Source organism: Elephas maximus, chromosome 8 (assembly GCF_024166365.1).
Source record: "Elephas maximus indicus isolate mEleMax1 chromosome 8, mEleMax1 primary haplotype, whole genome shotgun sequence".
In the NCBI taxonomy this organism is placed as follows: Eukaryota; Metazoa; Chordata; class Mammalia; order Proboscidea; family Elephantidae; genus Elephas; species Elephas maximus.
In genome coordinates this window covers 91,048,574-91,276,755 of record NC_064826.1, presented here as the reverse complement: position 1 = coordinate 91,276,755, position 228,182 = coordinate 91,048,574, and the positions used below count along the sequence as shown (strand labels likewise).

At 42.1% G+C, this 228,182-nt stretch overlaps 2 protein-coding genes across 3 annotated transcripts; one reads left to right on the top strand and one right to left on the bottom strand.

The window, feature by feature from the left end:
- Positions 1-14,162: 14,162 nt before the first annotated feature.
- Positions 14,163-92,950, top strand: SCRN1 (secernin 1). Of its 2 annotated transcripts, none has more exons than XM_049894048.1 (8): positions 14,163-14,349; positions 40,672-40,831; positions 62,814-62,995; positions 70,929-71,131; positions 74,264-74,458; positions 76,987-77,152; positions 86,414-86,594; positions 88,692-92,950. In XM_049894048.1, exons 2-8 carry the CDS (start codon positions 40,673-40,675, stop codon positions 88,848-88,850), a joined length of 1,245 nt encoding a protein of 414 aa, XP_049750005.1. In that variant the 5' UTR covers positions 14,163-14,349; position 40,672; the 3' UTR covers positions 88,851-92,950. The 2 variants fall into 2 exon arrangements, with proteins under 2 accessions (XP_049750005.1, XP_049750006.1); XM_049894049.1 differs by lacking the exon at positions 14,163-14,349 and adding an exon at positions 36,582-36,761.
- A 2,842-nt stretch (positions 92,951-95,792) lies between these two features.
- WIPF3 (WAS/WASL interacting protein family member 3) lies at positions 95,793-226,680 on the bottom strand. The gene is given in 10 exon segments (XM_049894047.1): positions 95,793-97,993; positions 101,864-101,940; positions 105,706-105,807; positions 107,330-107,479; positions 115,127-115,295; positions 115,297-115,889; positions 116,984-117,115; positions 128,643-128,775; positions 178,412-178,553; positions 226,607-226,680. Coding segments are annotated over 9 exon segments (1,470 nt in total). The 5' UTR covers positions 178,502-178,553; positions 226,607-226,680; the 3' UTR covers positions 95,793-97,969.
- Positions 226,681-228,182: the final 1,502 nt, after the last annotated feature.

The following is a 228,182-nucleotide window of genomic DNA, read 5'->3' as shown; positions in this document are numbered from 1 at the left end:
GTGGTTCCTTGAAACTCTTCACTTAAGATTTCCTTTACATTATTTTGGTGAAATGCTATAAAGTGTATAATCTTTTAAAAAATGACATGTAGATACTTCTTTTTTTTCTGGAACATGCAGTAGTCAAGGTTTTCTGTTTTGTAGCATAATTTTTTTTAAGAAGATTAAGTGGCCTACTAAACTTGATTGATTCTTGTTCACATTAAGACTGAGCAGTAAATCAACTGTGCTCCTTGAATTTTTTTTTGAACACTTTACTAACATGACAGCAATAAAACTATTAACTCTATCTTTGCCATTCACCTCCTTACTCTTAGTTGGGCAATATTCAATTCTAATATGTCTTTGTGGGGGAAAGTGTATTTTATTTTCTATAAAATTAATATGTAGTACAATGATTCTTTTTCTTCTTTTACATCAATAGCTTTTTAGAATATTCAGAGTTGTGCAACCATCACCACAATTTTAGAACGTTTTTATCACCTCAAAAAGAAACCCCCATATCCATTATTCATCACTTCCCATTTTTCTCCTTTCTCCCAGTCCTAGGCAATCACCAGTCTACATTCTTTCTCTATGCATTTGCCTAGTCTGGACATTTTCTTTCTTTCTTTTTTTTTTAGTTGTACTTTAGATGAAGGTTTAGAGAACAAACTAGTTTCTCATTAAACAGTTAGTGCACATATTGTTTTACGACATTGGTTAACAACCCCGAGACATGTCAACACCCCTCCTTCTCAACCTTGGGTTCCCTATTACCAGCTTTCCTGTTCCCTCCTGCCTTCTAGTCCTTGCCCCTGGGCTGGTGTGCTCCTTTAGTCTCGTTTTGTTTTATGGGCCTGTCTAATCTTTGGCTGAAGGGTGAGCCTCAGGAGTGACTTCATTACTGAGCTGAAAGGGTGTCTAGGGACCATACTCTCAGGGTTTCTCCAGTCTCTGTCAGGCCAGCAAGTCTGGTCTTTCTTTTTGAATTAGAATTTTGTTCTACATTTTTCTTCAGCTCTGTCCAGGACCCTCTATTGTGATCCCTGTCTGGATATTTTCTAATAATTCTTAAAGCTCAGTCTCTTCTTTGTAATCAGAGTAAAGATAAACTGATCATCTGATACATTCATTTGATGGTAGAACAATTTCACTTTTACTTCTTATTTTAAAAAATATGATAGGCACTGTAATAGATTCGTAGGGCTGCCATTACCAAAAGCCACAAAATGCGTGGCTTAAACCAACAGATATTTATTTCCTCAGAGTTCTGGAGTCTAGAAGTCTGAAATCAAGTGACAATGGGGCCATTCTCTGAGGCCTCCAGGGGAGGATCCTTCCTTGCCTCTTCCAGCTTCTAGTGGTTGCTGGCTGTCCTTGACACCCTTTGGGTCGTAGCAGCATAACTCCAATCTCTGCCTCTATCTTCACATGGCTTTCTTTTCTCTGCGTTGTCTTTATGTCCAAATTTCCTTCTTTTTTTAAGCACACCAGTCAGATTGGATTTAGGACTCACCTTAATCCATTATGACCTCATCTTGATTACATCTGCAAAGACCTTATTTCCAAATAAGGTCACATTCTCAGGCACGAGGAGTTCAGGACTTCAACATATCTTTTTGGGGAACACAGTTCAATCCACAAGAGGTGCATTTTGAAATTCAAATGTGAAGCAGATGCAGATTCTAGCCCTATGAAATAAATCATCCTGTATATGTACAAAGTCACATCCTTTGACCATGTAAGAGTTAGAACCAATCATATAAGGGACATAACAAGAAAAGTAAAACCAAGGGCTAGGTTAATGATTAAGGTAGAAAGTCAAAGCAAAAAAGAGTAAAGAACAACCAGGAATTTTAAAAAGAAAATATTTTCATATATCTAAGTTTTTCCTAGTTCTCTAAAAGTCAAGTAATTAATCCAACATGAATAAAATTATGCCAGTTTTCTGGTCTCTCATAGAAAATAGAAAAGCACCCAGAATACCTCTTTCTCTAGAGTTAAGACATTTCATACATTCTTGAAATAGGTTGAATCCTTGTGTAATCACTCATAGCATGAAGGAAGTCTTCCTAATGAACTCAAAATTCCTACAGCAACTTAGACAGACTTTCTTTAGTTCTTAGAAGAATTGGAAAATAGCGTAGTAACCTCTGTTTAAAGTCACGTATTATCTCAGTAGAGCACTAATGTTAAAATTGCAAAGATGTAAGAGGTTCACCTTTCACAATTCTGGGTAATCATTAGTCAATTAAAACCCAGCCTCTGATGTCACTCAGTGAATAAGGGAGACTGAAGACAAACTGACTCCTTTGAACTATGGCATTGGCGAAGAATATTGAATATACCATGGACTGCCAGAAGAACAAACAAATCTGTCTTAGAAGAAGTACAGCCAGAATACTCCTTAGAAGCAAGGATGGTGAGACTTCATCTCACGTAATTTGGACATGTTATTAGGAGGGACCAGTCCCTGAGGAAAGACATCATGCTTGGTAAAGTGGACGGCCATCAAAAAAGAGGAAGATCCTTAATGGGATGGATTGACACAGTGGCTGCAACAATGGGCTCAAGCATAACAATGATTATGAGAGTGGCGCAGAACCAGGCAGTGTTTCATTCTATTGTACATTGGGCTGCTACGTGTCAGAACCAACTCGAAGGCACCTAACAAAAATGAGATGTCACTAGACTCTTAAAAAAAAAACAAAAAAAACCTATTTTAAAACTATACATAGGGTGAGGTAGACCTTTACTACACATATAAAAAATGTCAAGGAAGGGTTAAGTTGAAACTCTGAGCTGGTCATAGAATCTTCTAGTCTGCTGTTTGATGATCACAAGACAAAGGCTCAACAATTCCCCTTTAAGTTATCTGTACAATTGGTTAAAGCCATGAATGACTCCAAGAGTTGCAGCAATGAGTGCGACGAATACATAATAATTTGTTTTTAAATGAGATCCAGGATATTCATTAATCTTTATCATATTTTAAATTAAATAGGTGCTATTCATGTGAAATGATACATTTGAATGATTGAACTTATAAACCCATCACCCAATAATAATGAACAGGATTTTATATCTTCCTTTTGCCAAAATATAATTTATGGTTGCCTAAATTTTATATCCAAAGTGCTTGATGGATCATTTAAATTCTAAAAATAATTTTAAAAATAGATTTTAATACTTATAACCTTGCCGTGTTGTCTGTACCCAATATACACAGAGAGTAATTCTGTAAATGGATTTAAGAGCATTCTCAAGGTCTGTTACTATAGTAACCAAATGCAGAAAGCTAACCTTCTAAGGCAGGTGGCTGATTAATCTTGACTGATGTTTTTCTTCTTCATCTTTCTGTGGCTTTTCTGTCAGCTCCTTTCTTTGATTCTCATGAGATTCTACAAAAGGCAATTTGCAGGCTTTTTTACCCGTACATAAGTATCTTATTCACATAATACTGTCAGTAGTTCATCCCCATGAGATTTGCCCAGTGACAGATCTTTTTTCCTCCTGCTAAGATTATACACTAAAAGAAGCACTAAGTGGAAAACACCTCTATTTGCAACGTGCTAAAGGCATTTCTCAGTTATGCATATGTACTTCAAGTTCCTCAAAATTATTGCCTACGATTCTACAGACAATAACACTGGATAGAAGAAAAGGCAAAGATATCACCAATAATTTTTTTTAATGGGCTAGGTTTGAGTAAATTTCATTTATGACCATCTTTTAAAGTTGTTTACATTTCCAAATATGCTAGAGCAATGTATTATCTGTGTATAACCCTTATGTCACCCTGACAGCAACATATAATACATGCATATATTACCACTACACGTAAGCAAATTCCTTGCTTGATTCTGACTTTTTGAGACAAGGGGCTATGATATGCCCTTCCCATCTTTGTAGTAATAGCACAATTCCTGGCAGATATTAAATAAATGTTTCTTGTTAAATTAGTATGTTGAAGTTCTGTAAGTAGACCATTGTCGTGGATGGAATTGTGTCCCCCCAAAATACTGTCAACTTGGTTAGGCCATGATTCCCACTATTGTGTGGTTGTCCTCCGTTTTGTGATTGTAATTTTATGTTAGGAGGATTAGGGTAGGATTGTAACACCCTTACTAAGGTGACATCCCTGATCCAATGTAAAGGGAGTTTCCCTGGAGTGTGGCCTGCACCACTTTTTATCTTACAAGAGATGAAAGGAAAGGGAAGCAAGCAGAGAGTGGGGACCTCATACCACCAAGAAAGCAGCAACAGGAGCAGAGTGTGTCCTTTGGACCTGGGGTCCCTGTGCCTGAGGAGCTCCTCGACCATGGGAAGATTGATGACAAGGACCTTCCTCCAGAGCCAACAGAGACAGAAAGCCTTCCCTTGGACCTGATGCCCTGAATTTGGACTTCTAGCTTACTGGACTGTGGGAAAATAAATTTCTCTTTGTTAAAGCCATCTACGAGTGGCATTTCTATTATAGCAGCACTAGATGGCTAAGACAACCATGTACTTGTAGTTCTTAGAATAATGGGTCTAGGTTTGAGCATATATCAGAACATTTGTTTCCTCAGAGGCATTAAGATTTGTGTTTCCGAACTTCAGTATCTGCTTATGAAGGAAAAACTGCTATGGGGCTTGCTATCCATTATGAACAACTGGAAAACTGGAGAAAACATATGCAGCAACAGTCTTCAGACATTGGACAACAGGATTGTGATTCTCAAGAGAAGGAAAGCAAATGAGATGAGACCTGCAATCTCCCCAGCTTTCTTCCTGGAGGCAAATTCTAAATCACATGTGGCAAAGAGAAGGAAAACAAAATAGAGCCCTGATGTCTTGCTGAGTTGAGAAGATAGAGATTAGAGTTCAGGGAAGCCAAGGCAGCTATAATTTGTGGGGCAGAGCTTTGGAGCAGAGGAAGCTAAGCAGAAAGAACTTCAGAAGTTTGCATAAGGGTCCCCTTGAGTCTTCGAATACCAACCTGTGCACCCATATGATGAAACTCCACAAGGCTGGGCAAAACACAACTCCCAAGGAAAGAACAATTAGTAGGGAACCGTAAACCAAACAATTCCCAGAGCTTACACAAAACTGGGAGTTGTTCAAGTTCCTACCAAACAGAATCACATTATTGATCACATGGAACATTCATTAGAGATGCTAAGTGAGTCATACCTTAGTAGTGGGACTAAACTAGCACTAGAGTTAAAGCTGACCGATAGGGTGGGTCTGAGTCAGAATCGACTCGACGGCACTGGGTTTGGATTGGTTTTTGGCTTGGGGCTGTCTTAAACAGTTCATAGACAACCATCAAGTGGACTGGGCTGACTCCTAAGTAACCGGCTGCCAGAACAAAGTTCAACACTCTTTAAAGGAATTAAAAAATAAATAAATTTTAAAAAATCACTCAATAATGTAAAATTCATGAAGTCTGGCATCCACTGAAAAACTACTAGACATTCAAAGAACCAGTAGATAAATTATGCAATAAATACTGACTAAAATTTTGTATAAATGGTGGAATTAGCATACAAGGACTTTAAAATAGCCATTAAAACATTATACTAAAAGTGCATTTCTAGTCAACATGATCGGGTACAGAGAAAATTCTAACGAATCATGAAAAAAGTAATGGAGTATGTATATTCAGCAAGGTTACAGGCTACAAGGCCAATATACTAAAATCAATAGTATTTCTATATACTAGCAATAAACAATTGGAAAATAAAGTAAAAAAAATTAGTTATAATGTTGTTGCGTGCCATCCAGTAGGTTCCAATGCATGGTGACCTTACGGGTCAGATAGAACTGCCCCATAGGGTTTCCAAGGCTGTAATCTTTACAGAAGCAGATTGCCACATCTTTCTTCCTCAGAACAGCTGGTGGGTTTGAACTGCCGACCTTTAAGTTAGCAGCTGAGTTCTTAACCACTGCGGCACCAGAACTCCTTTCAGTTATAATAACATCCAAAAACATGAAATACTTATTTAAAAAAAGAAATATGTTCAAGACCTTTATGCTGAAAAGTGTAAAACTTTGCTGAGAAAAGTTAGAGACAAGCTAAGTTAATTGAGATATAAACCATATTCTTAACAATGTTAAGATGTGCATTTTTTTCAAGTTGATCTATAGATTCTGTGTAATCCTAGTCAGGATATTTTGTATAAATTGACAAGTTGATTCTAAAAATTTTAAGGAAATTCACAGGGCCTAGAATAGCCAGAACATTTTTGAAAAAGGACAATGTTGGAAGACATACTGCCTGATTTCAAGACTTCCTAGAAAGTTACAGCTATCAAGAGGTGGTGGTATCAACATAACAAAAGATACATAGGTCAATGACAGAAGAGAGAGCCAGGGAAATAGACCTATACTTACATGGTCAATTGATTGGACAATGTCAAGGTAACTTAATGGGGAACAGCACAGTCTTCAACAAATGGTGTTGGTACAACTGAATATTCTTATTAAAAAAATGAACCACAAACTTGACCTTCCACCATACATAAAAATTAACTCAAAATAAATCATGATATTAAAAATAAAAACAGTATCAATGTTCTGGATATAAACATAGGAGAAAATCTTTGCAAATTTGGGGTAGGCTAACATTTCTTAGATAGGACGCAAAAAAGCATTAACCAAAAAAAAAAAGAGAAAGCTGACAAATTTGGACATTGTCAAAATGAAAATCTCTTTAAAGGACACAATTAGTAAAATTAAAAGGCAAGACATAGACTGGAAGAATATATTTGCAATACATATATGTGACAATGGACTTGTAGCCACAATATATAAAGAATTCTTCTAATTCAATAATAGTACAAATTAAAAATCCAAATTTTTAAATAAAGGGCAAAAGATTTGAGCAGATACTTTACAAAAGAACGTATCTGAGTGGCCAAAAAGTATAAGAAAAGCTATTTACCATCATTACCATCAGAAAAAACCAAATTAATGCCACAAAATAGCCACTAAACAGATAAAATTTAAAAGGCTGACAACAGCAAGTGTTGGTGAGGATGCAGGGCAACTGAAACTCTCATATATGGCTTGTGGGATACAAATTGGTAAAAATCACTTTAGAATACTGCTTGGCAGCTTTTCTAATTAGTATTTTATTTTATTTTTGGTTAAAATATACATAGCAAAACCTGCTCTCATTCAACAATTTCTAGATATAATGATCAGTGACACTGGTTATATTCTTCACATTGTGTCAACATTCTCATTATTTCTCTTCTAGTTGTTTCATGCCTATTGCCTTAAACTCCCTGCCCCCCAACCTTCTCGTCTATGCTTTAAAATAGCTGTTCTCCTTTTGGTCTTATATACATAATTTTTCAAAAGAATGCAATATTCAAGGGTGACAATCTTTACTTTTTGAGCTAAATGGCTATTTAGTTTCAAGGTGACACTGGGGGATAGTTTCGATTCAAAGTTTGAAGTGTAGCTCAGGGCGATAGTCTTGGGGACCCCTCCAGCCTCAATAGGTCCAGTAAGTACGGATTCTTTAAGAATTTGAAGCTGTGTTCCATATTTTCTTCCCTTTCTATCAGGATACATCTGTTGTGTCCCTGATTAGAACATAAGGTAGTGGTAGCTTGGCACCATCTAGTTCTTCTAATCTAAGGGTAGAGGAGGCAGTGTTTCGTGGAGACAATAGGTTCTATAGTCCAGTTCCTTCTTCGATTCTTGGGTTTCCTTCTTTCTCTTTTGTTCCAGATGAATAAAGACCAGTAGTTGTATCTTAGATGGCTGCTTGTAAGCTTTTAAGACTCCAGATACCACTCACTATACTGGAAGGTGAAACATAAAATTTAAGAAGTATATCATGCCAATTGACTGGATTGTTCCATGAGATCATGACTCTAAGCCTTCAAACCAAGATAACTAATCCTGTGAAGTGATTGGTTACGTCTAATTAGTATTAGCATCTGTAGTGTTCACCCCCTCCCCCCCTTGAGTCATTGTTATTGCTGCAGAATTATATATACTATATTTTTATGCAAATAATGCATGCCTTCTACATTTATTTGCCAACAGCTCCCCACCCCACAGGTATTTTCATTGCTTATGAAAATACCTCGAGGGTGGGGGGGGGAGCAGTTGGCAAACAAACATAGAAGGTGTGCGTTATTTACGTAAAAATACAGTAATCTAGCATTTACCAATTTACACTTTTTTTGTAGTCAGCTTATTAACATCAATTACATTAGTCAAGCTGTGCAAACTTCATCCACATTTGGTACCACCTTTCCCATCACATAAACAAAAAGTGACTACCACCTAGGGAGTACTTCTCCCTCTTCCCCCCGCCACCCTCCCCCCTACCCTGGTAACTACCAATGAACAGTAGTCTCTGTGTATTTATCTGTTCCTGTCATTTCATGAAAGTGAGAACATACAAAATTTGTCTTTTTGTGACTGACTTATTTCACTCAACATTGTATGCTCCAGGTTTGGCACCTTCTTATAAAATTAAATATACACTTGCTATGTGGCCTTCCAATTCCACTCTGAGGAATTTACCTAAGAGAAATGAAAACATTCACTCACACAAAGTCTTGTAGATGAATGTTTGTAACAGCTTAACTCATAATTGCCCCAAACTGAAAACATTGATATCAGTTGCTGCGAAAATTGATTGTACCTTCCAGATGTGGTCAGAGAGCTTCTAGCTTTCAGCTCCTTCTGCTTCAGCTGCAGAGAACAATCTCTCCAGAGATTATGATCTTTCCAGGGCAGCCCACTTCTACTGAATGAGCAAGGTGGGGGTATAAAGACCTGGCCATTTGGCTTTATATTGGACACTCTGCTGGTGAATACTTGCTCTAGAGCTCCCTGCCAGGTTGACTGAAATTTGTTGGGCTTGCATTGCAGTTCAATATCTTCTGCCCTATCCTGCTTTCACTCCCCTCCCTACACGTGTTGATCCCTGTGAATCTTCGTACGCAAAACACCATGTGTTATCAGTTAAATTGTGTCTACCCAAAAGGTATGTTGATGTCCTAACCCCCAGTACCTGTAAAAGTGAACTTTTTTGGAAGTAGGGCATTTATAAATATAATTAGTCACGTTATCATGTAGTCATACTGGAGTAGAATGGGCCCTAATCCAGTATGACTGGTGTTCTATAAGAAGAGGAGAAGAAACACAAAGCACAGAGGGAAAACAGCCATGTGAAGTCTTAGGCAAATACTAGAGTTAATGCTGCCACAAGCCAAGGAATGCCTGGGGCTACCAGAAGCTGGAAGAGACAAAAAAGGATTCTCTCCTACAGGTTTTGGAGGGAGCATAGCCCTGCTGACACCTTGATTTCAGAATTCTAGCCTCCAGAGCTATGAGAGAATAAATCTGCATTGTTTTAAGCCACCTAATTTGTGGTACTTTGTTACAACAGCTCTAGGAAATTAATACAGATTTGGTTCCAGGAAGTGGGGTGGTACTATAAAAAATACCTGAAAATGTGGAAGTGATTTTGGAATTGGGTAGTGGGTAGAAGTTGGAAGAATTTTGAGGTGCATGATAGAAAAAGTCTAGATTGTCCTAAAAAGACTGTTGGTAGAAATATGAATATTAAAGGTGCTTCTGGTGAGGCCTTAAAAATTAAATGAGGAACATGTTTTTAGACATAGGAGGAAAGGTGATCCTTGTTATAAAGTGTCAGAGTACTTGTCTGAATTATGTTCTAGTGTTTTGTGGAAAATAGAACTTATACACAATGAGCTTGGATATTTAGCTCAGGAGATTCCCAAGCAAATTACAGAAGATGTGGCCTGGTTTCTCCTTGCCGCTTACAGTAAAATGTGAGAGGAAAGAGATAAACTGAACAAGGAACTATTAAGCAAAAAAGATCCAGAACTTGAAGATTTGGAAATTTCTCAGCCTGTCCGCATTGCAAAAAGTGAGAAAGCATGCTCTGGAGAGAACGACAAGCATGTGGCTGGACGAACTTTTGCTGGAGAGATTAGGCGTGTGATATAGATTTAATCGATCATCTCAGCAGAAACACTGAGAGTTTGTCCAGGCTTAATGGGCCAATGGAAACTAGGGGACTCCCTGAGACTATCACTCTGAGATAGTCTTTAAACCTTGAACTGAAACTATCCCCTGAGGTCACGTTTTAGTAAAATAACAGATTGGCACACAAAATAAAGGATATTACCCATGAGTACAGTGCCCCATTAAAAAACCATATATATGAGACCAAAAGGTCAACAATTACTCTAAAGCAAAGAAGAGAAGAGAAAAGGGCAGGGAAACTAGAGCACAGGAAATGGAACAACAAGAACACAATTAAAGAGAATGCTGACGCATTATGAAAAATGTAACTAATGTCACTGAACGATTTGTATAGAAATTTTCAAATGGAAACCTAATTTGCTGTGTTAACTTTCACCAAAAACACAATAAAATATTACTAAAAAAACAAAGAAAGAAACACTGCCAGCTTGGACTGATGGATACAAAGACAGGATGAAATGAAGGAAGGCTGTCAGACTTCTCGAATTCTACAAGCAGGAAATGGGCTGACAGAGCTACTCAGTTGTGAACATATGTTATCCTCCAAGAAGAGGGAAGAACAACTCTGAGAATGGCTCAGAGGCTAACTGGGCAGCAGCTATCACCACAGACCCAGAGAGTGTCGGCAGAGCTACTGCCTCCTTGGTTCCAGAGAGTGAGGCAGCCACTGAGGAGCCAGAATGGGGGCTGGCAGGGCCTCTATAGGCCCAGAGGACACAGAGGATTGTTTTCAAGCTTTGAAATCTAATGGCATTTGCCCTGCTGTGTTTTGGACTTGCTTACTTGCTTGAGGCCCGTGACCCTTTTTCCTTCCAATTTCTCCCTTTTAGAATGGGAATGTCTATTCTATGTCTATCCCACAGAGACATTTTGGAAGCAGATGAGTTGTTTTCTAGGTTTCATAGGTCCACAGATGGAAAGGAATTTTGTCCTAGGACGGATCATACTCAGAGTCTTACCCATACCTGATTTAGATGATTTATGATGAGATAAAGGAACCCTGGTGGCACTATGGTTAAGGGCTTGGCTGCTAACTGAAATGTTGGTGGTTCAAACCCATCAAACGACTATGTGGGAGGAACACCTGGCAATCTGCTTCCGTAAAGATTACAGTCAAGAAAATCCTGTGGGGCAGTTCTGCTCTGTCACATAGGGTCGCCATGAGTTGGAATCAACTTGATTCTATTTAGGTAAAATTTTTGGATTTAGAGTTGATGCTGTAATGGGCTAAACCTTCTGAGAATGTTGGATGGTGTGAATATATTTTGCACATGGTAAGGATAATTTTATTCCCCAAAAAGATATGTTGAAGTCCTAATGCCCAGTACCTGTGAATGTGACCTTATTTAAAAATAGGCTTCGTAGATGTAATTAGTTAACATGAGGTCATACTGGAGTAAGATAGGCCCTGCATCTAATATGACTGGTGTCCTCATAAGAATAGGAGAAGAGTCACAGAGCCAGACAGACACAGAGGGAAGAAGACCATGTAAAGAGGGATGCAGATATCTGAGTGATGCTACCACAAACCAAAGAATACTCGAAGGTACCAAAAATTGGAAGAGGCAAGAAAGGAGGCCCCCCTAGAAGCTTCAGAGGTAGCACAGCCCTGGCAACACTTTGATTTCATACTTCTAGCCTTCAGAATTGTGAGAGAATAAATTTCTGTTGTTTTCAGTCACCCAATTTATGGCAGTTTGTTATGGCAGCCCTAGGAAACCAATACATTATCTCACTGTCTGCTTCTGGAAAATTATGACAGAGACCGAACCCAAACAGGCCCTCAACTGGCATGGCCACTTTCTTTGGTGTTAGGCCATCCTCATGCCTTCTTACAGTCCTGGCCAACTGATTATTCACTTTCAGGATAAATTAAAAATCTGTGAAAAAACTTAATAGTGATAGAACTTGGGTAAAGAAATACAGCTTTGACATTTTCAAGATGTTCTGGGATTGAATATTTTATGGTCCCCTCAGTAAATTCACTTTCATACTGCAGTTTGTAAATAGAGCCAGAAATGTTTCCATAGTGCTTTTCCCCGATACAGATAACTAGAGAGAGATTTTATGAGTGCCTCTGCATGACAATGCAGAAAAAGCAGAAATCACTCCCACACATCTCTTTCTGGAGAAGGAGAAACCTTCCCTACTTCTGTGGAAAAAAAGTTTATTTATTAACTCTTAAATCTCTCAACATGGCTAGATAAAGTATAAATGACTGTTTACACGCAATTGCAGTTTGTTTAGACAATTTTTTTTCTTTGCAAGCTAGCTCATAGAAACCTTGTATTTGACCCACACCTAAACCTCACGTTTGGTAGTTGCCAATGATCAAAGCCCTTATTGATGTTTCTTGGTGCTCTGAGTCTCTTGGATTGTTCTGTTCTCTTTATTTGTGAGTCCGCAATGGCAGCAGGCTCAGCCTCTCACACGCAAGGCATAGACAAAACGTATTGCTGCTGCTTAATAAATGTTAATCCCATTATAATGAACTTCTTCATGCAGGTCCTGGGCAAATCAGGTGTCTATCTTCGCATGTTCTTGGGCTCCTGGCCTTGCAGCCCCTGTGGCTGTGTAGGGACACATCAACAGGCTTCAAAGCTTTCATGCCAGGCAGATCTGCCTGCAGGCCCACATGTCTGTATACTGAGGTCACGGCTGCCACCAAAGGTGTGCAGGCTCTGGCCTTGATAGTGACATAGTAAAGCTCCAGGTAGGCATAGAATTGAACTTGCTTTTCTAGTAGTGGTAACTTACTGAGTGTGCTTAAACCTGGCAATTAAGCCTGTGGTTGTCAGGCTGTAATAGACAAGAGAATCAGCTAGGGAGCTTGACAAAATGTAGGTTCCCTGGCTCCAGCCCCAGAGATTCTGAATTCAGTAGATCCGGGTCAGGGCCCAGAAACAAACCCTCTAGAAGTTTCTAATACTGATTATTTAAACTCATTGGACTACAGGCTCCTCCGCTGGACTAAATGAATAATAAAGTCCCTTCGTGCTCTAGGAGTCTATGAACCAACTCTCTAATCTAGAGTATCTGCACTGATTCCCTTAGTCCTCTCCCACTATTCATTCACTCAGGTGGCAAATGACAAGCACAGGAGCACCACTGGGAAGACATGGGAAAAAGTCTCCTGCCCTCCCCTGCATCTGGTCACCCAGTTCTCCATGCTGGCATCTATCATTGCCAGTTTCTTATGCATCCTTCTAAATATATCCTATGCATTTGTAAATATAAATACAGGCATGTAGTTTTTCTTCCTACAAATGAAAATTGTTATTTTGAGAGACTTTGCCAAATTTCTCTCTACGGACGTTATAAAATCTTTTGATATCTACCAGTGGGACAGGTGGGGGAAAATGCTATCTTGTATGTAAGATTTCCAGTTAAGTGAGCTTGAACATCTTTTCATGTCCCTGACGGCTATTATTTTTCTGTAAACTATGTTTTCATAGCCTTTGAGATAGTTTTACTAATTTATAAAAGCTAGAGTCTGTGTTTTGGCAACAGTGGGAAGGTTGTGTCCTGACCAATGACCTTGACTCCGGCATCAACATACACATGTATGTAGATTTATTAACCTAGGCGTGGAATCTCGGCTTTGCTACTCATTGTGTGACTTTGGGTGAGTTACTTAACCTTTTTGAGCCTCAATTTCCTGCCCTAAAAATTGGGGATAATAAAAACCAAGGCACCCGGCATAAGGTCTGGCATATCAACACGGTCTATATAGGGAGGCACCTCTAACACCAGGGAGACCGCGTGAACATATGAGTCAACAGGCTCAGGACACGTCCGTGGGGAGAACCTGGGGAAATCTCGCTTATGCGCGGAGGCCCAGACATCGCAACCGAAGGCAGTGTCCGGGAGGGGCCCCCGGAGGAAGCGGAGCCTGACTCCTTGAAGACCAGCTTCTCCCTTTGGAGAGAGCCACAGCCTGGGTCGTGACCAAGAAATAAAAAAGAGGGCGCCACTTTCTGTGGCGAGACCCGCCCTATCGGCCGATCCTCCCGCTCGCAGGCGCCCTCCCCTCCCAGGCCGAGCGTGGCGCTGCGGACCCACAGTGGCCCAGACGCGGCGGGTGGGGAGCTGCCCCGAGCCGGGGTGGGGAGGAAGGGAGGGGTGGGCCCGCGGTCACGTGAGCCGGGCCAGCTGTTAGCGGGGGGTGGCAGGGCGCGGGCGCCCAGAGTCTAGGGTGGGGGAAGCGCCGGCGGCCGCCTCCGCCACTGCAGCTGCAGCTTCGGATGCGGCCGCAGTGATCGCGGCAGCGGCAGCACACGCACCCTCGGCGGCCGCAGCATCCGCACCGCAGAGCCGAGCCCGGAGCCCGCCGCCCGGCAGGTGAGACGCAGGCCCCGACTCAGGAGCGCAGGGCGTTTGCAGCCACCGCTGCCGCTGCGGCTTTGCTCCCCCTTCCCCCATGGCGGTCTCCCATTCCTTGTCGCCTTCCGCTTTCCCCCCAACCCTGCGGGTAGCACTCCTCAGGGCCGAATCCCCGAGGGTGCTGGCTGGGGCGGCCTGGGGCCTCCGGGGGCTCAGGGGAGAGGAAGCTTCGGGATGCTAGGGTGGGGTGATGGGGGGGAGGGTTGGCTCCGGGAGCACCAGAGAGGGTCGCCCCACCCGGGGCGCGGGCACTGCCGCCAGGTTCGAACCTGGCCCCCGCCCTCCACACCCCAGCCCCATCTCCTAGAACTCCTAGAAAACCCCAAGCCGCTTTTCCTGGCAGCCAAGTTGCTGCCTGGCTGGGGCGTGTGCCTGGGGGCTGGCCACCCGCTACCCCTCGGGCCACTCTCCACCTCGCCGGCTCCCGGGGTCCAGGGCTCGCTCCGGCGCAGCGCGGTGACCCGGTCTGGCACCCTCCCCGGAGGTAACGCACCTGTCGCGGGCGCTCGCCGCGAATATGGCTGCCGGTGGCCCGGCTCTGCCCCCGGCGTTCACCCTGTCCGCGACCGCCGAATCGGGCCCCGGGCCTGCCTTTTCCTGCGCGGCGAACGCGCAGGCTGTTGCTCGGGTTTACACGGACAGCGGGACTTGACCCATCTCCTGCGTGCCGCACCTGGGGCAGTTCTTCGCGGGGCCAGGGCTTGTGAACGCGATGGCGCCACGGCACTTGTAGGTAAAAGGCATTCGTGTATTTCTGAAATGACTGCCCACCTCGGTTTCTCTTTGCCTGCTCCGTTCGCTTGGCTGTCGGGGCGCCGATTATTTGGCGACATCACTTACGAGATCTGAGAAGAATGTGGTCTGCAAAACATGAGAGACGCTTGAACTTTAGAAAATTGCGAAGAACTGGGGCTTAGGGATAAAAATGTCTATTAACTCATGTGCGTCTTATGAAGATGTCATTTGCCCTGACTCAAAGTTGACTTGGTAGGGTTCTGTTAAATAATATGGCCTTTATGGATTTTCTCTTTAATTCTAGTTTGTAGTGTCTTGAATAACCCTTGTGTCCAGTTTTCTGGTGGTGGTGGTTGTGGTTGTGTCTGTGTGTTTGGGGGAGGGGGGAGACTGTATTCCAAGCCTGGCTAGAAGATGCATCAGTTGCCGAGGAGACCTGTGTTAATTCAAAATGGCAGCATGAAAAATCAGGCTGGGAGGAAGCAGCACAGACTACAACCAACATCAGCTGCCCCCTGACTTAAGCCTTGGTGAGAGGATCAGCTGGAGAGTAAGGTTCTCCTGGGCATTGGAAACCCTGGTGGCATAGTGATTAAGTACTATGGCTGCTAACCAAAAGGTCAGCAGTTTGAATCCACCAGGTGCTCCTTGGAAACTCTATGGGGGACAGTTCTCTCTCCTATAGCGTCACTGTAAGTCAGAGTCGACTCAATGGCATTGGGTTTGGTTTTATTGGTTTTGGGCATTGCTGCAGCCAGCACTGAGGGTAGAGGGTGATTCTTGTAGCAGGCTAGATTTTAGGGTGCTGCTGTAATTATTTCCTCTAACTTATCAAAAGCTGGTGCAAAGACCTCTGGGATTTTGATCTAATTTTCCACAGGCTCAACCAGAGTCAATTTATGTGACTGCTGTACTCTGTTTGATGCATAACTTCAGTGTTGTTTTGTATCTACAAGTGGCTCTTAAAAGAGATGAGTGTATAGTGTAAATATCCAAAAAGAGTACACATACCAAATACCAGGTTCTCAGAGCAAGTTTCATTGGAATAACTGAATTAGCACCATGAGCAAGCACCCAGGCACCAGAGAACGGCAAATTCTTGAAAGGTGACTCATTCAGGGATTTTTTTTTTTTTTTTCTTAACAGCATTTCTTTCCTTTTTCTCTGCTGTGTGGCCAGCCATCTTCTCATTTAGGAAAGAGGGGACGAATGCTTTGGGAATAATGGAATCAAGGAAGATTAACACAGAGGTCAGGAGTGACAGCTGGAAGCAGCCTGAGAGAGCATTGCTGTCACCCTCATTTTTTACAGCCTGGGAGGCTGAAGCCAGTGGGGTGAAACGACTGCCCAAGGTCATAGATCAGCGGGCTGGTAACTGGCAGTGAGGACTGAAATCTAGTTCAGGGTTCCACTTGCCACCTTTCAGAGCTTGAGAGGAAAAGGCAAACCTGTCATTATTAGAATGGCAAACACTTTGAGCAACATGGAACCAAACATGAATTAAAAAATCTATTGGTAGTTCAAATCAGTGACTACATCGTAGTTTTCTAATTCAAGCCCATTTAACTGCTTAAGTTGTGGCCACCTGATCACATTCCTCAGTGACTAGAAACCCGTTGTCATGGAGCTGATTCTGACTGGTAACAACCCCATGTGTAGAACTGTGCTCCATTGAGTTTTCAGTGGCTGGTTTTTCAGAAGTAGATCACCAGGCTTTTCTTCTGAGGTGCCTCTGGGTAGGTTCAAACTGCCAGCCTTTTGGTTAGTAGTCCAGTGTTTAACAGTTTGCGCCACCCAGGGACCCAGTGACTAGACTGCTCCTATATTTAAGAAAGAAAACCGTAATTTTAGACAAAATCTTTGAGGCAAGAATTGCATTCTTGGATTAAAAGAAAAAAAAGTTGCTTGTACTTGTGGGAACCTATTAGGAGAGTTACTTTTTTCAGTAAACCAAAAAGGGACATATACTTGTTGTAGACAAGTCGATTCTGACTCAGAGTGACCCTACAGGACAGATTAGAACTGCCCTTATAGGGTTTCCAGGGAGTGGTTGGAGGATTTGAACTGCTGACTTTTAGGTTAGCAGCTAAGCCCTTAACCACTGAGCAACCAGTGTTCCAAAGGGACATGTAATAGCTTTTTAAATGTATCTGATTTTAAGTAAAAGTAAATAACAAGCCTAATTTTAAAATAGCTTTGAAGCAGCACTGAAGACAGGATTCTTTTGTAATTCGAGTTCTTCTCTGAGTCACAGTCCAGTAATCCCAGAACTACTAAAACCCGCCAAAACCAAACCTGTTGCCATTGAGTCAATTTAGACTCATAGGAACCCTGTAGGACAGAGTAGAACTGCCCTATAGGGTTTCCAAGGAGTGGCTGGTGGATTCAAACTGCTGACCTTTTGGTTAGCAGCCAAGCTGTTAACCACTACGCCATCAGGGCTCCCCAGAGCCACTAAAGCAGAACTAAAATTTGTGCTTGGGTTAGTGTGTATGCAGAGGTGGTGAAGGTATGAAAAATATTTCTTCTGGGTGGTCTGTGCCTTCACAGCCCACAATCCACAGAGGGAGAAGGTGGATGGAACACAGGAACAGGGAGACTATTTCGAGAGTTGAGTAGGTAGGAGCTAGGTGTGGGTAGATGGATAGGTGTGTTGGAGTAAAGACAGATACTGATGGGACATGTGCTAGTCTTAAAAACATAACTTGTATTAGAGCATGAATGTGAAGACATACATCAAAGATATTTAAAATAACTTTTAATATAAGAACCTCACAATTTACATTCATTGTAGAATAAAAAATACTGATAAGCGAAAGTTATTTTAAAAAAATCACCCAGAATTCCCCCGCCCCCATACCGCCCTCCAGCAATAATCAGTCAGTATGAAAATTTGAGATCATTTTCAGTGAAGTGAGCATCTAGGTCTGTGCTAAGTCCCTGGGTGTTAGAAACACTTAAGCGCTAGACTACTAGCCAAAAGGTTGGAGGTTCGAACCCACCAGAGGTGCCTCTGACAGCCCTAGTGATCTGCTTCGGAAATGTCACAGCCTTGAAAACCGTTTGGAGCAGTTCTACTGTGCACACATGGAGTCTCCATGAGTCAAAATTGACTCGATGGCAACTAATAGCAGCCACGTGTGGCTATTCAGCACTTGAAAAATGACTGTTCTGAATTGAGATGTGCTGCAAGTATAAAACGCACACCAAATTTTGAGAATTTAATATGAAAAAGAATGAAAAATTTTTCATTAATAATTTTTATGTTGATTGTATTTGAAATAAAATTTTGGATATATGGGGTTAAATAAGAAGCCCTATTGGTACAGTGGTTAAACAGCTCAGCTGCTAACCAAAAGGTCAGCGGCTCAAACCCACCAGCTGCTCAGTGGGAGAAATGTGCCAGTCTGCTTCCATAAAGATTACAGCCTCGGAAAGCCTATGAGGCAGTCCTGCTCTGTCCTGTAGGGTTGCTATGAGTCAGAATCGACTTGACAGCAATGGGTTGGGTTTGGGTTAAATGAAATATATTATCAAAAATAGCTTCTCCAATTTCTTTTTAGCTTCTTAAATGTGGCTACTAGAAAATGTAAAATTACGTACGTGGCTTGCGTTTGTCTTGCATTATGTTTCTCTTGGACATCACTGGTCTGGGTCCTTGAGAAGAAGTGAAGGTTGGTTGAGGTGTGTGATGCTGTTTGGAAAACTGGGCATGTAAGGAGAGAGAAGCTTGAAAGCAAACTGGAGGTGGGATAGGATGGATAGGACTGCAGGGGGTGAGCGATCAGGGCGACGTTGTAGATGGCAAGGGTGAGCACTTAGCGGGCTGGGACTGCTGAGTTATGTAACTCTATGAAGCAGAAATAGCATGTCATGTGGGGATCCAGGATTCAGAGTCAGCAGAATCCAGGTGGGCAGAGGTTATGGTGGCAGTAACAAGATGGTGAAACAGCAGCGCTGATAGAACTGCTCAGTACATTGGAAAGTAATTGTTAACTCTCTCCAAATTCTGATATATTTTCACATGCAAAATGAGACAAATGCATCCCAATAGAAAGAAAGGGCCCACATTGCAAGTGAGGGGGCCTGGGTTCTGGCTGCGATCCCACCTCTAATTAGTAACGTGGTCTTAAGTAAGTCACTTACCAAGTCATTTTTCAGTCTCCTCTTGGTAAAATGGGATAAACAAGAGCTGCCCACCAACTTCATTAGGTGTTTTCCGTATGGTGGATTAGAAAACACAGGGGATTATTATAGTTTACATTGATTTTATGAAAACACTACACACTGAGATAACTTTTACTTATTTGTGCGTAAGAGAACCATCCAACTAACCATACACGCCAAAAAACCAAACTAAAACAAAACCCAGAAAATCAACTTTCCTCTGGTTCTGCCAGTAGAAATGCTCTTACTGATTCCATAGAAGCTGACCTCATTTCTTTCTTACCCTTGGTTTTAATAAAACTCTTGCTGTCCTGAACATCTGAGTGGGTGGGCACATTCAGGGATGCATCAGCACACATTTTTTTTTCATATGTGAAAGCAACACAGAGTGTTCGTAAAAGGTATGGACATTTTTATTTAAGGGACCTTTACATTTAGTTCACTATGCCCCTAGCTTAGGATTTTCCCCTACAGGTAGAAAAAATTGCGTATTTGTCAAAGTACGCGCAAAGAGTATCAACCTTCCTATTTCCTTTCCTCTCTCTCTTCCTACGTTTTGTTACCTGGGGGTTGACGGTAGCAATAAATGAGTTTACAGACATGAAAACTTCAAGCCCAGTGCTTAACAGCCCACTTTTTCCTTCGATCCCAGTGAGTTGGATATCAGTTAAGGGGATTAAAAAAAAAAAGTACAAGTAATCTAATAAAGCAATTTAAATTGTGAATTGATATCTCTAAAAAGAGTCTAATTTTATCTTTAAAAAGCAACTACGTAACAAATATCACCTTAAATTTGTTAGACTTGGCCACATTACCTGAAGTTCCTTTTTTCTCACACCCATACCAAGATTGGATATTATCAAACTTAAATATTTTTAATCTCATGTCTTTAAATGGTACCTTATTTGACTTTGTAGTTCTTTAATTATGAGTGATATTGAGAAATTAAAAAAAAAAGTATTTTGCCAAGTATTTTGGCTATTTGTTTTTCTTCAAAACTGGTGTTTATATGCTTTGCACATTTTTCTGTTGGGCTGGTTATTTTTTTCTTACTGATATGTAACAGCTGTTACTATATTAAGGAGATTATCCTCTTGCCATTTGTGTTGCAAACATATTTCTTAGTTTTTCCTTTTTTAAATTTTTGCCCTGCCAAGAAGCTTCGAACTATTTTATAATTAAATCTATCAGTATTTTCCTTTGTTACTTACGGTATATATTTATTTTGACCTGCTTAGATAGTCTGTCTCTTCTTGGGTATTATTTTATACCCACATGTTTGTCTTGCATTTTTACGGTTGCATTTTGTAAACATTTAAATTTTTGAGTTAAAATAATTTATTTTGGATAGTTGACAGCACTGGGTTTTTTTCAGGATCTGGACAGACTTTTTTTTTTTTTCTTTCCTCATCCCAAATTACCAGTTATCCTAACACCATTTATTGTCTCATACATCTTTTCACCTTGATTTCAAATTCAGCCTTTATCATATATTAATTCATCATATGCTAATTTGCTACACTATATATAGGGTCGCTATGAGTCGGAATCGACTCGACGGCACTGGGTTTGGTTTTTTTTTGGTATATAGTATTGTGGGAGCCCTGGGGTGTAGTGGTTAAGAGCTCAGACTGCTAACCAAAAGGTTAGCAGTTTGAATCCACCAGCCAGTCCTTGGAAACCCTGTAGTGTTCTACTCTGTCCTGTAAGTTCGCCATTAGTTGGAATTGACTCGATGGCAACAGGTCAGGTTATAGTGTTGTGGATCGCATTGTGTCCCCCCAACAGTTATGTTGAAGTCTTAACCTGTGTACTTGTGTATATGACACTGTTTGGAAATTGGGGTTTTCTTTCGTTATGTTTATGAGGTCCTACTAGAGTAGAATGAGTCCTAAACCTAATCCCTTTTGAGTGGTGTCTTATAAAAAGAGCAAAATAGATACAGACACACAGGGGGAAGAGACCATGCAAGGAACCATCTACCAGCCAAGAAATGCCAAGGAATGGCTGGGGCTACTGAAAAGAAGGAACCCACCCCTAGAGTCAATGTTCTGATTTGGACTTCTAGCCTCTAAAACTCTGAGACGATAACTTTCTGTTCTTTAAAGCCACCCACTTTGTGGTATTTTGTCATGGCAGCCCTAGGAGACTAGGACATTCAGGTATATATCAGGAGCCTCTACTCTGCTGATATGATTATTCTTGTACCAGTACCATACTGTTTTAATTATCAAAACTTTATAATATGGTTTAATACTGTGTAGGGCTAGTATTTTTTTTTTTTTTTTTTTAGGGCTAGTATTAGGTGGTAGGTATATCCTTTTACATCATTCTGTGCCTCTCTTCTACCCTCACTGTCATGCCTCATTAGTTTTCATTTCTGAAACTTCTTGGCTATTCCCACATACCCTTTTCATGTGAACTTCAGGATCATTTTTGTTAGATTTTTCTCCAGAAGTCCTAGTGGCATATTGATTGCTGCCGTATTGACTCCAGAGATTAATTTAGGGAGGACTGACACCTCCATGTAGCGTTGAATCGTCCCAGCAAAGAACCCTTTCCTATGTTCCCATAAAGCCCTACATTGAAATTTTGTGCATTTTTCTCCAGCAAACTATCAGAACCCCTGTAAAGAAAACTACAGCGCTCCAGTCATAGGCATAGAGAAAAACTCATGCCAATTGAAAGATGCTCCCTGCCCTTGCTTGAGAAGTTGGGGTCAGGGCAACCTGCTGGTTAAGAGCATTCCCTTTAGAGTCTGAATTCCTACTCCATTTCTTTGTTTTTATATGACTCTGGGCAAGTTTCTGAAACCACATTTAGTCTCAGTTTTTTTTCATCTGTAAAATGGGGTAATAATACTCTGTGTGATGGGGTTATTGTGAAGTTAAGTGATACATATACATACATATATACATATAAGTGTATATAGGTATGTATGTATGTTGGCAGTTTATATCCACCAGCCACTCCTTGAAACCCTATGGGGCAGTTCTACTTTGTCTTACAGGGTTGCTATGATATGAGTCGGAATAGACTTGATGGCGGCAGTTTTGGTGGTTTTATATATACACCTGAGCATGTTATTAAGCACATCGTAAATGCTTAATACCTGTTTGATTTTATGATTATGATTATTCTACCCCCTGTCAAATTAATCCGTAAGTTCTGTATTATTTCTGTTGAAGGCCCAAAGGGACTCTGGAGACATTTTATCAATTTTTTTAAAAGTCCAACTTAGGAAATAAATAAGTGGAAGAGCCAAGAAATTTATAGAAGAGTCATTGAGGGTGAAATAGGGTATGTACTTGCTGTGTCTCTGAGGCAGATTGGCCACACACCCCTAGCACTTTGTGTCTGTCCTGTATTAGGTGATAGGTGTATCCTTTTCCATCATTCTGTGCCTCTCTTCTACCCTCACTCTCATGCCTACCTCCTGTTCGGGCCTGATATGGAACATTCTTCTTGGCAGCGCTCAGGGATGGATATGACCCCCTTGTGGGTAAGAAGGGTTGGCTAAGACCATGTTCTGTCATTCCTTTTTTGAAGTACCCGAGATCCAAGAGGGCCAGAAGTGATGTATATGTCAGTCACATCCCTCCCGCCAAAGCTCCCAGCATCATCAGGGATCCCGCCCGCGTCAGAGTTGGAGCTGAATGTAATGGGATGTAATGTCAGGGAGCCCAGTCAGGGTGACTGCAAAGGAAGGAGCATGAGATAGTTCATGTTTTCTTCTCTTCCTCTTTTCCTGTGCTTAATGGTTATCTATTTAACCTAAATCTTTCAGTGCTTATTCTGCTCCCCTAAGATGAGCTAGACATCTTTGAAAGCTTCCGTAAGTACTTCTCATCACTGTTTTAAATCATGTTACTGCCCTCCTTTCTTGGTTGTGTACATGAGTACTTCTTCTAGATGATAAAGACCTTGAGAACCACTTTTTAGCTTAATTTTTCATCAGGGCTGAACATAGTGCTTGCAGGTGGTGGTGGTGATTTGTGTAAACTGCTTTTGAGTCATGCCCAACTCAAGGCGACCCCAGGTGTTACAGAGTAGAACTGCTCCATAGGGGTTTTGTTGGCTGTAATCTTTTTAAGACACTGGGTGAGTTTGAACCACCAGCCTTTAGGTTAGTAGTCAAGCACAAACCATTTGTGCCACCGAGATTCCTTTGTAGGTGGTGGTGGTTGTTAGGTGCTGTTGAGTTGGTTCCGACTCATAATGACCCTATGTACAACAGAACGAAACACTGCCTGGTCCTGCACCATCTTTACCATCGTTGCTATGTTTGAGTCCATTGTTGCAGCTAATCCGTCTTGTTGAGGGTCTTCCTCTTTTTTACTGGCCGTCTGCTTTACCAAGCATAATGTCCTTCTCCAGGGACTGGTCCCTCCTGATAACATGTTCAAAGTATGTGAGATGAAGTCTCACCATCCTCGCGTCTAAGGAGTGTTCTGGCTGTATTTCTTCCAAGAGAGACTTGATCATTCTTGTGGCAGTACATGGCATATTCAATATTCTTTGCCAACACCATAATTCAAAGGCATCGATTCTTCTGGCTTCCTTATTCATTGTCCAGCTTTTGCATGAATATGAGGCAATTGAAAACATCATGGCTTGGGTCAGGAGCACATTAGTCCTCAAGGTGACATCTTTGCTTTTTAACTCTTTAAAGAGGTCTTTTGCTGCACATTTGCCCAATGCAACACGTCCTTTGATTTCTTGACTGCTGTTTCCATGGGCATTGATTGTGGATCCAAGTAAAATGAAATCCTTTACAACTTCAGTATTTTTTCTGTTTATCATGATTTGTTCATTGATCTAGTTGTGAGAATTTTTGTTTCCTTTATATTGAGATATAATCCATACTGAAGGCTGTAGTCTTTGCCCCATGTCAGTAAGTGCTCCAAGTCCTTCAAGTCCTCTTCACTTTCAGCAAGCAAAGTTGTGTCATCTGCATATCACAGGTTGTTTATGAGTCTTCCTCCAGTTCTGGTGCCCCTTTCTTCATGTAGTTCAGCTTCTTGGATTATTTGCTCAGCATACAGGTTGAATAAGTATAGTGAAAGGATACAACTCTGACGCACACCTTCCCTGATTTTAAACCATGCAGTATTCTCTTTGTTCTGTTTGAACAACTGTCACTTGGTTTATGTATAGTTTCTGCATGAGCACAATTAAGTGTTCTGGAATTCCCATTCTTTGTAAATATTATCCATAATTTGTTATACCTGCACAGCCTCATGCCTTTGCATAGTCAATAAAACACAGGTAAACATCTTTCTGGTATTCTCTGCTTTCAGCCAAGATCCATCTGATGTCAGCAATAATCTCTATCATTCCACATCCTCCCCTGAATTTCTGGCAGTTCTCTGTCAATGTACTGCTACAACTGCTTTTGAATTATCTTTATCATTTTTTCACTTGCGTATGGTATTAGTGATATTGTTCAGTAATTTCTGCATTCCGTTGGATCACCTTTGTTTGGAATGGGCATGAATATGGATCTCTTCCAGTAGTTTGGTCACATAGCTGTCTTCCAAATTTCTTGGCATAGATGAGTAAGCACTTGCAGTGGTACATTTGTTTGTTGAAACAATTGGTATTCCGTCAGTTTCTGGAGCCTTGTTTTTCGCCGATGCCTTCAATGCCTTCTTTCTTCAGTACCATTGGACACAGGCATCAAATTGACTACATGTGTCGGGGGAGATGATGGAGAAGCTCAATATCATCAGTCAGAACAAAGCTAGGGGCCCACTGTGGAACAGACTGCCAATTGCTCATACGCAAGTTCAAGTTGAAGCTGAAGAAAATTAAAACAAGCCCACAAAAACCAAACTATGACCTTGAGTATATCCCACCTGAATGTAGAGACCATATGGAGAATAGATTTGGGGCATTGAACACTGATGACTAAAGATCAGATAAGTTGTGGGATGACATCAAGGACATCATATATGAAGAAAGCAAAGGTCATTAAAAAGACCAAAAAAAAGACCAAAATGAATGCCAGAAGAGACTTTGAAAATTGCTCTTGAACATAGAATAGCTAAAGCAAATGGAAGAAATGATGAAGTAAAAGAGCTGAACAGAAGATTTTAAAGGGAGACTTGAGAAGACAAAGTATTATAATGAAATGTGGAGAGACCTGGAGTTAGAAAACCAAAAGGAAAGAATACACTTGACATTTCTCAAGCCAAAAGAACTGAAGAAAAATTCAAGCCTCAAGTTGCAATATGGAAGGATTCTATAGGCAAGAAATTGAACAATGCAGAAGGCATCAAAAGAAGATGAAAGGAACACAGAGTCACTGTACCAAAAAGAATTGGTCAACATGCAGCCATTTCAGGAAGTAGCATATGATCAAGAATGGTACTGAAAGAACTCCAAGCTTGTAGGTGGTTAGGGACTGAAAATATATGTCAGTGATTCATCTGACTTCTTAAAAATCCTAATTTAAAACCCTTCTGAATATCTTCCCCCTCTTTATCTTAAAGGAAAACTCCTGTATATGTGTGTTTTATTGTGTTTGACAGTGCCTTAATGACCTGAAAGAATTACTGCAGTGTTTTAAAGTGTTCTCCTTAAGCACTGAAGTAATCAGATTATTATTTTAATAATTAAAAAGCATATAAAGTTATATGAGTTTGCTTATAAAATGTAAAACTACATCACTAGATTCGTAAAATTTAGAGATTCTGTCTTTATGTCTGTCCCCACCCTTACTCCCATCTCCACTCTCAGATATTAATCCTTGTTCCAGGTCTTTTCATATCTACATACAAATTCATTCTCTCTCTCTCTCTATATGTATATATGTCCATACACACACATATACCTATAAACAAAAAGTATATGCTTTAATTTATATAAATGTATATGTATACATACATATAAATGTATATGCATATGTTGTTGTTAGGTGCTGTGGAATTGGTTTCAACTTATAGCAACCCTGTGTACAACAGAAGAAAACACACTGCCCGGTCCTATGCTATCCTCACTATCCTTGCTGTGTTTGAGCCTGTCGTTACAGCCACTGTGTCAATCCATCACCTTAAGGGAATTTTCCTTTTTCACTGGCGCTCTGCATTACCAAGCATAATGTCCTTTTCCAGGGGCTAGTCCCTCCTGGTACCATGTCCAAAGTATGAGATGAAGTCTCTCCATCCTCGCTTCTAAGGTGCATATTGGCCGTACTTAAGAAAGACTTGATTGTTCTTGCGGCAGTTCATGGTATATTTGATATTCTTCACCAGCACCATAATTCAAAGGCATCAGTTCTTCTGCCTCCCTTATCCATTGTCCAGCTTTTGCATGCATATGGGGCAATTGAAAATTCCATGGCTTGGGTCAGGTGTACCTTAGTCCTCAAGTGACTTCTTTGCTTTTTAACACTTTAAAGAAGTCTTTTAAAGAGAGAGATTTCCCCAGTGCAACATGCTGTTTGATTTCTTGACTGCTGCTTTCATGGGCATGGATTGTGGATCCAAGTAAAATGAAATTCTTTACAAATTCAACATTTTTTCTGTTTCTCATGATGTTGCTTATTGATCCAGTTGTGAGGATTTTTGTTTTCTTTATGTTGAGATGTAATCCTTACTGAGGGCTGTGGTCTTTGATCTTCATCAGTAAGTGCCACAAGTCCTCTTCACTTACAGCAAGCGAGGTTGTGTCATCCGCATAAAGCAGGTTGTTAATGAGGCTTTCTCCAACCCTGATGTAGCTTTCTTCTTCATATAGTCCAGCTTCTGAGATTATTTGCTGATCATATAGATTGAATAAAATTTGGTGAAAGGATACAACCCTGGCACCCACCTGTCCTGATTTTAAACCATGCAGTGTCTACTTGTTCTGTTCGAACAACTGCCTTTTGGTCTGTGTACAGGTTCTACATGAGCACAACTAAGTGTTCTGGAATTCTAATTCTTCACAATGTTATCCATAATTTGTTATGATCCACACAGTCAAATGCCTTTACATAGTCAGTAAAACACAGGCAAACATCTTTCTGGTATTCTCTGCTCTCAGCCAAGATCCATCTCATATCAGCAATGATATTTCTTGGTCCACATCCTCTCCTGAATCTGGTTTGAATTTCTGGTTCCTTGTTGATATACTGCTGTAAGCCATTTTGAATTATCTTCAGCAAAATTTTACTTGCTTGTGAGATTAATGATACTGTTTGATAATTTCCGCATTCTGAGGGATTACCTTTCTTTGGAATGTGCACATGTATGGATCTCTACCATTCACTTGGCAAGGTAGTTAGTTGTCTTCCAAATTTCATGGCATAGACCAGTGAGCACATCCAGTGTTGCATTTTATGTAGTGTGTTGTGTATTATGCATATACACACTAATGTATTCATATGTATGTATATAGGTTCCTTTTTGATAACAAAATGAGACAAACTGCCCAATGGTAAAACACAGCAAATAGCTCTAGACATTTACAAAGTAAGTAGCTTTTATTTCCATTTTGCTAGGCATAAAGTAACCCTTTGGTTTCACATTTTCAGGATTTACATCTTTATTACTTTGTTTCTTCTGTAGAAAATGAATATTTAGATTTTTATTATAGGTACAGAGAGTTAAGTGGCCAAAAACTATTATTTTAAGAATGGCTGGGAGGGTATTTTTTTCATTCCACTTTACAGAATTAACAGGTACGTATCAAATCACATTAATGGGAAAATATCAGAATAGACAATGCACTATTTAGATGGGAGAGGAAAACAGATGGTGGGAATAGGAAGGTCATAATTCAGAGCAACCTTGCCAAATTGGTGGACACAATGGCGGCAATGTCAGAAATGAGAGCAGAAGGAAATGAGACGACCTTAGATGTGGCTAGCTCAGTAGTTCCCAGATCTTTCCCACAGGGAATGCTTTTTGCAGCTGACCTCATGCCTGCCTGTTTCAAACACATTCTTCTTTCTTTATCTCCATTATCATTACACTCTCAGGACTCTGTTCTTTAAGAACGAGTTAAGGCAGTAAACCTTTCTTAAATGTTTTCTTTCTAGACACTCCATATATTATCTCATTTAATCCCCATAACAACAGTACGTGGCAGACATCTTGGCCACATTTTACAGATGAAGAATCTAATAAGTGGAGGAACTACCCCCAGAATCCCAGTCTATCTGACTCTTTGTTAAAAAGCCACACTGTAACCTCTAAGAGTGATTATCCTGATTATACCAGTCCAACCTATATCATTAATGCGATGCAAGTCATTTTCTTTTTATTATTATGAAAGATGCAACACTATATTCAACCTGCCATGTATTAGGAGAACATTTTCCTAACAGTGAACTTGATCTGACTATATTTTTCTAATTTGGCTAGATGGAGTGAAAAACAAATCCTACTTAGCTGTTTTTTTTTTTTTTTATTTTATTCTTGTATCCAGGAGGAATATTCACAGAGTGCTACTCAACTCACCTGCCTTCCTTCTCCCTCAGCTCTAAAAGAGCCCTGGAAAAATAGATGTGCATGCAGCCTGGGTTTTTAAAGTAGAACACTTTTTAAAATGTACCAGAGCAGCTGGCAGAGGATCACTGGGTGTGGCGGAGCTTTTGCAGCGATCCTTGAATACATGTGTATCCCAGCATTGAATGTACACAGACTAAATCATGAGCCCTTTATCTCTGCACCATGATTTTTCAAATGCCTAAATTAGAGCCTGTCGTCTTTGGAAACATACAAACCCATAGAAGTGTTACTCAATTCCTAACATACATTCATTACATATTTCATATTTTTCCCCATTAACTACAATTACCATTTTGGGGGGGTGTCCATGAAATTTTTTGACATTAAAAAACTGAGGAACATGCAAGAATACTTTGTATCATAGAGTGCATTCTAGACTGACTTGAATCCTTTTGTAAAATGACCAATGACCCACTAATTTATTCTAGGAATAAATGTAGATTTTGGAGTGTAACATTTCATTTGGGAATAGAAAACTATACCTTTCTTTAGCTGTTAGTTTGTTATATGAGATCAAAGAAAAATCTCTATGCAAAATTGAGACATTAAATTAGAGATTGCCCTTTAGTTCCTACGTCCCATTTTGACCATATCTTACAAATGAGGTAGAATTGAATGGGGCCAAAAGATGAATTTGTTTGCCATGACTGAGCTGTGTGTGTCTGTTTCTCTACTCCCACCCCTCACCCCCAGTTTCTGCCCCATTGCAAGGCCCCATTTATTAGCTACAGTGAGTTTGGATAACATTATTTTCATTGTAACTCTTCCTTATCTTTTTTTTTTTTGTGGCTTAAAATTTCCATCACAAATTCTACATTTTCATGTAGAAAATATGAAAATCCGTTAATATATAGACAAATGAAGAAATTGTTCACAGCCATGTGACTCAGATACTATCATTCTTAATATTTTGTTGTATTTCTTTATGATCTTTTCCCATCATTTAGATAATATACGTAATGTGAATGATACCATATAAATATTTTTGTGACGTTTTTTCATTTCTCCAGCATATTTCCATTTTTATTTATATATGTTTCCTGGCTTTCTGTGATATGTGTAGATAACCAATTATAGATAATAAATTTGTTTTGTTTGTTTTTAATTTTATGGTCATGTAAAAATAGCTGTACTTGGAGGAGGGAGTATGGCAGTAAAGGGTCCCATAAATTATCAGGGGTTATGGTCAAGTTCAGTAGTTATCAATTTCCTAGGATCTTGGCTTTTTAATTTTTAAATAGATGTTCTCTTAAACATTTCCCCACTCTACTCACCTAAATTGCAATATTTTTTAGAAAGGAATAATAAACTGGTTTGTGATAATTTCAGCTATTATGGAAAAAATTAGCCGAGAGATATTCTTAATAAGACTTACTGATTTAGAAGTATTCAGCTGCTTGAAATGGCATTTAATTCTTCTGTTTTCTTGCAAATTTTCCATTTCTTTTCAAAGCAGAGAAATCATGATAGTCACCAAAGGACTTACTATTTATCTATTTTGAACAAAAAAGCTTAAAAAAAAAAGCTGGATGGGACTTCATTTCTTTAATGTAGTGAAAAATGCAAAACACTTAAACAACAGTAAGAAATAAAATAAATACATACACTAAATCACAATCTTCCTGATTGTCATATAGTTTGATTTTCTAATTTTAAAGCCAAAGGGTATGAGAAGAGACTCCTGCTTATCCTACCAGTGGAGGGAAACTAAAACCTCCCTCTCTCAAGTTAACCAGAGATGGGCTTCACCCCCCTTCATCTGTAAGGCAGTGGGTGGAGCCAGAATGTGAACAAGGGTCTGTGTGTCTCTAAAGCCTGTCATTCTCTTGCTCCTATACGCAAGGGTCTGCAGGACCAGACTGGCATTGTAAATGAGTACAACTGACCTGACATTAAAAGAGAGAGAGAGAGAGAGAGCACTCGTGTGCCAGCGATCAATAGCACGTGGGTGAGGATAGGCAGGGTTTTCCCTGACCTCAGTGTCATGGAGTGGAGGGAACCATGGAGAGTACAAGCCCCATGAGAGGGGCCACCACTCACTGCAGCCATGGTGTTGTAGAAGAATGGGGGCCAAGTATTGCCAGATCTTTTGAGTTTTCAAGAGAAGCCCGGCACCTGCGTTTCTGTGGGAAATCTCTTGATTTTAAAATGTTAACTGCTAATTCAGGTTTTTGAGAAGCCCCGTCTAGGGCAACACTGTGGGCTGCTACCCTATCCCACACCATGCCACCCGGAAGTATGCCAGCTGAGAACTGGCACTGACGGCTGCAAGGATTTAACTGTCAGAGGGACATATAGCCCTTGACATTAGAGAAAGGGACTATTAAGCAGTTTTGGTGCAAATGGTTAACATGCTTAACTGCTCATCAGGAGGTTGGAGATTTGAGTCCACCCAGACGCACCTCAAAAAAAAAAAAAAAAAAGGCCTGGCAGTCTACTTCTGAAAAATCAGCCACTGAAAACCCTCTGGATCACAGTTCTAGTCCGACACACGTGGGGTTGTCATGAGTCAGAGCCGACTCAGTAGCAACTGAGAGAAAAAAAAAAAAGACATCAAATGACAATGAAGCAAATCCTCAAAAGGTTTGAAAGAGCATTTAGACACCACAGGGGAGCAGCTAAATCCCTGAACGTCTGAACAGATCAGATTTCGACAAAGCAACAGCGTCATCATGTACCCTTCTCTCGTCCCTGTGGCTTGTAATGATTGTGCCCTTGCTGTGTCCCAGGTGGTATTCCAAGCAGTTTATAAGTACTTGCAGGTCTCATATTATCTAAACCTTACCACAGCGCTGGAAGGAAGGTGCTTCCTATCATTATCCCCCTTATGTAAAGGCTTAGAGAAGTGACAGGGCTGAGATTTGAACTCAGGCTGATTCCAAGCCTGCTTGTTGTTGTTAGTTGCCTTCGCATTGGCTCTGGCTCATGATGACCCCGTATATAACAGAATGAAATGCTGCTGGTTCTGTGCTGTCTCCACAATTGTTGGTATGTTTGAAGCCACTTTTGCGACTATTTTGTTGAGATTTTCCTCACTTTCACTTTACCAAACGCAAGGTCCTTCTCCAGTGATTGGTCCCTCCTGATGACACGTCCAAAGTAAGTGAGTCAAAGTCTTGGGACTGTATTCTATGATCCATAGGGTTTTCATTGGCTAATTTTCAGAAGTAGATCACCAGGCATTTCTTCCTAGTCTGTCTTAGTCTGGAAACTGCTGAAACCTGTCCACCATGGGTGACCCTGCTGGTATTTGAAATACCAGTGGTGTAGCTTTCAGCATCACAGCAACACATAAACCACCAGAGTACGACAAACTGACAAGCCTGCATACTCACCTAGTATCCTATGTGGTGTTTCTCCTGTCGGGGAGTTCCTTATTCAATGCATCGAATATTGGAAGCTAGAATTCACTGACCAAAAACAACCCAAACCCGCTGCCATCGCGTCAATTCCGACTCATAGCGACCCTATAGGACAGAGTAGAACTGTCCCATAGAGCTTCCAAGGAGTGCCTGGTGAATTCGAACTGCCAACCTTTTGGTTAGCAGCCATAGCACTTAACCACTACGCCACCAGGATTTGTTGAGCTTTCAATAAAATTTGGTAGAATCCTTATTTCTTTCAGGAAAGGTTAGATGAGCCTGAGCTCATGTATATGACTTTCACCGATTATGGTTTACATTCCAATTTTTGGTTAGTTCCTTTGCCAAACACTTCACTTATTCCTCATGATTTCAATAGCAAATATTCAACAGAAGAATCAATTTACAAATGAGTATCATTTATCCTGTTTTCACTTCAGCAGGTGTGTCAGTAATCTAAAAAATTTATCATTCAGTAATAAAATAGAATGTTTTCTTCTTTGCCTTTCTGGAAGGTGGTAATTCACAGATGTTGAATTTAAACTTGCCCATCCCGCTCAGTAAAGCTGGGAGCGGTAGAGCCTAGGGAATCCTAGGTGGATGTTTGGGTTTCATTTGTTTTTTGCAAATAAAGGCGCTTTGCCACAGTTATTTGTAAGACAGTTAATAAGCCTTTAGCTTATCTAGGCAGTTATATTCTTCCTCTCAGGCAACTCCAGGCTTTCTTATTACTGTATAAGGTGACTGATGAGGGACACTCCATAGCTTCATTGAGATAAAGCGTCAAGACAGTTTGGCAGTCAGGCAGTCAGGTGAAGAAAACCTCTGCCCTGGCTCAGAGTGCTCACGCCCTTCAGTAAGTCCTCAGTGAACTTGAAGACAAAGACCTTTTCTCCCATGCAGCTTCCTCCCTTCTGGTTTAGACATTCCTAAAGCAGTTTCCTAGTTACGGGAGCATAGTACTTCAACCCACAAGGCTTAACTCCAGCCTTCTGTCCCCAGTCAGAGGGGGATATTGGCAGATGTGGCTTCTTTTCAGTGAGCCTCAGAGAAGCACTAATATCCTGTTCCTAGCAGAAAGTCAGGAATCCTAAAAGAATTTTGATAAGAAGGACAATGATGGTTAGAAATTGAGCTTCGGGATACTTCATCCCAGCTGTTGGCACACTATCTAAAGCTGTCCAGTACATGTCCAGCCACATGTGGCTATTTAAATTAAATTAATTAAAAATTCAGTTCCAGAGTTGTAGTAGCCACATGTTAAGTACTCAGTAGCCTCATGTGGCTGGTGACTTCCATATTGGACAATGCAGGTATAGAATATTTCCATCATCTCAGCAAGTTCTGTTGAGCTAAAGGAAAACCGGTGGCTTTTATTGAGACGTGAGTGGAGGTGAGGGAGTGGGGGAAAGTGCCAGCTAATACATAACTTGACTTTTATCACAAAAATACTGGCTACATGATATTTCAATATTTATAAATCTCATCCTTGTCCCAACCTCCAGTCTTTTTTTTTTTAATAATTTTTATTGTGCTTTAAGCGAAAGTTTACAAATCAAGTCAGTCTCTCACACAAAAACCCATATACACCTTGCTACACACTCCCAATTACTCTCCCCCAAGCCCGCTCTCTCCCTCCACTCTCTCTTTTCGTGTCCATTTCTCCAGCTTCTAACCCCTCCACCCTTTCATCTCCCCTCCAGGCAGGAGATGCCAACATAGTCTCAAGTGTCCACCTGATCCAAGAAGCTCACTCCTCACCAGCATCCCTCTCCAACCCATTGTCCAGTCCAATCCATGTCTGAAGAGTTGGCTTCGGGAATGGTTCCTGTCCTGGGCCAACAGAAGGTCTGGGGCCCATGACCGCAGGGGTCCTTCTAGTTTCAGTCAGACCATTAAGTCTGGCCTTATGAGAATTTCCAACCTCCAGTCTTTTAATATCCCCTTTCCTCCAATAGCATACAACATTAAAAGTAATTTCAGTTTGAGAATTTAGAAAGCCTAAATAGGTTATAAAAGGAAAAAGAGAAAAATCTTTGAGTCTGTTTCTTGGAGCCCTGGTGGCGCATTGGTTAAGAGCTTGGCTGCTGAACAAAAGGTCGGCAGTTCGAATCCACCAGCTACTCCTTCGAATTCCTATGGGGCTGTTAGTCCTACCCTGTCCTACAGGGTCACTATGAGTCGGAATCGACTCGACAACAAGTAAATAGATGTAGTGGAGACTACAGGTAAATGCACTTTAAAATATTCTTAACATGTACTTCCTGGGAAATGCTGTCAGTTCAGCCATCTATGGGAGTTAAATTAGAGTGTTCTGTTGATTGGAACTGTTAGTTTATCGCCAACCCCTGGCAAGAATCCTAATTGGCATTTACCACAAAGAAGCTTTATTCAGTGGGTCTATCTTTCATGTTTGTTGCTTTAAAGATTTTTTTGCTTCAGACCCACAGTGAAAGAGAAATGTACCTCAGCCCAGTATGTACACACATTTATATGTGGAAATGTGTATACCTAAATTAAAATTAAAGTTTCTTGTAACAACACTTACCCTTACTATGTGAGATGGATATATTTTTTTCTTGTTTAGTATAGTCTAAATGATACTCATCCTAGCCACTAAAGTGATTTCTTGACCCTGAAGAGGCAGACTGTCCAGTTTAGAAAATACCTGGCTTCAGTTTCAAGCCTATTGCCCAACACCATCCTCCTGACCGAACATCTTCTAGGGTCCCCATGGCTCAGAGGACGGCTTCAGGATTGTAGGTCGAAACAAGCAAGTTAAAAAAAAGGATGCCATCAACCATGGCTCTATTCCTGGATAAACTCTGTGCACTGATTTTAATGCTGGTTTAAGTAGAGTGTAACTATAATAGAAAATCCATTATGAGTTGGTTATTCTCTGCTTTTCAAAGCCCAATATAAATGATTAAAAAATTTTTTTTCATGCTATAAATTTCTCTCAGCATGTATGGTTGGGAGTTAATTGAATTTGCATTTTTTTTCCTTTGTGAAGAAAGAATATGATATCTCATAATGATGTATAAGGTTGTAAAACGAAAAAGAGAAAAATCTTCATCTTTTTCTTATGCTCTGCATGAATAATTTAACAGTTTATAAAAATGTCTATAAACAAAGAATACAAAAGGCATATTTTATCATATAGTATATAGATGAGTTATCTGTTTTTTTTTTTTTTTTTTAAGTCTGAATGCCTGGTTTGTTAGTCAGTATTTTGAGAAATAATAGAAACAGAATTGAGTTTCTTGGAATTACTTTAAGAAGAATTTCAATCCCAGGGTCAGGAAAGAGTTGACTTTCTGATTGTCTAGTTTTTCTGTTTTACCTGTCAGTTAGAAAACTGTGGGTTCCTGTTCACTATTTGTGTGAATAATTGTTACTAATGAAAATTTGTATACTCCTTGAGTAACCCTAAATTTAGTAGACTGTAAAAAAAAAAGTAAAAGAAAATATCAGAGAATAACTGTAATGCTGAGTAAAATATTTCATCCCAGTTATTGGTATAAACAGTTAACCTACTTGGCTGCTAGCTGTAAGGCCGAGGGTTCGAATCTACCCAGAGGCATGTGAGAAGAAAGGCCTGGTGATCTGCTTCTGAAAAATTACCTGTCTGAAATCCTGTGGGGCACAGTTCTGCTCTAACACACATGGGGTCAATACAAGTTGAAGTTGACTCAGTGGGCAACTGGTTTTTAAATAATTCAAATAGGAATTTGATCCTTTTTAAATTTTAAATGAGTCAGGAAATAGAAGTAGAACCAGGTTTCTCTTTCAAATAAAATTCCTACATAGGTAATCTCTCCTGGGTTTACTTTTATATCCTTTTTGTAATTAAAAAAAAAAAGTATAAATACTATGGGAACACTAGAAATAAAAGGAAAATATGAAAAAGCAAAAATAATTCAATTTAATGGGAAAAAAGATGAAAAATTCAAATATGAAAAAAGAGATTAATGCTACCACTTAATATTCTGGGTACATTTCCTTTCAGTCTTTTTCTATGCAGAGCTTTACATAATTAAGATCATTTGTTTTAGAACAGTCTTTTTCCACCTGAAAATCCTAAGTGTTTCTCTACAAATATATTTTTAGTGATCTTATAGTATTCATCATCAATGGATGTAAACATACATTATTAGCTATTTTGTTGATGCTGGACAATTAGGTTTGGATCAGATTTTCAACTCTTCATATTTCTGATCATTTCTTTAGGTAGATACGTAGAACTGGAATTACTTGTCAATCCCCCTGTCTCCTCCCTGTCATAGCCAACTTGTTTGAAAAGGTGTCTCCATGGGCCTGTGTCCTCTGCTGCCTACGTCTCCCTCATGGTCAAGTGACCCAGACAACTTGCTGACCAAGTGGATATTCTGGCTGAAGAATGGGTCCTTGTCAAAAGCCTATGTGGGTTTTATTTTTATTTTCTGTAGATATACAGATTATAAATGCAAGACCTGTGGATTCCTACCATTTTTGAGGATCAGATAAAAGTAAGGTTCTGCTCAGAGAAGACACACCAGCGCTTTTGCAGTGGCACCAGGATAGGGGAGGAAGGGGTGTCACATTACCTGTGAGAGACATACAAACAAAGGTAAATGCATCCTTTTCATGTCTTGTTCCTCCTGGATCTGTTTGGCTTTATTTGCTTCAGGCAGCAATTCCTTCTTCTCCAAAAACCCTACGTAAAAAAGCCAGTTGCTGTAACGTTTTCTGACTCATGGTGACCCTACTTGTGTCTGAGTAGAACAGTGCTACATTTGGTTTCCAGTGGCTGATTTTGCAGTAGATCTCCAGGCCTTTCTGCTGAGGAACCTGCGGGTGGATTTGAACTTCCAACCTTTCAGTGAGCAGCTGAGCACTTAACCGTTGACACCACCCTGTGACTTCAAGAACCCTAAATAAAGGCATTGTATCATACAGATTCTGCATGCCTTTATTTTTCTGTTCCTAAGTCTGCAGACAATGTAGTTTTTGTGAGAGTGGGAGAGGGTTAGGGGAAGAATGACTGGCATCGCTTTATCTTGCTGGCTATTCTTTCTGACAGAAGGGAGGGGGTATTTTACTGAGTAAGGAAGGAATTATTTTCAGAGTTGGGGGATGTCCCCTTTTCCCTGCAGTCTGGGAGGGGCCTACCATAAGCACAACAGAGAAGAACTCTGAGCACCTAAGTGTGTATGCACAGACTGACCTGAAGTAGCCTGGATGTCGAATAGCAAGATGGTCCCTCACAAAACGTTTCTAAACATATAGTATTGCTGATTCAACGATATGACAACTGCTCCAATTATGAATGAGTAGGTTGGTTTCAATTGGCTTGCTCAACAGGAATTGAGATGCTGCTCTGTTTTGACAGTCAAAACCCAGATAAACTATCTTTTGCTTACGTAGCTTCCACAATTTGTAAAACGTGTTCTCAAGCATCATCTTTGATCCTCATGATAAATCTGTGGGCTGGGGCAAAACATTTGCAGAAGAGGAAACCTAGGCTCAGAGAGGGAAAGTGACTCGCCCAAGGTCAAACAGCTAGTAGGTGGTAGGGCTGGGTTTTGAATCCCAGCCTAGTGCTCTTTTGAGAATATTGGCTTTACTCACAAAATAAAACACATGTTAAGTAGGATAGTTGAAGACACAAATACAATAGTTGGTTCAATAGGTAATGTGTGTTGAGTGCTTGTAATGCAGGGGATTGGGGAAGAAGCTACTGTAATTGGGTGGCTTAGCTCCTCATTTACAAACAATAAATACACATTAACCTAGCACAGACTGGGTGAATTAGTGCTTATGGATGCTGAGTAAATGGCTAAGTTCTTTATAGAGATCTCCCTGAAAGACCCTGAATGATAAGCACAAAGACTAAAGCAGGGCTTCTGACTGGTTCATATGGGTTCAAACCCCTTCTGAGAATTTTAATTTCCACTCCAGATATACCAAATCAGAATCTACATTTTAACAAGATTCTTATGTATACATAAGAATCACCTGGACATCTTGTTAAAATGTAGATTCTGATTCAGTGTTTCTGGGGTAGAAATGCAAACTCTTAGCAGGGTTTGACCTGGAATGAAACGGTTCAAAGCCCTAGACTAGAGGAAGGGCATTCTAGCCAGGTGCAGAGAGAGAGGCATGGTGGTGAGAAAAGAGAGTAGTAGAGAGTCAGTGTCAGCTTGGTGGAGTATTAAGAAACAAGAAAAGAGCATTAGTTCATTATTTATTGAAAATCTATTCTGCATAAGACATTGTATAGAGCTGGGTTTTTACAATGGTGTGCAAAAGAGACATGGTCCCTGTCTTCATATTGCTTAGTTTGGGGTGAAGGGAGAGACTAAATATTGATTGTTGGTAATTTCAGATGGTGGTTGTTACTATAAAGGGAAAGGACAGGATACTATGAGAGTGTGTAGTGGAGGATGTAAACGAGAGCAAATTTCAGATGACATGTGAAGGAGCAGGAGTTAGCTAGGCAGTTGGTTTTGGTGTGGGGAGTTGGGGAAAGGAGTGCTCAAGGGAAAGTACGCAGTGTGGACAAAGGCCCTGGGAGTATCACAGGAACTAGCAAAAGGCCCGCATGCTGGAGTTGGGAGATAGAGGGATGAGCAGTGTAAGATGAGGCTCGATAGGTGGCACAAGCTTATTCACACAGTCAAATGTGCCAGGTTACAGATTTTGGTCTTTATTATAAAAGCAGTGGAAAACCTCTGAAGAATTTTAAGCAGAGGATGACATGGTTGGATCTCCCTTTTAAAAAGATCAATTTGGCTGCAACATGGAGAATGTTTTGGAGTGGGAATGGTAGAGGTTATAGTTTGTGACCTCTTAGGAGACTACTGCAGATGTCCTGGCTAGAGATGTTGGTGGCTTGGTCCAGGGTGGTGGTGGTGGAGGTGAATAAGAGTGGGTAAAGATATAGGAAGCCAAATCTGCAGGAATGAGTGACAGGTTAGGTAATGGAGAAGCAGATGGTAAGTGGTTCCTGAAATAGGGAACCTTGGAAAGGAAACTAGTTTGGTGAGGACGATGACAAAATCAACTTTGGATGTCAGATAGGCACTTTGGTCTATTGGTTAGGATCTCAAGGAGGGTACTGGGCAGGAATTAAATGAATAGGTCATTCATTAGCACATAAATGACAAGGGAAACTCTGAGCATGGATGAATTTTCCCAGAGAGACTGGTTGCACCTCAGTTGGCTCCGACTCACAGTGGTCCCGTGTGTGCCGAGAGCAGAACTGTGCTCCGTAGGGTTTTTACTGGCTGATTTTTCAGAAGTAGATTGGTAGGCCTTTCTTCCGAGATGCTTCTGAGTAGACTCGAACCTCCGACCTTTTGGTTAGCAGCTGAGTTTGTTAACTGTTTGCACCACTCAGGGAGTCTTCCCAGAGAGAAGGTGCATTCAATGAGGAAAGAAGCAGCAAGGACTCTTAATGGCCAAGTAGAAGAGAACAAGCAAGCCCAGGAACATTTACAGAAGTAGGAGGAGAACCAAGAGGTGCTTGACTTATGTCATTAAGGCAGAGTAAAAATATTAAAAAAGGAGTGTCTTTCAATATATCTCTAGGTCTGTTTCCCATTGTTGTTGTGTGCTGTCAAGTTGATTCCAACTCATAGCAACCCTACAGGACGGAATAGATCTGCTCAGTCCCTGTCCTTTCCTGCCTTCTCATCCTGCTTTTGGACAGGAGCTGCCCATTTGGTCTCGAGTATTTGATTGAACTAAGAAGTACATTCCTCATGTGTACTATTTTTTGTTTTATATTCCTGTTGAATGAACACAGGGAACCCGGGGTGAAAAGGGGAAGTGTGCTGTCACATTGTGGGGATTGTAGGTAATAATGTCACAAAACAGTATGTGCATAAATTTTTGTATGAGACATTAACTTCAGTTGTAAACGTTAACCTACAGCACAAAAAAAAAAAAAAGAACAGAACTGCTCAGAGAGTTTCCTAGGCTGTAATTTTTATGGAAGAAAATTGCTAGGTCTTTTCTCCCACAGAGTGGCTGGTGGGTTCGAACTGCTGACCTTTCTGTTAGCAGCCAAGCACTTAACCATTGCACCACCAGGGTCCGTATTTCCCCGTTGCCATGCCCAAATCCATTACCCGGCAGCCATGAATCTCTGCTTCCGAGGCCCTGGATAGTGCAATGTTGTATACAGTATTTATTTTTCTATTACTGTGATGGTTTGCAGTGTATGTTTTCTGCCTGGGACAATAACCTTCTTTCGTCTATCCTATATCACTGCACTTTTGGCTGCCACTGGGGTTTGTTGCAAATCTGAGCTCGTTTAATCCCACGGAGTCCTAAACAGTATCTGGTCTTGGTGGCTCTGTAGTTCTGCTTCAGGCATCCCACCTTCATCTGCTGGCTGGGATCTCTTAATGAGCTAATTGCACACTGTTCAATACTAAACTATTTTAGCTGGTGAAATACGTTTGAAGAAGTTGCGGTTGGAAGGGTTCCGTGTTCGGCCCGCTTTCATTCTGTTGCCGTCATTCTCTTTTCAGGATGGCTGTAGCCCCTCCAAGTTACTGTTTTGTGGCCTTCCCGCCGCGTGCTAAGGATGGTCTGGTGGTATTTGGGAAAAATTCAGCCCGGCCCAGAGATGAAGTACAAGAGGTTGTGTATTTCTCAGCTGCTGACCACGAACCTGAGAGCAAGGTTGAGGTAAGTCATGCGTTGCCGTCTCTCAGTCAGCGCTTGCTCTCTTTCTCTGGCTTCACAGCAAGCATTCCTGATCCAAGAACTGTCATGTCGGACTGCGTGCTCCCATTTCCATTCAATATTATTCTTAGCCTTAAAAACAGAGCCACACAGAGACTTCTGTGATCATGGGTTATAACTGCTCTATAATTAAGGAGAATATTTACCTGTTTTTACAGTTAAATTTACAAAACCAATTTTATTTATAGAAGCCTAACTTTTATCCCTGTCTACCTTGTTTCCTCTTTCCGCTATAGATGACCATGTATGGAAAGTCTCTATGCTTTCATTTAAAAAATTACATATATATATATGTATATATATATATATATATGTGCCTATACATACATATACATGCATACATATACACATGTGTAAAAATCACACACACATAATGCATATGTCTAAGTATATGCATATTCGTCCTAGTCCCTTTCTTCCTTTCTTAGATGCATAATAGCATGTGATATACTGCATTTTTACGCAAATAATGCGCACCTTTTCTACATTTGTTTGCCAACCGTGCCCTCCCCCCCTTGAGGTATTTTCATAAGTGCCTCTATGCCAATTTTTTTTACATGTTGCTGTAAAAAAATTAGCATAGCGTGCTTGTGAAAATACCTGGCGAGGGGGAGGGCGTAGCTGGTGAGCAAATGTAGAAGGCGTGTATTGTTTGAGTAAAAATACAGCACACTTTTCTCCACTTTGGGTTTTCCAACTAAAAACATACCTTGGAGGTCACTTCACATAGCATGTGAGATATTCTTCATTCCTCATTAGAGCTGCAGAGTGCTCTGCTGTATCTTAGTTTATTTAATCAGCCCCTCATTGCTGGATATTTGGGTTGTTTTTCAGTCTTTTCTATTACAAATAACCTTGTCATCTCTCACAGGGTCTGGTCTCGGTTTATGTTTTTTATCATGTTGGAAAAGTATCTATCAGTTCTTATTTAGGGTGCTTTAAACAGTGTTGTTTTGCTGATATTTCTATGGGATAGATTCCTAGAAATGGGTTTGCTGGGTCAAAGGGCAATTGAATATGTAATTTTGTTAGATATTGTCAAATTTCCTTCCCTAGATGGTATATCATTCTGCATTCTCACCAGCAATGTATAACGATGCCTGTTTCTCCATAGCCCCAGAGGGTGTTGTCAAACTTTCACGATGACTGTTTTATGTTAATTTTATGTCCTGCTATTTTCCTAAATTCTTTTATTGGCTCCATCAGCTTTTTTATTTTTTTAAGTACTATTTATTTTTATCAAAGAAATACGAGTACATAGTTTTAAAAGTCAAATAATACTAAGAGGTTAGTAAGGAAAAATGGTGGTCCTTTGCTTCACCTCTTGCTCCCCAGAAACAGCAGCAATTATTTTAGCTATTCTGGTTTTCCACATTTCTAAATAACACATTACTCTGCTACATCTCAACTTACACATTAACATATTATATGTTGACTTCCAGCTATAGTTTATGATAATTGATAGCTCTTTTTTTTTTTTAATTGGACTTTAGATGAAAGTTTATGGAACAAACTAATTTCTCATCAAACAGTACACATACTGTTTTATGACATTGTTTAACAACCCCACGACATGTCAACACTCTCCCCTCTCAACCCTGGGCTCCCTGTTACGAGCTTTCCTGTCCCCTCCTGCCTTCTAGTCCTTGCCTCATGGCTGGTGTACCCCTTTAGTCTGATTTTGTTTTACGGGCCTGTGTAATCTTTGGCTGAAGGGTGTACCTTAGGAGTGACTTCATTACTGAGCTAAAAGGGTATACAGGGGCCATACTCTCAAGGTTTCTCCAGTCTCTGTCAGGCCAGTAAGTCTGGTCTTTTTTTGTGAGTTATAATTTTGTTCTACATTTTTCTCCAGCTCTGTCCAGGACCCTCTATTGTGATCCCTGTCAGAACAGTCAGTGGTGGTAGCCAGGCGCTGTCTATTAGTACTGGACTCAGTCTGGTGGAGGCCTTGGTCGTTGTGGTCCACTAGTCCTTTGGACTAATCTTTCCTTGTATCTTCAGTTTTCTTCATTCTCCCTTGCTCCCTAAGGGAAGAGACCAGTGGAGTATCTTAGATGGCTGCTCACAGGCTTTTAAGACACTACTCTCCAAAATAGAATGTAGAACATTTTCTCTTTAAACTATGTGTCTTAGTCATCTAGTGCTGTTGCTATAACAGAAATACCACAAGTGGATGGCTTTAACAAAGAGAAATTTATTTCTTCGCAGTAAAAAAACCCAGTGCCATAGAAGTAGGGTAAAAGTCCAAACTCAGGGCATCAGCTCCAGGGGAAGGCTTTCTCTCTGTTGGCCTTCTCATCAGTCTTCCCCTGGACTAGGAGCTTCTCTGTGCTCTGCTCCCAGCACTGCTTTCTTGGTGGTGTGAAGTCCCCCCTCTCTGCTCACTTCCCTTTCCTTTTTATCTCTTGAGAGATAAAAGATGGTGCAGGCCACATCCCAGGAAAACTCCTTTTATATTGATTTAGGGATGTGACCTGGGTAAGGGTATTACAATCCCACCCTGATCCTCTTTAACAAAAAATTACAGTCATAAAATGGAGAACAGCTACACAACACTGGGAATCATGGCCTAACCAGGTTGACACATATTTTTTGGGGGACACAATTCAATCCATGATGCTATATTATGCCAGTTGAGCTAGATGTTCCCCAAGACTATGGTCCCCACAGCCCTCAGCCCAGTAATTCAGTCCGTAACAGAGTTTGGATGTGTTTATAGGGCTTCTGTGACCTTGCCTTCAGTAAGTTGTGCTGGATTCCCCTGTATTGTGTTCTGTCTTACCCTTCACCAGAAAAAACCAAAACAAAAAACCAAACCCATTGCCATCGAGTCAATTCTGACTCATAGCAACCCTATAGGACAGAGTAGAACTGCCCCATTGGTTTCCAGGGAGCTACTGGTGGATTCAAACTGGTGACCCTTTGGTTAGCAGCCATAGTTCTTAACCACTACACCACCAGGATTTCTGTAGTAGCATATCATCTGCAAATAGGGACTGTTTTACTTCTTCATTACCAATTTGGATGCCCTTTATTTCTTTTTCTTGCCTTATTGCTCTAGCTAGGGCTTCCAGCACAATGTTAAATAGAAGTGGTGATAAAGGGCATCCTTGTCTTGTTCCTGTTCTTAAGGGGAATGTTTTCAGCCTCTCTCCATTAAGAAAGATGTTGGCTGTTGGTTTTGTATAAAAAAAAAAAAAACACATGCTCTTTATTATGTTGAGAAACTTCCCTTCTATACCTATTTTATTGAGAGTTTTTATCAGGAATGGGTGTTGAAGTTTGTCGAATGCCTTTTCTGCATCGATTGAGATGATCATGTGATTCTTTACTTTTATTTATGTGGTGGATGTTGATTGATTTTGTAATGCTGGACCATCCTTGCATACCTGGTATGACTCCTACTTGTTGTGGTGTTTTTTTTTTTTTTTGGTATGATGCTGAACTCTATTGGGTAGAATGTTGCTGAGAATTTTTGCGTCTATATTCATGAGAGATATTGGTTTGTAATTTTCTTTTTTAGTGGTATCTTTGCTTGCTTCTGTTATCAGGGTTATGTTGGCTTCATAGAATTAATTCAGAAGTATACCTTCCTTTTCCATGTTCTGAAATAGTTTGAGTAGTACTGGTGTAAGCCGTTCTTTGAATGTTCGGTAGAATTCTCCAGTGAAGCCATCTGGGCCAGGGTTTTTTGTTGTTGTTGTTGGGAGTTTTATTATTACCTTTTCAATCTTTTCTCTTGTTATGGGTCTGTTCAGATTTTCAACTTCAGTTTGTATTAGTTTGGGTCAGTCGTGTGTTTCTAGAAATTTGTCCATTTCGTCTACGTTTTCAGATTTGTTGAAGTATAGTTTTTCATAATACTCTGTTTTGATCCTGTTTATCTCAGTTGGATCTGTTGTAATGTCCCACATTTAATTTCTTATTTGGGTTATTTGCTTCCTGTTCTGTTTTTCTTTTGTCAGTTTGGCCACTGGTTTGTCAATTTTGTTTATCCTTTCAAAGAAGCAGCTTTTGGTTTTGTTGATTCTTTCTGTTGTTTTTCTATTTTCTTTTTCATTTATTTCTGCTCTGATCTTTATTATTTCCTTCCTTCTGGTGATTGTGGGCTTCTTTTGCTGTTCTTTTTCTGTTTGTTTGAGTTATGTCGCTAATGTTTTGATTTTGTCCCTTTCTTCTTTTTTGATGTGTACATTTATTGCTATAAATTGGCCTCTGAGCACCGCCTTTGCTGTGTCCCAAAGGTTTTGGTATGATGTGTTTTCATTCTCATTTGACTCTAGGAGTTTTTTTTATTCCATCTTTGATTTCTTCTATTACCCAGTGGTTTTTAAGCAGGGTGTTATTCAGTTTCCATATAATTGATTTTTTTCCCTTGCTCCCCCTGTTATTGATTTCTACTTTGAGGGCATTGTGATCAGAGAAGATACTTTGTATTATCTTAGTGTTTTGGATTTTGTTTAGGGTTGCTTTGTGGCCTAAGATGTGGTCTGTTCTGGAGAACATTCCGTGTGCATTAGAAAAGAATGTGTACTTTGCACCTGTTGGGTGCAGTATTCTAGATAAGTCTATGAGTTCAAGTTGGCTGATCATGGCCTTTAGCTCTTCTGTATCTTTATTGAATTTCTTTCTAGATGTCCTGTCCTTTACCGAGACTGGTGTGTTGAAGTCTTCTATTGTTGTGGAACTGTCAATTTCTCTTTTCAGTGACGTTAGAGTTTGTCTTGGGTATTTTAGAGCCCTGTCATTGGGTGTGTAGATATTTATTATGGTTATGTCTTCCTGATGGATCATCCCTTTAATCATTGTATAATGCCCTTCTTTGTCTTTTATGGTAGATTTCGTTTTAAAGTTTATTTTATCTGGAATTAGTATTGCCACTCCTGCTCTTTTTTGGTAGCTGTTTCCTTGATATATTTTTTTCCATCCTTTGATTTTAAATAAATTTACATCTTTGTTTCTAAGGTATGTCTCTTGTAGACAGCACATTGATGGATCCTGTTTTTTATTTTTTTAATCCGTCTATCACTCTCTGTCTCTTTAGGGGTGTGTTTAGGCCATTTATGTTCAGTTACTTATTGATAAAAAAAAAAATTTATTGCTGTCATGTTGTAGTTGTTTTTTTTTGTGGTGTTGACATTTTCTTTGGTCCTCTTACTTCCTTGTGGTGAATTCTTTTTGTTTGTGAATTTTTTTTTCACTTCTTATGTTTTTGTAGATTTTGTTTTTGCTAAGACTTTATGTTTTTCTTCTTTATTTTGATAAGTAGGTTTGATAATTTTCTTTGTGGTTATCTTGAAATTTACCCTTATCTTGCTAGGTTTGAACCAGTCTATTATTACTTGGTAATGCCTTGCCTTCCTCTCCATTACAAAGTTCTGTACTTACACCGTTTATTTCCTCTTTTATTGTTCTAATGTTGCTGTCTTTTACAGACTAACCTCTCTGGTTCCCTGTTTTAAATCTTTTCGTTTTGGTAGTCCTTGAGAGTTCATTCTCTAGGTTGGTATCTGGCTGGTGTGGTCTTGAGTCCTAGATTCAGGCTGTCATCTGATGTTGTTTATTCTCAAACCAATGGACTCCCTTTAATACTTCTTGTAAATTTGGTTTGGTTTTTACGTATCCCTTTAATTTCTGTTTATCTGGAAATGTCTTAATTTCACCATATATTTGAATGAGAATTTTGCAGGATATGTTATTCCTGATGGCAGTTTTTTTCTTTCAAGGTTTTATATATGTCATTCCATTGCCTTCTTGCCTGCAGTGTTCTGCCGAGTAATCAGAGTTTAGTCGTATTCATTCCCCTCTGCATCTGACTTTCGTTTTTCTTGAGCTGCTCTCAGGATTCTTTCCTTGTCTTTGGTTTTAGTGAGTGTGTTTACGATATGCTTTGGTGATTTTCTTTTGGAGTTTATCCTGTATGGGTTCTTGGAGCTTCTTGGATGGTGAGCTTTTCGTCTTTCGTGATATCAGAGAAGATTTCTGTCAGCAATTTTTCAGTGATCCTCTCTGTGCTTTTCACGTTCTCCCCCTGTTCTGGAACTCTGATTACTCACAAATTTTTGCTCTTGATTGTATTCTACATCATCCTTAGGGTTTCTTCTTTTTTTTTTTTTTTTCTGATTTTTCCTCAAAGTGGTATCCAAGTATTTGCCTTCAATTTCACTGATCCTGTCTTCCATTGTTTCAAACCTGCTCCTCAGACCTTCTGTGACACTGTCCATTTCTGAAATCTTGTTTATCTTTTGGATTTCTAATTGTTTTTGTATGATTTCTGGTTGTGAATTTATTTTGACATTTTGCTTCTATATTATTTTCCTGAATTCTTCCATTGTTTTGTCTATATTGTCTATGATTTTGTCTGGCTTTTCCATGAATTTGTCTATTTTTTCCTCATTTTTGTCTAATTTTTGCCTCAATGCTTGGATAGTGCTGAATATTGGAGATTTGAATTCCCTATTATGTGATTCCAGTGCCTTTTCTTCTACTGGAATGTTATCTGGTGTTTCATTTTGGATGCCTACTGGAACCATCCTGTTTTTTTTTTTTTTTTGTCTGCTGTCTTTGAGACATTCAGTAGTTATTTTCTTTGTTTATTGATTGTAGATTTGTTTCATCCTGCTTTTTTTTTTTTTTAATTTGGTTATGTCTCAGCAGACGGGCTGTGCATTCTTTGTTCTTTGCTTGTCTGTGGGCATAGTATTTTTCACTTTCTTGTCCAATGGGCAGGGCAGGTCTAGTTGAAGGGGAGGGGCTGGGATGAGCCCTTGGTGGTACATACTGGGGCCAATAGGCTGGGCCAGGAGTCAGTGCAGGGTAGGTTCTGGTAGGCTGTGCCCGTGCTGCTCAAGGGTGCAATGTTCAGCGCACAGTGCAGATAGGCGAAGGGAAGGGGGAGGTTGTGAAGTGTGGAGCTAAGTTGGGTATGGGAGAGAAGAGAGAGAGATAGGAGCCAAAAAAAAAAAAAAAAAGTGTTGAGGGAGCCTGCTGTTGGAGTGGAGAGACAATAAACTGAGAGATGAAGAAAAACAAAAAGGAAAAAAGAAAAAGAAAAAAAAAATAGAAAGGCCCCCAGGAGTGCTACTGGCAACCAGGGAAGTGGCTCCCAGGCCTTGGGACACAGCCCGTCTAGAAAGAGTAGAGATAGCACACAGCATCAGGTAGTCAGGAGACAGGAAAAGAAGGAAAGTAGAGAGAGACAAGAAACAGAAATGAAGAAAGAAAAAAAAAAAGGAATCCCACTGGCACGGCTCCCACTGGAACGGCTGCTCAGGGATCCCACTGGTATGGCTGCACAGACTGGGGAAGTGTCTCCTCAGTCATGAGTACAGCCTGGCTAGAAGGGACAGAGATGGCACACGATGCCAGGTATTCAGGAGACAGGAAAAGAAGGTGAGTAGAAGAGATGAGAAACAAAGAAATGAGGAAAAACAAAAAGGGAAAAAGTAAAAAAAAAAAAAGGCCCCAAGGACCCCACCAGTGTAGCAGCGTGAACTGGGGAAGCAGTTCTCCAGCCGAGTGGCACTTCACAGCCTGTCAAGGAGAAGCACAGATGGCACATGGAGCTAGGTGTTCAAGAGAAAGGAGGGGGAGGAGGTGAGAAACAGGGAAGAAACTGAAAGAAGCCAAAAAAAAGCAACATCAGCAACAAAGAAATGGCACTGAAGGAGCCTCCCAGTGTGGTCAGGGTGAATCCAAGAGGCACAGAGCTGGCGCCTCCCAGCCAAGTGACTGTGGGCCGCTGGGAAGTGGTGGAGGCAGAGCAGGGGGAAGAAGGGTTGGGGGGGGTGGGAAAACATGTATCACTGGTAACTGGGTGCTCTGTCTCCCTGTCCGCCTATCTCTGACAGGAGTCCAAGATGGCAAATCTGTGCTGCGTTAGCTGATAAGGGGCCTCTGCTGTGTTTCTCTCCTCACTCTCTGTTCTCTGAGTTTCTTACTCCATTTGGTGCTTGGCTGAGTTCTTTATCTTTTCATTTGATGCTTAGGGTTCCAGAATTGATGTTTGTCTGTTTTACTTAGTTTTTCGGGTCTTTGCTGTGGAGGGACGTTGTGGTGCCTCTGTCTATAGCTCTATGTTGGCTCTGCCTTGCATCAACTTTTAACATTGTTTCTCATGGGTTTTCTAGGTATATTGCCATATCACTTGCAAGTAAAGATAGTTTGATTGCTGTTACAGCTCTAGTTGTTTTCTTGTCTGGCTTCTTTGGCTTATACTTCTGATTCAATGTTAAATAGTAGCGGAGGTAGTAGGCATCTTTGCCTTATTCCTGCCCTTAGTGGGGCTGCCTCTAGTTCTTCCTCATGAACTAAGGTTTATATAGTTTCATCATGTTAAAAAAAATCCATCAATTCCTATTTTGAGTGTTTTTTAAAAAAAAAACCAAGATTAGGTGTTGAATTTTGTGAATCTTTCTGGTGATTATAGAGGCAATATTCTGATTTTTAAATTTCTATTTATATGGTAAATTGAACCATGTTTATATTTCAAGGAGTAACCCCTTTGGTTATGGTGTATTTTTTTTTAATAATTTATTTTATTTATTTATTGTTGTTGAGACTATACACAGTAAAAAACATACACCCACCTGTATTAGACCAAATGGTCAACAATTACTTTGAAACAAAGATGAGAATTTAAGGGGGCAGGGAAACTAGATTAATGGTAATGGAACAACCAGAACAGAAATAATGAGAATGTTTGCCTATTGTGAAGAACGTAGCCAACGTCACTGAACGACTTGTGTAGAAATTGTTGAATGGGAACCTAAACTTCTGCATAAACCTTCAGTGAAAACACAATAAAATATTATGAAAAAAATTAAGTAACGTGACACATGCATAGTAGCCAGCATAAAATTGCATTCAATAAATGGTAGAAAAATAAAAATTTTTATTTATTTATTTGGTAGCTTTTAATAATTCCAACTTTTAATGTAACCGGTATCACTAAACTGTATACCTGAAAAATGCTGAATTGGCCAATAACAAACCAAGCCCAAAAAAAAAAAAAAAACCTCACTAAGTAAGTTTTCTACATGTACATTTCAGTGACATTGATTACATTCTTTGAATTGTGCAGTGATTCTCACTCTCACCCTCCTTTTCTGAGTTGTTCCTCCACTGTTAACCTAAACTCACTGCCCCCTAAATTTCCTATCTGATGTTTTAAATTACTGTTGTCAGTTTGATCCCATATAGATAGATCTTGAAAGAGCATAATGCTCAAGGTAAACAGTCTTTACTAGTTAAGCTAAACTATTATTTGGTTTTAAGGAGACAAAGGGGATTTTTTTTTTTTAAATAATTTTTATTGTGCTTTAAGCGAAAGTTTACAAATCAAGTCGGTCTCTCACATATAAACTTATATACACCTTACTATATACTCCCATTTACTCTCCCCCTAATGAGTCAGTCTGCTCCCTCCTTCCAGGCTCTCCTTTCATGACCATTTTGCCAGTTTTAACCCCTCTACCCTCCCATCTCCCCTCCAGACAGGAGATGCCAACATAGTCTCAAGTGTCCACATGGTGCAGGTAGCTCACTCCTCATCAGCATCTCTCTCCAACCCATTGACCAGTCCAATCCATGTCTGACAAGCTAGCTTCGGGAATGGTTCCTGTCCTGGGCCAACAGAAGGTTTGGGGGCCCTGACCACCGGGGTCCTTCTAGTCTCAGTCAGACCATTAAGTCTGGTCTTTTTATGAGAATTTCAGGTCTCCATCCCACTGTTCTCCTCTTCCCTCAGGGGTTCTCTCTTGTGTAAGGGGATTTTTTTTTTTAATTAATTTTTTATTGTACTTTAGATGAAAGTTTACGGAACAAGCTAGTTTCTGTTTAAACAGTACAAATTGTTTCATGACATTGGTTAACAACCCCCCGACATGTCAACACTCTCCCTTCTCAACCTTGGGTTCCCTATTACCAGCTTTTCTGTTCCTGCCTGCCTTCTAGTCCTTGGGCTGGTATGCCCCTTTAGTCTTGTTTTGTTTTATAGGCCTGTGTAATCTTTGGCTGAAGAGTGAACCTCAGGAATGACTTCATTACTGAGCTGAAAGGGTGTCCAGGGGCCATACTCTCGTGGTTTCTCCAGACTCTGTCAGGCCAGCAAGTCAGGTCTTTCTTTTTGAGTTAGAATTTTGTTCTACGTTTTTCTCCAGCTGTGTCCAGGACCCTCTATTGTGATCCTTGTCAGAGCAGTCAGTAGCGGTAGCCAGGCACCATCTAGTTGTACTGGACTCAGTCTAGTGGAGGCCATGGTAGATATGGTCCGTTAGTCCTTTGGACTAATCTTTTCCTTGTATCTTTAGTTTTCTTCATTCTTCTTTGCTCCTGAAGGGGTGAGACCAGTAGAGTATCTTAGATGGCCGCTCACAGAGTTTTAAGACCGCAGATGCTACTCAAAGTAGAATGTAGAACATTTCCTTTATAAACTATGTTGTGCCAATTGAGCTAGATGTTCCCTGAGACCGTGGTCCCCACAGCCCTCAGCCCAGCAATTCGGTCCCTCTGGGAGTCTGGATGTGTCTTTGGAGCTTCCATGACCTTGCCTTGTACAATTTGTGCTGGCTTCTCCAGTATTGCATACTGTCTTACCCTTCATCAAAGTTACCACTTATCTATTGTCTATTTAGTGTTTTTCCATCCCCCACCTCTTCCCTCTCTTGCAACCATCAAAGATTGTTTCTTTTTGTGTGTAAACCTTTTCATGAGTTTTTATAGTAGTGGTTTCATACAATATTTGTCCTTTCGTGATTGACTTATTTCACTTACTTAGAAGATCCCAGTTATCTAGCTTATCCTGTGGAGTTTGTGTGTTGTTAGTTAAAGCTTGTATTCTGTTAATGCTAATGTTATTAGGGCCTCTAGAGTTGATCTTATTTTTTCTTCTATGAACTTCATAGTTTTTGCTTTTATATTTAGATCTTTGATTCATTTTGAGTTAGTTTTTGTGTATGGTGTGAAGTATGGGTCCAGTTTCATTTTTTTGTGGATGAACATCCAGTTTTGCCAGCACCATTTGTTAAAAAGAATGTCTTTTCCCCATTCGATGGACGTTGGACCCTTGTTGAAGATCAGGTGACCATAGTTGGATGGATTTATGTCTGGGTTCTCAATTCTGTTCTGTTGGTCAGGGTATCTGTTGTTGTACCAGTACCAGGCTGTTTTGATTACTGTAGCTATATAGTAGGCTCTGAGGTCAGGTAGTGGGAGTCTTCCTGCTTTATTCATCTTTCTCAATAGTGCTTTTCTTATCTGGGGCTTCTTCCCTTTCCACAGAAAGTTAATGATTAGTTTTTTCATCTCTTTAAAGAATGTTGTTGGTATTTGTATTGGGATTGCATCGTATTTGTAGATCGCTTTGGTAGAATTGTCGTTTTCACAGTGTTGAGTCTACCTATCCATGAGCATGGTGTGTTTTTCCCATTTATGTAGATCTCTTTTGGTTTCTTGCAGTGGTGTTTGTAGTTTTCTTTGTAAAGGTCCTTTACATCTCTGGTTAGATTTATTCCTAAGTATTTTATTTTTTTAGGGGATACCATAATGGTATTGTTTTCATGATTTCCTTTTCATCATTCTCTTTATTGGTGTATGGGAATCCAGCTAATTTTTGTATGTTTATCTTGTGTCCTGCTACTCTGCTGAATCTTTCTTTTAGTCCAATAGTTTTCTTGTGGAGTCTTTGGGTTTTCTATGTATAGTATCTCATCATCCACAAATAGGGACTGTTTTACTTCTTCATTACCAGGTTGGATGCCCTTTGTTTCTTTTTCTTGCCTTTTTGCTCTAGCTAGGACTTCCAACACAATGTTAAATATGAGTGATGATAAAGGGCATCCTTGTCTTGTTCCTGTTTTCAGGGGGAATGTTTTCAGCCTCTCTCTGTTAAGAATGGTGTTGGCCATTGGTTTTGCATAGATGGCCTTTATTATGTTGAGAAATTTCCTTAAGGAGCTATTTTTGATTTAAGGTTTAAAGATTATTTTAGGGCAACAGTGTCAGGGTTCACCCAGCCTCCATGGCTCCAGAAAGTCTGGAGTCCGTGGTAATTTGAAATTCTGTTCCGTATTTTCCCTTTTTTGTCAGAATTCTTCTATAGAATCTTGGATAAATGTTCAATAATGGTAGCTGGGCACCATCCAGTTCTTCTAGTTTCATGGCAAAAGAGGCAGTTGCTCACGGAGGCAATTAGCCACACATTCCATTTTCTCCCTCTATCCCTGACTCTCCTGTTGCTCTATGTGGAATAGAGAGCAGTCGTTGCACCTTGAATGGCCGTTTGCAAGCTTTTAAGACCCTAGGCATTATGATAGGATGTATTTTTAAAAGTGTGTGTGTGTGTGTATGTGTGTGTAAGTGGTAGTTGTTTGTTAAAGGATAAAGAATTTGGCTGAAAAAAGTTGTGCCTGGTAAATTAACAAAGTCTTTCCACTGACATAACCTTCGCTCTTTGGTGTTCTCGGTATTACAAAATAAACCAATTTTTCTGGTGATCACACTAGATTTTAAATGGGTATTCATTAATGTATATTTTATTTTCTTATCATCTAAATCTAAAAACATTGGTTCTGTTTCAATCCTTTGCTGTCCGTAGGTACTGCTGAGTTGGTTCAGATTCATAGCGACCTTATGTGCAACAGAACAAAACACTGCCAGGTCCTGTGTCATCCTCACGATTGTTATGCTTGAGCTCATTGTTGCAGCCACTGTTTCACTCCATCTGACTGAGGTTCTTCCTCTTTTTCGCTGACCCTCTGCTTTATCAAGCATGGATGTCCTCCTCCAGGGACTGATCTTTCCTGATAACATGTCCAAAGTATGTGAAACATAGTCTTGCCATCCTTGCTTCCTAAGGAGCATTCTGGCTATATTTCTTCCAAGATAGATTTGTTCATTCTTTTGGCAGTCTGTGGTATGTTCAGTATTCTTCAGCAACACTGTAATTCAAAGGTGTCAATTCTTGTTCTGTCTTCTTTATTCATTGTCCAGCTTTCGCATGCATATGAGGTGATTGAAAACACCATGACTTGGGCTAGGTGCACCTTAGTCTTCAAGGTGACATCTTTGCTTTTTAACACTTTAAAGAGGTCTTTTGCTTCAATCCTGTACAAATATTAATCAGTATAAAGAACAACAGAACACTACAAGGAACTGCTTATTTTAGACACATTTAACAGAGGCATTGAAGTGAACAGTCAGAGCTGAGAATGACGGGTGGGCTGCCTGTGGAAGGAGCAGTGGTAAGCTGTCTCCTACAGGAGTTTCACCAGGACCACCTGCCTCTCATGTTGGGCCCCTACCCCCCTGATGCAGGATTACTGGGATATAGGGTAAAATTTTTTTTATAATCATTGCTACAAACTCGTAAGGGTTGTACAATTTTCTGTTTTCTATCCTCATTCTTAGCTCTCCATCTCCACTTTGCAATCTAGGCCCTAGCCACATGAGCTGTTTGCCATTCTTGAGCAAACAATGCACTTGTATTTCTCTGTGCTTTTGCTTTTTTTATCCTTTGCTTATTAGAATGTTCTTCCTCTCCCCTCGTCTTACCTAAATGGTAGACTCCTTTGTATCCTTCGAGGCCCCAGCACCACTGTCACCTCCTCCCTCTAGCCTGCCACCCAGCTGTGTCCATTTAACACTTTATACATGTCCTACTATCACTACAGATCAACTGAAATTTACAGTCACTTCAAACTAGAGGGATGAGTTCTGGCCCAAGAGGCAGAGGTCCTAGGTTCTAGTCCTGCTTTCCCCCATTTACTGCTTCTTTTGCTTTTGGGCTTCTCTGAGACTCAGTTTCCTCATTTTCCAGATGGAGATCAAAATACCTGCCCTGTCTGCCTCACAGGGCTTTTGTGAGGTACCTGTGAGCTGACACGGGAAAGCAGTTTGTACACTGAGAGCATTATGAATAGAGGGATTTTTTTTTTTTTTTTAACTTGACTAGTGTTGAAAGACTCTGTGCCTCCAAGTCTCTCTTCCCAAACTTCTTCCTTTAGCACATGCTTCTGAAGCTGCTTTCCTAACTTCCTCTTATCCTTTTACTTCCCTTACAGAGACACCTCTCTCCATCCCCTGTTCTTGACCCAAGTATAGAATGATGGGTTCTTTTCTATATTTAGAACTGCGAGCCACAATTACTATCATGTAACTTTCGTATTTTTTTTTCTTAACTTTCATAAAATCTTCCATTGGCATCTAGAAATTAAGCTTTTTAGCTATAAAGAATGAGCACTTCCCACAACGCGCCATTTATTCCTCAGCTGTTTCATGACATTTTAAACATATGTATTATGCTGAGGCTTCCCCAGAAACCTCTCACTTGAGTGTTGAGGTCCTAGGAACTCAGTTTCTGAGAATAACTACATGCAAAATATCATCCTGATGATTCATGTGCCCACGCGCCCTCCCAGCTCGTTCTTCCTTCCAGGTGGTCCTCCCTTCCAACTTGTCCACTTACCCACCCGCTCTTCCTCCCATCAGTCTGTCCATTGGCTGGCCCCATCCATCGTCGTCTGCTACATGCCACATTCACTTTGCCTGAGACTAGAAGAAAAAGAAATAAGACCCCCAGCACAAAATTCCTCGGTTTCTAAAATTATACTGCACATTTTTGTTTGGCTGCACAGTTGGCAGGTTGGAGCATCTTCGATTTATGTTCTGTAGTCTTTCCCCTACGTAGATTCTGGGTTTTTGTCCATTTATTTTCTGGTTGCGTTGTAGGCTGGGACTATGTAACCATCATATCTGAATGCCCCTCTGTCCTCTCTGAGGATGTTGTACCGCTGTGCATCATACAGCTCATCCCAACTCCACCTGGAGTCCCACCCCTCACCAACAGCTAGGGGTGGTGAGGAAGCAGACGAATTAACTCCTTCCTGTACTGTCGTGTGGTGGTCTGTGTCTGTCTGTGTGTGCATGTGCATGCCTGCCCATGAATGAGTATGGCTCTGTTCTTACATGGTTGAACCTCCGATTTAGGTAAAAAATGATTCAGCATTAAAATACTCTTCTAGAAAAACAGTGGATTTCATGCTTAGAAAACCATTTTTACTTCTGTACAAATCAACCAGAGTTTACATGGCTCATGCTTGCTGCCCAAGAGGCTAATTATACCACAATTTATGAAGACAGAATTCTTGATAGCCAAGTCAGGTTTGACACATATTATTTTTTTCAAAGAGTCTCTTATTATTTGTCATTCAAGCTCCGTTGTTTCTCTCCTTTAAAGTTTAAAACCTTCATTGTTTCCTTTGTTTTGAAATTTAGTTTTAATTTATTTCTATTTTTCACTACGAGAAATGCTATGTGGATTCAGTATTCTCAAGAAGATTTGGGGTAACACAATTTCGTGATTTGGGGCAGACTCTTGGTAGATTATTTCTCTTTTCTTTGCCAATGAAAGCCTTTACAAAAAGAGATAGAAAATTACTAATTAACGATAGCTGGTAGCACTGTCCCGAGTCAGAATTGCCTTGACAGCAGTGAGTTTAATTTTTTTTGAATCCTAGTGGCTCAGTGGTTAAGAGCTCTGCTGCTAACCAAAATCCACCAGCCGCTCCTTGGAAACCCTTTGGGGGCAGTTCTGCACTGTCCTATAGGGTCACTATGAATGGGAATTGACAGCAGCAATGGGTATTTTTTTTAATTTTTGTTGTGCTTTAAGTGAAAGTTTACAAATCAAGTCAGTCTCTCATACAAAAATTTAGATAACGCCTTGCTATGGGTGTTTTTTTTGGGGGGGGGTTCCTTGCTATATATACTCCTAGTTACTCTCCCCCCGATGAGACAGCACGCTCCTCTCCACTCTCTATTTTCGTGTCCATTCGGCCAGCCTCTGACCCCCTCTGCCCTCTCATCTCCCCTCCATTCAGGAGCTGCCCACATAGTCTCATGTGTCTACTTGATCCAAGAAGCTCACTCCTCACCAGTATCATTTTCTATCCCATAGTCCAGTCCAATCCCTGCCTGAAGAGCTGGCTTTGGGAACGGTTCATGTCTTGGGCTAACAGAAGGTCTGGGGACCATGACTTCCGGGGCCCTTCTAGTCTCACTCAGACCATTAAGTCTGATCTTTTTATGAGAATTTGAGGTCTGTATCCCACTGCTCTCCTGCTCCCTCAGGGGTTCCCTGTCAGGGCAGTCATTGGTTGTAGCCGGGGGCCATCTAGTTCTTCTGGTCTCAGGCTGATGTCATCTCTGATTTATGTGGCACTTTCTGTCTCTTGGGCTCGTAATTATGTTGTATCTTTGGTGTTCTTCATTGTCCTTTGCTCCAGATGGGTTGAGATCAATTGATGCATCTTAGATGGCCACTTGCTAGTGTTTAAGATCCCAGATGCCACTCTCCAAAGTGGGATGCAGAATGTTTTTGTAATAGATTTTATTATGCCAATTGACTTAGATGTCCCCTGAAACCATGGTCCCTAAACCCCCGCCCCTGCTACACTGGCCTCCGAAGCGGGGTTTGGTTTTTCAACAGTAGCATTGTCAGTAAAATTGTCCAAATGGAGGCTTCATTTGTGGTGTGTGTGTGTGACAGGGGGAGTGTCTGAATTTAATTCTGGATGTTTTCTGTTACAGTAGGAAAGCACAAGTAATTTTGGTCTTATTCAAGCAGAGAGAGCTAAACAAAGCTCTATAACCAAGGGGCAGATTGTGCGAGATTCTTCCTCTCTTCTGGTTTCTTTTCTTCAGCCCCAAGAGCAGGAGTTCCCAGCCTTGCATGGTGTCGGAAGCATCCCCCTTGGCCCCATGCAAGAGTGGCTTAATGGGGAGCTCCCTTCCCAGTCCTGTGTCTGACCCTTGCCTTTGCATTGCCTGTCCTCAAAGATCTTGAAGCTTCAGGGACAGAAAAAGCAGCTCTTATAAAAAAGTGGTTGAAGGTGTTGTCCTCTGATCTCAACACTTTCATTGGTCTGTATTTAGACTTATATGGACCTTCAGGGTACATTTTCAAAAACCAGCCAAATGGTGGACAAGACACTGAGGTAAGGAAAAAAAAAATTAAGAACAACAAAAAATAAATAAAAACTCAATGAAATTTATTGCTGCTTTAGAGATATAAATTTTCTAAAGCTGAAAGTATTTCTCCAAAGCATCCTGTTCTCCCTGCCTTTTTCCTCATCCTCTGAACTCTGGCTGACTCATCAACTCATTTCACAGTGGTTTTCACTGGTGGTGCCAGGGTGGTGTCCACCATGCGAGTACGGTAGGAAAGGCACAATGGTTGCGTTTCATGAATTGAAACGTCTATTGTGCCAGTGTCTCTATTCTGCCTTTCACTGGGTGATATCCAGAAATACTGGAATGCGCCAGGGGTAGGCGACAGCATGAAGCTTATTTTGCATTTTCATTTTTGACACAGTCATACAGCAAAATAAAAGGCTTGCTCTGCAGAAGAATTGTCTTTTGTCTTTGCCTCTGTGGTCTTTTCAAAGCTTATCTTTTCCATTCTCCAGCCTTGCAGGTATCCCTCAGGAGCCACCTGAGAGAGCGTGGCTAGCTCGGGACAGGCAACACCTTGAAAAACCCCATGATTAGCATTAGGCAGTGTCGACACTCAGAAGTACCAGAAGTACGCCTCGCCGAGCTCCCCACTTCCGGCTTTCTTCTGTTGTTGTTTGGTCATGGCGCCAGGAGTCAGACTAGCTACCAGATTTGCTTTATTAAGGCAGGGTGGGAGTGGCCATGCAGCAGGAAGACAATTGCTCATCTCTTTCTGCAGCTCACTGTGATGACTTCATAACTGAAGTCAAGACCAGAACCATTTCTGCAAAGATCAACCTTTTCAGTAATGAACATTTTCTTTTTATTTTCTAATAGAAACTGGCTAGGAATTTTGACTTGGTGAGCTAAAAGGTTTTTGCCACCCTGAAAGACAATTTCAGGTACTCTTTGGATTTTTTTTCCAGGTGAAACTTTCCCTGCTCTCTCAAATTCCACTTCTGAGTCTCTGACTGTTTAATAATGTGGCAGATGTGAAGATTGGTGAATTTTATTAAAAAAAAAAAAAAAAAAGACTGCCTGCAGAGTTTGTGTTCTAGATGGCTGACTCTACCAGGTTTACCTAATTACATCTTATGTAAATGTTCCTGACTTCTGAGGTCTGCTCCAAAACTGGGATTTTTAAATAACCTATTTATATAAGACAAGTCTGTTCATTCTCCACCCCCTTCCCTAGACATGGTTGTGATTAAAAAACCAGTTGCCATCAACATGATTCTGACTCATCACAACCCCTTGTGTGCAGAGTAGATCTGCACCACAGGGTTTTCTCGGCTGTCACCTTTCAGAAGCAAATCACCAGGTCTTTCTTCCTAGGCATCTCTAGGTAGACTCAGTTGAGCACATAAACTGCTTGCACCACTTAGGGACTACAGATTTAAGACACAAGGGAGGGTATGTGGATTGCAGTCACAGAGGGCCCTTGTTAGGCCCGGGCTTCTGTGCTCCATGACAAAGACGCTGTAAGGCTTAGGGGTGCCCCTGCTCCATAGCACAGGAAGGGGGTCTGGCTGCAGTGGCCTGCAGCCCGGTGGTTAGCAGGAACCTTCGCCCATCTGGGCACTTGAGGATCCCCTTCCTTCCTCACCATACTGGGTTTGGCCTGAAAATTGTCAAGTTGGCTGCATATATTTTGAACTCCCACACGGACCATATGGTCTTTTTGATTCAATTGTAACATTTTTATTGTCATTTCCTATTGAGCCCTTGCAGTTCTGTGCCTTAATGCCATCACCATAGCTCCCCTAAGTGGCACAGTGGGGACCTCCCTGTACCATTAACACGCCCTTGACATCCCCATCTCTCTCCTTTCTCAGAGTCTTGCCTCTGTCTGGAATACCTTGATGTCTGGCCTATTTTCCAAGATCAATTAAAGTGCCATCCCCTTGATAAAGCCTCCAACTCATCTCTTGGCCACATGGATGTGTTCCCTCTTTTCTTTGACCCTTGCTCATCCATTCTTTCATTTCATTCATGCATTCAAAAAAGGTTTACTGAGTGCTTAGTGTGTACCATACTTGGGACATATCCATGAACTAAACAGTAAAGCTCCCTGCCCTAACGGGGCTTACATTCTAGCTGGGGCAGATAGCATGCATAAACAGTATGTATAATAAATAAGTCAATTATATAGCAAGTGTATGAATGGAGTGGAAAAAAGAAAAAGCAGAGTGGGATAAGGCTGAAGAGAAGTACAAGATGGGCAGGGGTGCAAGATGCTGTAGGTGTTAAGTGGACAGGTCTCAAGGGCTTAGTTATCTAGTGCTGCTATAACAGAAATACCACATGTGAATGGCTTTAACAAAGAGAAGTTTATTTTCTCACTGTCTAGGAGGCTAGAAGTCTGGATTCCGGGTGCCAACTCCAGGGGAAGGCTTTCTCTCTCTGTGGCTCTGGGGAAAGGTCTTTGTCATCAATCTTCCTCTGGTCTAGGAGTGTCTCAGTGCAGGGACCCCGGGTCCAAAGGATGCGCTTGCTCCCAGCTTTTCTTTCTTGGTGGTAGGAGGTCCCTCTGTCTCTCTGCTCACTTCTGTCTTTTATATTTCAAAAGAGATTGATTCAAGATAACAACCTAATCTTGTAGATTGAGTCCTGCCTCATTAATATGACTGCCTCTAATCCTTCCTTCTTAACATCATAGAGGTAGGATTTACAACACATAGGAAAATCACATCAGATGATAAAATGGTAGATAGTCACATAATACCAGGAATCATGTCCTAGCCAAGTTGACACACATTTTTGGGAGACACAGTTCAATCCATAAAAGGCTGGCACTTACTGGAGTCTGCCTTGTGGTTGTAGAAATTTGCGTGTGTGTCTTCTTCCTTCCAGACTGAACGTATAGGGACTAGGCATCCTCACTGATCTGTCTGCCTGCAGCACTTCACATAGAATGCCTTGTGTGTAATTGATGCTCTATAAATAATTGTAAAGTTGAAGTGAATGTGTAAAAATAAATTTGAGAACAAATAAGCCCATATCCTAACTTTAATTCTTTCTTTTTTACTTTATAATACATCTGTATTTAAGAAGCTGAGAATTCCTTCCCTATTTACTCTTTTCAAGACAAACTCTGTCCCTAGTGCTCCGTGGGCACAGGGGTTTGGGAAGAGTTGGCCAATGCAGGACCACTTCTTCCATGAGAGTGCAGTTTGATACATAAACCTCAGTTACATTTAGAAGAGCACAGAGGAGCAGAGTTTGTTTACTGATTTGGCTATGTCAGCTTTTTCTCTAAAAGAAACTTTTTTTTTTTTTTAAGTAAATAGCTTTTGAGATTTCAACAAGGAGAATATTTCAAGAATATATTTTACTATCAATTTACCATACAAAATTCAAGGGACTTTCGACAACCTCTGGGCTTGATGAGCTTTCAATTTTAAAATATTATTTATCAAGTGAAATAAAATTATTCCAGTGCAGAACAATGCCTAGTGTGGATTGTGAAAATATGGAAGTCACCCAACAAATTAACGTGCATGCCGAGTGGATTTTACCTGGGCTGTAGAGATGATGGGAAATCAGTGCAGAATGACTTCCTGGTCTGCATTCAGCCAGTATAGCTGGCTCTTGAACCAAAGAGCTAAAGCTGCAGTTGATCCAGTGCTTTCAGCTGCTCAATTTAAAATGTAAATGATGTTGCAGCTGAAAGAATTCTCCCTGGAGAACTGAGGAGCTCTGTGTAATTTAGAGCCCTGAATTCCCTACTGCGACCTCTACACAAAGCGTGTGTCCTCAGACTCACAGGATGTCTGAGTCTGGAGGCCCCGTATGGATAACCTAGTTCAGTGGTTTTCTGTGTGCTCTAGGGAGTTCCCCTGTGGACTACAATGTGGGGAGGGGAAAAGCAGGAATAGGTGGACAAGGCTCTGAGTGATTACTCCCACCCAAGCCTCACTCTTACCCCTGGTCTTTGCTGGGATGCACTCTGACCAGTTTTACTGTGTTGTGTGTCTATGCAAGACTTTGTTTGGCTGAAAGGTTCAGAGGCTAAAAATAAAAATACTTTGAAAGAAAGCTTGATCTAGAGTATAGAGTAGCTCTTTCATTTTCCAGGTAAAGACACAGCAGCCTGGAAAAGGTAAGACGCACACTCTAAGTAACATGTACTACCGTGCTGACAGTGGTTAGAAATACGCCTTTCTGGGACTGTTTCCGCACGGATGTACTCCTTCTGGGCTTAGCGTGGGAATCACATGGAACAGTCAAGAAAGTATAATGTGTAAGAAAGTACGCATTGCAGTGAAATAGTTAAACATAAAGTGTTATTATCATTTTCCCTTTTCTACTACCAGAGCAGTCAGGGAGGTTGGTGGTTGTCAAACTGTGTTCCAGGGAGCCCTAGGGATCATTGCAGGGGGCTTAGGGAACCCCTTTTTCAGACGATCCATCCTCATTTTTATCTGCTTTCCATATTAAAAAAAAAAAAATTAGGTGTCTATGTAAAGCTTCTTTTAAAGACAGGACTCTATAACTTCAAAATTTTTGAAAACCACTGGTCTAGCAGGTTTTTGCAAATGAGAAGAAGCAGCTGAGTTTGTTTGAAGTGCTGGTGGCCATCTGTGCCTGTTGAAATGACTTGCCACAATGATGTTAATAACGTTCGAGGCAAATCTTAGCTGACTACCTGGCTCAAGAACACCATTGTCATATGCAGAAGCACTATGGATAAATTAGCCTTGAACCACAGAGACTGAAAATGGAGGGGGTAGCAAGACTGAAACCCTCTGTGGAGACCTTGGAGTTGCATTGGGACTTGGGGGAGCTTTTAAATGTGGGTGTTCCCAAGAAGCTCTTTTATTTTTTGGCTCTCTTTGTAATGACGTGATGGTTCAGTGTAAATACCAAGGTGAAAACTAAGTGATACCTGGCAGGTAATGGCCCTTTCTTTCCCATCTTCATTTTTTAGTGCACTTATATTTCAATCGACCAAGTTCCAAGGACCCACGCCATCGTGATAAGCAGACCCGCCTGGCTTTGGGGGGCAGAAATGGGAGCCAATGAACACGGAGTGTGCATAGCCAACGAAGCCATCAACACCAGAGAAGCCGCTGCTGAGACTGAAGCCTTACTGGGAATGGATCTGGTCAGGTAGGGAAGGTGAACTGCGCGGTGATTCTTTGAAACAACTGCCCAGAAATAGGCTAGAAATCTGGATAGGATTTATCTTTCCCAAATATCATATATTGTAACACAGTCCCCCCAGTGATGATGTGTGCCTTTGATGGAAGCTTTGAGACGACATTCAAGACAATAGGAGGAGAGAGTTGTCTCAAGGCTGCCTGAGATTTGTAGCCACACAAACGGCACAGATTTCCAGGTGTGGCCTTTAGCATACACTGCTGGCTCTTCAGAGATTCTGCAGACCGGGCATGTTTGGGGGTACTTTGAGGAGGAGGCGCATTTGACCTAGATCTATGTGGCTGAGGGATGTAGACAGAGAAGGTATGTTTGGAACATAATTGGTGTTGTGATAGTCAGCAAGGTCTGGGACAATAACAAATGTCGGGGGTAGATGACAGGGTGAAGATTTAATTTTAGCCATTGAATTTTAACTTCTTTCCTGGCTAGTCGTGTCCAGCTAATGCAATAACAAAGGGTGTGAAGAGGTCCCTGGTCTTGGTGGGTTCCTCCGGGTGGGGATGAGGGCCAGGGCCCCAGGTGTCTGCACCTTGAGTGGATCTCCATGAGTTCAGGGTGTAGCCTCCAGTGTACACAGGCAGTGATCAGTTCAGCCAAGCAGGGGCAGATTCTGAGGGGCCATTTTGTATCAACTGAATCCTAAAAGTCACCAAGGAGCCAGAAGGCTCCCTATATTAAGTTCTGTGAAGCTACCAGGTGATGCTGATGCTGTGGGACCTACAAACCACAGTTTAAGTAACAAGGTGATAGACCAGTGCTCTCAAAGTGTGGTTCGTGGACCAGTGAGTGGCACCAGCTTTACCTGAGAACGTGTTAGAAACGTAAAGTCTGGAGCCCCAGGCCTGCTGTGCTTTAACAAGCCCTGCAGATGATTCTGATGCATGATTAAAGGTTGAGAACCACTACTCTAGAGGAGGAAACTTTCTATTGGTTGGTTGTGACCCGTTAGTTTTGGGCTCAGTGTTTCCCAAAGTTGCTGCATGAAGTACCATTACTTCTTTGGTCTTTGCTTGTACTCTGTGCTCGGATGCCAGCTCTTTCCTGGACAGCTCCTGCGAGAGCCGGCTGTTTATATTTTACGCTTTCATCATGTTGTACAGCCGTCACCACTAAACCAAAAAAATAAATAAATAAACCAAACCCAGTGCCATCGAGTCGATTCTGACTCATAGCAGCCTTATAGGACAGAGTAGAACTGCCCCATAGAGTTTCCAAGAAGCACCTAGTAGATTTGAACTGCCGACTCTTTGGTTCACAGCCGTCGTACTTAACCACTATGCCACCAGGGTTTCCCCATTGCTGCTATTGGTTTCCAAATTATTCCATCACAGAAACTCAGTGCCCCCTAAGCTAAGGTTCCCCCTCCTCCCACCCCTAGTAACCACTAAATAGACTTTAGTCTGTGTATTTGCCTAGTCTAGATATTTCATAAGGAACCCTGGTGGTATAAATGGTTAAGCACATGGCTGCTAACTAAAAGGGCGGTGTTTCAAACCCACCCAGCAGCTCTGCAGGAGAAAGACCTGGCAATCTGCTTCTGTATAAATTACAGCCTAGAAACCCCTGTGGGGCAGTTCTACTCTGTCACACAAGGCTGCTATAAGTCGAAATTGACTCAATGGCATCCAGCAACAACAGATATTTCATAGAAGTGGGATCATACAGTATCCTTTGTGACTGACATATTTGACAATAGAATGTTTTCAAGATTCACCCATGTCATGGCATGTATCAGGGCTTCATTTCTCTTTATGGCAGAGTAATATTCCATTTCTGGATGTACCACATTTTGTTTATCCATTCATGTGTTGATGGACATTTAGGTTATTTCCATGTTTTGGCTACTGTGAACAATGTCGCAGTGGACACTGGTGTACCGGTTTCTGTTTGCTTTCCTGCTTTCGGTTCTTTTGGACATATACCTAGTATTGGAATTGCTAGGTCATATGGTAATTATATGTTTAACTTTTTAAGGAACTGCCAAACGGTTTTCCACAATGGCTGTACCATTTTGCATTTCCAACATCAATGGATGAGGATTTCAGTTTCTCCACATCTTCATCAACATTGTTATTTTCTGTTTTTTTTTGATCATTGTCATTCTAGTGAGGATGAAGTGGTATCTCATCATGGTTTTGATTTGCATGACTAATGGGTTGTTGAGCATCTTTTCATGTGCTTGTTGGCCCTTTGTATATCTTCTTTGCTAAAAGTCTATTCAATTCCTTTGACCATTTTTTGATTGAGTTGCTTGTCTTTTTATTGTAACTCATACCAAACCAAACCAAACCAAACCCAGTGCCGTCAAGTCGATTCCGACTCATAGCGACCCTACAGGGCAGAGTAGAACTGCCCCATAGAGTTTCCAAGGAGCGCCTGGTGGATTCGAACTGCTGACCCTTTGGTTAGCAGCTGTAGCACTTAACCACTACGCCACCAGGGTTTCCATTGTACTCATAGGAGTTCTTTATATATTCTGGATATTAAACCCTTATCAGATACATGGTTCCCTTCCCCAATTTTTCCCAATCTCGATACTATTTTTTATAATTCATTTTCAGTGATATTTATGCTGAAAGCCAAGCTTCGTCTGTCTTTTTTGATACACTGATTTCTGTGAGAACCTGACAACTAGTTTGTTTCTTCCAAGTCATATGACCACATATACACATGTTTGCATGCTTCATGAGGTCGTTTCCAAATAATAAGTAACTGGCTGGGGCTAGCATTAAAAATGAGAATTTATTTTATGGATGTAGGGGGATCTCTTACAATCCAAGGTATGTCTCTCAGTGATAATGCATCTAGGCCTTGAAATGGGAGAGAACTAGAAAGCTTTTGGAACCCATCAGTCAGTGGTTTGCTGGTAGGCCCCAAAACCAAACCTGTTGCCATCAAGTCGATTCCAACTCATGGCAACCCTATGTGTTACAGAGTAGAACTCCTTCATAGGGTTTTCTTGGCTGTCCTCGTACGGAAGCAAATCACAAGGTTTTCCTTCTGTGGTACCACTGGGTGGGTCTAAGCCACGAACCTTTAGGTAAGTAGCTGAGTATGTAACCATTTGTGCCACCCAGGGACCTTGGTATGCTGGTAAATGTTTAATAATTGGCTTTGTGTGGTGTAGCCCTGATTTGTAGCCTTTTCCAAAATTTCTGTCATGTAAATACTCCCACTCTAACTGATTCCAAACTACCAATGGCTTGGCAAGTGGTTTAAAATTCCTGAAGTTTTAACAGTTTGCTCTCTGAGCTGGTGCTACCTGGCTGCAGCACACCACCATATCTTTTCAGTGTTTCATGCCTCTTCTTCCTTTTGCATAGCTGCTTTATTCTTTTCTTTTTTCTGCAGACTAACTCTTTCTGCTCTCATTTGTGTTTAATTAATTTGGGCACTAAAAACCAGTCGGTCCCACAATTTCAGAACCTCTCATAATTCTGGACACATTCCATCAGACCCCCAAGTGTAAAAAACACAGAAGTCCTTGAAAAGAGGCCAGTGTGAAAAACTGGAAAGGTCTAAAGGTTGGCTTCAAGTTGTTAGACACACAGGTGGCTTGAATGGAGGCCTGGTCAATGTCTGCAGGAAGGAAATACCTGTGTAGTTAGAATGACCATTTCCTGAACCTCTTGTAAGATGGGCTTTGTGTATATCCTTTTATTTAACCCTCATGTCAACCTAATGAAATAGATGTGTTTTTTTTTCCATTTAATAGATGAGGAAACTGGGGCTTTGGGGTGTTAAGTAACTTTCTCAAAACTCCAGAACTCAGAGGTGGCAGAGCCAGGTATACTAAGTCTCCTAACCTCAGGGAGGCCATTTCTCTTTGTTCTAGGTCATACTACTTCTACTTTTAATGAGACAGAGAGCTCAGGACACCAAGAGATAGAGATTAGTGAAAAGGTTTCACATACCCTTTCCCCAAATCAATGCCGTCCTTAATAGCCTCATGTTCGTATTCTCTTCCCATTTCCAGCCCTCTGCCTGAAGACTGGGAATCTTCAGATTCCCCAAAGGTCATGAATTCAGAGGACCTTGAAGATTTGTTGATTGTTGGGAGGAGGGCAGATTATTTGTAGCTGAGTCCTTATAAGAGCGCCAGGCCCAGCCCTATAAAGTGGGGAGTATTGACTTTTATTTTTATGAGGGCAGCTGTGGTTCACTGGTAGAATTCCTGCCTTCCATGTGGGAGATCCAGGTTCTATTCCTGGCCAGTGCACCTCCGGTGCAGCCAAGCTTCCAGACTAAGATGGACTAGGAAGAAAGGCCTTGTGACCTATTTCTGAAACTCAGCTGATGAAAATCCTGTGGATTACGGTGTTCTGACCCCCATTCAGTCATGGTGATGGCACAGGACTGGGCAGTGTTTCCTTCAGTCGTTTGTGAGATCCCCGTGAGGTGGGGACTGACTCATTACCAGCTAAAAACAATTGATTATTTTCATTACTTACCCAAAGCAGCAATGATATAGCCATTGTAAATCTGGTTTATAACTTTGTTTTACCTCATTTGCCTCCTTCATCTATGGAGACATAGATATAAAAAGGATAAGCAAACAGAGTTCCTAAACAAAGGCGCTTTAAGCCAGGGAGGTGCAGACGTTACTCATGCTCTTTAGGGATGTGTTAGCCTCTCAGGAAAGGCCCGGGGCTTTGAGCTGCTTCCTTCCAGTTTGAACCTCTACCGAGGATTTGCATTTCTAACAAGTCCCCAGGAAGTTATACATAAGAATCACCTAGGGATCTTGTTAAAATGTAGATTCTGATTGAGTATATCTGGGGGTAGAAATGAAAATTCTCAGCAGGGGTTCAAACTGGAATGAACTGGTTCGAAGCCCTGGAAAGGGCAGAGTGAACTTGACATACCTGTGAGATGGTTTTGGGCCCCAAACAAGGATTTTACTATTGTTTTCCCATAAAACTAGGATTTGAATTCAGGGCCACCTCACTCCAAAACCCAGAACAACTTGGACAAAGCCCGCACTTTGGAACGATTTGTATAAGCCTGTGTATTAAGGGTAAATGTCAGAGCAGGGCTCTGACCTTGGCCTGTTTAAGTTCATCCTTTCCCCTGCCCTGGTCATGCCCACACTGAGGTGTAGCAGCTTAAACCGAAATTCTGAATGGGTGCCAGCAAAGTGCTGTTCTTATTTGAATCACATGAATCTGCCCCACGAAGGAAGGGAGGAGTTGTGAAAGGCTTTAAGATAGGCCTCTTGATGTTGTGTGATCTCCGGGGCCCTGGTCTCTGGCATTTCCTCTGCACCCAGTGACATATGGTTCACCTGTGCCTCTCAGTCTCAGATGGAAACCGTACAACACTGGTGTCACTCACGGCCTTGGGCTGGGGCGCAGGTGCTGTCCTGTCCCCATCCCCTGGCAGGGAGACAGGTGGGATGAGGGAGCATCTTTTACCTGTGGTCCTGGCATGAGGGGTCAGAGGGTGGAGTCAGAATTGTGTCTGTGGATGAATGCTGAGGTCCTGTTGCAGAGGCTGTGCACATAGGGACATTAGAGTCAGCGCTTGTAAGTACTGAGCGTCTCGGTGTGGACAGGCAGAGCACCAGGGAAGGCAACGGCAAGAGGAACAAGTCAGAAACTGCAAAAGAGAAGTGGCAGCTTCTAAAGAAGGGAATATTGCTGCTGGCAACGGCACTGGGTTGGTTTCTGGGTAGGTATTCACAGATAAGACCTCTGGTGGTGTAAATGGTTAAACACTAGATTACTAGCCAAAGGAGCCCTGGTGGCATAGTGGTTAAGAGCTTGGCTGCTAACCAAAAGGACAGCAGTTCGAATCTACCAGCTGCTGCTTGGAAACCATATGGGGCAGTTCTACTCTGTTCTGTAGGGTCACTATGAGTCGGAATCGACTTGATGGCAATGAGTTTAGTTTGATCAGCCAAAGGGTTTGTGCTTGGAACCCTGCCAGAGACACCTTGGAACACAGGCCTGGCAATCTGCTTTCGAAAGGACATGGCCTTGAAAACCCTATGGAGGAGTTCTACTATGTATACATGGGGTTGCCATGAGTTCGAATTGACTCGAGAGCAACTAATAACAACAACCAAAACTAACAACTAAGGACTGCTAACCAAAAGGTTGGAGGTTTGAGTCCACCCAGAGATAGCTTGGAAGAAAGGCCTGAAGATCTGCTTCTGGAAAAATCAGTCATTGAAAACCTTATGAAGTTCAGTTCTACGCTGACACACATGGGGTTGCCATGAGTCGGACAAAATGGCAGTTGGTTTTGCTTCTGCTACTCTTCTTTGGGGAATCCCTGGGTGGTGGCTAATGTGCTGGCTGTGAATGGAAAGGCTGGAGGTTTGAGTCAACCCAGAGGCATCTCAGAAGAAAGGCCTGGCAATCTACTTCTGAAAAGTCAGCCATTGAAAACGCTATGAAGCACAGTTCTACCCTGACACACGTGAGGTCACCATGTGTTGGAGTCAACTCGATGGCAACTGGTTTTACTCCTCTTTGGAGAAAATGACATTGGCCAAAAGAAAAGTTTACTTAATTCAGTCTTCTAATGGGCTTTCTCTTTTATCACTCTCCTAAGGTCTTAGGGTTCAGCTTCATAAATCATTGCCTTATAACCAAGTCTTCCTAAATAAGCTTACATGGAAAAATTCAAATGAATTGATATATAATTAGGTGATTAAGAAAATGAGCCTGTTACAAGAGTAAGCCTGTAGCATGTAGTTGCATTATCTTTTCTTCTCCCTGGCAGCACACTGAAATGACCCTTCAGGAAGCATTAAACTGGGTGAATTTTAATAACTATTGCTTCTCAAGTGGAAAATTTAACAAGATCTGGTTGATACCACCATCTTAGCAGGCTCATTGCCTCTGTTCAAAGACTCCTGTGTTCCTGCCACTAGAATTATAATTTGAATGAACAGATGAATAAATGGACATTTACTGAGTACATATTATGTGTCAGCCTCTTTTATATCAGCCTGAGCGGAAGGTAGTATTGTTTTCACTTTACAGATGAGAGAATCAGGATTTGGAAAGGTTACGTTACTTAAGATTATACTGCCAGTTAGAACCCGAACCAAAACTAAAACTTAGGTTCCTTTATCTCTGAAACATATTTCTCTGCCACAGCAAGCTACCTCTCAAAATTCGTTGATCTCTTACTTGGTCCCAGCTACTAGCACTATGTATTTTCATGTTCATTATTCATAAAATCCATCGTCATGGAAACCCAATTATGTAGGTACTCATTTTATAGGTGACATGAAAGTGAAGTTCAACTATATCATGTAACCTGCCCAAGGTCTCTCAAAAGAGTTATGCTGATAGGTAGGAAGAGAAGTGTGCCGAACCAGAATTGATCATGTTCTAACCAGCCACCCATCCGTAGTGAGATCTGTAAGCAAATTATATTCCCAGAGGACAATGGCTAGAAATTGAACACTTTGTATTACTAACCAAAATACCTAGTGTAGACTTATAGAGGTCAAGGCTAGTTTAGGTGGAGATTTCCTTTTCCCTAGGCTAGAGGCAGGAGAAGAAAAAAAGCCACAAACAGAGGGTCTACTAAGAGCTGGAGCTGAAATAGCCAGCTGCATGGGAGACAGAGTCAAAAAGAGAGAGAGATGGCTGGACTTCCTTTCAGGAAGAAGAAGCCACTGGATTCCTGACTCTTTGTGGACGGGGATGCCCCAAGACAGAAAACACCATATGATGCTTAATAAATATGTAGACAAATATTCTGCCCTAAATGTTGTTAATCTGTTTGCATTTTTGTTGGTATATTAACATATTTATACATGTTGGCATGATTCATAACTTAGCCTTCTCCCAGTCTTTCATTACTATGGTAGTAATTACATACTTTGAGAGACTGAGGTGAACATCTTGTTTCCTTACTTCAGGCTTGGTTTAGAAAGAGGGACAACAGCTAAGGAAGCCTTAGATGTTATTGTCTCCTTGTTGGAAGAGCATGGACAAGGTGGAAATTATTATGAAGATGCAAACTCCTGCCATAGTTTCCAAAGTGCATATCTGATTGTGGATCGTGAGGAAGCCTGGGTGCTTGAGACCATAGGGAAGTACTGGGCGGCCGAGAAGATCACAGGTGAGTGGGCATGGGTCACAAAGGGTTTGGAGGCTGGGGAAAGGGTGGGGTAGATGGTGCTTGCACTTGGGGATCAGACCTAGTGCAATCCTGCTGCTTTTGCAGACCCTCTCTGTGCTGGGTCTTCATGGCTAGACATGTCTCTCCTTCCTGGGTTTCTGCTTATAACTTAGAACCTGGAATCTCTTCAACCTGGAGTCAAGGGATGTTGACACTTGGGAATTACACTCCTAATATTTCATATTTTCTGTTTGCTTTCTGGGTAGGACTCAGTTTGACTCCCAGCAGTTCATGATCCAAATTGTTACTCTGTTAATTGGCCAAGGGAATGGTGATTCCCCATTCATAACTCATAATCAATGAATCAATTCAACAGGGAGCTACCCCTTGTCTTACCAAACACTGCAGCTCTTTGTGCTTGGAATGCTCCTCTAGAATAGGAACAGGGATCTGCATAAGGACCATTAAATGCCATGCTGGGCCAACAGGGCCATTTCCCTGTGAGACCCTTTTCCAAGAAGAGTAGAGGACTAGGTGGTCCACGCAGAAAGATGACATTGCTACTCTATGGCCTCTGCAGCATCTTGCTTCTAAGATGATTCTGGGGAAGGAAATGTTAGGGGTGAGGGTAGCAGTCTTGTGGCATTACCACAGCATCCTCATTATGGATGGATGGGATCCCAGAATGGATTTAAGGGCTTCCAAGAGGAAGGGAAGAGGAAATTCTAAGGGAGAACTGGCTGGTGAAGCCCCTTTTAGGACTGGATGACAAACACATGGCATGTGTACTGCCATTCTCCCTTCCTATTCCATGGCTGGTAGATCACAGCACTCTTTTTGTTGACCGATATTTTGGTTTCTGAATTTTTATCAACTGAATTTACCAGGAAGTTCTTCCAATTCATCAGAAATGATGTTAGGGATGGTTGAAACCCTGCCTTTGGGGTGATTGGAACCAAATTTGACCTGATTTAGAAGTAGAAGATCTACTGCAGTAGTTGTGAAGCAAGTCCGTTGTATTCTTTGGCCAAAGTCAGTCCAGGGATCAGACTACTGTGAATGATGAGCATGTTCTCATGGATACAAGGCAGTCCACGAAATCCAGCCTGTGGTGTCCTGGCCAAGCTGGGCAAAGGCTGTGTCTGACTGGAAGGGTGAGCAGCTTCTTCTAATCCCCACGAGGGTGCAGAAGGGCTAGTGGTATCCAGTCAGCAGTCTCAGAGGGTTTCTGCAGTCCACATGTGCCTGGCATGTACTTGGCCAGAGTACGTGCCTGCTTGCCCAACACTTAAAATGTTTATAAAACTAATGCCCTAGTGTAGGTCACCAGGTCTCCAAGCTTCCTGAAATGCAAGAACTTACAACTCCTTTACAAAAAGCCCTCCTAAGATGAAGTTTTACCACTGAATGGTTCCATGAAGAGAACTAGTTGTTCTGTGTTTAAAAGCAGTCATATTGCTTTTAAGTAGGACTTGTTGATCTGTGACTGCATTTCAAAAGCTGAGCTCCCCTTCAAAGTATAGATTAAAAATCCATCTCCTCAAAACCAATGCTGTCTTTCATGAAATATTTAAACTGAAAAACAATGTAGTCATTCCTTGGACTCACTGATTTGAAGCCCCCTGATCCCAATAGGTATGTGATTGCGGTAGGATTTAATGAAACTGTCCCTTGAATGGAAACCTTGGTGGCACAGTGGTTAAGTGTCACAGCTGCTAGCCAACAGGTCAGCAGTTCAGATCCACCAGGCACTCCTTGCAAACCTGATGGGGCAGTTCTACTGTGTCCTGTAGGGTCGCTATAAGTCAGAATTGACTTGACAGCAATGGGTTTAGTTTTGGTTTCTTTTTGGTCCCTTGAATGCTAAAATACTTGAAAGAAAATGTGTATTATAAATCAGCTCTTTAGGAAAAATGACATCTATGGAGTTGTTCGCAAGATGTTCTTAATAGCTTAGTATGTATGATGTTAAATTATTTGTTTAGGTTAAAGCTAAAATTTATACTCTTATGTTGCCCTCTAAAAAGATGAATGGCAAAGGGCCCATTGGCCAGGAATGCTGGTTCTGGAAGTGTAAATCAGTGAAGCAGAGTATACTGGAAGGACTTGGTCCAGCACCCCTGGCACTGGTTACAGGTTGTCAGGCATAGTGGCTTCATTGCAGCTTGTAATTTTGGTTCTGTTTCTCGTTCTAATTCATTCTTCAAGAATTTGGAAGCTCAACATGCTCCCTGGAAGCAGTAAATATGAATGGCTCTTTTGAGCTACAACTGATAACTTTTTTGTGTTTGCATTCTAAACAGTGTTTTGGAACTAAAGGGTCAATTCATCCCCTGTGTATTTTCAGTTCAGGCTTTGGAGAGGACATAGCAAGTCTGCCAACTGTTAGGAGAATTTCTGGCTTAAACTCTCATTCATTGTGATGAATGTACTCAGAATGCAGGCCTTTTTGCTTCAGATTATTTAGCTACATTTATATTTTTATGGGAAAAATGGATTCCTATAGATTTTTCTCATGCACGCCCACCCCCCACCCCCCGCCACACACGCACATTCAAGGGTACATCCCTTTATTTTAAAACAATTATCATTGCCATTATGTTTTTCTGAATTTTGGGACCAGAAAAAAAAAGTTGAATGAAGAGGTATAATCTTTGTGTTTTTTAAAAACTATATATATTTGGGCAGGTGGGGGACGGTGGTGTGAAGAATTTGTCTAGGTGAAATAAAACCAAATTGGGGAAGAGGAATCTCCATAGATGCAACATTCATAGGTCTTATTAGTATAGCACAGTGCCTCTTTCAAAAAACCATTCACATTTTTTGTGTGTGAGTAATAAATGCGTAGGGTTTATTTAGCCAGAATGAAGAGCTTGGCATGTTTCCTTTTCATTGTGAATTTAAGATCAGTAAAATGATTGTTGCTCATTTAAAACATGGTAATGCCAGGTCAGGACTGCTCAAACCTTCTGGGAGGTTTCCTAGAAAGAGTATGAAGGATTGTCTGTTTCTTTCTTCAGAAATTGAATCGATTCCTCCCTGTGTTAGGGGAAGACTCCTTGCAGATTTCCATTTCTTGATTAATTCTTTCTAATTGTATTTTCAACTAACTGGGCTCTGCCCTCTCTGCAGAGGGTGTGAAGTGCGTTTGCAGTCACCTTTCACTCACCACGAAGATTGATGCAGAGCATCCTGAACTCAGGAACTATGCTCAGAGCCAAGGCTGGTGGACGGGAGAGGACGAGTTCAACTTCTCTGAAGTGTTCTCTCCAGCGGATGACCATCTAGACTGCTGTGCAGGCAAAGACAGCTTAGAAAAACAAGAAGGTGAGTTGGAATATACCTTATGGTTCTCCCTTTCATATCCTTTGTCTTTCAGCTATTTCAGAGAACTCACCTGAACTTAGGAGGGTGAGCGATGCAGAGGGTTAGAGGGTAGATCTTGTGTGTAAAGACCAAACTTGTGCTAACAATCACCTCAGGGAAGAAGACAACTTGTATTTATTTTTCCTGATGCTTCCTTATCCATGGAGGTTTTCTTCTCCTAACGTTGTTTCTTTTTTAAACCAGAGCTTCTTCAATCAGGTTCATTCTGGTTCGAACCTCAGCTGAGAATTTGAATTTCTAACAAGTTCCTTGTTGAGAATTTGCATCTCCACCCCAGATATGCTAAATCAGAATCTACATTTTAGCAAAATCTCCAGGTGATTCTTACGTATAACTTCCTGGAAACTTGTTAGACATACAAATTCTCAGCAGGGAACTTGTTAGAAATGCAAATTGTCAGCAGGGGTTCGAACCAGAAGGAACTGGCTCAAAGTCCTGTTTTAAACACTGTTGTCACAGAGTTTGTCTCTTATAATACTGCAGCCTTCTTTATACCTCAGTATTTATAATATTGGACTTATCTTTACCCTATATTTTCCTCTCACCCAGCCACATTAGATTGCTCAGTCTTGAGGGCAGGGGTATTGTCTTTTATTCATCTTAGGATCTCCTTGTGATGCCTGTATAGTCCTTTATTCCGTGAGCATCTGTTTAGTTGAATTATTAAATTGGATTCTCTTCATAAGCCCTTATTGAGTTATAGACTCAATCAGAGTCCATAATTAGGTAAATGCGGTGACTGGATAACTTGTTAATTTTGTGCCTGACTGAAACCCTTATAAATAACCAAAATGGCCACACTTTATAATTGCTAGTGATAAATGTGCTTTGTAAGTCAAATCTTTGATCATTTAGAACAGGGGTCAGCAAACTATGAACTATGGGCAGCTGCCTGAATTTGTAAATAAAGTTTTATTGGAATAGAACTGCACCCATTCGTTTATGTGTTGTTTATGACTGCTTTCATAATACAATGGCAGAGTTGAGAAGTTACATAGTTGTGACAGAGAAGTTGCAACAGAGATTGTATGGCTTACAAGCCTAAAGCATTTATCTGACTCTAAGAAAAAGTTTGCTGACTCCCTGTTTTAGAAAAACACTTTAGGGTTTTTGCTATAGATCTTAATGTCTTCTGGGAAGGAAGGTAAGAAAGTACCCATTTTAAATGGGAACTTTAAGAACTCTTTTCTAAGGTGAAAATATCTTGAAGGTTTTTAATTAAAAAAATAAAGCTAACTTGATACAAGCATACAATACCCTTTGTGAAGTAGTTTTGTCAAAGCGTCAAACCTAAATCTGATGAATCTTCAAATCTAACTACTAGTTTATAGGAAATACAGAGGACAAAGGAGGATATTAAATGATACGGTGGTGATGTCATCTGCAAAGTCAACTGTTGGAAATTCTACAGGAAAAATGACCTGATTTCTCCAACGAATAAAATGCAAAGGGAAAAAATGAGAGGCAGAGATTAAAAGAAATTGAAGAGACATTGTTAACCTATTTGGATCCTGACCCAGATCAGTGAACTTAGGAAACATTTATGAGAAAATGAGGAAATTTGAACACTGGAAAGTTGAAGAAATCAAGGACTTATTGTCAGTGTTTTTAATGTGACACATTGTAAATAGAAGGGATTTACAAAGAGGATGTGAATTGTGCCAGGGAGCTTTAAGGTACCTTCTCCCTCTGTGATGCTTTGAGTCCATCTTTGTGAATACAGGCTGAATCAATAGTGTTTCAAGGTATTATAACCAGAGCGGGGAATGTAGAACCAGGATCCTGTGTGATCAGGGATTTGTTTATCCATTTATCTGAAGCCAGAGTCAATAGCCCTAGTGACTCTATTCTAAATGCCTATTTGTATGTATATGTCCCATTGCAGAGAAGTCATTTTTATAGTATTGACTCTAACCAATAAGAGAGTGTGGGAGAGCAAACATGTTGGAATACATATAGACTAGGGATATCATTAAATTTAGTTATTGCACTGGTTGAGGTATAGCTATATATGTAGAGAGAGAGGGAGAGACCCCAAAATAACATGGCTCAAAGAAAATGGAAGTTTAGTTCTCTGCTGTGTCACAGTCCAGATGTATGTGGACAGCCCAGGGCTGGTGGTTTGCTCTGCCTCAACACATGGCTTCCATTTGTGGTCCACTTGTTACCATCTCCCAGCCAGTTGGAAGGGAAGAAAGAAAAGTGGAAGGCAAGCATTCCTTTTTATGGATGTGATGAGGGAATTGCACGCATTTCTGTCCACATTCCGTTGTTCGGAATTTATCACATGGCCATACCTAGCCACAAGGGAAGTTGGGAAACATAGGGTGGAGTTGGGCAGTTATGTTCCCAGCTATAATTTTAGGGGACGGCACTGGGATTACTAAAAAGCAAAAGGAGTGAATGGATTTTGGTTAGCAGCCAGCCAGTTATATCTCTTCTTTCTTTCTCTCCCTCTTGTTTTACAGAAAGCATCACTGTGCAGACTATGATTGACATCTTACGGGACAAAGCCAGTGGAGTCTGTATAGACTCAGAATCTTTCCTCACCACAGCCAGTACAGTGTCTGTCCTGCCTCAGAATAGAAGCTTGCCCTGCATTCACTACTTCACTGGAACCCCAGATCCGTCCAGGTTTGTCTGAGACCAATCAAGCAGGCAGAGACTGTGTGCTTACCTTGGGAGTCCATTCACCAAGCATATCCTAAGTTCCTGTACCAGGTCCACTCTTGTCTAGCAGGATCACATTTTTCTGTCTACCTCTTTATTGGCAGTATAGCACAAAGAGCTTTGACTAAGAAAAGTTCTAGGCACTTGTCAAATAGTATTCTTCACAATCATAGAGTCAAATTGTTATTTTAAGTTCAACAAATATGTGTTGTTGAGTATATAGTACAGGCCAGGTATTGTGCTATATACGAGAGATGTAAAGATGAATAAGACGCAGTGCACAGAGTTGGAGGAATGCCCAAAATTTATCAAAATATCCACTTGCTATGAGTTAGAGGACAAAATAGAGACAATACAGATTGAAACAACTTCAAGTGTACTGGCCATTTCTTTAAGACATTGTGTTTTAGGGGGCTGCTTTCTGCCCATGTACTTCAGTCAAGAGTCAGTATGCGCAGTGGTTAAGAACATAGCCTCTAGAATAAACTACTAGCATTTTGAATCACACCTCTGTCACTTAGTAGCTAGATAAGTTATTTAATTTTTCCAAGCTTCTGTTCTTTGTCTGTACAATGAGGATCATACTAGCCCCTACCTTTATGCTTGTTAGGATGGTTAAGTGAGATGATCCAAGTAACATACATAGTAGGTTTAGCTATTATTTATTAAATCAATTTCTGATGTACCAGGCCGACAGAAGCCCCTCTTCCCAGTAATGTTCAGTCATATATACGATAGATCACACTATCAGTAGCTTAGACATAATCATCCAATGGTTTCTAAATGTGTTCGTTATCAGAATCACTTGGGGGAGTTTTTTTTTTTTTTTTTTTAATTTATTGTGCTTTAGGTGAAAATTTGTAAATCAAGTCAGTCTCTCATACAAAAAGTTACACACATCTTGCTATGTACTCCTAGCTGCTCTCCTCTTAATGAGACAGCACATTGCTCCTCTCCACCCTGTATTTACCATGCCCATTCCACCAGCTCCTGTTCCCCTCTTCCTCCTCATCTCGCCACCGGACAGGAGTTGCCATATATTCTCAAGTGTCTACTTGAGCCACAAAGTTCACTCCTCACCAGCATCATTGTCTTATCTTATTGTCCAGGTCAATCCTTGTCTGCAGAGTTGGCTTCAGGAATGTTTCCAATCATGGACTATCAAAGGGTCCAGGGACCATGACCATCAGGGCCCCTCTGGTCTTAGTCAGACCATTAAGCCTGGTCTTTTTATGAGAATTTGAGATTGGGGGAGCTTTTTTAAAAAAAATAAAGATGCCTTGACCCAAACTCAGTATATCAAAATCTTTGAGGTGGGCCTCGGAATCTGTCAGATGAGTCTGATCGTTAGTCTAGAAAGCTCTAGAAGACTGTCCATTCTAGTAGGTTCTCTGGTATTTTTCAGGTGTTCCCGTGGCTGAAACCATCATCATTGTTGGAATGTTGTATGTTAAACCTTTGAATCTGCTACTAGGGAATCCGCAGCCAAGTTTTATTCTCTTTGTAGCTGAAAATATTCTCCTCTCATGATTTCAGGATGATGTATAGCTAGGAATTATTTCTTCCATGACTCAGGGGAAAATCCAACCACCTCTCCTGACCACCTGCCCGCCTCCTTTTTTTTTTAAAATAACAAATGCTAATATCAATAAAAATTTTTTTTTTTTTTTTTCCCTATGGGGCAGTTCTACTCTGTCCTATAGGGTCGCTATGAGTCGGAATCGACTCGACGGCACTGGGTTTTTTTTTTTTTTTTGGTAGTATCAATAGATTTCTTCTAACAGGGCCTGATTATTCAATTCAATATAAGCTATTCCTAGTTTTTTTATTTACTTATTTATTCATTCAACAAACACTTATTGAGTACCTGTTGTGCTTGTCTGGCACTAGGGAAATGGTTTCTGTCCTTATGGAGGTCACAGTCTAAGAGGGGACATTACCATGTAGCAAATAATTTGGTAAGTGCAGCAATAGAGGCTGTATACGAGGTAAGAAGTGGCATAAAGGAGACGATGACAGAGAAAGCGTCACAGAGGAAGGAACTATCGAGCTGGGCACTGTGGGAAGAGTAGGAGTTCATTAGGTACAAAAAGCAGCAATAACATTCTGGGCATAGAGAACAGCATGTGCGAAAGTTTGGAGGCATGAAACAGCATGGTGCCCTATTCCTGCTGTGCCTCCCCTTATAGATGAGGATGGCGGTAAGGATTCCATCTCTCCTCCACCCCCCACCCCCTCCACCAGACAAGCGTAGCCACTCTCCTGTGGCCCCTCTGCTGGCCTGTAACAGCGAGTCTCAGCCACTCAGTGGACTTCCAGGAAGCTTCTTAGGATGCTCCTCCTGTTTGACCCAGCTGCTTTCTCTTGATCTTACCTTCCTGTTTGAACCCATGGTTCCGTGGCTCCACCTCTCACCCACTTTTTGGACCTCGAGATTTCAGGCTTCTGTCCTTTTTTCCCCCCTGGTATCTGGACCTCCCTTTTACATCTCACTCCTTTAACTGGCTCGGGAGCCTCTTATGAGAACCTGGCGACCCAGGAGGGGCACCTGTGGATGTTTAAACCAACCCAAACCCACTGCCGTTGAGCTGATTCTAACTCATAGCGACCCTGTAGGACACAGTAGAACTGCCCCGTGGGGTTTCTAAGGCTGTAAATCTCCACTGCAGCAGACTGCCACATCTTTCTTCTGTGGAACAACTGATGGGCTGGAACCGCTGACCTTTTGTTTAGCAGCCAAGTGCTTTAACCAGCTGTGCCCCCAGGGCTCCGTTGTGGATGTTTAGAGCCTGGTTTTGTAGAGTCTCGAATGTTCTGCCATGGTACTTGGACATTGTTGTTTAGGAAACAGGAGCCTTTGAAGGAGTGGGTTGAACTGTGGAATGATCATACAAATCCCTGTTGTTCTGATGCCTTAGACACTTGCTTTAACCATGTTAACAAGTCAGGGCTTTGTGATGCCAGGACACTAATATAAAGGAATTTTATTTCCTAGATTGAAGTACACAGCCAAATACTATTACAGAAATTGGTTGGAAATAGCCTTGTAAGATTTAAAATGGAAAATTTCAAGTAGTTTTAAAATTACTCATGGTTAAATTAGTTGAAAAAACCTTGTAGAAGATTAAGGCCCTTCCGGAAAACATTAATTTTTGTCTGCTGTGGTTAAATGAGCTGCATTTCCTATTCCGATCGCAGAACCGTCATGGGCTATGTTTTTTTCTTATTCAACATTTCAGTGTTTCTCTGTACTTGGCCGTGTTCAAGATTTTGTATGTTGTCAGCAGGAAGGATAATTTCCTACTCTTAAGTTTCCAGGTAGTAAAATTAGGTAGATTTTAGCCGGTTTCTGCTAGTGCTAAAAATATTAGAGACATTTTCAGGAGATAGTTTCAGAGCCAATGGACCTGCAAAAGATTATGATCAATTAATATTATATCTCTCCCAATTAATGTTAGAAACCAGTGGACATGATCTTTACTATTGTTCTGTCTGATACTCTGTTCTTTGTTCACTGTTATTTATAGATCTTTCTCTTTAAGTTACTTACTCTCACATTTTCTTTTTATCTCCCTCTTTTCCTCTTTTCTCCCTCCCTCTTTCTATGTGCCAGGTACTATGTAAGGTAGGGAGTTGGAGAAAGATGCAGAAGTCTGAGCATTTGAGAGCTGGAAGGAGGTGTGAAAATCCTTTAATTTTATCGAGGAGGTGAATTCCATCATGTTAATATTCTGTATTATTCCGTTGAACCATCTAGTACCTTAGTCATCCACATAGTAACACTACTTGACTTTAATGTGCTAGCTCTGACCTTTGGAAGCCATTTCCTAGTTGGAAACCAGCACTTGGCAAAGCTTCATAGATGTGAAGAAGAATTGGAGCAGGAAAGAGAAGAGGGATCCCTTAGCATTTTGTGACAGCACAGAATGCAGTGTCCTGTGGTGTACTGGAGCTAGGGGGAGCTGACTGTGCACATTTCTTCCCAACTCCATGTTCAGTGACATGGTAGCTTGAAATGGGCATGGTGGGAGGGAGTATTTACACTTTGGAAATCAGCAAACACCATAAATCAGGGCTTTTTTTTTTTTTTTTCCAAGGAGTCCCTGGGTGGTGCATGGCTGCTAACCAAAAGGTGGGAAGCTCAAGTCCACCCAGAGGCACCTTGGAAGAAAGGCCTGGCAATCTACTTCTGAAAAAATCAGCCATTGAAAACTCTGTGGAACACAGTTCTGCTCTGACACACATGGGTTCACCATGGATCAGAGTTGACTCAACGGCAATTGGTTTGGGTTTTTAATTTTTTCAGAGATAGTTGTTAAACTAGCACACCACTGAGAGGTCCGCACAGTGAGGAAAATACACAAATACTCAAGATGCAGAATGGGTAAACCAAAAGGGGAGCAAAGGGTGTTTAACCTACTTTAACTAGTGGCAGGTAGTCGGTTAGATACAATGAACATGACATTTGTCTCTCTCTGTTTCTTTGTGTTTTGTCTCCTCCTCTTCTCCTCTCAGTGTACTAGGCTAAGAAGCTAGACTGGATTGGCCAAGACCCTATGATCTGGTTAATTCAAACATTAGCATCAGGCGGCACTTTTTTGATATGGAGACAGCATTTCGAACCCTAGCAGGGCCTTGCAATGCACACCTCCTGGGGATGCCATTCATAGCTTATGTGAAAGTCAAGCCCTGGAGCTGTACAGCTGTACACAGAGCTAGAGCCCTAGGCAAAATGGCACGCCCATCCCTAAGGTTGTCCTTTGCTTTAAAAGGACTGGATCTCTTTCCCTCTATCATAGAAACTCCTTTCATGGAGTCTTTCTGCTCTTAGCCAGGTGTGGCCTTGACCGTATGATTAAAGTAACTCACTGTAAAGCTGGAATGACCCTTAGGTGAGCCAGTCAGAGGGACACATGCATTTTGAGAGAAACTGGTTTGGTGTTGTAAGATCAGTGGCCACTTAACAGCTCTGACCCCAAACATGACTCTGAAGATGCAGAAATTACTCAAGTGACTAAGCCAGGCTGACCTTATGACCTGGAAGATCCATCGAGGGGAGTTAGGCAAAGGAAAGAGCAAGGGAAAGGCCTCTGCTCAGATGAGTCACCTAAACCTTGAGCACATCTGGAAAGAACCTGGAAGAACCAGGCTCACCGATTGGAGTCCCAGCTTATTCCCTGCAGCCCTCATAAGGCAGGTGGACCCCTGGGATTGCAGCTCAGCCCAGTGGGTGCTCCCAGGCTGCACCCCACCCTGCCGTGCTCAGTATCCCACAGTGCTGTGGCTCTCCCCCATGGGTCAATTGGTCAAAACAATTCTGAGATGGCTAGTAAGTCAACCACTGAGGTTTTACAAATGAAATTACAGGGTTTCCTATAAAAATATCACTCCCACTCTGGCTTCTGAGTGATTGAGGCAAGAGGTGCTGGGCAGGGGTTTGTGTGGAGTGGTGTCACACATGTGAGCATCATCAATGGCATGGGATGGTGGGGGAAGGAACAGGTGGAGAGGCGTCTCCTCAGCAGCCCAGCTCAGCACGCATGGCTGGAGGCTGAAGTGCCCTTGGCTTGCTGACTGTTGACCCTGCAACAGTCCCACTAGAAGCCTGACAGTCCCAGGTGAGAGAAATGGCTCTAATCTTTTCTGCCCAGCGCAGAGCCCTGGAGCCAGGGAAGTGTAAACTGTGCAGGGTCTGGGCTGCTCAGCATGAGCCCCAGGGTCCTTCTACAGAAGGCTGCAGATTAACTGCTGACAGATGGTATGATGAGCACTGACTTTTCTGGAAACCCTGAGTGCAGTCAGGCCCTGAAGGGTTGGGCACTTGACTGTTGTGAGGCAGTTCTGGATGCCTCTGGGCTGGGTTCACTCAATCATGCCCTCACATGCTTTTCTCTCTTCCTGGCACTGGAGCTCTCTCTCCTGTTCTCTCTCTGCCTCCCGCACTCCCTCTTGCCTGCCCTTCCCTCCCCTGCTTCTCTCCTCTCTTCTCTTTCTTTCTGTCCCTCCCCATTACCCTCTTCCAATGGACTCCCATACTGCAGCCCTTTTGCAGAGTTAACTAAATCACCATTTGGAGAATTACACTTTATGGAATCACACCTGATTTAGACACTTTAAATTTTTTCATCAATTCCTTTTCACACTCAACAGTCATTCATTCAACATTCAGTTGAAGGAAAGAGGAATGAAATGATCTATTTTCAAGAGGCTGTAGGAAGTGGAAGTGTGTGTTTCTTCTGCTGGGGGGGTAGCTCCCTACATCTTTGGGCGACTTCCTTTAATGGTGGCTGGGGAGAGAAGGTCCTTAGTGAGGCTTGGCTTTTTGGACTTTTGTCCAGCTGGCCTTCCTTGTGCTTCCCAGTAGATTGGGTTGAGGGTGGAACCAGTCTCCTATATCTATCTGCGTCCCTGGAGTGGGGGTGGGGGGCTACTTATCCTTAACCAGTACCACCCACGCCACCAGCTTGAGGTACAAAGGTCTTACTGCTTTTTTAAAATAATTTATTTTAGTTTTGGATGTTATTGAGAATATACACAGCAAAACAGACACCAATTCAGCAGCTTGTACATGTACAGTTCAGGGAGATTGATTACATTCTTTGAATTGTGCAACCATTCTCACCCTCTTTTTCTGAGTTGTTCCTCCCCCGTTAACATAAATTCACTGCCCCCTATGGTTCCTATCTTTCAAGGCTGCTGTCAGTGTGATCACATATAGATCTTAAAATAACAACAACAACAACAAAACGTTCCCATCTAGTCAATTCTGACTTCCCTATAGGACAGAATAGAACTGCCCCATGGGGTTTCCAAGGAGTAGCTGGTAGATTCACTATGAACCTTTTGATTAGCGGCTGAGCTCTTAATCACTGCGTCACCAGGGCTCCAGATAGATATCAAAAGAACATAATGCTCAGGGAAGACATTCTTTACTAGTTAAGCTGAACTATTGTTTGGTTTTTAAGAAGACTGCAGGAGTTATTTTTGGTTTAAGGTTTAAAGATTATCTCATGGCAATATAGTTTCAGGGGCTCATCCACCCTCCATAGCTCCACTCTGGAGTCCATGAGAATCTGAAATTCTGTTGTGCATTTTCCCTATTTGATAACGAGTGTTCTACAGAATCTTTGATCAAAATGTTCAGTGATGGTAGCTGGGCACCATTCAGTTCTGGTCTCGTGGCAAAGGAGGCAGTTGCTCATGGAGGCAATTAACCACACTTCCATTTCCTCCTCTGACTCTCCTTCCTCTGTTGCTACAGGCAAATAGAGACCAATTGTGGCTTGGAGGGGCGTTTACAAGCTTATTAAGATCTCACTGCTTTTAATATTCAAATTAAATTAGTCTGAGCCCAAAGTTTGCCTATTGTGGTCAACATCTTTACTTACTGAGTACTCTTTCCCATGGTAACCAACCTCCGGGAACTAATCTAAGGTTACTTCTCATTGTTGTTAGGTTGATTATAGCTCCTGGTGATCCCATGTGTCAGAGTAGAGCTGCTGCCATATTGTGTTTTCTGGACTGTAATCTCTACAGGAAGGAGCCCTGGTAGCACCGTGGTTAAGCGCTTGGCTATTAACTGAAAGTTCAGGGGCTCGAACCCACTAGCTGCTCCATGGAAGAAAGATGTGGAGTCTGTTTCCTTAAAGATTACAGACTTGAAACCCCCATGGGGGCAGTTCTGTTCTGTCCTGTAGGGTCTGTGAGTTAGAATCAATTTGACAGCGATGGGTTTGGTGTTTTTTTCTTTTTTTAATCTTTACAGGAGCAGATCACTAGGTCTTTTTCCTGCTGGATGGGTTCAAACCACTAACCTTTCAGTTAGCAGTTGAGCTCTTAACTGTTGTGCCACCAGGGCTCCTTTACTTCTCATTACTGTTGTCTGTAGTGGTACTCCTCAGACTTGAACATGAATCACCAGGAGACCTTGTAAAAATGCAGATTATGATTCAGCAGGACTGGGTTGGGGCCTGAGATTCTTTGGGGGGTGCCAAAGCCACTAGTCCAAGGACCATCATTGAGGTAGAAGGGTTATTGTTTCCTAGCCATTGTTAGATCATGGCTTACAGAAAAGTGTTTGTGTGGCACACTGGCAAGGCTGCTCCAGCCGCCTCCGCCCCAGATACCCTACGGCTGAGGCAGTCAGCCTCCCAGCTCACCTCCAGCCCACCTGAGGCATCTTGGACTAGGTCAGGTGCACCAGTTGGGAGGAGAGAAAATATCCAAATCTGATCAGTATGCACAGGAGGGTGTGTGTGTATGTGCGTGAGGCTCATGATGTAGCTGAAAGCAGGCCACACTCGGGGCCCAGAGGTGCCTGTGCTCTGCCAAAAGTGCCCCATTGACCCAGACCCAGGTTGCCCTCTGATCCTCTGGTGTTTTCTCTGGGTGCAGAGAGGGGAGTATAAGCCTCTTGCCCCAGGCCTGCAGTCGGCTGCTGTCGCCCCACACTCGTTTGGTCTGGGATTCCAGGCTACACTTTTTTAGAGACATGGCTCTTTCAGTGTATGTGTGTGCATGATGCCATGTCCTGGTATGTAAAAGTGTATACACACACACACACTCACAGCCATTTTCCTTCAGGTGCTCCCATTGTGTCAAAAGAGCCAAATCAAAGAGCGCTCTTGCATTAGCCACATACTGTGCCCAGAGGAAACTCTCTCACACGACTAGACTGTTTCTCTGTGGTGTGTCCCCTCTGGAGCCTCCAGGATCCTCTGATGTCATCTTTATTAATCTGTCCTTTCCCCGAGTTAGACATATTCCAAAATTTTCCAGTAGGTAGGACCTCAGCAAAACAACACAGAACATGGTAGTCTCAGACCCTTCCTTCCCAGGAGGAAACTTTGCAGCAAACTGTGGTAGAGAAAGAGGCAAACATCTTTTGACTCACATAAACAGACGGCCTGTTACACCACTTCTCAGAACACCTAGTGTCTATTCGCCTTCCCTTATATAACTAAAGGGGCCTCTCAAATGGTCTTCCCAAAACAAAGAAAGTCTGTTTCGATGTCCCCACAAATAGAAGAATTTGCAGCTTGTAAATGGCAGCTCGTTCTACTAAAATACCATGAAGTTGTGCTTCCGGGGCATGCACTTCCACCACCCACCTCCGCACACACCTCAGGTTGCCTCAGGAAATGTTTGCTGAATGAAAGGACGATCTCTGGGTGTCCCCAAGCCCCAAACTCAATCTGGCTAAATGCCCTACTCCTTTCTTTCCAGGTCCATATTCAAGCCTTTCATCTTTGTTGATGATGTAAAGCTTGTCCCCAAAGCACAGTCTCCCAGTTTTGGGGACGATGACCCTGCCAAAAAGGAGCCTCGGTTCCAGGAGAAGCCAGATCGCCGGCACGAGCTGTACAAGGCCCACGAGTGGGCCCGTGCAGTCATCGAAAGTGACCAGGTGAGGCTTGGGCGGCTTGGGCGTAGGCCATGGAGGGTGGGCAGGGCCAGCCTGGGGGGAGCAGGACCTCTGTTAGCATACCTCATCCATCTCCTCTCCAGCATGTCCAATTTCTCCCAGAAATCCACGTTCCCCAAGGCCCTTCCTAGAAGGCTGGTGATCATTTTCCTACCCAGCCTCTTAAAACCAAATAAAACAAAACATCCACTTTTGATGCTTATCCTAGAGCGCGGTGGGCCAAGAATATCCCTCTTTCACTTACTGTTTACTTAGGGATATTAGAAATGTGGGGTTCTAGATAACTGCTGTTCTGCTGTCTAAAAACACATAAAAAGATGGTCGGTTGGCAATACATTGTTTTAAAAAAGTCAATTCTTTAAAATGCAACTTTTTCCCTCCAAAGCTTTGGTTAATCAAGGTATAAGACATCAATTCAAATGAGAAAAACACCTCATATATGTTCCTCAGCATCAAATATATGTCCACAGCAGTCAGGCTTTCATACAAAATCCAAGCCTGTACTAACAATGTTTTGCTGAAAGCAGGAGGAAGTCACATGCTTGTCAGAAGCTCGTCTCTTTCCTCAAGCATCCATTTAACAATTTGTAATAGGTCCAATTCGCCCTGAAGAAAAGCGACACATTTTAGGTAAATCGGTCCAGACGTTCTGTACGGACTCAGTGAGCGTATTTCCTTACATTCAGCATTGTGGACTGTATAAAAAGGATGTAAAAAGGGCAACATCAGGAGTAAATCCAAATGAATTTAGAAAGTGTCTCTGAGAAGATGTCTTAGTTTTCATAGAACCTGCTTTTGTTATTCCACAGAAATGACCACTTTGACGTGTGAAAGTCACATAGTTATTGAGCATTTAACAGCTGTCCCTTGCCAGTTGCTTCCCTGGAACCAGCGGTGTACCTGCTTCCCTGAACTTGGCTTCCCCGGGGCTGTCAGAATTAGTTCCTGACGGTGCTTTCGTAGGCAGATGGCAGTAAGCCCAAGTAGACTAAAAATGTCACCCTGTGGTGTGTGGTTTTGTGAATATTTGGCAATTAGAAGGCAGGGGTAGAAAGAGCAATGTATTCTGGGCTAGTCTACGTAAAATTCCAAAGAGATGAGACCAAGGGGGTCTTTTAAAATTAAAGATGACCATTTGAAATTAAAGATGACCATTGGTTTGAGTTGAGGCAGCCTTGGGAAGTGGTGGACAGGTGGCGAAAGCAGCTTCGCAGTTCTCGGACTAATTGAGCAAACGAGAACTTTTCATGATTACTCGCTCTAGAAGAATGTTTCCCACTGGAAGAGATCTCACTGCCTCAGAAAAAGAGTGAATAGGTGATAGACGTAGCATGTGTTTACTCATCGATCTGTCTTTTCATTCAGCAAACATTTACTGAGACTGCCTCCTACGTCCCAGTCATCGGAGAATGGAAATAAGCCTAGGTCTCGTGTCCCAGGAGATCACGGTCTATGGGGGACACAGCCAAGTAGGCAAACTACTACAAGACAGGAAGATAATGACTATGGCAGAAGTCAAGGCTTTGTGTTGTGGGAGCCCAGAGAGGGGCCCCTAATGGCTTGGGGTCAGGGGTCAGGAAAAGCTTTCCAAAGAAGCTTAAAGAGTGCATGCAAGTGTTGAGGGAGAGAACGGTACTCCAGAGAGCAGGGTGGCCTGTGCAGTGGTGAGAAAGAGTATCTTGGGTTGTGGGAATGCAATCACTTCCCTCTGGCTGAAGAGAAAGGAGGGCCATGGCAAGAGGTGAGGCAAGCGAGAGCCTTGTATGTATGAATGCCACTCAGGAGTCTGGGTTTTATCCTGCAGGCAGTAGGGAGGTGTTCAAGTATTCTGAGCAGGGCAGCGATGTAACCACATTGGCATTCTAGAATGATCCCTGTGACAGTGATGTGGGAAACAGATTGAAGGGGGTGGGCAGCACTGTGGGCAGGAAGCCAGCAGGACCCTGGGGAGGCTTTCACGTCCATTGCAATTCTCCTCCTTCCCACCACTTCTCCACTTCCTCCCCAATCTCCTTCCCACCCCCTCTTTCCCCGGCCTGCTGCTCTGCTGAGCTGTAAAGTGGCTGTGTTCTTCCACAGGAGCAAGGTCACAAGCTGAGGAAGACCATGCTGGAACTAGAGAAGCAAGGCCTGGAAGCTATGGAAGAAATCCTGAGCAGCTCTGACCCTCTGGACCCCGCCGAAGTAGGGGACCTTTTCTATGACTGTGTTGATACCGAGATTAAGTTCTTTAAGTGAAGTAAGCATTCTCTTTCCCCTTCTTATTTAAAACTTCCCACCTTACTAAATTACCAGCAAGACAAACCACTCTCCTGTTTGAGTAAAATGAGAAAGTTAAGTTGTAGTCACCTTTTCTGAAGCCAAATTGAACTGTGAAGTTGTGTTCTGCCTTGAATCTCAAAACACCCCCTTCTTCTGCAATGTCTGTCCCCTTCCTCTGCAATGGAACATGTACCCCCATTTGCCTGTTGTTTGGTCATATGACTAATTGTGGATTTTAAGCTGCTATTATTGTATTCCAGTGACAGTGGACACATTAGCCTTTTCACAAGAGGACTGGCAGTCATCAAGTCTTGAAAGACATCTAGTCACCACAGTGCTGAGTTTGCAGGAAAAGCAAAATCTTTTAAAGTCTTACTTTTTCTCTCAGTCACGGCTTTTTTTCCAGTTTAGCAAAAGGCATTTTTTCGCTGGTCCAGGGTTCTTGTGTGCATAGACCAGGGAGGACCTCCCTGGGGTTCCCTTCACCTAAGTACATGCCTGAAGTGCAGAATGTCTCCATATGAGTCCTCTGAGGGACAGAACCAAGAGAAAAGGACAAAGGGGGCTCCTGTCCACTCCCAGCTAGATCCCAGTTTCCATGGTCCTGAAGGACCTGTCTTCCATGTCCTGTGCTTTTGTGTGCCAGACCTACAGAGCTACTTATGGTGGGCAGAGAACTGTTCTTCCATGCTAGCTGGGACTTACTACCCGCTTTGGTGATGCAGAAGCAGCCATGCTGGTGACTTCCCCAAGTCAAAGGCACAGCTGCCCTCCCACCAGTGGGGCACACCCACCACTTGGACAGGGCCTTGTGCAGAAATGATTCCAGGTTGAATTATCACGATCTAGTCTAGGATTAATTAAATGGCCATAGGGGATAGTTCCACCCAACAAAGCAGCAAATTTCTTAGCTAATGAGGGAAAGAAAAGGAGAAACTCTTAACTATTTAGGTTGCCGTTAAAGTGGCTGGAAGCCGAGGAGTCACTACATTATCTCAGCAGAGAGACTTTAATTAAACTGATTTGTTTCCAGCATAGCGTTCACATAAAGGATTTGACTTCTACCAGAGCATAGAAAAGTGTGTGAGGAAGACCAGATGGGCTTAGCGGTGGGAAGACAGAGGGCAAGAAGGCAGCAGATGGATGTAGAAGCACTTCGCTGCAGGGTGACAATCCAACCCTTGCCTTCCTGCCCAGCCTCTGATATCCCACAAAGCTGTATAAGAAGCAACTGACTTCTCCTGGGCCTTCCCCTTACTCCTCCACACCCAGGAGCTGCCTTCTGCCTGGTAGCCAAGTGGGTGGGTGGTGGTGGGGGGCTTCCCTCCATCTACTGAAACCCTCAGAATGCAATGGAAAGGGGGCAGTGTGAGCAGAAATATATGTTAATAGAGCGGCTGGTGGGAAAATAGCAGCTTAATTACCCCCAGCTTCACCTGTACCTTTTGGGCCTAACCAGCCTCATCATTCTTGATAGGAACTTCCACATGGAAGTATTGTATCAGGAGCCTCCGAAGTGACTTAGAGTTAATAACTCCTCCTCAGCCTCAGTGAAGGCCTCTAGAGCTGGAAGGACCGGGCCTCTCATTGTGCAGATGGGGACACTGAAGGTCAGAGGTTTTGTTAGAACCAGTCTTTCTACCATCTCCCCGTTAAGAGCAGGGATAGAAGAGTGCCAGGAGCTTCTTGCCCAGCAGTTCTGTAAATTCTGTATATGAAACCATTGACTACAGATGGTGAGAGCTGGGAAGCATGTCTCAGCTTACAAGGTTAATGGTAACCAGCGACGGCAGCTTGTAGAGTTTTGTGCAGCACTGGCCTAGGCTTTCACTGGCGATGAAAGTGGCGGCTCCTCTAGGTGGAGCCCATTCCGAGAGCATCTGACCAGAGCTGGTCAGCGGGAGGGTGAGGTCAAGGATGACTTAGGTACTTCATCCCCTGCGAAGTCTGCTAGTAGATGGGGGATGAGGCTGCAGTACAGTGGCTACTGAAAGCAAGACGATGCATCTCGCCATGCAGTCTCACTCTCCCTTATCCCTGGAAACGTGTCATCGGATCTGACATGTCTGAGACACCAAAGGTGATTTGGGGTTTGATCAGAAGAAATCGATTAAGAATAAATTACAGGGAGGCCTGCTTTCATTACTGTGAGCCAAACAAAGGTCACAGATCACCCCGCCAGCCTTAGACCACTGCCCAGCCGTGCAGTAGGCAATACAACAGCTACTTCTGTTAGGGGCCATAGACCTTAGTCAAGCACTGCAGAGAAGAGCCAACAATCCTAAGAGAAGCTTGTTATGACTAATGCTGTACATCACCAGGAGTCCCTGGGTGTTGTAAATGGTGTCTGAAAAAAGGCCTGGTGATCTGCTCCCTAAAAATCAGCCACTGAAAACCCTATGGAGCACAGTTCTACTCTGACATAAGCGGGGTCACCAAGATCAAAGTCGACTCAGTTGCAGCTGGTTGCACGTCACCATCGTGGTGTCCTTGTCTCACCACCAGAGGGCAGTCCTCCCTGGCATAGGCTGCCTGAAGTGAAACTGGGCACAGTCGCCCCCATCAAGCATGTAGGTAGCCTGTGTAGAGTCAAACACCCAATGATAGTAAGGGATAGATTCTCCATGTATTGGGGTGGGTGGCTGGAAATGAGATCAGAGGAGCTTCTGGTACACTTATATTACCCATTGTCGTCGAGTCTATTCCAAATCGTAGTGACCCTACAGGACGGAGTAGAATTGCCATATCGGGTTTCCAAGGAGCTGCTGGTGGATTCTAACTGCCGACCTTTTGGTTAGCAGCCAAGCTCTTAACCACTTGAAATATGTTGGTTTTGAGCAGACTGTTGTTGGTAGGATATTTGTAAATGCTCTAACAGACTTTTTTTTTTTAATCCTTCTCATTACATGGCTCATTTCTTGACTGGGGATCGGTTTTCTAAAGGAAGTGAGGAAAATGAATATTCAAGATGAAATATAGAAAGTAATGTTTAAGGTCACAGTATGTAAATAGCATCATAGAATATCATTTGTGTATCTATTAAGATTTGGGGGGGGGGGTGCCTGTGCATGCTCCCTGCCCCAACCAAACATAAGCTAGTTCAGTCTTGTCTAGTAGATGGGCTTCCCATGAGCAAAGACAGCCCTCATAATGTAAGGAGGGTGGAGGCAGCAGTAAAAGTAAATTAGAAGAGCAGAAGTAGGAATTTTTCCTTCTTGGAGTTGGTTTGGAACTTTAGGTAGACTAAGGATATAACCAAAATTATGGTGATTCTTTAGTGATCAGTAACATAAGACATAGTAGTATTATTTGAAGGAGCCTATCTTACAGGCTGTCTAACAGAGCAGGTGCCTGCCTATTAGATCTTAGCAGTGAAGTTCCTTTCCTATTGGGTGAATCATTAGATTTAAAAAATAATTATCAACCAGGCAAATTACTTTGCTTACTAACGGTGTCATCCCACAAACGGAACAGGTGTTATATAGCACTGGCTGGCCCAGGAGGGAAGCCAGGTGGGGCCAGTGTGTCCACTAACTGCATTCTTGACTAAAGATCCATCTGTCCTTTATCAGCAAAGGTCTCCAACTGAGCCTTCAGCTTTAGGGCGGAAGCACATGGAGGAGGGAGGGAGGGAGGGAAAGCCTTCTAGCCGGCAGTTTGTGTATGGAGTGGGAGAAGGAGCGGCGTGTCGCACCCACATGGCCGTCACATTTCATTTCACGCAGCCCAGAGACCCAGCTCCCCTCCTATGGTTGCGTGTCAAAACGTGCTTTATCTGATTGACTCCAAATATCTCCAAATGTTCTATGGAGGTTTCTCGTGGGAACAGGTATGTACCTGTTCGCAATCATGTTGTCAGAATTTAAATGTGTTAGTTGGGAAATGCTGTTTGCAGGGAATAATAAAAAAGAAATCTTTGTTTCCTGCAGTGGGAACTGACCATGTCGTCTTAACAGTCTTTTGTACAATCCAGATAACTTTCCTACCCAGTGCTTGCCCTTGGAATTGTGTCTAAACGCATCAAGCATAATACAATTAAAAAAATGCTGAAATTAATGTCCAGTGGCTTCTTCTGTCTTATGTTTCATGAATAAATGTGGGTATCAGTCACACATATAAATTACATGAAAAGCGGGGTGTTTTTCTGAGTGGAATCTTCAGGAAACCCAAATACTCAACCCTCTTGGTCAAAATCAGTTCAGCAGTTTCCTGAATTTTGTACCCTTCTGTGGATAAATCCACTCTTTAAAAATAAACAGAAACCAGAGACTCCATCAGCCTGAGACTAGAAGAACTAGGTGGCACCTGGCTGCCATCAATGACCGTCCCGACAGGGAACACAAGAGAGAGTCCCTGACGGAGCAGGAGAAGAGTGGGGTGCAGAACTCAAATTCTAGTAAAAAGACCAGACTTAATGGTCTGATTGAGAATGGAGAAACCCTGAAAGACATGGCCCCTGGACTCTCTGTTAGCCCAAAACTAAAACCAGTCCCAAAGCCAATTCTTCAGACAAAGATTAGACTGGACTATAAGACACAAAATGATGCTGGTGAGGAGTGTGCTTCTTAGTTCAAGTAGATACATGAGACTAAATGGGCCGCTCCTGTCTGGAGGCGAGATGAGAAGGCAAAAAGGGACAGGAGCTGATTAGACACGGGAAATCCGAGGTGGAAAGGAGGAGTGTGCAGTCACATTATAGGGAGAGCAACTAGGGTCACATAACAATATGTGTATAAATTTTTGTATGAGAAACTAACTTGAAGTGTGAACTTTCACTTAAAGCACAATAAATTAAAAAAATAAACAGAAAACATTCTAGAATGAGAAGTGTAGATCATCTGAATGGCTGGTGCCATTTATGCAAAGAATATTCTGAAGCTATGCCAGCCGCACAAACAGAAGAGGCTGCCACTTAAGAAAAAAGCCAGCTCTTTCCACCCTTGTGATTAGAAATGCCAAACCACTTCCATGATTCCATCTCTCCTGTGACAGACAAAATGCAACTGAATGTATTCTTCATGGAAATAGGACTTAGTCACCTGCAACAAGAGACCTGCCTCTGTCAAGGTCAGAGTGGAAAAGCACTTTATTTACACAACAAGGACCTGCTAACTCTTTCAAACTTTTTCATAAACATGATACACTCCTGCAAAGCTCCAAGGTGACAGAGCGGGTTCATGGAGGGTGGTGCGGCCTCCCGGGGCGTGGCCGGAGAATTTGGAACTTGCTTCTGGAGTCTGCAACCCTTCCCGTTAAGTTGGTCCCCTCATCTGTGTAGGCACCACCTCCTCCACACTTAACTTCACAAAAATCAAATGAACAAACAAAAAGCCAACTCACGGTGACCACATGAGTGTCAGAGTAGAACTATGCTCCATCGGGTTTTCAATGGCTGACCAGGTAGATCACCCGGTCTTTCTTCCGAGATGACTCTGGGTGGACTTGAGTCTCCAACCTTTCAGTTAGCAGCTGAGTGCATTAACAGTTCGTACCACACAAGGACCCTAACTCCACAAGGGGTGCCTAAAATTATATAGCAACTCCACCACCTCCACAGTCAACGGCTTTGAAGCTCGTCATCCACTCTGTTGATTACCTTGGGTCATTGCTTTTCTTCCCCATGTGGACTGGCCCTTTTGGTCATTAAAGAGCTTATCTGCTCTTCCATCAGTAAGACAGCAGATACAACAATTCATCCCTTTACTTTTGATGCAAAGCGTGTAGTAATGAGACATGAAATTAATTTCTAGATGAGATTTATTTCAGAAACAGCTATGAATTTTAATTACTGCTCTCTCCTTGTTATCCAATAGCAGAGCTGATGGAGTGTGGTCTGAGCAGCTCACCAGCAGAGCCCGCTTGTGACTGGGCGTGTAATAAGCATAGTGGTTGTTCCCTAGTGTGGGGCATGTTCCCCAGAGTGTGGGGCATGCTGATACGGGGGTCTGTTGTGTGTCCTGCTTGAGGGCTTAGGCTTTCTACGTGTGAGGTCACTGAATCTTCACAACGACGTGCACACGTATTTATGTCCCCATTTCACAGCTGAGGAAACTGAGGCACTTTTAAGACTGAAGTCCATGTTTGCCTCCCAAGTCCTAATCCTTAGCCTGCTCACCTAGCAGATAAACCTCATCTCCCATATACCATGTTCTAAACAGTGCACCTGAAAACAGTATTACGGAGACCGAGATGCTGCTTCACAAGGGAGGCCGTTTTGATGGATTTGCTAATATTTGGGAAAGGCTGAAGTGCACCTTAGGTGGAAAGTTACTCCATTTTAACATAGGTTAGAGGAATTTACAAACAATACTCTCTGCCCATTCTATATTAATAAAACCAAATAAATACAGTATCACCTACTTTTTTAATGCATTTGAGGAAGTTTTTTCCCCTCCTTGATCAGTTTTTTCAAATACCCACAAGATTGTTGTTGTTTGTTAGGTGCCGTCGAGTGGATTTCTATTCATAGTGACCCTATGTGCCACAGAACGAAACACTGCTAGGTCCTGTGCCATCTTCACAATTGTTATCTTTGAGCCTATTGCAGCCACCATGTCAATCTATCTCGTTGAGGGGCTCTTTTTCACTGACCCTCTACTTTACCAAGCATGACGTCCTTCTCCAGGGACTGGTCCCTTCTGATAGCATGTCCAAAGTACATGAGATGAAGTCTCACCATCTTCTCTCTTAGGGAGCGTTCTGGCCCAGAAAACATTCTGTAGCTTAGTCAGAAAGGTCAGCTCTAAGACCAAAGACCTCATTGCTAACACAGTTATGTTATAGCCAGTGCTGGGTCCTGTGTAAACATCCCTTCTGCTCTGCTATTCCTAGAAGCCCTCATCCTTAAAAGATTAACCTTAGACTGGTACTGGTTCCCACTGATGGGTTTGACAGTGAAACAGCCGGAAGCATTTCCACTTATTAAAGTTTATTAGGTACAAAGAAATGAACCTGCAGAGATAAACATCAATAAATATAACGTACACGTGAGACATGAGGGGCATCCCAGGCTGCAGTGTCAGTGAGAATATGCAGGATGGTTGAATGCCTCTACATATGGGCTTATGGTCAAGGGGCTAAACTGTAATACTGTAGGGGGAACGGTGTGGCGGACGTGAGCTCCAGGGGCTGTGAGTTCAGAGTTCTCTAGAAGAGATGTGATGCCGGATTCCTGAGATTTCTCCCTCATTGTGATTTTTGGTTTCTGCTCTTTCCTTCCTCTGTCCTTGAACAGTGTTCTTTTTAATTTCCATCCCAGCAGTGAGGAACATGAAAGTATAAACACCTCATCAGGGCAGGCAGTCTAAAGGTGGAATTGCCTTTGTCTAGGGCCTTCTTAATCATGATAATTAAAACTTATATAATTATGTTATCCAACTGGGAGGGAGGCGGAGTGGATACTAATGAAGAAATTCTGACCTTTTGGAACCTTTCCAGAACAAATAAAACAAATCAGCTATGCCCAGAACTGATGACCTACAAAAGTTTCTGTCCATTGATTTTGCTGTTACAACTTGGCATGATTTATTCCCTAGTGAAGGGAACTTAACCTTGCTCCATAGCTTCTACCTGGAGTGAGAATGCAGAGAAAGCATAACAATGGTGTAGGAAGCCAGACACAATAGCTAGGTTTCTACAGTGGTGTTTGCCAAAACCTGCCTAAATGTCTACCTTTTCTGGCTGGCTTGTTTGGGGCGTGGTATCTTTAAGGTGTGAGTTGTTCTAGTGCAAACTTGTTTTTTTTTTCACTGCTCCTCTCTCCTCTCCTGTCCCTGATTTCCTTTAATCTGTAGCTATTTTGAGCGCAACCCAGGGATCGATCAATCTGTGCCCTTCTAGTCTTCTCTCCTTCCTCTGTCCCAGGGTGGGGGAGCATGCCGGGGCCAGGCGGCAAGCAAAAACACCCCTCCATTCCCTTGTCAGCTCAAGAAAAAGGTGTGAGAGAAGTCAGAGCCCATCTTGCCCCCTCCCATATTCAGGGGTGGGCTGGCCTCAGACACATCTTTCCCCACAGAGAGCTGCCTGCCACAAGGAACGGGGAAGCTGCCAGACCGATTCCCCAGTTCCCTGCTCCTTTAGCTTAGAATGGAGCTACGGTTTGCCTAATGGGTACTTCCAGGTTTCCCACGTGGGGGTGGGGCACCAGATATTTGAGGGAGCTATTTCACTGCACGTTTCAGTCTTCACTTTTTCACATTATATTTTCCATGCAGATCCTGCACTCAGAAAGAAAAGAGACCTCTGAGATAGATTAGTAATTTACTATCAGTTGCTTATGTTTCTAGCCTGCAGGGAAAATAATGAAATATCATAAAGCCCACCTCACCCTGGCTACCGGGACAGGTCTGGGAGCTCAGAGGGGACAAGAGGAAAGTCACGGAGGCTTGGGCACAAGGGGACTGTAAACAGTAAAAGCCTTGGCTACTTGTAGGATTATTCGGTTACAAAAGGGACCCTGGGGTCGGCATTGGAGGGGCCTGGGCCCCTCTTGCCTTTATTTTGTGTTATATTTACACTAGGCAGCAAAAAATCCCTGTACTATGAAACAGGAGCGAGACGTGATGTCTCGTTCGTTGGAGGCTGCGTGGCAGCGTCATCGGGGTGTGGGGGAAACATGACTTTCTCTGAGCTGCATCAGTTATAAGGCATTATTTGGTTTGACTTTGCAGTTGCTGAGAATATAAAACCATGCCAATAAGAAACCACTGTGGATACCATGGTTTAGCGAATACCCGGAAATGAAAGACTCTTCTAAAAATGCTTCAGGATCTTGGGAGGGCCACCCCGCACATATAATGCACAGTCATGGAATGGACGCTATGAGGTGGGGACAGGGCTCTAGGTACTGACAGATGAATGCCAGGGTGCATTTTAAAAAATGGAGAAAAGTTATTTTTGTTTTTCTTTTTAAATTATGCAAATAAAAGTTGACTACGATACTGATTTAAAGCCTGTGCAAACCACCTATTTACAATAAATAAATGCTCCACGCAGAGCGTGTATGTCAACTAAAATACAACTTGAGTGAGGTGGTGTGCCCTTCCTGTGATGTGGAACCCCTGGGGGCTCACAGGAACTTGGCTTCATCCGTCTTCTCACCGGAGTGTCTTGAGTGGTAACTGTGGAAACAACAGAAGATGGCTGCGTGAGGCTGGCAGAGTCATTGCACACACAGGACCGACCCCAGCCCTGGGCACCACTGCTGTTCCTCATGAACGCAAGGCTGCATGAGCCGGAAGGTGGTCCCATCACATGCATGGAGCTGGTTTTTACTCAAGGGGTCATGGGTGGCAAAAGGATGAAATGGAGCATGTAGTTGATGTCATGTGGGGACATAATACCATATACTTTAAATTGTTTTACTGTGATAACAATATACATAACAAAACATTTGCCAATTCAACCATTTTTTACATGTACAGTTCAGTGGCATCGTGTTGTGCAACCATCACCATTATCCATTTCCAAATTATTCCACCACCATTAACAGAAACTCAGCGCCCCCTAAGCAATGACTGCCCCACCCCTGGTAACCACTAATAAGCTTTGGTTTCTATATATTAGCTTATTTCATATAAATAAGGTCATACAATATTTGTCATTTTTAGTGACTGGTTTATTTCCCTTAGCATGTTTGCAAGGTTCAGCTATCCATGTTGTAGCATGTATCAGGACTTCATTTTTCTTTAGGGCTGTGTAATACTCCATTGTATGTACATACCATATTTTGTTTATCCATTCATCTGTTAACGGGTATTTCAGTTGTTTCTACCGTTTTGGCTATTGTGAGCAGTGCTACAGTGAACATTTGTGTACAAATTTCTGCTTGTGTTCCTGCTTTCAATTCTTTTGGGTATATTGGGATTTCAGGGTCATATGGTAATTCTACGTTTAACTTTTTGAGGAACCACCAAACTGTTTTCCACAGCAGCTGTAACCGTTTTGCGTTCCCACCAGCAATAGATGAGGGTCTAATGCTGTCATATATACATGTTTAGGACCAAGTATCCGCAGGTTCATTTGACAGGAAGCTCAGGAATAGTCAAGAACTTGCTGGACACCGGTGTGAGCACAGAAAAACTACATAGTGCCCAGCTACCATCACTAACTGCTCTAACTGTTCTAACAGGAATCACAGTAGAGGGTCCCAGACAGAGCGGAAGAAAAATGTAGAACAAAATTCAAGTTCACAAAAAAAAAAGACCAGACTTACTGGTCTGACAGAGACTGGAGGAACCCCCAAGACTATGGTCCCTGGACACCCTGCTAACTCAGAACTGAAGCCACTCCTGAAGTCCACATTTCAGCCAAACATTAGACAGGCCTATAAAACAAACAATAACACACATGAGGAATGCGTTTCTTAGTTCAATCAAGTGTACGGGACCAAATGGGCAATGCCTGCCCAAAAGCAAAGATGAGAAGGCAGAAAGGGACAGAAAAATGGGACGAATGGACACAGAGAATCAGGGGTGGACAGGGAAAGGCGGAGAGTGCTGACACATTGCAGGGATAGCAACCAATGTCGCAAAATAATTTGTGTATAAATTTTTGAATGAGAAACTAATTCGCACTGTACACTTTCACCTAAAACACAGTAAAATTAAAAAAAAAAAAAAAAACTTGCTGGAGATCCCAAGACAAGGCAATGGAAAAGAGAGAATGGGACTCAAGTCTTCAGATGTCCAGCCCGGAGTTCCCACCCATACACTGATCTGTTGGGTTTGTATCCTCAGAAGAAGAGCACATACCTTGGGGCATTGTTTGCTTTGAGTAGAAACTAGTGATTTCTCTGGGTGATTGCTTTTTGTCTCACTGAAGTGAAAATGAATGAATTAATCCTTTGGTCTCAGGTGATTTAGGTATGTGGCTGCCATGACACTGGGGTCCAGATCCTGAACAATGGCCAGCACAGGCTTGTCACAGTTGATAATGAGGATGACTTCTGTCTCTGGTGATTCTAACATTGAGGAAAAGCAGGGAGGTCTAGTGGAAGGAGCACTGGACAAGGAGTGAGAAGGTCTGGGCATGTGACCTTGGGCACATTCTTTAGTCCCTTGGGGATCGGTTTTCTTTTTTCTAAAATGGCATTCAAACTATCTCTTTAGCTCCTATCAAGGGCTATTAAAAAGATCAAATGAGATAACATACAAGCTAGGTGAAAAACGTAAAGAGCCATGTACGTGTAGGGAACTATGATTGTGATTATTCCTATGTTTTCTGACCACAGGAGTAGTGTGTTCAATTGCAGAAACTTTGAAAATTGCGGTGCACTAGGAACAAAGTAAAATTCAGCCATCATCTTCCAGAATGGATGCCTGGTAACAATTTTGTGTATATCCTTCTTGTCCTTGTCTTTCCTATGCATATAAACGTTTCCCATAAGTATGCTTGCACATCCAGTTTTGAACCTATGAACATCTGAGAATGATTACTGCAATTCTTGGGTGAGCAGTGGTGAGAAAAAGGGGTACATGTCTACTAGGGGAAGTACTTCCTCCTCCTCCAAGGAACTTGCCTGGCTTCCGGAGCCTCCAGTCCCTTTCTTCTCACACCACTTTCCTCTAGGTCTGATAAAGCTGCAAAGGGGCCCAAACTAACAGCAGGCCACCCTCTCTGTCACACAAAACTCTAAAACAGGAGGAGACCATGGTAGGACTGAATGTGTGTTTTCAAAGAAACAAAGGGCCTTTAAAGATGAGCCCCAGAGTGTACAGTGAGAACCGTCATCTCTACCTGGGTTAGGGAACACTCTGACCACATGGCCTTGGGTCAGAGTGATGGCATTTCTTCCAAGACTGCCTTATCACATAAGCCCCTATCTAGTTTCCTTCTAGCTAGCTTTTGTCACTTTTTTCTAGCCACCAGGACTTGAATAAATTTGAGTTAGTTTAGCCAAAACAAATTATAAATAAATATGGACGGGGCCAAAAATTCCAAGGGAATGTAAAATGGTACAGTCACTGTGGAAAACAATTTGACAGTTCCTCAAAAAATTGAACATAGAATTACCACATGACCCAGCAATTCTACTCCTCGGTATATTCCCAAAAGACTTAAAAGCAGGGACTAAAAAGGATACTTGTATACTAATGTTTATTGTAGTATTATTCATAATAGCCAAAAGGTGGAAACAATCCAGGTGTCCATCAATAGATGAACAGATAAAATGTGTTATACACATTCAATGGAGTATTATTCAGCCCTAATGACAATGAAGTTCTGATATATGCTATAATTTGGGTGAACCTTGAAAACATGTTCAATGGCGTAAGTCAGACACAAAAGGACAAATATTGTATGAACGACTTATGTGAAATATCCTGACTAGGCAGCATATAGAGACCAAAGTTTATTAGTGATCACCAGGGATGGGTGGGAGGGGGCAACGGGAAGGTATTGTTTAAGGGATGCTGAGCTTCTGTTTGGGGTGATGTAAAATTTTGAAAATGGACAGTGGTGATGGTGGCACAATATGGTGAATGTAATTCCTGTCACTGAACTGTACACTTAAAAATGGCCAAAATGGCAAATGATTTGTTATTTATATTTTACAGAAATAAAATTAAACAAGACCCCAAGGGTGCTGAAGAAAACCACGTATTCTGTAGATGAGAGAGAACACTGCAATATGTTTCATACATGTTACAGGGCTTTTCACTTAGGGTCCCTGGGCCATCATAACCAGTGAAGAAATGGGGAGTGAATGGGGTGAATTTTGCGGGATGATTCTAAAGGGGTTCTGAATTGCCAAATTTGCTTCTATATGTGGTAGTGATTAAAGGGAAGCCCCTTTTCACTCTCCAGATTTTAAAAGTGTGGGTGTTTTGTTCTAGCTGGAAACAAAGGTACACAAAATGGCTTTTCTTGAGGAAAAGGAGTCTGAGGAAAATTTTTAAGCTGCTAAGGAGAAAGTATACTCTCAATGTATCTGTGCTCCCTGAGGAGAATTCCTGGTTTTACATTCAGAGGCCTGAGAGACGTGTTACCTGAGAATTTCTTCCTTTGATGTCATCAGAGCCCTGCCCGGCTGCCTCAGCATGGACCCAGGGACCAGGTGTACGGCCTGAAAGAAAAAGGAACAATCTCACCATCTACTGGCCCAGGGACTGGGTGTATGCCTTCATGAAGGAACTTTAGCTAAGCTAACACTTAAAGAAACAGCAAAGGAACCGGGGTAACAGGAAACCATCAACCTGAAACCTTTGGGCTCCTTGACCTAGACTGTGTTTCCAGCCTGCTGTCTCCTATGTCAGAGACTGTGGATACAGAGGCACCATACCTAATATGCTGTGAGTAGAACAAATTATTAAGGCCTATCATTTAAATGAGAATGGCATGGGACCGGGCAGTGTTTTGTTCTGTCGTACATAGGGTCACTATGCGTCGGAACAGACTCGACAGTACCTAACAACAACAACATCTAAATGGGGTCCTTGGGTGGTTCAAATGGCTAATATGCTAGGCTACTAACTGCAAGATTGGGGGTTTGAGTCTTCCCAGAGGAGCCTCAGAAGAAAGGCCTGGTGATCTACTGAAAAATTAGCCATTGAAAACCCTAGGAAGCACATTTCTACTCTGACACACATGGGGTCATCACTGGGTCAGAACTGACTCAACGGCAACTGGTTCTGTCATCTAAATGAGTATTAAACACACACACACACACACACAAAACCAAACCTGTTGCTGTCGTGCCAATTCCAACTCATAGCAACCCTACAGGACAAAAGAGAAATGCTCCATTGGGCTTCTAAGACTGTAATCTTTACAGAAGCAGACTGCCACATCTTTCTCCCAACAACCTTTGGGAAAGCAGCTGAGCACTTAACCACTGAGCCACCAGGGCTCCTCAAATACATATTAAAAATTAGTGCTTCTTAATTCAAAACTTACCACCTTCACCTGACATGCTCATTTGTCCAGTACTCCCAGTATGCCAAACACTGTGCTTAGGATGGTTATAAAAGGAGTAAAAGGATCTGCTGACAGAAATCAGGCTTCTTCTGTTCCATGAGGATCTAACTAACTCATTCTCTAAAAAGTATTACGTTTAAATACGACACACATTGTAAAGCAAGCAAATCTTGTACTATCCTGCCCCCCGCCCCCCGCAAAGGGATATCCATTTTGTGGTCAACCAATAAGAGAATGAGTACCGTAGACTCTGAGGATGTCCAGAAAGGATTTACGAACTTGGCTTGCCACTAAAGGCCAAGTGAGCCCTTTCAGGAATCTGATGCGTGAGATTGGATTATTGGCAGGACTGTGTAGAGCCACATGCATTGAAAGTGGCGCAGCTGGCCGCCATCTTTGAGCAGGGCACCGCTGTTTCTAACTCTGATCAAAATCCAATGGGCAAGAGATTTGGTTGCTATGCAACGTGTATGCTGCCCTTGCTTTTCTAAGACGGAGATTAGGTTTCTAGCAGGGCTTTGACCCATAATTTTTCTGGTTATCATTCCAGTTCACTTAAATTTTAAAATCTGGGCCTGTTCTGCTTTCACTTCTTTGGCCAAGAATGAACCAGGAAGAAAAGAACTTGTTCAAAGTCTTGGAGAACACACTCATCTGAAAGAACCAATACTGTCTCCCAGACAATGAAGAACTATAATCTCGGGGAACCAGGTCAATAGTGAGCAGGAGGAAATTGTAAGGAGAGATGTAATCAGACAGGCACATCAGAATCATATTAATATCGTTAACAAGGTCCTACACCGTGGCTCACCAGGATGACAGGAACAGGATAATTTAATTTTGCTAGGAGACAATTGAAGCATTTCATGTCCACCCATACCACATCAATCTAAAACAATATCTTAATTTTGAAATTGCAGATGCCCTTTCTAGTCAGCAGGATGTCAGTTCATTTAATAAGCTTTTTTAAAAGTTGCTCCTTCCTGAATGCCACGTTATTTTTGATGTGGGTACCAATTTGAACATTATTCTGAGATGGGGAGGAGCACAGCGCAGACTGCCAACAGCACCACCTTCCCAGAATGCTGTGTAGGGCCATGGACATAGTTTTTCTCCTATTCTCAGGCACCATGAGTTCGAAATACAGCTAACTTCATATTCAAACAAACGAAAAACTTGTTGCTCTTGAGTTGATTCCAACTCAGAGTGACCCTATAGGACAGAGTAGAACCGCTCCATAGGGTTCCCAAGGAGCGGCTGGTGGATTCAAACTGCTGACCTTTTGGCTAGAAGCCAAGCTCTTAATCATGACACCACCAGGACTCCAACTTCATATTAGAATGTATTGAATTTGAAGATTGAAGGCCCCATAGAACATTACTGAGTAAGGCTGGATAACAAAGATTTTTAAGGATGGCTTTTCTGGGATGGTTTAAGACAAACCAAAATAAAAAAAGGATCAGCAAAATACGGCCAACATATCCAAATCCAGCCTGCACTTGTTTTTGTAAATAAAGTTTTATTGGAACACAGCCACGCCCTTTCATTTACATATTATTGATTGCTGCTTTTAAAAACATTAAAACAGCAAAGCTGAGTAGCTGCAACAGAGACCATATGGCTTGGAAAGCTTAAAATAGTTACTATCTGGCCCTGTACAGAAAGAGTTTGCTGACCCTTGGTTTAGGGTTGTTGTTAGGTGCAGTCAATTTCAACTCATAGAGATTCCATGTGACAGAGTAGAACTGCCCCATCGGGTTCTCTAGGCTGTGATCTTTACCTCATCGGATCACCAGATCTTTCTCTTGCGGAGCAGCTGAGTGGGTTCAAACTACCAACCTTTTGGTTAGCAGCCGAGTGCTTAACTGTTGAGCCACCATGGTGCCTTTGGTTTAGGGTAGGGGCCACCAGCTCAAAAGCCTCCAGAGGCCAGCTGGGTCACATTCATGCGTAAGTTAGGGGCCTTACTCACATTGTTAGGTGGGGAACACCAACTCTCACCCATGATGACTCTGCTCACCTCTTCCTAGCCAACCCAGGGCAAGAGGAAGAGCCAACCTGATTGGGCCACACAGGGTGAGAACTGACTCATGCAAATGAGGAGCAGCTTCCCTGAGGGGTCAAGAAGCCACTCCTGCTTTGCTTCACTTCCTGTGTTCACGCCAGGAGGTTCTTGCCTTCCTGCCCTTTTGGCTCCTAGGGGCAGGCCAGCCTCTTCTTCTGCTCTTAAGACTGAATAGGTAAGGCCAGTGTAGAACCAAGGTTGAGAACCGTTGACCTAAAGACCTTGCCTTCTCCAAGGTTGACCAGAGCTCTGAATTGGGGGCTTTCAGGTTCTTCCCCAGCTATTAATGCAATGTTCCTGCTTCCCATTTTGTTGCTGTTTGGGTTGTTCATCTCTCCCTTCAAAAGCCCCAGGGTGCGTAGGGAAGCATGGTAAATTCAGCACCCAAATTCCACCCCAAACAGTTAACCCTGGTGTTCTGTAAAAGCCTCTGAATGAGCCCTGGGGATCTGGGCAAATGTTCTGAAATTTTCAGAAGCATGAACAGCACCTTTCATTCACTCTCCTGTGCCAAAAGACAGGCAGCATCCTCACATTTGTTGTTGCTGGGTGCTGTGGAGTCGACTCTGATTCATAGGGTTTCCTTGGCTGTAATCTTTACAGAAGCAGATCTCCAGGTCTTTCTCCGGCAGAGCCGCTGAGTGGGTTCAAACTGCCAACCTTGCTATTGTTAGCAGTCAAGCGCTTAACCTTTGTGTCCCCGGCACTTCTCATCCTCACAGTAGTGCAGGGCAATGGCCAGGTCATCCTTTATACAGTCTGCGGCCAATCAATGCACAGAGAACATCTACTTTTGGAGGGGCAGGAAAAACTAGCAGTCTTACCGGGGTGCGGGGGGCGGGTACTCACTTCTGGGGATCTTGCTGGGATAAATCTTCTGGCATGGCTTATATTCATCTGGAGGAGGAAAGTCTTCCACAGAATGGAACGTGAATTTAGACTCAAAGTCATCTGCAGACATGGGAAACGGTAAAGTTTATTCCAGTTACTGTGATGACTCAAGTTTTGGTAATTTCCAGGCACATATAGATGACTCTGACTGAATACACTGCTTTTTTGTTTGCCATCCCCTGTGCAAGGGTTTTAGTGGCAGGGCTGTTCTGCTCTTGATATCCATCCACCTTGATTTTTATTGGTTAACTAGGACAAAGGGAGCCAGGAAAGTGAAATCAGCAGACAGTCACGCCTCATCACCCACCTCCAACTGACTTCCACCAGTGTCTGAAGGAAGCTGTCTAACTAGGGCAGCAGGGGCACCGGGCTCTCCAGGTCCCAGAGCTCAAGGTGGGGACCCTGGCAGCAACAAGCAGACCGGCAAAGTCCCAGTAGCATGAAGCACCCCCTGAACTCTTGCAGGGGGCTTTGCAAGGAGGCAGAGGGTGCAGAACAAGCAGTCATCTTGGCTGTGAGACAGAACACCGCCTGTGTCCAGTTTGGACCTAGGCTCCCCAAAGTCAATGAGTTCTGCCTGGAGCTCCTGATGGTGGGAGGGGAGGGGGCTTGTGGCCCTTTCACGGGCTGAGTCCCTGCTCTGTGGTCTGCTTCTTGTGTCAGACAGGAACCCAGCACACAGAAGGGACCAAAGAGTTTGTGACCATGTCTGACCCCAGCTGACTTTTCTTCCTACCACCTTATCTTTGCTCTAATTGTCTCCCTGCCTGGTGGGCCTTTCACCCGTCCCTTCACCTTATCCTAGTCACTCTAGTATTTCAGCTTATGAGTTGGTTTCTCCATTGGAGACAGACAGACAGACAGTTTAAATGTTTGCCTTCCTCCCACTATAATTACAGTTCTTGATTTTTAAGTCATTTGCCCTCCTTGTAAGCAGAGCTCTGTCATCTGACTCAGAAGGCTGAAGACTGGGCACTGGAACCACATAGGAGCCTTGAAAGAAACCCTATTTCTTTCTTTTTTTGTGTGCTTTAAGTGAAAGTTTACAGATCAAGTCAGTCTCTCACACAAAAATTTATATACACCTTGCTATGTACTCCTAGTTGCTCACCCCCTAATGAGACAGCACATTCCTTCTCTCCACCCTGTGTTTCCATGTCCATTCAGCCAGCTTCTGTCCTCCTCTGCCTTCTCATCTCCCCTCCAGACAGGAGCTGCCCAGATAGTCTCATGTGGCTACTTGAGCCAAGAAGCTCACTCCTCATCAGTATCATTTTCTGCTTATAGTCCAGTCCAATCCCTGTCTGAAGAGTTGGCTTTGGGAATGGTTCCAGTCTTGGGCTAACAGAAATTCTGGGGACCATGACCTCTGGGGTCCCTCTAGTCTCAGTCAGACCATTAAGTCTGAAGAAACCCTATTTAAAAGAACCTGGAGGTTATTCTGTGCTACAATGAGCCTCCCATTCATCAAGAAGCATGCACCTTGAAATGACAGCTCACTCCATGACTGGTAAACTCTCTCCAGAGGCCAGAGGAAAACATGTCCTCATTGGAAGCCCTATAGACGGTGGGCTACACTTACCCATGATGTGCAGGCTTCCATTTCTCAGCTGACTTCCTGGCTGCTGGGTCGGGGTCCAGGCTGGGGCTTGCTGGCTCCTGCTTGAAAGCTCCGTGGTAGGTGATCTTGCAGGCGGGGCTGGGGGTGGATTTAGCTTCCCCCCACTGGTCCCTTATAGAGAAGATGATGGTACATTGAGAAACAGGAATGAGGATGGAAGGATGCTATAACCTATGTGAGTTATATGATATGGTGAGTAAAACGGTGGCCTATATTTTTTTATGGAGCCACCCGTCTTGGGACTGAATCCTAGCTTTCCTGTTAGGGTAAGTAACATCACCTCTTTGTGCCTCAATCTCCTCATCTGTTAAACAGGAGTAATAACAGTACATACATCTCCTAGGACTGTTGAGATGACCAAATCAGTTGATTTAAGTCAAGTGGCATGCAGTAAGTCCTCAATGAATGTTACCTGCTGTGATATTATTAATGACAGTAGTAACCCTCATCAACAGATGCTACAGCCCATAGAAGGGGAGCCATTGCAGTTATAAGAAAGAGAATGAATAATCTGTAGTGAGGGCTCAGAAAGAGGTTAGCAGACCAGGTTGTCGAGGGCTTGTTCCCGCCCTCGTGTTTCTGTTCACACTGGTTCCCCAGCATTGCAAACACTCCCTTCTCCTTCCAGTCAATCCAAATCTACCCACCCACCAAGCCCCAACTCAAATCCTACCTTCTTCATCAAACCTTCCCTGATTACTCTCATGAGAGGCTCCCTCTCTCCTTTGCCAATTCTGTTCTGTATGGCTCATTTGGCAATTAATAACCTACTGTCCTGGCACATCAATTCAGATTTTCTGCTGTTGCTCATTTTTTAATGGCATTGCAAACTTCACTCTGTTTCTTGCAACAAAGGCAATTACACCACTATTACCTGTGCTGAGATGTTCACAATTACAACCTCTTTCTATTCCTCTCATCAGGCTGAAGCAGAAGTTACCCTCATTTTATACATGGAAAAACTAAGTTTAGTGTTCAAAGATATTGAAGAGGCCAGATAAACGTCCATTCCTAGCCTTGGGCTTACTGCTCTGGAGCAGGCAAAGAACCTGTGAAGCAGCAGCTGGCTGCCATTGCCCGCCACCATTTTAGCTCCTTCCCTCCCTTCAGTTCTGCCCAACCTCCTTTCTCACTTCCAGCTTATGTCCTCCCCCTATTTGGCCTTCCCTTTTTAGATACCAAGATCCACAAGGAATTTCCTTGTTTCTAAAGGGACTAACTGGGTGGTGCGAATGGTTAATGAGCTCAGCAGCTAACTAAAAGGTTGGCAGTTCAAGTCCACCCAAAGGCTTCCCGGAAGAAAGCCCTGGTGATCTGCTTCCCCCAAATCAGCCCTTGAAAAACCCTATGGAGCACAGTCCTTCTCTGACACCTGGGGTTGCCCCGCGCTGGAATCAACTGTATGGCAACCGGTTTAAAGGGATTAAAGGAGCTAAAGACTGCTGACCCCCGCTCTGGATGAAAAGCTGCCCCTTCACAGGGTGAGGGAGAAGGAAGGGAGAAAACACTGCCCGATCCCAGCTACCTGCAAGCCCTGAACACCTTGTCTCGTGTTCTCTTCATAACAATCCTATGAGAAAGGTATTATTATTCCCGTGATAATATGGAAATTTTTTTTTCACACGATGGTCTCTATTTTTTACATGGCTGAGTTATAAATCCAGCCAGGGTGTAGGGATCTCATAATCTTTAATATGCATATCTGCAGGATCATGGTGACAGCTCCAAGCTGTGATCGACACACAAAACTTAGATTTATCCTATTTGGTCTTTAGGTAAATAATAAATGTTTTAAAATTGCCTAAATTTACCATTCTGAGCTGTTTCATTCCACTAGGAAAACACAAGTTTTTTTCCTCTCTTTAAAAATAATTAAATACCAAAATAGCTACACTTAAATAAATAATGCTATGATGATGACATTAAAAAAATTCACCATAAGGCCAAAGCCCTTTCTCTGTGCACGGCTGCTCAGCCCTGACCCCCAGTGCACTCTGGAATGACAAGAAAGACCAAAAAAAAAAAAAAAAAAAACCCCATAAATAAGGTTCAAGAAAACTAAAAGTAAAAAAAAAACTGGCTTGAAGTTACACAGAAGTGAGTAGAGAAGACAGGATTTGAACTCGAGAGGTCTCTGAATCCAAAACATTGTTCTTCTCACTACACCACAGAAATTTAAATCTCACAAGTGTCACGAGCACAAATCTTGCCTGCATGGTGACTAGTCAGGTGATCAAAACTTCCCCTTGTGATCAAAAACCTTGAAAATATTATTGTCTTTTGAACCAGGAATTCTTTTGGACCTTATCCTTTTAAAAAATAGCCAAACTTTAGGCTAAAGTTCCTACAAAAATGTATTTCCTGCAATATTATTCATCACAAAAAATGAAATCAGCTTCAATATCTAACACTAGGGATATGGTACATACTGATTATCATATTAACACACTTAAAAAAATTTTTTTTAAATAATTTTTATTGTGCTTTAAATGAAAGTTTACAAATCAAGTCAGTCTCTCACAAAAAATTTATTTACACCTAACTAATTACCCTCCCCCCAATGAGACAATGAGACAGCCCGCTCCCTCCTTCCAGTCTCTCTTTTCATGACCATTCTGCCAGCTTCTAACCCCCTCTACCCTCCCGTCTCCCCTCCAGGCAGGAGATGCCAACATAGTCTCAAGTGTCCACCTGATGCAAGTAGCTCACTCCTCACCAGCATCCCTTTCCAACCCATTGTCCAGTCCAATCTATGTCTGACGAGTTGGCTTCGGGAATGGTTCCTGTCCTGGGCCAACAGAAGGTTTGGGGACCATGACTGCCGGGGTCCTTCTAGTCTCAATCATGTAGATTTTAGAGATCAGGTGCTGCTCAGAGATGTCGTAGCTGAATTTTTTTCCCACTCTGTAGGTGGTCTTTTTACTCTTTTGGTGAAGTCTTTAGATGAGCATAGGTGTTCGATTTTTAGGAGCTCCCAGTTAGTTATCTGGTTTCTCTTCAGCATTTTTAGTAATGTTTTGGATTCTGTTTATGCCTTGTATTAGGGCTCCTAACTGACACTGGGCCATTGTCAAATATCAGCTGCTCATATATGGATAGATTTATATCTGGATTCTCAGTTCTGTTCCATTGGTCTATGTGCCTGTTGTTGTACCAATACCAGGCTGTTTTGACTACTGTGGTTGTAAAATAGGTTCTAAAATCAGGTAGAGTGAGGCCTCCCACATTGTTCTTCTTTTTCAGTAATGCTTTACTTATCTGGGGCTTCTTTCCCTTCCATACGAAGTTGGTGATTTTTTTCTCTATCACATTAAAAAATGTCGTTGGAATTTGGATCAGAAGTGCACTGTATATATAGATGGCTTTTGGCAGAATAGACATTTTTACTATGTTAAGTCTTCCTATCCATGAGCAAGGTATGTTTTTCCAGTTATGTAGGTCCCTTTTGGTTTGTTGCGGTAGTACTTTGTAGTTCTCTTTGTAGAGGTCTTTTACATCTTTGGTAAGATTTATTCCTAAGTATTTTATCTTCTTGGGGGCTACTGTGAATGGTATTGATTTGGTGATTTCCTCTTCGATGTTCTTTTTGTTGATGTAGAGGAATCCAAGTGATTTTTGTATGTTTATCTTATAACCTGATACTCTGCTGAACTCTATTAGTTTCAGTAGTTTTCTTGAGGATTCCTTAGGGTTTTCTGTGTATAAGATGCCATCTGCAAATAGAGATAATTTTACTTCTTCCTTGCCAATCCGGATGCCCTTTATTTCTTTGTCTAGCCTAATTGCTCTGGCTAGGACCTCCACCATAATGTTGAAAAAGAGCGGTGATAAAGGGCATCCTTGTCTGGTTCCTGTTCACACGGGAAATGCTTTCAGGCTCTCTCCATTTAGGATAGTGTTGCCTGTTGGCTTTGTATAAACACCCTTTATTATGTTGAGGAATTTTCCTTCTATTCCTTCTATTTTGCTGAGATTTTTTATCATGAGTGGGTGTTAGACTTTCTCAAATGCCTTTTCTGCATCAATTGATAAGATCATGTGGTTTTTGTCTTTTGTTTTATTTATATGGTAGATTACATTAATGGTTTTTCTAATATTGAACCAACCTTGCATACCTGGTATAAATCCCACTTGGTCATGGTGGATTATTTTTTTGATATGTTGTTGAATTCTATTGGCTAGAATTTTGTTGAGGATTTTTGCATCTATGTCCGTGAGGGATATAGGTCTGTAATTTTCTTTTTGTGTGCCGTCTTTAGCTGGTTTTGGTATCAGGGATATGCTGGTTTAAAGAATGAGTTTGGGAGTATTCTGTCCTTTTCTATGCTCTGAAGTACCTTTAGTAGTAGTGGTGTTAACTTTTCTCTGAAAGTTTGGTAGAACTCTGCAGTGAAGCCATCCAGGCCAAGGCTTTTTGTTGTTGGGATTTTTTTCATTACCTTTTCAATCTCTTTTTTTGTTATGGGTCTATTTAGTTGTTCTACTTCTGATTGTGTTAGTTTAGGCAGGTAGTGTGTTTCTAGGACTTCATCCATTTCTTCTAGGTTTTCAAATTTGTTAGAGTACAATTTTTTGTAGTAATCTGATATGATTCTGTTAATTTCAGCTGGGTCTGTTGTGATGTGGCCCGTCTCGTTTCTTATTCGGATTATTTGTTTCCTTTCCTGTATTTCAGTCTGGCCAATGGTTTATCCATTTTGTTAATTTTTTCAAAGAACCAGCTTTTGGGTTTGTTAATTCTTTCAATTGTTTTTCTGTTCTCTAATTCATTTAGTTCAGCTCTAATTTTTATTATTTGTTTTCTTCTGGTGCCTGACGAATTCTTTTGCTGCTTTCTTCCTATTTGTTCAAGTTGTAGGGACAGTTCTCTGATTTTGACTCTTTCTTCTTTATGTATGTGTGCATTTATTGATAGAAATTGACCTCTGAGCACTGCTTTCGCTGTGTCCCAAAGGTTTTGGTAGGAAGGGTTTTCAGTCTCATTGCATTCTATGAATTTCTTTATTCCCTCCTTAATGTCTTCTATAACCCAGTCTTTTTTGAGCAGGGTATTGTTCAGTTTCCAAGTATTTGATTTTTTTTCCCTGGTTTTTCTGTTATTGATTTCTACTTTTATGGCCTTATGGTCTGAGAAGATGCTTTGTAATATTTCAGTGTTTTAGATTCTGCAAAGGTTTGTTTTATGACCTAATATATATGATCTATTCTAGAGAATGTTCCATGTGCACTAGAAAAACAAGTATACTTTGCAGGTGTTGGGTGGAGTGTTCTGTATGAGTCTATGAGGTCAAGCTGGTTGACTGTAGTAATTAGATCTTCCGTGTCTCTTTTGAGCTTCTTACTGGATGTCCTATCTTTTACCAAAAGTGGTGTGTTGAAATCTCCTACTATAATTGTGGAGGTGTCTATCCCACTCTTCAATTCTGTTAAAGTTTGTTTTATGTATCTTGCAGCCCTGTCACTGGGTGCATAAATATTTAATATGGTTATATCTTCCTGGTCAACTGTCCCTTTAATCATTATGTAGTGTCCTTCTTTATCCTTTGTGGTGAATTTAACTTTAAAGTCTGTTTTGTCAGAAATTAACATTGCCACTCCTGCTCTTTTTTTGATTGTTGTTTGCTTGATATATTTTTTTCCATCCTTCGAGTTTTAGTTTATTTGTGTCTCTAAGTCTAAGGTGTATCTCTTGTAGGCAGCATCACACTTAAAATTTTTAATGATCTGAGAAAATTGCTTTAATATTAAAAAATAGTATTTACCATGTAAATATGTAGATATATATAGAAAAAAAGAAACACATCCAGATATGACAGTTTTCATCTGCAAGTGATGCCATTATGGGTGATTGCGATTTCTTTCGTTTTATTTGCACTACAATAAGCATGTATTATTTCTATTTATTTATTTAAAAACAGAACCATTAAACACCTTATTAGGACAATTAACTGGGATGTCTCATGAAACCATGATCCTAAACCTCCAAATTGAGGAACCAAATCGTATGAGGTGTTTGGTTGTACATAAGCAGCCTCAGCAGCTACTCTTTCTGTTGCTGTTGTAAATATATCTCTCACACAGCTTCTGCCAACTCAGCTTTTACAGGTATACAACTTATTGACAGCAATTATAACAATCGGCTGTTATAACAATCCCTTAACCCATGGGATCTTTCCATAACCATTAACCCCACCTTTCCCCTCCCTCCCATCCTTGGTACCCACTACTAAACTTTGGTCTCTATAAATTTGCCTTTCTTGTTTTTTACATAATTGAAGTCACATGTATTACTTTTAATTCAGGGAAAAACATTTAAGAAATTTTCTGTATCAAAAAACCCTCTAAAAGACCAAGGAATATATACGTGTAGATGAGTATGTGTATGTGTATGTGTGTGTCACACGAGCATATGAATGTTTGCATGTGTGGATGAGTGTGCCGTGAGGATGTATAAGGGCATGTGTTTATAAGTGTGTTTGGGTGTGTGGATGAGTATATGACAGTAGATGTGTGTATGTGGGTGTTTGAAGATGTGTATGCCTGTATCTATAATGTGTGTGAGTGGGAATGTGTGTGTAAGTGGATGTGTGTGTGAATGGATGTGTATATGTGGGGGCGTGTGTGGATGTATAGGATGTGTGCATGGCTGAACGTGTGTATATGGATGTGTGCGGGTGTCGACATGTATGTGGGTTTGTATATGGGTATGTTTGTGAACATGAGTATGTGGGTACGTGTTTGTATGGATGTGTGGGGGATGTGTGTTTGTGGATCTAAGTGTGTTGATGTGTGTGAATGGATGTGTGTGGGGGGTGTGTATGTGGGTTTGTATGTGGGTATGTTTGTGAATGTGAGTGTGCAGGGATATGTGTATGTGTGTGTGTGTGTATGGACGTGTGTGGGGGGTGTTTGTGGATATGGGTGTGTGGGAATGTGTGTGCTGATGTGGATGTGTGTGGACGTGGGGCACCAAAGGTGAAGGTAGTCATGGGTGTGTATGCTCATTCAAAGTGCACTTGCTGCTGGATATATGAAAGAATTATTCTTAATTTTGGCTCAAAACACAGACCCTCACTTTTCTCAAGTCAGCTGGGGGTTCTGCCAAAAATAAGGCAGCATGCTAATCCTGTCTACCGATGGCCCAAGCCAATTTTGGAGCTAGCCTAAAATAGCTCAGGCAAAGATTCAACAGGAGGCTTTGCTCTGGAAACAGACTGCACCCACAGCCCCTCCATCACAGGACATAGATGTGGAGTCCGAGTGATGACAGTAGGAATAAGAACCCTGCTCTAGCACTCACTGTTGCCAGGCTGGGCTCTAACTAAGCACCTCACATGTGTGAACTTACTTAACCCTGACAACAACCGCATGAGGTATTGCTATTGTTATCCCTCTTTTACAGAGGAGGCAAAGGAAGCACAGAGAGGCTGAGTGATTACCCAGGGTCACACAGCCAGGAAGTAGAGAGGGAACCAAGGCCAAAATCCCTCACTTATAGGCTGCTTGATCTTGGACAAATCTTTTGGCCTCTCTCAGCCTTCCTGGCTCTAAAATAAGTGCCTCCAATAATAAAGTCCCAGACAGCTACAAGTTTTTACTGGGCTCTAGGAGGGGCATCAAGGTGTAATCCACCTGACGGCTTCCCATGCGGCTCAGAGGAGCCAGCTTCTGGCTGTGCCCTGAGCACTGCCATACTTACTGGCAAGAATCTAATGACAGTCTGATACCACTGCTCTTGGCCGGAAGAGGGCTGCTTACCTGGGCCTCGGCCATGCCTCTTCTTCTGCAGGAACTGAGGCCCTGGCGGGGCTGGCGGCGTGGGCAAGACCTGCACACTGGGCTTCTGGGGCTGGGCCTGGAGGCTGGGGGACTTGGGGGGTAGCGGCGGTGGTGCTTCGCTGCTGGTATTAGCACCTGGCAAAGGCGGGTACCGGCAGAGACCTTGGGGAGCATGAGGCGTAAAGGGGGAGTGGGGGTGGCAGAGGCGGTGGTGGCGGAGGAGCTGGAGGGGCCGGGGGCTCCCGCACATCTTGGTTGGGGCTCACAGCATCCACACTGAGCCCGGGATACCCACAGGGTGGGAGAAGGGGGAGCGGGGGAGGGATGGGTGGTAGGGGCAAGGGGGCTAGCTGAGGCTTCACTGCCTTGTCACTGAGACCTGAGGCTGGGGGCAGCAGGGGTGGGGTCGGGAGAGGTGGTGGTGGTGGTGGTGGAGCTGGAGGCGCCATGGTGGGCAGAGGGGGTATGCCCAAGGGGGGGTTCCCTTTGTTGGATGGGCCAGGTGGGGATACCAGCGGAGCTCTGGTGGGGGAGGATGGGGGCAGGGGTGGGGGTAAGGGTGGAGGAGGTGGGGGTGGAGCAGGCATGTTGGGGCGAGGAGGGACTGCCCGGGCAGTGCCATGTGCCTCGGAAGCATTTCCCAGTCGGGGAGATGGAGGGGGATTCAGTGGACCGCTGATGGTTTTGGTGGGAAGCCTGGGAGAAGGTGCTCGGGAGCCAGGGGCCAGCCCTGTCTTGCCACCTGGAAATGAAATGAGTTCTCAGTTAGCTCCGCAACAAAGGAAAGAGAAAGCCCAAGGGTGTGTATTTGTGTGTGCGTGTGTGTGTGGCAATCCCTGACCCTCTCAACTCGATGTGAGGGAGCGGCATGGCGGACACATCTCTCCCTTCTTGTCCACCAAGAAGGCCTCAGGTGCAGCAGCCATTACACAGGAGGGCTGGCAGGCCACACAAGGCCCTGTTCAGTGTTAACATGCTGACCTCCTCCAGGACAAGCCCAGGCCAGGCCACCCCAGATTGTCTGCAGTGCTTACCAGCCCTCATTGGCCCATAGCCTCTGCATTTCCAAGCCCAGGGCACAGGACTGCTCTGACCTTCCCTTCCTCACCTCAAGGCCACTCCTCACTCTCATTCACCAGTACCCTCTACGCCAATTAGCCATTAGGTTCCAGTGTGGATTCTCAGGAGTACCAACCAGAAGCTCTCTGCTTAGAGGTTTTCCTCACAACAGCACTTTGCATACAAGGACTTCCTGTTTCTACATCGGGGGGAAGATTCAGGATTGTCTGAAGATAAAGCTAACTTAGGAGACGGTGGGGAGACACCCTGCACTTGGTGACCCAGGTCAAATGACCTTGAACCTTCTCGCTCCATTGCCTCTGGAAGTTCAAAGGCCCCTTTGTGTTCATTTCCAAGGGGATCACTGTTTCCTGGTCTGTTGGCTTCTTTACCCTGTAGCTCCAACATCTCAAACCCAACTAGAACTCCAATGCCTCTTTTGATTAGGATTTGCATCCTCTGTCTATATTTCTCAGTCTGGGCCACTACTACAACATTGCAGGGCACTATGCATTTTTCTTTTTTATGCACTACAGCAAACCATTCTTGAGTTATTACAATGGGGCGATTTAAATGGGATGATGATTGAAAATCTACCTTGTGAACAATTCTGTGGTTTGGAAACTTCCAGAGCTTAGGCTTCCAAATACATGATTTCCTACTGTATGACTGTTCCCTGAAAGCAGGTCACCCACTGACATGTGAGGAGTGCCCAGCTGCTTCTACAAGTTAAAGGAGATAAAGATCACAAGGTGGCAGGTCTGGATTCTTTCTTACCTGCTGCATCCCTCTGGCCTGCTGGTCGTAACACAGGAAAGCCCCCAGCAAACAGATCTCCCAAGGCTGGGGGTGTGCTCCCACCTCTGGAGTTTGCAGAACCTCCTCCTTCTTTGTTGGTTCCCTTAGAATCTGAAAAAAGAGACAAGTAGATGAGGATTTGAGAGCAGAGCAGAGCAGCCAATTCCTATCTGTGGCCATGGTCTAACACTGCCCTTGGCGACCTTCCTTTTCTCCCACTTCCAATGCTGCCCTTGCACCCAGGGTCTTCTCCAAGCGCTCTCTGCCTTGATACCCTGCAGTCTCATGGATCTAGGCCTGCCTGCAACACTCTCCGGTCCCACCAAGTGCTGACCATCAGTGGCCGGCCACCCTGAAAAGTAACCAAAACAAAGGGACCTAAATACTGCCATTTTGTAGGTGTCAATGGGGGGGAGGGGGGAGACAGGACTGGCAGTACCTTTCAAATTAGAAAATCCAAACATTATAGGTGTTGGGAGTCCTGGTGGCTCAGGGGTTAAAGCGCTGCTAACCGAAAGGTTGGAGGATCAAACCCACCAGCCACTCTGCAGGAGAAAGATGTGGCAGTCTGCTTCTGTAAAGATTATAGCCTTGGAAACCCTGTGGGGCGGTTCTACTCTGTCCTAGAGGGTCGTAGGCGTAGAACTGGTCCTATTTCCAACTTGGCTGTAGGAGACTAGACAAAGAAAACTCACAGATTCCATTCAGCCAGTAATTTTAACTTCTTGCCCACAGAGCCTTTACCAGAGCTCAGGCAGGAAGTGAAGGCCTTCAATGACTTCTGCCTCGGCATTTCCTTTTTCTGCCTCCACAGCTCTCACTTCACCAGCCCCTCATCTTCCCCTGCCCCTGCAGACAGCTACTACGGAATAGAAGGCTCATGAGACCCCGAGATGTGTCAACTAATCCCACCCTTCTGGGATGTGCGATTACCAACCCCAAACAATGAGAAGACACTTAGCTTCAACAAGAATCCTGGCAGAAAGTTTATAACCTGAGGCTAATACGCACTGAGGAATTAGCACACAGTGCCCACTGGTGGATGAATGTGGCTAGAGTATTTTGAGTATTACCATTATATTAGGAAATGATTGCTCCAATAAAATGGATATATCTGTTCATTGGGCCTAACCAATAAGATAGTAGGCCTAACTAGAAATGAATTTCTGTTGTCATCAATGTTCAAAATACCTCTTAAAAAATGTGTCTATCTTTGTGCATTAACATACATAATCATAGATTCCAGATACTTTCAAAATCATCTTTGAGAATTATCATCATGCACATCATTTCAAATATATTAATACCTTACACTGATAAATAGCTCTGCATATATTATTTCAAACTTCAACAATCTTGGCAAAAAAAACAGAGAACAGGTATTATTTATTTATTTTTTAAAAGGTAGATATAACTCCCATTTATTCTAGGTGGTATCTATGTTCCCTCAGGTAAGACACTTGGTTGATTGAGTCAATTCTTTGGCTGATGATGGGTTTGTGTTTGGGAGACTGGATCAATGATTCTGCCCTTTCCTTCATCAGAAATATCTATTAAGTTCTGCGAAAATACAGTAAATGTAGATGGATCCAGGCTTCCTTATTTTTTTTTAATTGTTCTTATCTTTTCTTCTATTGTATTTTAGATGAGGGTTTACAGAGCAAATCAGTTTCTCATTAAGCAATTAATATATATATTGTTTTGTGACATTGGTTGCCACCCCCCGACGTGTCAACACTCTCCCCTTCTTGACCTTGGGTTCCCCATTACCAGCTTTCCTGTCCCATCCTGCCTTCTCATCCTTGCCCCTGTGCTGGTTGCCCATTCAGTCTCGTTTTGTTTTATGGGCCTGTCTAATCTTTGGCTGAACCTCGGGAGTGACTTCAATATTGAGTTAAAAAGAGAACAGGTATATTATCTCCGCCATTTTGCAGATGAGCAAACTGAACCTCAAAGAGGTTCACTGATTTTCCTGGCAGCAGAACCAGAACTCAAACATGTCACTGACCCTAGCACAGGGCTCTTTTTATTCCATCACACTGCAGAGAACTGCAGTCATATGACCCCACGAGACAGAATCGTGAATTTGTGAAAAACAAAATAAAATCCTTGCATTTTTTCATGTTGAGATTTAATTGTCTGTCACTGACTGTGTGGATTATGTTGAAACAGGGTAAGTGATCTCCCCCTGCATACTTTTTTTTTTTTAAATAATTTTTATTGTGCTTTAAGTGAAAGTTTACAAATCAAGTCAGTCTCTCACATAAAAACTTATATACACCTTGCTACATACTCCCAGTTACTTCCCCCCGCCATGAGACAGCCCACTCCCTCCTTCCACTCTCTCTTTTCGTGAATATTTTGCCAGCTTCTAAGCCCCTCTACCCTCCCATCTCCCCTCCAGGCAGGAGACGCCGACGCTGTCTCAAGTGTCCACCCGAACCAAGTTGCTCACGCCTCACCAGCATCCCTCTCCAACCCATTGTCCAGTCCGATCCATGTCTGACAAGCTGGCTTCGGGGATGGTTCCTGTAGTGGGCCAACAGAAGGTCTGGGGGCCATGATCACTGGAGTCCTTCCAGTCTCAGTCAGACCATTAAATCTGGTGTTTTTATGAGAATTTGGAGTCTGCATCCCACTGTTCTCCTGCTCCCTCAGGGGTTCTGTTGTGTTCCCTGTCAGGGCAGTCATTGGTTGTGGCCAGGCACCATCTAGTTCTTCTGGTCTCAGGATGATGTAGTCTCTAGTTCGTGTAGTCCTTTCTGTCTCTTGGGCTCGTTATTATCTTCTGTCCTTGGTGTTCTTTATTTTCCTTTGATCCAGGTGGGTTGAGACTCATTGATGCATCTTAGATGGCCGCTCGCTAGCATTTAAGACCCCAGACGCTACTCTTCAAAGTGGGCTGCATATGTTTTTTAATTATGAGATATATATGACAGAATATTTGCCATTTCAACAGTCTTAACACGTACAATTCAGTGATATTAACTACGTTTTTCACGTTGTTCAGCCATCATCACTATCTGTTTCCAAATTTCCCATCACCTTTAACAGAAGCTCAGTGTCCCCTAAACAATGAGTCCCCGTTTTCCCTTCCCTCCCACCTGCCTGACTGCTCCTTGTCACCTCTAATAAACTTTGGTCTGTACTCACAATCAGTGGTCTTTAAAAGTTACCTCATGGAGTGGGACCAAGATGGCTGAATAGGTGGAAACTACTGTGGATCCTTCTTGCAACAAAGACTTGGAAAAACAAGTGAATCGATCACATACATGACAATCTACGAACCCTGGCCATCAAACACAGAACTAAAGAGTTGACCTGAGTGACAGGGGAGCAAAAAGCTGCATCCTGAAGCAGCAACTGCTTCTGGAACCAGCGTCCCACACCAAAGCCTTGAGCCCTCACAGTTCCCTGGTGCTGAGTGGTGGGGCTGATTGTGGCTTACTGAGATGGGGCAAGCACGGGACATGGCCCTAACCCCTAACCCCCGGGGTAACCTTGGTAGAGACTCAGCCAGCTCAAGAAGGCTGCACACTGACGCGGCTGACAAGAGAACGAGCAACCATGGGGAAGCAGCGACTGTATTTGGAGCCTGGAGCCAGCACGCTAGTCAGAAAACCTTGGTGCCGGGCTTTGCACTAAGTGCAGAGGAGCTGAGCACACCTTCCTGAGACGGCACAAGCACGGGACACAGGCCTGACCCTCGGGGCAATCTCGACCCAGCCAGCACACAGTCATCACCAAGCAAGATAAGTAATTTTGTCTATATTCCTGGGTGCTACTGCCTCCTATCTATCTGATCCCTCCCCTCCCTGCCCCAGGTGGCTTCATAAACATTGGAATTTCCTGGGCCAGGGACTGAAGTGCTCTTCAGGTTTTTTTTTTTTTTCTCTCCTAACCCATTCTCCTGGCCTGGGAGAAGCAGCTACAAACAACCCAGGGATGAAAAATCCTTCCCTGACTTCCCTCAACTAGAATGAAAATACAGAACCAGCTCCAGCCAAGCACATGAGATCCACAGTCTTTGGCTTTCATCCCTACAGGGAACAAGGTGGCTATTATAATGCAAAGGCAATTCTGATGATGATCTGACTGTAATTGTTTTAGCAGAGCACTGGAAAGACAAGTTTTCCAGGTCTGATATCTCTACCTATTAAACAGAGCCCTCATTGATCCACAATGGGGAACTGAGGGCTGAAGCTCCACCCAAACCACCTAACCACCTGCCAAAGGGGTCTGAGGATACTGACGCCTACCAGTCTTTAGAGGTACAAGCATTGGGTGCCTAAGGTACAGCCGCAGAGCCCACCCACCAAAGTGCTTTAGGAATAGAGACACACCTACCTCATTGGCACCTGGGGGAATGCTGTCAGCATCCTGACCTCCTTGGAGTGTGACCCCCTGCTGCTACTAGAATCTGGTGCACACAACTATCACCACTACTCCTCTAAGTTAATAGGTAGGAGTCTACACCACACACTTGGTGACCCAAAATCCGAACACCTAAGCTGATTCTATTCAAGAATAGTGAATGGACTCTTAGGCTTATATATCTGGTAATAGCCCAAACCAGGTGGTAATAGGACATAAGTGATTCAAAGGTTACAACAATCAAGACAGCACAATCTAGTAGCCCATCTGGGTATAATGAAACAAAACAAAACAAGATAAGACTCAGTGAGCAAATATAAAATAAATCATTACAATATCTTATAGATGGCTGGGAGACAGCAGTCAATATCAAATCACATAAAGAAGCAGACCATGATTGCTTCTACAAATCCCCAAATTAAAGAATCCAAATCTTTCCCAAATGAAGATACAGTCCTGGAATTGCCAGATGCAGAATATAAAAAACTAATTTACAGAATGCTTCAAGACATCAGGGATGACCTCAGAAATGAAATAAGGCAATCTACAGAAAAAGCCAAGGAACACACTGATAAAGCAGTTGAAGAAATCAAAAAGATTATTCAAGAACATACTGGAAAAATTAATAAGCTCCAAGAATCCATAGAAAAACAGCATTCAGAAATCCAAAAAATTAACAGTAAAATTACAGAATTAGACAACTCAGGAGGAAGTCAGAGGAGCAGAATCTAGGAATTGGAATGCAGAGTGGGGGAGTGGGAGGATAAGACAATGGACACTAATATAGTTGAAGAAAAATCAGATAAAAGAATTTAAAAAAAATGAAGAAACCCTAAGAATCCTGTGGGACTCTATCAAGAAGAATAACTTGTATGTGATTGGAGTTCCAGAACAGGGAGGGAAAACAGAAAATACAGAGAGAATAGTTGAAGATCTGTTGGCAGAAAACTTCCCTGGAATCATGAAAGACGAAAGGATATCTATCCAAGATGCTCATCGAACCCCAAGTAAGACTGATCCAAAAAGAAAATCACCAAGGCATATTCTCATCAAATGTGCGAAAACCAAAGATAAAGAGAAAATTTTAAAAGCAGCCAGGGACAAAAGAAAAGTCACCTACAAAGGAGAATCAATAAGAATAAGTTCAGACTACTCAGCAGAAACCATGCAGGCAAGAAGGCAATGCGATGACATATATAGAGCACTGAAGGAGAAAAACTGCCAGCCAAGAATCATATATCCAGCAAAACTTTCTCTCAAATATGAAGGTGAAATTAAAATATTTACAGATAAACACAAGCTTAGAGAATTTGCAAAAACCAAACCAAAGCTACAAGAAATACTGAAGGAAATTGGTCAGAAAATCAATAATATCAGATACCAACACAACACAAGGTCACAGAACAGAACATCCTGCTATCAACTGAAATAGGGAAATCACAAAAACCAAATAAGATTAATTTTAAAAAGAAAAAAATGCTTAAAACAGGGAATCATTGAAGTCATTACATAAAAGATTACAATAATCAAAAAGAGGGACTAAAAACAGGAGGTATAGATCTTCCATATGGAGAGGAAAACAAGGCAATATAGAATGATACAAGTTAGGTTTTTACTCAGAAAAAAAGGGGTAAATATTAAGGTAACCACAAAGAGGTCTAACAATTCCATAATTCAAACTAAAAACCAAGAAAAACATAACGACTCAGCAAACATAAATTCAACTACTATGAAAATAAGGAACACACAATTTACAAAGAAAAACTTCTCAGCACAAAAAGTGGAAAAATGAAATTGTCAACAACACACACAAAAAGGCATCACTAAACTCATACTTATCTATAATTACGCTGAATGTAAATGGACTAAATGCACCAATAAAGAGACAGAGTCTCAGACTGCACAAAGAAACATGATCCATCTATATGCTGCCTACAAGAGACACACCTTAGACTTAGAGACACAAACAAACTAAAACTCAAAGGATGAAAAAAACATATCAAGCAAACAACAATCAAAAAACAGCAGGAGTGGCAATATTAATTTCTGACAAAATAGATTTTAAAGTTAAACCCACCATAAAGGATAAAGAAAGACACTACATAATGATTAAAGGCACAATTGACCAGGAAGATATAACCATATTAAATATTTATGCACCCAATGACAGGGCTGCAAGATGCATAAAACAAACTTTAACAGAATTGAAAAGTGAGATAGACACCTCCACAATTATAGTAGGAGACTTCAACACCACTTTTGGAGAAGGATAGGACTTCCAGTAAGAAGCTCAATAGAGACACGGAAGATCTAAATGCCACAATCAACCAACTTGACCTCAAAGACATACAGAACATTCCACCCAACAGCTGCAAAGTATACTTTTTTTTTCTAGTGCACATGGAACATTCTCTAGAATAGATCACATATATTAGGTCATAAAACAAACCTTTGCAGAATCCAAAACATTGAAATATTACAAAGCATCTTCTCAGACCATAGGCCATAAAAGTAGAAATCAATAACAGAAAAGCCAGGGAAAAGAAACCAAATACTTGGAAACTGAACAATACCCTGCTCTAAAAAGACTGGGTTATAGAAGACATTAAGGAGGGAATAAAGAAATTCACAGAATGCAGCGAGAATGAAAACACTTCCTATCAAAACCTCTGGGACACAGCAAAAGCAGTGCTCAGAGGTCAATTTATATTGATAAATGCACGCATACGTAAAGAAGAAAGAGCCAAAATCAGAGAACTGTCCCTACAACTTGAACAAATAGAAAGCGAGCAACAAAAGAATCCATCAGGCACCGGAAGAAAACAAATAATAAAAATTAGAGCTGAACTAAATGAATTAGAGAACAGAAAAACAATTGAAAGAGTTAACAAAGCCAAAAGCTGGTTCTTTGAAAAAATCAACAAAATTGATAAACCATTGGCCAGACTGACTAAAGGAATACAGGAAAGGAAACAAATAACCCGAATAAGAAACGAGATGGGCCACATCACAACAGACCCAACTGAAATTAAAAGAATCATATCAGATTATTACGAAAAATTGTACTCTAACAAATTTGCACACCTAGAAGAAATGGATGAATTCCTAGAAAAACACTACCTACCTAAACTAACACAATCAGAAGTAGAACAACTAAATAGACCCATAACAAAAAAAGAGATTGAAAAGGTAATCAAAAAACTCCCAACAAAAAAAAGCCCTGGCCCAGACGGCTTCACTGCAGAGTTCTACCAAACTTTCAGAGAAGAGTTAACACCACTATTACTAAAGGTATTTCAAAGCATAGAAAATGATGGAATACTATCTAACTCATTCTATGAAACCAGCATATCCCTGATTCCAAAACCAGCTAAAGACGGCACACAAAAAGAAAATTACAGACCTATATCCCTCATGAACATAGATGCAAAAATCCTCAACAAAATTCTAGCCAATAGAATTCAACAACATATCAAAAAAATAATCCACCATGACCAAGTGGGATTTATACCAGGTATGCAAGGTTGGTTTAATATTAGAAAAACCATTAATGTAATCCACCAGATAAATAAAACAAAAGACAAAACCCACATGATCTTATCAATTGATGCAGAAAAGACATTTGACAAAGTCCAACACCCACTCACGATAAAAACTCTCAGCAAAATAGGAATAGAAGGAAAATTCTTCAACATAATAAAGGGCATTTATACAAAGCTAACAGCCAACATCATTCTAAATGGAGAGAGCCTGAAAGCATTTCCCCTGAGAACGGGAACCAGACAAGGATGCCCTTTATCATCGCTCTTATTCAACATTGTGCTGGAGGTCTTAGCCAGAGCAAGTAGGCTAGACAAAGAAATAAAGGGCATCCAGATTGGCAAGGAAGAAGTAAAATTATATCTGCAGATGACATGATCCTATACACAGAAAACCCGAAGGACTCCTCAAGAAAAGTACTGAGACTAATAGAAGAGTTCAGCAGAGTTTCAGGTTACAAGATAAACATACAAAAATCACTTGGATTCCTCTACATCAACAAAAAGAACATCGAAGAGGAAATCACCAAATCAATACCATTCACAGTAGCCCCCAAGAAGATAAAATACTTAGGAATAAATCTTACCAAAGATGTAAAAGACCTCTACAAAGAGAACTACAAAGTACTACTGCAACAAACCAAAAGGGACCTACATAACTGGAAAAACACACCTTGCTCTTGGACAGGAAGACTTAACATAGTAAAAATGTCTATTCTACCAAAAGCCATCTATACATACAATGCACTTCCGATCCAAATTCCAATGACATTTTTTAATGTGAGGGAGACACAAATCACCAACTTCATATGGAAGGGGAAGAAGCCCCAGATAAGTAAAGCATTACTGAAAAAGAAGAACAATGTGGGAGGCCTCACTCTACCTGATTTTAGAACATATTATACAGCCACAGTAGTCAAAACAGCCTGGTACTGGTATAACAACAGGCACATAGACCAATGGAACAGAATTGAGAACCCAGATATAAATCCATCCACATATGAGCAGCTGATATTTGACAAAGGCCCAGTGTCAGTTAATTGGGGAAAAGATAGTCTTTTTAACAAATGGTGCTGGCATAACTGGATATCCATTTGCAAAAAAATGAAACAGGACCCATACCTCACACCATGCACAAAAACTAACTCCAAGTGGATCAAGGACCTAAATATAAAGACTAAAACGATAAAGATCATGGAAGAAAAAATGGGGACAACGTTAGGAACCTTAATACAAGGCATAAACAGAATACAAAACATTATTAAAAATGATGAAGAGAAACCAGATAACTGGGAGCTCCTAAAAATCAAATACCTATGCTCATCTAAAGACTTCACCAAAAGAGTAAAAAGACCACCTACAAATTGGGAAAAAATTTTCAGCTATGACATCTCCGACCAGCGCCTGATCTCTAAAATCTATATGATTCTGTCAAAACTCAACCACAAAAAGACAAACAACCCACTCAAAAATTGGGCAAAGGACATGAACATGCACTTCACTAAAGAAGATAGTCAGGCAGCTAACAGATACATGACAAAGTGCTCTCGATCATTAGCCATTAGAGAAATGCAAATTAAAACTACGATGAGATTCCATCTCACTCCAACAAGGCTGGCATTAATCCAAAAAACACAAAATAATAAATATTGGAGAGGCTGTGGAGAGATTAGAACTCTTATAGACTGCTGGTGGGAATGTAAAATGGTACCACCACTTTGGAAATCGATCTGGGGTTTCCTTAAAAAGTTAGAAATAAAACTACCATACAACCCAGAAATCCCACTCCTCGGAATATATCCTAGAGAAATAAGAGCCTTTACACAAACAGATATATGCACACCCATGTTTATTGCAGTACTGCTTACAATAGCAAAATGCTGGAAGCAACCGAGGTGTCCATCAACAGATGAATGGGTAAATAAATTATGGTATATTCATACAATGGAATACTACGCATCAATAAAGAACAGTGAGGAATCTGTGAAACATGGAGGAACCTGGAAGCCATTATGCTGAGTGAAATTAGTTAGATGCAAAAGGACAAATATTGTATAAGACCACTATTATAAGATCTTGAGAAATAGTATAAACTGAGAAGAACACATTCTTTTGTGGTTACGAGAGAGGGGAGGGAGGGAGGGTGGGAGAGGGTTATTTACTGATTAGATAGTAGATAAGAACTACTTTAGGTGAAGGGAAGGACAACACTCAATACACGGAAGGTCAGCTCAACTGGACTGGACCAAAAGCAAAGAATCTCCTGAATAAACTGAATGCTTCGAAGGTCAGCAGAGCAAGGGCAGGAGTTTGGGGACTATGGCTTAAGGGGACTTCTAAGTCAATTGGCAAAATAAATTCTATTAAGAAAACATTCTGCATCCCACTTTGAAGTGTGGCGTCTGGGGTCTTAAATGCTAACAAGCGGCCATCTGAGCTGCATCAATGAGTCTCAACCCACCTGGATCAAAGGAGAATGAAGAACACCAAGGTCACAAGGTAATTATGAGCCCAAGAGACAGAAAGGGCCACATGAACTAGAGACTTACATCATCCTGAGACCAGAAGGTGTCTGGCCACAACCGTTGACTGCCCCGACAGGGAGCACAACAGAGAACCCCTGAGGGAGCAGGAGAACAATGGGATGCAGACCCCAAATCCTCATAAAAAGACCAGACTTAATGGTTTGACTAAGACTAGAAGAATCCCTGCAGTCATGGTCCCCAAACCTCCTGTTGGCCCAGGACAGGAACCATTCCCGAAGACAACTCATCAGACACGGATTGGACTGGACAATGGGTTGGAGAGAGATGCTGATGAAGAGTGAGCTACTTGTATCAGGTGGACACTTGAGACTGTGTTGGCATCTCCTGTCTAGAGGGGAGATCTGGAGGGTAGAGGGGGTTAGAAACTCGCAAAACGGTCACGAAAGGATAGACTGGAAGGAGGGAGTGGGCTGACTCATTAGGGGGAGAGTAAGTGGGAGTATGTAGTAAGGTGTATATAAGTTTATATGTGAGAGACTGACTTGATTTGTAAACGTTCACTTAAAGCACAATAAAAATTATTTAAAAAAAAGTTACCTCATGATGGATAAACAAAATACCGTGTATCTGTACAACGGTGCATTAGTCAGTCCTATAAAGGAATGAAGTACTGAAACATGCTACAACATGGATGAACCTTGAAAACATTATGCTGAGTGAAAGAAGTCAGACACAAAAGACTACTATGTGATTCCATGTATACGAAACGTTCCCAACAGTCGAATTCATAGAGACAGAAACAGGTTCCGTGGTTGCCAGGGGCTGGGAAGAGGGGAAGGTGAGGAATAACTTTTAATGGGAATGGGGTTTGCTTTGGGGTAAAAAAAATGTTCTGGAACTAGATAGCAGTGATGATTGTACAACATTGTCATGTACGAAACACCATTGACTTGTACACTTTAAGAAAGTGGATTTGATGTTACATGTACTTTACCACAATAAAAAAAAAAAAAAAAAAAAAAAACAGTTACCCCACCATGGAGATATTTTTTAGTGTTTGAAAGTGATGGGAGATACATGATAAACCATCTATGAGACCTGGAAGGGAAGCTCGGTTTCTCTGGCCCCCCAGCCTATGCACTGACAGGTCTAATATGTACTGATGTGTGTCCCAGTAACAAACGTAGCCCCTGGCTTGTCTCCTTAGCTGACAGTCGCCTGGCCAACTTGCTCACTTACTCTCGATTTGTGGGGCACTGCGGTCATTGATCTGTGTGACTTTTCGTAGGCGAGCTCCTTGCTGGATATCAGCCAACAATGCACTCCGACCTTTTGGATCTGTGTTTCTCAAGCTGGAAGCGTCTGTGCTTACCTGTAAGGGAATAAGATGGATTGTACTATAATTTGCATATAACATTTGCAGATAAGCAAAATGTCCTGTCCACTATTTTTCCTCCCTTAGTTCTCTGCCCTCTTTGTTTCCCCTACCTTGCATTGTCTCATTCCCAAGGCTGAGCTTACAGGTACAGTTACCTACAGATCGAACTGAAGGTGCCTCAGGCCCTGCTCACACCCCTAGCCTTGGGGACCTAGAATGGACTCTTCCCTGGAGATCTTGTTGTTGTTGTTAGCTGACATCAAGTCGGCCCTTGACTCATGGTGACCCCATGCACAATCGAATGACATGCCGCCCAGTCCTCTGCCATCCCCATGATCAGTTGCAGATCAGATGGTTAGGATCCATAGGGCTTTCACTGGCTGATTTTCTGAAGTAGATCACCAGGCCTTTCTTCCCGGGTCCTCTTAGTCTGGAAACCTGTTCAGCATCTTAGCTACACGCAAGCTTCCACTGATAGATTGGTGGTGGCTGCGTATGAGGTGCATTGGCTGGGAATTGAACCCGAGTCTCCTACACGAAAGAAGCCCGGTAGCACAATGATTAAATGCACGGCTGCTAACTAAAAGGTTGATGGTTCAAACCCACCAGTGGCTCCATAGAAGAAAAGGCCTGGCAATCTGATCCCGTAAAGATTACAGCCTAGAAAACCCTACGGGGCACTTCTACTCTGTCCTACAGGGCTGCTATGAGTCAGAATCAATTTGACAGCACGCAACACCAACAACTCCCACACAAAAGGCAATAATGCTACCATGGAATCACCAGTGTCCCTCCCTGAACGTCTAAACCAGTTTTCAGCCAGTTGATTCTGACTCATGGCAACCCCATGGGTGTCAGAGTAGAGCTGTGCTCCATAGTGTTTTCAATGACTGATTTTTTGGAAGTAGCTTGCCAGGGTTTTCTTCTGAAGCACTTCTGGGTGGACTCAAACCTCCAATTTTTCAGTTAGCCACCAGACACATTAACTGCTTGCACCACCCAGGGACTCCTGGAGGTCTAAAGCCAAAGCAAACTCGTTGCGGTCAAGTTGATCCTGACTCATAGGGATCCTGTAGGACAGAGTAGAAATGTCCTATAGGGTTTCCAAGGTTGAAATCCTTCTGGCAGCTGACTGCCCCATCTTTTTCCGGAAGAGTAGCTGGTATGTTCGAACCACTGAATTTTCAATTAGCAGCCTATTGCTTTAACCACTGCACCACCAGGACTCCTTCCCGGAGGTGTATCAAAAACCAAACCCATTGCAGTAGGAGGCGTAAATCATAGCTCTCCCTCCTCCCTTCTAGGTTAGCCCCATGTATATGTCTGGGCTTCTGTCTAGGGGTCCTTGGCCCTTGCTCCCAGGTTTTGAATGATCACCCTGTCTGGTGTCCCCAGGTCTCCTCCTGGGCCAAATGTTTTGCTGACCCTCAGCATGATTGTGGGAGTTGGTCCTGTTGCCTGGCTTGCTCTGGACTGTTCTCCAGAGTGGTACTGAAGTCTTGCTCAGTCCCTAGGTACCGACATCCCCACTGCTGTTGGGTCCCAGGTGGCCCATTAGATCTCACAATTGAAGCAGATTCTGGCTTTAGAAGCTGGTTTTGGTGGCCCTCATGTGACCATGGAGCAAAGGGGAGAACTAGGGAGCTAGAGAGAAAGTGGGGCTTAGCAAGTCAGTAAAGAGGAGAAAAAGGGAGGGCAGGGGATTATAACAAACGTTTAGTACTGCTTGCTCTGTGCCTGGATGCCTTACATTGTTGTTGCTGTTATTTACTGTCCAGTCACTTCTGACTCATGGCAACCCCATGTGTGCAGAGAAGAACTGCTCCATAGGGTTTCCAAGGCTGTGGCATTGCTAGGGTTGGTGTCACCCAGTGCGGTAACTCATGGTGTCATCCCTGCCCCCCACATGGACCTCCTTCCATACCAAACCATACAGAATCCTTAGCAATGTTTTTTGTACTAATATTACTCGCAAATCATAACTCCTGTATCACTCCTTCTTTTCCATTGATTAATACTTCATTCTCAAAAAAGTTATTCATATAGGTTCACAAATACAAATTGCCACAATATCATAGCTTAAACACCAGAAAAAAAAAGTATTATTATTTTAATTTTACTGTATTTTAGGTGAAAGTTAGCAATGCAAATTAGTTTCTCTCTCAAAAATTTATACACAAATTGTTTTGTGACATTGGTCGCAACCCCCACAATCAGTCAGCAGTCTGGCCCTTTCCCTTTCCACCCTGGGTTCTTGTCTTACTTATCTAGTGCTGCTATAACAGAAATACCACAAGTGGATGGCTTTAAAAAAGAGAAATTTATTCTCTCACAGTTTAGTAGGCTACAAGTCCAAATTCAGGGTGTCAGCTCCAGGGCAAGGCTCTGGAGGGAGGTCATCAGTCTTCCTCTGGTCAAGGAGCTTCTCAGCACAAGGACCTTGGGTCCAAAGGTGCACTTTCTCCTGGCTCTTGTTTCTTGGTGGTATGAGGTCCCCATGTCTCTCTGCTCGCTTCTGTCTTTCATATCTCAAAAGAGATTGGCTTAAAATACAATCTTATCTTGTAGATTGAGTACTGCCTCATTAACATAACTGCCACTAATCCATTCTCATTAACATCATAGAGATAGGATTTATGACTCGTAGGAAAATCACATCAGATGACAAAATGGTGAGCAATCACACCATACTGGGAATCATGGCCTAGCCAAATTGATACACATATTTTTGGGGGACACAATTCAATCCATGACAGCTCTCCATTTCCATTCGTCCAGTTTTCCTGTCCCTTTCTGCTTTCTCATCTTTGCTTTTGGGCAAGTGTTGCCCATTTGGTCTCATACACTTGATTGAACTAAGAAGCACTTTCCTCACCTGTGTTATTGCCTGTTTTATAGGCCTGTCTAATCTTTGGCTGAAAGGTGGACTTTGGAAGTGCCTTCAGTTCTGTGTCCAGGGGCCACAGTCTCAGGGGTTCCTCCAGTCTCTGTCAGATCAGTAAGTTTGGTCTTTTTTTGTGAATTTAAATTTTGTTCTACATTTTTCTCCTGCTCTGTCTAGAACCCTCTATTGTAAGCCCTGTCAGGGAGATAGGTGGTGCTACCTGGGCACTATCTAGCTCCTCTGGGCTCAGACTGGTGGAGGCTGTGGTTCATGTGGTCCAATAGTCCTCCGGACTAATATTTTCCTTGTATGTTTGGTTTTCCTCATTCTTCTTTGCTCCGAAAATGATGGGACCAATAGATGTATCTTACATGGCTGCTTAGAGCTTTTAAGACTCCAGATGCTACTCACCAAAGTAGGATGTAGAACATTTTCTTTATGAACTATGTTATGCCAATTGACCTAGATGCCCCCTGAGACCACGGTCCCCATCCCTCAGCCCCAGTAACTCAGTCTCTCAAGGTGTTTGGATATGTCTAGGAAGCTTCTATGATTTGCCTTGGTCAAGTTGTGCTGACTTCCCCTATATTGTATATTCTTTTTCCCTTCACCAAAGTTAACACTTGTCTAATATCTGGTTAGTAATTTCCCCTCCCCACACCTCTCCTCCCTCATAACCATCAAAGATTGTTTCTTTCTGTACGTAAACCTTTTCTTGGGTTTTTATAATAGTGGTCTTATACAATATTTGTCCTTTTGTGATCGACTTATTTCACTCAGCAAAATGCCATCCAGATTCATCCATGTTGTGAGATGCTTTACAGATTCATCATTGTTCTTCATTTTCACACAGTATCCCATTGTGTTTATATACCATAATTTGTTTATCTGTTCATCTGTTGATGGCACTTAGGTAGTTTCCATCTTTTTGGTATTGTGAATAACGCCGCAATGAACATGGGTGTGTATTTGTCTATTTGTGTGACAGCTCTTATTTCTCTAGGATATATTCCTAGGAGTGGGATTGCTAGATTGTATGGTATTTCTATTTCTAGGTTTTTAAAGAGGCTCCATATCATTTTCCATAGTAGTTGTACCATTTTACATTTCCACCAGCAGTACATAAGAGTTGCAATCTCCCCACAACCTCTCCAACATTCGTTATTTCCTGATTAGTGCCAGTAATGTTGGGGTGAGATTGTATCTCACTGTAGTTTTGATTTGCATTTCCCTAATGGCTAATGATTGAGACCATTTCCTCATGTGTCTGCTAGCTGCCTGAATGTTTTCTTTGATGAAGTGTCTGTTCATATTCTTTGCCCCCCCTTTTTTTTTAAATAGATTATTTGTCTTTTTGTTATTGAGGTGCTTAAGTATTCTATGCATTTTAGAGATTAGACCCTTGTCAAGTATGTCATAGCCAAAATTTTGTTCCTAGTATGTAGGTTCTCCTTTTACTCTTTTGGTGAAATCTTTTGATGAACATTAGCGTTTAAGTTTTAGGAGCTCCTGGTTTTCCAGTTTCTCTTCTGGTATTTGCGCATTGTTAGTCATGATTCGTATTTTCTTTATGCCATGTATTAGGGCCTCTAGTGTTGTTCCTATTTTTTATTCCACAATCTTTATCATTTTGGGTTTTATATTTAGGTCTTTGATCTATTTTGTGTATGGTGTGAGGAATGGGTGCTGCTTTTTTTTTTTTTTCCCACAGGTGGACATCCAGTTTTGCTAGCACCATTTTTTAAAAAGTGTCTTTTCTGCATTTAATGGACTTTGGGCCTTTGTCAAAGATCAGCTGACCATAGATGGGTGGATTTACATCTGGGTTCTTGATTCTGTTGCATTAGGCTATGTGCATGTCATTGCACCAGTACCAAGCTGTTTTGACTACTGTGGCTGTATAGTAGGTTCTCAGATCAGGCAGTGTGAGGGGTCCTACTTTGTTCCTTTTCTTCAACAACACTTTGCTTATCCAAGGCTTCTTTCTTGCCATATAAAGTTGGTGATTCATTTTTTCAGCTCATTAGAGAATGCTGTTGGTACTTGGATCAGGATTGCATTATATCTGTAGATCACTTTGGGTAGAATTGATATTTTCACAATGTGTGTCTTCCTATTCATGAGCATGGTATGTTTTTTCATTCATGTAGGCCTCTTTTGGTTTCTTGCAATAGTGTTTTGTAGTCTTCTTTGTATTAGTCTTTTACATCCCTGGATAAATTTATTCCTAAGTATTTTATCTTTTTAGGCACTATCATAAATGGTATTGTTTTCCTGATTTCCTTTTCGAAGTTCTCTTTGTTGGTGTATAGGAATCCAACCGATTTTTGTATGTTGATCTTGTATCCTCCTACTCTGCTAAATCTTTCTATTCATTTCAGTAGTTTTCTTGTAGAATCTTTGGGGTTCTCTATGTTTAGGATCATATTATCTGAAAATAAGGATAGTTTTACTTCTTCCTTTCTGATCTGGATGCCCTTTATTTCTTTTTCTCATCTTATTGCTCTAGCTAGGACTTCCAGCACAATGAAAATAGGAGTAGAAACACCAGAAAATTTGACAAAATCAGTGATTTACAAAAACAGTAGCAGCAACAAAAACAACAGTGAGTGCTTGTAGCATGCAGATGGAACCACTTAATTTGAAGCATCACTGTAATTAGGTCATAATGACAGCTCTGACTGGAGTGCATTAGAAGGTTCAAGAAGTGAATTAGTGTAGGGTTTTAGCCTTGTTTAAGTATATTGATACTTGTAAGCTGGGCTTACAAAAAAAGTTTTTGTTGCTATCACTAACTACAAGGATATTTTTATTAAAAAAAATATTAAATTTCTGCTCTAACACTGCATGAAAATTTTATAGTCATCTTGATGTCCCATCTGAAAGTGTCACCCGATACAGTCCATGCTCCCTGCAACCCCCACTGATGCCACTGTGTGTGACCTTTCAGAAACAGATCGCCAGGCCTGTCTTCTGAGGAGACTCTAGGCAGGTTCGAACCATCAAACTTTCAGCTAGTAGGTGAGTGCTTAACTGTTTGTGTCACCCAGGGACTCCTTGCCTTATATTAATCCTCAGAAATCCTTGGGAGTTTAAAATGAGCTTGCTCTCATTTTACAGATGAGGAAACTGAGATTATGGAATAGACTATTTAAGGTCACAAGGCTGGAATTCAAACCCAGGCCTGCTGAATTCTAAAGTCCATGCGCTTTCTATTTTGCTATTCAAGGGCACCAGCTGTTTTCAGGTATGTAAAGGCAGCTAAAATGCTTCCTAAATATATTAAAGAGAATAACCTTTGTCCTATCTGCAGGTAGCACTGGGATCCAAGCATTCCACTTCATTGTAGCTTGAGCTGACGAGGCAGGGTTTCCATGGGTTATTTAGGACCAGGGAGCACTGGAAAGAACGTGGGTGGCAAATAAGGGAAGAGAAGCAGCTGGATTGGAATACAGAGCCAGGAGGAGACTCTACAGTGAGAAGGTTAATATCATATAACCTTATAGATGGTTGAACATTCCCCAAAGCAAAAAATACTTCTTTGCACCTGCTGTACAGGGAAAACTACGCGTCTTCAGTTTTCAGCTTAAACACCACCACTTTGGAGGCTTTTCCTGCCCCTCCACCCCCATCTAAATAAGGCCATCCACTGTTCTTTCTTAGTGTGCCCTATCCCTTTTTTCTCCTTAACATTTATCACAGGGTATAAATTTATGTTTATTTGTTTATTTTGGTTATGTGTTTAGTGTTCATCCCAGCCCCCCACCAGGACTCTATTCTATAATGGAAAAGATCTTGTTCGTTTTGTTCACCAATATATCCCCCACAGGACCTGGCACCAAATAGGAGCTCAGTAACTATTTATTGGATGAGTGACTGAATGAATGAATGGATGAACTAGACCCAAGATGTATAAGAGACTGCCCTTGCCCTCAAGGAGATGCACATGTACCGAGGAGACCAGACATCCACAGCAAAGGAGATAAGCCACTACATCAGACAGCCTAGGACTGAGCAACGGGCCCTACAGAGAGGAAGACCATTGAGAGTTCAGAGATGCTATACTTATTAGGCCGAGCAGGCTTCATGGGAGGTATGAGACTTTACATAGTTCCTGAAGTACAAATAGGATTTATAAAACCTTGCCATAGCTGCTCTCTGTGCGTGAAAGGACAAACAAGGTTTGCTGACCAGAAACTCATATACTTTCTAGTGTCACAGACTAGAAACAAAGGCAATTGTAGTTTTGGCTAAAATGTGCCAACATGTCTACATTTTCACTAGCAACGATACCACATGGGTTACGTACGAGTCTTAGGCAGACTTTGAAGGGTCCTAGCTTTGCCTGAAATATGCCTTCTGAACTCTCAAGAAGGGCTCATGGGTGGTGGTCAATAAAACAGGTGTAAACAAGAGGTTCCAGCCCTCATTCATTAGAGCTGTATTGTTTTAGAAATGCATGCATGAATACACATGTGTAGTAGGGTATTCCCTATACGGCATGCTTAGAAGCACCCCATATAAACTGTGATGATTAATTTTGTGTGTAAACTTGGCTAGGCTATGATTCCCAGTGGTCTGGCCAAACACTAGGCTAGTTGCTGTAATATAATGTAATCATTTTCCATAATGTAATCTACTGTAAGCAGTCAATCAAGCCAAAGGTGAGTTCCTTAGGGTGTGGTCTGCCTCCAGACTATCAATAAATATCTTGGCAGAACTCCCTCTCCCTTATTCTTGAGTATTCTTGATCTCTCTTTCTCTTGACTCTGCACTCTTCCTGTCACCTGACCTATTGATTCTGGGATGCAAGCCTGCAGAAGTCTGCAGCCTGCGACCTGACCTACAGATTTTGGACTTGTCAGCGCCTACAATTGTGTGAGCAAATTCCTTGAGGTAAATCTCTCTGTCTCTTTCTCTGTGTATATACATCTCTGGTTCTGTTTCTTTTGAGAACCCTAAGACATAAACCACTCACATCAATAAATCATTGAAACTGCAAAAGTTTTAAGATGTTGAAGCCTCATTTCATTTTATTTATAATTAATGGCAAGAAGAAGGTACCAATAGCCAAGAGGGTATGAACATGTTTGTATAAATTTGTCATTACAGTCTCATGTATGCATTATAGTCAGGGATTTGGGGGGGGGGGGAACTGCCTTATAATTTTCTTTCCAGTGATAAGATAAACAATACAGTGAATTATAATATATCCATGGCTCAACCAATGTGATAACCTTGGAGAAGGTAAGGGAGGGGTGGCCCAGGTTAGAATGGTTTCTTCTGTTTAAAGAAGCAACCAGAACGATGAGAAAACCTGATCCTAACCGCCCCCTGGGAGGATCATCTCATCCAATTTAGACTGAATTTTCTATTTATTACCAAAATGCACCTGCCACTCCCTAACCCGGCCCCTCCCAGGCTTTTCAGGCGAGGGCTATGAAGAATGTTCTATGTCCTTGAAATCATGATTTTCATTTTAGTACCCACGTAACACAACGCCTCAATAAATTCTTGATGAGCCTACATGACAGATCTGTTGACAGAAATCTTCCAAGTTGGCAGGGGCTGTGGCACATCACAGTCATGTTTACATGATGCAGTTCAGCTGTCTCTGCTAAATTTAACATTTCTTCCCAGCTTTCTGCCCCATGACTCTCCGCTAGAGGGCTCTCCCTCACCTGATGTTAACACGGTATGCTTCCGTTCTCTCGTGTGAGGTAAAAACCAAAAAAACCAAACCCATTCCTGTCGAGTCAATTCCAACTCATAGCGACTCTATAGGACAGAGTAGAACTGTCCCATAGAGTTTCCAAGGAGCACCTGGCGGATTTGAACTGCCAACCCTTGGTTAGCAGCCGTAGCACTTAACTGCTACACAACCAGGGTTTCCAATGGCTAACTTGACTCTAAATATATCTAGGCTTAATGGGTTTTGTACAAAAGGACATCTAAGGATGTATTCAGTTGCACCTTGAAGATCATATAACACAATGACACTTGTTTCTACTCCACCTGCAATATTTATTAACAATTCAACCCACCATGATTTGCCTTCTTTAAAATATTCTACAACCCTAAGAAGTCTTTTTACTCTGGCTAAAAGATACAGAAATAGGACAGAAAATATTTCTAAACATACACTGGGTGTTTTATTTTATTTTATGGTTGGCAGTTCAAATCCACCAGGCGCTCCTTGGAAACTCTATGGGGCAGTTCTTCTCTGTCCTGTAGGGTTGCTATGATTTGGAATTGACTTGACAGCAACGGGTTTGGGTTTTTTTGGTTTTTACCTCACACGAGAGAATGGAAGCATACTGTATGGCCAACTTTACTAAAAATATAACCAAGGGAGAGAAAGCCACTCCTGGACATTTTTCCCCTGACAAATATATCCACACACAAAAAATCATTAGTTCAAATTTAACTCCCGTTCTTCTACATTAACACTGTTATCGAGCTTGATAAGTTGTTGACTCAGTTCTCCTATGCAGCAGGTTTCAAACTGAATAGCCCAGGATCCTACAAAGATGCAAAGTAGTTGAATAGTGATGCAAAGTAGCTGATCCCCATGGCTGCCAAGGCTGAAAAACTGGAGTGAGCCTTGGAAACCAATAGGATTAGAAATACAAAAACTGAACAAGAGTACTAACAGAGCCAAAAAAAACCAAACTACTCTGACTGGGATAAAAAACTGGCAAGACGCCTGTCCTCCTATCCTGATAAGTTATAAAAGCATCTGCACGTTGATTTGTTGTTCCAACAAATGAGCCCATCAAAATAGGCATTAATTGATTTGACTGAGTTTCAGTGTAGTTTGGAGAAGGAGGACTTTGAATTGCATGTCCTGCTACGTGTCCCCTTGCCCCCATAAGTCATTACTGCATCCATCTGATACTGGTTTCTGTGAAAAATGTACTTAAAAATCTAGAGAACTGGTCCAAATAGCAGTACAGTTGTCTCAAGGATGCTCTAAACCTATTGCTTTAATAATTTCTGTCTTGCAATCTCCTAAAGGTAGCTTTTCCAATGTGCCTGTTAAATCTAAAATCAGTGCACAGGTTTCCAGGCCCACAGGCTCATTACTCCAGCCCTCAGCCCACCTCTGCCTCCTCCAAACTTGTGGGCAGACACACCTCAGCAGCCAGGCTCCTTGCATTTCATTACCAAGGCTGAATGTGAGAGATAAGTGCAAGGACAGAATGGCCCTGCCCACCGCCTGCTGTTATCGTCTGTTTTGTAGGAGAACACGAAGAGCCTGGGATCCAAAAGAGAGACATGAGATATTTTCAGAGAAAAGGAATTTCATCTGTCAGGCCTGACACCCTGTTCCCTACACCCCAAATGTGCATAAGTCAAGCTGTTCTGGAATGAGGTGTTTCTTTTCTCCAACCCTGGGGTGCTGTCTTAATGCAGGCCAGCATCCCCTCTGGATTCCTCGGCCTGGTCTTCATACCACCTGTCTTGCCCTCCTCCACATAGCGGACAGAGTAATCTTTACAAGGAAAATGTAACTTACCATGTCACTCTCCTACATAAAACTTCACTGGCTCCCTACTGCCCTCAGGATTAAGTTCAAATCCCTTCACATTGCTGGCAAGGCCCTTAGTGACCAGCCCCACGCTTCCCATTCCTTGAACATTCCATGCTTGAGCTCACCTCTAGGCCTTACTCGGAGCTAATCTCTCTGCTCTTTTCACACTTATCTCTTGGCTCTGCTCCAGCAAGTCTCCCTGATCCTGAAGGCCAAAGGAAGTGTTCTGTCTTTCTTCCTAGAGCAACATGTTCACCCTTACCATCCAGGCTACCTCGCTCTGCTTAAACCTGACATGGCTTTCCATCTCACTCAGAATAAAAAATTCACAGTCCTTACCACAGCCTACAAGGCCCTATATGCCTGGCCACTGAATTCCTCTTCTTTCTCCTAGCCCTTTGTCTCTGTCTTACTCAGTCAAAACAGCCACACCGGGTTCCTTCTGCTCTTCCATTTGTCAAGGATTTTATCCTTGGATCAGTTAAAGTCTTTCTCTCATTCATTCTTTCCCACCCTCCCTCCCTCTCTCCCCTCAAACTAAACCCTCCCTCACCTGTCGCCACTCCGCAGATCGCTCCTATCAGGTCCTCGCCGCCAGCACTGACCTCTCTCCTGAGAATCACGCTTTTGCTTCTACCTCTCAGCTGTCAAGCACAGAAAGCCCAAAACCAAATTCTTCAGCATCTCCCGGACACTCTCTCCTGCTTTCCATCTGCTGGTAGAACACTCCCTCACCCTGTCGTCCAGTGCTGCAAGTCAGAGTTATTGTCTAGTCCCTCCTTTCTCACCTGCGTGTGTCCACCACAGCCCTCACTGGCCTAGTCCCTCTGCTGCTGTCTGTCGGCACGCAGCTCCAGCGTTCACACCTTCTCCTCCACCCCCTGTCCCCACCCTCGTTAATTTCCTTATTACTTATTTTCTGGACCCGAACTTATTAACTGGCTTCCAGAATTAGGATCCTAATCTCTCTTTGAAACCCTATTCTGATTATTGTCCTCAAAGCACTAATTGTCTGACCCGTCTCCTCAAAATGCTTCAGTGGCTCTCCAACCAAAAACCAAAACCAGCTGCCATCAAGTCAGGTCCAATTCATGGCGACCCCACATGTTGCAGAGTAGAGCTGGACTCTGTAGGCTTTTTATGGCAGTGACCTTTTGGAAGCAGATCACCAGGCCTTTCTTCTGAGGTGCATCTGGGTGAGCTCGACCCTCCCAGTTGTCAGTTAGTAGTCCAGGGCTTAGCCATTCGCACCGCCCAGGAACTCACACGTTCTACCAAATCAAGGCACCCAGCACACCGCCCCAAGGTTATTATACATTGTTTAGTTACATGCCTCATTTCAATTGCTCTGACTTCTCCTGGGTTTCTTTTCTGCTTTCAAGCCTCTCCTGAGAACCCCCAACCCCCATCCCATCCTTGCCATACAACCCAATTCATGGTGACCCCTGTACTCAAAATACAGTTCATTTCACAAAAAAAAAAATTTAACTTCCTCAACTAAACATAATCTTTTCCCTGTAAGACCTGTCTTCTTCCAAAGAACATTGTTTGTAATCTTCTACAGCACCACTCATATCTTGCTCAGTATTAACAGCTTTTAAATATTGGTCTTACCCCTTATCTTTGAGTGGAAACTCTCAGCATGCAATAACTAATCACTCATCTTTCTATTACCAGCATACCTAGTTTTTTTTGTTTTTTCCACCATGTGGGCAATCTACCAGTATTTCGTTGAAATGGACTTTACACAAACCTTAGCCCCTGATCTCTGAATATGCTGAGCTGACATCTACCTGTTCTGACAAATCCTGCACAGCTTCTTTAAAAACATGCGGGTGTGGGAGCGGAAGCCGTGTTTCGGGTTATGACGCAGCTCTGATTCTTGCAAACCGTCTTCACACCTGTTATCCTTTGGCTACTCTGTCCCTAGAAATATGAATTCAATTCAGCTTCACTTTTTCCCCTCCAATTATGCCAACATTCCCAGCCTTTTAAGATTAAATTTTAAGTTATGAGAAAATCTGATTTTAAAATCTATACTGGGCCTGCAAAGAGGAGCCTTCAGAACTCAAATAGAGGCCAGAGGTAGGAGACAGGGACATGGCTCTCGGAAGAGCTAATGAATAATGCATGTCTTGAACAGTGTTTCAAAGACTGGCTGAGATCTTATAGCTTCCATTTCTCTTAGACAAAAAGCACCACTGAAAAAGAGCCATGGTCCCCTCCTGGCAGGCTAATTTGCAAATGAATGAAATAACTAATAAAATAACTAATCATATACCACAACTGTTCCAGCTCAGTACGCCTGCATTCCCATTCCAGTTCAAGGCTTTCTCCCATTCATCCTGGCCTAAAACTGTACAGGGACCAATGACTCCTTCCTCTCTTTCATTTGAAACAACCAGTCTTTTGCTGAGACCTGGCTCCTTCTCTTTACTCCCACCATTGTGCACACAGAGTTGGTTTAAGAGCCTGGGTAAGGAAACTAAGAAGGGACTGCAATGTACAAAGGGTAACAATGACAACAATAACAATAAGAAACGTGAAGGCATTTGTGCGAGCCAGGCACTGTTCTAATTACTTTTTGTGTACTGACTCATTTAAAGTGTACTTGAATGACTCCATGATGCAGGAACTGGTTGCTAGTGTTACCTCCAGTTCAGACCAGGCGCAGCAAGGTGAAACAGGCTACTGCTAGTAAGTGCAGAGCTGACAGGTGTGCCTAGGAAACCTGGCTCTCATACACACTATGCTGTCTAGCCTCTGAAGTAATGGCATCATCTAGGAAAATAATGACGGTGAGACACCCAGGGAATACATGGCAGGCCTACAGCTGGAGGGGAGCAGAACGGTAAAAAGGTAAAAATCAATAACTAAAAGGACGGAAATTCCAAAATTTCTAGAAATTTCAAGATGTTTCTGAAGTACTGTGACTGTTATATATGATAATGTAAATGGATGCAAACTTTGTTTCTCATTGCCACTTTTCTAGGTCCTTTGCATGGAGACTCCAATAAAAGTATTTAAGCTCAGACTTGGTTGGATCCTAGAGAAACAATGACTCATACCTTTGCCCAAGGAGAGCTGCAAGAGGGTCTCACTTCCAGATCTGATGGTATTCTCATCCATTCCAAAACCTGTTTCCAAATCTCTCTGAGCTGGAACCCTAGGTCACCAGAACTCTGCTGCTCAGAATATGTGCTCTACAACTCCATCATCACCTTTGGACCTCACTCCAGTTTTGGGCCCCCTCGATGAAGAGTGGAGGGCCCTTTCTTCCCTATCTAGCAACCAGAGTCTTTCTTTGGTCTTCAGGTGGTCCTCCACACTCTGCTTGATGTCTCTGTGGTCCATACTCCTGACATCCTTTGTTCTTCCCTGAGCCACTTCTTTTGGTGCTAGCTGGGCCGCCAAAGCACACTGGCCAGGTATTAAGAAGGCAATATAATATATGAATGTCTGGGTTATGAATGTCTGACTTAACGGACTTGTACTTACTCTTTGATGTTATGTAAATTTGCCCTCATTTTGCAATGACTGAACCAACCCCTACTTGCAACAAATTCTTTATCACAATCCCCTTCACTTGCTGCACGTGCAGGTTTCAAATCATCGGAAAGGCTTTGAACCTTTTCTTGCACTAAAGTAAGGCTAAATAACAACCATATACACCTGTTCTGACTCACCTAGAAATTCGATTTAAAGACACAATTAGGAACCAATCTTGTTCGTAACCTGGGGACTGCCGAAAGACTGGGTTGAAGGATCAATTCCACAATTGATTATTCTGTTCAGGATGAGTTTATACTTAAGGGAACATCTGAGCCCAGTTTTACCAGTGGCTAAGTGGTCTTGGTAGAGTAAATCACCCCTGGAATGGAAGACAACCCTTCCTTACGGTTAAGAATGAGGGCTTCAGAGCCCCAAATCTTGAATGGGATCTTGGATCCACTATTTATTAATGGTATAACTTCAGGCTAGTTACTTGTTCTCTCTAAGCCTCAATTTCCTCATCCGTAAAATTAACGAGAATAATAATAACCACATAGGTCGTGGTGAGGATTAAATAAGGTAATCCATATAAATGAGCTTAAAACAGGGCTTGGCACCCGGTCATTACTCAATAAACTTTAGCTATTAATATCAGCTCCCTCTAATAGTTCTCGACAGACTCCTACTTTTCCTGTTTTAAAGCTTGCATTCCCTGGAACAAAGCCAGGAATCCAATAAAAAGAAATCCCCGGATGACAGCTGTGTAGCAGGCCTAGAAAACGGCCAGTGCAAATTTAAAAAGAATGGAATGAATTCCAAATAGTAGAGGGAATGTGTAAAAAGTTGGAATATACTAGGTATCAGGAGAAGAAAGAATGTCTCTTCCCTTCTTCCCCGAACAAAGACAAAGAAAATCAGAAACTCCAGGAAAAATAGAAAACTGCCTAAGAAAGGTATTGGCCAACAATGATTTTGAACAACTCAGTAAAGAGTATAAAAGGAGATAACCATATGATTATGATATTAAGAGCACACTGGTTCCACAAAGAAATACAATCATAGAATCCTACGTGGTTCTATACTAAACAGTATTTACACTGTCATAATCCTAAAAATAGCTTTTCAGAGGTTTTCAACTTTTAGAGAGTTTTTTTTTTCAGAGACAAAGCAGTAACCACTAAACTATGATTACACAACAGAAGGCAAATGATTTCATCCTTTACAATGAAGAAGTTGACAAAATTCAGCAATATATAAAAAGAATAATAGTAATACTAACCTAAAACCAAGTGATGTTTATTCTGAGAACTCAAGGCTGGTTTAATATAGGAAAATCTATCAACAAAATCCACCATGTTAATAGTCTAAAGAAAAAAAAACAAACAATATGATCACATCAATTGACTCAGAAAAAGCATTTGTCAAAATTCAACATCTACTCATGATTAAAAAAAAAAAAACTCAGCAAACTAGGAATGGAAGGGAACTTTCTCAATGTGATAAAAGGAATTGACAAAAAGACCTGTAGCTAACATGACACTTAGTGACGGGAGATAAAATACTATCATCCTAAGATGAAGAACTAGGCAAGGATATTCACTCTCACTGCCATTATAACATCGTAATAAAAGTCTTAGCCAGGGTAATTAGTCAAAACAAAGAAATAAACAGCAGACAGATTGGAAGGGAAGAAATAAAATTGTCCCTATTTGCAGACAACATGGTTTTCTATGTAGACCATCCCCAAAACTAAAAAAAAAAAAAAAAAACCCTGTAGCTGTTGAGTCGATTCTAACTCATAATGACCCTATAGGACACAGCAGAACTGCCCCAAAGGGTTTCCAAGGAGCAGCAGGTGGATTGGAACTGCCAACCTTTTGGTTATCAGCCAATCTCTTAACAACTGCCCACCAGATTATCCCAAAAGCTCTACCTAAAAACGCCTAGAACTAATAAATGAGTTTAGCAAGTTTGTAGAGTAAAAGGTCAACATGTAAAAATTAAGCATATTTTTATATTCCATATATTTCTATATTTCAATATGTAATTTGACACCAAGATTTAAAAAAATTACAATACCTTATAATAGCTCCAAATATGAATAAAAAACTTAAGTTTTAAACTCACAAAACAATTATAAGACATGCATTCTGAAAACCATAAAATGTTAATGAACAAAATAAAAAACCAAGCCAAACCCACTGCCATTGAGTCAATTCTGTTCATAGCAACTATAGGACAGAGTAGAACTTCTCCATAGAGTTTTCAAGGCTGTAATCTTTACAGAAGCAGACTGCCACATCTTTCTCCTGCAGAGTGACTGGTGGGTTCAAACTGCTGACCTTTCAGTAGCAGCCAAGTGCTTTAACCACTGCACTTTAGGTCTTATTTGAGTAAAATCAAATAAGCCCTACATAAATGAAGAGACATACCATGTTCATGGATTGGAGAACTCAATGTAGTAAAGATGCCACTACTCCCCAAGTACAGCTATAAATTCAATGCAATTCCAATCAAAATTACAACAGGTTTTTAAAAAATAGGATTCTAAAATTTATCTGGAAAGGCAAAGGAACTGGAATAGCCAAAACAAATTTGCAAATGAAGAGTAAAGTTGGAGTAAAGTCACTACCTGATTTTAAGACTTACTGTGAACTATAGTAATCAAGACGGTGTGGTACTAGCAAAGAGACAGGCACATAGATCAATGGAACAGAATACAAAGTTCAGAAAAAAATCCAAAACCCATTGCTGTTGAGTTGATGGCCAATTCATTTTTTTTACAAAGATGCAAAGGTCATTTAATGAAGAAAAGACAGTGTCTTCAACAAATAGTGTTGCAACAGTTGGACATTCACATTCAAAAAATAATCCGAAACCTAAATTTCACACCTTTATACATAAATTATCTCAAAATGGATCATAAGTTTAAATATAAAACTTCATATACCTTTAGAAGAAGATTTAAGACAGAATCCTTGTGACCTGGGGTTAAGCAAAGAGTTCTTAAACAAGACACAGAAAGAACACGATTCATGAAAGAAAAAAGTTACTAAATTGAACTTCATCAAAATTAAAAAAATTTGTGATGGGAAAGACACTGTTAAGAGGATGAAAAGGCAAACTACACACTGTGAGAAAAAATTTTCCAATCAGTTATCTGACAAAGAACTTGTATCTAGGATATATAAAGAATTCTTGAAACTCAACAGGAAGACAACAACAATCCCACTTTAAGAATAAACAAAAGCCTTAGTTACTTCATCAAAGAGGATATATATAGAAGGTAAATAAGAACATAAAAAGATGTTCAACATCATTAGGTGTGTGGGACAAAGAATTGGATGTAGTCTTTTGTCTCTGGTTCCTGAAAGTAACCCCTGGAATTCGCCGCAGGCAAGGCGTCTGTTTTCCCAAATAGCCAGACAACATTTAAACATGTACAATGTGGTGGGAGCCACAAAGACTATACCTGGAAAATAACTTAAGGAAGAGAGGGGGCATGATACAATCAATCATGCATATTCATTAACTTGATTGATCATGCATATGCAAAGATGCGCAATCATGCATATGCATTGAGGCCCCAATAACCATTATAAAAGACCCTGAACAGGGAAGCACTTGGGCTTCCTGGATTGGCGAGAGGTGAAGCACGTTTCTGGAGACAACAGAATAGTTGTGTCCGGACTTCTAGAGCCAGACCTGAGTGTCTCATCATTTGTATTCTTTTGTGGTTTTGTTAAAGTCGTTATAGTAAGGATAGACAATGAGCTCTGGGAGTCATTCTAGCGAATTACTGAACCCACTGGGGGCAATGAGAACCACCAGAGGCTGGCATCTGCCTATTTGGCAGCCTGAGGGACAGAGTCCTAACTTGTGTGTCTCAACCTGGCTCTAGGTGGTTAGGGTCAGAGAGAGAAAGTACTATGTGAATGGCCCGTGTCAGGGATGGAGAAGTGGGAAAGAAGGGATAGAAGTTATCTTCACATCTTGGGGGGTCAGCCTTATGTTGATTTTTATTAACTCATCAGCCAACAGGGAAATGCAAATAAAACCATGGTGAGGTACTACCACATGCCTGTTGTTGTTAGCTGCTGTCAAGCTGACTCTGATTCATGGCGACCCCATGTATGCAGAATAGAAGAGCTTCATAGGATTTTCAAGGCTGTGATCTTTCAGAATTTTTTTTTTTACTTCCAAGGCACCTCTGGGTGGGCTCAAACCACCAACCTTTCAGTTAGTGGTTGAGTGCTTACCCGTTTGCACCAACCAGGGACTATACACCTATTAGAATGGCTTAAAAACAACAACAAAACAAAACACAACACCAAGTGCTGATGAGGATGTGGAGCAACTGCAACTCCCATACATTGCCAGGAGGACTGCAAAATGGTCCAGTCGCTCTGGTAACAATTTGGCAATTTCTTATAAAATTAAACATACGCTTACTATATGACCAAGCAATTGTCCAGCCAAAGCCAAACTCATTGCCATCGAGTTGATTCCGACTCACAGTGACCCTATAGGACACAGAACAACTGTCCCATAGGGTTTCCAAGGCTGAAATCTTCAGGGAAGCAGACTGCTACATTTTTCTCCTGTAGAGTGGCTGGTGGGTTTGAACTGCCAACCTTTTGGTTAGCAGCCAAGCACTTTAACCACTTCACCACCAGAGTTCTTTAGCGATCTTACCTCTTAGGTATTCAGAGAAATGAAAACTTATGTTCACACAAAAACCTGTACAGGAATATTTATATCAGCTTTACTCAGAATCACCAAAAACTGCAAACAACTCCAATGTCCTTCAGTGGGTGAATGGATGAACAAACTGTGGACTATTACCTGGCAATGGACTAATACCAAGAAAACAAAAAGGAAAAAAAAATTTTTTTTTCTTTCTTTTTTTAATTTAACTTCAGATGAAGGTTTACAGAACAAACTAGTTCCTCATCAAACAGTACACACATTATTGTATGACATTGGTTAACAACCCCATGAAATGTCAACACTCTCCCTTCTCAATCCTGGGTTCCCTATTACCAGCTGTCCTGTTCCTCCTACCTTCCAGTTCCTGCCTCAGGGCTGGTGCACCCCTTTAGTCTTGTTTTGTTCCATGGGACTGTTCAATCTTTGGCTAAAGGATGAATCTCAGGAGTGGCCTCATTACTGAGCTGAAAGGGTGTCTGGGGGCCATACTCTTAGGGTTTCTCCAGTCTCTGTCAGGCCAGCAAATCTGGTCTTTCTCAAAAAGGAAAAATTTTTGATGTACATAATATCATGGATGAATCTCAAATGCATTATGCTAACTGAAGGATACCAGGCTCCTAAGGTTACATACTGTATGATTCTGTACCAAATAATAATAATGCAGCTGAGAAAATTTTGGTAGTGGAAGAAGAAAAGAGGTGGAGGAAAGGGTAGGATCACCAATGGCCTCGTTTCACAAAATGGAAGGTCAAAGCACACTGTCAAATGCTGACAAAAAACAATAGAGGCTTAAGTGTATTATTTAGAGTTTCAAAAACAACCACAAAAGGAAGTAAAAGTAATGTTTTAAGTGCCAAAAGTAAGAAGGAAGGTGGAAAGAGGAGGTGAGAGGTGATATAACAGAACGAAATCCTTACCTCTCATTGCAGAAGTCAATAGATGATGTCTCCATGTGGTAAAAGGAGCCCTGGTAACGCACAGGTTAAGCACTTGGTTGATAACCGAAAGGTTGGTGGCTCCGACGCAGAAAGACCTGGCAATCTGCTTCCGTAAAGATCGCAGCCTAGAAAGTCCTGTGGAGCAGTTCTACTCTGTCACGTGGAATTGCTATGAGTTGGAATTGACTAAACGGCGCTCAACAACAACAACAAATGTGGTAAATCAAGAAATGACCTATTACGGAGAGATTGCAAGATAGTCAACACATTCAACTGATCATCTCTGCTATTTTCCTACAAAAAAAACGAACACCATCAAATCACACAAACCATACTCGCACACACGCCATTGTTCTTCCTTCATTACCGACTTTCTGCACGAGTTCATTTTAAACCACAGTATGTATTAATTTGATATGCTCACTGGGCTGCTCCCTGTATTCTAATTTCTGTTCATTTGCAGAACAGAGATGTTAACATATCCTGAGACCAGCGAACTACCAGGCCCTTTCCTTCCCAACTGACCTCCTTTGTCTGCTTCCCCAGGGGTCTCTCTAACCCATTATCACTTCACAGCCCTAGATGAGTCTTTTACAACATGAGAAAGTTCAAACACCTGGAAACAACCATGTATGCATGGCATTTTCCCTAAGAAGAAAGGTAGGTCCTCATCTCCACCCTCATCTTAAACTCAAGTTTAATTGGCCAACTATCTAGTTTGTAAATGTGAGGCCTTCATGGGACAAGGTTAGTGGGTCAGGAGCTACTCCTGCCAAAAAAGCTATTACAAGCATGTTGTAGAAAGAATAAACCACCTTGAGTTATACCCATACTGGGGACCCATGGATGTCACGAGGTGCCAGAATGACAGTCCCCTCCCATTTCAGCCACACCCTTTCCACCACTGTGTGACTGAATTACTGCAAAACACTTCCGGGTAGTCTCCCTCCAATCCTGTCAGCCTTGCTCTACAGCCAGACGTGTGCTCCCCAAGCACCATTTCATCAGTGCCTTCTCTCCTGAAGAATAGCCTATGGCCCTGCGCAGAAGCACAAACGTACCTTCTGAAGCACTTTCTGAAAACTCCAGCAGGTGTTTCTCTCACCTGCCTGATATTTTTAATAACAACAATAATAATCACAATAATAACACAATCCTACACTTATATGGAGTCCCTGGGTGGTGCAGACAGTTAACACACTCAGGTGCTAACTGAAAGGTTGGCAGTTTGAGTCCACCCACAGTGCCTAGAAGAAAGGAGGCCGGGCAATCTAACCAAAAGAAAAAACCAAACCCATTGCCATCAAGTCGATTCGAACACATAGCAACCCTATAGGACAGAGTAGAACTACCCATAGGTTTCCAGGACTGTAAATCTTTACAGAAGCAGACTGCCCCAACTTTTCCCGCAGAGTGGCTGGTGGGCTCAAACCACCCACCTTTTGGTTAGCAGTTGAGTGCTTAACCTCTGTGTCTACTTCAAAAATCAGCTGTTGAAAACCATGTGGAGCACAGTTCAACTCTGACAAGCATGGGCTGGAGTCGACTCAAGAGCAACTTTTTTCTTTTTTTTTTTTTATGCCTGTATAAATTTCTAGTTTACAAGTCCTTACATATACATGATGCCACCTGTGCCTCACGGCAACCCCGAGGGGTAAGTGGTAGTTCTCGCATTTTTTACCACATAAGCCTAGCAACTGTACCAAGTCAGGAGCTCAGCTTGTGTTTGTTTGACTTACTTGACCTATTAAGCACTAAATTTTGGTCTAAGTTTTCTACAATGAAAGTCTCATAGACTTATTTGCTGCTCTTTATGGAAAATATTTGAAAAATGAATAAACAGTATCTAAACTAAGTAAAGGATAAACAGAAAGTAATATAAAATATTATGCTTAGATGTCAAAACAAAAAAAAAAGGAAATAAAGGGGTAAGTTAGGAAGGCAGGATAGTCTTAGCATTTGGCAAGTTATATTTATTTTATTAGGAAAAATTTTTATTACATCAGTATGTACATGGACAAAGGTCAAACGTAAGTAAATACAGGAAATTAGGTACTTTCATGCCATTATTTGCAAGAAAGGTATAAACTCTTCTATGCTTTCTAGCATTGCCAACCTTAGGCTTTTGCTCTCAGTCACTCAACAACAAATACTCGTTGAGTATCTCCTACAGACAGCGACCAAGCAGTGGGTAAGTCAGGCACTTCTACGTACTACTTCTTGGATAAGCCTCAGGACCAGCAGAATAAAAACACCTGCAATGTACCCAGTTTCCCTTTGGGCCTTACCGGCATTCATGCAACATAGATAGGTCATTTCAGAATAAGACAAGTTTGCAGTCCCAGGCTTATGTTTCCAATTGGCTGCAGAACATCTCCACACAAGTGTCCCAGAAGCACTTTAAATCCAATACTTTCAAAACAAACTCATCATCTCCCACACACCACCCCCCCCATCCCCACCCACCCTCCCCTGCACACCTATGATTCCTTTTGTGACAAGGAGCAATATCCTTCATGTCAACCAGGCTCAAAACCAACTCTGACGATAACACCTTGACATGAAATAATTTGTCAATTCTATCTTTTACCAACTCTGCCTCCAAAATGTATCTCAAATTCCTACCACCCTTTCTAGTCCCACGGCCCCATCTTTTATTCACCCTTTCTTCACTTCACCCCACACCACTTAAACAACGCCTTCATTCTCCATGATGGGAGCAGATCAGCCTGTGGGTGTGTAGGTGGGAGTGGGAAGGCTGAGAGCTGCGGATTTAAATGGTCTCCTAACAGGGCTCTAGCTTTCAAAATCTTCCCTTCTCCAGTTCAACTTTCATACAGTTTCTTTAGTTTTCTTCTTTGGCTCTAAATCAGATTTCCACAGCTGTGGATTAGGGCCTGGAAACCCTGGTGGCGTAGTGGTTAAGAGCTATGGGTACTAACCAAAAGGTTGGCAGTTCGAATCCACCAGGCTCTCCTTGGAAGCTCTATGGGGCAGTTCTACTCTGTCCTATAGGGTCGCTGTAAGTTGGAATCGACTCGACGGCAGTGGATATGGTTTTTGGTTTGGGTTAGGACTAAAGTAGACAGAATTGAAAGTAAACTAACTTGGCAAGGTGTTTTTGACCACAGCCCATGTTTCTCCCCCCCCTCACCCCATACATCTGATATACTTGCCTCCTTCCCCATTGCCCGAATTGGCCATGCACTTTATGCCAATGCTTGGACATTCCCTCTGCCTGATATTCTCTTCTCCATCCATCCGCCTTCGAAAACTGCGTTCATCTTCCAAGTCCCAGCTATCACAGCTCTCTCATAGAACCCTAAATTAATCCAAGAGTCTGAATTAATTACCTCCTCCCCTGCATTTCCACTCCTATCCACTTATTGTATAATGGCTATACATTTTAGAAGTTTAACCCAGACAAGCAGATATCAGTTGGGGTTACCTGAGCCCTTGAGATATACAGGAGACTGGCTCAGGCTCTCTACAGGATGTTCCTGGGATGCCCGAAGCCTCCCTAAGAGTTCTGCAATTTCAGGGGGAGCTTATGTCTTATGGACATGTTTGCTTTCAGGTTCCCACTTCCATATATCCTATCTACGTTCTAGGTCCCTGGGTGACACAAGTGGTTTGTGCTCCACTCCTAGCTAAACAGGCTCGTGGTTCAAATTCCCCCCAGCAGCTCTGTGCAAGTAAGTCCTGGTGATCTGCTTCCATAAAGGTTACAGCCAAGAAAACCCTACGGAGCAATTCTACTCTGTAAAGCATGGGGTTGCCATGCGTTGGAATCAACTCAATGGCAACAGGTATCTCTGTTTTTGCTCCTCTTCAGAGACTCAGAAACACAGCTCAAACCCTTCTGCAACCCACCACTCCCCACCCCTCAGAAAACTCAAAACACTCACATAGTACATTCATGAGCACAGCAGACTTTATTGAAGTGGCTGTGGGTGGAGAACAGGACAGCTTTCCATCCAGCATCATCCACAACCTCACGCTGAGCACTGGACATCCCTGACCCTCAAATGGCCTTTGACCATCTCAATACAGGAGAATTTCCTCTGACCCAGCATCCTTAGTCACCACCCTCAAACCAGGGCTGGCTCCTCTCTCTCACCTGTCTTCTTAACTGTCTTCTTCTGCCCAACCTCTTGTGCGTGGAGTAAATTCTTTTCCTGGCACCCTTCTGGTACAGTTTGGCCATTCTTATGGTGGAAGTGCCCTCAAGTTCCGCCCCCTTGTAGTTTATCAAGGTATTGCCCCAAAGACAGTCCCCTCCCTACGAAGAATTTTGGTGTCTGCTGCTGAGATAATATGTTTCACCTCTTGACAGGCATCTGCCTTCCCCAACAGACTGTAAGTTCCTCGAGACAGAAATTATGTCTTAATCAACATTGGCCCTTCCACTGCCTAGCATATCTTATACATAATGTTGTTGTTGTCAGTTGCCATCAGGTTGGCCCCCAACTCATGTCGACCCCATGCACAGTGGGATAGGACTGTTGTGATCCATAGGGTTTTCACTGGCTGATTTTTGGCAGTAGATCACCAGGCCTTCTTCTTAGTCTGTCTTTGTCTGGAAGCTCTGTTAAAACCTGTTCAACATCAAAGCAACACACAAGCTTCCCCTGACGGATGGATGGCGGCTGCGCATGAGGCGCACTGGAGGGGAATTGAATCCACATCTTCTGCATAGAAGGAGGGATTCTACCACTGAACCACAATGCCCCCCTGTATATAATAAATACTCCAAAAACATTTGCTAAAACGAAATCAGTTTTTCAATGTGAATTAAAAATGAAAGCAAGTCTTTCTGTCATGAGAATCACAGAAGGGGCCACCAGGGTTCCTGAAGTGTGATTCATACAACACACTTGCATTAAAGACACTCCTTGTATGTCTTTAATAAAATGGGGCTGCCTAAAACCCTCCTGGAAAAAAAAAAAAAACAAAACAGTAGCATCTGTTGAACTGAATGCCAGCAATTCTAGAGGAGAGCAGAAATAAACAGAAGGTCAGGACAGCTGCAATGAATCAAAATGAAATGTATGCTTTCATTGTTCTTAATAACCATCAGCATGTCTTTATGACGATTATGACAGGGAAAGATTTTTTGCTTAAATGAAACAGACCAACCATCTGAGGAACTGAATGGTAACAGAATAAAGGAGGGGCTATTTTTAGTTAACTTCTCTCAAACTGTATTTTTGTCTTGCACCTCCTAAAATTAGGCCTGCTGATTGAGGCTGTACGTAACCGGAGTGGTGTAGGCTGATGCAACCGCTGCATCTGCGGACTGAGATCTATCCCCACATAAAAACAAACCAGACCTGTTGCCGTTCAGTCTACTCTGACTAATGGCAACCCTACAGGACAGAGTAGAACTGCCCCATAGCGTTTCTGAGACAGTAAATCTTAACAGAAACAGACTGCCACATCTTTCTCTGGAGGAGCAGTTGGTGAGTTTGAACTGCCGACCTTTCGGTTAGCAGCCAAGTGCTTTAACCACTGCGCCACCAGGGCTCCTTTATCACCACATGCTGCCCTTCTTTTGCCCTAATGGGCTCTGCTTCCTTGGCATCTCAATCCAGTTAACTCTACACCCTAAGGAAGAGACTATAGCCCTGCTCGGGGAAAAGCCACCTAAAGATTACCATGCTATTGGCAACGGTGATGCCAGTTCTTCTACATCGATCATTCTTAGACTCGTTCAGAGGACTAAGTGTCTGGAAGTCACGGGACCCTTTAAGGGATAAAATATTAATATGATCAACAAACATCGACTGCCTATGTTGTGCCAGCTACTATTCTGGTCTCTAGTACATTTTATTTTAAAAACAAAAAATACTTTACTAGCAGAAAATACAACCATGTTGTATGAATGTGAGACACAGGCAGTAAAAAAAATGAATACATCAACATTTTCAAGAAATCACATTTTAAAAATTCCAATAGTCTTCAACACTTATTCTGTTTATTTTGAGTAAAAAAGTCATCAAAGGGATGGTCTTAAAGATTATGAATCTTTACCAATATGTTAAATCTTGAAAAACCTGTAGAAGTCAAGTACTGCGGAAAGGGCTTAGCAAAAATTCGTGGAAGCAGAATTTTTAAATTCATTATACTCCATTACCTTCTTGTGGTTTTTCCAATACCATTAAAAATTCAGTTTTAAGTTTGTGGGATGACGTAGAGTATAATGAAATAAAAATTAAGAAAAATACAATCATTTGCTTGTATTTTTCTCAAATAATTGGAGAAACTGCTGCCATGATTCTTTCTGAAAGAGAAACTATGTGGTTTAGCTTCTGAAACACAGGGTTAAAAACCAAAACCAAACACGTCGCCATCAAGTCTATTTGACTCACAGCGACTATGTCACAGGTCTGGGACTAGAGAGAGGCAAGCGTCATAATCGTCCCCAGCCTGCAGATTTAAGGAGCTGCTCACTCTTAGGTGCAAGCAAATGGCCAAATGCTCCAGGTGCCTCCCTCACCTCACCCTAGTTCTGGCCCTGCGCTGTCACCCACAGGGTGAGGAAGACAGCCATTTTAACTGGATCACTTAATGACTACGGTTTGCTATCACTCAGTTTCAGCTTATTCCACACTCTTCTTTGCTGCAACAAATACAGTAAATCCTGTGAAAGCCGGAACCTGTGTAAGGCAGAAACCTGTCAGAGAAGGAAAACGCAAATATTTTCCATTAAAAAGAGCAACGGAAAAGTGGTAAGACTGAACACTGTCAAAGGTGGAAAACTTGTGAGACCTGGAAAAACAAGCCAGTCCCTTTGAGTTCCGGCTCTCACAGGTTTCACTGTGTATGTTACTTTGCATTCTCATCTTTTTATGTCTTATCTGAGAGTAGAGTCCACTGTGTCAATGACTTAGGTCTTCCACAGCCTAGCACAGTGATTTACAAAAATCAGACATTATAAAAACTTATGCCTATTGATCACTAGATTTTGAGATTTACTGTGACTGAAATAGGAAAAAAAATTATTCCTCCAACTTTTTACACTGTCCACCAGGTTCCTCCATGACATGTATCCTGCCCCTTAAACCATCTGTCTAGGGGTAGCAATCCTAGTTTCTATTAAGAACCACTGATCTGACCAGGCAAAACAAATAAAAATAAATAAATAAGGATGATAACAAAAAACAAATTACAATACCTAAGCTTATAATGACCTTATTTTACTGTTTTTTTTAAAAAATAGAAAGCTATCAAGTGTTTTATTTCACAGAATTTTAAATTAAGAAGGAAAATTAAAAATTTTTTAAGTAGGATGGATATTTAGGGGGAAAGCATTAGTTTTTGAGGATACAGCAGATGCACAATACCAGTAGGGGGAAGGGATGCAGAAAAATAAACAAATACATATGTGAGTAAAAATCGGAAATGTCTGCGCTGGGTTTACAGAAAAAAAAGAGATAAGCCAAGTCTTTGAGGGAGATTTGACATATCTATATCTGTACGTATGTATGTATGTACGTATCTATCTCTATACACACACATGGTTACATATGAGAAACATACAAAGAACGTAATTGAAACACACATAGAGATAGGGTTGCCAGATAAAATACAGGATGCCCATTAAATCTGGATTTCAGATAAGCAACAAATAATTTCTTAGTATAAGTGTGCCCATGTGGTATCTGCTGCATGTTTTCCCCCAGTTGCAAGCAAGTCAATTCTGACTCATGGCAACTCGACATGTGTGAAAGTAGAGCTGTGCTCCATAGGGTTTTCAATGGCTGAATTTTCAGAAGTAGATCGCCAGGCCTTTCTTCCGAGGCACCTTTAGGTGGAGTAGAACCTCTAACCTTTTGGTTAGCAGCCGAGTGGGTTAACCATCTGCACCACCCCATTGCAACATGCTTTTGCTGCATACTTGTACTATGGGCTGTTTAACTGAAATTCAAATGTAACTGAGCATCCTGTGTATTTATTTCCTAAATCTGACAACAGAGAGAAAGTAATAAAGGGACTGTAGAGCAAGAAAAAGTGAAGGAGACAAAGAAGAGGAGGAGTGAGAATTTAATAAAAATGGATTAACATTCCCTTCTTGTGGTTTCCCCAGTAGCATTAAGGATTTTAAACCATGTTGCACTTTTGCGACCACGGGTATGCACTCAGACCTCCTGACGGAGGAGGGACTTCACTGAGCTGATGGTGGTGGAGAGAGATTTCTGGCTCTGTCCATCCGCTCCAGCCCTGAGTGAGCCCAATCATTCCAGCAAGAATCAATTAGTAACAGCGATCCCGAGAAGGCCAGTCAGTAGCTGCTGCATGGCATGTCAGCAGGGCAATTTGCCTTGTGAGGGCTGAAAGACTGCTCTATAATGGATTGTAAGACGATCCAAGGTTGCAAGGAATACACACAACTCTTCCTATAAGTTTCCAGAAATAGCAGTTATCCATCTATTGATTCTGAAATTCATTACTCCTACAAGCACACTCAGCAATTTATGGCATTAAAAGCACAGGCCTAATAATCAAGGTCTTACAGGCAGAACTAAAATAAAAAACCAAAACCATTGCCATTGACTTGATTCCGACTCACAGCAACCCTATAGGACAGAGTAGAACTGACCTGTAGGGTTTCCCAGGCTGTAAATCTTTACAGAAGCAGACTGCCACATCTCCTGAGGAGCGGCTGGTGGGTTTGAACCACCAACTTTCGGTTAGCAGCCAAGGGCTTTAACTACTGTACCACCAGGGCTCTTTTAGAGGTAGAAAGCCCCTTCTAGCCAGAGATTCTGTGTGTTTCTAGATGTTAGCTAAGACAAAACAAGTAAAAGAAAACTAACAAACACAACCACAACAACTTGGGGAAAGGTGATCCCTATGCAGCCGAGGAATGAAGATACAGATGCCAGATTATGTATTGTTGTTAGCTGCTGTCCAGTCAGTCCCCAACTCATGGCAACCCACGCACAATGGGACTGGACCACTGTGATCCATAGGGTTTTCACTGCCTGATTTTTCGGAAGCAAATTGCCAGGCCTTTCTTCCTAGTCCGTCTCAGCCTGGGAGTGCTACTGAAATCTGTTCAGCATCATAGCAACATGTAAGCCTCCACTGACAATGAGTGGTGGCTGTGCACTGGGTGCACTGGCTGGGAATGGAACCAGCCACAGAAGGTGAGAATTCTACCAATGAACCACCACTGTCCCAAACACTGTATATGGGGATGGCTAACCCTTGTCGTTAAAATACCTTTGCCCCAAGTGGGCCTTTCCTCAAGGCATGGTGGAGTAGCTGAGGACAGAGGCTGGGACCTCAATGAGCTGATGGAGCCAGTGAGTAGCTTCTGTACCAGCCTGCTAATAATAAAGGCATTGGGTATGTGACTTGGTGGCCAGGCTGTATAGCCATCACCTACCTCTCACTACAGGGTTCCTCTGGTATTTACCAGAAAGATCGTAATAACTGTGAACAAGCAACAATGCCTAGGTCGGTTCTGCTGTGGCTCCTCTGCGCCCCTCAGTGAGAGTCGCAGTTCCTCACCTGCAAACCAGAATCCCCCAGTCTGACCCTGACCCATATTACGAGTGTGTCAAGGTCAAACAGATGTTAAAATTAGTCCACCTGTTACCACATTGCGTTGCTATAATAAAACATTAATAATTAATAATTAATGGTAGATGTTAATATTGCCCAGCAGAATGCCACACTCCATATTTTAGCTTCCAATTTCATCTCACTGAAGATTAGAGAATTGAGCCACAGCTGAAAATTCTTTTGAGGCACTCAGAATAGTGCTCTATAAATACAAAGAAAATTCTGGGAGGAGTGTATCTTTGTTGCAACCTTTGAGATTATTTTTATGCTGACGTCACCACCAGCAGGTGGCTTAGCACTGTAGCCTGAGCCTTGGTGTCATCAGGGAATCCAAGGGAGGGTCTGCTCTGGTTTATTGAACACATATTTCCTGAGTGGCTCCCAAGGCCAGACTCCACACGCACCACCGCTGATTTCGTGAAGGGCAGGCATGGTGTCCATCCTCAGGGAGTTCACCAACACACAGTGAAGATGAGCAACACGCAAGCTATTGGAAGTACAATGGTGTTTAAGTGTGGTGAGGTGCTTTCTGTATGAACGCAGCAATGAAATGTGAGCTTTTGTTTTCCAATGAGTTCACGTTAATTATAAAGCTCAGGAAATGCTATTAAAAGGAAAAAAAGCACCCTCATGGACAACAAGGGACACTTTCATGGTCCTTACTCTCTGCAAGGCACTTTTTTGTAAGCCAGTGGCCACCAAGTCAACTCCAACTCATGGAGATTCCACAAACTGTGCTCCATAGGGTTTTCAAGGGCTAATTTTTTTTTTTTTTTTCAGTAGATCAGCGGGCTTTTCTTCCAAGGCACCTCTGAGTGGACTCGAACCTTCAACCTTTCAGTTAGCAGCCAACTGCATTAACCATTTCCACCACCCAGGGACTCCACTAAGCACTTTGCATGTATTAATTCATTTAGTCTGCACCAACCACAATGAGGTTGATGCTATTTTAATAGGGAACGAAACGAAGGCACAAAAAGCTTACGTGATTTGCCCAAAGTCACACAACTTCCCGGATAGGAACACAAGAAGTCTTGCTTAGAAGTCTTAACCCCCATGTGATGCTGCCTCTTAAAAGGGTCCTGCAAGGGTCCCTGTGGGTATCAAAACGTGGGAAGCACTATCAGAGAAGGCCCACTGCTCTCAGCCCTGTTCTCAGGTCTCCTAACACTGACTCCCTGGGATTTAGGGAATGCCACACCATCTCTGCCACAACCACATCCTGGAGGCAACGTTGTGCAGGGGACTGAATGCAGATGAAGGGATCCAAAGACTCCACCAGCTATGTAACCCTGAGCAAGCACTTAACCTTGCTGTGCCTCAGGTTCTTCCTCTATGAATCATTGATAAGGATGACTGTAGCGGATGCTGTCAGTGTCCCACCCACATCTGCTCAGCTTATCCCAGAGGCTGACTTCAGAAGCTCCCCTCCATGCTAGCTGCTTGTTGGTCTGTGCCAGAAGGAACTCCCTAGATGGGAATATGCTCCCTTCCAAGGCCTGCTCAAAGAGGTACAAGATTTGATGCATAAAAACTCCAGCTCCCTCACCCCACAGTGGGTCAACTCAGGCATGCTCCACACAGTCTCTCAGGGGTCCCCAGCAGGATGGGTCCCCAGCTGCCCACACACCCTTGACGGCCTTTCCTCCCTCCCCTGTCTCCCTTCCCCATTCCCTCACCAGGGCTTCTAGGAACCACCTCCAAATAAACTTCGTGCACCCAAACCCTTGTCTCGGAGTCCACTTTTAGGGGAACTCAAAATTAGACCGTGATCACACCTACCTCGCAGAGAGCACTGAAAGATCAATTGAGGCTCTAGGGAAAGGTGTTTTTTAAACTGTCAAATTGTTTTTAGTAAAATGTCAGAGGATCACTATTGTGAAAATAATACAAAGGAACTATTATAATTGCGACGAAAATACTTCCATTACAAGTGACTTGGGACACACTCTCTTCCCCCCCCGTCCCCCCGCCCCCAGCTTGTCCTAAACTGAAACTCATCCATCACCACTAGGTTTGTGGTGGAAACCCCAGAGGGCGGGGGACAAAGACATTTGGCAGCAGAGAGAACAACGTGTTTGGTGAGATGCACTGATTGCTCTAGTAAAGAGGGTGAGGAAGGAGACAACATATGAGAAGTTACACCGGGTTGAAGTCCTGAGGGTTAACGCTCTGAGCACCAAAGGAGCTATTAGGGAACTGGGTGCTCAGGCGATTCTTGCTGGTCTTGGCTCTCCTGGGGTCTGGCCTTAAAGTAACACATTCCAGAAAACATGCCCTAATACAGCTGCCATATTTAAGAGATCCCTGGGTGGTGCAGAGAGTTAATGCACTCAGCTGCTAACTGAAAGGTTGGCAATTAGTCTACCCACAGGCACCTTAGAAGAAAGGACTGACAATCTATTTCCAAAGAATCAGTTCTACTCTGACACACATGAAGTTGCCATGAGTTGGAACTGCCTCACTGGCAACTGGTACTGGTTTAGGGATAGAATTACAGTTCCCCATCAGTTCATTTCACTTAAGATCTAAAACAAAGGTTGTATGATTTTGTGTTGGTTTTTAAAAATTTGCATATGGAATCCCACTGGTTCCTCATATCAGCTCTAGGCGGCTGGTAGGGTAGGGTCATGGTCATCTCCCCCTCCACACTCCACCCCACCTCCCCTATTTTGTACCTGAGAACTCAGCCTTTCAAAGATTACGTTTAAAGCTTTAGAATATCTCCTTTTCAGGCATCACCTACAAATAATTTAAATAAAATGGAACAAAAGTAAAATTAAAATAAAAAAATCAACAGCACACAGACTCTTCTCCTTCTAGCACTGTCCCCATTGTGCAGCCTGAGAGATAAAGGGAAGAAAAGTCCAAGGATACCCAGAGGACACCCTGAGAGGATCTGAAGGAAGCCAGCTCCTGTGGCAAGAGGTCCAGAGCCAGCCCAACCTTCACAGCACGTGGCTGGACTTGCCAACAGTCCTGACCTCCATGTGCCGAAGTACAGCAGGAAGGAACAACATTGAACTTTATAAAGTTCACGAGCCTACCATGTCAATTCCTTTACTACTGCCCTTATCCAAGCCACACTGGTTAACTCTGGCACTGTTACTAAACAGAGATTTTATGTGCCTTGAACACAAAACTGTATTATTCATTTTAACATAAGTCGGGGGAGGGGTGTGGCCCTGATGGGAGAAGCAGTCATGATTTTTCCCAGATGAGAGTCAAAAATCAATGACTCAATGAAAATATTTGGTCAAAAAGAGGAAGAGGAAGTTGGACTAGAGTGACATCCCCAAGAATGCAAAGAGCTGACAAATCACTGGAACGAAAATGGAAAAACCTGTCCACCAGAGAGAAAATCTCAGATACCAGAAAGTGACCCTCATGTCTTGCTCTAGAAGAGCCCCAGGGAAAAGGGAAATTGCCCATCTCTGCTCCCACCGCCCACCCCTACCCCAATCCTCCTGAGAACAGCCTCTCCTGGCATAGAAACAGAAGGCTATTTGGTAAAATCCTACTAAGATGAGTGGAACCGAAAATAAGGTAAGGCCTGGCAATAGCTGAATGTGTTGGGTGAGGATTTACTCATTCCTCGAGAGAGCAGAGTGGACTCCAGTGAGACTGGGCTCCATCCAGGATCTGAGAGAGCAGGGCAGAGGGCACTGCCATTAATGTAACTGAACACTTAGTATGTGTCAGACACTGCTGTTGTTGATAGGAGCTGTCGAGTCGGTTCCTGCTTACAGCTGCCCTATGTACAACAGAACAAAACACTGCCCAGTCCTACACCACCCTCACAATCACTGCTGTGCTTGACCCCGTTGTTGCAGCCACTGTGTCAAGCCATCTCGTTGAGGGTCTTCCTCTTTTTGCTGACCCTGTACTTTACCAAGCATGATGTCCTCCAAGGGCTGGTCCCTCTTGATAACATGTCCAAAGAAAGTGAGACAAACTCTCGCCATCCTCGCTTCTAAGGAGCATTCTGACTATACTTCTTCCAAGATGGATTTGTTCTTTCTTCTGGCAGTCCATGGTATAGTCAATATTCTTCACCAATACCACAATTCAAATGTGTCAATTCTTCTTTGGTCTTCCTTACTCATTGTTCAGCTTTCACACGCATAGAGGTGATTGAAAATATCGTGGGTTGGGTCAGGTGCCCCTTAGTTCTCAAAGTGACATCTTTGTTTTTTAACACTTTAAAGAGGTCTTTTGCAGCAGATTTGCCCAACGCAATATGTTGTTTGATTTCTTGACTGCTGCTTCCATGGGTGTTTATGGTGGATCCAAATAAAATGAAATTCTCGATGACTTCAATCTTTTCTCCGTTTATCATGATGTTGCTTATTGATCCAGTTGCGAGGATTTTTTTTCTTTATGTTGAGGTGTAATCCATACTGAAGTCTGTGGTCTTTGATCTCTATCAGTAAGTATTCAAGTCCCCTTTGCTTTCAGCAAGCAAGGTTGTATCATCTGCATATCGCAGGTTGTTAACGTGTAGATGTTTTTAAAACGTCATTCCAATTAATTTGTTTACAACTCCATGAGGTATTATTATTTGCATTTCACAGATGAGGAAACAAAGGTCCAAAAGGACATGCCTAGCTTCTAGAAACTACTAAGCTCTGGGGCCAGGCCCTTGGGAGGTAGAAGCCAGTGGCCTTGCCTTCCCAGCTCAGGCACCCTCCCTCCTCAAGGGGGCAGTAAGTGTGCCCTGAGTGTGCCCAATGCTCTCTGCCCCTTGAATCACCCAGTGGTTCTCCACTTTTCCCCATGCCAGCCCTCAGCAATGGGGCTCACTTTCTGCAATGATTCCCAAGATGGGAAAAAAAGGTGGCATGGTCCCCCTGGGGTAACCAAAAAAAAAAAAAAAAAGCCATTGCCATTGAGTTGATTGCAACTCACAGTGACCCTATAGGATAAAGCAGAACTGTCCCATTGGATTTCCAAGCCTGTAAGTCTTTATGGAAGCAGACTGCTATATCTTTCTCCTGAGGACTGGCTGGGAGTTCAAATCGCCCACCTTCTGGTTAACAGCTGAGCACTTAACCACTGTGCCACCAAGGCTCCTCCCCTTGGGGTAGGGGGCCTGAATCTCCATGGTGGCCTGTGGGGTTTGAAGAAGCCCCTGGTGCCTGGACGTGAGCTCTTCTACCTGGAAACGCCCCAGATTTTGGTTTCTACGCTTTCCCTTCCACTCATTCTTCTTCATAAATGTCCTTTTCTGTCATGGTCTAAAGCCAGCCTCTCTAATTTTACACTAATCATTGTATTTAATTTTTTCTTCTTTTAGGAATTTCCTATGAACAATATACATATTTTTTTTAAGAACAAAAACTAGATGAAAGCTAGGCGTGGGGGCAGGGGAGTATGGTGCCTGCCCACAAAGTAACACTTTCACAGCAGTGGACAAACATGCCGCCTTCAAGTGTAACTATCTGAGCAGACACTGTAAACGGACATGCTTTCTGATTACCAGAAAGGCAAATGAATGCTTTCCTGAGAAATTTTCAATTTCCAGAAATTATTGTCCTTTTGTCTCTAAAGACATACCCTTGTCTCCAACAAAAAGCAAAACCTCCAAAACGTAAATAAGCAACTCAGAAGAAAATATAAATATTCCTTTGTTGATTCTTAGCTCTTAACTAAGCATTTCCTAGAGAACTCCATCTCCGGGTGTGTTCCGGAACATACAGCGACCTATGCTAAGATCCTTCACGGGCACAACCAGGGACTTCTTTTCCTCTTAACAGTTGTCTCTAAGTAATTCAAGTGATGTTCTTCTTTAACAATAATATATATATTTTTCAAGCCATAACACATATTTTCCAAACTATCTCCAAGCCCAGAGGTTTTGTCACTGAAACCAAAAAAACACCAAACCCATTGCCATCGAGTCGATTCTGACTCATAGCGACCCTATTGGACAGAGTAGAACTGGCCCATAGGGTTTCCAAGGAGCACCTGGTGGATTCGAACTGCCGACCTTTTGGTTAGCAGCTGAGCTCTTAATCACTGCACCCCCTCAGAGTAGGTCTTAAAGCGCCCCTCTCCCCACCACCACTCTCTGGAATCCTTCAACAGTACAGCCACAAGAGGGATTTAATCAGAGAAGAGAGAATATTGAAGGTGAAAATTCTTCCATATCTGAGTGACCTTGGCTTTGAGAAGGCTTTGTTTAATAAACCCCACAATGCCCTTTGTGCTTTGAGGAGAAAACACCAACCAGTGTGAGATGTCCTTGTACTAAATGCCACGGTTTCACAAAACACCTTTTGTTATCTGGTGTTCTCACTCAGTCTCAAGGTTTATTTAAATAAAAAGTAACAGAGGAGGTTAAGGTGGTGAACATCACAGCTTCTCCAACATTCTGGTTCAAAGTCATTTGTATCAATTCTCCTAAGAGAAGCAAACAAACCATTCCATATATCAACTCAATGATTACAGATATTACAGCCGTAGGCAAGTGGGCTAAAAAAACCTTAACATTAATCCCTAGAAAAACGGGAGCCAGATTGTGTACGTGTTGGGGATGGTGGGAGAATGCAGAAAAATCACACAGATATACACGGACACAGAATCCCAAACAGAGATCCTGTCATCCTGTGCCTCTCAACAACTACAGATACTCTGCACCCTGTTCTTACGTGCTGTTGAGTCGATTCAGGCTCACAGCGACCTTCTATGAGTAGAACTGCCCCATAGGGTTTCCTAGGCTGTAATCCTTATGGGAGCAGATTGCCAGGTTCTTTCTCCTGAGGACCAGCTGGTGGGTTTGAACCACTGACCTTCTGGTTTGCAGGCCAGTGTTTAATCACTGCGCCACCAGAGCTACATGGATCTTATTTTTTAAATTTACAACATATCATATTTGATCTTAAACACCCACCTGAATTAGTGAAAGCACGCTACGCATCCTCCAGTCCTGCCAAATCACTTATATTTTGCATTAAATGTGAGGTTGTTGATGTCCATTAAAAATTTTTTTATTATACAAATTGTTAATGTATACAAAAACTGAGTAGTGTAATAAGCCCTCCATACCATCATCCAGCTTCAACTATTAACTCCCAGCCAATCTTGTTTTGTCTCTAGCCCCACCTTCCCCCCTCCAAATTCCTGTTTATTTAAATCATTTAACCAACATTATATATCATCCACACATATTTCAGTGGGGATCTATGAAAGAGCCTTTAAAATGTAACTATGATATTATTAAATAAAACTAACTGTAAAATTTACAATTAAATTAACTATAATTTCTTTATATCAAGCAATATATATATCTATCTCATCCATGTTCAAATTTTCCTGGTCAGTTGGGTTTTAAATAAATGTTTGACTCAGGCAGAGAAAGACCAAGTACTTGAAGGCCCAAGGAACATCTTTCTCCCCTTTTCATAGGGACTTGGGATTGGGGGGCTTCGGGCTCGTCAGTCTTAGCACTGGCCTCACCATTAACCCTTCGTCCCTTCCCCTGAGTGGCCTCTGGGTCTGCTACTGCTCAAGCTGCTTCTGAAAATACACACCAAGCAGCAGCTGAGAAAACAAGCCTCCTCCAAATGTTTAAAATATTTTCACCATTTCCCTGGGTGGGTGCTTAAGGACACCCCAGATCTTCACACACTCCTAGCTCACCCATCCACAACTGTCACAGCTGAGGAGACACCACTCTAATCTGTGCTGATTCCAAGCACCTCCTGCTACACCTGTGCCTCCGGCCACTCAACTCTGCACACGAGGTGAAAGAGGAGAGAAGGCGAACCATTCAAACCATTCGACTCCTCCGAATCACGCTACAGGAGCAGGCGCTGGCACGGTGGATTCAGAGCCCTTAAAAACCTGGCAGTGCTAACTTCGGCCCAATTGATTCTGGACTATCTTCAGACTGCTGGCCTGAATGCCTGCTTTGGATAACTCAGGCTCCCAAGCCTGATCTTGACTTCTGGCTTCTGTCCTCCTGCCCATCACTGACCACAGGGACCTTTGCCCTCAATGTGTTGGTCCCAAATCCGGTTATTTGCCTGGTTGTTTTCTGCTCCCTGAAATAGTAGCTACCCTGGGTGGTGCAAATGGTTAACACGCTCAGCTACTAATTAAAAGGTTGGAGGTTTGAGTCTACCCAGAGGTGCCTCAGAAGGAAGGGTTGGTGATCTACTTCGGAAAAACCTGCCATTGAAAACCCCGTGGAGCACGGCTCTACTCCGACACACGTGGAGTCGCCATAAGCCACAACTGACTCTCGCCGGCAACCAGTGTTACCATTTACTGGTCACTTGGTAAACAACAGGTGCTATTGGTATTTTATTAAACCCTTACGATAAGCCCATAATTCACGAGTTCAACACTTATTCCCCGAATGTTTATCATGTGCCTGGCGCCACTTAAGATGTTATGGAGGCACTGTGAGCCAAACACACAAAAGTCCCTGCCTTGGCGGAGTTTCCATTCTAGGGACAGTACACCTAGGACGTGGCTATTATTATTCTCATTTGTAGATGAGGACACTGAGGCTCAGAGTTGTTAACTATTTGCTTGCCATCATATAGCTAGTAAATGGTGAAGCTGAGATTCAATTTCCAGTATGTCTGATTCTAAAGCCAACGTGCTCTTTTATTTTTGCTTTTGTAACACACAATGCGGCATCATTATGTGACACTTCCTAAAACCCACGTCTTAGCTCAGTGAGTGCTGAAAGGATGACAAAGGACCTAAACGTGCTTTTACACCTTTGTGTTTTAAATGCTGTCTGTGGTTCAGGTGGAATCCTGCTTTCACCAGCTTGAAAAAACATCAAAACTCCTCTATTGTGATTACCAAAGCCACTGCCGCCAAGTTGATTCTGACTCATAGCGACCCTGTAAAACAGAGCAGAACTGCTCCATAGGGTTTCCAAGGCTATAAATCTTTATGGAAGCAGACGGCCACATCTTTCTCCTGTAGAATGGCAGGTGGGTTCCAACCGCAGACTTTTTGGTTAGCAGCTGAGTGTTTTAAACACTGCACCACCCCAACCCAAGGTTCCTCTATTTTGAATAAAAACAAACCCATTGCTGTGGAGTCGATTCTGACTCATAGCAACACTACAGGACAGAGTAGAACAGCCCCATAGGGTACCAAGGGGCAGCTCGTGGATTCGAACTGCCAACCTTTTGGTTAGCAGACAAGCTTTTAACCACTATGCCACCAGGGCTCCCTATTGTGAATAAACCTTGTTAAAATGGACATACAGAGTTGCTATGAGTTGGAATCGACTTGATGGCAACGGGTTTTGATGGTTTGTTGCTACTGTGTACAAAACAGGTACACTGTGTTATTTTCTGTGAGTTTTTAAATGCCATTATCTAAAGCAAAGGTACAGGTTCATTCTCTTTGGAGACAATAACAGATTGGAACAGGCAGGGCTGTGCCACAGGACACTTCATTGCTTTTTAAACAATAGTTTCCAGTGTTAAAACTTGCCATTCCTAACCTTGTCACTTCTGATTTGACTGCATTTGCTTGCTTTCTAACATATTCTCACTAAAACTTGAGTGTGTTGCTGGTGTTGTGGCACAATTCAACATATAATGGGTTCTAGCTTTTGGAGCCTAGGCAGGTGGGAGATTTGACATGGCTGCTTAGCTCATAGTGGGTTTGCCTTGTGATTTACAATATCATTGCTAAACTCATTAGGAAGTAATGACAGGTATGAGTGCCTGCTAAGTGCTAGGTACTGACTTAGGCACAGACACCCCTGTCTCTGCTGCCAATTGCCATGTGACCACTAGACCCAGTGTCACTTACCTGACTGGTCTGTTCTGATGAGAGTTCAAAGCATTGGCATGGCACACCAAGCCTGACACACTCCGCAAAGCAAACTTAGGGGGATGAGAGTTGACTAATTCGGAGGACAAGATGGCTCTTTAAAGAGCAATTTCAAGGATCCCTTAGGCAGGAAATACTTAATGAGAAGGCAATACATGGTCCAAAGTTGTGAGCTGGGAATAAGAACCCAGTTCTACTACCAGCATTTCCAGGACTGAGCAGTGATCAGTGACAAGCCCAGTCTTCTCTGGATTCAGGCTCTAAACTCTTCAGAGGCAGAGACCTGGTAGCTGGGCAGGAAAAGTACATTTGCAAGCTGGCTTGGTCAAGGTTAAGGACATAGTCTGAGGTCGCTGAAATCAAGGTGTCCTCAGTGTGTGCTCAACATTAGCAGCAGCAGAGACTCTGCCTTCCCGAGCCCATCAACTTCCCAGCTATAAACAACAAGCAAGACAAAACTGGACGCCTTTACACTGGGTCTTCTTAAATGCTGATTCTCTGCTATTAAACCACAGGTTTTATTCAGACGGTAAGTTGCAATGTATTTTTTCTATTAAAAAGAAAAAAAAAGTCAATAAGCAAGTGGGGAAAACAATGGAACCACAAAGAAAAAAAGAAAAGAAAAACAAATGAGCTATTTTTAGGAGATCTGGGGAGGCTTGGGAAGCAGAAACCACTGCCTCCTTGGCTTTTAGATTCAATGAAGCAGGGGTGATCCCTGAGAAGATCGTACTCAAAGGGCCGGGGTTCAGAGCAGGGACTCTGGCGCATTCTATCAGTGTTCAAACCACGGCTTGGCCAGTTACTAGCTGTGTGACCCTGAGGAAGTCACTTTCCCTCTCTGTGCCTCAGTTCATTCATCTATAAAACGAGAATAGCAACAGCACCTGCTGCAAAGGGTTATTGTGAGGATTAACTCAATTAATGTGTGCTAAGCACTTTGGTGTAGTAGTTAAGTACTTGGCTGCTAACCAAAAAGTTAGTGGTTTGAACCCACCAGCTGCTCTGCGGGAGAAAGATGTGGCACTCTGCTTCTGTAAAGATTACAGCCTTGGAAACCCTATGGGGCCGTTCTACTCTGTGCGATCAGGTTGCTGAGTTGGAATCAGCCCAACGGCAATGGGTTTGGTTTGTTTGTTTTTTAAGCACTTAGAACACTACAAAGCACAGAGTAAGTGCTACATAAGTGCTGGCTAGCTGCTGTAGCCATCAGTACTGCTTATTCACCTGCACACACATCTGGAGGCCAAAAAGCATCGACATTAAGCAGTTAGGCTCTGCATTCAGAAAACCTCAGAAGGAGCCTCCACCACTCACTGTCTGTGGGACACCAGGCACATTACCAATCTCTCTGTGCCCCGGTTTCCTCATCTGTAAAACAACACTATCGGCACCTGCCTCACTGGATTACTGTAAGCACTTGGCACAGTACCTGGTTGTTGTTGTTGCTGGGTGCCATTGAGTTGATTCTGACTCATAGTGACCCCAGGTGACAGAGCAGAACTGCCCCATAGGATTTTCTAGGCTGTAATCTTTATGTGAGCAGATCACCAGGTCTTTCTCCCAAGGAGGTGCTGGGTTGGTTTGAACCACCAATGTTTTGGTTAGCGACTGAGCGCTTAACCATTGCGCCGCCAGGGTTCCTTACAGTACCTGGTACACAACTATTCAGTAGATCAATATTATATTATTATGTTTCACATATTATTATTATATGATGCACTCAGCCAATAGATAAGTGACCGTTCTTTTTTCATTTTTAAAATCTTTTTCTCATTATAAAAGTACTATATGCTCCATGTAGGTATTTAAGAAAACACAAAATCATACCAAAAGGAAAAATAAGTTTCCCCAAATCTCCCCACTCATGTCCTATTAGAGTCTCTGTCTGAATGTGCGTGAGCATGCACGCACATGCACAGTTTTGTGTTATAAAATTGGGACCACACTCCCTACATGTACCCTGATTTTTCACTTCATGCTATCTGTCTTTTCACTACACATTCTATGAAAACACAACTTTTGCTGGCTGCCAACACCCCACTGCAGGGATGTGCTGGGGGAGGGGGTCCCAGTGGCCTTTGTCCCCTTGCGTCTGGGCCAAGCCTAGGCTTCTCTGCTTCTCAGACAGGGCTGGATATCTAATTGCCAGCAACAACCTGACATCAGTCATTTTTTTCCTTTTATGATAAGAAAGGTAAAGAAAGAACGAGTAATTTAGGGGAAGAACCACATAACCCCAAAGATCCCAGGCTCCATGCCACAGTGCCTCGCCTAACTAAAAGAGTGTACATAGGAAAGACAAACTCCAGGGAGTGGGGAAAATGGTTCACTGGCTGTTTTCTAGGAATCATTAGTTATACTGTAATTTAATAATATTTCAAAGGCAAAGAGCCAGGAAATTCAGGATAGAAATCACGGCTACCAAGACAGGCCTGAGGCTCCCAAGGGTCCCCTTGGGCACCAGACCCCGCAACACCTTCCTGCTGTCTCCCTCGGCTCAGATGCTGCATGAGAGCTGCTCAGGCTCCTGGGGTCCTATGAAATTTGGTAAAGGCCTTTAACAAGCACTTGCAGTCTTTTCTTGCCAAGTGCTAGGCATTATTAGTGTGGAATCGCCGCCTCCTGCGCACTGCACTGCAGCAAGCCTTTCCCTTTTTGTTCCCGCCACCCCTCCCACCTCACAGCTGTGAAAAAAAGAACACATTGAAATACTGTCCTGAATGGCCCTTTGAAAGTATGAGTGGCAGGTCCTGCCACACCTCTTTCTCTTACAGACCAGGGAAATCTGCTGCAAAGACTGGCTCATTTTTTCACTAAGGCAGTGTTACTGCTCCCGGGTACAAAATGGCAAAGGAAAGGAGAGAGAATCAAGTTTTTAGAATTACTGGAAGACAAAGGTGGAGTTTGGCAAGCTGTTAAGCAGAGACCAAATGTCAATTTAATACTCTCCTAATGGCTGGGCCTAATGTAAAAGCCTTGTCCTTGCTCCAGTGGCCACTGTCCAGCCAGGGAAACGTCCCCCATCCCTCATTAGCAACACTAATCAAAGCACCAGTGTCAGGAGAACCTAAGTGAGTGACAGTGTTCAACATTTTTTTAAGCCTCTCATTATTCCAAAGGCACCAGTAAATATGCAAATGACCTTCTCCAGAATATAGGGTAATATGCAAGTCTACTAAGCCCCTTCCACCTAGCCACCCCCTAGCCCTGCATTTTTTTTTATCCACAGCAAACACAAAACTCTGCAAGAGGCTCTCATTGGACTTCAGATACCACTCCATTTGCCACATTTTCTTTCACAGATTGACATGATTTTCTATGCCACATGAGCCCCCGTGTGCTAGAGATGGTGGGAAAAGGTCCCCATCGCTACAGCGCTTTTTCCTAACCGTGGAAAGTCCACCTCGCCAGTGAATCATGCAATCCTTATACCCAAAGGAGAGAAATAATGCCACTGAGTTTCCTGAATGCAAAGACACTGGGAAGCAGTAACATGGGAACAGAATGGCGAGGACCCACACGGTCTGCTTCTTATTCTAATTTCTCTTCAGCGTGTGATTAAACATTACCCCAGGAATGCACAGGCAGAAATACAGGGTTGCCCAGGTGTCCTCCTACCTAGAGCTTTGCTTTCCATGAGAAAGAAATGACTATCAAGCAAGCAGATTTTCTCCCTGTGTTTTTCAATAATAAGATACAGAGGGTCCTTAGACATGTCTTAGCTTCAGTGGCAACATTAAAAAATAATGCTACAAAAACCCAAAAACTTACTTTATAAGCAAACACAGGTGCTGTGGCCTTCAGCCCTACTGCCCAGCTCTGCCTGGGCAAACCAACTCCAAAGAATTCATCAGCTGGACACCCACGCATGTATTTGCTTCCTCTTGTGTAAGGGTCACTGCACAGGGTTATGGGATTGTGTGTGTTGGTGGGGGGAGAGGGGGAGAAACATTAGGCCTTCAAGAAGCTTATTTTCTCATTCTAGACACTACCAAGGGGTCTGCTGCATTTCAAAATCCACTGCATTTTCCTTAGATATTTTTTAGTTACATCTTTAACCAAGGCAATAATAATATGTTATTTATAAACGTACCAAGGCATCATGCAGACAATTTTGATATTCTTATTGGACTTTAAACGGATGAGACAAAAGAATAGAGCTCAAAAGACTGGGGGGAGGAGGTGGTGGAGGGGCAAGAAAAGAGGGGAAAACAAGAGGGCGTGTGGCTGTCTGGCTTTTAGTTAAAGCCTGTCCAAAAACGTCAGCAGGCCCAATCGGCCCTTCGCTCTGCTCCACAATCTGGGACTAAGAGAGGATGCAAGTCACAGAAGAGAAGGAGATGGGAGCAGAGGGTAGGAAGGAGGTGAGAGGTAGGAGGGAGAAACCAAGAGTTTTTCAGCCTAATGTCCCCCTATCCTGAGGCCCAGATATTTCAGAGGTGAGCGAAGCCTGGTAGGATGGCTTTTATTACAGAGGATGAGATGTATCACACAAAGCGAACCCCTCCCCACCAAGACGAAAAACCAAACCAGCTGCCATGGAGCAGATTCAGGCTCACGGCGACCCTATGTGTGTCAGAGTAGAATTGGGCTCCACAGGGTTGTCAGTGGCTGCCTTTTCAGAAGCAGATCACCGGGCCTTTCTTCTGAAGCAACTCTGGGCAGACCTGAACCTCCAACCTCTTGATTAGCAGCTGAGCATGTTATCTGTTTGCACCTCCCAGAGACCCCCACAAAGATTTTAAAAAATGAGAACTCATTGCCATCCATATAATAAAATCACATGCTGGCTCATGAGCATAGATGTTTAGAGTCCTGCACCCTGGTTACGAAAAGGTTTAGCTCCACCTCGTAGCCCCATCTACACAGCTACTTCTTCATTCACTCATTCAACAACCTGAGTGACAGGACCCAGGAACGCAAAAAAGCACAAAACAAAATGTAGATACCAATAAAATGAGAGCAGAATTAAAAACTGGTAACTGCTATGAAGGAGTGTTTTTAAAGTATGTCATTAAATCCTCAAATAGGATGAGCTGCCAGCGTGGGGTGTGAGGAAACGATGCCCCAGGAAGTGGCACCTGAGCTGAGATGAGCAGAAGAGCCTTCTGGGCAGAAGGAACAACCATGCCACAGTCCTGAGGTAGGAGAGCACTTGCTAGCCTCCAGGGCAGAGGAGACACCGGGGAGAGGTAGGCGGGGGCCAGGTCATGCTGGGTGGAGGGGGCCACAGTTAAGAGGGTGACAAGAAGTCCTTGAAAGGTATAGCAGAGGAGGAACAAGATCTGACGTAAGCGTGCAAACCTCACTGGCGACGAATGAAAGGCTGAATAAAGCTGGCTGCCTTGTAGGACTGGTGTCAGCAAACTTCTTTTGTAAAGGCCAAGAGAGGACACACAAGACTATGTGGGCAGCTCCTGTCCAGAGAGGTGTGATGAGAAGGCAGAGGGGGACAGAAGCTGGTTGAACGGACGTGGGGAATACAGGGTGGAGAGAAGGACTATGCTGTCACATTGTGGGAGGGCAGCTAGGGTTACATAACAATGTGTGCATAAGTTTTTGTATGAGAAACTGACTTGAATTATAAGCTTTTACTTAAAGCACAATAAAAAAAAGAGAGAGAGAGAGAAAATAATAAAGGACCAGAGAGTATTTTAGGCTTTGCACACCAAGAAGCAAAAATCAAGGGTATATATATGTATGTATAACAAGAAAGAAAACAAATTTCCACAAATTTTTCATTGACAAAATTAAAAATATAATAATAATTGGGTATAATTTTTAAAATACAGGTGAGACCAAGAGGAAGTCACTTGAACAGAACAAAGAGATACTGAGTGGTTTAAAGTCTGGAAAGGTGTGCATCAGGGTTACATTCTTCAACCATACTTACTCAGTCTGTATACTGAGCAAATAATCCAAGAAGCTGCAATATATAAAGAAGAATGCATCGGGATTGGAGGAAGACTCATTACCAACCTGTGATATGCAGATCATACAACCTCGCTTGCTGAAAGCAAAGAGGACTTGAAGGACTTACTGATGAAGATCAAAGACTACAGCCTTCTGTATGGATTATACGTCAACATAAAGAAAACAAAAATCCTCACAACTGCACCAATAAGCAACATTGTGATAATTGGAGAAAACACTGAAGTTGTCAAGGATTTCATTTTACTTGTATCCACAATCAAAACCCATGGAATCAGGAGTCAAGAAATCAAACAACACGTTGCTTTGGGCAAATCTGCTGCAAAAGACCTCTTTAAAGGGTTAAAAAGCAAAGATGTCACTTTAAGGACTAAGGTGCACCTGACCTAAGCCATGGTGTTTTCCATCGCCTCATATGCCTATGAAAGTTGGACAAAGAATAAGGAAGACTGAAGAAGAATTGATGCCTTTGTATTATGGTGTTGGCGAAGAACACTGAGTATACCATGGACTGCCAGAACAAGTAAATCCGTCTTGGAAGAAGTGCAGCCAGAATGCTTCTAAGAAGCGAGAATGGTGAGACTTCATCTCATGTACTTTGGACACGTTATCAGGAGGGACCAGTCACTGGAGAAAGACATCATACTTGGTAACTAGAGGGTCAGTTAAGAAGAGGAAGATCCTCACGAGACGGACTGACACAGTGGCTGCAACAACTAGCTCAAACATAGCAACAACTGTGAGGTCCAGGCGGTGCTTTGTTCTATGGTACATAGATAGGGTCGCTATGAGTTGGAACCAACTGGATGGCACCTAACAACAACTAGTGAGAGGAATAGAATTATTCATTGGGGGGATGACATTTTGCTTAATTGGTGTTCTGCCCCTGTGGCACAAAAGCAGCCACAGACAATATGTAAATGAGTGTGACTGTGTTCCAAAAAAACTTTACTTATGGGCACTGAAATTTAAATTTCCCGTGTCACAAAATATTTATTATTGTTATTATTGTTTTTGCTTTTAGTTTTTTTCCACTTTGTAACTAGAAATAGTCTGTGGGGTAATATGTGGGATACTGTGAACACCCCATTCTCCAACAATCCTTCATTCACTGGTTTTGCCTTTCGTGGGTGATCCTTACCTGAATCAACCATTATACTATAAGTTACAAAATGATTTTTAATGGTTACCTAGTATCTTTCCCATTTTATAGGCTATAAAATAGTTATTTAATCTCCTTTTTTATTAAAAATTGTGATTGCTTCTTTTTTGCTATTGTTGCTATTATGTAAGTATGCTTTTGATAATATTTATATTTCTGGATATCTATAATTAGTATTTCCTTAAGGAAAAATTGCTTGAAGTGAAACTGGGTCATACAGTATATTCATTTTTATATTGATAAATTGTGTTTTAGGGAGTTACACCAATTTTTGCTCCCACTAGGAGTTATAAGTGCCTGGTTCCTAACATCCAGCCAACACTAAAAAGTACCGTCACCCAAGAGCAAAAAAACCTGTTGCCGTTGAGTCGATTCAAACTCATAGCAACCCTACAGGACAGAGCTGAACTGCCCCATACGGTTTCCAAGGAATGGCTTGTGGATTTGAACTGCTGACCTTTTGGTTAGCAGTCCAATGCTTAACCATTATCCCACCAAGTGAAAAACAGTTTCTCATTTTAATTTGTGTTTATTCAACTCTAGTGAAGTTGAAACATTTGCATTTCCTCCTGCTGATAATATCCTATGTCCACTTTTCTCTTCATTCTTTCTGTACTGATCTGTAAGAGCTCTGTATATACTAAAGATATTAGTTCTTTTCCTTTAATATGGATTGCAAAGATTTTTCCCAGATTGCCAACAAATATATGTTTTTTAAAAAAATATTAAGATTTACAGTTATTTTCTTCCTAAATTGACCTATTACACCATGAGATAGATGGCAAAAAAAAAAAAAAAAAAACAGAAATGGGAAAGAGAATGCAAAAAGTTAACCGAATGCAGAAAAAATTTTTTTTTGACTTCAGCATCTTTAAAAAAATCCTTTAATGAAATATTAAATGTTACTGTGGGCATTCTAAATTCTCTTCTGATCTTTGCAATCACATATATTACACAGCTGATTTCATTATGTACAAAAGTTTTGGAATTTTTAATTAACACAATGGCATAATGCAATCTTTAATTAATGGTAATGACATAATACATTTCATTTGATGCTCATAAAACATTTAAGATCTAATTTTTCACTAGAATACATAGGACTGCTCTGCATATCTTTGTATAAATTCTTGCTGGTTCAGGAAAGGTTAAATACTTTAGTAAGTCGCAAAAATAAAACTATTAGATTATCAGAAAAAATACAATGATATAGTCGGGTTTACTGTTTTTTGTTTTTTGCCACAGAGCACTCCAGAAAGCTTCATTCAACATTTATTGAGTTCCATTTATCTTAATATATAATATAGGGTGGCTACAAGTCAGAATCAACTTCATGGCAACAGGTTTGTTTGCTTTTTTTTTTTTTTTTACTATTTTGGAAGTGCTTATTTTCCCAGGGAAACCCTGGTGCACAGTGGTTAAGAGCCACGGCAGCTAACCAAAAGGTCGGCAGTTTGAATCCACCAGGTGCTCCTTGGAAACCCTACAGGGCAGTTCTACTCTGTCCTATAGGGTTGCTATAAGTCAGAATCAACTCGATGGCACTGGGTTTGGTTTTTTTGTTTGGTATTTCCCCAAATCTCCAACAACATAGGTTTTGATAAGTTTGTTTATTCTGCATAAATTTATGAGTGTATCATGGTATTTAAAATTATAATAAATGGCACTTCTTCAGTGCCAGCAAGTCTGTATAAGATCTATATGATAGTTTCATGCATGGCTCCTTCACTTACAAACTTCATCTCCTTTGATTCCTTATAGAGTAAAATTCTATTTATTTGAGATCAAATTGACAACAGCAGCTCGAAAGAGTAGATAGGAAACTTAGGGGGCAATGAGTTTATGTTAACGGAGTAATTTGAGTAAGGAGGGTGAAAACGGTTGCAAAACTTGAAGAATGTAATCAATATCACTGAGTTGTACATGCAGAAATTGTTGAATTGGTGTATGTTCTGCTGCTCTGCTGTGTATATTCTCGAGAAGAATAAAAGATAAAATCAAAATATATACATAGAAGAATTTCAGCAGTGCAAGTCCAATACTTGTCCCCATTCTTCCTATGCCCTGGTTAGGAAGTTTTCCTATGTAATCCATGCTATATGCTTTCTTTCCCACTAGACTGCCCTCTCCTCAAGAGCAAGGGCCAAGTTTCAGGTAGGTCTTGCTCCTGAGACTTCAGATATGATCGGTGTGCAGTGCTCAGGTCTTAGCAGGTGACATCTCAGGCATCTTCTCCACCTCACTGTGGCCTGTGGCTGTGCAGCAGAGGCCTCAGGCCATCCCTGCACAACCTTTACTGCCCATGGTCTGGTCATCCTTGCATCTCAGGAGAGGGGCGTGCCCGGAGGAGGATGGTGGGTGAGGTTCTATTCCTGGCTTCCGCTGACTTGGCTCATATTATCCCTAAGGCTCGGCCTCTTCATGCCATATCACCCGTATTGTTTAATTTCCGCTGAAACCAGAAGCTGCTGTTCTTGCTAGACCTCCCTCACTGGAGTGGCGCAAGCAATGGGGAATGAGGAAAGGCATACTAGCACTCTTCTAAGACAAGTAGGGGCAAGGAGTGATTTTACCCCCCAGAGGAACGTGGCCATGTCTGGAGAGATTTTTGATTGTCATAATTAGAGGTTGCTACTGGCATCTGTGGTCGCTGGATGACACAGATGGTTAAGCACTGTGCTACCAACTGAAAGGTTGGCAGTTCAAATTCACCCAGAGACGCCCCAGAAGACAGGCCTGGCAATCTGCTTCTAAAAGGTCACAGCCATGAAAACCCTGTGGAGTACAGTTCTCAATGGCAGCTGGTTTGGATTTGGTTTACTGGCATCTAGTGTGTAGTGGCCAGGGATGCTGCTAAAATAAACATCCTACACTGCATAGGACAGCCCCCCTCCCAATAAAATGTCAAAATTGTGGCCCAAAATGTCAATGGTGCCAAGGTTGGGATACCCTGTTCTAAAACCAACCGCTCTCTGCACCTCCCTCCTGCAACCCAAATCAAACTATTAAACTAAGAGAGAGTATCCAGCAACACAAACTGAAATAGACGGAATTAAGCCTTGTGTACATAGGGCAACTTCATTTAGAGATTTGTATTTCATTGTGGTGTGTCATATGACACTTATCTTACTTGAGCACAGAACCAGGGGACAGAAGCCCGAGCTATCATGATCACCATTCAAATGACACACTGGAACTTGACTTGGCACCCCCTCATTGCTGTGCACTTTTAGCATAGCTGAGCAGAGCTGGTACAAGTGGAGGCTCTCATGTAAGATTGCTAGTTAGATGGGAAGTCAAAGATGCAGGCTCAGGAGCCTGGACCACACAGCAGCAATGAGTGGAGAAATTATGTAGACACTGGTAGACTACACTGAGGTGGAGGGTGGCTCTTCGGAGGAAGAGAGCAGGGACGCACTTGGGCCAGGCTGGTCTGGAATCAGACCTTGGAGCCTCTAGAACCAGCTACTTAAGGTAACACTTGCTGTAGGGGAGCTGGGTGGTGGCTGGTTCTGAACATGTAAAACTTTCTACTCAAGTATATTCAAGCAGCTTATGCTCAACAGTAAACCAGGCTGAAAGGCAGGTCTTACCGGGGGTCCTGGCGGTGGGGGAGGTGCAGGAGCTCCCAGAGGAGGGGGAGGTGGAGGCAGAGGAGGTGGTGGCGGTGGTGGCACTGGCATATGTCACGGTGTTGCTGTCTCTCGCTTATGAATGATCTCAAAGGAGTGATTTCTGCTCTGAAAAAGAAAAAAGGCATAGCTCTAAATTTTGATGTCTTTATTCATGCATAAGTAATACATGTCAGGCAGACATATGCACATGGCAGTTTCATCCTTTTATTTATTTATTTATTCATTCAGCCATTCAATAAATACTGTGTGCCCACTGTGTTAAGTGCTGGAGACTGAAAGAAGTAGCCAGAGTCTAGAGATAATTCAGTGATAAAACTGGTAGAATCTAGCTGTTTATGTCTCCAGATAAATTGAATACAAAAAATATATAAATAGCAATACCTCATTCTATAAGGATTTCTCTAGATAACTGAATCCTACCTATGTTTCTTATCTAGAGCTATAACAGAAATACCACAAGTGGATGACTTTAACAAAGAGGAATTTATTTTCTCGAAGTCTAGTAAGCTAGAAGTCCAAATTCAGGGCATCAGCTCCAGGGGAAGGCTTTCTCTGTTGGCTCTGGAGGAAGGTCCCTCTCATCAATCTTCCACTGGACTAGGAGCTTCTCCACACAGGAGCCCTGGGTCCAAAGGATGTGCTCTGCTCCCAGCACTGCTTTCTTGGTGGTATGAGGTCGCCCTGTCGATTCTTTTTGGGTCTTCCTTATTCATTGCCCAGCTTTTCCATGCACATGAGGGGGCTGAAAACTTTATGGCTTGGGTCAGGTACATCTTAGCCCTCAAAGTGAGATCTTTGCATTTTAATGCTCTAAAGAGATCTTTTGTTTTGCAGCATATTTGCCTGATACAATGCATTGTTTGATTTCTTGACTGCAGCTTACATGGGTGTTGATTGTGGGTCCAAGTAAAATGAAATCCTTAACAGCATCAATCTTTTCTCCATTTATCATGATGTTGTTTATTGATCCAGCTCTGAGGATTTTTGTTTTCTTTATATTCAGGTGTAATCCATCCTGAAGGCTGTAGTCTTTGATCTTCATCAGTAAGTGCTTCCAGTCGTCTTCACTTTCAGCAAGCAAGGTTGTGTGGACTACATATCGCAAGTTGTTAATGTCTTCCTCCAATCTTGAAGCCCCGCTCTTCTTCACATGAGTATTTGTTAATTTTCTTTACCTTTTTATACGGTGGCTATTATGTTACAGGCTTATCACATTCATTTCCACAACAGTCCTCTAAGGTCAGTAGTATTATCCCAATTTTTTATAGGTAAGAAAAATGAAGTTCAAAGACATTAAGTGATTTGCCCAAAGTCATACACGGCTAGTAACAAGCAGACCCGCCATTTGAACCCAGGCTTACTAGGTTCTAAAGTCCGGCTTCTTTGCAACAGGGTTAAGAGTCCCCTAGAACTGTATAAAAATTTGAAATGGTATAAAATATTTGTATTTAAGTGCAACCTTTGGGGGAAAAATAGCAACATGATGGTTTTCTTCACAGTTCCAAGGCATTGCAGGAGCTAATCATTGCACAAAACCACAGCTTTCTTAGCATTCCCCTGAAGAAAGGGGTCTAGGTCACTGCCTCTCTTCCAGATGGTAAAACAAGAACAGACAGACTGGGGTAAAAATGACTCATTAAAGCCCACAACATAAAACCATAGCAAAATTGAGCAGAGATCCCAGAAGGTAGTGGACATTTCTTCAGGGTAGCATCAGTGTTATTTTTTAAATACAATTTAACACATAATAACACAGGGCCAGACAAAGCTAGCATTGTTCTGGCTGAATGCTAAAGCTAGTTGGATTTGAGCTCACAATTTAGCTGGAACAAACATAAATTAGCACTTAATTGTATTTGAGAACTTTCTTTCATAAACAGCATTCAATATACACTTTTATAACTTTCTTTCATAAAAGGCATTCAATATACATTTTTATATGATCACTCATTCAGTGACAAAATAATTTCAGCCAAAAATTTGCAGTAGTGATTGAAGGGCAGGCTGAAGTATTAACAGAACAAGAAAAAATATAGAGGTCTCATTATATAAGGTTCTCCTTTTTTAACTAAGACACATGAGAGGAGACAGATCTGCTTCCCTTGGTGAATAACTAGAAAGGGGCTAGAATAATAACCAAAAAAACAAAAAAACTTAAATGTAAGGGTTTTGCTGCTTCCCCAAGGAAAAATTACTATAGGAGAACTGTGACAAACTGTTCATGTAACCTCTCAGCACACAGCTAGACTATATTTCCCAGCCTCCCTTGCAGTTAGGTGTGACCATGTGACTGAATTCTGGCCAACAGAATAAAGGCAGTAGTCAAGTACTCTAGTTTTAGGCCTGACTCATAAAGACCTTTCACCCTTAACTCTTCTCTCATTCTCCGTCCACTGGTTGGAAGCAAAGGCCTTGTGGTTTTGCAGAGCCACAAGATAGAAGGAATGAGTCCCTGACTCACCTTTTGTAAGGCCACCCACCAAACACCAGATAAGATTTTATATGTACAAAAAATAAGTTTCTATGTGTTAGTTGTTATTAGCTGCTGTCAGTTTGGCTCTGACTCATGGAGACCTTGTGTACAATGGTTTCAGACCATTGTGATCCACAGGGCTTTCATTGGCTGGTTTTGGGGAAGGAGAGCACTAGGCCTCTCTTCCTAGTCTATCAAGTCTGGAATCTGTTCAGCATGATAGCAACACGCAAGCCTCCAGTGACATGAGTGGTGGCTGCACTTGAGGTGCATCAGCCAGGAATCAAACCCAGGTCTCCTGCGTGACAGGCGAGAATTCTACGTGTTAAGCCACAGAGAATTTGGAGTTAACTGGCTACAGCCACTAACATTACTTAACCTGCCTAATACAGGAACTAAGTAGAATATAAATTTTTAAACCTTCTGGATGTATTGCACTGGGCAAATCTGCTGCAATTTAAAGAACCCTTTGAAGTTTTCAAAAGCAAAGGTATCACTTTGATAACTAAGCTGCGCGTGACCCAAGCCATGGTCTTTTCAATTGCCTCAAATGCATGCGAAAGCTGGGCAATGAAAAAGGAACACAGAAGGAGAATTGATACGTTCAAACTGTGGTGCTGACGAAGAATATAGACTATACCGTGAACTGCCAAAAAAATGAACAAATCAGTCTTGAAGAAATAAAACCAGAATATTCCTTAAAGTGAGGGTGGTGAAATTTTTCTTGCTTACTTTGGACACATCGTGAGGAAAGACCAGTTGCTAGAGAAGGACATCATGGCTGGGAAAGTACAGGGCCAGCAAATACAAGGGAAATCCTCAATGAGATGAATTTACACAATAGCTGAAATAATGGACTCAAACATGCCAGCAATCACAGAGATGGCACAGGATCGGGCAACATTTCAGTCTGTTAAACACAAGGTCACCATGAGTCAGAGCCGACTTGACAGCAACTAACAACAGCAACAACGTAGGTGCTCAGCACTGCATCAGGTACTTTTAATACATCGTTTTATTTAATCTTCTCAACAACCCTATAGTAGACACTGACATTTCCATGTAACAGATCATCCAAATTTGACTCACAGAAGTTATTTAGCTTCCACTAAATCTCAGAAAGAGTATCGGACCTGAGTTTATAGCCTTGGTCTTTCTGATTCAAATCCTTATGATTTTTCAATTGTACCACATTGTTTCACTAACTTGGTATGATTCAGGTCATAGTCCTTCTCTGCCACCATCTTCCCTTTGCAAAGATTTAAAAGTATTTTTGAGACCCTCAAATGAAAAACAAAACAAAACCCATTGCCACTGAGTCAATTCTAACTCCTAGTGACCTTATAGGACAGAGTAGAACTGTCCCATAAGGTTTCCAAGAAGCACCTGGTGGATTCGAACTGCTGACTTTTTGGTTAGCAGCCACAGCTCTTAACCACTACACTACCAGGGTTTCCCTCAAGTGAAATGGACCCCATAAAGATAAGTCAGTTCTTCACTTGCTCCTCCCACATCACTCCATTTATTTTATCCTTATGAATCTGAACAGGATTTGATGCTCCTGGGACCCTGTCTTGCTGAAATCACAGGGAATGATTTTTCAAACTCTAGGATGAAAGGGTATTTTTATATGCAGCACTTGATGACTGTGAAGGCTTTTTCTTGACAGATCGAACAATTAAGCAATTATCTAAAGAAGTATTTGTTAAAATCTGACAGAAAAGAATACGGAACTCCGGGAGGTACAGGCTGCACCCATGAGCTCCTTGATGCTTTGTGCTCTCCCGACCCATTTAAAAATGTTATTTTGCTCTGAAATGTATTTAAAAAATGCTTAGGATAAAAAAAGCCAGATTTTCAAAGGTTTTTATACTTCCTCCCAACTCAAGAAATACCTCTGAAAAAAATTGCATGAAAATGCACATTAGATATTCAAGCATCAAGAAGAGGGCCAGAGCGGGGGCAGAATGAACACAGGCTCGCTCCCACGTGAGACCCCGAATCCTGGGGTCAGTGCTTGGTCTTAGAATCAGACGGACTTGAGTTCTACTTCCGGCTCTGCTTTTCCCAGCTGCGTGACCTTGGTCAAGTCACTTAACCTTAATGAGCCTCGTTTTCCTCCTTTATAAAAATAGGCTAATTCTTAGCTTTTTATGAGGATTAAAACAAATACTGTAGGTAAAGAACATAGTACAGGTGCGGACACGTAGCAGACACTTAATTGGCAGCTATATTTTTTGTCATCTTCATTGTCACTGACACCACCACAACTACATATAATTATAATAAAAGACGGAGTCTGACAAAAGCCCCAAGAGAGGTTCAGAGTGCTTAGGAATGTTATAATAAATTCAAACTTGGGGAGAGAGGACAATAAATAAATATTTGGTGGAAGTTGTTGCATTTTTTAAAATACACTTTATTTTCTTGAGTAGTTTTGATTTTAAAGAAAAAAAAAAACAATCCAGGACATCTCGCATTCCTGTAGTACATTTGTTACAACTGATGACCCAGTACTGGTACATTGTTAACTGAAGTCCACAGTTTATATTAAGGTTTAACCTTTGTGTTGTACAGTCCTATGGGTTTTGACAAACGCATAATGTCATGTGTCCACCACTACAGTATCGTACAGCATAGTTTCACTGCCCTAAAAATGCCCTGTGCTCCACCTATTTAAATTTTTTTTTCCACCTATTCATCCCTCCCCCCTCCCCACTATAGCATTTTTCAGCAGGCAGAAAGGTGGATATAAGAGTCTGTTCTGGTTAGGAGTCCTGTGTAAGCCTAGGTTCAAGGTGTGAGAATGCAAGCAGCCCAGGATGAGAGAAGAGGAAAAAGCTGGAATCACCAAAAAACAAACCGAGAAAAACCCCCCAAAACTCAAAAAACCCAACCCCTTGCATGTCAAGTCGATTCTGACTCAGGGATCCTCTAAGACAGAGCAGGGAGCCCTGGTGGCACAGTGGTTAAGAGCTCAGCTGCTAACCAAAAGGTTGGCAGTTCAAATCCACAAGCCACTCCTCAGAAACCCTATGGGGCGGTTCTACTCTGTCCTGTAGGGTTGCTATGAGTCAGAATCGACTCGATGGCAACAGGTTTGGTTTTTTCTTTCTAAGACAGAGTAGAACCACCCCATAGGGTTTCCAAGGCTGCAATCTTTACCGAAGTAGACACCACATCTTTCTCCCTCGGAGCAGCTGGTGTATTCGCACCAGCAACCTTTTGGTTGGCAGCTGAGCATTCCACCTTTGTGCCACCAGGCCTCCTTAGCTGGAATCACAGAAAGGCTTAAATGGCATAAAACTATCCTGCAAGCACCTCCTTCCTTGGGCGGATGTCTGTCTGTGGCTACCCATCATCTTTTGACCACTTCTCTGATGTGGGAAGAATTTCTCACATGATGAGTCCTACCTCCCCCAGGCAAAAGCTAGGAACTCATTTCCCAAGTCTCCTGTGCAGGCAGGGTACAGGCTGTGACCACCTACTTGGTTGAGATAGATAACGGATGAACGCGGCACAGAGGGGACTTGGCAAGCTGGAGGGAAGGCCTGGTCTGAAGCGGGAGGCAACCTCTCAGCTCTAGCTGACTGACGTCCTGTTGTTAGGTGCTGCTGAGTCAATTTCAACTCATAGCAACCCCATGTGACAGAGTAGAACTGCCCCATAGGGTTTTCTAGGCTGTGATCTTCACAGAAGCGGATCTCCAAATCTTTCTCCCAGGGAGCCACTGGGTGGGTTTGAACCACCAACCTTTTGGTGAGCACTTAACTATTATGCCAGCAGGGCTCCTGATTGATGTCCTATGGGAATACAAGTCAGATATTCCACTTTTTTCCAAGAGAAGCCCCCAATCCAGATTTCTGTGTGCAATACGATTTTGAAATGTGACTAATTCAAACAACACACCTGCAGGTCACATACTAGATCTAGAGATTGCCAGCACGTCACTTATTTACATAGACCAGGGTATTTGATGCCCATTTCACGTAGGTGATGAACTGTTCTTTCTCCTTCCCCTCTTCTGCCCTCCCTTCCCTACCTAATCAGCCTGCCTATACCCATTTAGAAACAGATAAGGTCTGGGCTTGCCTATCTTGTTAATATAAATACAGATATGGGCCAACTAAACTTTGTGAGCTACTAGTTTGCAAACTAGTATTTACATACTGGTTGCTCTGGTCACGACTATTAATTGCTTTTCAAGAGCAGTTTGTCAGGTTACAGCTGTCCACAAATAGACACTGCTTATTTTTAAATATAAGCAAGAAGGATTAATGCTACCATCTGACGGAAGTATCTTTTGCTGGTTCTAAAAATACTTTTGAATAGGAATGTGATAATAAGGTTCTCTATGAACTCATAACTTTTTACATTTTGACACAGCCTCACTGAGTCACTCAGTTTCTTTGACTATGAAATCAGGGGAAAGTCCTAAGGTTTCTTCACATCTAAACTAATGAAGGCGAAAGGCAAATGAACCCTGCACACCAATCCATTTCTCATATTTATGGCCTCAACAGGGTCCTTCCACCTCTAAGAATCAGACATTGATTTATCAAGGGTTCCCTGTGGCCAGGAAATAACAATATAAGTGCTTGTACATACAAGGCACAAATAAAATAGTTCTCAAAATAAACGTACTAAAGTAAAACAGTCCAGAAACTAAACGATGTACTGCATCAGGCAAATGGGCTGCAAAAGACCTTTTTAAAGCTCAAAAAGAAAACAAAGATGTCACTTTGATGACTAAGATGCACCTGACCCAAGCCATGGCCTTCTCAATTGCCTCATATGTATGCGAAAGCTGGACAATGAAAAAGGAAGACAGAAGAAGATATGATATATCTGAATTGTGACATTGGCAAAGAATAATGGATATACAGTGGACTTCCAGGACTGTCAGAAGAATGAACAATCAGTCTTAAATACAACCAGAATGCTCCTTAGAAGTGTGGATTGCGAAATTTCGTCTCTGGACACATCATCAGGAAAGAACAGCCGCTAGAAAAGGACATCATGTTTGGTCAGCGCAAATGAGGAAAACCCTCAATGAGATGGATTGACACAATAGCCATAACAATGGGCTCAAACGTATCAAAGATAATAGAGATGGCACCGGATTGGCCAATGTTTCCTTCTGTTACACATGGGGTCGCCACGAGTCGGAGCCAACTCGATGGTAACTAACAACATTTTCAAAAGCTTAAGTAAAAAGTCAAAGGAATCTCCAAAACAAAACAAACTCCTCTCCAGGTCATGGTGATAACTCTGTGGGTGGTCACTTTCTGCTGTCCCTTCTTCCTCTGGGCAGTGTTCTCGCCTGCGAGTGCCCACCTCTGTGATCTCATCTCCACCCAACTCTCCCAGTTACCACTCCTCTTGTTTGGTCAAAAAAGGAGTTGTTTCTCTCACTCTCCTCAATGGTATAAAAACCCTGGAAATATTTAGCCTTTCTGGGAGAGGGGTGTTGGCCTGAGTCATTGGGAAAGCTAGAGATGGGGTAGGGGGAAATAAAAAGCACAGGATAAAAAAGCTCTGAGCATTTGTGTTCCAGATAATAATCAACAGAGTTAGCCCTGACATAGCTCTTCCTATGTGCCAGGTGGTATAGTGGTTAAGAGCTCAGCTGCTAACCAAAAGATCAGCAGTTCAAATCCATGAGCCGCTCCTTGGAAACCGTACGGGGCAGTTCTACTCTGTCCTACAGGGTCACTGTGGGTCGGAGTCTACTTGCTGGCAATGAGTATTTAACCCATTCAACCCCCAATAACACTCAATGAGATAAGCGCTATTATTATCTATGTTTCAGATGAGAAAACTGAGATACAGAGAGGTTGAGAAACTTGCCTGAAGTCACACAGTGAATTAATGAAGGAGCTGGCATTCACACCCAGGGCATCTGGCTCCAGAGTCCATGCTCTTAAACACCATGCTAACTTAAGTCATTTGTATACATATGTCTTTTAGAGTTTTTGTCACATCCACCTACCACTTGAACATTTTCTGTAAGTCAACATATGCTTTTAGGAAAATAAGTTTAATTTTTAAAACAAACTTTAAATTACTACCATAAATGGAACATCAATAATAATTGCCATAAATATGAAGTAATAATAAAAATAAACACAGTAATTATCAAAATAAAAATGTTCATCTATGCATCATCTAAACTCATCTCAGGTATCCCTGTCATTTTTAGTTGCCATCCAGTCCATTCTGACTCATGGCGACCCCAGGTATGCACAGTAGAACTGCTTCATAGGGTTTTCAAGGCTGTCATCTTTTGGAACTAGACTGCCAGGCCTGTCTTCTGAGGCATCTCTGGGTGGGTTTGAACCCTCAACCTCTCAGCTAGTAGTCAAGCGCTTAACCACTTACATCACTCAGGGACTCCTTAGGCGTCCCTAGTAATGCACTAACTGTGCTTGGGGCAACAGTGATCTAGAGTGGTGCTTCTCAAACTGTAACGTGGACGGATCACCAGGGATCTTGTTAAAATGCAGATTCTGATTCAGGAGGTCTGGGGTGTGGCCTGAGATCCTGCATTTCTAACAAACTCGCAGGTGACGTCAACATTGATGGCCTGGGGAATCACACTTCGAGTAGCTCTAGAATGTGAAGTCCGTGGGAGGTGCAAATGGTTAACGCGCTCGGCCGCTAACCTAAAGGCTGGAAGGTTCGAGTTCACCCTGAGGCACCTTGGAAGAAAGGCCTGGTGATCTACTTCCAAAACACTGTCACTAAAAACCCTACGGAGCACAGTTCTACTCTGACACACATGGGGTCACATGAGTCAGAGCTGACTCAGCAGCAGCAACTGGGTTTTTTTTTAGAATGTGGAAGCTTGTCAGAACTGCACAGTCTCCACCCAGACACGTTGCATCAGAATCTTTGAGTGTCTTATCAACAAGTGGTTTTTACGCCCACTGAAGTTTGAAAAGTCCTGTTCTAGAACATCAAGGATGACGAAACTCTGCCCCATACAGTAGTCAGAAGTTGTGTCTTCCACTGAAAAGACTCGACTACGTGTCGACTCATTTAATTTTAGCAGGCTGGGTCCCTGATAATGGTATACCGTACTTAGAATTGGCAGTGACACAAAAAAAAGGAAAGGGAAACCAAGCTGAGGGCCCAGTCACCTCACACACAGGTGACACAAAGGATTTCTGACACCTGACAAACACCAGCACAGACAGCAGCTCCTCAAACGGAATCGGCTCAGCCCTAACTGCATGATATTGTTAATTATTCACTGGAATGCTTAAAGGAGTAATGCAGACTTGTCTATGTGGATTCTGAGATGAAGACACACCTTAGCCACAAACCAATATGTTTTCCTTTTATAACATTCTTATTGAAATGCAAATTTTTTCCCAGATCTTTCATTGAATTCATTATAATATCTGAACAGTATTTGAGGAAGAGAAAAATGGAGATATTGATAATATTCGCTATTGGCTCAGGCAATTCAATTAGGCTAAATGCCACAAAAATTGTGTACGTGTGGTTTCCAAGGATAAAGCGAGAAAATATTGGTTTCCTGTCTTTTTTTTTCCCCTGTCCTCGAATTAGCCAAAAGAAGCAATGAGTTTATAAAAAATACATGATATTAATCAGATATATGTACGTAAATCTCATTTTATATAACAGGCTTTTGGAAATGGTACCTCTCTAATTTTGGAAAGGCAAGGTATGCCTTAAGCATATAAAAGGAGTTTACTATTCAATAAAAATATGCAGTCAGTACTATAAAATAATGGGTCATTTTACAAAATAAATTGTTGTTGTTAGGTGCCATGGAGTTGATTCCAATTCATAGTGACCCCACAGAACAGAGTAGAACTGCCCCATAGAGTTTCCTAGGCTGTAATCTTTATGGGAGCAGATTGCCAGGTCTTTCCTCTCGTGGAGCTGCTGGGTGGGTTCAAACCAACGATCTTTTCGTTAAGCAGTTGAGTGCTTAACCGCTATCCCACCAGGGCTCCTTCAAAACAAATTTCCACCTCTGTAATTTATTTTATAATGGTAGATGTTACAATGAAGGTCCTGTTTTGTTTTCCATTCTTATCACTTAGGGTTGTGAATACTCCAGAAAAATGCTCCTTACAAAAATCATTGAGGAAATAACGTGCAGACTGGAGGTGGCTCAGGGTACAAGTCTACGCTAGAGTGAAAGATGGGAAAGACAAACCCTTTGCTTTCAAGTTTGGCTTCTGAAATTTTAGTTTACATACTTCACCTTAATCCTCGTGCTACATCTTCAGGCCAGAGGAGGATCAAACAGATTCTGGAGCCTCCGGTCCCTCATCCTGGGTGAAGTTATGCTAGAATCTCCAGCAGCCCACTCCAGGGAGCCACCGCTCAGCTCTGTCACCTGCAGATTCCTTCCAATGGCAGCAAGCCCAGCTCACTGACAGCCAAGCGTGATAAACTGACTGGCAGAACTACTCCTCAGCCAACGTGATAATCACTCCCCTATTTAATACAAACTCCTTTCAAGACTCTTTACTATTGAGTCAAATCCTACATCTACTCCTTTCTATCTGTCCTGTACTTTACACATCACACTTTTAACATTTTCTTACAAATTGTTTCTTTATACCTCCATATCTTTGTGCATGCTATTCAGCCTGATGCCTTCTCCCCCTGGAAATTTCCTACTAATCCTTTAAAACCCCATTTAGGTGCCAGCTTCTCTGCACAGACTTTGGCAGAGCAAGCTTCTAGACTGGCATTAGGCACTCTGGCAATCTCCTTTTCACATATCTGTCACTCTCCTTTCACCAGACCATAGGCTCCTCAAAGGTTCAAAAAGAGGGACTATATCTTATATAGCTGGTTATTTCAAGGCCTTCTTGCTAAGTGAGAAAGAGCTAGATGGGGAACAACTAGAAAAAAAATGTGTATCTCTATCATCTATCAATCAATCAATCAATCAGGGATCAGGGCAATTGCTCAAGCAAAAGATGGAGATATATCTTGGTGGAACACTTTATGAAAGTTCAATGTGAGTCTACAAATGAGATATTCATCGTGTTGTTGTTGTCAGGTGCCAATGAGTCAGCTCCAACTCATAGCAACCTTATGTATAACAGAACGACACATTGCCTGGTCCTGCACCATCCTCACAATCCTAGCTATGTTTGAGTCCATTGTTGAAGCCACTGTGTCAATCCATCCCATTGACTGTTTCCCTCTTTTTGCTGACCCTCTACTTTACCAAGCATAATGTCCTTCTCCAGTGATTGGTCTCCCTATCCTTGCTTCTAAGAAGCATTCTGGCTATACTTCCTCCAAGACTGATTTGTTGGTTCTTCTGGAAGTCCATGTTATATTCAATATTCTTCGCCAACTCTACAGTTCCAATGCATCAATTCTTCTTCTGTCTTCTTTCTTCACATGCATATGAGGCAATTGAAAATATCCTAGCTTGGATGAGGTGCACCTTAGTCATCAAAGTGACATCTTTGCTTTTCAGAACTTTAAAGAGGTCTTTCACCTGAGATTTGCCTGATGCAATACATCATTTGATTTCTTGATTGCTACTTCCACGAATATTGATTGTTGATGCAAGCAGAATGAAATCCTTGACAATTTCAATTTCTTCATCATTTGTCCTGATGATTATTAAAGAAAAATGTTACAAACTAAAATAAGGGAACAGAAGTAAGGGAGAAATTCCTGTCCAACTGTAGACCTTACTACCAGTGAGGAAATTAAATATATTCTGGATATTGGGATCTCAAAGAGCAGTGCCCACTAAAAAAGCCATACCTGGCATGTTGGAAAATGATGCAATCAAAGAGGAAGACTTTTCAAAAAATATTTTTATCTTGACTCAAAATACATTGTGGTAAGTGGGGAAAGACTAAATAATGTCCACTACTGCCACTACTATTCATCATCCTAGAGATAGCAGTCAATTCAACTAGATATAAGACAGAAATACAACATATAATAGTTGGAAAGAGAAGGAGCCCTGTTGGCACAGTGGCTAAGTGCTCAGCTGCTAACCAAAAGGTCTGTGGTTGAATGCACCAGTGATGCTGGTAGAGAACAACAACAGTTGGAAAGGAGTCCGATTATCTTTTTTTTGTTGTTTTTTGCAGATTGTATGACTATATCAGTTCATGACAAATGAAGAAAAGATTGATGTTGTCAAGGATTTCTTTTTACTTGGATCCACAATCAACGTCCATGGAAGCAGCAGTCAAGAAATCAAAGGACGGGTTGCATTGGACAAATCTGCAAAAGACCTCTTTCAAGTGTTAAAAAGCAAAGATGTCACTTTGAGGACTAAAGTGCGCCTGCCCCAAGCCATGGTATTTTCAATCGCCTCATATGCATATGAAAGCTGGACAATGAATAAGGAAGACTGAAGAAGAATTGATGACTTTGAATTATGGTGTTGGTGAAGAATAATGAACATACCATAGACTGCCAGAAGAATGAATAAATCTGTCTTGGAGGAGGTACAGGCAGAATGTTCCTTAGAAACAAGGATGGTGAGACTTCATCTCACATACATTGGACATGTTATCAAGAGGGACCACCAGTACCCAGTCCCTGGAGAATGACATCATGTAGAAGTAGAAGGTCAGCAAAAAGAGGAAGACCCTCAGTGAGACGGATTAACACAGCAGCTGCAACAATAGGCTCAAACATAGCAAGGACTGTTAGGATGGCCCAAGAATGGGCAGTGTATCGTTCTGTTGTACATAGGGTCACTATGAGTCGGAAGTGACTCGACGGCACCTAACAATAACAACAACAGTGATTATATGCATGGACAACTCAACATAATCAGCTGAAAATTATAAACGATAAGAGAATTCAGAAAGGTGACTCTTCTAAACAAATACACAAAATCCAATAGTATTCTTATATACAAACAACAAACTCTCAGAAAATGTTATGAAGAAATAATTACATTCACAACACCAACTTTAAAAAACATACTAAGCATAAATTCAACAAGCTAGGAAAAGATACTGTCATAGATTGAATTGAATTGCATCTCCCAGAAATATCTGTCAACTTGGCTAGGACTTATTCCCAGTATTGTATGATCGTCCACCATTTTGTCATCTGATGTGATTTCCCGAGGTGTTGTAAATCCTATTACTATCATATAATTCGAAGGATTAGTGGCAGTTATATTGAGGAGACCTAGGGATGGAAACCCTGGTGGCGTAGAGGTTAAGTGCTACGGCCGCTAACCAAAAGGTCGGCAGTTCAAATCCACCAGGGGCTCCTTGGAAACTCTATGGGGAAGTTGTACTCCATCCTACACGGTCACTATGAGTTGAAATCAACTCGATGGCAATGGGTATAAGAATAGTGTCTTAAGTCAATATATTCCGAGATATAAAAGAGAGAAGTGAGCAGAGAGATGGAGTTGGGGTGGGGGGACCTCATACTACCAAGAAAGCAGTGCTGGGAGCAGAGTACGTCCTTTGGACATGGGGTCACTGTGCAGAAAAACTCTTAGTCCAGGGGAAGATTGATGAGAAGGCCTATAGAGAGAAAAAGCCTTCCCCTGGAGCTGATGCCCTGAATTTGGACTTACGGCCTACTTTACTTTGAGGAAATAAATTTTTCTTTGTTAAAGCCATCCACTTGTGTGTTTCTGTTATAGCAACACTAGGACAGACACATATGAGAGAAAGCTGTAAAACTCTGCTGAGGTACACTGAAGACATGGAAAAGCATTCTACTCTTGGATAGGAAGACTAAATATACAAATATTAATTTTCTCTATAGTAATCTACAAATTTAAGGTGACTACAATAAAAATATCAACTTATTTGTTTTTTAGAATTGTTGTTAGGTGCCGTCGAGTCGATTCCTACTCATGACAATCCTATGTATGCAGAGTAGAATTGCTCCACACGGTTTTAGAACATAGGTTTTTAGAACTAGTCAAGGTGATTCTAAAGTTCAAATGAAAATCTAAAATCATTGACAAATAATCAGGAAAATCCCGAAAAAGAAGGGTAATGGGTATGGGGTAAGAGAGGAAGGCATGGAAGAAGTATGCCCCCATTGGATATTAAAAAATTATAAAGCGATAATTACTAAAACAATTTGGTGCTGGTGTATAGACAGTCAGTAAGGTAAATGGAACTGAGAATCCAAAAATGAGCCTGTGTATTTTTGTGGATTTCGAATATGATAAAAAAAAATGACAGTATATCAGTTGGGATAAGTTATTCGATAAAAATTATTGAGAACTTTGGGTAGCAATCAGTAAAAAATAAAGTTAGAGAACTTAATGTTAGGACTTCATACCTTACGTTAAAATAAATACCAAAGGGCTCAAATTTTTAATTAAAAAAAAAATCATAAAAATACTCAAAATACAGGAGAAATTTCAAAAAATCTTAGCATCAGAGAGGCCTTTCTAAAAGCTATAAAAGAAGACATTTCTGCAAAAATAGGTACATGTATACATACAGAAAACAAAGCCAAAAGTCATACTACAAATTAGAGAGAAATTACAGTAAAATAAAAAGTCATACTACAAATGGGAGGGAATTAGAGTAAAATAAAAATTATAGTAAAGTGGCTGATGTCTTTTATGTCCTACAAAAAGGTATTCCTACAAATCTATACAAAAGTTGAATAATCCAATTGAAAATGGACAAAGAACCTAAACAGTTCACAGAAAAAGAAATAAAAATGGCATTTAAACATATTCAAAGATGTTCAACTTTATTCATAACGAGAAAATGCAGACGAAAACCACATAAGATACCTTTTGTCACCTGTTAGACTGGCAAAGATCAAAAAGTCTGGAGCGAGTGCAGGGAATCAAACACCCCCATAGTTATTGGTGGAGATATAAATTAGTACAACTTCTAATTAGTAGAGAGCAATTGGCAGCACGTATCAAAATTTTAAAACGACACTTCCCAGTTCTAGGAATTTATCCTGCTGATGCACTAATGCTTGTGAGAAAAAGTGTATGTATTCATTGCAGCATTGTTTTTAATAGCCAGAGGCTGGAAATAACCTACATAACCATCAACTGGAAACTGGTGATTAAATTATAGTTCACCCCTGATAATGACATACTGTTGTTGTGGTTGTTGTTAGCTGTCTTTGAGTTGGCCCCCCAACTCATAGACAACATGATACCACATACAACAGAGCTAAATGCCGCCCAATCCTATGCGGTCATTGAGTGCTGGTTGCGCATGAGTTTCATTTGCCAGGGACGAAGCCTGGGTCTTCCGCGTGGAAGGCAAGGATTCTACCACAGAACCACCACTGCCCCCAGTGGCATACCAGGTAGCTGTTAAAAAAGAATATGACAGCACTGAATGAACCTATATGGAATGATCTCCAGGTTATATTGTGAAGTGAAAAAAAGCAGGGAACAGAAAATGTATACAGAATGAATATGCCTTAGTGCTAATATGTGTGTATACGTATTTATAGGTATGCAGATATGTGATCATGCTTATATACGTATGAAACATATCTGAAAGGATACCTAGCAACTAGGCGGTCTGAGAGTGGGGTGTGAGAAAGTCTTACTTTACATTGTACAACTCTTTTATACTTTTTGATATATGTATTATGTGCTTTATTAACTATTCCAAAAATTAATTAAAGAACAAAAGATAAGTTCTTTGTATCGCCAACTCAGAGCATTGCCTTCTTTACTGGGGATATTTTTGAAGAAGTATTTTTAAAAATGCTTTGGCTACTGTGGAATACTATGCAACGATAAAGAACAATGAAGAATCTGAAACATTTCACAACACAGATGAATCTGGAGGGCATTATGCTGAGTGAAATTAGTCAGTCACAAAAGGACAAATAGTGTATGAAACCACTATTATAAGAACTCAAGAAAAGGTTTAAACACAGAAGAAAGCATTCTTTGCTGGTTGGGGGGAGGGAGTGGGTAATTCATTAACTAGATAGTAGATAAGAATCACCCTTGGTGAAGGGAAGGACAACACACGATACAGGGGAAATCAGCACAGCTGGACTAAACCAAAAGCTAAGAAGTTTCCTGATCACAACCAAACACTTCAAGGGGCAGAAGCTGGTTGGATGGACAGGGAAACCTGGAGCAGAAAGGGAGAGTATGCTGTTACATTGTAGGGACTGCAACTAGTGTCACATGACAATATGTGTATATAATTTTGTATGTGACATTAACTTCAGCTGTAAACTTTTACCTAAAGTACAATAAAAAATGCTTTGTGCTATTCGAATTAGGAGGTTTCTCTACACTTAATAGGTAAATGCAAATGTACAAAGAAAAAATGAAACCATTTTGATGAGCTGGTCTACATGAACAGCTGCTGGAGCCATCAATAACAGCACTGGGAGGATGGCTATTCGCCTCCACGAACAACTACCTCCCCGGCCATGAGAACAGAAGAACTGGACGGTGCCCCGCTACCATTACTGAACACTTTGACCAAAGATTCTGCAGGAGAAACCTGATCAAAAGGGGGAAAATGTGGAATAGAATTTCAAATTCTAATGGAATCCTGATTTTCTGTAGGCATTGAAGCTGGGTGAACCCCAGAAACTATTGCCCTGAGATAATTTTTAAACCTTAAGCCAAAAACATCCCCTGAAGTTTTATTGAAACTGAAAAAACCAAACCCAGTGCCACTGAGTTGATTCTGACTCATAGCAACCCTATAGGACGGAGTAGAACTGCCCCATAGAGTTTCCAAGGAGCGCCTGGCAGATTTGAACTGCCAACCCTTTGGTTAACAGCCATAGCACTTAACCACTACGCCACCAGGCTTTCCAACCAAACAATAATTTAGCTTAATTAGTAAGGAATGTCTGTTTTGAGCATTGTGCATTTTTTAAAAACTGTCTATATGGGATAAAATTAACAGCAACTTGAAAAATTGGATAGAAGGCTTGGGGGCAGCGAGTTTATGTTCATGGGGGAGGAAAAGAAAAGGAGAGTGAAAATGATTGCACAACTTGCAGAGTGTAATCAATGCCAATGAATTGTACATACAGAAACTGTTGAACTGGTGTATGTTCTGCTGCATATATTTTCAACAACAACAGAAAGAAAGAAAATCATTTATTAAAAAAACACACAGCATTTAGAGCTGGCAATGGGCTTTGCTATGCTGGCCCTGCACACAGACTTCCAGAATAACTGAAATCACCATTACAGCCAAACAAAAGTGCAAAGGCAACTGACCAACTGCACTAGGAAAAAGGGCAAGAGTAGAATAAAATAATTCTGAAACCAAGCCACATGTCTTAACACCTGTTTTTTCTCTTAACACACGGTTAACACAGAATGAGGAATGATTTCAGGACATGATTCTTTATTAGGCATGAATCATTTGCAAGTTGGTCCCAGCTGTGACTAATCTTTGTCATTCCTTAAACGCAAGAACACAAGAATGCTTGCAAAACCTCCTCAGGCACAAGTTGATCCCATGAGGAGCTACAAAATACTGCACCCCAAACCCTACGGACAGGTATTCTGGCCTATCATTTTTAGGCATATGTAATTTTTATGGATAATGTCAAAATGACTACAGATCAAGCATCACCATTTACAACTCACTGAGCATCCAAGAAGGCCAGGAAGGCACAATGCCAGGCATAAACTCAGTATAACCTTTACCCTTCCTTCTAAAAGTTTGCTGGTGAATTTCTAAAACCTAAGGACATACACATTTGGATGAAAACCAGAAAAAAACATGCAAAAGCTGTCAAAATACAAGGAAAGTGAATTTTAAATTCAGAAAAAATGTTGTTTGCTTGCTCGTCCCGTTTTAGGCAGCCTTCTTACCTGCTTCTAAAGCTACCTTGTTTTTCCTCTGAATTGTTGAATAGCAGCATAATTGAAAAAAAAAATTGTTTTCACTCAAAAATTTAAAAGGAAGGGTTGGGGCCAAGATGGCAGAGTAGTCAGATGCTACCTGTGGTCCCTCTTACAACTAAGACCTGAAAAAAAACAAGTGAATTGATTATACATGACAATCTAGAAGCCCTGAACATGAAAGACAAAGTTGAGGAGTCAGACTGAGTGGCAGGGGAAGGGGGAGACAGTTCAGAAGCAGCTAGGATTTGCCAGACCTGATCTAGCTGGCACGTTGCAGGCTGGATTGGCTGGCGTGCGCAGGGTGAGGCAAGCACTAGAGTTCAGGATATGTTTTCCACACCATGAGAAACTGAGCAGCAGAGGGTTTGCATAAGCCTCCAGAACCAGGGAGAAGCGATGCTGAATCTGCGAAAGTTAAGTGCAAGCATCTAACCTACTGTGGGGGATCAAAAAACCCTTCCCCCTCTAGGAAGTACCTCCTTCCAATTCACCCACCCCCTCCCCACTCCGCTCAGGTCCTGATTTGCCTTCAGCGATTGCCGCGCACTCTGGGCTGGAGGTGAGATCCATTGCACGCTCCAAGCCATTCTCCCGGCTTTGGAGAGGGAACAAATTAACGGGAAAAAATAATCTGCCAGCTTCCCTAAAGCAGGATCTCAGGGCAGGCACTGCCCCTTTGCCTAGACTTTGAATGCCTTTCACACCTGCCTAGACCTGTGTGGGTCCATTTCAACAGTGTAGACCCTCACCAGCATAGTACAACAGGGTACATATATGAAGCCTATTTTCAACTGCAACAGCTAAGGGGTAGTGGCAGATTTGTGGCATTTGGCACCACCCTGCCCATTAGGCAGAGTCCTCACCTACTCACATCAGGGGCCTAAGGACTGGTGGCTCCACCCACTCTGCCTAGCCACTCAAGATAGGGGTCTGAGAATAAGTGGTGCCTCCCAGTCCTTACAGATGACAATTGGGTGACCAAAGTCTGGCTGCAAAATCCATCCACCTATGTGTGCTAGGGGACAGGGACACGCCTTCCACTCAGGCACTCAAAGGCAGCCATCAGCCCCCTAACCTTGCTCAGCATATAACCCCCTACTTCAGCTAGATACCTGTGCCTGCTCCAATCACCCCGAAACAGCCCTGCCTGCCTAGGACCATAGGTGAGAGCCTGCACTACACACTTGGTGACCTGGACAACTGAGCTGAATCCACACAAGAAAAGTAAATGGACTCCTGGGCTGACATACCTAGTAGCAGCTCTATTCACCTGATGACAGGATGTAAGACCTTCAAAGATGCCAATAATCAAAGTAGCTCACATGACCAACCTATTTGGGCATATCAAAACAAAACAATAAGCTAGGACACAGCAAGCAAACATAAAACAAAAATAACTTATTGATGGCTTGGAGACAACAGCCAGTATCAAGCCACATAAAGAGGCAGACCATGATGGCTTCAGCAAGCAATGAAAACAAAGAACTAAAAAACCTCCTGGAAGAAGAGAAAGTCTTGGAATTACTGGAGGTAGAATTCAAAAGATTAATATACAGAGCTCTTCAAGAGATCAGGAAAGAGATCAGGCAAAATACAGACCAAGCCCAGGAACACACAGACAAAGCAACAGAGGAACTTAAGAAGATTATATAAGAGCATAATGACAAATTTTAACAGGCTACAGGAATCCATAGAGAGATAGCAAACAGAAATCCAAAAGATTAACAATAAAATTTCAGAATTAGACATTTCAACAGAAAGTCATGGGAGCAGTATTAAGGCACTGGAAGACAGAATCAGTGAGATTGAAGATAAAGCAATTGATGCCAATTTATTTGAGGAAAAATCAGATAAAAGAATTAAAAAAAATGAAGAAACCCTAAGAATTATTTGGGACTCTATCTGGGTCTGGGTTATCAAAAGGAATAGCCTACCAGTGACTGGAGTATAAGAATGGGCACGGTGGGGGGGAGGGATAACAGAAAATATAGAGAGAATTGTTGAAGATTTGTTGGCAGAAAACTTCCCAGATATCATGAAACATAAGATACCTATCCAAGTAGCTCATTGAACCTCACACAGGGCAGACCCCAAAAGAAAGTCACCAAGACATAATCAAAATTGCCAAAACCAAAGATAAAGAGAGAGTTTTAAGAGCATCTAGGCATAAATGAATGAAAAGTCATCTACAAAGGAGAGTCCATTAGACTAAGCTCTGACTGCTCGGCAGAAACCATGAAGGTAAGAAGGCAATGGGATGACATATATAAAGCCTAGAAGGAAAAAGATTGCCAGCCAAGAATTATATATCCAGCAAAAATGTCTCTTGAATATGATGCCAAAATTAGGGCATTTCCAGGTAAACAGAAGTTAAGGGAATTTGCAAAAACCAAACCAAAATTACAAGAAATACTGAAGGAAGTCCTCCAGTTAGAAAATCAGTAACATCAGATAACGACCCAAGACTAGAACACAGGACAGAACAACCAGATATCAGCCCAGATAGGGAAGTCACAAAAATAAATCAAAGCAAAAATACTGAAAATAGGGAAACAGAGGCATCAATATGTAAAAGATGACAGCATTAAAACAAAAAAGGGACTAAATAATGTACACATGGAACTTCAATATGGAGAGGAAGTCAAGATGATATCAAGAAATAAAAGACTGGCTTAAACTTAGAAAAATCAGGGTAAATATTAAGGTACCACAAAGGAAACTAACAATGCTACACATCGAGATCGAAAAGAAAAACATAAAGACTCAGCAAATAAAAAATCAGCAATGAAAAAGATGAAAAGAAAATACATTAAAAAAAGCAACTCGGCACATAAAATTAAGTGGAACAAAGAAACTGTCAACAACACACCAAAAAATACATCAAAATGACAACACTAAACTCATCCTTATCAATAATTATGCTGAACCTAAATGGACTAAACACATCAATAAAGAAACAGAGAGTGGCAGTGTGGATTAAAAAAACATGATTTGTCAATATGTTGCCTACAAGAGAAACATATTAGACTCAAAGACACAAAAAAACTAAAACTCAAAGGACGGAAAAAATATATTATCCAAACAACAATCAAAAAAGAGCAGGAGTGGCAATATTAATCTCTGACAAAATAGACTTTAAAGTAAAATCAACCACAAAGGACAACAAAAGACACTATATAATGATTAAAGGGTCAATACACCAGGAAGACATAACCATAATAAATATTTACGCAGGGCTCCAAAATACATAAAACAAACTCTAACAGTATCAAAAAGAGAAATAGACAGCTCCACAGTAATAGTAGGAGACTTCAACACACCACTTTCAGTGAAGGACAGAACATCCAGAAAGAAGCTCAATAAAGACATAAAAAAAAAAAAAAAAAAGTGCTAGGAGATCTAAATGCCACAATCAACCAACTTGATCTCTTAGACATATACAGAACACTCCACCCAACAGCAGCCAAGTATACTTTCCTTCCCAATACACATGGAAAATTCTCCAGAATAGACCACATATTGGGCCACCAAGCAAGCCTTAACAGAATCCAAAACATTGAAATATTACAAAGCATTTTTTCTGACCATAAAGCCATAAAAGTAGAAATCAGTAACAGAAAAAGCAAGGAAAAAAAAAATCTAATACATGGAAACCAAACAACACCTTGCTCAAAAACTACTGGGTTACAGAAGAAATCAAGCATAGAATAAAAAAAAAATTCATAGAATCAAATCAGAATGAAAACACAGCCTACCAGAACCTTTGGGGCACAGTGAAAGCAGAGCTCAGAGGTCAATTTATAGCAATAAATGCACAGATCCAAAAAGAAGAAAAGGCCAAAATCAAAGCCCTAACCCTACAACTCAAACAAATAGGAAGAGAGCAGCAAAAGAAGCCCAGGGGCACCAGAAGAAAGGAAATAATAAACATTAGAGCAAAAATAAATGAAATAGAAACTAGAAAAACAATTTTAAAAAAGTTAATAAGACCAAAAGCTGGTTGTTTGAAAAGATTAACAGAATCGACGAACCATTGGCCAAACTGACGAAAGAAAAACAGGAGAGGAAGCAAATAATCCAAATAAGAAATGAGATGGGTGATATCACAATAGCCTCAAATGAAATTAAGAGGATCATAATAGAATAATATGAAAAATTGTACTCCAATAAATTTGAAAACCTAGAGGAAACGGACAAATTTCTGGAAATACACTACAGAGACAGAGGTAGAACAACTAAATAAACCTATAACAAAAGAAGAGATTGAAGAGGTAATTAAAAAACTCGCAACAACAACAAAAATGCTGTGGCCCTGGACGGCCTCACTGGAGAATTCTACCACTTTCGAGAAGAGTTAACACCAGTACTACTAAAGGTATTTCAAAGCACAGAAAAGGATGGAATACACTTGAACTTGTTCTATGAAGCCAGTATAACCCTGATACCAAAACCAGATAAAGATGTCACAAAAAAGAAAATTACAGACAAATATCTCTCAAGAACATGGACACAAAAATCCTCAACAAAATTCTAGCCAATAGAATTCAACAACATGTCAAAAAAATAATTCACCATGACTAAGTGGGGTTCATACCAGCTATGCAGGGATGGTTCAACATTAGAAAAACAATCAGTGCAATCCATCTCATAAATAAAATAAAAGATAAGAACCACATGATCTTATCAATTGATGCAGAAAAGGCATTCAACAACAGAAACATAACAAGAGAAGAGATTGCAAGGGTAATAAAAAAAAAACTTCCAACCAAAAAAGCCCTGGTCCAGATGGCTTCGCTGGACAATTCTACCAAACATTCAGAGAAAAGCTTACACCAGTACTACCCAAACTATTTCAGAACATAGAAAAGGGAGTGATACTTCTGAATTCATTCTATGAAGCCAGCATAAACCTGATACCCAAACCAGGTAAAGACACCACAAAAAAAGGAAATTACAGACCAGTATCTCTCATGAATATAAATGCAAAAATTCTCAACAAAATTCTAGCCAATAGAATTCAGCACATCAAAAAAAATAATACACCATGACCAAGTAGGATTCATACCAGGTATGCAACAATGGTTCAACATTAGAAAATCAATCAACGTAATCCAACACATAAATAAAAGGAAAGACAAGAATCACACGATCCTCTCAATTGATGCAGAAAAGGCATTTGACGAAGTCCAACACCCATTCCTGATAAAAACTCTCAATAAAATATGTATGGAAGGGAAATTTCTCAACACAATAAAGTGTATCTATGCAAAAGCAACTGCCAACATTGTTCTCAATGGAGAGACGCTGAAAACATTCCCCTTGAGATCAGGAACAAGACAAGGATGCCCTTTATCAGTACTCCTATTTAACATTGTGTTGGAAGTCTTAGCTACAGCAATAAGGCAAGAAACAGAAATAAAGTGCATCCAAATTGGTAAAGAAGTTAAATTGTTCCTATTTGCGGATGATATGATACTAATAAACTCCAAAAGACTCCACGAGAAAACTACTGGAACCGATAGAAAGATCAGCAGAGCAGCAGGATACAAGATAAACATACAAAAATCAGTTGGATTCCTATACACTGATAAAATCAATGATGAAAAGGAAATCAGGAAAACAATACCATATTATAGCCCCTAAGAAAATAAAATACTTGGGAATGAATCTAACCAGGGATGTAAAAGACCTGTACAAAGAACACTACAAAACACTACTGCAAGAAACCAAAAGAGATCTATATAAATGCAAAAACATACCATGATCATGGATAGGTAGACTCAACATTGTGAAAATGACAATTCTACCCAAAGTGATTTACAAATACAATGCAATTCTGATCCAAATACCAACAACACTCTTTAAAGAGATGGAAAAACTTACCATTAACTTTATAGGGAAAGGGAACAGGCCCCGGATAAGTACAGCACTACTGAAGAAGAACAATAAAGCAGGAGGACTCACACTAACTGACCTCAGAACCTACTATACAGCTACAGTAGTCGAAAGAGCCTGGTAGTTGTACAACGACAGATACATTGACCAATGGAACAGAATTGAGAACCCAGATGTAAACCCATCCACCTATGGTCACCTGATCTTCGACAAGCGCCCAAAGTCCATCAAATGGGGGAAAAGACAGTCTTTTTAACAAATGGTGCTGGCAAAACTGGATGTCCATCTGCAAAAAAATGAAATAGGACCCATACCTCACACCACATACAAAAACTAACTCAAAATGGATCAAAGACCTAAATATATTAAGTTCACAGAAGAAAAAAAATACGATCAATGCTAGAGGCCCTAATACACGGCATTGACAGAATACCAACCACAACCAACAACACACAAGCTCCAGAGGACAAGCTAGATAACTGGGATCTTCTAAAAAATTAAACACTCATGCTCATCAAAAGACTTCACCAAAAGACTAAAAAGAGAACCTAGAGACTGGGAAAAATTTTTGGCTATTACAAAATCAGACAAAGGTCTAATCTGTAAAATCTACAAGAAAATCCAACACCTCTACAACAAAAGGACAAATGAACCAATTTAAAAATGGGCAAAGGAAATGAACAGACGCTTCACCAAAGAAGACATTCAAGCAGCCAACAGACACATGAGGAAATGCTTACGATCTCTAGCCATCAGAGAAATGCAAATCAAAACCACAATGAGATACCATCTCACCCTGGCATTACTGGCACAAATCTATAAAAGAGAAAATAACAAATGTGGGAGAGGCTGCCGGGAGATCAGAACTCTTATGCACTGTGGGTGGGAATGCAAAATGATACAACCATTTTGGAAAATGATATGGTGCTTCCTTAAAAAGCTAGAAAGAGAAATACCGTATGATCCAGCAATCCCACTCCCAGGAATATATCCTAGAGAAATAAGAGTTGTCACATGAACAGATATATGTACACCCATGTTCATTGCAGCTTTGTTCACAATAGCAAAAAGATGGAAACAACCTAGATGCCCATCAACAGATGAATGGATAAACAAACTGTGGTACATACACACAATGGAGTATTACGCAATGCTAAAGAATAATGATGAATCTGTGAAGCATCACATAACATGGATGCTTTTGGAGGACATTATGCTGAGTGAAATAAGTCAATCACAAAAGGACAAATATTTGTATGAGACCACTACGGTAAAAACTCATGGAAAGGTTTACATACAAAAAGAAACAATTTTTGACGGTTACGAGGGAGGGAAGGGGTGGGGATGGAAAAACATAGACAATAGATAAAAATGGTAACTTTGGTGAAGGGTAAGACAGTGCACAATACTGGGGAAGGCAGCAGTCTGTACAAGCTAGGGCCACAGTAGCTCCATAGACACATCCAAACTCCCTAAAGGACCCAATTGCTAGGCTGAGGGCTGTGGGGACCATGGTCTCAGGGAGTATCTAGCTCAATTGGCATAACAGTTTATAAAGAAAATGTTCTACATTCTACTTTGGTGACTAGCGTCCGGGGTCTGAAAAGCCTGTGAGTGGCCATCTAGGATACTCCACTGCTTTTACTCCTTCAGGAGCAAGGAAGAATGAAGAAAACTGAAGACACAAGGGAAAGATTAGTCCAAAGGTCTAATGGACCACATCTACCACAGTCTCTATCAGACCAAGTCCAGTATAACTAGATGGTGCCCGGCTACTACCACTGCTGACTGCTCTGACAGGGATCACAATAGAGGGTCCTGGACAGAGCTGAAGAAAAGTGTAGAACAAAATTCTAACCCAAAAAGAAAGACCAGACTTGCTGGCCTGACAGAGACTGGAGAAACCCTGAGAGTACGGCCCCCAGGCACCCTTTCAGCTCAGTAATGAGGTCACCCCTCAGGTTTGCCCTTCAATCAAAGATTCAACAGGCCCATGGAACAAAACATGATTAAAGGTGTGCACCAGCCCTGGGGCAGGGATTGGAAGGTAGGAGGCAACACGAAAGCTGGTAATAGGGAACCCAAGGTTGAGAGGGGAGAGTGTTGACATGTTGTGGGGTTGTTAACCAATGTCATACAACAATGTATGTACTAACTGATGAGAAACTAGTTTGTATTATGTAAACCTTCATCTGAAGTTCAATTTAAAAAGAAAAAAGTCCAACACCCATTCATGATAAAAACTCTCAGCAAAATAGGAATAGAACGGAAATTCCTCAACATAATAAATGGCATTTATACAAAGCCAACAGCCAACATCATCCTAGATAGAGAGAGTTTAGAAGCATTCCCCTTGAGACCAGGAACCAGACAAGGAAGACCTTTATCACCACCTTTTATTCAACATTGTGCTGGAGGTCCTAGCCAGAGCAATAAGGCAAGAAAAAGAAATAAAAAAAGTGGTACGGAAGAAGTAAAAGTATCCCTATTTGCAGATGATATGATCTTATACACAGAAAATCTCAAAGAGTCCACAAGAAAACTACTGAAACTAATAGGAGATTTCAGCAAAGTATCAGGATACAAGACAAACATACATAAATCAGGGATCCCTCTACACCAACAAAGAGAACTTTGAAAAGGAAATCACCAAATCGATACCATTTACAAAGGCCCCCAAGTAGATAAAATACTTAGGAATAAATCTAACCAAAGACGTAAAAGACCTATACAAAGAAAACTACAAGATACTACTGCAAGAAACCAAAAGAGTCCTACGTAAGTGGAAATACATACCTTGCTCATGGATAGAAAGACTCAACATTGTGAAAATGCCAGTTCTACCTAAAGTGAACTACAGATACAAGGCAAACCCAATCCAAATTCCAATTACATTTTTTAACGAGATGGAGAAACAAATCATCAACTTCATATGGAAAGGGAAGAGGCCTCAGATAAGTAAAGCACTACAGAAGAAGAAGGACAAAGTGGGAGGCCTCACACTGCCTGATTTTAGAACCTATTATACCTCCATGGTAGTCAAAACAGCCTGGTACTGGTACAACAACAGATACTTAGACCAATGGAACAGAATTGAGAATCCAGGGCTAAGATCATCCACCTATGAGCAGCTGATATTTGACAAAGGCCCCAAGTCAGTCAAATGGGGGAAAAGACAGCCTCTTTAATGAACGGTGCTGGCACAGCTGGATGTCCATCTGCAAAAAAATGAAACAAGACCCATACCTCACACTGCACAAAAACCAACTCAAATGGAATCAAAGACCCGTACATAAAACGTAAAACAATAAAGATCATGGAAGAAAAAATAGGGACAATGTTAGGTGCCCTAATACATGGCATAAACAGTATACAAAACATTACTAACAATGCAGAAGAAAAATTAGATAACTGGGAGCTCCTAAAAATCAAACACCTATGCTCATCAAAAGACTTCATCAAGAGAGTAAAAAGTAAACCTACAGACTGGGAAAAAATTTTTGGCTACGACATATCTGATCAGGTCTAATCTCTAAAATCTACAAGATACTACAAAACCTCAACAACAAAAAGACAAATAACCCAATTAAAACATGGGCAAAGGATATGAACAGGCACTTCACCAAAGACATTGAGGTGGCCAAAAGATACATGAGAAAATCCTCACGCTGATTAGCCATTAGAGAAACGCAAATCAAAACTTCAGTGAGATCCCATCGCACCCCAACAAGGCTAGCATTAATCCCCGCTCCGCCCCCCCCAAAAAAAAACAGAAAAAATAAATGCTGGAGAGGTTGTGGAGAGACTGGAACACTTACATACTGCTGGAGGCAATGAAAATGTTACAACCACTTTGGAAACTGATCTGATGTTTCCTTAAAAAACTAGAAGTACCATACGATCCAGCAATCCCACTCCTTGGAATATATCCTAGAGAGATAAGAGCCGTCACATGAATAGACATATGCATACCCATGTTCATTGCAACACTGTCCGCAATGGCAAAAAGAGGGAAACAACTTAGGTGCCCATCAACAGATGAATGGATAAACAAATTATGACATATACACACAACAGAATACTATGTAACGATAAAGAACAATGAAGAATCCATGAAGCATCTCACAACATGGAGGAATCTAAAGGGCACTGTGCTGAGTGAGATTAGTCAGTTGCAAAAGGACAAATATTGCATGAGTCCACCATTATAGTAACTCAAGAAAAGGTTTAAACACAGAAGAAAATATTCTTTGATGGTTACGAGGGTGGGGAGGGAGAGAGGGGAATTCACTAACTAGATTAAAAAAAGTTTTTTTTTTAATTTATTTTTTTAACTAGATAGCAGATAAGAATTATCTTAGGTGAAGGGAAGGACAATACACAATACAGGGGAAGTCAGCACAACTGGACTAAACCAAAAGCTACGAAGTTTCCAGAACACAACCAAAACACTTTGAGGGACACAGTAGCAGCAGTGGGGGTCTGGGGACCATAGTTTCAGGGGACATCTACTTCAATTGGCATAACAAAGGTTATTAAGAAAATGTTCTACATCCCACTTTAGCGAGTGGTGTCTTGGGTCTTAAAAGCTTGTGAGTGGCCACCTAAGATGCATCAGTTGGTCCCAACCCATCTGGAGCAAAGGAGAATGAAGAACACCAAAGACATAAGGAAAATATTAGCCCAGGAGACTAAAGGGCCACGTAAACCAGACACTCCATCAGCCTGAGACCAGAAGAACTAGATGGTGCCCAGGTACCACCAATGACAGCCCTGACAGGGAACACAACAGAGTCCCTGATGGAGCAAGAGAATGCCATGGTGCAGAACTCAAATCCGCATAAAAAGACCAGACTCAACGGTCTGAATGAGACTAAAGGAACTCTAGAAGACACGGCTCCCGAACTCTCTGTCACTTCAGAACTAAAACAATTTCTGAAGCCAACTCTTCAGGCAAAGATTAGACTGGAATATAAAACATAAAATAATACTGGTAAAGAGTGTGTTTCTTAGTTCAAGCAGGTACAGGAGACTAAAGGGGCAGCTCCTGTCCAGAGGCAGGATGAGAAGGCAGAAAGGTATACAGGAGCTGATTGAATGGACACGGGAAACCTGGGGTGTAAAGGGGGAGTATGCTGTCATATTATATGGATTGCAGCTAGAGTCACGTAACAATATGTGTATAAATTTTTGCATGAAAAATTAACCTTAGTTGTAAACTTTCACCTAAAGCACAACTAAAAAAAAAAATGTAGAAGGGTCTGAGAATAAACAAGTTTTAAGGGATACTGGAGACTTAAAATCTATTTGTGTCATTAAAAGGATGTCTTTGGGGATCAGGAGCCGAGATGGCTGACTAGGTAGAAGCTACCTCGGATCCCTCTTGCAACAAAGGCTTGGAAAAACAAGTGAATCAATCACATGCATGACAATGTACGAACCCTGATCATCAAACACAGATCTAAAGAGTTGACCTGAGTAACAGAGACTCAGCCAGTGTAAGCAGGCTGCACACCGACGCGGCTAACAAGAGAACGAGCAACCACAGGGAAGCAGTGACTGTTTTCGGAGCCTGGAGCCAGTGTCCCAGTCAGAAAACCTTGGCACCAGGCTTTGGATTGGGCGCAGAGGAGCTAAGCATGGCATCCTGAGATGGCGCAAACATGGGATGCAGCCCTAGCCCCCAAAAGTGACCTCCGGTAAAGCCCAGCCAGTGCATGCAGGCAGCGCAGTGATGCGGCTGACAGGAGGAGAAGTCACCGGGAGGCAGCGACTGGTTTGGGAGCCTGGAGTGCAGCATCCCAGCCGGGGAACCTTGGTGCTGGGCTCTGGACTAGGAGCGGAGGAACTGACCACGGTTCTGAGACAGCACAAGCACAGGACTCCAAACTGACCCTCGGGGGCAATCTAGACCCAGCCAACACACACAGGCTACACACCCCTCGGGAATCTCAGATAAAACAGTCATCACCAAGCAAGATAAGCAACTTTGTCTATATTCCTGGGTGCTACTCTCTCCTATCTATCTGGTCCCTCCCCTCCCCTCCCCTTTCCAGGCAGCTTCATTAACAGTAGAATTTCCTGGGCCAGACAGTGAAGTGCTCTGTGGTGTTTTTTTTTGTTTTTTTTGTTTTTTGTCTTTTCCTAACCCATTCTCCTGGCCTGAGAGAAGCAGCTACAAAAAACCCAGGGACCAAAAATCCTTCCCTGACTTCCTGAAATTGGACTAAAAATACAGAACCAGCTCCAGCCAAGCATATGAGATCCACAGTCTTGGGCTTTCATCCCTACAGGGAACAAGGTGGCTGTTATAATCCAAAGGCAATTCTGATAGTGATCTGACTGTAATTGTTTTAGTGGATTACTGGAAAGACAAGTTTCCCAGGTCTGATATCTCTGCCTACTAAACACAGCCATCACTGACCCAGAACGGGGAACTGAGGGCTGAAGCTCCATCCAAACCACCTAGCCTCCTGCCGTAGGGGTCTGAGGACAGTGACACCTACCAATCTGTAGAGGTACATGCATTGGGTGCCTAAGGTACAGCTGCAGAGCCCACCCACCAAAGTCCTTTAGGAATAGAGACACACCTACCTCACCAGCACTTGGGGGAAGCCTGTCAGCATCCTGTCCCCCCTGGAGTGTGACCCCCTGCTGCTACTAGAGTCTGGTGCACACAACTATCACCACTACTAATCCTCTAAGTGAATAGGTGACAGTCTACACCACACACTTGGTGACCCAAAATCAGATTCTACTCAAGAATAGTGAATGGACTCTTAGGCTTATACATCTGGTAACAGCCCAAACCAGGTGGTAATAGGACATAAGTGATTCAAAGGCTACAACAATCAAGACAGCACAATCTAGTAGCCCATTTATGTATATTGAAAGAAAACAAAACAAAACTCAGTGAGCAAATATAAAATAAATCATTACAATATCTTATAGATGGTTCAGAGACAGCAGTCGATATCAAACCACATAAAGAAGCAGACCATGATTGCTTCTACAAATCCCCAAATTAAAGAAATCCAAATCTTTCCCAAATGAAGATACAATCCTGGAATTGCCAGATGCAGAATATAAAAAACTAATTTACAGAATGCTTCAAGACATCGGGGATGACCTCAAAAATGAAATAAGGCAATCTACAGAAAAAGCCAAGGAACACACTGATAAAGCAGTTGAAGAAATCAAAAAGATTATTCAAGAACATAGTGGAAAAAATTGATAAACTGCAAGAATCCATAGAGAGACGGCATTCAGAAATCCAAAAGATTAACAGTAAAATTACAGAATTAGACAACGCAATAGGAAGTCAGAGGAGCAGAATCGAGGAATTGCAATGCAGAGTGCAGAAGCTGGAGAATAAGGCAATTGACACCAATATAGTTGAAGAAAAAGCAGATAAAAGAATTAAAAAAAAAAGAAGAAACCCTAAGAATCATGTGGGACTATATCAAGAAGAATAACTTGTGTGTGATTGGAGTTCCAGAACAGGGAGGGATAGTAGAAAATACAGAGAGAATAGTTGAAGATCTGCTGGCAGAAAACTTCCCTGACGTCATGAAAGATGAAAGGATATCTATCCAAGATGCTCATCAAACCCCATATAAGATTGATCCAAAAAGAAAATCACGAAGGCATATTCACATCAAACTTGCCAAAACCAAAGATAAACAGAAAATTTTAAAAGCAGCCAGGGATAAAAGAAAGGTCTCCTACAAAGCAGAATCAATAAGAGTACATTCAGACTACTCAGCAGAAACCACGCATGCAAGAAGGCAATGGGATGGCATATATACAGCACTGAAGGAGAAAAACTGCCAGCCAAGGATCATATATCCAGCAAAACTCTCTCTCAAATATGAAGGTGAAATTAAAATATTTACAGATAAACACAAGCTTAGAGAACTTGCAAAAACCAAACCAAAGCTACAAGAAATACTAAATTAAATTGTTTGGTCAGAAAATCAATAATATCAGATACCAACACAACACAAGGTCACAACAGAACATCCTGCTATCAACTCAAATAGGGAAATCACAAAAACCAAATAAGATTAATTTAAAAAAGAAAAAAATGCTCAAAACAGGGAATCATTAAAGTCAATATGTGAAAGATCACAAATATCAAAAAGAGGGACTAAATTCAGGAGGCATAGAACTGCCATATGGAGAGGAAAACAAGGCAATATAGGACGATAGAAGTTAGGTTTTTACTTAGAAAAATAGGGGTAAATATTAAGGTAACCACAAAGAGGTCTAACAATTCCATAACTCAAAATAAAAACCAAGAAAAAACATAACGACTCAGCAAACATAAATTCAACTACTATGAAAATAAGGAACACACAATTTACAAAGAAAAAAGTCTCAGCACAAAAAAGTGAGTGGAAAAATGAAATTGTCAACAACACACACAAAAAGGCATCAAAATGACAGCACTAAACACATATTTATCTATAATTACGCTGAATGTAAATGGACTAAATGCACCAATAAAGAGACAGAGAGTCTCAGGCTGGATGAAGAAACACGATCCGTCTATATGCTGCCTACAAGAGACACACCTTAGACTTAGAGACACAGACAAACTAAAGCTCAAAGGACGGAAAAAAATATATCAAGCGAACAACAATCAAAAAAGAGCAGGAGTAGCAATATTAATTTCTGACAAAATAGACTTTAAAGTTAAATCCACCACAAATGATAAAGAAGAACACTACATAATGATTAAAGGGACAATTGACCAGGAAGATATAACCATATTAAATAGTTACGCACCCAGTGACAGGGCTGCAAAATACATAAAACAAACTTTAACAGAACTGAAAAGTCAGATGCACACCTCCACAATTATAGTAGGAGACTTCAACACACAACTGTCGGTGAAGGATAGGACTTCCAGTAAGAAGCTCAATAGAGACACAGAAGACCTAATTGCTACAATCAACCAGCTTGACCTCATAGACTTACACGGAACACTTCACCCAACACCTGCAAAGTATACTTTTTTTTTCTAGCGCACATGGAACATTCTCTAGAATAGACCACATATTAGGTCATAAAACAAACCTTTGCAGAATCCAAAACATCGAAATATTACAAAGCATCTTGTCAGACGACAAGGCCATAAAAGTAGAAATCAATAACAGAAAAATCAGGGAAAAGAAATCAAACACTTGGAAACTGAACAATACCATGCTCAAAAAAGACTGGGTTATAGAAGACATTAAAGAGGGAATAAAGAAATTCATAGAATGCAACGAGAATGAAAACACTTCCTATCAAAACCTCTGGGACACAGCAAAAGCAGTGCTCAGAGGTCAATTTATATCGATAAATGCACACACACATAAAGAAGAAAGAGCCAAAATCAGAGAACTGTCCCTGCAACTTGAACAAATAGAAAGTGAGCAACAAAAGAATCCATTAGGCACTGGAAGAAAACAAATAATAAAAATTAGAGCTGAACTAAATGAATTAGAGAATAGAAAAACAATTGAAAGAATTAACAAAGCCAAAAGCTGGTTCTTTGAAAAAATTAACAAAATTGATAAACCATTGGCCAGACTGACTAAAGGAATACAGGAAAGGAAACAAATAACCCGAATAAGAAACGAGATGGGCCATATCACAACAGGCCCAACTGAAATTAAAAGAATCATATCAGATTATCACAAAAAATTATACTCTAACAAATTGCAAACCTAGAAGAAATGGACGAATTCCTAGAAAAACACTACCTACCTAAATTAACACAATCAGAAGTAGAACAACTAAATAGACCCATGACAAAAAAAGAGATTGAAAAGGTAATCAAAAAACTCCCAACAAAAAAAAGCCCTGGTCCAGATGGCTTCACTGCAGAGTTCTACCAAACTTTCAGAGAAGAGTTAACACCACTACTACTAAAGGATTTCAAAACATAGAAAATGATGGAATACTACCTAACTCATTCTATGAAGCCACCATATCCCTGATACCAAAACCAGGTAAAGACACCACAAAAAAGAAAATTACAGACCTATATCCCTCATGAACATAGATGCGAAAATCCTCAACAAAATTCTAGCCAATAGAATTCAACAACATATCAAAAAAACAATCCACCACAACCAAGAGGGATTTACACCAGGTATGCAAGGTTGGTTTAATATTAGAAAAACCATTAATGTAATCCACCATATAAATAAAACAAAAGACAAAAACCACATGATCTTATCAACTGATGCAGAAAAGGCATTTGACAAAGTCCAACACCCATTCATGATAAAAACTCTCACCAAAATAGGAATTGAAGGAAAATTCCTCAACATAATAAAGGGCATCTATGCAAAGCCAACAGCCAACATCACTCTAAATGGAGAGAGCCTGAAAGCATTTCCCTTGAGAACAGGAACCAGACAAGGATGCCCTTTATCACTGCTCTTATTCAACATTGTGCTAGAGGTCCTAGCTAGAGCAATTAGGCTAGACAAAGAAATAAAGGGTATCCGGATGGGCAAGGAAGAAGTAAAAGTATCTCTATTTGCAGATGACATGATCTTATACACAGAAAACCCTAAGGAATCCTCCAGAAAACTACTGAAACTAATAGAAGAGTTCGGCAGAGTCTCAGGTTATAAGATAAACATACAAAAAATCACTTGGATTCCTCTACATCAACAAAAAGCACATCGAAGAGGAAATCACCAAATCAATACCATTCACAGTAGCCCCCAAGAAGATAAAATACTTAGGAATAAATCTTACCAAGGATGTAAAAGACCTATACAAAGAAAACTACAAAGTACTAGTGCAAGAAACTAAAAGGGACCTAACATAAGCGGAAAAACATACCTTGCTCATGGATAGGAAGACTTAACATAGTAAAACTGTATTCTACCAAAAGTCATCTATACATACAATGCACTTCTGATTCAAATTCCAATGACATTTTTTAATGTGATGGAGAAACAAATCAGCAACTTCATATGGAAGGGAAAGAAGCCCCGGATAAGTGTAGCATTACTGAAAAAGAAGAAGAAAGTGGGAGGCCTCACTCTACCGGATTTTAGAACATATTATACAGCCACAGTAGTCAAAACAGCCTGGTACTGGTATAACAACAGGCACATAGACCAATGGAACAGAATTGAGAACCCAGATATAAATCCATCCACATATGAGCAGCTGATATTTGACAAAGGCCCAGTGTCAGTTAATTGGGGAAAAGATAGTCTTTTTAACAAATGGTGCTGGCATAACTGGATATCCATTTGCAAAAAAATGAAACAGGACCCATACCTCACACCATGCACAAAAACTAACTCCAAGTGTATCAAAGACCTAAACATAAAGACTAAAACGATAAAGATCATGGAAGAAAAAATAGGGACAACGGTTAGGAGCCCTAATACAAGGCATAAACAGAACACAAAACATTACTAAAAATTACGAAGAGAAACCACATAACTGGGAGCTGCTAAAAATCAAACACCTATGCTCATCTAAAGACTTCACCAAAAGAGTAAAAAGACCACCTACAGACTGGGAAAAAATTTTCAGCTATGACATCTCCGACCAGCGCCTGATCTCTAAAATCTATACGATTCTGTTAAAACTCAACCACAAAAAGACAAACAACCCACTCAAAAATTGGGCAAAGGACATGAACATGCACTTCACTAAAGAAGATATTCAGGCAGCTAACAGATACATGAGAAAATGCTCTCGATCATTAGCCATTGGAGAAATGCAAATTAAAACTACCATGAGATTCCATCTCCAACAAGGCTGGCATTAATCCAAAAAACAGAAAATAATAAATGTTGGAGAGGCTGCGGAGAGATTGGAACTCTTAAAGACTGCTGGTGGGAATGTAAAATGGTACAACCACTTTGGAAATCTATCTGGTATTTTCTTAAAAAGTTAAAACTACCATACAACCCAGAAATCCCACTCCTCTGAATATTCCCTAGAGAAATAAAAACCTTTACACAAACAGATATATGCACACCCATGTTTATTGCAGTACTGTTTACAATAGCAAAAAGCTGGAAGCAACCAAGGTGTCCATCAACGGATGAATGGTTAAAGAAATTATGGTACATTCACACAATGGAATACTATGTATCGATAAAGAACAGTGAGGAATCTCTGAAACATTTCATAACATGGAGGAACCTGGAAGGCATTATGCTGAGTGAAATTAGTCAGATGCAAAAGGACAAATATTGTATAAGACCACTATTATATCTTGAGAAATAGTATAAACTGAGAAGAACACATTCTTTTGTGGTTACGAGAGGGGGGAGGGAGGGAGGGTGGGAGAGGGTGATTTATTGATTAGTTAGTAGATAAGAACTATTTTAGGTGAAGGGAAGGACAACACACAATACAGGGAAGGTCAGCTCAACTGGACTGGACCAAAAGCAAAGAAGTTTCCAGGATAAAGTGAATGCTTCGAAGGTCAGCAGAGCAAGGGTGGGGGTTTGGGAACTATGGCTTAAGGGACTTCTAAGTCAATTGGCAAAATAAATTCTATTAAGAAAACATTCTGCATCCCACTTTGAAGTGTGGCGTCTGGGGTCTTAAATGCTAACAAGCGGCCATCTAAAATGCATCAATTGGACTCAACCCACCTGGATCAAAGGAGAATGAAGAACACCAAGGTCACATGATAACTATGAGCCCAAGAGACAGAAAGGGCCACATGAACCAGAGACTTACATCATCCTGAGACCAGAAGAACTAGATGGTGCCCGGACACAACCGATGACTGCCCTGACAGAGAGCACAACAGAGAACCCCTGAGGGAGCAGGAGAACAGTGGGATGCAGACCCCAAATTCTCATAAGAAGACCAGACTTAATGGTCTGACTGAGACTAGAAGAATCCCGGTGGTCATGGTCCCCAAACTTTCTGTTGGCCCAGGACAGGAACCATTCCCGAAGACAACTCATCAGACATGGATTGGACTGGACAATGGGTTGAAGAGAGATGCTGATGAAGAGTGAGCTACTTGTATCAGGTGGACACTTGAGACTGTGTTGGCATCTCCTGTCTGGAGGGGAAATGGGAGGGTAGAGAGGGTTAGAAACTGACAAAATGGTCACGACAGGAGAGACTGGAGGGAGGGAGCAGGCTGACTCATTAAAAAAATTTTTTTGGAGTAAATGGGAGTATGTAGTAAGGTGTATATAAGCTTATATGTGACTGACTTGATTTGTAAACTTTCACTTAAAGCACAATAAAAATTATTTAAAAAAAAGGATGTCTTTGGTCCTTTTACTTGATAATACCATATGAGAAAAAAAGTACTCCCTGCTTAACCTAATAGAATAGAATAGGACAGTAATAATTCACGTCAGACATATAGGAAAGGGGCCAGTTTCACTTTCTACTCTCACCTTCTCTGGGCAGACATGTTTGATATTTTAGTTTTTTTTATATATAGCTGGGAGAGTGTTTTGTTAAACAGCTCACTAACAGAAACAACAGCTCGCATGTACTGAGTGTATTCCCTACGCCAACAATTCAGATTGTTACATAATTGTTTTTCATCCTCCAAAGGACTCTGCCTCACAGCTATTTTTATCCCCATTTCACAGATGAGGAAACTAAGGGTCAAAGATGTAATGTAGCTAGCCAAGGTCAAATGGTTGTTGGAAGGTGATAAAACCAGATCAAATCCAAGTGAGTCTGATTCCAAGCCTGTGTGCTTTCCACTAGACCACCCAACCTCTGAAAAGCTCATCAGTCATAGTCGATGCAAATCTGCAAACATTTACAGAGCCTCTTCTTTAGGTTAGGTACCATGCTGCGCACTGAGCAAAATGGAAACATGAGTAGTAGGTAATGAATAGATCTTTGATGACAAATAGTTAACAGTTACTTATTAAAGGCCACTATGTACCAGGCAGAGGAGCCCTGGCTGCGCAGTGGTTAAGCACTCGACTGCTAACCGAAAGGTCATCAGTTTGAACCCGCCAGCCACTCTATGGGAGAAAGATGTGACGATCTGCTTCTGTAAAGATTTACAGCCTTGGAAACCCCATGGGGCAGCTCTACTCTGTTCTATAGGGTCGCTATGAATCCACTCAATAGGTTTTTTTGTTGTTTTTTTTAATGTGCCAGCTAGAGTTCCTGGGTGGTACAAAATGGTTAACAGGATCAGCTGCTAACTCAAAGGTGGAGGTTCAAGTTCACCCAGAGGTGCCTTGGAAGAAAGGCCTGATGATCTACTTCTGAAAAAATCAGAAATTGAAAACTCTATGGAGCAGTTCTACTTTGACACATATGGGGTTGCCACAAGTCAGAAATGTCTCAACAGCAACTTTTTTTTTGATGTGCCAGGTACTTCTCTAGAATAGAGAAAAGGAGAAAAAGAAGGAAAAAAAAGAGGTAATAAAGCATTTGGTATATGTAGAAAACACAAAACAAGTTCCAATATATTGTTAATCATGTAACTAAACATTAAAATTCCTTATTAAAAGACACAGATAACTCAAATTACTTTCGAAAAATCCAGCTATATCTTCTTTATAAGAAACACAGCTAAAACAAAATGACACTTAAAAGCTGAAAATAAACTAATGGAAACAATATACAAGGCAGACACTAATAGCTGATGCAGAACCCTCATGCCCTTCTGGTGGGAATAGAAAATGGTGCCACCACATTGGAAAGTTTGGCAGTTCCTCAGAAAGTTAAATATAGAGTTACCATGGGACTCAGCAAGTCCACTCTTATGTACTTGCTAAAGAGAAATGCAAACATGTGTCCACACAAAAACCTGTACACAAATGTTCACAGAAGCTTTACTCATAGTATCTAAAATGTGGGAACAACTCAAATTTCACCAATTGTGATGAATGGATACATAAAACGTGGTATATCCATTCAATGGAATATTATTTGGCTATAAAAAGGTATGAAGTACTGACATGGGCTATATATGAATGACCCCTGAAAACATTATGCTAATTCAAAGAAGCCAGTCACAAAAGACAATATACTCTATGATTCAATTTATATGAAATGTCCAGGGTAGGCAAATCCATAGAAATAGAAAGTAGATTAGTGGTTGCCAGAGGCTTGGGACAGGAGGAATGGGGAGTAACTGCTAATGGGTATGAGACTTCTTTTGGGGTGATGAAAATGTTCTAGCATTAGATAGTGCTGATGGTTGTACAACTCTGAATGTCCTAAAAACCAGTGAACCGTATAATTTAAAAGGGTAAATTTTATGGTATGTGAATTATATCTCAATAAAGCTGTTTCTTAAAAAAAAAAAAACCTGTGCAGCATTATTAATACAGGCAAAACAGAATCCAGGGCAAAAAATATTAATAAAAATACAAAGTGCTTTGGAAACATGAACGAAAGGGCAATTAATAGTTTCTGTGGGTTACGGACAAGTAAAGAGCATAAGAAAGACATCCACAAGCCAGGCTTTCAGAGACTGAGGGGTCGGGGGTATGCGAACAAAGCTCACAGCGGTGAGTTGCCAAGGAGTTTGGGCTTATTTTGCAGGCTTTTAGAGACAGAAAAGATGTTATTAGACTTCTGTGTTTCAAAACAGCACCCTGAGGGCCATGCATGAAGAATGAATTGTAGGGAGAAGAAACAAGAAACAGGTAGGCCACTTTGGGGAGCCACATGAGTGGGGAGGGGCATTTATTTGGATTAGAATAACAGCAGTGGGATAGAGAAGCCAAGTTCAAAAGACATTTTCTAAGCAGGAAATTAGATGGGATGTCTGCAGTGGGGAAGAGAGAAAAGCTCAGGATAACCCTAAGGCTCCTCGCCAAGACAATATAGTGTTAAATAAGGAAAGCAGGAGAAAGTGTAGGGGGCGGGGCATGACGGGGCAGGGAAAAATGAGTTTAGTTTGAAACAAACTGAGTTCTAGGTGCCTTTGCGAGTGGAAATTTAAATCTGAAATTTAGAAAAGCAGGGCTGGTGACAGTAGTTTAGGAATCTTTACATAAGGCATCTGAGTGTCTCATTCTCTAGTGCTAATTCTATGAAGAACTAAAGAAATATAACATTTAAATTACTGAGTCACCTTCTGTAATTTAGAATTAAGCAAGAGACATAGCTAATAATGGACGTTAAGTCAGGTGCCTGATACTGCTAGCTGCCTACTCAGTAACCATTCTTCCTTCTTCCTTATAGCAAAACTCCTATGATTTTTTTTTTGGGGGGGGGTGCAATTTAGCCACTTAAAATATTTGATTTCTCAGACTCCCTTACATTTAAGGCAGCCCTGTAACACTGTTCTGGCCAAAGAGATATAAGTGGAAGGGATATCTCTTTCTGAATAAAAAAGTAAAATCTACCTAACAGGGCGCTCTCACTCATCCTTTAGCCATTTGTCCCTTCCTTTTCTTCCTGCCTGTACTGCAGATGTAAGCCCAGAGATACAGCAGCCATCTTGTGACCATGAGGCAACCAGATTGAGGCTGCAGTCTTAGAGGCTAAGGATGGCAAAGCAGAGATGGAAAGAGGCTGGTTCTTTGTTAGCATTGTTTGAGCCACTGTACCAGTCCCCAACTACCTTTCTTAGAACATCTAGTTCCACAAGTGAAAAAAAAAAAAAACTTGTATCTCAGATTTTTGATGTATGTGTTTGTTTTGTTTTTGTTTTGTCAGTTGGATGCAATCCTAACCAATATAACCAATACAAGTCTTCTCTGGATATATACATATATATATAGACACACAGACAGATACACATACACATGTACATACATGGAGCCCTGATGGCACAGTGGTTAAATGCTTGGCTGGTAACCAAAAGGTTGGCAGTTCAAATCCACCAGCTCTTCCTTGGAAACCTTATGGGGCGGTTCTACTCTGTTCTATAGGGTCATTATGAGTTGGAATCAACTTGATGGCAATGGGGTATACATATATGTGTGTATATACATATATGTATTTTTTTTTATATATATATAGAGAGAGAGACTAAAAAGATATGACCATTATTTCAATTATTAAAACATGCTTAAAAATAGAATATCATTTATTCGTATGAGTCAAGAAGTCTGAAAGCAGTAAGGGGTTTAAGAAGTAGTACAGAGCATTGGATTTTTTTTTTCCCAAATAAAAACGCGATAAAATTGTCAGGTAATGGGAGGTTGTGTAATTATGAAAATTCATGCATACACAATCATCTATTAATAGGTATATGTGCACAATGATACCACTCAGACTTTTTTGGAAAAGGTAAACAGATCTGGCTCATTTAAACAGTTTCAGCTGGAACCAATGCTCTTAAAGATGGTGTTGTTCTCTGACTCTCACAAGAGATACAACCTTTGGAAAAAAGACTCCTCCTACTGTTCTAGGCATTCAGTAAACATAGCCAGGCAATACCACATCACTGCACCATGGTACTTTGGCCCTTCAGAGGGGAGCTTTCACTGAGCTGTGCTCTGGGATCCTGTCTCCCGAACTGTAGTCAGTAAAGTTCTAGGAAACACGTATCATTGCCTTGACCACAGAACGCCCATTGCAGTAAATGCAGGGATGATGTTGAAGACTTAGAGCTCTATGGCAACAGTGTCTGCTTCGAGGGCTCGCCAGGAGAAAGTTATCCCAGGTTTCAGGACCAGGAAAAGCTGTATAACTGATCTGTTTTTATCTCCTGGTCACTGTGGGTCATGTAACAACCTGTGTTTTCCTCTTTGTTTTGGCTGCTAGGAAGCTCTGACAGACTTTGAATTTCACCTCCAGAAACTACGCTAAACCCTACAGTAAGCCCATCTCTAGAAACTACAGGCACTTTGTGATATATTCTGGTTCTCTAAATTACCTCTGATTATATCTTACTTTTCTAATCTATATTCTCTTTACTCCAATTTCCCCGCCCATTAATTTTTACGTTTACTACATATTTTTGTAAACTCTCCAAATGCTTTATGGGACAGGGATTAGTACAAACACATATAAGGCAAACAATTTTTTAAAGCATCAGATAATAAAAACAAAAATAACAATAGCTAATTTATTGAATATTGCTATGAATCAGGCACTGCCTAACGAAGCACTGAACATCTTATTTACTCTAAATCTGAGATAAAGACTATTCTCATCCCTACTATACAGATGAAAAGCATGGAGAGATTAAATAATTTGCCTAAGATAATACGGCAAATAAATGATGAATCCAAGACTCAAACTCAGGCATTATGAATTACATAAGTTATTTTTTAAAAAGTTATATACAAGAAGAAATAATAGTATTTAATTTAAGAAGCAGAGGCCTTCTGATTTTATAGGCTGAGCTGAGCATCCTTTAGCCCTAAAGAAGGTGCCTCTCAGACTCTGGTTCACACAATCATGTCTGATGATCCATGCCAGTGGAGGGGAATAAGACAGTGTAAAACAACAGATAATCCAAAAATTATTGGCGTTTGATCTTGGAACATAAAGATACTCATTCACTCAACAACCTGTAGGGAGCACCTACCGTGTGCTAGGCATTGCACAGGAGCTGGGAACAGACGTGAAGCAGATACAGTATCTGCCCTGCCAGAGCTCAGTGCAGTAAGGGAGAGTCAGGCAGGTCAAGGGTATCGAGAAGTTGAGTGAACTGATAAAGAGAACAGGGAAGAGTATGACCTAATCATTCTGAGACCAGTATCAATTTGTAGTTTAGCACTCTGGAGTCAAGTCCCACCCTGTGTCCCATCTGATAATGGGAATATGAAGAATCAGCTCCCTTGTAGGACTACTGTGAGATTTTATAAATACAATGCTCTTAGCCTAGCCCTGCCACTGCAGCAAATGTTCCACATTGTTGTTATGTGTTGTCAAATCAATTCCGACTCATGGAGACCCTATAGGACAGAGCAGAGCTGCACCCATAGGGTTTCCCAGCCTGGCATCTTTATGGGAACAGATCTCCAGGGCTTCCTCCTGTGGAGTGGCTTGTGGGTTCGAACTGCCAACCTTCCGGTTAGCAGCCGAGCGCTTAACCACTGTGCCATTGAAACCAAAAATCCATTGCCGCTGAGTTGATTTCAACTTATAGCAACCCTATAGGACAGAGTAGAACTGCCCCATAGGGTTTCCAGGGAGCACCTGGTGGATTAGAACTGCTGACATTTTGGTTAGCAGCTGTAGCTCTTAACCACTATGCCACTAGGGTTTCCAGGGTCCTTTTTTTTTTTTTTCCTATAGGGCCACTATGAGTCTGAATCGACTACACGGCAACAGGTTGGGTTTTTTTTTTTTAACCAGGGCTCCTTAAATGCTCCATACATGTGAGCTACTAGCTTTTTTTAAAAAATTATTGTAGGAAATGTGTACGTAACAAAACTGCCGTTTCAACATTCTTCACGTGTACAACTTAGTGACAGTAATTGTATTCATCATGCTGTACAGCCATCACTGTTACCGTTTCCAACCTTCTCCATCACCTGTAACAGAAGCTCAGTGTCTCCTAAGCAGTGAGTCTACTTTTCCCCTCCTGCCCACCCACCTGGTAACTATTAATAACCTTAGGTCTGTATACATTCGCCTGTTGTAGATATTTCACATAAGTAGGATCACGCAATACTTGTTCTTTTGTGACCGAGTTATTTCACTCAGCAAGATGTTTTCAAGGTTCAGCCATGTTGTAGCATGTCTCAGGACTCCATTTCTTTTATGGCTGAGTACTATAGCTGTTAGCTCTTCATGCAGAGTGGACAGCACCCTGGACACCTTGGTTGGACACACATGTGCACCCACATAGACACATGGATTCAGAAATTCAAAAATGGAGGCTGGCTACTGCCTTTTCCTCGCTCACCCCAATACCCTACGTCACCTCAGTGGAGGCCACAGGATAAACCCAGGAGCTTCCTCTAACTGAAGTCCACAGGCGGAGCTGGAACTCTTTTCTGGATGCTACAATCCCAGATTCAGTGTCTCACCAGAGTACATCACCCACACAAGATGAATTTTTCCTCAAGATGCACTTGGAAATCTTCCTCAACAATGCCTGGCCCACAGACGCCTACCTGCCTGCACCGCACGGCCGGCATTTCTGCCACATGTGCTATGCTTCACTTCATCTCTCTGGCACTTGGACCCTGCTGTTAACTACCCGATTCCCCCAGGAGTGAGTTATGCTGCCAGCCTGCCGCATAACAGGTCGGGTTCCCACTCTAACAGGTCTAAGGAAAGACCCAACTAGAACTGCAAAGGGGGAGTTTCCAGGGCACACTGGCTGGAGTCGGTGAGAAGAGACCCGCGCTGCAGCTGCCCAGCATCAGCTGTGGAACTGCGAGTTTCTTCAGTTGTGTGCAGTGGCCACGTAAGAAGTAATTAATCAGTTTCTCACCAACCCTACCTCATATTCAACAGTTCCCTCTCGAAGTTTGTTTTGTCATCTATCAGCAAAGTCAGTCAAACATTACAATTCCTTTCTAAATATTCCAGCAGCCAGATGGCAGGACGACTACTATGACAAAGCAAAACCTGCCTAAAGATAACTTCGTGATGCATAATCATGCCTGATGGCACTTGACTGAACACATTCACCCAGAGGTACCTCTGGAGTTGCCTCACTTAACCCTGTGTTTTTAACCCAAAAGTTTATAATTCGAAGAATAGGAATCGTGCAATGGTCTCTTCCCTGTAATTTGAAACTGGCTGGCTAAAAATATGTTGCTTCCTTTCTGAGTTCTGAATTTTAGGCAGAAGTATAAGATCACAAGAAGACCACAAATTAGGGCAAATTTCTCAGGATTTCTCCCTAAAACCAGTTATCGTGGAGTCTACTCCAACTCATGGCAACCCCACGTATTTAAGAGTAGGACTGCACTCCATAGGGTTTTCATGGCAATCTCCTCTCAGAAGCAGATTGCCAGGCCTTTCTTCCGAGGTGCCTCTGAGTGGGTTCAAACCGCCAACCTTTCAGTTAGTAGCCCAGTGCTTAACCGTTCGTGCCATGCAGAGACTCCAGATACACACTTACTGTACCCAGAATTTTCAAGTATTTCGGCACCAAATTTCACATATATTTATAACACATTTGCTAGAAAACAGATTTCCACCCTTCTGCCAAGTTATATTTGTTGTTTTTTTTTACTGTAGCATTAATAAACATATAGTTATAAATTCTAGGATGTGAGAAAAGTTGGTTGTTCTCTGGTGAAAATTCTACATGTTCTCCTCTAGAGCTAATCACATTTTGGAATCTCGGATCTTTTCTAGGCTAGTTATTCTCTGAGTGCGTGTGGCTGCAAAATCACAACCTGAACTACATGGTCTCCAGACATTAAATCTCCTAAAAAGAGCGTTGCCAGGCTGGACCAGCTGGTTTTCTACTGTTCCCAAAACTGTATGTTCTTAGACACATATACTCCATCCCTTCTACCACGGGCTAACTTCAGTCTGTGACACAACGGCATACTCACAATTACACGAAAACAACAGAGACTCCTGGCAGGAACAAAAAGGGGGCATGGCAGGAAGCCAGGCTTCATGTCGCTGTCATCCTGACCACCTACCCTGATTCAGGTGGGGGTAAAGTGCATGTTTATGGCCATGTATAAAATAAGTCTGTGCACCTAGGTTCTTTCCCTGGCTTCCCTGGGTAAGTCATTCAGCCTCTGGGAACTTTTATTACCTTTTCTGCAAGAAAGGCACAGCTACAACACATCCTTAAGGAACTGTGGCTCAGAGGTCATCAAGCCACTCTGTAAAGCACTCTACAGTATGTTTCACTTTCTACTGCTTCTCAACTTGCTTTTCTGATTTGGTTTTTGTGGTTTTTTAAAACAAACAAACGAACAAAATAAACAGTTGTCCAAACGTGTCAGAGTAGAACTGAGCTCAATAGGGTTTTCAAGGCTGTGACCCTTCAGAAGCATATTGCCAGGCCTTTCTTCTGAGGTGCCTCTGTGCGGGTTCGAACCACCAAACTTTCAGTTAGCGGTTGAGTGTTTAATCTTTTGCACCACCCAGAGACTCTGTGGATTTTTTTTAAAAATCTCTAAATTATACTGGCTGGAAGAGTGCGCTAATTTGTGTGCTACCACCCACCTCACTGCCGTCGAGTCAATTCTGACTCACAGCGACCCTATAGAACAGAGGAGAACTGCCCCAGAGGGCAAACTGCCACATCTTTCTCCCATAGAGCAGCTGGTGGGTCCAAACTGCCAACCTTTTGGTTAGCAGTCAAGCACTTTAAGCATTGCACCACCAGGGCTCCTGTGCTACCCCAGAGTGTGGATTTTAACATTAAATTTTTATTTACTTTTTACTGAGGTAAGACTTACATAAGCCAAGTGCACAAATCTTACAGGCATAGCTTCATAAGTTTTATATGTGTACACCTGTGTAGAAGACCCTGGGTGGCACAGTTAAGCACTCCACTACTAACTGAAAAGCTCGTGTTTCAAACACACCCAGTGGCATCTCAGAAGAAAGGCCTGGCAATCTGCTCCTGAAAGGTCACAGCCATGAAAACCCTATGGAGTCAGTTCTACCCCGCAACACATGAGTCAGAAACGACTTTTACAGCCATGTAACCACTACTCAGAGCTAGGCTGAGGCTGTCTGCAGCACCCCAGAATCCTCCCTCATGTCCCGTCCAGGTCAATACAAGGCTCAAAGCCAATTCCTCTTCTGACCTCTGTCATCATGGATTACCTCTGCCCGAAGTTAGTAATTGTTAAGGGAAAGCATCCCAGTGAAAATCCTATTGCTGATCACAAGAAAATTCACTTCTATCCTCGTTGTGAAGCAATGGATTTTGGATGCGAGGAGAGAAGCACAAACTTTGTAAATACAAGGCCCCCATTTTACAGCCAAGGAGGCCCCGGCGAACTGACAGCCCAACTTTCTGCTACAAGACTAACTTTCCTTCCAAATGAAGCCAGTCCAAGAGCGTCCTGAGTGTCAAGGATACTGCGGGTTCATCTGTCCACGCGCGCCGGATACAGCTCTCCTGGCCTCCCCCCTACAGAACTTCTTTCCAGCAAGCAGCGCACACTCGGTCCCCATACCGCCCCCGCTGCAGGCACACCCATGCGGCTGGCACAGCACCCTGAAAAGGCTGTTCCTCCGAGTCTGTGCCTGCCTGCTCACGGGGGTCAGGTTGGGCTCTCCCGGGGATCTGGAGCAGCCCTGGGCCCCCTCTCCCAACACTGCTTCCCAAGCCGCTGCCACCCCCGGTGTGCAGGTGAGGGTGGGGCGGAGGGGTTGGCTCTGCCACCTTCTTCTCCCTTAAAGTCCATTTGTGGACAGGGCTAAACTGCCTGATGCACAACCTGAATACTGACTTCAGGGGCTGGGAAAGGAGCACTGGGAAGCATGTCCCGGGACTTGAGCTCTGGACCTAGCTCAGTCACCAAGAGCTGTGTGACCTTGGGCAAGTCATTTCACGTCTGTGGAGTTACCTTCCTCACTGGGGGCTCCTTCTGTATCGCCAAAGCCACCTGCAGCTCTGCAGTTTCCTAGCTGTTTTTTACCCCGCCCCCTCTCGGCAACTCGACAGCACTGGGTTGGGTTCTCCCTGCAACTGCCCCCTCCTCAGCTAGACCCCAGCCTTTTGTTCTGGGGGAGAAGCCGGGAAGGGAAGAAGGAAGCGCTTCGTGAAGAACCCGGCCGAGGCCGCCTCCGCGCCGGGGGCTGCTCACCGGAGAGTCGGGTCCAGCGAAGTCACTGGGCAACCCCGCGGTGACCTAGTCCTCTCCGCGGTCCAGTTCCGCCCGGCCCGGGCAGCTCCGCGCGGAAGCGAGCGGGTAGCAGGAGGTTGGGCAGCACAGCACCCCGACGCCGGCCCGGCTTCGGGGTCTGCAGCCCGGAGTATGGGATCCCCCGCCACGAACACGAGCGCAGCACCCCTCCCCCGCTCCCAGGGGCCACTGTGCCCGGGACCGGCCCCTGCGGCAGCCGCAACACCACCTTCTCCCTCGCCCTCAGGCAGGGACCCTGACACGCGCAGCGACGCTACCTGCTGCTGGCAGTGCTGGGCCGGCGGAACCGGTGAGTGGGGGCCGACAGGACTCGAGCTCCGGACAAGGTCCCCAGGGCCGCCGCCGCCGCCTCCCGGCTCCCGGCTCCCGGCTCCCGGCTCCCGGCTCCCGGCTCCCGGCTCCCGGCTCCCGGCTCCCGGCTCCCGGCTCCCGGCTGCGTTGCGCAGAGCCCGTGCTCGAGGCGGCGCCGCTGGCCGCGCTGCGCTCGGTGCTGCGCTCGGTGCGCCCCACTGGCTCCCCGGCCGCCAGCTCTGGTGCTGCCGGGACGTGGAGGCGGGGCCGCCGCCCCCACCTGCTCTGCGGGCTCCTGCCAGGCAGCCGCCGCCACAGCCTCGCGCGCAGGGACGTGTCCCGGCGGACGGGGTCGCTCTGGAACGCGGAAGGCGGATTCTAGCCGCGGGGCGCTCCTCTTGGGGACAGAGTCTCAAGTGTGAGCTGCGGGGAGAGTGGGGCCTGGGGGCAGGAATTCCTCAGATAAGAGGGGCTGTTGTGTGAGCAACACCATTGTCCAGTACTGCCACACTGGTGACACTCCTTTCCTGCAACAATTTACTCCAAAAAAATGTGTGAGCCCTTACTATGCTCCAGGAGCTGTCATAAGCGGTAGGGCTTCAAAACGGAACGAGATAAGCCCTTTGCGGTTTAAATCGATTAATGGTTAATTACAATTCAGACCCTAGAGGGGTGGGCAGAGGTCTCCTGAGCGCCCACAGAATGGGCACCCAATCCAGACTTGAAGGGAATTCAGGGAAGGCTTCCCAGAGGAGTCGATGTCTCAAAGGAGAACTAAAGGTTAGCGTGAATTATGGGATGAAAGGGCCGCCTGGGGAGGTAGTCTGTCCCAGGTGAAACCAAAGGTGAGAGAGCGGACTGTGTTTGAAAATCAAAATAAATTTGAGAAGCAGGAATAATTTGTGTGGCCAGGAAATCCCTGTCACATTGTCATGCTCCTTGGAAGATGCAGAAAGTTTATGTCTGAGGCTGGATGAACAACAGTGTGGTGACAGTTCCCTATCTCTCCTGCCCTCATTCCTGTTAGTGGGAGAGCCAAGAGGATACTCAGGGGACCTTTCACTTCGTGCTTCCATGTTGAAGTATCTACTTTGAGCCAGGCACTCTGCAGGACTTTAGGATGTGCAGTTAGAGTCTGGAATGGTTTGGAATGAGAGAGAGACCTGTGCTCAGTGCTGTGCAGAGGCTTGTACAAAGTATATGGGAACCCAGGTGAGGGGGCAGTTAGTTAATTAATCCTGGCAGGGAGGATCTCCTGCTGACACATGGATTGCAACCTGTCTCCAGGTTCAGATTTTGCAGCAGCTGCTCTCAAAGTATGTTCCCCAAGCAGCCCTTAGCTTGTTTCTAGGCTTACATCTGTAGCAAGAATTAATAATTCACACATGATTTCTTTCACTCCTATGTTGTTAAGAACATGGTTTTCTATCTTGATTTGAGCAAAAGGGGATGTATATGAAGCCAGTGGAAGCCAGTGAGATATTTGCTTCTCAACTGTTTGTCCTGTGCTCCTCTGCCTACTCGTTCCTCTTTAAAACCATT

What these genes read in the sequence shown, in the direction of transcription:
- SCRN1 (XM_049894048.1), top strand. Translation starts at nt 40,673, where the DNA reads ATGGCTGTAGCCCCTCCAAGTTACTGTTTTGTGGCCTTCCCGCCGCGT. An exon ending in CTGGGAATGGATCTGGTCAG is followed by an intron (nt 62,996 to 70,928) that starts GTAGGGAAGGTG and finishes TCCTTACTTCAG; the next exon opens with GCTTGGTTTAGAAAGAGGGA. An exon ending in CAGCTTAGAAAAACAAGAAG is followed by an intron (nt 74,459 to 76,986) that starts GTGAGTTGGAAT and finishes CTTGTTTTACAG; the next exon opens with AAAGCATCACTGTGCAGACT.